At 43.4% G+C, this 288,358-nt stretch overlaps 5 protein-coding genes across 30 annotated transcripts; 2 read left to right on the top strand and 3 right to left on the bottom strand.

The window, feature by feature from the left end:
- Positions 1-26,131: 26,131 nt before the first annotated feature.
- Positions 26,132-59,296, bottom strand: TMEM65 (transmembrane protein 65). Its single transcript, XM_080339783.1, has 7 exons — positions 58,743-59,296; positions 34,654-34,698; positions 32,521-32,588; positions 31,231-31,285; positions 30,050-30,092; positions 28,516-28,621; positions 26,132-27,015 (listed from the first exon to the last, which is right to left on the bottom strand). The coding sequence occupies exons 1-7, from the start codon at positions 59,080-59,082 to the stop codon at positions 26,920-26,922; spliced, it is 753 nt and encodes a 250-aa protein (XP_080195909.1). The 5' UTR covers positions 59,083-59,296; the 3' UTR covers positions 26,132-26,919.
- A 33,090-nt stretch (positions 59,297-92,386) lies between these two features.
- On the top strand, positions 92,387-99,691 carry RNF139 (ring finger protein 139). The gene is made up of 2 exons (XM_080339747.1): positions 92,387-92,696; positions 97,715-99,691. The coding sequence occupies exons 1-2, from the start codon at positions 92,516-92,518 to the stop codon at positions 99,523-99,525; spliced, it is 1,992 nt and encodes a 663-aa protein (XP_080195873.1). The 5' UTR covers positions 92,387-92,515; the 3' UTR covers positions 99,526-99,691.
- Positions 99,692-99,779: 88 nt separating this feature from the next.
- TATDN1 (TatD DNase domain containing 1) lies at positions 99,780-117,493 on the bottom strand. Of its 15 annotated transcripts, none has more exons than XM_080340175.1 (12): positions 117,342-117,493; positions 115,250-115,315; positions 114,608-114,657; positions 112,672-112,735; positions 111,315-111,458; positions 111,176-111,218; positions 106,729-106,832; positions 106,564-106,604; positions 105,093-105,169; positions 104,320-104,390; positions 103,402-103,528; positions 99,780-100,539 (listed from the first exon to the last, which is right to left on the bottom strand). In XM_080340175.1, exons 1-12 carry the CDS (start codon positions 117,361-117,363, stop codon positions 100,437-100,439), a joined length of 912 nt encoding a protein of 303 aa, XP_080196301.1. In that variant the 5' UTR covers positions 117,364-117,493; the 3' UTR covers positions 99,780-100,436. The 15 variants fall into 15 exon arrangements, with proteins under 15 accessions (XP_080196301.1, XP_080196304.1, XP_080196302.1 ...); XM_080340178.1 differs by having other exon boundaries at positions 106,729-106,814; XM_080340176.1 differs by lacking the exon at positions 111,176-111,218 and adding an exon at positions 107,505-107,556 and having other exon boundaries at positions 106,729-106,814.
- Positions 117,373-122,386, top strand: NDUFB9 (NADH:ubiquinone oxidoreductase subunit B9). 2 transcript variants are annotated; one of them, XM_080340186.1, is made up of 4 exons: positions 117,373-117,551; positions 118,251-118,443; positions 120,934-121,047; positions 122,026-122,383. In XM_080340186.1, exons 1-4 carry the CDS (start codon positions 117,466-117,468, stop codon positions 122,155-122,157), a joined length of 525 nt encoding a protein of 174 aa, XP_080196312.1. In that variant the 5' UTR covers positions 117,373-117,465; the 3' UTR covers positions 122,158-122,383. The 2 variants fall into 2 exon arrangements, with proteins under 2 accessions (XP_080196312.1, XP_080196311.1); XM_080340185.1 differs by lacking the exon at positions 117,373-117,551 and adding an exon at positions 117,654-117,783 and having other exon boundaries at positions 122,026-122,386.
- Positions 122,387-126,545: 4,159 nt separating this feature from the next.
- Positions 126,546-255,129, bottom strand: MTSS1 (MTSS I-BAR domain containing 1; the record flags this gene model as incomplete). 11 transcript variants are annotated; one of them, XM_080340155.1, is made up of 15 exons in its annotated part: positions 254,464-255,129; positions 237,464-237,525; positions 234,648-234,721; positions 161,006-161,090; positions 159,657-159,748; positions 157,890-157,964; positions 145,713-145,870; positions 144,338-144,445; positions 143,473-143,570; positions 141,238-141,448; positions 133,517-133,636; positions 132,345-132,539; positions 130,096-130,260; positions 129,218-129,380; positions 126,546-127,243 (listed from the first exon to the last, which is right to left on the bottom strand). In XM_080340155.1, exons 1-15 carry the CDS (start codon positions 254,533-254,535, stop codon positions 126,546-126,548), a joined length of 2,376 nt encoding a protein of 791 aa, XP_080196281.1. In that variant the 5' UTR covers positions 254,536-255,129. The 11 variants fall into 11 exon arrangements, with proteins under 11 accessions (XP_080196281.1, XP_080196287.1, XP_080196284.1 ...); XM_080340161.1 differs by lacking the exon at positions 132,345-132,539 and having other exon boundaries at positions 145,713-145,909; XM_080340158.1 differs by lacking the exon at positions 133,517-133,636 and having other exon boundaries at positions 145,713-145,909.
- Positions 255,130-288,358: the final 33,229 nt, after the last annotated feature.

Below are 288,358 nucleotides of genomic sequence, written 5' to 3'. Positions count from 1 at the left end.
CCTCTGCAACGCATGGAGCGTGGAATAAAATGTGCTCAGTCTCGAGTACACATCCCTGAGCAAGCCTGAGTTTTCCCCTCCTGCAAACACTCTGCAGCGGGCTGGAGGTTTTCACAGGCATTTAGTTCACTTCAGATTTTAACTGAGCATCTCAACATTATAGCGAGAAGGAAAACTACTTATGTTATAATTAGATACACTAGAAATAACCTCACCTTTTTCCTGACACGGCCTAAATTAGTATTCATTGGGCATAAAACACTGTGAATAAGCTAATTAAATGATTCATTTGCTCATTTGCCTATGCATGTTGATAACTATACAGCAAGAACACAATAATTTCTTAACAGCCTCGTTTATTTTAAGGAAGCTGCTGTCACCCATAAAGCATTGGCCAGCTGCCATGCATCCCTTCACCTTTCCCTCTTGCCTTCATAAATCTCCAATTAAACTCTCAAGCGTCTTAGGTGTTTTTGTGAGGAAAACAGCAGCATCTATTTGGAGACAGCTGCTGCTCATCTGCTCACCTTGCAAAGGTTTCTTGGCCCCTGCCCCTTCTGCTGCCTCTTGCATCCTGCAGCTCATCACTTCTAATCCATGGAGATACTTCCCATCATCATTTAGTGCTTTGTCATTGCTCTGTATGGGAGGAGAGGAAGCCGTAGCTCTCCTCCTCTCTTAACCAAGCAGCTAAGATTAACCATAAACCAGATCATTTGCTCTCAGTGCAATTTTGAACGAAGCCATTAAAAGCTGCCATTATTCTCCATTATGCACAAGGCGCACACAAGAGATGTCCCTCTGCTCCTCAGTTTGGTGGGGAGGCCACCGGAAAACAGTGACTGGCAGCTTTCCCATCCACCAGAACTGCTGGTGCTTATCCAGCCTCTCCAGATATTTCTGCACATCCATGTGAGACAAGTGAGTCGGTGCCATCATCTCATTTTATAAGCGGGCACTTGAGGTGCAAATCTGAAATAACTGCTCAAGGTCACGCACAAAGCCTGATCAAGGAATGTAGCAAGTGTTTTTCTCTTCCCTGGAGACTGCAGTCCACCTGCCCAGGGACAAGAACTCACCTGTACTTACACACACACCTCACCTCAGCTGCTTCCTAAACCTCCTCCCGCTGTGATGCTTCCCCTGCACAAGGAGACAGGGGAGGTCCCAAGCCTGACAGTGTTCAAGAAGTGATTGGACAATGCCCTCAGACACTTGGTGTGAATTTTGGAGGTGTCCTATGCAGGGACAGGAGTTGTACTCGATGATCCCTATGGGTCCCTTCCAACTCAGGACATTCTATGATTCTATGAGCTCTTTTGGCAGGGAAACAGCAGAGGCAATGGGTGTTTGTTCTCATCTGTCTTGTGGGGCCACCCCATTGTGTCACATCCCCTCTGTACAGACAATGACTCCTGTCTTCTTCTACTCTTATTTCAAACAGCTGTGGCTCTTCAGACATCCCTCCACTGCCCCAGCACCGACCAGAGCCCGACATGGACCACAGACACATTTAGGTTACAGGCACGATTTGTAGCGATCAAGTTAATGTGGCTAAATGATGATCTTCCATCAAGTGAGCAATCAGGACAGCCATAAAGATTATTACACAAATTTGTCTCCTCCACCTGTCGCAGTTGTGCTGATGGTTGTTCCCCGATGCTGAGCTGACAATAACTCCCTATGCTCTGGCAGAACGTGTTCACTGAAAGGCGAAGGCTGTGTCCTCCACCCAGGGCAAGTGTTTCTGATTTACACAGAGGGAAACAGGTTTCACATCCATGCCTACTAAGTCACAAGATACTGGATCCTAAAGCAGATCATTAGGAAGTTAAGTATTAGTTTTAATATTTTTAGAACTCCCAGGATTCACTTCTATATATCTTTCAGGACTCACGCTACTAAGAAAACTAACTTTACAGCAAGAAGATATTATACAAGAGAAAGTACTTGAAAGGGGTTTTAGAGTCAACCCATTTTCCCATGAAAGTTTGACAAAAATAAAATTGAGACATTCCTTTAGGAGGACCCATATAATTCATGTCAATAAAATATTTATACCAGCTACAGATCTCAAGAGAGAAACCAAAATTCTGCAGTTTTCTTAAATTTAATAGAATTCAAACGATAACCGAATTCAGTTGAAGCGGGTATTGGTGAAAAGCTTTTATATGTGATACTAAATGAAATTCTGTGTTGCTTTGATAGGTAGATTTGCCTGCAGGCAGGATTTACCTTGCTGAACTTTGGCTGTTCCAAAAGACAAGCACAAGTTGTCTGGGATCCTCTCATCAGGAGAGGAAAACGGGTTCCTCCAAGAGCAGGTGCTGCCCATCCTATAGAAGGGACTGAGGTGGGTACAGTAGCCCACCCTCCGCAAGATCCACCTCCCTCCACTAAATATAAAGGGGACTGATATACCTAGACACCACAAATCTAATTCTACCCTTAATTTTAAAAAAGTAATGACAAAAAGCTGAGGGGGTGGGAAGAGCAAATGGTTTTTAGTGACAACAAAATGAGCTCTATGAATCTTAACAGCGCATCTTCCTTGGAAAAGTACAAACCATTGATCAAAGGTGTATTGGCTCAGACGTTTATCGCTTTGTCTGCCTCCATCTGTCCTGTAGCTTTCTGCTTGACAAATTTAAAAAGTCAGTGTGGTTTCCAGTGTAAAAGAGTGGAAATTGTAATTGAAGGGTGTTCTCAGGTTTTAAATTACAGGGGGTATTACTTTGCTGTCATTGCTGCCAATTTAATGATTATTCATACCTAAAAGACATTCTGACTCTCTACACTTGGCCTCAGCCAACCAGACGACTTTTATTTAAGAGTCTACAGAATTTAAAAATGAGGTCTAAGGAAATCATTTATAACACATGTTGGTCAAGCGTAAAATCGGTTGATTAGGTCACTCACAAGAAGGATGATTTCTGCTTACAGAAGTTATGCAGAGTGAACTACTGAAAGCACAATGCTAAACCAAACCAAACGAGACCTTTCGAGATGACCCATAAAAACACCGGCCACTCTCATGGAGTTAATAGCAAAGGAGACTCTTCGTGACACAGTCACAGGGTCTGTTCCGAAGCTCCGAGCAGCAGAAGAAACCATTTCAGACAGTAAAAGCCAACACTACATATTTTCATTCGCATTATGTCAAGAGCTTCATTTCCATAAGAAGACACCAAAGTCTGCTTAGTTTCTGCAGAGAACAACCTACTTCAAAACCCAAGTGCAAAAGGCCAGAACAGTCAAACTCTGAAAGACAGCAGAAGAAAACAACAAAGTCCTCAAAGGATTTTAACCCCATTACTGCCTTTAAACAGCAAGGAACACTCTCATCATCACTTTATTTCAGTGTCTCTCCCCTCAGCCTACTGCTGGTGATGGGAGCAGCAACAAGGTCCTGTAACCCCCACAGGGTTCATGGAGAACAGCACAGCAGTGGGGCTGGGAGGTGGGTTAGGACTGACCCCTGTGGATTGCCCCATAAAAGAAAGCCAATAAAAAAAGGATGTGAACTGGGGATGCTTCAGCACAGGAAAATGAACTGCATAAATAAACACAGTTTAAACTATTTGTCCAGGGAAAAAATAGACCTAATAACTTTGACAAGCAAAGTGCTGGAGGTGCAGATTCAGGCATACACATTCAAGCTGAAACTAAGAACTTTAATAAGGTTTTTTTTTTTCCTCCAAATCACTGCTTCCTGCCTAATAAAAATGTGTCATGACAATACTTTGTGTTAAGATAGATAGAGAACTTAGTATTTTGAGAAGCTGTCTCAGGAATCCATCAATCAAACTTTGCAACACTGGAGTGATTAAATCTAATGTTTGCTCATAATTTTTAATGGCATAGTAATAAGCCATAATGGAAAAAATAATGGTTATTTAATCTGAAAGGGGCTGGAAAGAGAGATAAATCAAACTGTTTAATAACAGTTCTTATCTGTATGTGTAACCACAGGAAAGCCAGATCAGAATGGATTACCTATATGCACGTTTAACTTGAAAACACAATTTGTGAGATGTGTTTAACCCACAGGCATAAAAACAGTTTTTTACTTTGTTCTTTAACAACCAGTTCGGGGCCCACATGACGGAGCCAGCCACGGAAACTTAAAATGAAATACAGAAAAGGATTTTAGCTATTTGGAATGGGTTTAGGGTGTAATGCACTTACCTAAGCTCAGAGTAGAAGTTTTGAATCAATGCATGTAAGGGCATTTAAGGTCACCTTCACCAGGGAGAAAACAAAATAACTGGGGTTTTTTTAAACGTTTTCCCAGAATGGCTGAGGTCCTGCTGGATAAGAGGTTACTGAACATCTGAGCAAGGAGATTTTTGTTTCAGGTGGATGCCTAAGAGCTGTCAACTGGACCTGAGCAATATGCTGGGGAGCCTTGAATGACGGCTGTTGGCAGAGTCATTTGAAATTCAGTTTAAAAGATTTAGCACTGTTTATTTAGACCATGACAGAGATAACTGCAGCACCTTAGCAATGTGAGAAAGGCCAATTACCAGTGCTGGCCTCAGCCTCACCATGTGCGCTACAGAAATCTCCAGGGGCTTCTGCAAGCGCAGTTTTCCTGTGTGATGCCCATCACCAATGAGGAACTTGACACTGCAGGTCTGGAAACGTCTTGAATGAAATCTCTAATCAATTGGATTTAACCAGGTTTCTACTGTTTTCAGGGAACCCTGGACAGCACTCATTAACAAGAACTTCAACCTGGGAAAAACAACTAGTAGATCTAGAGCTCTGCAGTGGTATCACTGTATCAGAAGGGAAGGAAAAACAGATAATCAACAACAGGCCATTTTTTTGTGTGTGTGTTCATATTATTAACATGCCATGTTTTGTGTTATTCTGCAGATTATATTTTCTCATCCAGTAGTGATTTTCCCAAAGATACTATTTATCTCTGACCACCTCACCAGCAACCTTCTCACTAGTCCCATTTCTAAGATCAATGGCTTGCACACTAATGCCACTGAACATTGGGGAAGGAGTTACCTTTTAAACCAACCATCATTCAAATAGCCACATGCCTGGCCCAAAGGTGTGTATTTATGCAACCAGAAAACATGCCAAGGCTTCTGAGAAAGCAGATAGGCATTTTAACCTGTTTTCCTGCTTTATTTTGTCTTTTAGTCAATGCTGTGTGCATAATCAGCCAATTACTTTCCCCTTTACAAAAAAATCCCTACAACTACATAGGGAGAAACAAGAAAACCCTTACACAATGGATTTTAGAAAATTACATCTGAAGTCATTTGGTAACCTGGCAAAGTCAGTACATGCTTCACATTAATTGCACAATGTTTATGCCAAATGAAGATGTGGTCCACTCTCTAAGGCAAGCTTCAAAAATTCAGTAACCTTGAAAATAAGATGTAAAACATTTCATTTTTCCCCAAGGCATGGAGTTTCACTTTCAAATTCCATCAATCTCATTTGCAGTAATTTCCAGTCTTTAACAAACACCAGATGTATCTTACAACCTCTGGAAACGACAGCTTCTTATTGCTTGATAAATTAAACCTCAGCACGATTCCTGACGCCCTCAGGGGTTCCCAGTCTCCTGAGGGTGGTTAGTGGTGATGCACAAACCACACACACTGTTCTGTCCTCGCTGCCCGCCTGCTCCTGCAGGCCTGGACCACGGGCCCTGCAAGTGGTCATTGCTCTTTGAGTCACCCGCTGCTGGCGATGCTCTGCATGCTTTGCCCAGGATGCAAAGAACAAGGAGCACCAGGTGTGTGAGCAGAGAAATGGGCTCAGTCTTCTCAGGAGGAGAGGACTGAAACATTTTCCCTTCCCTAAACACACAGAGCAGCCAGAGCAGGGTGGCCCTGCTGCCATCTCAGCCACCAATGCCTGCCACATGACTTTCAGACACACTATCATGCAGTCTTTTATCAAAAAAAAAAGCCATTGATATCTCACTATACACTTATTCTTATATATCAAACATTTTTTTTTCCCTATCAAGCCTATAAAGAATGAGCTGCAACTGCTAGAGGGTCCTGGCTTTGCATGTTGTGGCATATGAAAAGAAATAAAAAGTTACGTTAGTGCGGTGATTTGGTGCAACTGGGTTTTCAACACTTGTTCAGCAAGCACTGAATAATTCAGCGGTAGCTTTGCCTCCCATGAATTATGTGCTCAGCCCTGAACTTGAGCCAGTAAAAACTTACACTGCATCGCTGTGAATTTTCTGCTGTACACCACACCAGCAGTGATGCTTACAGATAAACGTCTGAGGGGTTTTGGGTATGAATTTGCTCTGCCTGTGCTCCAGTATAGTCATACTTTTATGAATAACACCTGCTTACTGCTATTTAAGTGCTCATATGACACATTTGACTACAGTTTTCCATACCCCAAGTTGGTCATTAGCTGGATTGCATGACATGGCTCAGCAGTCCCAAAATTTGCTGTTTCATCCTTTTCCTACTAATTCCTGGGTAGACCAATTTGGTTTTTTGACCACTGTTGAGCAATCAAGCCAATGTTTTCATAACATAAGCCATAATAGTCCAGGTACAGAACTCCTGACTGGTAATGCTCAGCTCAGAGCCAAACATTTTATACAAGAAGTTAGAATTGCTTTTGTCCATGTATATCCCAGCGTATTTGTGCATATTTGAATCTCATGTTTTTCTGCCCAGTCACTATGCCTTGAAAGATCCTTCTAGAATTCTTCCCACTCAGCCTGATTTTTTACTGCCCCCAAAGGTTTAGTGTCATTATTATTCATTCCCCTTTTCAGTCTGTTGTGAATATACTGAACAATGCATTCAGCCGCCTTAGCCGTGAAATCATTCACTCCTTCCACAAGTTATTCATTCTTCCCTCCATGCAAGTTGAAAGAACTGATCTTTGCAGTATAAGGAAAGACAGAAATTGGAAAGTCAAGGTATAAAAAAATATGAGCAGAAAGGAGATAAGATGAAAATACATATAGCTGGGAAGGGAGATAGCTTTCCTCCCAGCCTGACACTATCTACCTCGGACACAAATGGCGTGTAATTTAGGGTGTCTGTCCCACACGCACCCCTTCCTGCTCTGTGGTGGCACAGCACAGGGACATCCCTCCCCAACCCGGCTCTATGCACACACTCGTGTGTCTGCAAAGGGGACGGTGACATTTCAGCGTCCCCTGAAGAAGGGGCTCGGTTTGCCTTAACATTGAGCTGCTTAACATTGAGTCATAGAATCACAGAATAGTTTGGGTTGGAAGAGCCCTTCAAGGTCATCCAGTCCAACCCCCTGCAATGAGCAGAGACATCTTCACCCAGATCAGGTTGCTCAGAGCCCCGTCCATCCTGGCCTTGAGTGTCTCCAGTCAGTGCCTGTGGCAGCACCTGCAAAGAGGATTATCTTGCTTTCCAGCACGTGAACTATTTTGAATAAATACATCAAGATCCCAAACCCATCCAGAGCCTGGCATCTTTACAGAATAGTGGCATCTCTTCACAACTAATTGCTCGAGGCTGATTGCTGAACAATGCCTATAAGGTCCCAAACAGCCAGGTGGTGATGGCTGCCCAGGGGAGCAGAGGAACGTGGTGTGGCCTCTGGGAGCAGATGCTTTCAGGTGGGCAGCCATCAGACCTTGTGCTCCACAGCTCCATGGCAGGAGGCCTGGGGCCCACCAGCCACTCCCTCTACGCTATGGAAAGGAAGGTGGAAGTAGATGAAGCTCTACAACATGTACCAGATTCCTCCTCTGCGCCAGTCCATCTCAATTTATTCTCACTGCAATGCCTAAGCAATGCATTAAGTATCAGTTTAAGTAAATAAAAGAGAGAATTTAGAAGAGAATTATAAAATGCCAGAAGCTCAGGAGATCAGACTGAGTAATCATATGGATGCTCCAGTCCTTAATTATAAAGCCCCTAAATGCACCACATACTAAGGTCAAACATCATAATAAATTATTCTAAAACATGTCTTATAATAAATAATAATAATAATAAATTCTCCTACAACATGTCTTATCAATCAGCACAAATATTGCTGGTAGTGCACCTGACAAGGAGCTTCAACATTTTAACTTTTCTTTTAAATGTGCATTTCTTAGGGAACAAACTCTGTTTCTGCTCCTTCTGGCACTTTTTATTTGCATCTTTTCCACTCACTCAACTTAGAATATTGTATTACACTTAAGGGATTACAATAATCTCTTTGCAGACCTACGTCTAAATGAAACACTTTGGCACTTAAATGCAAGCAAAGAGATCTTCCAGATAGAGCCCCATAAAAATCAGCAGGTATCAGGTAAACATTTCCATTTTGATGAAATTTCACTCTTCACTGGGAAACTATTCCACCTGCACGTTGGATTTATTCTCGTTAACAGTTGCAGGTAGCTGTGAATTGCTGCAAAACACAAAACCACTAAAAACACCCACCTGCAAGTGATGACTACCGCTTCGTTCTGGTTCTTCACCTGTGTGGGGTGGCTGGCTTGCAGGACAAATGTAGGGAACACCTGGATCACACCAATGAAAGCAGCCCATAATTCTCAGAAATGTGGAAGAGACTCTCACATCTGATTCGCACGAGCGCTGTGGTGCCTGTCGGGTCTGTCTCAAGGGCGTAAATAGAGTTCTGCTCCAGGAGAACCTGTTGGCAAGACCCAAGAGGCTGCTCTGCCTTCCAAATATATAACTAATGGTTCATGTATTTTCATTTCGTGCTGCTATTAATTTATTCAGATTTATACCCAAACCTCCAAAGCGATGCCCAAGATTTTACAGCAGTGCAGACAGAGGTTACGAGAAATACAAATAATTGCTCACCAAGCTGTAAATTCCTCCTTCTGCCTCCAAATAATATTTGTTCTCAAATACACTTCATCTAAAAGGCAACAAACATCACGGGCGTGTCGGCCAGGTTAAACTCAGCAACACATCTGTGTTTGGTCTTTGTGCCCCAAACACACTATCTTCACCAAAGACCTGATGTTCTGAGATGATCTCTGGAAATTTCTCTTACCTGACTCCTTTTCTTTCTACCATCTTTCAAGACCAGGCTGTAACCAAGCCACCAACAGACAGGTGACAGCACGCTTCCTTGCCATGGCTGCGTGGCCCTCTGGACACCTGCTTTCACCCTTGCACGGGAACTAAGTCACACTATTATCTTTTCTAATTATCACAGGCATCTATTAATAAATACATTTTTATCAGCACCCTTAGTAGAGCAAGAGGGTCCAAATCAGTAACTCTTGCTCGTGATTTCTCAGTACTTAATGTTGCTGGTCTCATGGGCTCTTACTTCTGAAGATGGGTTTAAGCACCTCATCCTCACCATGATGTTCCAGCGGGCTGTGCCTTCTCTTCTCCCAAGTAACAAGTGATAGGATGAGAGGAAATGGCCTCAAGTTGCACCAGGGGAGGTTTAGATTGGATATTAGGAAAAAATTTGTCACGGAAAGGGTTGTCAGGCACTGGAACAGGCTGCCCAGGGAAGTGGTGGAGACACCATCCCTGGAGGTGTTTAAAAGGTGTTTAGATGAGGTTCTTAGGGATGTGGTTTAGTGCCAGAGTTAGGCTGTGGTTGGACTCAATGATCCTGAGGGTCTCTTCCAACCGAAATGATTCTATGATTCTGTATCAGATATCAACCTCTGCTCACATCTGGTCTTCTTGTTTTCTCAGTCTTGACCAGCTCTGGAGACAGGTGACAACCTGAAAAGCCTCTGTACAAAGGCACAACAGATGATTACTCCAAATGGGAAAGCCTTCATGAAACAGTACTCACCAACAGCCTGAAGAACAGATTGCAACACAATTTTGATTCTCTCCAAGCCTAATATTTACATTTACTTTCAAAAACACAGGCACGGCCCTCACTTTCTATGATCTCTTGTTCGTTTACAAATTGTCACAAACACTTGTCAGCAACAATTTCCCAGTGTTTAACAAGACCAGTCTCATTTCACGTTAAGTGTTCAGTGTCCAAGGCGTCCTCAGACACTAATGGGAAGGAGCTTTGTTCAGCAGTGCAGCTCCCTTAAGACAAGGCTGCACTTGCAAGCAGCAAATCCCAAGCTCCAGCCACAGCTGCAGGGGTCTCATGCTGATCAGTTGGCCCCTGGGAGACCTTAAGGACACACACAAAAGCATTTGTGAGAAACAAGGAAAGTCTCTGTACAACTGAGACACTTCCTGGGTGAGTCCTTAATTTCTAGGGTTCAAATACTGCCAAAGCATTTAAACCAGTTTATTTCAAGTTTGCATATGAAGCATCCTTTGTCTGATTGGGTTAAATCTGCAAGCATCAATGATCGGGAGTCATTCTGCCTGTTACCTGCAATTCCTCTGAGTTTCAACATTTTTTGAAATCTTACGTTTTCTTTTAAATGTCATGTTCAGGTCAATCCAGATGTCCAAAAGTATTCAGGATCCAACCCTGCTCCACTCCAAGTGACCCTCCCACCATGCAAAATATTCATAGCAATTGTCTACTGTCTCACCATCCTCTGTTCTTCTCCTATATTTTGGAACCTGACCCTTCTCTCTTGCTACCTCCAGTCCAGCTGAAAGCCTTCCCAGCATCCAGCCTGAGTCCAGAGACAACAGCTCTCACCAGCTTTTGCTGAACATTATCTGAGTGCTGAGATGGTGCCACAGGGTTGAGCATCAGTGTGAGGAAACATGGGGAAACACACCCATCCTGAATCATTCTCTGCCCCCTTGGAATTACCTCTTCATCACTCGTCCCTGGAGGTGCTGGGCAGGGAAATGCCAAGGGGATGACTTTGCCATGAGTTGGAGAGGAAAGCATGAAAACAAAAAGGGTCTATCTCCTTGTCTATGCAAGAGGCAGCGGGATTTCTTCCTTGGTGGAGTAATCCAACCCTGCATCCCTGTGGGGAAGGATCAGCCTAAAGCTTCTACTGCTCACCTGGAAAATTGCGCAGAACAAGCATCATTTTAAACACTCCCAAGGTACAGGTTTACCGCAGGATCTCTGCTCAGACTCAGGCTCTGGTATAGCGGATTCACGCTACTTCCAGAGGGACCCAGAAGTCCTGACTGCAAAAGAATCCTGAGATCCAGGAGCCTAATGCAGACAGCTGGAAACAAAAACGTGTTTTCATTGTGTCACACTCGTGCGTTTCCCAAGGTCACCCAGCGCCTCTGGGTTTGACAGTTTAACCAGACGTTGTTGGCGCAGCTGCCTGATGGGCTCCCCCACAATGCACACACATCGTAACGCAGCAAAGGGATGAAAAGCAGAATTAGTCGGGAAAAACAGGGTTGATTTGCAATTAAATAACAGCCTCTATGTTCTCCAGCGGCTTTAAAATCTCACTGTGCGCAAGAGGTGGTTTTTATCTAATATTTGCATAAAGCAACAGTTTTGGGGGGTTTTTTTTGTTTTTAAATCTCCCTCCAGTTTTTTGATTTACAGTGATAAATATATGTAGAAGAAAATTCTCTTCTCCAGCTGCAGTCCCACAACCCACACGTTAATTACACCAGTGGAGTGCCTAGAAACCAATATTACTATTTAACAGATGGTATTTCAGGAGCTCCAATTGCTACCATCTTTCTCACTTACATTACAACCAGCCTTTTCCTTATGCCCACCACCAGTCAACTGCAGATTATATCCCCATCTCAGCCACTCTTTAAACTATAAATTAGTATTGAAGACGGTTTAGAACAAAATTCTTCAGTTTTCTTCTCTCTCCTCTCCAGACAAGAAGAAATACCCATTTCCACTGCTGTCACCTGCAGTTCAGAAAGAGCCCTTAAAAGCTGCCAAGTTATTATCCTGCACTGATCAATATTCTCCAGCACTGATGAGAAAATAACCACTCTCAGAAGGAGAACGGCCCAGAGGGCAGGGATAATGTTAAGTGGTTGCAATGAGATGAACTTGGCCTGTAGGAGAAGAGCTATTTCATGCGAAGCCCTGCAAGTTACAGAAGGATTAGGCTGCGTTTCTCACGTGCGCTCAAGTAACTCATTCCAGAGAGATCAGCCCCTGCAGCTGTTGTAGCCCAGTCTGCCCAGAGCCAACCGACCTGGAGTCACAGAGCCACAGAATCCTTTAGGTCAGAAAAGACCTTTAAGATCATCAAGTCCACCTGTTACCTGACACTGCCAAGTCCACCACTAAACCGTGTCCCTAAGCCAATACACATGAAAAGAGAAGAGAGACAGAAATAAGCAGCAAATCAAAGATACACTTAAGAAGTAAAAAAGGTCCTGCTTGCTGCCAGAAAGGAGGCAGAGAAGCACACGAGCTCTCCCAGGAATCCCCCCAGCTGTGGTACATCCCTCACACAGGTAACACCAAGCACATCCTGTGCTAATTGCAGGAGCTTCTTCCCACTAGGAAACTGAAAGACACTTTTTCCAAACTAGGCTTCAAGAACCAACAGCCTCCCAGTGTAATTCAAAACATGCATCCTTCCTTCTCTGGCAAGAACAGAGAATCCTGTAAGAGGTAAAACGAGGACTTGACCATAGTGATGTTTCCAGGCTCTAATTACCAGTGAACTTTTAGCTACACAGTGCTTGTTTTCTCTCTCTTCCCCCCTGCCCCCGCCACCAAAACCCTCGGAACAATTGCAGTTTTAACAAATATATATCCTACTCACAAAATCGCATCAAGACTGAGGTGGGAAGGGTCCTCCAGAGATGGCTTAGTCCAACCCCTTTCTCAAAGCGGGGTCAGCTGCATGTTGCTCAGGGCTGCTTCCAGTCAGGCGTTCATATCTCTGAGGACGGAGACTCCACAACCTCTCTTGGCAACCCGCTCCAGTGTTTGAGCATCCTCCGAATAAAATGTTGGGAGTTTTTTGTGTTTAAATGGAATTTCCTGTCCTGCTACTGGGAACCACTGAGAACCACCTGGCTCTCTTTTCCACTCCTCCCCAGTCAAGTGTTCACACCTGAGCCTTCGCTTCTCCAGGCTCTCTCAGCCTTTTGCTTATGTGGCAGACGCTCAAGTTCCTCAACCATCTTTGTGGCCTTTACTGGAATCACTCCAGTACATCCATGTCTCTCTCATACTGGGGAGCCCAGCTTTGGGCGCAGCACCCAGACATATCTCACCAGGGCTGAGCAGAATGGAAGGATCAGCTCCCTTGCCCTGCTGGCAATGCCCAGCCTAATAGAGCGCAGGAAGCTGGTGGCCAAGTTTGCCACATGGGCACATTGCTGGCTCATGGTCAACTTGGTGTCCACCAAGAGCCTTTTCTGGGATTGGCTCATGAAGCTACTCCTGCCCAGGGCGACACGTGGCATATCCCTTTGTTGGACTCCATAAGGTTCCTGTCAGCACATTTCTCCAGCCTGTCCAGGTCCCTCTGGATGGCAGCTCAACCCTCCGGTGTATAAGCCACTCCTCCCACTTTTGTATCATCTGAAAATGTGCTGACAGAGCACTCTGCTCAATCATCCAGGTTCATTAATGATGAGGTTAAACAGTACTGGGCCCAGTATTGACCAGTGACTGGTCTCCAACTGGACAGCTGGGCCCAGCTGCTCAGGCAGTTTTCAGTCCACCTCACCATCTACTTGCTAAAGGCAGGATAAACAACATCCATCACTTGTCCATCATCTCTGTAGAAGGCTATCCAAATTCAGTTGGAACTATTGAGAAATGACATGCATGTACCACAGGATAAATGACATTATTTTACATTTCAATTAAAGATGATCCTTGAATTGTGGTTCAGTTTATAATGCTCATCTAAAACAACACACATTCATGCCTTTCTTAAGAAGAACTCACATAACACCAGAGTGAGGTCTGTACTATGAACAGTTGGGCAAGCAGCTGTTCCTCACCAAACCTCCCCTGGAAAAGTACATTTGCTGGAGCCGCAACAGAGGTGTCACCAAGATGAACGCTCACTTCAGTGAAAGGAATATACCACAGCCATTCACATGCCGACTTAACCTTTTTGTCTCTTGAATTAAATCCACCATCTATGATAACACTAATGATGAAGATTAAGCAATATTCTGAAATACACATTAATGAAGATGGCTTCATTTGAAGTCAGTCGAAAGCGAAATTTCTTGGCTTCTATCTGCTGTTGAGATGTACAGATTTTTTTTCCCCCAATTTATTCAATTTCCATTTTGAAATGAAGAAAACTGCACCTCTCTGCCAAGTAAGTCATACAAAACTTGAAAAGAAAACCCTGAAACTGTGAAGAAAACCGTGCAGAACCAAAACTTTTCAAGTAGGTTAATCAAAGTATCAAAATACAGTCTCTAAAGCTCATCAACAAAAGCATCTCTGATTTTCACAGCAACACCCACCATCAGAGCTCAAAGAGTACTGGCACAGCACATCCCTTCTCGCCGCCTTAATATCCATAAAGGACCACACGCCCGCACAAGGTTTTAATATAGTTGGTTTGTTTGATAAGATTTTGAAGCATGTTCTCTTTCCCTTTTCTTCCTTTCCCCTTTCTTCCTTTCCTTCATTTCTTATAAGCTAATTGTCAGTCCTCCTTCATTTCCCTAACTCTATCCCGCCGACTCATCACTTTTGCCCCCCATCAGCCCAGTTTTTAGCACCTAACTAATGTTTTCTCTCACCCTTCCCCGTTTGACCATCCATCCATTGCACTCTAAGTACAGCTCCACAGCAGCAGCCGCCATCCCTCACATGTACGCACCATCTTAGATCCCATCTCAACCACCATGACTCCCAGTGATACTTCTCCTCCTGCCTCCCCTTCCCCACTGGCTCTGTTCCTCTTTCATTTTATGCCAGATGTGGGTTTCTGACAATTTTCCAGGCCTCCCATCCACAGCACTGAAGGTTCAATATGAGGAGCTGGACTTTGCACAGTGCTGCGATCACAGTTGTTTTTGTGTCCGGTGCCAAACTGATTTCTAAAAGCATCACAGCTCCTTGTTGCTGGTGTGAACCCAGATCCCTCCTGGTGTCAGACTTGGCTGGTATCACTGATGCTGTCTGCCAGCAGCTCCTCAAGGAACGAGGTTCTGCAGCAGCACGACCCACACGACTACAGGCCAAACACCAGGTCAGCAAGGGGTCTACAGCCATGAGAGGACAGATGAAGGTATCACACAGGCAGAGGACACACGGAGACAAAAGGGATGGAAACTTTCTGTGGTCTCCATGCCATGCCAATATCTATCATGTTTGCGACAGAAAAGCCAGCTTTTCCACCTCATAAGAAGGAACCTTTATTATTATTGTTTAGTCAGAATGATCCTGTGCCCATGAAAAGCCCTCATCTTCTAGGTTAAAGGAACACTCACACCTTACTTGGTGTTGGTGCTACCACAAATCCTTTATCCAGAACATTTCTGCAAGGAGATGTTGCACAGTGTCTTCTCTTACATGAGTGATTTCAGCTTCAACAGACTGGACCCTTAGCACTTACATACACACTTTGGTGTTAAAATCCCAAGTGAAGTGACAAATGATAAACGTACTGCATTGTAAAGGGTAGGAATGCACCATATCTATGGTTAGATGCTTCTTATCTATGTATGAATCTTATAGGCCCTATCAACCACTAGCTAAAGGGCCAGTCTCATGAAATTAATTGGTGTGGCCTCAGCACAGGTCTCATCAGAGGCTTGTCTCAGGTAGATGTGTCCTCTGCACACAATGGGTGCTCATCCTGTGGCAGCTGCTTCTTAGTCTCAAGCTTAACTGTGGCTTATGCTCCAGGAAAAGGGGTCTCCCCCTTTCCCCAGACACCTGTCGTGCACCCTATATGAATATTTCCCATTGCTAATAAAACCTATCCATCTCATACGGCAGAGAATCAGACCAGCAGCCATCGAACTGAGGCCACATCATCAATTCAATGAATGCCAAGTAAGTCTTAGCGCATTTTCCGTTTTCCGGTGTGTTCTGGATACATCCCTGCCAAATTTGCTTTAAACTGCCTAAAAGACCCGATACACCATTACCAGTATCTGTTCTGGCCCAGTTTCCCCAGCTGTACAGAGAACTAGAGACTATAAAAGCAGCTGAGCAAAGAATCTCAGCTGCTTTTCCAAAAATCACTTGATTTAAGACATTGGGGCAAGTCTCCAGCACAGATGAGGCACTGTATTTCTTTCAGGCCAAGAACATAACAGCCTCCCTCTCTTTCCAGTGAAGGACAGCAGCTTTTATGTTGCTTGCCAACAGAAATGTCAGTCCGCCAATCCCGCACCACAACTAGAAATAAAGCCCTTATTTTCAAGTTAGTAGTCCTGAAGGTGAAAGATTCTATTACAGCTTTGAGTTTGCTCCAAGCTTGCAGCACACTCGTGTTAAAATAAATTGTCTCATCCACCATTATTATTCTTCACTTACACTGCAGGAGTTGCTCATCTTCCAGACACTACAAGCAACGTACGAAAACCATCACACAGCCAAGAGCCACATGAGTCAGGGAGATGCAGGTGGGACAACCCTTGGAGTTACTCAACAGATCTGCAAATACCCATTTCCCTGGGCTGGCTCACCGCAGTGACTCAGATGCACAACGCTTTTTTCCAGCTCACCTTCACCCAGGATGCAGGTGACGGGGCAGCAAACCTTCAAACCCACCCCCAGAGCCCACCACACGATGTCCCACCAGCACAGAACCCACATCTGAGGAGCCACGAAGCTGCAGGCAGCTCAGAAGCCACAAGGTGCCACCACTGGATTTGCCTCACCTCCATCCACAAGTCTAAAGTTTGGGGCATAATTTATCCAGCGAAGCTTCCTCTTCAAAAGCAGACATGAGCATCCTCTGGAGATGTCCGTCTGACTGTCTCGAGTGGCTCAGAGGCACTCTATACAGTCACAGTTAAGTGAGACAAATCCCACCCTCCAAACAGAGCGACAAGCTGATGTGCCGTAGCTTCCACCAGCAACATTAGTAAGTGACAAACCTGCCGGTTTTTATAAATTGATTCACTGTTTCTAAGATCAGCAAAACCACAGAGTTTCATCTTGTGGGTTGAACATTCAATAGTTCTTGAAAATGTTGCCAAAAAATGCTAGAAAATAATAAAAAAAAAACCCACCACAGATTGTGAAGAACAAACAGCAAAAAATATTGATGCTGTTCTTTGCATGGGTGGTCAGTAATGCCAAAAATAAGGACAGATTGATGTAACTGGCATTTAGACAGAGAAGTATTAATGTTAATAAATAAATAAATACACTTTTCCTTCAACTGCTGCTCACACTTCTGCTAGTGACAGGAGACTATAAGAAGGACTCAAAGAGTTTAGGAGAAAATTCGAACATTTTTAATACAAAATAAAACCTAACTGCACATGTGGAAAGAAATGGGAACAACCATTTAGTGTTAGGAGTCAGTGGGGTTGGAAATTCAGAGGTGAGAGAAAATGAAGAACGTTTGCTTTGAGCAGGAATGAAGGCTGAGACAGTTTTGATGGGAAGGAAAAGTAACAGCTGTAAAATGTTCCTATTTGTTATAGTTATCTAGTGGCAATCCCCAAAATACTCCATCCTGTGTTTATGAGCACAGGAAAATTGAGGTTATTTACTTGCAGAGAGGATAGCGTTATTCAGGATTAATGTGATATACAGAAAAGAGCAGCATGTTTCATTAGTGACTAAGAATGGTTAAAAGAAAGGATATACTTTCAATCTATGAATATTTTTCACTGTGTATATACACCAACCACAGGGAGGAATTACTTAGTATGACACACTGGAGTACTAATTCAAAGCAATAAACTGGAGAACAGTAAAAAACAAAGGTTAAGGAAACAATAAAAACCCTATTGAAAGCAAAACATACCGCAGTGGTAGACCAGAGTTTGCAAAAGAACTACAGCATCACCATGCCTGCAACATCTCAGACACGAGACTGTCAGGGGCAGCCAGAACAGCCATTCATGGACAGCAGCACCAACAGCTTTGGTTTTTTCTCTTTTATTTTTTCCCCTAACATTTACACATCCCCACAGCACCTAAGCAAAGGGAAAAAAACATGTTGAGAAAATGCAGGACCTCTCCCACCTTTCATTCTAACCCTCTGTGCCACCATCCTTCCCTCTGCGTTTTATTACAACCTGGAGAGCAAATAAATAAGAGCAAATGCCCCAATGCCAACACACCAAAAGGAAGTTACCAGCAAAATTTACCTAGAATAAGATAAGATGAGGATGTGAGATACAATATGCAAAAACCACAGAGCACACTGAGTATGAGGGTGTTCCAGACGTAGCTGAGATCAGAGGACACAAACCCTCGTCCATCAGAAGACACTGGCTGTTCTGCAGCCGACTCTTCCTTAGACACGTACCCTGGCAGCAGCAGACTTCCCGGCTCAGTCTCCACACTTGCCCTCTGGTCTCTGCTTCTGGAGGCACAAGCCATGGGTTCTGTCCCACCAGGAATTCCACTGCCACGGGAATTAGTCGACTTCACCCGAGCTCATGAGAGTTGTCAATGTGGCAAAAACCAGGGCGCCTGGTGGCACTGGTGGAACGTGGACTCCAGGTCTCCTGCACTGCCGTGCCCAGGCTTATGGACTGCGTGTGGCCTCAGAGTCCCAGCTACCCCACCCACAGAGCTGGGGCAGGTGATCTCCTAAACCCTTCCTGAAAAAGCTACAGGAACCAAAACAGAGATCCATGACTCTACTAGACCAGATCACACATGTCTGTGAGTCATAGTGTATCTTGGAGACTTATGAAGGGCTTTCATCTAAACATTTTTAACCGGATTTGCATGAACTGATGACACAAGCCAGGTTATTTTGGTGGTGGACTATATGAAAAAGTCTCTTGACAACATTCAAGACCACCTCACCAGGACATACACAAGATCGACGCCATAAGAGAAAGCAACAGAAGGTTAGTTCAAAGAGCAAGAAGCAAGCAATCTACGAAACCAGCATGGTTACCACGCAGGGAACTAGTAGCTACCATTGTATCTCCCATTGTGTCTGGAAAGGTCTTTTAAAGGAAATGGCAAAATCATACTATGATTAGGGGGCTGGAGCATCTTTCTTACTAGGAGAGGCTGAGAGAGCTGCGGAAGAGAAGCTGAGAGGGGATCTCATCAATGTTTATAAACATCTCAAGGGTGGGTGTAAAGGGGATGGACCAGACTCCTTTCAGTGGTGCCCAACGACAGGATGAGGGGCAATGGACACAAACTGAAGCACAGGAGGTTCCATCTGAATATGAGGAGAAACTTCTTTCCTTTGAGGTGCCAGAGCCCTGGAACAGGCTGCCCAGAGAGGCTGTGGAGTCTCCTCTGGAGACATTCAAACCCACCTGGACACATTCCTGTGTGATCTGCTCTGGTGAACCTGCTTTAGCAGGTGGGTTGGACTGGATGATCTTCAGAGGTCCTTTCCAATCCCAACCAGTCTGTGATTCTGTGATAAATAAAGCATACTAATAATTGCCAGCACCTAATCAAAGTGAAACACAGACAACAAATAATAACCCATTATTGCTCTTCCATGTGGGTGGCAATGAAGCTGTAACACATTGCCCAAAGGCAATCAAGAGTTCAGGGCCTTAGGATGGTTTGTAAGGGCATCTGGAGCAGAGGTAATGTTCTCCTCCATCCTTCCAGTTGCAGACAGCAGCAGGTCTGTCCTGGAGCCGGTCGGCAATGGCTCTGTTGGACGCGGGGGAGGCTTCTAGCAGCTTCTCACAGAAGCCACCCCATTAGCTTCCCTGCTACCAAAATCTTGTCACGCAAACCCAGTACATTGATTCAGATGAAGCTGCCCAGCTGCAACACGGGAAGTCTACATTAGGCAGAGAAATCCCATTCAAGGAATCCCATGAACATATATGAAAACTGAGCCTTGAAGCCTGCATGGTATCTGCAAACGAGCAAGTTCACAAGTACCCAAACCATTCACACACCAGCTGGGTGACCCATAGAAACACCACCTGCAACTGCATTTTGCCTTTCCCAGGACTTCATAATCTGATAAAACATACAGCCAACCCATTCATCTACTGTAGAGATAAGGAGATGGTTATTCTAAGAGATGTTAAGGTTTCCAGTGTAGGTAGCCTCCTCTTTTTGTAGTATCTGCATGAGGAACTGCGCTGTTCCTCAGCTTCCCAGTATAACAACTCTTGGCATAAACTAACACAGTCGCACAAAATAATGTCTTTTTCCAGAGGATCTGTCGCACCTGCCTTTACAAGGCCACTGAGGAGCACTACGAATGAAGATGGGGCTGCCTCTCACAGCACCACCTCTTCATGGGATGTTTCCCCACACACACAACGGTTCCGATCACGGCCGCTCTCCCAGCCCTGCCATCCCTTACAGGTTTTGGGGGTCCCGCAGGGAAAAGTGGGTGGAAGGAAAACACCAACCTCAGTGTTCATACACAAAATGGAGCAAGTAACTCATCAGGAAAGGCCACACAGACAAAAAGGCACTTCCAGACCTGCATCAAAGCCTATCTGAACCTTCACAAAAAGGGGCTGTTTTCCTTTTCTGATTAACTGGCTTTTGATGGGGTCTTTGGTAGCCAGGCAGTTGTACTGCAAAGGTAAATCACCTGTAATCATTCTCCTCTTCCTATTCAAGGACTCCTGTGCTCAAAAGAGGGGTATTTTACTCTCATTTTTCCTTTGACAGTCACTTCTATGCAGGGATTACTGGCCGCTCAACAGCTGAGATGTACAGAAAAACCACGCTGGGGGAATGAAGCCTCATCAGCTCTTTCTTCCAACCCCCCAGCACGTTAAAAGCACTCTGAGGCACAGAGAACAGCAAGGAAGTAGCGTGAATGCAAACCACAGTTATTTCTCTTTCCCATGTAGTGAAAAATGATCCGTCAAAATCTCATTCTCCTCCCTTTCCTCTTTGTTCCTACCTGGAAGTAACAAATAAGCCATTCTCAGCAAAAACAGATAGTATCACCACAGGGCAAAACGATCACCCTGCCAAATCCAAGCAGGGGTGCTGTGTGGAGACAAGAATAGACCCTGTGGTGCTGCACTACCATCCTGCTCAGTGGCAACCTCTTCCCAACAGGAATGGCAGCTGCAGGTCCAACGTGGCAAAACCTACTCCCTGCATACGTGGTTTTAACCAGTGAATGGGCCCATTCAGTACACTTCATAATCCGCTGCAAAATAATCTGTTTACTGATAAGTAAAGTCAATACTTACAGGTTTTGAAGGGCTTAAACCCTCTAGGCAGAAGTATGACGCCCTTTTCATGTTTAAAGATATACAAATAAGACAGTCTGATAAATACAGTATCAAGAACAGAATGCAAAACGTACACAAAAGGCATCAGGTTTAAAATCTCAATTTCCGTTTCACAGCGGTTTGGTCTCTGCACACATACACAGAAACGCGCTCTCCCTGTTAAATCACATAAAGGTGGTGAGGCCCAAGTTCCCTGCAACACCTTGGATCTGGCTGATAGTTATGGAAAGAGCTCAGTGTCTATCTAATACCGTTCTCGTCAACCATGAAATCAGGTAACACGTTGTTCCTTAACTCTCAGTGTAAGAGAGATGCCAAATGCACCTCTGGAGAAATTACACCACCATCTTGGATTTTAAAATCTCGTTTTGAACACAAACAGTGCTCTCCCTTCTTGAGGATGACAAATACTCACCAAATCCACACCAACTTTCAATTCAATTTGACATTAGCAGGTGGAACCACCCTGACCCTGGGACACAAGCAGATGTCAGGAAGTTCCTTGAGACTCTAACCACTGCTGTTCAAAACAGGGTGATCCACATTTCCAGATAAATGGTCTTCAGGTTCAAAGCCCAATCTTGTTAACAACTCTTATTTTCCATAACATACTAAGCATCGAGATTACGGGATGGGAAAAGTGTCAGGGATATCACTGCTGCAGCACAGCAAGAGTCTCAATAGCAATTTCTGTTCTCCATGCAACTTTCAAAGACATGCTGTCCTGGTTTTGCTAAAAACAACTTTCTCTTTCAGTGAATTTACCTGTCAGCTAAAGCCTTCTTATTAGCTGCATTTTCCTGAAAAAACAGATACATGTTTTGGTAAACATAGCAATGGAATGCAAGGTCACTGATAAGGATGGATGTACATCTCATGAGAGGGGCAACGAGAAACCGGTGACCAAAACCTGACGGAGTATTCCGTCCCATTCACATGATACTTCATATAAAGTGGGAGATCACAAGGATCTCGTCCCTTTTCCTTATGGTCGACATTAGGAGAGGACTTTGTGAGTCGTCCCTGTGAACTGAGGCCTAGTGACAGACTGAATCCAGTTCCGGTTGGCTGCAGAGTCCAGTCCAGGACTTCGGGTGCCAGCCCTACAACTGCCAGAGCAGTTGCTGGGACTTTCAAGATTGGTTTTGTATATTTTGTATTATTTTCTCTATTCTTATTAGTAGCATTGGTAAAACATCTTTAATTTTTCCAACTCTCTTCTCTCTGTCCTTCTTTCCCTCCTGATCTCCTGTCTTTAGTGGGAAGGGGGGAAAGGGAGGGACTGAAGGGGGAAGCGGCGGGGAGAGGAGGTTAACAATACATCTGCCATGGTTTTATTGTCACCCCTCAATCAAACCTCGACACCTGGCATTGGGAACAGGCTGGAGCTGGTTGACCTATGTTCCACTTGGGGAAAAAAACAAACCAAACCTGATGGGAGTTGAAGATGTCCCTGCTCATTGCAGGGGGTTGGACTAGATGAGCTTTGAGGGTCCCTTCCAACCTAAACTGTTCTATGAATCTCTGAAAGCTGTTGTGACTGATTTTCACAGTCACCTGTACGGCTCATGAATAGATGCATACAAACCATGTTGGGTCACACAGCTGGGTCAAATCTGTTTTGCATTTATCTTGGCTGGTTTTTAAATTCCAAGTCCAAAACGCTCCATCATTCCCGCCCCAATACTATTTTGATGCAACACCGTGGATGCCAACCGTCCTGTCCTGAACACTGAGACAAGTGTAAAAGCCTTAACGAACATTAAATAAAGAGTTTAAAACAGAAGCTTGAACTTGTGTTATGAGAGTTTTAACTGCAACCTGGAGTAGCTATTTTCTTAATATTTTCTATTTTCTTGCTATTTTCTTAATATTTTAGGTTAAAAAAAAAACAATTCCAGAGGCATGAGACTCTCAGGGCAGGATGATAATTCCTCAATAGTTTATTAAGGTCTTCAGTTTATATACTGTTGCTCTGTCAGCTTGTCACTAGACCATATAGAACAGGGAAGAGGGAAATGTGTTGGCTAGCAGTGCAATAGACTCTCTGAACACTAATGAAGGGTTCTAATACAGAATGCAATCAGAGGAGAGTAAAACAACAGCCACCCATACAGGTTGCCAAAGAGAGACGAGACCATCCTCCTAGTACAGAGGTTTTACCCACAGCATTTCTTCATGCTCAGACATCCACAAACGGGACTGACTGAGGAGTGAAACAAAATTAGGAGCTCGAAAGTTCAAAAAGGCTTAGTTTGCATACAAAAACTCAGTTAATTCCAGAAGTTCAAGTGCAACTGGACTTCTTACTAATAGCAATTGCAAACACCGCTCATTTACCATGCAAGCATTTTAATTGTTTAAATCACTCTTTCAAGCATCAGGAGACAAAAGTACCACTCCACCGAGGTATCTCCTATGACAGTGACAAAGAACCACCTGCTGATAACTTAAATAATAAATTCCTGTTTCCTTAAGTGAGGCTGAATACCCACAGGATATTATTAACATTTCCCCTCCAGCATCTGGTCTAATAAAGAAACACAGAAGAGCTTTGCTGCAGTACAAACGTTTACATAAAGTTCAACAATTTAATTAAAGACAATACAAAATATGTTGTCGAATTCAAATAATTTATGTAAAAGTACATGAATGAGAAAATATTGGCGAGAAGATTTGGGTAACCATCTTATCAGATGTATGTTGTTTGTCCCTAGAGATAACGTACAGTCAGAAATACATTTATATTTTAAGTTACAATAAAAGACAGTACTTTAAAATAAACACAATTTCAGGTCTACCAGCCCTTTAATGTGAAAAATTCCTGTTAACATAGGACAAACTGATAGAATAAAAAAACCCAAGCAATACTGAAGTCTCTGAATAAGCCTGTTAGTGTTTGCTTTTCCTTTTATCAAGCAGAGAGAAGTCAACAGAAAACAAAGTGGAGTGTTTTGCTAGTGCCCTGTCTTCCAATTTAAGTATTTAGAAGTGTGATCAGAGCATCAGGGATTAATTTCCGCTGTATAACCCAGGAAAACAAAACAAAACTAAACCAAACTGCACTCTCCTCGTGAGGAGACGGGTGCAGCCCAGGCACAGCATTGCCACTGCACACCAAGCAGCGATCGCATCCTGGAGATAAAGCAAGTGACCCCACTTTAGGCTTCCAGCAGAGCCACCATTCCTCTCAAATCACAACTTAGTTCTTCACGTTCATCAGATACTGAAACCCCAGATCTCACCATCTTCATCACAATACCAGCCAACAGCCTGAAACACCCAAGATTTCTTACCATGTGTCACTTGCCCTCCACATTCTCGTGGTCAGCTAAACAGTTTAACAAGACGACACATGATTAATTTCTTTGAAGATATTTTAGTTCATTAATTTTTTGATAAAAGCACTGTTTGCAGTTACAAGTTTGACATACAGCAACAAAACGTACTCAGTTTACATGCACAAGCTATTCAACAATAGTACAGGGTCTCTCCTATTTGCAATTAAAAAATGAACATTAACTATGAGAGCTGACAGAGCCTCCTGACTGTTCATGAGCTCTAAAAATGTGAGGAAAACAGCGTTCCAGTTGGTACGATGGCAAAGCAGAGAGGTGTAGCCTCTACTGGAAGATTCCAATGAAGATGTCAGTGTCGTAATGGGAAATAGTGTTGGAACGACTGCAAAAACAGCTACAAAAAAAGCTACACAAAATTGGTTTAATGTGTACATCAGTTTAAAAAAAAGAACACATGGGAAATACTTAGAGCTCTGTATAGAAACGTAACAGAAATAAAAGTACATACAGAGGCAGTGAAGTTAGAGTTTAAGGCAAGACAAATGAGTGGATGATTAAAAAGAAAAATCACTGAAGTACTGTAAACCAGCAGCAATCTGTTGGGGAAAGAGCACATCATTTTCTAGAAATAGTGGTTTTTGTGGTTCTTTTTTTCTCTTTTTGTAGTTGAAGGGGATTTTTGTAGTGTGTGGTTTGTTTTGTTTTCCTCTAATGAAGCTTCCAGCTTTGAAAATGCAATCCAAAACTCATCTGCATTACAGTTCTATTCTTGTCCGGCTGAGATTTCTTTCAGTTTTACAGTTTGGTCTAGATTCTCATGGTTTCATTTACAGAGTACAGTAAAGGCTACTACAAGTACTCACTGCAAGGTTTCACAGTCTGCTTTTCCAAACCCAGATGCAACACTGTCACCTTCATTAAAGCTTGATGTCAAAGTTCAGTACTGCTGTTAAAGAGCTTCTAGAAATGAACACACAGAAATCTGATTTATGACCGAGACATAAGCAATGAGCTATATAAAACATACATGTTACAATAAGGCTTTCCTACAGCAAATAAAAGTCATCTGGGACTTCAGTAGCGCTAACAATGCCAGCACTAAAACTTCCAAAGTGCCCAGGCTGTGCCTCTCTATTTAGTGTCTTCTCCAAATGGTATCCAAGCAGATAAGAAACCCTCTCTTTTAAGTAACAGTTATCAGTTTAGCATTATGCTGCTGGCAAGTCAGATCCCGAAATATTAAGAATATTTGATAGTTGTAATCAATTTATTCATAACCATATAAAAAAAGCACAGTTACATGTGACTGAACTGTCAGATCCATAATGCACCAGGTAAGACTGCAAAAATAAAAGGCAAAAGAAGTAAAAAGGCCTTGCGTCTCCTTTTTTGTTGTTTGGGGTTTTTTTTACTAATTGTCTCACAGCAAAAATTAACAAAATAGCAAAGGCTTAATCTTAAAATACAAAGTTACAATCTGCAAATCAGGTCCTCTAATCCAGACTGATGCCACACTATTGTTTCAATTGAACCACCCATTATGAACTTGCAATGCCAGCAATCATCCATACCCTGAAGTGTTCCCCAGCCTCAGCCACCCAATCAACTACCCACACCTCATTTTAAGCAGAACAACAGAAAAAGTTGGTTGTGGTTTTGAAACAGTTGGTCTGAATTCTTTAATGCCACACTCAAAACACAGGATGACAACTTTAAGGATCTCTCAACTTAATTCTCAAAATATTGTTTACAAAGCAGAAAAAAAAAAGGCACAAATATGAAATACAGAAGGTGTTAAAACACCATTTAAAAATGGACTTGGTAGGGAGCCTGCACTGGAAACACTTACCTTGTCAAAGCATTAAAATGATCATCTCAGAAGACAATTCAGAGACAGTGAAAAAAACGCGAACTAGACTGTCGTAGGTCACTGAAATATCTAAAGGTCGTGCAAAATGATGGCTGGGGGGGCAACCAGTCACCCTGCAAAGTGAGGGACTTCATATCACTCATCACTGACCTCCTGAATCATCTGCATTGAAGGACCTGATGAACAGCAGTGAGATTTGTCATGCAGCTACAACTGTTAAGCAACCAATATGCAACTCGAGTGATGCTGTCATCCACGGTGGATTATTAAAGTAATAATCCATTCAAGAATAAGGTCGAAGGGGAGAGTGGTAAACATCAGTTGCCATAAGTGAAAACACTTCAAAAATTTACACTTAAATAAAGAGTTAGATGATATCTTATAAAAATAAGTACTGAACACAACAAAGCCACAATAAATTAGTGTTTCCATAAAACGACATGCTGAAGGTTTTGTTCCCAAGTCTATACATTTTTTACTGTCTGTTAATTCCTAAATATTGACAGCGTAATTGAATAATTGAGGTACAGTAGTTTACATTTGTATATGTCTTGTAAAAAGGTTAATTTTTTTCTTCCAGTTTTTCTTCCTCATCGCCAATGAACAACAAAGGAAACATTCCTAAAACGCAGCCAATGGTCACTCCAATAGCTTTGCCCTAGAGAAAGGGGGGAAAAAAATGAAGTTCTCACTGATCAGTTGTTACTCATTTGTTGTGTAGTATCAACACAACCAGGAAAACAGACCCTTTGTTCTGGCTTTCGGTTGGGAGTCACATTTTTCTTAGCATGCAGACTAGAAACACAATCTATGAGAGACAGATATGACACGGTTAGAGACAGTGTGGGCCGTGATAAAAGACAATTCTGAATAAAGAGGAGGGGAATGACCCACGAAGAGCTGCACAGGTGGAAAGGGAGGAGACAGAGACTCAAAGGGTTAGTTGGATGGCCAGGGATATGGGGAAGGGAAAATAAGAAACAAAAACAACTACACCACGTTTCAGGTGCAATTATAAATGTATCTGCTTGTATCTAACGCAAATTATCTAAGTCAGGAATGAAGAATTCCTTGCAAACATGATGGTTTGCAAAAGCACAAGAGGGAAAAAAAGCATTGGAAGAGATTTCACAATTGACCTAGATATAAAAGTCAACAAGAAAGGAAAGAAATAAAAGGTAAAATCCAAACCACATTGCCAGCAGTAGGTGCGTAGTGTTGAGAAACCTGAGGCAGCAGGAAAAAAGCGCAAAATGCCAGCATGCAGGTTAAGACGCTCAGAAAGCGCAGTAATGAACGGCAGAGCAATGAGGGGCTTTGCCACAGGCTCAGCTCCCTCCCAGCAACCTGGGGTGTTGGGCAGACCAGGGGGCAGCGCACTGACCGCACACCAGTTCTTCCCGGCTCAATGCTTTCATCTACCACTGCTAAAAGCAGACTTCTTTTTCTCCTTGCTTTTCCTCAGCGAGCGTTATTTCTCTTCCTTTAAACGTGCAAAGGTGTTTTTCCCCGTGAAGGTTCATTTTGGCAAACTGAGAGAAGTATCTGTTTCTTTACTCGGTTTCTTATAATCTGTTTCTTTAATCAAAATGAACTAACGCTCTCACTGCTGAAGTGGGACTGCTTCAAATGTTTAAATGTTAATTAAGTCATCATCCTGAAAATTAATCTGCAAGATAAGTGTTCTGTAACTGTAAACCCAGGCAGTGAATATTACTCAAATGTTTAAAGTTTACCCAGGAGAAAGCTAATCCCATATCCCAGCTAATTATAGAATATTAGAAACTAATACATACTACCACAGGTATATGAGTAACAAGCATTTCACAAAGAACCTATAGGAGTAAATTCCTAAGGGGTTATAACTTTCAAATAAACGGTGTCATCACAGCGGTCAGAGCTCAGCCCAGGTATCTGCACTGCAGACACGGTCTGTGTTACTAGTGACTCACTGCTTGTTGCAGATAAAATCACACCCAAGCCCATAATAATCCAGTCTCGTGATGCTCCCTGACATCTGCTCACAACCAAACCTTCCAGGAAACGTGCAAACTATCAGTGGACACTATGTATTTAATGGCAAAAGCGACAAAAAGGATTTATGGCACATTAAACAAAAAAGGTCCACGCAAACAGCGCCTGCCCGCAGGATACTCACCAAGTGTGCACTGAGACGCGTTTGCCACATATCGGCCTGTTTGGGCGTCAGGTCAGGGATTGACAGACCCAGTCGTGAAGCTAAAGCTTCTACATAACCTGCAAGGCTGCAAGAAAATACGAACAAATGATTTTGGATCTGATATCACCTTCTAGTGAGGATTTTGAAATATTTGAAGCACTTAAAATGAATAGCTTTGCCTTCGGTAGAGTCATAAAGCCATTGAGAGGTAAACACAGGAAAGCGTTCAGACTTCTGGCCATATTTTGCAATGTAAAGTAACTAATTTTCTCACTGATTTAATATGTAATATTTCCAGAAAAAATGTGATGCAGTAAGACACTGATGGCATGAACGCTACTGTATTTTAGCACAGCTTATAAATAGCCTTTAGTAAAGGAAATGTTCCACGCTCACACACTAATTAGTAATAAGCTTGGTTATCTTCATAGAAAAAAAAAGGAGGGAAAGTGGGAAAACAGAGGCACAGGAGACAGCTTTACTTATAGCAATTACTCAGAAATTTCCTTTTTTAAAGTCAGCTGCATCTGTTTATGTCAGATGTATTTGTTGCTTCTTAGCAATGGGTAGGTATGCCTAGATCTGGAAAGATTCCTGATATATAATAATTGTTATATCTGAGGAGAAGGAAATGTCTTCAGATCTAGGCATAACAATACCTAAGGACCTATTCTATCCTATTCTATCACAATAGTGATAGAATAACAATACCTATTCTATCACAATAGTATTTTATATCACAAAACCGATGTTTTTCCAAGCTGTTCACAGCAGTGTCTGTACTGGTTCAGCAGCAACACCTCTAATTCAGCAGCCCCGCTCTGGGAACAGAGCGAGCGCCCCCCGGGACGGTTCAGGCACCCGGGACTGTACAAGGGAACAAACACAACCAATCTTCTTGCAACAAACCCTCCCAGTTCTCACAGCCTGCGAACAGTTACAGTCGCTGTTACGTGGTTTTCCTCAAAAAGGTGTTGGAATTGAGAGCTTAATTGAGTTTCTTTATCTGAACACAGGTTTTCAGCTCCTATTCAAAGGCATTTAACACACATTGAGCTCCAACTCAGTGACTTTAGAGCTGAGCGTTTAGATGATGTTCTGCTCAGTCTCTCCTTGAAATGTGCATGAAAATACATGGCTCACGTACTTTTAACAAATGTACTTTTTTGTGACAAAAATTCTCATAATTCCTTAGAAGTAATACCTGCATAATACAATGAAGGGGTTAAACGCCAATCTTAATTTTACCACTTAGAATATTTAATGGTGTAATAACAGAAAGCTTTCAAAACTGCGGCACTGCAGTTTTAACCTCGGTAAGAACCACCTAATATCCCAACTGTTTGTTAGCAAGGGCAGAATACATTTCTACAGCCATGTAGCTTACTGAAAATTCAAAAGGTAGGTAAAAAAATAAAACCATTTCAGCGGTTTGTTTTAGTTCGGTAGCACCAATAGGGTTTGCTAGAGAGGAAAAAGAAAAAATACATTCTTAAAACAAATTCAGACATACCCCAGTCCAGCTAAATCTGAAACAAGGTTTCCCAACGCAGCAGCTGGAGGGAAAAGAAGAAGGTGGCAAAGTATTATTTTGACTACAAACAAAACCAACCAGCTCCCTTCCCTCCACACGGGTGACCCTCACTCTTATCAGTATATATTACATAAAGGATTAGAAGTCAGTTTATTTTATTTTGGAGCTTTTCCTCTGACCTCGTTAGAGCTTGTAGTAACAGCAGCAGCCGAACAGTAATAGGACGTGTAATTATTTTTCTCAACTAGGATAAAGAAACCTTCACAAATAGAAAAAGACAACACTGACACCTGGAAATCGAGGTAACAGCTTTTCAGATCGGAGTTAAAAACGGCCACACGTGGTTTGCCACAGCTAACACGGGACATCACGCGAGGCCTCCGGTGCCTGCGGGGGCAGCACCACTGGAAATGGACGGAGCTGCTACTCATGTATGTAGCTTGGATAAAAAAATTCAAAATATGCACAAACTGTGTCACTTTGGGAAGAATATACTTAAAACACTGCAGATCCGGGTGAGATAAGCTTGTTTCTGTCTTGCATCACAATGGAGGGCTGCAAATTTCCAAATTATTCATTTTTAGTTAAGCTATCTGTGTGCTTTTGAGAAATGCTACACCTGCAGCTGGCAGATCCACGAGCAGTTTATTTTCCCCTCTGACACTGCAGAGGCACCAAAGCTGAGCTTATCAGTTTGGGCCAGTACAGGAGGGGGGCGGCTGCTGGGCTGTGGTATCACCGGGAGGCAGAGAAGCCACCAAAACCGCCCACCGGGACAGCAATGGGATCCCAGCACTGATCTGATCTGAACACTGCAAGCAAACAGCAACTTACACACACATATATACACATACATAGGTATCAGACCGTAGGGCATTCAGAGCAGTTCCGTTACACAAATGCAAATACACTTTTCTAAGTGACCCGGGGTTCAAATTTTTAAGATTAAAACTGATAACAAGCATTTCAAAAGCTCTTTGAACTGAAATTCTGTTTCTGCAAATGGAATATGTCCTGGGTTCGACCACAGGTTGTTTCTCTATGAGGAAAGGCAGCTGCAAGACCAAGGAAAAAGCACTTCCAGCCCCGTGGCCCATGATCAGACTAAAATGTAGGCATGTGCCTTCTTATTCTATACATATTACACTTTTATTACTTGCCTGCCATAGTTGAAATTCCTAGGACAACTCCAATTGACAATTCTATTTGCGTTCCCTGAAAAATAAGAGGTTTTTCATTATTTGAAGGATTTGGAGTTAAAACAGATGATACTGATTCAACTGGCAAAAGTATTGCTTATGTTTTTTTACATTTGTTTATGTTAAAATTGAAAGGATAAATGGCCATTACTTTTACTAGATTTGCAGAGCTCCTGCCCTCCTGGCATGTGCATTTCTCCCTAGGACAAGAGCCTACTTCTGATATTCTTTTAATATTTTCTATTGTTTCATAGCGGCCACGTAATGGACAGAACTGTAGTCCCTCTCTCTACATACCACCTTCCCCACTGTAATTCTTAGCTTAATGCACAGCTCTCAATGCAAATTTCTACACATACTGAGCAACCTAATAAAATGCAGTATCATGGATCCTTATTTTTGCAGTTGAAGAAACAAAACCCCACTGAACCGCACAATGAAACAGCACCATGTGCCATGAGGGAGAGAGACAACGGGCATGAATCAAAATAAGACACGTTCCAGTTTTAAGAAGATGTTTTATACTGCGAGGGCTGTCAAGAACTGGAACAGGTTTTCGAATCTCTGCCCTTAAAGCTTTTAAAGAACAACAGGATAAAATCATTAACAACTTGGTGTGACCTTAGAGCTGACGTTGGTTTGAGAAGATCTAACCAGAGACCAGCAGGAGCAGAGACCTTAACCAGGTCCTGAGCAGGAGCAAGACCAGAGACCCAGTGGGTCCTGCAGTCTGTTTCCACCTGAATTATCCAACTAATTCTACCCAAGGAACAGTATCTTTGGCCTTTATCCATCTCCCCGTTTCACTAGCCCATTTCATCTTCCAAATGAACAGGAAAGGAGTGTTACTCAGGCATGTCAGTCTGCATCAGTACAAATCAGCATCAGCACTGAATCGCCTGCATCACTCAGCAGAAAGCAACACATCAGTAAAAACCCAGAAGACCTATTCATCAACACGTGACAATCACATTATCATCAGTATGTACAAAAATAATGTATTGACTACATACAGGATAATAAATGTGTCTTTCTGCACAGGTCAGGAGAAGAAAAAAACCAAGCCCCTTCTCAATTCAGTAAAATTAGTCACAACACTCCTTTGCATTCTGCAAAGGCTCAATAGAGTGTGGGCACTTTCTTTGAAAAACAAATATAGAAACAGAGGCAGAGTCTTCCTGAAGCTCTCGTTTACTCCTTGAACAACAGGAATCATGCTGAATTGATGAGAGAATTTAATAATTAACTTACCGCAGCAATCATAATTGCATTATCCAAAAATCCAAACCCTACAAAAGGTAATGCATTGTGGAAGAACACTACAAGAAATAAGCAACAAAGAGAGAATAAGTATTTATAAGACAGTTCACACAAACAACTGAAATGTCGGTCTGATATTGCCTTTAAGAGAAACAGACAACATACGTCAAATCCTTTTCCTACTACTATTAGTGACCTTTTCATTTTTGTCAGATTTGGTAAAACCCTTTGCTACACACGCTACTAATGGCTTGTGATGAACCAGCTAAACCACCTTTGTGCAAATACTTGTACAATTTGGATGGAAGCCACTTATGTCTACTAGTGCCTACGAGAAACATTTAAAACTACATAAACTTTTATACTATTTACAGTCCTTCCAACCAATGTTCCAGCATCACTGAAGAATGCCAAATTGTCTCAGCAGATCCCCTGCGTTCTTCTCTTTCTCAAAATAAAGCGCTTTTCTCTGCAAGTCCCTCTATTCCTGTGCAAGAGCTCCATCTTATTCACATCTTCCTAATAATTCGCATTTTAGAAGCATTGCCTGGAGCAAGGCAATTCTTATCAAAACTCCTTCAGCTAAATCTGCAAATGCTGAGGTGCTTTTCCCTCGTGTGTCATACAGCATTAATTATCTCTGTGTCTTGATTTTGTTTGGGCACTATGATGAGGACAAGTTAGACGTGAAGCTGCTCCTCAATACATTAAGACATCAACTTCCAACTTTTGTTTTGTGCATTTTATTCTTTTTCTTCCTGAAACTCCAAATAAATCCTACGTGAAAAGATTTTCTATTGCCCTGTTCCATTTTCTCTTTGAGGTTTTAGTTTGTAAGCTACTGATGGAGATTGAATTTGCAGGGAATTGCCTCCAGCTGAGTCTCAAGGTGCAAGCATCATAAACTAAATGCAGCACCGGGGATGAACTACTTGTCTAAAAATAGAGCTTAGAAAGTTACATCTTTTCACTTTTTAACATTTAAAAAGCATTCGGCTATTTAGTAGTTGGGTTTACCCCCCAACACACTTCATTAAATGCAATTCCTGCATTTAATAAACTAACAGAGATGCAAAGGTAGGAATAGTGAAGAAAGAAAAGTGCATGAACCTCACGGCCATGTGAACCCCCCCCTCCAAAAACACCCCAAAACCCCCAAACAAACCAACAAAAACACACACAAAAAGCCCCACACATATATGCAAAAAAACCCCACAAAGCACCAGTATAAGCCCCTTTTCGATTTACTTCTTACAGACAACATGACTCCATGATCGTATAAAAACCAAAGTCACATAGAAGGTCTTTCATGCTCAGACACTAGAACATGTTTGGACTTCTGTAACTACTTTGGGAGAATACACATCCCTTCTTTGCCTGTGTTAAAAGACTAAAGCACAGAATGTATGACATTTTCCAAATTATTGTTATATTTTTTTAAACCACCACAGGACAAACCCGCCCGAAAACATAATAAAAAAGCAGAAAGGTATGCCCAGTATTTTCAAGATGTGTGCACCGAACTCTGGAGCTCGTATTCTTATGACAACTGACAGAATTTTGGAACCCATAGGGTTTATGGCAAAAAAAAAAAAGTGCAGATACTTAGAACACAAAAATGTTCAACTAAATTAATTTGCTCACTGAGAGAATATAAAACCACAAAAATACACTGATTTGGAAACTAAAACAGAATCTGAATAACAATGGTATTATAAAGAATATTAAATCTATTTGCAATTTCTCTGCAATTTTATCCCACTTCTTGGTTCATTTAAAATATAAGCGACAGGAAGGAAGTCAATACTTTCAAGCTTAAACACCATAAACCCCCACGAGGTGCTGCAGCATCGACACCGCACGGCTCAGAAAAACAAGGTTTGCTGCTGGCTTTGAACAGTGTGCTCTCGTTCGCCTTTCTGTCCTACTTTCTCTAAATGGTGGATCCTCCAGCTGAGGTGTATGAAATACAGAAATACAGGATGCCTGCTGGCACTCGCTTTGGTTTTCTGTTCCTCCACAGGACAGAGATAGGGACAAGGCAGCACTCGCAGGAGAAAGACGAAGCAACTCAGACAGACCACACAAGGACCCAACCACATTCAACAAACATTCTTCTTTTACCATGTCTCAGTTGTCCTGGAGATGGTGGTGCAACCTCCAACTTCTCTAGAGAAGTCAAAATGAAATGAGAAAGTTAGCTGGTTCATCGTAAATTCAGTTTGTTATATTATAAAATGTTTACCAAATTGCTAGCACGCAAAAAAACCCCACAGTTATGTTATGTAACAGTTTTAAAATTTGAAGAAAAATGCTTCACATCTACATTTTAATTATTTTTACAAAAGATAACATGATATTAAGAGCCAAAAATTCTTAGAATGATATTAGAAGATTAAACTGGTATAAGTGATTATGCAAAGTAACAGCGCATATTAGAAACAGCCCCATAGTTATTTTTATTTCTGAAAATTAGAAAAACACACTGAAATTAGAAAAAAAAGCAGGATATTCAGACAGAATTGTATTTTCTTATTTGTCGTTAGAGGTCCTCTAAGCATGCAGCAGACAACCCGCTTTCCTCCAGAGACATCTGCAAAAACCCCCTACCGCTTATGTTCTGACAGAGGGTATCTTTTAACAGCTAGTACGAGAATAAAAGAGAAATACTAAGAGAACATTAGAGGTCAGTGATTTCAGCAAGAGCAGGTCACATCTGGTCCTTTGGTGCGTGTTTCAGGTATCCTGGCCTCAAACCATTAAGGGTTTGAAGGAGCAGGACGTCACTCCTGAGCTTGACAGTGCTCGGCATGAGCCAACCCAGTCTGACAGAGCAGATGCACAGACCACAGCAGCAACACTTACGTGTTACAGTTTTTTCTGGCTTTTTTATTTTTTAAATGTGAATTTTGAGCATAAGAAAAGCAGAAAAAAAAAAAAGTTGCCCCAATATCTTCCAGTATTACAACCCTAAGCTTTTGACACGTTGCTTCCCTACTTTCAATTAAATAACTGCTATAGGCAAAGGTAAAAAATGGTAAAACATGAGAGGAGCTGACAATGCTACCTCAAGTATTCAAATTTTACTTGGGGCAGCCAAGTACATGAAAATACAACACTGTAAAACACAGGCTATAAATCATCTTAGTGTCTCGCTGAACTGTGCAGACTAGAGTGAGTCTCCCTGCACCCAAGTCCCTCCTATATTCCAAGTTATTGTAAAGGAAAAAACTAAAATATTCACTTAAATTAACTTTGAAAACATAAAAAAATGGTTAAACTATGACACCAGTATTCAGTCAACCAGGACACTGACTTGCAAAATAATTTCATGAATTTAAGGTCAAACTGTAACAACTTTCAAGCTTCAGCAGTTACTGAAGAGCTGCTTCTTCCCTCTACCCAAGAGATGAGCTACCTGAGCTACAAACACCTGTTCTCATCACACAACTGGAAGAAGTACAGGCCAAATCCTAGAGAAATATTTTATTTTACCCTCGAAGATGTCAAGGAATTCACAGATCCAAACCTCAGGCTGGAGGAAGAACAGAACATCCCATGGTGAACAGAGGGGAGCAGTGCAAGAGCTGAACTTCCACAGCCCCAGGGATCGCTGGGGCCCGACAGCCAGACCCAAGTTTTCAGCTTCTGTTCAGGAAGGATGGGACTGGGGATGGGACCCATTTTCCCCAACACAAACAACACAAACAACACAAACTTGTCATGTATGCTGTCCCTCCATCCTGGCAGCTTAAGCAAAGCTTTGACAGAAGCTTGGAAAAAGAGAGCGCTGTCTGTACACACCAGCACTGCCCTTTCAGCAGCTTTTTTCAGAGACCAGAGGGAGAAAATTTGTACCACACTGGGGAGAACCAGAGCGACTTTGAACCAGAGTGATTAACCAAAGCCACAGTTTCCAAGAGCTATCAGTGCCCTGGGGGTGGCCAGACAAAATACATCAGCAATGTCACACTCGTGATGAAGCTTTCCTCCCCTCCTGGTACCAAGGACACAATGAAAACCCAAACCCACAAGCTTGAGCACAAGAAGTCACAGAGCGTTGCCCTCCACAGCCTTCTGCTCCAATGGGACCAGCCTGGGTCCTTGGCTTCGTGTGACACTGCCACTGAAACCATCCCCGCTCAAGTGCCATCTGTTCTTCAAGTCTAGTTCTCCATATACAAGGATTTAATGATAAAAAGCTGTAATGGCATAGATAAACTTCCAGGAAACACTATTTACCCCTGAGGAAGACATTGTTTCACAGCTTGCCCTGATTACAATATCTAGTTAGTTCAGATAACTCCCAAGTGAAGTAACTTTGGGTACCAACACAGAAGACTATTTGGTTTGTCACAAAATACTACCAAGCTCTAGAACATCAGTCTCGTGGATTTAACTACAGCTGATCTTTGAGTTTTATAATACATGGCAGTCTACATAATTATACTCCATTCAGTGTAGCTAGGAAGCTATTTAAAAAAGCTAAAAACCACTGCATAATTGATTTTAGAAACTCATTACTAACGGGAGGAATTGAGGACAAGTATTTGGTAGGAGAAAAAAAATAATCTTTTGCCTTTATGAATAATGGGAGTTTCAAGTCAAATGAACTAAAAAGGACATAAACCTCCTCCCTTTGGAGCATAAATCAAGCACTATCTTAGGATGGATTTAAAGGGAGGGAGGCTGAGAGACACTGCTTTGGGGACATAGGAGAGATGAGTTAGAACAAGGTAGCAGGAAACCACAGGGGTTCAAACATAAGCAAAAACTACTTAATCTTTGACTTAACCTGCTTTGGTAGTGTGGGATTCCTGCTAAATACCCCTTATATGGAGCAGGGCACCCAAGGTGCTCCAACAGCACTAGGGCAGTCAAATGTTACGAGAGGTCCCTAAGGACAGCATGGTGGGTCACACTCTGGAGACCAGACTGCTCTTGCCCAGCCACAGGGAACTCTCATGTGGGTCACAGCATCCTCCTGTCACATCCATAAGGGCTTTCTTTTCCAAAAGAGCCTCTCACTAAACTGACCTGGCAGAGTGGCTGACATACAGCTTCCTTCATTATTGAGAAACAAATTAATGTGGGGGAAAAAAAATCTGGGATCACACATACTAATGAGACAGGGATCACAGAATCACAGAATGTCAGGGGTTGGAAGGGACCTCGAAAGATCATCTGGTCCAATCCCCCCACCGGAGCAGGAACACCCAGATGAGGTTACACAGGAAGGTGTCCAGGCAAGTTTTGAATGTCTCCAGAGAAGGAGACTCCACAACCCCCCTGGGCAGCCTGTTCCAGTGTCTGTCACCCTCACTGAGAAGAAGTTTCTTCTCAAATTTAAGTGGAACCTCTTGTGTTCCAGTTTGAACCCATTACCCCTTGTCCTATCATTGGTTGTCACCGAAAAGAGCCTGGCTCCATCCTCATGGCACTCATCCTTTATATATTTGTAAACATTAATGAGGTCACCCCTCAGTCTCCTCTTCTCCAAGCTAAAGAGCCCCAGCTCCCTCAGCCTTTCCTCATAAGGGAGATGCTCCACTCCCTTCATCATCTTTGTTGCCCTGCGCTGGACTCTCTCCAGCAGTTCCCTGTCCTTCTGGAACTGAGGGGCCCAGAACTGGACACAATATTCCAGATAGGATAGGAGCAGTGCGACAGAAGTTCCAATAACGAAGTGCAGGTCAACCCCACTCCAGGTCCAGGGTGGGAAGCTCCAGTCCCAACACCCTCCCTGCCTGGGCCAGGACTTGCGTCTCCAGCCCGGAGCGGGATCCAGGCCCAGCCTGCTCAGAGCAGGGACCACTCAACCAGGTTGCTCAGGACCTCGTCACACGGTCCCTGCAGGACAAGGCTCAAGGACGAAGCTGTGCAGCACCAAAACCAGCCTTTAAGCACAAAGAAGCGTTCGCTGATGGCTGAAGCACAGTCTGCCCCGGCAGGATCAGAGCTCCGCCTGCACCAGCTCGGCTCTGCTCGCAGGGGCCAAGGCTTAGTTTAAGCCTGGGACACAGGGAGGGGAAAAGAAACAAACACAAACCAGAATTACAGCAGAAAGAATTAAATAACCACTGTTATTTCATAACCTTTTTCCAGAATCACTTCCAATGCCACCACTTTAAAGCATAACATACTTTAAAACTCCGCAAAGATACGAAGGCACTGGGGAACAAATCTCATGGAGAGCCAAAAAAAATGTCTTTAAAGCAATTATTTTAAAACTCTAGATAGCAAAACGTATTTCAGAATAGAGTATTTATTCATAGGAAGCTGTTCTGACTATTTGAATTTTCAAGGCTCAGCAAAATAAAAAATAATCTTGAGAGAGTACAGCAGAGGAAACAGGCCCGTCACCTCTTTTACTGTAAAAAACCAAAGATCCAAACTGCAAAATCCCCTTCGAAGAACCAAATTCAGTCAGAATCCAGCAGTTCAGGGTTTAAATCTCTGGGAAAGAAACCCTAAAGTACTCCAGTATTGCATTTCACAAGATCCTGTGCCACGGTGCTGAATGAGACACCAGGATTCATTTTATCACAGAAGGACTGAAATGAAATGGGAGAGGAAGGAATCCTGCTATTTTCTAACTGACATTCATCACCAATAAATGAAGTTATAAACCAAGGTTCAAGTGCAATACAGGCCATGGACATTGAATTAGCCAAGTCTGGAGAGCAGAAAAAAAATTAATTTGCTCTTAAATCTGTTCTTGATCTTTTTTGAATTTACAGTGTCATTTTTTTGTTAACTAAACATTTACCTTTTTTTTTAATAGATACAATCCAGAGGGGAATACAAAACTGTCAACATAAATAATACCATTATCCACAACTTGGCCCAAACCCAACGAGTTAAATTAACTCTGCCAATTGTAGCGAATTTAAAGCAAGACAGTACTTGCAATTTAGTTTTAAGATTATTCTTCTAAGCTGATAACTCCCCCAGCTGACCAGTGGATAATAGGGGTGCATTTATTGAGACAGCTGGTAAAAAAAACCAGCCAAAACTCAACCCCAAACCAGAAAGTTGTCATCACCGTTACCTGAATCATCCATTTTTTAAGAAGCGGAATACAAAGGAACTTGCAAGCCTAAAGGCACATATTGTTTTGCTTTATTCAAATTGCAGCTAACGCTGTCGTAAAATTTTATAGCTAAATCTGTTACTGTCACCCAAGGGCAGGAAACACGTAACAGTGACAACAGGTACTACGGCCAGGGCTATTCTACAGCTGAGCATTGTTAAATCTAAGACAAGAATATGAGCACTGTTCTATAGATTTTTAGGTAGTGACCAAATCGTTAAGACGAATGCTTCAACAATGAATACCAAGAAGGAGGAATACAAAAAATGATCCAGATGCATTTTAACCTCATTGCAGGCTCTGAAGGTTTGTGTCTCATCTTGAAGTTAGGGAGGGTTTGGTCTCAAATTCATCGCTGGTTTCCTCCAAGAAGCCTGTCCAGGTCACTTCAGCAAATCATTCAGCTACGCAATGGAGACAGCAAGGCTTCACCAGCACAGAACAAGAAATCAAAGCAATTGCTGCGTCCGTTAAAGAGGTATTCCTGCTCATGGGGGTTCAGAAGGGGATCTTTATCCCCAAAATTCTGGATTGGAGCCTAGAAATGAGATGTGTGTTATTGCTTTGTTTGCTTTCTAGAAGTGGATCTTTAAGAGTAAATTCTGACTATGATGTACAAGTTCATTCATGGAATAACCTCATAGGGCACATACCCCCTTTGTTCCTCACCAGGTTTTAACAAAACCTGCAAAAATCTCAGTACTTGCAGCATAACACAAAAGTTGAAAAAAACATGTCCATTGATTTTCAATTGGGTTCCCTTAATATTCCAAATGGGGCAAAAAAAATAACCATGTGTTGATAGCAAATAAAAAAGTTCTGCATCATTTGTTATAACTCACAAATGGTTTCCTGCTACTCCAGCAATTAAGGCATGAAAGGATGTGGACTCGTGCAGTGCTAAATATAAATCTGGCTGTCAGCCCGTCCAGTCACATGCACACAAGAAGAGAAAGCTTAGTAAAGCACAGCAAGAGATGAATAAGCAGCAGACATGATAACAATTACAATAAAAATTTCTTGACTACCCCTGAAAAGATAACTATGTCCAAACAAATATTCTGCATAAATACAAATAGGACATTATGGGCATGAGCTATTTTTTTTTATACTCTGCATAACACTGTAGAAAATTACGCAGTGATCACGTTCCATCTCCCTCCCTGAAAGACCTTGAAATAGAAGAAGACATTATCATCTTTTATTTGAAACTGCTGTTATATCTCTGTGACCAAGTGCTGAAGGAGCTTTGCAGGAGTGCTGGTTGCTCCCTGGCCTCAGCCAACCAACCCTCCAGAACAAAACTCGAGCAATTTCAGGGATGGTTCCCATCCCAGCAGGTGGGTACCCTGGACATATGGGCCCCAGGACAATCCAGGGCTAAGTGCCACACACAAGGGATGCAGCAAGCCTGCTTCAAAGGAAAAAAACCCATACGATTTGGACTATAACTACCCTGCACCACCTCATCTAGCGGTCAGTAGTTACTCCCTAGAACAGATGCATTTAGCAACAAAAATGCATAATATTTCTTCACCAGATGCAGGATAGTCTAGGTTTAAGTATCACAGAATTTACTTTCAACTTTATCTGCAGTTTTACTGGATGCTCATCATCAAATATTGTGAGTATACAATGCACTTATTCTATTATCCCTTCCAAAACCATGACAGACCATTCATTCCCTTTTAAAGATGTTCAACAAAACGCAGAGACCTAAGGTAGAAAGCCTGACCAGAAATCCAGACAAAGGCACAAAATGCAAACAGGTATCCAGAGACTCGAATCACTTTCTTCATCATTAGGAGAGTTTTTTCCTGATCTAGTTTAATTCCCTATCACTGCTTTATAAACTTAAAGGTCAGCCTTTCATTTTCACTCAAGCAAGTTCATACCCAAATGGGATTTGCAGTGGTTTGCTTAACAAGGTCTCAAACCACAGCTGGAAAGGGGGTTAATTCGTTAAAGTGATGACAATGCAGAAAGGACTTGCAGTTTGTAATAGAGATGCAGGTTGTGGATAGAAATATGGAGTTCCCTGCTTCAGAGAGAAACCAAAAATGTTAAAAAAACAGCTGAAGTGTTTGCATAAAAATGCCAGAAACATAGTAACATTGAGAGGAGAGTGAACAGGAACAATAACGTGGTATTGAGCTCTGTGCATTCCAGATATGAATAGCTGCATATTATTTAACAACAGAAATTTAAAAAATATAAGGTGCTTGAGTGCCACCAAGAAATAAACTGGCTGCAGCAATTCCCTGACTTGGAGTGAGCCAAACTCTCTGCCTCAGAAAAACAAAGTAATACCCCTCACCACAAATGGAGGTTGGCTCTTCATTCCCTCCTCACTCTCCCCATTCCAATGCTTGGAGACCACAAATGAGTTCCCGGGAGAGGAACACCTCCCAACTGATGATGAATCTACCCCTGGGGCTATTAACACCCTCTCCACTAGCTATGGGAAAAGACCAGATAAATACTTCAGGCGAACAGAGTAGAACTAATCTCATTCAAATATAGTTGTCTGTGTTCCAGTTAGACGAGGTGCTGCACTTCTCTGGCAGCACTGATTCTTCTTGGGTGCCTCTGGTTTAAGTCATTGCACCCCTTTGCAGCTGAGCAGTAGGGCAGCAACAGTTTTGAGCTGGAAACAAGCAAGATCTCGTATTATCCGGGTACGAGATGAGGTTTTCAAATGTTTTAGTGTGTGTTCACGTAAGAGGATAAGCAAACCAATTCTGTGGGACACCACAAACGATTTGTTAACAGGAGTTATCAGAGCCCTGCACACAAGCAGAGAGATCTGATCTAGTGGACGGCTTTCATCGCCTTTAAATAGAGCGGTGTTCAGCCTACACATGAGCGCTCACGGAATACCTAGGGAGTTATATATACAATTATAATATCCCTTTATTTAATATTGTTCCCCCCAGGCCCTATTTCTACAAAGAAATGTGAGAAGGTGATGAGACATGAGCTTGATTATTCCCAACCCTCCTCCCCCTTACGCTCTTCCCCCAAGTGACCAAAACCACACACATTTCCCCAGGAAAGAACTGAGGGGGGAGAAGGCAATTTCTGAGGAACAAGGAGCAGTGCTGGCTTTCAAGCCCCAGCACAGGACCCTGCGCTGGCAGCAGGTCCCCTCGGAGGATGCGGGTGACCGATGACAACCTGTGCGGCACCTGGGAGAACCAGGACGCTCCCTCCGCTGCTGCCCCCGCACAAATTAGAGTGTGTTAATAACACAGGGGGCTTGTGCTTCATAGCAGATGTAGTGGACCAGGTACTCACTGGCTTATTGCAACACACTTGCTGTCATGCCCAGGTACAGAATGTGCTTTTGCCTTTTGCAGAACCCAAGGGTCTTGAAATGAGAAACAGTGAGTTGGTTATTGATATTAATCAAGAGAGACACTTACTGTGAGAGCAAACCCAGGGTTTTTCCCACATCCCTGGTACCAGCAGCAGCAGCAGCTCTGCCACCGGCCAGCACCACCTGCAGCAGCCGCGGCCACCAGCAACACCAGGTCAATCTCACCAATTTGGTGGGGTTTTATTTCTCCCTTTAAGAGCAATCTACTATGATCTTTAAAGAAAGCTGAAGGCAAACTGCTATTAAATCACATACCCCTAAGTATCAGCCTTTTCTCAAGCAGATTCATTCCCTGCCTGATGATAAAGCAAGACTGTAGAAATAAGATTCTCTCTGAAATAATTTTAAATGTGTATAAAGTTGATCACTTTTCATCTGTCTCAGACTTAAGACAGCTACCCAGAATGAGACACAGAGAGGAGAGATCAACTGAATGATGTTCAAACATTTTGTTAGAAATTCACATTAAGTGTAATTACACTCCTGCTAATTTTTCACTGTGTTGGGGCAACAAAGACAGATATATGAGCTCCCCTCAAGTCCTTAAGAAACTATGCATACCTGTCAGCAAAAAGGAACACCACAGGAAATCACTGACAATTTAAGTTCCAGCCATAAATTACACTCTCATAATCTGTACCTCTCTATATAAATGTGTAATGAGTACAGAACACAGCAGCAATGAAGCTGTTCTTAACTCATAACCTACTGCTGGAGGTAGCACAGCAGATTCATCACCTGGGCACCTTTCTTCTTCCCGGCCCCACATAACTCAGCAAAGCCCGCGGGTGCCTTTGTGGAACTAGCCAGACTCCAACACCTGACTCTCCGCACGGCCAAAGCCAAGCCGCAATGTCAGCTATCTTTGGCAAACGGCTGAAGGAAAGAATGTTACATGATATAATGTAAAAATAGATAAAATACACTTTACATAGAACTTGACCTCAAGGTGTTTTCTTTCGGCTTTTATGCTGTAAGAATATAGACTATCTGCTGCATCGTTACGCAGCTGCATTGCTTAGAAACTTATTCTGCAAGTGAATTGTAAATTCTACTAAAAGAATTTGCTCTGTTCATGAAAATGACTTGAAATTACTAAGATCACAGTATCACAGTATGTTTGGGATTGGAAGGGACCTCAAAAGATCATCCAGTCCAATCCCCCTGCTGGAGCAGGAACACCAAGGTGAGGTCGCACAGGAACATGTCCAGGCGGGTTTTGAATGTCTCCAGAGAAGGAGACTCCACAACCCCCCTGGGCAGCCTGTTCCAGTGTCTGTCACCCGCACTGAGAAGAAGTTTTTTCTCAAATTTAAGTGGAACCTCTTGTGTTCCAGCTTGATCCCATTACCCCTTGTCCTATCATTGTTTGCCACCGAGAAGAGCCTGGCTCCATCCTCATGGCACTCACCCTTTATATCTTTATAAACATTAATAAGGTCACCCCTTAGTCTCCTCTTCTCCAAACTAAAGAGACTCAGCTCCCTCAGCCTTTCCTCATACGGGAGATGCTCCACTCCATCATCTTCGTTGCTCTACGCTGGACTCTCTCCAGCAGTTCCCTGTCCTTCTGGAACTGAGGGGCCCAGAACTGGACACAATATTCCAGATGTGGTCTCACCAGGGCGGAGTAGAGCGGAAGGAGAACCTCTCTTGATCTACTAACCACCCCCCTTCTAATACACCCCAGGATGCCATTGGCCTTCCTGGCCACAAGGGCACAGTGCTGGCTCATGGTCATCCTGTTGTTCACCAAGACCACCAGGTCCCTTTCCCCTACACTGCTCTCTAATATGTCATTTCCCAACCTATACTGGAACCTATTTTTGTAAATAAAGTTATATAAGTAAGGAGGAACAGGGACAACAAAGACTGCTGGGCTCTACTCTGTAAGTAAACAGAGTTCTGACCAAGTTCACTTTTAACTCTTTCAACAAATTGTCTTTATTCTGCAAAACAAACAAGGAAAATTCTCCTCCCGGCCAGTGTTTCCGCAGCCTTTGGTAAGCGGGAGGATTAACTTTATAGGTTGCAAGTGCATCTCCGCAGCTTCCAGCCGCAGAGCGAAGGCGAGCGTGGGCATCGCACCGCTGCCAGTCATGACCGTGCACACGCTCCAAAGCCTCGCCACGGCCTCTGCTCTATCAAGTGCTACACATCTCATCTGTCGATTTAATCCCAATGTTGCTCAGTCTTCCCATTAAACTACTCAATGCCAGTTTAAGAAAGACAGGGTTCTGCCACATAGCACAGTCTTTGGTTTTCAACTTTGCACATTTTCCCTTCTCCACCGCTTTTATTTCTACCTATTTCTTTGTCACAGATTCAACTAGGAGCATGCAGCACTCCTGTGAGCACTGAAATTACATGTTCTACCTCCAGTTCTGCTAATCAGCTTGAGAATTATTAAATTACTAACACAAACTCCCAGCTGAATCCAAGAAATCCAATGGAATCTAATAAATTTAACACTTTCCCCCCCTGCAGTGGAAAGTATTCTGTGGCACTAGTGTGTTGCTTCCATCAGTGACGTACCTGTAACACCAGTATTTACTGAAGACCTTAATTAAACTTGTGCTCCTACTTTTTTTTCCTGCTGTGCACTGGGGGCTGATCTCAGTGTGCCGCCAGCACCCTGCCCTCCCTCATTCTCATCTACTTGTCCAAAACCTGGGCAATGTTTACACAGCCTTTTCTCCAGCAGTGATGAAAGACACAGATTCAGGCTGAGGATGCTTTTTGCAGCGCTGAAGCAGAGTGCTGTGTGATGCAGGGGGGCGGCCACCAGTCCCACAAAGAATAATCCTGGATGGAGAGCCAGAGGAAGGGAGAAGAGACACAGCTCCCTGCTTAGCCACGGGATGAATTGTGAGGTCAAAAATGCCCTCCAATATAATTTCAAAGTAACCTGGGAGATGTAAGCAGTGCTGCTCACTAGCGCAAGTCACCATCTGTGCTGCTGAATCCCAGCACAAACTCCCGCCTGAGGCACAAAAACCCTCTTGGCACTTCCCATGAGAGAATAGGAGAGGAAAAACCTCGGGTCAAATACAAAACTGCATCCTGAAGTGACCTAAAGTTATGCTGCTGCTGCTGCACAGGGCAATGTGATACTTTTCCTCCTGTTCCTAAATTCCCTCCTGATCATGTATTTGGGACTTTTCCCAGGCCCAGGGAAGAACAGCGGTGTTAGCGTGGGAGGCAGGAATGGGACTGCACACCCAGAGGTTTTTGGGGCAGAGGGGATGAGAATGGAACCCCCCCCATGCACAACCTGGGTGAAGCCGACGGTAAATCTGCACCATAAGGACAAATCATATCTGCTGCACATCAGCTCATCCACAGCTCATCTGTACAGACTCTTATCCCACAGTAAGGAAGCCACCTCAAATTTTCCTCCATGGCTGGGAAAGAATAATTAAATGAGCTCTTTTTTCTTCTTATTAACCGAGCTTTTACACAAGGTCAGGCATAAATTGCAGCAAAACTCAGCAACACTAGTGTGGCAACTGCAAAAACTGAAATAAGCAGCATCTGAAAACAAAGCTGATAAGATAGGTTCCTAGCATCCAAACCAGAGAAGTAAACCAACAGTGCAAACATTAAAAAAACAAACTGTTTTTTTCTTTCTGATAAACCAGATCCAATAAATGAGTAAACAACAGGATGAATACATTTCCAACTGCAACCAGTCATCTTCAACATGGGCCTTTTGTGCTGTCTCAGATCCACAAATGCATCTTTTGTTACGTTCCTTCTGTTCAAGGAGAGAAACACAGAATCACAGAAGCACGTCCGATATTTTCAAGAGGAAAAGGTCACCAGGCTGATTATTTATAGCATCATTGTCACTTTTGCAGCTACCTATTTACATAGCTTTATGTAATTTACTCCATAAAATAACACAGGTAACAGGAAAAACGGTTAGGATTCCAAGCTGCTGTCCCCTCTCTCTGGTAAAAATATTTATTAGGCAAGATGTTTGTGGATCCAGCTGGCAATTCTTACATGGAATCATAGAACAGTTTGGGTTGGAAAGTACCTTCTCTTCACCTTGAACAAAACAGTTAAATTTACACTTGTAACATCACATCTTGTGCTTTGTAAAAATCAGCTCATTGCCAGGGCTTAACGAAGCAAAGAAACAGCTGGACTGAAAGGCTATTTGCAATCTGAAAATCCGAACTGGTGGTATTTAAAAGAGCAGGCGGCTAAAGAAATCAGTTTGTTCCGTGCACACGTCTCTCCAGTCTTCCATGAAACCAAATAAATTCAATAAACCACAGTTTCTGCCCATTCAGCTTGCCATGAGAAGTGGCATAATATCCTAATGGAGACTGATGATGCACACTTTCAGTGTAAGATGAGTTATAGCGAACTGGCCAGCAGTAAGGGATGGATCAGTGCATAGAGCCAAAAGCCATCGAGAGCAAGTAACTGAAAGCCATGAACAAAGAACTTATTTTAACAGTACAATAACCAGAAACTGATGCTGTCTAAAAGAAAAATGCAGCAGGTCAAAATGCAACAATTATGTGTTGATTCACAATAAGCATTTGGACCTGAAGAAAATACCAGAACTTGGTGGCAATACATGGTTACATACACCAGCACAGCTCAAAGTGACATGGACAAGAATCACATACTGTGTCCTGTGTCTCCTCCTAACCCTGCCCAAAGGCTTCCCAGAACATTTTAAAAGGACTGCTGGTGTCCGGCCACCAGGTCCCAGACTATCTCCAAGAACTGACCTTTGGGAACCAAAGCCTGGGCCACTGGTGAGACCCATATCTCTGGCTCTGCTCAGTTCAAGTTGGCCTCACTGCACAAGCTGTTTTCTCTCAAACTCTTCTATTCTTTTTGAAATTAAGAAGATTTTCCAAGTCTTCATCCTTCCTCCAGATCATGTAGGAGCCTTTCAACCAGGATCACTGTCAAACAGCAAGGCAAGGTTTAGTTCTGAAAATGCCTATGCTCCTATCTGACATCCTAAAAACTACAAAGTATTTGGCAAGCGCGTTGAGGAAAGGTTTTACCCTTGGGTATAAGCAGTAGGCAAGAACAGAACAAGCCACCCGCTCCTTACATCTGCTTTAAGGCGACAGGCAAGTTAGAATCATTGAACCATTTTGGTTGGAAGAGACCCTCAAAATCACTGAGTCCAACCATAACCTGACTCTAGTGCTAAACCACATCCCTAACAACCTCCTATCTACGTCTTTTAAACACCTCCAGGGATGGTGACTCAACCACTTCCCTGGGCAGCCTGTTCCATAAATAATTTTTTCCTAATCTCTAATCTAAGACTCCCCTGGAACAACTTGAGGCCATTTCCTCTTGTCCTATCACTTGCTACTTGGAGAAGAGACCAACTTCCTCCATGCTACTTTCAGGTAGTTGTAGACAGCGATAAGGTCTCCCCTCAGCCTCATTTTCTCCAGGCTGAACAGCCCCAGTTCCCTCATCCATTCGTCATCAGACTTGTGCTCCAGGCCCCTCACCAGCTTCGTTGCCCTTCTCTGAACTCTCCCCAGCACCTCAATGTCTTCCTTGTAGTGAGGGGCCCAAACCTGAACACAGAATTCAAGGTGTGGCCTCATCAGTGCTGAGTACAGTGGGATGATCACTTCTCTAGTCCTGCTGGCCACACTGTTCCTGATACAAGCCAGGATGCTCTTGGCCTCTTTGGCCACGTGGTCACACAGCTGGCTCATGTTCAGCTGCTGTCACCAACACCCCCAGGTCCTTTTCCCCCAGGCACTTTCGAGCCACTCTCCCCTGGGCCTATAGCGCTGCCTGGGGTTGTTGTGACTCAAGTGCAGGACCTGGCACTTGGCCTTGTTAAACCTCATACAACTGGCCTCAGCTCAACGATCCAGCCGGTCCAGATCCCTCTGTAGAGCTTGATCTCTGTAGAATTGATACAGAATACGTCCCATCTCCAAACACAAAATATTGCAGTCTTCAAATACATTCCTACTTGCTCCTTTTATTATCTAGAGAGAAACGCGTAAGTTAAAATAAATGACCTCTTGGAATTTGCCAAAAGCTAAAGTACGCTAATTTGTCAAAATTAAATTTTAAAAACCGCAAAGAAAACAACAACAAAAAAAAATGAACCTGATGAGCTTATCACATACAAATGGAAACCAGCAAATGATGCAGCAAAAAAATGACAGCAAGTAGCAAGCATCATTATGGCTGCAAGGGTGGATATTTTATTATTAACATACAAATATCTAAAAATCCAAAGTAACTGAACATTGGAATAAACAGCTGATTTCATATCCTGTAGTTTTGAATGAAAAATGCACTCTGCTGGGTTAGAAACAGTATTTGTGGGCTCTGCCGTAAAAAGCTCCCCATGTTTCAGAGGAAGCAAGGGTTTCATTCCAGGCACCGGTTAGTCACATCCCAAAAATTTCAAGGGGCAGGTTTCTTGTTAAAGGAAGTTCTTACATACAGCAACTAAACAGAAACAAGAACATGTGCTTTCAGGTTCTTGAAATAACACCATGGTTATTTAAGGAGAAAGAAAGAGGGGAGGAGGCACAAGGCAGCTCACACATACAAGTCCAGCCTTCCCCAGTCTGAGATACTTTACTACCGGAGGAGAAAAACAAACAAAACCCCACACCACAAACACAAAACAGCACCAGAGAGATCCAAGACAGCTTCCTCAATTACCCTGTTTGCAGATATACTTACCTCCTTTTTCCATTTACTTTTTCTTTTTTAGAAAAGATTTTCTGCCAGAGATACCAGCTGCCTCAATACTTCTGTATCTGGATTAGTTTAATAATAAATAAGGCTGACTACAGCTAAGAGTTCTCAGTTGAATGAGCAAGCTTTAAATAATTTCTTTCTTATAGCAACTATGTTTTCTTTTAATTTTGATTACACACTGAAACAGTACCTCTGTGTGCACACAATAAACATGATCCATTTCATTCGTGCCTATTACATGGTGATCTAAATATTTCTAATAAATCACTCTGAAAGCTTTAACTCGCAAGCAAAAGTTGCATTGCAAGTGATCTTTCCTAAAAAGATCTCAATCAAAAGCACCCCTCGTACCAGATAGGATAGCTAAGCATAAAAATCTGTCTCCCGTTAACTATAAACCGTATTGTTTTCACACTAGACAAATAGAGTTGCAGAACAATGGCTCAAGGTTCAGATCTTTTTAAAACTCATGATTTTAAAAACGGTCGTGCATGACAACGATTTTGCACACATCACATGCTTAAACACATGCAAAAGATGGAAAACAAATTTTAATTGGACCAGTCTTCTATTTTACCTTTTCTAAAATATCAATCCAGGGAAAGGCAGCTGATTAATGATATTTTTTAACAGTAATATTATTTATGCATTGTATTTGGACCATGTAATTTAATGCACAGCACTTTCCTAGGAAACGGCATAAGGTCAATGCCACTGAGCTTCTTCAAGCAATTGAAGCTGTTTCACAGCCTGAAATCTCTGGTCGAGTATTATCTAGAAACAATGCTATAGCTCAGGAGAATTTCTGCAAGATCGGGACTTAAAACACTTGTTTGGCCACGTTAAGATTAAGTCCACGAATTATTACTGGTATCACTGAAATTCTTGAAACTGGCAGCTTTCTACTGAGAAAATCAATAAAAATCATGTACTTTTATTTCTTGTGGGAACACATGCCAACCGCATCAAAACAAGCAAGCAGAAAGTCTGTCACACCAGGAGCCTGCTGGCTTTATGCAACGCCACATCTCAGCAAACGCATTTTTTGTTTGTTGGGGTTTTTTTACTGTACCAAAAGTACTGGTCGTCTCTGCAGATACTACCTCCTTCGCTGGCTTCTCCAGTGGTACCAGTGGTTTAGGATATCTGGACGCTACAACGAGTTTCCAAAAGCAAGACAGCAATAAGTCATTATGTAAAATCTTCCCATCAACACTGGAGTATCCACCAGCAAGGAAAGAGCTTTTATAAACTCTAAGACAGCTGGATTTCTGTAGGTCTTGCAACAATTTCACTTGCATATTTGAAGGCTCTCCTCTGCAAAAACACGTAGCAAAACTTCTGCATTTACGCAAAGAACTTAGAATAGAAGCTGCTTTAAGTTACAGCATAGAATAGTTTGGCTTGGAAGGAGCCTTAAAGATCATCTCGTCCAACCCCCCTGCCATGGGCAGCGACACGCTCCACTAGACCAGGTTGCTCAAAGCCCCGTCCAGCCTGGCCTTGAGCACTCCCAGGGATGGGGCATCCACAGCTTCTCTGTGCAGCCTGTTCTGGTGCCTCACCACCCTCATGGGGAAGATTTTTCCTTGTATCTAATCCAAATCTCCCCTCTTTCAGTTTAAAGCCATTACCCCTTGTCCTATCACTACATGTCCTTATAAAAAGTCTCTCTCCGGTTTTCTTGTAGGTCCCCTTTAGGTACTGAAGGGCTGCCCGAAGATCTCCCCAGAGCCCCCTCTTCTTCAGGCTGAACAATCCCAACTCTCTCAGCCTGTCCTCACAGGAGAGTTGCTCCTGCCTTCTGATCATCTTCATGGCCTCCTCTGGACTTGTTCCAACAAGCAAGCAAAATATCAGAGTATGGAAGAAAACCAAACCACAAGAGCAAAGCGCTCTAATACCCAAGTAACATACGCATGGCCCTGTCCCAAAGTACCATCTATAGTAGTGTGAATAGAATAAGCCTCACAAATGGAGTTTAAAGCAGAAAAAAAAAATATTACCCAATTTGTTCCAAGTTAAAAGACTATGAAAATTTTTCTATATAATTAACATTTCTGTAAGATACCATGCTATGTTGAGACTATGTGATGAAAATTCCAATTTGCCGAAGCTACCGAAATTTGCAGTTTTATTGTAATTTAAAAACGGAAATCCAAATAAATCATATACATTCAGTGGAAATAAAGCTGAAACATGAAAAAGCACCACAATAAATACACGCAACACCCAATTGACTAATGCAACACAGTAAGTGCTAGAATGAACAACAAAAATAGAGATCTTGTACTGCCCAAGAGTACATTTTGGAAGTGAGGTTTTGTTCATGCATTTTTTGCTTTAGAGTTTCAGCGTTTGGTTGTGTTTGGGTTTTTTTTTGTTTAACTACACCTCCACTTTTGAAAGGTTTCTTGAGGCATGGGGCATACCTCTCAATAAGAATTCAGAATTATTAAATCTCCTAGCTAAGGCATCCCCATGCAGCACTCAGACGTGCCCACACTCATCGGCATAAAGAACAGCCACATCCTGACACAGGATGGACAAAAAGAGAATATTTTAAAAAATTAACTAAATTTCACTCCCTGTCCTAGCTCCCTGAATAGGGCAGAACGCAGAGCCCCGCTCTTCAACACCAGGCCTGGGGAAGCCACAAAGGGTTTATGCATCCAGTATTACAGATAGGGAAGCACATGACAACTAAGGAGCTGAATGTAGCTTTCGATTTCTCCCTCTCTCCACCAAGGCTTAAGAAAAATAGTACCAGAGTACCTAGAAAAATAAATAACTCCTATTCCTAGCTCCTTTGGTATTTTTTCCCATGGCAAAATGGTATCAATTTCAAGTAAATGGCCAGGATTTAATATTAGTGTTAACTTAGGGTTCAAAGTCTTTTATAATAGTCTGCCTTATTGAGGTAGTAAAATATGAGGCATTACATAGATGACCACCATTGGAAAATAGAACAGTTCCATCTGCAGATTTTAAGGAAAATCAGTAGAGCCTGTGTAGCGCTGTTCCTTCTGCACTCTGCCTTCACGAGAAGGCTCGATGATTTTGGAAAGAACAAAAAGTTCGAGAAGCCAAAAGAGATGGTTTCCATCTGAAATGTAACGCTGCTCTCAGCACTGAGTGTTTTCCACTCAGCGGTGAGATTAGCAATAATCCTGGCGTACGCTGTGACAGCCTAAGGACACAAAGGGACCGCAGGCAGGCTGGGAAGAGACTGTCATTTTACCAGCTTGATGGGGCACTCCAAACCTGCAAATCAGCCTCTTGCCCGCAGCCTGCCAGAAGACCTTTTCCCACAGTAGCAATCAAACACTAGAGTTAAAAACTGATTTATTGACTTGGGTCACAGCAAGGGAGAAGAGGTAGGTGATCTTTCTTCACATACAGCTCAGAGTTCACCTGTTGTTGGGCCTGAGGAGGAGAGAGGGAGAAAGAACTGTTCCCTGCAGGTGCCATCGGACCTGCCAAAACACACGGGTTACTTCCTCTCAGTGCTCAGCAGGATGGGTGTCCTCACTAAAAACCTCACACCTCCGCTGTGAAATCACTCTTCAGACAGGACCAGTAATTCCAGAAGGATCAAATTATGCTTTGTTCCATTAACACAGGCTAAGTTCTACCAAAAACAGGTACTAAAACCTAAGTGGTATCTAAACCACCACAGCAGATGAATCGGTTTGTTTGCATTAGCAAGAAGTCTCTGACTCATGCTACAAAAGGGATCTTTTTCACATGAGATCACGTTTGGAATACCTAAAAACCTCAGTGAAGTCTGTTTGATGACATTTGCAGTCCTAGGAATTAACTTTTCTTTTTGAAGTTGTGGGAGTAGGGACATCAAGGCTCTAACACTCCCTAAGCTATTCCAGTAAACTGAAAAGTTCATAAATTTTACACCAGATCATAAACCAGAGATGTTTCTTCCAATACCAAAATAGGACTTCACACAACAATAGCTAAAAGCTCACAAATTCCTGTAAAAAGATCTTGCCCCACCTGTCAACTCTATTGAACAAATAGAGGTGGTGCCCTTTTGATGGAAGCACCTTTTTTTTTTTTCCCTTTTTAAACAAAGAACTTGAAATTATGAACATCTGTCTATGAGAATGCACCACTTTGATCAGATTATGTATTAAATCATGTATAGTATGACATACCAGTGACTTCAAAGAGAATCTAGCTAGAGACTGCATTCTCCGAGACCCGCAAATTAAATCAACAAAACTAGCTGTCAAGACTTCATTGCTACTGGGTTTTTGCATGTTTTCCAGTTAATACACAACCTCAACAGGCAGTGAAACAAGCAATTACACTTCAGAAGGCCTTTAATTTAGTGATCACACCACAAAGCCTCCAATTTAAAATATAAACCACAACTCAGTGGATTGAGGGAGTTGTGTTCAAGGTACATACACTATATGCCAAAAATATATATTTATATATTACACATACACAAATATATATCATGCATACACATTTTATGTATATGTACACAAAGACAGAAAAATCTTTTTTCCCATCTTTGCAACAAAATACGGGAAAATAATGGATTCACTCACTACCAAGACCTGAGATTTCTTAGAGGCCCTAGACAGCCATCGTGTTAGTATTATTAATGGAAAATGGTTACATCTGGGCTCAAGAATATTTTAACGCAGCACAGATAAGAACAACAGCACCCTTAGAAGAAATAAAGACGCAACACATACACTAAGTTCAATATTTCTTATCTAAGCAAGTCAAACCCTTCATTTCTTTCCTCCTTGTTACGGGTCTTGCTGCACTGCTGAGAAGTGTTTTCATGAATCATTTTATATCATACGCTGGAAACTAAAGGTAGAAAACCTGAATATAAGCCCCTTAAGAAAGAAGTTACACCTTTCTTCTAATATCACTCTATAGAAGGTCAGAAGCATTAAATCACTCTCAACAATGCCAGTAGGATTTTAACACCTTCATCTCCCACATGCAAGAAATGAGCAACACGAAGGAGGATTTGCCCGTTTGTTTCTAACAAAACTAGGCCTTGATTATGGGGCACCACTTCCACAAACAGGAAAGCAGAACTACTACACTTAAAAGGAACTGGCCTACTTGCTACGTCAGTGTTTCTGTAACTATGAGTAAAAAGAAATACAATATTTGCATTCAAGTCCACACGCATCATCTCCACCTGGTGCGGCTCACGTGCTTAGAAGAAACACAAACTGAAATTTAAAAACTCTGTTTCAAACACCTTCCTGGGAAAATGTAAGACCTTATTCATTTTTCCAAGATGGGAAAGAAAAATAAAAAAGGGGAGGAAGATGATGTTTTGACTCAATTTTAAGACAGTTGTAAAATAGAGATTATAGTCTAAAACCAGACAGTTCTCAAAATATCTCCTAATTCCATCAAGACTCAGTTTCATTGCCTCTCCCCCAGGTTCTCCTGTGCAAAACCCATCTATTATAACAACTCAGGCTCACAGGTAAGCAAGCACAGCTCCACAGCCACCCTCTAGCACAAGTCCAAGGATAGAGCTCTGTTTTCTGACTGAAAAACTACAACAAACAGAAGAACCTCAGTGTTTGTTAATAACATCAAGTTTCAACAGCTAAACTGTTTAAAGTGACTCCCAGCGCTTGGCACCTGGAAGCTCTAAGTGTCCAGATGCAAATGTCCAGGTAAGACAAGCTGATGGCAGGAACACATTCCAAGCTACCCCGTCACAAACCTCACCTACGGATTTGTGACTAGAGCGCAAAAAGATGTGTTAAGTTTCAAAAACACTTCAAAGACCCAGCTAACTTATAGGTTAATGGCTACAACCCACCTACCTGAGGACCGTCCTTCGGCGTAGCTGCCGCAGCAAAGGGTGGGTTTCCCTGCAGCCTCTGCCATTAGCGGAGGCCACAGATAGTGTGTCCTGTCATATTTCGCGCTAGGGCGATTAGTTGATGGAACTGCATCCTTCTGGTGGTGGGGCTGGGAATGGGCTGAGGGACAGGCCCCATTTGGTTCTTGATGTGCCCAGGTCTCCCCATATTGCTGACAGCTTCCCCTAGCTGATATGGGGTCTGTTAGGGCACAGAAGAGGCAGTGAAGGAAGAAGGTCAAAACTTAACCCAATAAGGACTGTGTTAAGAAGAGTACGGACTTAAACCTCCCTTTCCATATAGGAGTATGAAAAGATCATAGGCACGAAACAAGCTCAAGCACCGTGGCAGCACCGCATAGGCATCTCATGATCGAGGAGAGACTGATTTTCCAGACTTAAGCAGGACACAGGAATTCACCCAGTAGGTAGAGAAGTGAATTTGAAGGCTGCATTTGGATCACTTGCGTAGGAAATCAACATAAAACTAAAATTAGCAACTTCATCTGAAGAATCAGCTACTGGGAGCTACAGCATGCTGCCACTGAATGAGATGATCGAGAAGAAACCCAACATCTCTTTTTATCTTGATTGAACTCAGCGGTTGTAAAAAACAAAAGTGACACTAGTGGACTGGAAAAGGTACTTGGAAAGCAGGGCACAAATAACTCTCACCCCATCTGCTACTCACAATCACTGCAAACCTAGTTACATCATTCCTACACAGTCACCGTTTCAACAGCAGGACAGAGCAAACACATAAAATATCATCTAACCATAATAAAGCACTTTAAGTACAGAATACCAATATCTACTCCAGAAATCATACAATTTTCTTTCCAGTGCAGCCCTTCCATACACTTTGTTTTCTTCTGCCCCTCGATGTTGAGAGTGACAATACACATCGGATACTCCTCAAGAGCCTGGCTCTGCGTTCACTGCCTTTCTTCATGTAAAATCTGAACTCTGTCAACATCTGCAGCAAACAGGGACAGGCAAACCAACCCCCCCAGGGGCTCCTGGCATCGCTGCTCCCTTCCTCAGCTCAGTGCGGCTCACACAGTGCGCAAAGAGGATCCACTGCTGCGGTGGGTGCGTCTAGAGAAACCCAAGCACCTAGTTTACCAGTGCTGAATGATTTCTGTGCCACATTTCCGCTCTTGCTCACATTACTGTAGTTCTCTAGAACACCGGGAAGGTACATGAGATATGCACTATCGTTTTAAGATTTTTTCCTCTTATTTTTATTCAACAGATTTACTAGAAGCCCTTCTTGGTTATGGCTTTTCTTTCTTTCCATAACACAAGCAGAAATACAAATTCATAGATTTAAAAGCTGACAGCTGTTATCGTGCTGTAGTCCAGTTAAACAAACATGAATGGAGCTGGCTAAAGGAAAAGATTCCTTTTGAAAAAGTTTTATCAAGCTACTGGTTGGGCAGTCAAGAATCTGGCTCCAAGGACCAAGGTCTGATGGCATCACAACATTTTGTGCAGCCTAACCCGTGAGACTACAACGCTCACAACTGCGGTTCTGTTGAAACAATCTCCCTGGCAAGATTAATGCTTACAGTCTCGTAAATGAATTGCAATTTCCACTATTGAAATAAACCTGCAGTTTACTAACAAGCAGTAAAGTCTCTAAACTCAAACTAATGCTTTTGTTACTGTCTTCTAAATCCTGAATCATCAGGAAGTCACAGTATTTTATAGAAATAGGCTTTCCTACTCTAGCTAACAACAACTGAGCAACAAGATATTAAACAGGACCATCTGCTGAGTTATCTCTGTATAAACCTTGAGATGTTATACTAAAATGCATTTTCAAGTCTCATTTTGATATCCAGCGCATGATCCTGCAGGTATACAACACACTGTGAGCAGCCCGGTTTCACCTGAGCAATACCTGCTGACATAGGAACTCACACAAAAACCTCGAGGCAAAGACTCTTCATACACTGAGGAGGATTTATTTAGGAAGAGTATTAGTTGTTAGTATTCAAAAGTTAGTGTCACCTTACAAGCTCAAAGCGTACTTCCCACTATGTTGGAAAACAAAACTGATTCACGCTCTGCAAAACGGCAGCGCTGCTCTTAAAACGAACCATTTAAGTGAACTACTCTCACTCTGACTAGAAACACTAGTGTTTATATGCAAGTGTGCTATAAACAAAACCAAAGAAGTACCTGAAAAGGTTCTGTCTCCTGACAGAAGCAGCGTTTCTACGGCTGATCCCTGGACCTGTTCTCTGCCCACCACAGGGTTTCTTCCAGACATGTACAGAAGAGCCACAAGGCACAGAAATGCCCTTTCCAAGGGCACGCCGCTATCAAAGTCATGAAGAGGCCTAGATCAAACAAACCCTGATCTCTTACGCACCTGCTATCATCTTTGTTAAAATAGGGACCGTAAATTACAGCTAAGTATCAGAAGTACTGAGTTTGTAATTAAAAGGATTTGGTTTTCTCTGATTTTTGATTTAAGGAAAAGCATCAAGCTGGCAAGAACAGTTGGATCAGACAAAAAAAGAAATCACCATTAATTATTTTAATTGGTGTTGCATGGCACTATATTCAGAGACAGATCTATAAACCCCCCCAGCACACACACACCTTCCTGCCCAAGAACCAACGCTTCCAGAAGCAAAGGCGGCAGGTCCTTGTGCAGGGAAGTGTAATTCATGAATGAGCAGCAGCAGCCCAGCGCCTCTCAAGAGCTCTGAAATCAATTCACCGCTGCGCTGGCGTCAAGAGGATTTTCGGAAAGGCACTTTCCTGCTCCCATCCCGAAAAACGGCCACCCACGCCCCTCCGAAACTCCTCGAGAGGCGGCAACCACATCGAGGATTCGGCACAGCGGGTCGTTTCGAGTTCTGAAGGTGCTGCAGATGCTTCTGGAAACTAAACTTCAGGGTTTGCGCCTCGTTTATAGCCGGTCATGCCAACCCGCGCCGGCACACGCCTCTCGGTGCCTCGTCCTGCCGGAGTTTCCTACTGGCTCGGCCGCCCGGAGGAGCCGCTCGGGCGAGGGCGGGAGGACCCGCCGCATCCAGCGCCAAACTTCGGGGGCTCAGAGCGGCGCCGGCCCGGCCCCCCCATCCCCGCCCGCCCTCAGCGCGGCCCCGGGCGGCAGCGGCGCTCACCTTGGGCGATGGCGATGGACTCGAAGCGGTGCAGCTCCCGCAGCAGGCAGCTCCGCTCGGTGGAGTGCAGGCTGTAGATGAAGTCGCGGGCTCCCTGTGCCGTATTCAGCGCCTCCATCGGCTCCTTCTTAGGGTGGGTGCCCAGCGCCCTCCCGGGCGGCGCAGACCCCCGCGGGAGGAGCTGCCCCTCGGCGCCGCCCCGCAGGCTGCCCAGGCGGCGGCGGCAGCAGCAGCGCGGCGGGCCCCGCAGCGAGCCCAGGCAGGAGGAGGGAACGACAGCAGCGCCGGGGCCCCCCGGCCGCCCCAGCAGCAGCGCCGCCCGGCCGAGCCACGCCGACATGGGGCAGGGGAAGGGCGCGGCGCTCGGGCCGCCACAAGCGTCCGCCGCCAAGTCCCCCCCCCCCCCTTCTCCCCGGGCCGGTTTCAGCGGGGCCGGGGAATCCGCACCCAGTCACCGCCCCGCGGCCGCTCCCGCCACAGCGGCGGCGGCGCCGCGTCCCGCCCGCCGCTTCACTTCGCTCCGCTCCGCGCCGCTCGGGCCGCCTCAGCCGCTGCCGCCCATGGCCCCGTGCCGGCGGCAGGGCGGGGCGCAGGGCGGCCGGCGGGGGCGGCTCCGCGCAGGCGCGGGGCGGGAGCGGCAGCGCGGCCTCCGTCGCCCCCTCAGGGCCGAGACCCGACGGCCCCGGCCCTGAGGCGGCCGCCTCAGGGCCGGGGCCGTCGGGACTCGGCCCTGAGGGGGCGACGAAGCTCGTCTGGCCGTAGATGAGGGGTCAGCGGGGGTTGAGCACCCGCTCTCCTCCCAGCACCGGGGCTTGACGAAACACCCTCCAAACTCTTAATATTACATCTATTATTTAGGTACTTGTAAGCCCACAGGGCTCTTTTGCAGTGTCCCCAGCCAGTACCAGCCACCAGCATCCTACCGAAATAACAAAAATGAGTTTTTTGCTTGCTTTGCTATTTCCCACGCCCTTGTTTTTAGAATATCGCAGTGTTGCAACATCCAGTTTTGGTGTAGTACGCTTTAGCTGCATGTAGCTTTTTGTTGTTGTTTAATCAATTGGCAGGCATTGTGTTTAAACCACCTAGAATGGTTGTTTTCTTAAAAAAATTTACACATTTAGGCCACGGTTTACATCTTCATCCTTCAATGGAGGGTTTTTTAAAACCACATTTTGAGTGTTTTGCTGCGCATCCTGAACGCTTCACCCTCGCATACGGCATCCTAAGGGTTAATCCAGGTTCTGTTTTTCTCAAAACGTTGTATTCAAAATGTATTAGATTTTGTAATTAGCTTGCAAAGAAACTAAATAACCACAACCGCAAGGGACTCAGTTATTATAATCTGTGCCTAGCTCATTTAATACTATGGCAAGCGCCTTCTGGAGACACTCAAAATCTACTGCTCTATGTTAAGCTCTTTTCATACCAAAAATATCCGACTTCATGTGGGGGGGTGTTCATCCAGGGGGTTTCTTCAGCTGCCTTGTTGAAGGGGGTCAAGGAAAAAGTTTTAACTTCTCTCTGTGGGGAGAAGTTAGAAGTTGACGTGAAAAAGCAGCATTTTCTCTCCAGTTGCACTGCTGCGGAGTTAACAACGCTAAAGAGACGAAGATCTCATGATAAATAGACGTGTCTTACCTACAGGATGTGCTCAATATTTTGGATATTTACATATAGTATGTGTACTGTGGGGAGTGAGAAGAAAGTGAGTGAAGAAATATAGCAAATAAGTCATAAAGGCCTGGATATAGGATGTTACAATTTTCACCCTGTTAGAGAAATAGTGAAGATAGATGAGTGTTGGCTGCTATTTCCAGTTAAATGCCTTTTTTCCATGCAGCTGACAGATCCTGCCTCTGAGGCAAGAGATTTTTTACCGGTTTGTAGGTCTTTCTTCCAGTGCTTACTCCTGATCCAGAGCCCCTAAGGCCTTGATGATGCTCAGAACTGTACTTATCTTCCCAGGCATCTTATTGGAAAAAATGGCATCTCCTGTTACTCTTCAGGGGCAGTGTGGATGTTTCAGTTTTCATTTCCAGAGAGCTATAACAATAGAGTTCATAGAAGTGTTCAAAGATGGTACTAAAATCGTTCTTAATCAAATAGCATTTTCAATAAAAATGAATTCTTCCACAGAGAAGTGCAGGGCACACAATGGGATTGCCAAAAACCTGAAAAAAAGACCACCAGAAAAACAAGGAACAAACAATCTTTCCAGGTGCCAAACCTTTAATACTTCAATCTGACATATTTCTGATTGTTTATGTTGTATTTTGTTTTATTTTCACACAGCTTGATTGCACTGGGCTACAAAGAAAGAGCAAAGAAGGAATGCTGGTACCTGGCAAGGAAGGAGAATTCCTGTCTTTGGCACCAACGCAGCCCATGCCAGTCGTGCTGTACATCTATTGCAAAAGGTGATTGCATCTGGATTATTCTTGGGGTGTTTCGACAGTACTCAAAACATTGCAAGTATTTTCAGACACTAAAGGAGAGAGTTTCTTTGTCCAGAGTCTGTTGTGCCAGTCTCATGGGTTTCCTTATAGACAGGACCCTGTGGCAGCGTGGATCTCTGATGAAACGAACATGAAATCAATGACAACGAATGGGGAGTTTCTAACACAGCCTTTAGGTATTTGCTGTATAGAAATATCAACTGTAGAGGGAGGCACAAGGGCATTGTTTAAGCAGGCATGATACAATGCTATTGCAAAAGTACAGTCATTATTTGTATGTCAAGATAGAGATCAGGGTTTAGCAGACTGTAAATTATTCTGTGGGCAGCAGCTGTGGTTTATGCCTTTCCAAGCCTTTAAAACTGTATTGAACAAATTGGAATAAAAATGTCTTCAGAGTGACAATTCTGCAGTGACAGGAAATGAACTAGACAACCTAATAGGTTTTTTCCATAACTCTTTGTCAGAACTTTTATTTTGTTGAAAAGTGAAGTTGAAGCTGTTGGCTAAAGTGACACTTGAATTAATCAGACCATCCATTTAACTTGATTCAGCAGGTGGTGCGGAGTAACTTTCATTAGTCCCTGACACTCCAGCAGAGCTTGTGAACCTGCCAAAATGCATATTTCTCACAATGTTCTGAAAAATGCAGAAATATCCCTTTATTTGCTTGGTTTTTTTTTCTGATAGGTTAATTTTCTCCTAACACAATTTATTTTACGAGTGACCAAACTAAAAAATCTGGTTCATACACCAGCTGACAGAAGAGTAATTTTTTAAAATACTATATGGAAAATTTGGTGCTGCTCAGCCCTAAAAGCTAGAAAAGTGCATATGTAGAAATCAGCAGAAAAATGCCAGCCATCTTTCATAGCATTTCTGCAAGGCCGCCTAAGGACTGCAGGGCTGGGAGACCAATCTTTTTGTGGAGACTGACAGGAAATATTAGGCTGCCCTCATCTCATATAAATATTGAGTGCACGTTAAATAATTACATTTTTATGGGGTGAAGTAAGAGAATATTATTGATGAAGGAAATTTCTGTTAAGGGAGTAACATGATTTCTCTGCCCAGTGTAAAGATAAGTATTGTTAGCTAAGGCGAGACCAAGGTTTAAGAGTTGGTAAACGTTTGATACCATAAATTGCAAGAATGCACTGTTTGTGTTCTACAAGTTAACCACTATATTTAAGCAGGCCAGAATTTCTAGGAAACTTCCAGACTGATAACTTCAGAGAGGCATGGACAAGCTACTTTTGCTCTGTCTCACATTTCAGAAAACGATGTGGCTCTTCTGGTCTTGCCAGCGCAGCGAGGGGCTGATCCTACAGTTGTTTGTGTGTTGGCAGATGGAGGAATCCACAGAGAACGCAACATGGTGCTCACTTAAAAAAGGAGTCCTGAAATACACTGACCGCTTGCTAAAATTAGAAATCCTATCTACAGTCTAAAATCTGAATGTAATACAAGATTGGGAGCTTAAAATATCATTACTTATTGAAATAGTGCAAAAATTAGTAAGATCTTGTCCTTCAGCAATAAAAGATGTTACAATAATCTTGTGAAGTTGTAGGAGATCAAGTGCAAACAATCTTTCTGACCATCACCGCTTCCCTCGTACAGCTTTGTATAATCATTTACATTATTATATTGATAAACACATATATGATTTCAAGACACTTTTTGGCTTAGGACTCCGTACTGGCTTTGGCTGAGATAGAGTTAAAGGTCTTTGTAGTAGCTTGTACAGGACTGTGTTGGATTTGTGCAGAAAACAGTGTTGATAACACCGGTGTTTAATTATTGCTGAGCTGTGTTTACACAATGTCAAGGCCTTTTCTGGTCTTCATCTTGTTCATGTAAATTATTCCATGTTTTTTACACTCAGGAAGCAGATAGGCGCACAGTGGTTTAAACAACGCGGAGGATCGTGGCAGACAATCACTGAAGTAAGCTCCCCCTGCAACGCTGTGCCTGAAAGGGATGGTATGTTTTTTTGATTCATAAACATGGGTTTATCAAATACAAGATGAGAAGTTACACTTTTTCTTACTTTCGGGATAAGTGCTTTTAGAAGATCGTATTCAGCTACGGTGTCCTTAGTCTCAGATAAATTGCACATAGCTCAAAAAGCTTTTGGGAGAAGCATTAAAGGTTTGGGAAAATGCTTCTTAGTAATAGACTCCAAGGATGAATTAATTCACTTAAATTCACTGAAAGTTTGTGGGTTTAATAGAAACATAGTTTCTAGGTAACTCACTTTATAAAACAACATTTTCAGCACCCAATAAACTTATATGTAACAGCCACAGCCATCACTGTGTATCAATGTATGGCAAGTCCTGAAGCTGAAACTAGGCAGAATCAGACTACTGTAAAAATTTTAGCAGTGAAAATAATTAACAAATAGAACAACTTTCTAAAAGTTTGTTTTCTAAAAGATGGGATCTTCTCATATCATAACTAAGTGAAGCCTTAGCTTAGCCAAGCTCTTAGCTCCTCTTTTAACTTAGAAGAGCTGAGATTAGGTGTTTAGTGTAATTCCTCCCACACTTACAATATATGGATGCACAGCACTTCTTCAAATGACTCCTGGAGTTTTTCACACTAAACATGTTGGAAAACTCTGCCTTTTGTCCTCCAATATTTGTGTTCCACCTGAAAAAGAGAAAAGATCTGTACATCCTTTGAGTTCAAAAAGATGAGTTTTTCAATAAACTGGGTAAGGTGACAGGGCTGAACTGTTGCACTTAGTGAACTGCATTAAAATGTATCAGGGGAGAGATATGAAAGAAGAGGAATATTCCAGAGAGAGGAGGGAATGTCAAAGAAAAGCAGTATATAGAGCTTACTTTTATTTGGTGCACTTAGCTGTTTTCTATTACATGTTTATCAGAAAAAGGACTAGGTGGTCTAAAGTAGTCATTGGAAATTTCCAGTGTACAGAGCGTCTCCCACATCAGCAAAAGCTGAGACTTCAGGGGGTATTTGAACATATTTTCAGGTTTGTAACACACATTTTTGGGTATATAAAAGTGCCGAGCATGAACTGGAGTGGCAGCCTTGCAGCGAGGCCAAGCAGCTCCTGCACCGCACTGACATCAGGTGAACATACAGATGCTGTAAAGCACCTTTGCCCAGCACCTTCATCTGGCCCCTACACGCTGGGGTAGGTAGTGCATCATACAAAGGATATTGTACCATTACATTTCCTTTGAAGCCTGGAAAAAATAGAAGGCTCTCAAAGAATTATGAAGCAGCTGGATTAGGACCTTGGAGACATTCACCACTTTGTGGTGTAAAATGCATGAGGTGACCTATAGGGACCCCATCGTGATAATTTTTTGCTGTAACTGAAGCAGCCGTTTCTTTATGCTACATAAAACATTTCCGTCAGCATTTACCGTGTTGCCCCTTGATCCCATTTACCTCTGTTGAACAAAGCTAATTAGTGACAGAAGATAAACGTTAAACACCACTGAAAGGGCAGCCCAAGCAGTTGTTCAGCCTATTTACACATCCAGTGAAAGGGATGATGGACAGAGCTTTGTTACCTTTCACCAGAGGTTTTCAGGCAGTTTTACATCACAGATTTCTCTGTATTCCTTGTTTTTTCCTCTTCATTGGTTGCTTTCTTACTTTTCACTTTATTAGTCTTCCACCTGCATTATCCTGTTAACACACCCTGTCTGTTCCCAGTCTAGTACTTTAAATGGGCCTATGGCTGCTTTTTGGAGGCTTTCCCCAGTCCACTGTTGCTCCTTGCTGGTCCTCTCTTTTCCAGTAAAGTCATCCTTGCCAGCCTTGCTAAAGTCCTCCACCCCCAAAATTCAACCCTTTCTCCTCTCTCCAGCAAGAACTAAGCTCATCCTTAAGCAACCTGTTTTCCACTCTATCATGGAAGTTGTTTGCTCAGTCCTACCTTCCTTCAACAGATGTATGGTTTAAATTTAGGCCTCTGGAGAGTCTACACAAAGGTCTGAAGTTCAGACCTTATACACAAGTGCACAACCATGCAGTAGCCAAATGCCTTCCCCAGGATTTCAGCAGCACTCAGTTCCTCTTAAGATAACACCTCCTTTCACTCTAATAGCACTAACTCTGCTCTTGACAAGAATGAAGACAGACAAGTTCTTTTAAACCATGCCACAAAATCCCAGATCATGGAGTGTTTTCCTTAGAGGAATAGTGGATTTTTCTTCTTTCACTTTGTAAATTGCTATTGTAATGTTGCAGCAGCAATTGCAGAAAATGCGGAGCAAAAGAAACACTGAAATGGAATAATGTCCAGGTCTAAAGTAAAAGTTATTCTACACAATGTGTAGCAGAGCTAGATTCTTGTAGAAACTGACAGATCTCCTTAACTCCTTGAAGTGCAACAGTGTATTACACATTGTGACTTCATCTTCCCATGGTTTCCTTCAGTAACTGTGGTAGGTTAAATGCCTTGCATTGAAGGCCCCCATACATCACTTTCAATCTCCATTTACTCACTTATTAATGAATAAGTTGCTATTTGAAGCTACCTTGCTATACAAATAAATAAATACAAAAAAATAAATATGCAAGTAAATATGACTATATACCGTGATAGTCTCATGGGCCCTCTCTGTAATTGTAAAATTTCATAGCCTCAGCTCCTTTTAAAAATTTCCCTGAATACAGATTAGGATGCCAAACAATTAACTGATTCTATTACATAGGTGGTTTTCAAGAAGAAAATAAGCAGGTACGAATTGCCAAAAAAATCCAACGTCTTACTGTAAAATTATTTGTGTCCTCATTGTCTGGAAGCTTCAGACTCTTCTAAAGCAGTGAACAAACTTTTCTCAGTAGGGCCACGCGTGTGTCCCCTCAAATTAAAAATAAAATAAAATAAAATAAAATAAAATAAAATAAAATAAAATAAAATAAAATAAAATAAAATAAAATATCAGTAATTGGAATAGATTAGAATCTACATTTAGAACTTTCCTGATGAATAGCTATTGTGCAGATTTAACTGCTGGATTAATTCATTTAGGAGACTAAGAAATTATTATCTATTCAAATTTCAGAGTTCTTCCACTGTTTCAGTAAGATCTTCAAAAGTTCTATCGCTGACAAGATGCTCAATTCTTAAAATTTTTGTAGAAAGGGTATATAAGCCTATTTAAATTAAAGAGATGTACAACGACAGAAAGGTGAAATGGAAAGATGAGCAGAAAGAGATGGTGTGTAAGATCTGGTTGAGGGTTTACACTAATATTTCCTTCATCAACAGAAAGAGAAGGCTACAGATGGTTCATAATAACTACAGAGACATAATAATCTCCTAAGTATGCAAGTGATTGTCAAATGCTAAATCCACCGTCACACCAAATGGTGTTTTTAACATGTTTTTATGTTATGGTGGTTTTGGTTTTAATTAACCACTTTATATCTATACAGATGAATCAAGACAAAAAATTGGAAGTCTTAATTCCTCTTTCCCTTAGCAATGAGAAAATGCATTAACTTCCTAAGAACGACAGTTGCAAGGTAGAGAGCTTTTTTAGTCGACTGGCCACTGACAAAAAACAGTTTGAATACACAGAGGCAGAGAGTGATGCAGCAGTTCAGTGGTACTGAGGGCTCAGCGCTGGCAATCCCTGAGTGCTCCGGCTGTACCAGCTGTGTAAGTACAGCAGGAGCAAGAGACGGAGTCTTACCTTGGCACTGCATTCTAAATGACCTGATAAAGCTGCCATCCAGCTGTTACAGGGAAGGTGTGACTACTGCGCTTATTTTATAAGCATCTATACTGCAAAAGTTAGAATCTGTTATGCTTTAGCATTTTAGGTGATAATTGTAATAATTATTAATATATTTTCTAAATAAACAAAAGAAGGAGCCTGGTTTCATTCCCAAAATTTGGATATACCAGCCTTATCCAGGAGACCTGGACATGCATACAGCAGATGGAATTCTTCTCCTAAACTCACAGGTAGGGGCAGAAAAATGGCAATATTCGTTGTAGCAAAGTGTGAGGTTTCGGGCTCTACATCTTGGCTTCATTCTCTGTGTTCTCTTGAGGTCCACCCTTACCCTTTATTTTTTCCCTGTGCTGTTGCTTGGAGTGCTGCTATAAAACAATCTGCAGAGTATGAAATCTGTCCTTCGCAAGCTCTTTAAGAAAATGCTCTGAGCTAAAGAAGAGTCAGAACAAGGCAAAACACTTAGCAGAATGGTTGTCAAAAATAAATGTGAAAAAGTTGGAAAGGAGAATGAACATTTAAGTCAGGACCAAAGCCCAACTTTACTCAGAAACCACTTTAAATGGAGAGCAGATTATTACATAGCTAGCTGTGGGGTTTCTTATATTTATGCAAAGGTCAGAAACCAATCACTGCCAAAGATGAGATTTGTGACTAGTGGGACAACAGGCTGCATGAACGATGTCAAAACCGACGCTTCTGGTCTGTCTCGCATCCTAAGCTATTATATTTGTTTGGAAGGTGTTACAAGGCAACAGTGCTGTGTAATAAAGGGGAACACTTGCTAGCAGTCGTCTGTATCTCACTTGTGAATACCGAGGATTTATCTTGCTTTTAAATTGCTTATATTTCTTTTGAAATTTTCAGCATCTTTGTAACCTGTGGAAGGATATAGTGCTGAATTATGTGACCCATGTTCCCTCAGACAGAGAATCGCCACTGCTGAGAGTGGCTGAATTGTTCATTGCTTTGATTTTTTTAAAGAAAAAAATGGCAGATCAGCCTTGAATCTATTTATTACCAATGCAATAGGCCATTATTGTACTCTTGTTTTTCTCTTTTGCTCTCAGTCTACAGCAAGGACTCTTTGAATTCATTTCTTTTCAAATGTGGTTTGAATAAATGTATCAAATATGCATGTGGGCATAAAAGGTACTACAACATCTGGAGACATGTTTATTTACTTATTGACCTATTTTCCTCAGGTACTGTGATACCATATAGGAATTCTTTTCAAGATTTTTCTGTGAAAAGAAATAACAGATGGGGTGGGAATAAATTGCCTTTATGAGGATTTATGTGTTATATAGGTATTGGTATTTGGTAAACAGAGGGTTTGAGTCACACTTTTAGGTGCCTGAAGGTAAATAGGCTCAGTAGAGCTACAACACTTCTGTCACTCAATGTAATACACCAGAACCATTCCATTTATAGTGTTGCTTTAATGGGAAAATGAACTGCAAGTTTAGATCCTTTTGCTTTGTTTTGTTTGTTTTATTCCACTGTCATTTTATAAGCTTGCACAACCACAAGAGATAAAGATCGTATGTTGAAAATAAAAGCCTTTTACCCTCAACAATGTTCCTTAGCACCACAGCCTGCTTGCCCATAGCAAAGACAGCCAGAGTCCGTCCTGCCTCATTTCTTTACAACTATGTAATACAAGAAGCTATCGATTTTGCTTTATTACTGTGCTTCAGTATTGGCCAGACCTCAGTGATCTCTGCCAGGCATGCTGGGTCATCTGTTTCTTGCATTTCAGCTTTGTGCTGCCTCTTGGAAGTTCGGCTTTTACTCCCTGAAGCATACGTGATCTGGATCAGCAACACCAGCGCTTGCAGTTTGAACTCTGTGTTACCCTTGTAGACTTTCTGTCCGTGTCCTTGGCCTGCCTGAGCTGCAGTTTCCCTCCTGGGCTTTACTGCCTGAGCTTCAGATTTCCATGGACGATAGAGACAAAAGTGACCAGTTCAGATTTAAACATCTAGCTTTTTAGGTGTCTATGATGGCATCTGCAGTGTAGGTGTCTGTGCTCCCAGTATAGACAGAAAGGGATGCAGGCACCTCTGGAGGGCACCACACTTGACTGACTTACATCTGATGACGATTGTAGCCACCCTCTACTTGTGCCTGGTTATCAGCATGGACTGTAAAGAGAACTGGGAGTGACTATGACTTAAATGCTTAACTTCTAGTTGCATAAGCTTTAGCAGAAAAGTTTTACTCAGGATGGAACAGCTCTGCTGTGAGGACGGGCTGAGAGAGTTGGAGCTGTTCAGCCTGGAGAAGAGAAGGCTTCAGGGAGACCTTATTGCAGCCTTTTAGGACTTAAAAGAGGCCTTTAAGAAAGATGGGGATGGATTTTTTTAGCAGGGCCTGTAGCAATAGGACAAGAGGTAATGGTTTTAAACTAAATGAGGGGAGATTCAGGCTGGATATGAGGAAAAATTTTTTTACAATCAGGGTGGTAAAAACACTGGCCCAGGTTGCCCAGAGAGGTGGTAGATACCCCATCCCTGGAGACATTCAAGGCCAGGCTGGATGGGGCTCTGAGCAATCTGATCTGGTTGAAGATGTCCCTGCTCATTGCAGGGGCAATGGACTAGATGACCTTGGAAGGTCCCTTCTGTCCCAAACTGTTCTATTATTCTACTTGTAGCCACCTTTAAAGCACAGATACACCACCTTTTCCTCAGATTCTACTTTACTTACTCAGCTTTTTCTGCTGCAATCCCTGGACATGATTTTAACCATGGTCAGCAGTGCTTGCTCTCCAACAGGAAATAAACACACAGGAGAACAGAACGTGGGCTCAGTACCTGGGATTTCAGCTGGTCTATGGATTTGTGCAAACCAGGGGATCCTGCATCTTGTACTGGGTATGTGGCAGAAGGTAAATCCCACAATCCAGACTAACTTCATCCATATTTATCCTCTTCTTTTACACTCTTCACTCTCAAATTGTTCCAGAAGGTAGACCTGTCTTGTCACTACAAATTGTTATCTGAAAAACAACAAATATTTTTTCAGAAAACTATGTATTTTGGCCAGAAAAAAAGTATTAATAGGCGCTTGTGTATGAACTGTAACTGAGGGAGAAACAACTACTTTTCTAGAAGCTGCTAGTCATGAGACACCATAGGAGCCATTTGTTGATACCAAGCATTGCTCTTTTCTGCTATATTGGCAATAACAAAAATGATTTTTAAATGGTTTACAAAATTATTGCTCTGTAGGGTTTGAAGGCACATTGTGCTTTGCAGAAATTGGTGGTGATGCAGACATTATGTTAAGCACCCAAGGCAGATGTTCATCTGTAGACATATTAAGGACGTGGTGGTCTCCAGAGAAGCAGCTTCCAAACTGGAAATTGCAATTCTACTTGGAAATACAAGTAGAATCGTGAGCAGAAGTTTTGCTCTTGGCATTGCTAGAAGCAAAATAAATGATCAGTAATATAGCAATGGTAATACCAGTCATCGCGGCACAATTTCCAGTTTTCTGGCTCTCCCATATGCAAGCTAATTATGTGATTATATAAGGAGAAAGAACCAACTCTTCAGTGTGTATGACAAAAAAAATGCACTGTGTGTTCCCCTGTGTTCATTGTGTATAATGCCTCTTCATTTTTGGAATTCTCTAAGTTTAGTAGTTTCTCTTAATAAAAACACTTTAGAAGGCACAGATACCAATGAACCTGTGATTTGAGAGTTTGTGGCACATAACCCATAAAATCAGGATACGAGATGAAATTCTTCAGAATAAGCAATCTGAAGTCTAGTAACGAAAAAAGACCTTTCTTAGCAAATTCACAGTGTACATCAGACACCACAAAATACATGTGAAGGGTTTCAGAACAGGAGAATATTGGATTCCCAATAATAAAAGTTGCCTTTGGTTTCTCACAGCACAGAAAGCTGCAGTTGTTACTTCCATGGCTGGGTAATTTCATTACCAAAGCTTGGCCAAAGAGATCTATAAACACACATAAAGGATTTTGGGGGTAGGTTACAAGAAGAGCAATTTGTTAACACATCTATAAACTGTAAATAGCTTCAGAGAAGCAACACCAAAACACTTCAATAGTTTTTTATTCTGGTCCAGTCTCTGCCAGACATTTCCCATTTACCTACAGCTCTTGCTTTGGTTCAATATATAGAAGACATTGGACACTTCAAAGTGAGCCTGCAGCCTGCACCTACTTCAGAGATTTGCTTAGAAAGTTGCACTGCTTCCTCTTTACAAAACACCTTTTAGATGATGTTCTTTTTTTATTATTGTTCTTTGGGAGTTTGGGGCTTGTAAAGTACATTCTGTTAATATTTTTCAAGGCTTTTACCATAATCACTATTACTAGAAATTTACGTAAAAAGCCAAAATAGAGACTGTCATGCAAACTTTAGACTTGAGCTCTCTGTATCATCACTCTACTGCATCATCAGAATTGTATTAAAACCATTAGTGTTTGCCCAGACAGGAGATTTACTATATCGTAGGGAGATCTTATAGCTGCTTGCACAAACCTTTAACATTTGCTTAGTGTTATGATCCTCAGCAACTTCCAATGCCATTAGGGGGATCCTCAGCACATCTGAAGGTCAGAGAGCGACTGAGACTCCAGAAAGTTTAGGTTATGTGGACTCTTAATTTTAAGATCCAAGACACTTACAGAGTAACCTGGTAGTTCATGTGCCCATTTTTAATTTATACAACTCTACTTGTAAATATTGTTTATAATCAAAAGAGTAAATTAAGGCTTCTGGAAGTGTTTTGAACAAGTTATGCCCAATTTCCAAATTATCTAGATAACTAAACTTTCAATCTTAATGGATTTCTGAGTGCATTTGATCTTAAATATGGATATAACAGTTAAACACTGAAATCAACATTCTGCCATACATACTGCTAATGTTTGGCAAAAACAAGATCAAAGGCTTTTTTTTTTCATTATGATAAGGCCCTGTTAAGCCACCCTGACAATGTAAAACATCTATACAATTCAGGGAAGTGAAGGCTACACCTTTTAAAAGCCCTATTACTCTGCTATTGTGCAGTAAACACATTTTATTGCTAAAGCAAATTGAAGAGCCAAGAATCTAACTGAGAAAAAAATCAGATCTTCACAAGCTCTTAAGAGAATTCTATGCAACTGTAACACAATCAGCCAAGATCATCTATGAACTTGCATATTCTCATTTAAAATATGAAATTATGTATAAAGTATGTTACAGAACTTGTTTTGAATTATGCTTGTGTATGTGCTTTACCTCTGGGCGTGTTCTCTCTTGTTTCGGAAGATCTGACTGAAACTTCTCTTTTTTCCATCGCATTCTCAGCAAATCATCAGGAAGGGAATTGTGCAATGGCAGATGTAACAATCAGAGAAAAAATACAGCCTGTGTAGGATTTCTTTATAATCATAAAGGAAGGAAATAACTTGTCTTGGTATATGGAAAGATATTCTGTAAGGATCCAGTTACACAGAAGTATGGCATTAATGCCAAATAGGTAAAATTCTGTGGGTAGAAGTATGGGAGGATATACATATTAATGAGAATGTAATACGTAATTATCTGTAAGGATTAAATTACAAACACTGTTTTTTAATTTGTCTTACTGGTTCAAAGTGTCTGCACCAGTACAGCAGCTGCGAACGTTGTGAGGGAATAAGGCCCTGACTTGGAGAGCTTCGTGCCAGAGAAGTCTGGCATTGAACGTCCTAATCAATAACCCTGATACCGAAACCTTTATGAAATGCCAGGGATTCACAGGTAGATTTTCCTCTTGCCGTTCTGATAACACATTTATATAGCATTTTATACTTTTAAAGAGGTAGATAAAGATCAGTAAATTAATTCTCACTAGAAGGAAATGCTTCCACTTTATTTTATGAGCAGTGAAAACACTTAATAGTGAATCACTGATTTAAGACCTGCCCAGTCTCATGTGCTGCACGGGAGACTTATTCATTTGTTTTGCTCTTCATCATCCTCTGCCACGGCACGTCCATGTCTGGTACTTGCAGTACAGCCACTCTGGCTCCCTCGTGCTCTTGGATCCTGCACAGTAGGTGCTGTGATCACCTCACCAGCTGCATCCGAGATCTTTTTCCCAGCTGCAGCTTCTGTGCAGGGCCAGGTGAGCCCTCCCAGGAGCCAAAGCCTCCAGCTGTAGTTCTGCATCCTGATGTGATACAGGCTGAACTCACCGTGTGTGCTGACACACAGGCGTACAGCCCAGACTCAGACCCAGGGGACAGATGGACAGCCCTGCCACCAGCAGGCAAAGTCACACGTCCTGTTACATGATCAAACATCGGGGACTCCCATACAGGATTGGAAGAAATATTAGATCTGACTTGGAAAATCTACCATAATATGAAAAATCCAAGCCAGGTTTGAAAGTATTTTATCTAATCCTGCTTTTAAAGCCATGGAAGCCCCACTGTAGGTCATGTTTCAAGCAGCCTGAAATGGCTTTAAAGCTCTCTAAAAATGGCTTTTAAAAAATTCAGTAAAAAAAAGTCCAAGGCACCTAAAGCTTTATCTAAACAATAGTTCAAACCCAATTTACAATTGAGAAAGCATCTCCCCAGTGTGCAGGAGGTTTTTACAAACTGATAGTAGAAATTACATCTACCTTGAAGCCTCAGTTTTGCCGTAGTCCTATACAGAGTTAAGAACAAACATACTGTATCACGCTTTGGGTGGATTTCAAAATATTCCCATTTATTTAGGTGTTCTTGAAAGTGGGTATCAGTATAAACTGTTTAGGTCAGTAAAGAATATTGATACACTATGCACATCTTCTTTTATCTATCTATGTATTTACCAACTAAAATACTTCCTAAGACAATGATCAAGTGACATAAAGTCTTCTGTGCCATCCCCAGAGAGGGCTGGATTTTTTCCAGCCATGCAGCGGTTCTCTGCGCACGCTAAATATGGTCTCATTAGCCATGCGAACTCTACCTCTTTGCTGAAATAGCCCCTCTCAGCTGGTTACTCAGAATCCTGTAGCAAATTTAGCTCTAAAGCCCATCTCCAGGCAGCCATCCAACTCCACTCGGTCGGGCTTTCCTCAAAACCGTGGCAAGGTTAAAACACAGCTACTCTAGAGGCGATTCAGTGGAGCTCTCGCAAGCAAAGCCTAGTGAGAAAAAGCAGAGTTTGGGAGGAAGGGTGACACAGAGGAATGCGTTTTAATAATTTCATTCATTTTTTAGTCTTGTTGTGGTTTCCCTTGTGGTATATATGAAAATCAATCCCATACAAGCTTGCGACAGATACCAGCAAAGGAGCCGCAGCTTCTGTAAGTGTCCTACAGTACAGGAAAATCATGGTCTTAAAAACTATCAGATCTCTCCAAAGAAAATACTTATTTTCAAACACAAATTAAAAGGCTACAGCACACAATAGAGTAACACTCACAGCCAGGCCTTTGGCTTGGAAATTCCCCTCTTCTTCTTTTCCTAATTTACTTTAAAAATCTCTTCTTTATTTGATATCTGTTTATGTCAATGATAAAAATGAGGGAGATTTTGGGAGAAAGAACGTGTGCTTTTAACTCTTAATAGAGATTTTTTCCACTGGGTTATTTTTATATAGTCATGTGATAGTGATTTGTAGACCACAATACTCTGAAGATCATTTCCTCCACAGATGTTGGAGAAATCTACGTTATTTTACAGGGACCAAATGCTTCTGCAGACTTGTATGGGCATTTCACTATAGCTAAAGAATCACAGGCTCAGATACAATAAACTGCCTGTAAAGTGTCATTTCCAAAGTGGCTGGTCTCTGTATTCCTCTTTAATTTCAAATTAAAGCCACATTTGACCACTAAAACACCTATCTCTTCATGTAATCATTCCAAATAGTAAACCTGGGACTTTGCATTACTTGATAAACTTGCAAAAATAGAAGTAATTTAAATGAAAAATCAGCAATGCAAATTTAAAAGCTTGTTTCTAGATCCTAAGTGAATTATCATACCAAATTAGGCTATACCAGTTAGATATTTGATTATCTTGTCCAGTATCCAGTGAGAAAGATATTAGGCAGCAACATTTATCCTTTGATAAATGTCTTCTTAATCATGTGTTATTAATGGTTTCCTCATCTCCTGAAACATAAAGGTTCATACCCATTTTCCATATTCAGATCCATGTCCAAATCCTCATCCACATAAATACTTGGCTCTTTTCAACTATGTCTCATTCAGTGTCATCCAGCAGCAAAAATATATTAATAGAATATAACATATTTTACTGATAGTTGCTTTTCTATGACCTTATCCCAATTTCAGCTGTTCCTGCTATACACTCTGTTGTGTGTGTATAAACAATAGGGAAGCTCTTTTTTTGAAAGCCTCTGAAGTTTGTGAATGAAAACAATTTTCTCTCCTTGACATATAATAAGATTCTTTCACTGACTGGCTTTATGCAACTGCACAAACACAGTGCAGTAGAGATTGAACTCAGCATCTCTCTTAACATTCCTGTCCCCTCACTTCTTTTATCTGTGACTAATGGTGTCGCTGTTCTTCCTGCCACCCACACTTTCTAATCAGGGTGTCATTTGTTTATTCCTTTTTTGCAGCTCTTCCTTTTCACCATCATCTTCATTAACATAAAATTCCTCATTCTCAGCTTCACAGCCCTGCACGATGTCCCATTAGCTTCCTTTTTCTCTTCTTCTTACTTTCACTAACTATCCCAATTCTTCTGTGTCTTTTCGTCCTCACAATTCAAGTCTCAGTATTGAATGTTAAAGAAGAAACTCCACCAGCACACCAGAGCCTTTCTCTGATGACCGACTCCACTCACGCTTCTGCCCTGTAGCATCAAGAGAAACAGCTGCATTTAGAAATAGCTTTATGGCTTGCATGCATCATCAGCCAGACACATGTGTGGGCAATCATTTATAAATTGATATTTTATGTGGCTACACATATTTTAGAAACAGCAAATCACCCTTGAATTATTTTGACGTTGTGCTTGACATTTCATGCTATTTTTGCTAGTTCTGGGGGAGGGAAGATGGTGAGGGGAAGAGAACCCTACTGTCAATATTTCCCCTGTGAGGGTTCATGGCATCTTTACCATTAAGTGTCCTCAAACACTCTTAATTTTGAGAGAAGCACTTCGCTGTGTGTAGTGGGCTGAAAGCAATAGTATATCTTTATTCAGATTTGATTAATTATTATGAAACTCAGAAGCTTATTTTCTTTACTGTGTGGTAGATTAAAACTTGCTGTTCTCTAAATTTCTTTGCCCTGGAATATGTTCTAACACTGGGCTGTCACTGCCAAATTTTTGTGGACTCTCATCAGAATCAGAAAGATCCCATTAAAAGGCAGTTTCTCAAAATTAGTTTTTGATGTTGTGGATTCATTAGCACCTTAGTTGAATTCAAAGCCAGAAAAGGAATTTTGGTTATAGGCGAAAATGAGACTGTCAAATTTTACCTTATTTTCTCTTTGCTTTTCAGACACCCCTGTGGGGAAAGAAGGAAGCAGTTTTCTCAGCCCTTGCTGTGGACATTCTGTTTTACAGATTCTAAATTGGTGGAGTGTGCTCCTGCTTGTTTACTGACAGAAATATCCCATACTAAATTAGTTCAATCCAAAACTCTTCTGTTATCTGCCCTGAAGCTCCAATGTTCAAGTCAATGATACTGTATTAGCAGCTCAAATCATTTAAAAGCAATGTGAAAATGGGGGGTTTTGTATGAAGTTATTCTTTCTACTTAAAGTTGTTTTCTACTTACTCTTGGGAAAGCAATGGAGGAATTTGAATATGTACCTTTGAGAGGATAATATCTGTGGCACAGGTGAAGCTGCCAGGTGATGCTCTGCAATACTTTGATCCACAGTATGTTAAAGTTCGCCACATATTACAACAGAGAAAGACCAACCTGCTCCATTCAGTCATCTCAGGAGGCTGATGGTCTTTCCTACAGTTCCTTCTGGTCTGATCCTGAGTGGGCAGTGGAGAAACAGGGGCCTTTGCTTTATTTTAACAGCAGGTGAAGCCTCCAGAGTAGTTTGGTTTTCTCTCATGTCAACAACCCACAGCCATCACAGGCTTTGCCACTAGTGGTGAGTTAACGAAGATGGTGGGTAAGAGGCGTTACTCAGATCTGCATGCAGCCATGACGCTGGCCTGGAAAAGGGCTCTGAAGGCTCTTATCCGTCAACGACATGGAGCCACACCACACTAAGAAGTATCAAAGCTGCAGCTGCAACCCTCTCATCCTCGCCCAGGAAAACCACCTTGCCAGGAAATACACACCAGCCTGGAACTGGCTCCAGCAGACAAAACAAGCAGTAGGACTGCAAGGACACATCAACACAAAATCCTGCCCTAGGGGATTCAGTTGCAAGATTCTTATTATTTGAAGGGACTGAGATATTATCTCTTGCACTCAGCTACAGGAATGTGTCTTCTTAAAACAAGAGAGGCTCAGCAACCACTTTCAATAACCCATTATGAGATAAATTAATCCTAAAAATGTGCTGGCTCACAATTCTAGCTGTAACTGCTTGCTTAAGCTGATCTTCCTGCTTTGCATAAGTGAAGATTAAAGAGGATGGTAAAAAGCAGCTAATAGCTAAGGAAGGGAGGTTTATTTCTCTTCCTGGTTACATTTCATTATTTAATTATGTTATTTATCATCTCTGCTGATGTCTAAGCACACATGGGAGGGGGGACATTTAGGAAACAGCAATTTGGTCCTTGCTCCAAGCACCTCTCTGTGTGCACAGCAGCAGAGGTGATAATGTGCCCCAGAATGGGAACTTAATGGACTTGTCTGGTGGAACATTACTTTTCAGGGACAGAGAAGTGAGAACAAGAGGTTTCCTATGGCTAATTGCTTAAATAATGTGAAAATGAGATGAGTTTGAAAACAGCTGGAATGAGATATTGTGCAGAGGCAAGGGAAGCAAATGACTCACTTTGGTAACAGTGAAAAGCTGCCAGGTACTTGGTGTTAGAAAGTAACAGTTAGCGTGTGAAACTTTGTATTAGTGGTTGGTTAGTGGCAAAACCAGCTCTGTGTAACACGTTTACTGCACGTTTATTCTGAATTACTGCTGACAAAGTGTTTGGCTGAAAAGAGAACAAATTCATACTTATTGTGTGCAGATACTTCCTGTACTTACCATATAAACCAGCAGACATGTTTCTGGGAAATGAAGGGCGAAATATCTCTCCACATAAATCACTGGCAACTTTTCTTTCAATTTCAATGAAGCAATTCAAAGACATTAAGAGATTAAGAAAATTAGCATAATCAGCTCATGTTGTTTAATCCCCCTAGTCCAACCCAGGAACATTCCCTATCTGTTATTGGCTAACACTTTTATCCCAGCCAGGTTTATATGACCTGTAAATTCCCTATTCCACTGACTGCTGTAACTGTCAGCTCACAATGTGCATCTTGGATTTTATAGAAAGATGCACTGCACACAATATATTTTAAAAGTATAGTTATATTAAGTATAATGGATAAAGGAGAGCACAGATAAACATGGGAGCTACAAAAAAAAAAAAAAAAGCTTTCAAATCTGATTATACAGATACACTATGCATATATTTTTGATTTCTTTATTAAAAAAAGCTGCTAAGATTGGATAGTAACTGGAGAGACGACCAGGATGGAGGTGAGTGATGGATGACAGGCTGAAGAACACAACAGAAGGACATTCATCAGAAAACTAAGGAATCCGTTGAAAGCTGCAATGCTTCCATCAGACAGCAGGAGCACTGAAGTCTCAGAACTACCACAGGTAAGAGAATCAGCTTCTCTTAAGAAAGTATTTATGTCTTGCTTAAGAAATGCTTGGCACCTGTCACTGTGATGTTTATATCGGAGACATGAAGTCCTCTCAGACTTCACTTCAAATACCAGAGCTGTAAATCCCATCCCTCAGTTCAGTCAGTGGCCAAGTTCCTACTGACTAAGGTAAAATCACCCACAGGTAGTTTCCATCTGAACTGAATTGAATGTGCACTGTTTGCAGACCATGCAGTGAATGCCACTGTATTCATAGAACAGAAATTCGATACCAATTACTGGTATTAATTAAATTCTTGCTGTTACAATGGGCGAAAGCAAGTTAAACAGCAGTTGTTCTTATCATTTTCTCTTGAGATCCGAAGAAAAACATTAGATCTAGACACCTCTGCTTGATTTTGTGTCATTAAACAGAAATAATGCCAGTTCTGTAGAAGCTTGCCCCATTTGTCATGGACTCAACTGGTTTCCTTAATTCAACTGAGCTCAACAACATGACAACAACTCATAATTCAGCCTTATAGCGAAATGTTATTCCATTATATAAAACCTGGATGTTATTCCAACACACAAAATCTGAAAGGGGAGAAGGTAAAACCAGTGTATTATGCCAGTTGCTGAGACGAAAAACTTGACAGAAATGGAATATTGATTAACTTTGGCAACATAACTTGGCAGGAACAGGAACTGGTGGTTCAAAACGGCTCTAAGAATGCTGAACAAAGATGAAACAATACCAGTACTATAGGTGGTCCCTGTATAACAAACTTTGGGCAATGGCTACAATTATTTTGTATTTTCTAGAGATTAATTTGGCTTTGGAGTATACAAAGTTCACACAAACACACCCCCCCCGAATAATTTTTCAGTGACACATTTATAATTCTTACAGATGTTATCTTCCAACGCAAGAAGAAAAACATTCCAGTCATAACAGTTTCTATTTTTAAACTGGCTTCTGAAGAAAAAAAGCAAACAAAGTACAACAAAAATCTGCAGCAGAGAGAATAATAATGGGATGAGCCAGTCAGTCCTTGATAGTCAGATGCATTTCTCTGAGCTCTGATGTATCCAAGCTCTTCCTCTCCTCCCACAATCACCAAACACATGCATGGTTTAGAGGATGAGCCAGTCAGATCATAAGACACATCTTTTTTTCCTGAAAAGAGTCTCACCAAAAGGGATTACAGAAGTTTTTCAGGGTGTTTTTGTTGTTGTTTGTTTGTTAATTACAATATTTTTTCTTTTGTTAAAAAGCACAATTCTGACTCCCAAGAAAAAATTCCTTCCAGTTAAAAAAAAAGGAGAATGGAAAAGATACTGAAGAGGTTAGCGTCTGTAGTTACAATCTTTACTGTATGTGAACAGCAAGTTTTTGGGAGACAGATGATGAAAAAAAGTGTAACTGAATTTTCAAAGTATGCCCATCACTGCTCAGTGGGGTGGATCTGTCCTTATCCCTGCTTTTTGTGCATGATCCCATCATCTTCCGCAGGCTGGCAGATGCAAATTTGATCAAGTGATAATCCAAATCAGGGAACTAATCTAGGGGGGCAGAAAAAAGGATGTTCAGTCCATAGTCTGGTTCATGGTACAGAAACAAGAACTCCATGCTCGGACAAGGGGAGGCCACTGAATCATGTTGCCAGAGGATAAAACAAGGGACCACCCATTTCACCAGCAGTTCAAGCAGATTAAGAAAGTTTACCAGATGGCCTGATCCAAATCCTGCTGCTGCCAGTGCGAGTGCTCCCTATCATCTCCTGTTTGGAAGGGTTTCAGAGATCTCTGACTAGAGAAAGCATGATTCATATCCCAGCACTACAGACACCACAGCCAAACAGGCTGACCAGAGAGGTTGTGGAGGCTCCTCTGGAGACATTCAAACCTGCCTGGACACATTCCTGTGTGATCTGCTCTGGGGAACCTGCCTGAACAGGTGGGTTGGACTGGATGATCTCCAGAGGTCCATTCCAGCCCCAACCATTCTGTGATTCTGTGAATAGCAGGAAGGGACACTCAGGAGCCAGAGCTGCTCCTGGAATCATCCATCACAACTTTGGAAAGGTTTCTCACAGCACTGAGAGCAGGGAGTGAATCCTGTTGAATCTGACTTTGGGTAGGGACCAAGGCTCTGAGAAAGGAGAATTCAGCATATTTTTTTGCTGACAGTGCAAATAAAGATCCTTTTGTAAGAACTGTCATACCAGACAAATATATTTTCCACAGTTGGTATCTGAAGACTTTTTTTATCTGGCGAAAACTGAGGGTGCAACTCCATGACTTCAAAAGCTGTACTGGCACATGGCTTATGTGGAAACACTGACCTGGGCTGGGGAACTGCTCAGCCAGGAAAAGGGAAACATTTTTCCCTTCCAGATTTTATTCCAGCAGGATGCCTTTTCCAGTCCAATGCACCATGAAATTATGCTGTGTAGCTAAATAAATAGAATAGAATAGAATAGAATAGAATAGAATAGAATAGAATAGAATAGAATAGAATAGAATAGATGAGAACACATTATACTGGTATAATGCAAATGTTAGAAACACTCCATCATTTTCCGTGTAGATACTAATTGTGAATGTTCAGTCAATAGACTGATGAAAGTTATTAAAATATGTATTCATAGTAATTTTGATTTGGTTCATCAGAAATGTCAATATGCTAAGTAGTTTGACATTAATAACAATCCATACTCTTGCTATAATAGGGTAAAAAGGATCAAGAATGTTCCTTTTAGCTATTTCTCTATCCTGCCATTAGAAAAACCATCAATGGCAGAATTTCCTCAACTCACCAGGAAGCTCATCTCGGTGCTGAGCTGCCTTTGTAGATGGAGAGCTTTCTGTAATACTTAACTTAATAATCCTTGACTGCATATTATGTCATCCTCTTTTTTTACCTGCCCTTAAGGGTAATATAGAAAATGTGATCATGACTGGACATTTTTTCCTCAAACTGGTATATGGATATGTTTTGGTTTGAGGCTGCAGTGCTTTGAACTAAAAGAATAAATCTTATCTTACATGAAGTAATGGAGATGAGGGCATTATGCCTTCTTCCTTAACTTCATGCATAACACCATCCTTTGCAGGAATATTTGAAACTTCTTATATCGCTGCAGTATTTTCAAATAAGCAGAAGAAATCTCTCGTTCCTGTACCTCTTCCATATATACATTTGAGTATTGAATCATCCAAAGCTTCTGTTTCATTCCTTGTCCATGACAATCTTGGCTGCTAAGAATATACACATGAAATCAGGTTAACAAAAGTCTCAACCATAATGAAAATCCATGGGGAAAAAACCCTGTCCCATCTTTGCAGTGCATTCTGTTTTATTTGTATCAGCCTTCTTTCCCCACTCTTTAGCTCCACTGCAAAGTGATGGTACAGACTGGAGTTTTTGGACAGCATTAGTGACCTGCGCTGTCTCATACAGTCACCGCAGTCACTTGGTGTGTGCAGGTCATAACTGAAATGGGGACTGATGTCCACAATACCACCCTCAAAAAAAGCCTGTGGCAACAGGAAACATTTTGAGCCTTTGAATTTCCTGTTGAAAATGCCCATCCACAATTAATCAAATTCTTAATTCATGACTCTCAGATTCCTCACCAGTAGGAACTTCTCATGTAGCTACCTCAGCATTACTATCACCACCTAAGCATTACTGTCACCACCTAAGCATTACTGTCACCACCTCTGTTGGCACAGGAGGCTCCTTCTGTTCTAGAGAACACGGACTTGGCTTCAGTCATTCACACATCTATGACGCCTCAGCCAGATTACAGCAATACAACATATCTGGCCCTAACATCTTTGACAAATGGCTATGTAATATTTCCTCATCTCTTCACAGCCCTGCCCTTTGCTCCCTGTGCCTGTTTCCATTACAAAATATAATTAGGTTCAAGACCCCCGTACCAGCTTTTGGGGGAACCAGTGACCTGTGCTCAGGATATCTGAAAGATCAGCTGAAGCCTAGAAATGAAAATCCCTGCCAGCTACTCAGCTCTCCAGTAGTGGAGTCTCTCACAATTACAGTAAAGCTTCGTGGTCCAGTAAGTCACACTTCATGCAGTCCTGGCCCAAAACTATGAAATTATCTCACATAGGTTAAGAGACTTTATGAGCATCATGACATTTTGCTCGAAGTGATGTGTGTATGTCTTCAGCTTTGTCTTTTCTGTAACCACAAAGTATTTCCACACTGGGGAGCACCAGGTCAGTGAATAGGAGCTTTGTAGAAACGTAATGTTCAGCCCCTACTGGGAAAGAAGTACTTTGCTTCCCTAAATTTGCACTTCTAAACAACTCGAAAATGAGACGATAAACTAGAAACTTTATCCAGTTACTAATGGCTGGAACACTAGACAGAATTATTCTACTTCTCAGGAAGTAAACGGACTGCTTGCAGTTCTGGAACGGATTCAGAAATTGCCAGTCTTTGATAGCTGAGAGGGAAAAGTGCCAGACTGTAACACCGTGTTGAAATTCATTGCATGCTAATCCTCGCCACTCCCCATGGCAGAGTTATGGAAGGAAGGAAATAGTGACAGAGCAAAGGAAAGAATTAACAGCAGATTATAATTCACTGTCATTTCATAAGGCAAGAAAAGACATCTGCCAGTTGTGAGAGCAGATGCTGGATCAGAAAGCCCAGAGCTGGGAGACGTTGGGTAATACCTGTAACCAAACTGTGCAGGATTCTTCTTCTCCCTCTGTACACATGCTGCTGTAAACCCCTGCAGAGTTTCTTATCCTTTATTATCTTACAGTTTAACCATTCCAAGGATAATGAAAAGAATGTGAACGTTTCTACTCTTGCCTGTTATTTCATCTCACACCCAGAGCAGCTGCCTGGCACGTCCCTTCCTCCCACAAAACGCGGCTGCCACCTCCTGGCCAGGCCCCCAGCAGCCAGGTAAACGCACTTCGCTGAATGGGCTTTTCCAGCTGTTCACGCAATCAACCAAGCAAGCAAGTTGAAATTAAATTTTGCTTTGGGATGTGAAGGTCGCCTACCACAGAAGAATTTAGCTTTCAAGCTCTGCAAAACTCTTCTCTCAGTTCATAAGGATTTGCCTGAGATTTTCCTTTCATCTTCACACATGCAAATATCCTGACAGTTATCATTTATTCCAAGTCTAAAGGAGATGTTCTGCCACATGAGTCATTATTATGCTGCTTTTACATTTGAATCACAAGTTTCAGTGGCTCTTATAGGAAACCAATGTTGATCAAAACTGGAATTATGGCTTTCATTAATATTTATTATATACCAAATTAGCAGTGGAACCAAAGGCCGAGCAAAGTTCATGCGGTGTCAGGTTCCAAAGCTAGAGTTTGATATCACCTTCGGAAGATCCAAGGAATTTGCTAACTAGGAGTAAAACCTTGTTTAGAAGTCAAGCATTAAATTCTGAAAACAATTCTTTGCTCCTTGCAATCTTCAAACCAGAGCTGAATCTTTTTCTGAAGAACATGAGTTATTTTAGGTGTAAGAACAACTGTTTGATTTTTCACAGCCTGTTATGCAGAACTTTAGACTGCATGCTCATAGATCCTCCCTTTAAAGTGTATGACTAACCCACAAGAGCAGAACTATCGGATTTTTTTTCCAGCTTAAGGCCATCCTGTTGGAAACTGTAATCATATCAAAACCAAAACACCTCAGAAACTGTATTGCATTAGTGAACCTAAGAGAAACATGGGAAAAGGCTATGATGATGTTTTCCAAGCAGGACACTGATCTTCTTTTTCTTTTCAATATCAAATGTAGTATATCCCTATAACATATGCATATAATCTACATCTTACATACATGAATGCAAATAATATTGAATCTTAAAAATAAATCTTTGAATTGCTTAGATTTTTTTTTATATTTTCAGTGCTTCAATGTTAAAATGCAAAACTGGTTCATAAAACAAATTCTGTGTTCCATATCACTTGCAGTTAAGTGCGATAGGGTGGGAACAGGAACCACCTATACCAGCATGTAAAAAAATCAGCCATGTTAGTTTCAGGATTCTTCCAAAATTTATGAGGCCACTTTTTCCATCATTGATGGAGCTTGTGCAATTCAGCCCTTAGTGCTACACTTCCTCTCAGCCAGCTGAAGTAAAATGAAGGGCTGGGAACCATCCAGCTTCCCTGGACGGGCAATGAGAAGACATCTTCTCTGACATCTCTGGAGGATTCCACCTCTTCAAAGACAAGTGTCTAAGACAGTAGGTGTCTGTCTGTCCTGCAGGCAGCTGAGAGGAATTCTACCCCAGGCATCTCGAGATGGTGGTAAAACCAAAGGGCTGAACCGAGCTGATTTATCTCCATTACCAGAGGAAGGGAGGCTGACTGGATGTCCAGCTTCACTTTTTCAACATCACACAAAACTCTGCTAGACATTACTCTAGATTTCTGCATCAAGTCCATGAAATTTATCACTGTTTATACTAAGGTCAGGATCTCCCTGGGAGAAGAGAGGCCAGACTGGTCATTGCTGCGAACCTTCTTTTGTGCTGTACTATGCATCACAGACACTCTGCTTCCTGAGACAAAATCACCTTCTTCTTCCCATCCTTTCACCAAGATGAGAGACTACCTGCAGTCTGAATTACACTAGTTAATACTCACACCTGTCTTTCTACTGACCAGATGCAATGATTTACAAACACATTGGTGAAGGCTTTTCATGGGAGTGATGTTAGGATCTTCCTCTACGAGGGACAATCAAGACGACTGCATTTTCTGCTGTGGCAGGTCTAGTTCCCAGTACAATTCAGATTCTCTCTACTTTTGTCTCTCACATGCTGTCTGTGAATAAATATCTCTCAGATCAGCTTTTCTGAAGACTGAAATCATCACTAGAGATGTGTCATTTTGGCTAAAAACAGAAAATTATTCTTTCCAGTATGCTTCATCAATTAAAAAAAAAAAAAAAAAAAAAAAATGCTACAATATAGAGCAGCTGACACTTTCAGTTGTTTTTAATGAGTTTTATATTAGCTAACTGGTGCTAACTAGCATGAAGTGGGCTCACTGGTCACCAGCAGTACAACTCAGGCCTATGAACAATTTTCAGTTATCAAGAACCAGCTAAATTTAGTAGCCCACAGATTAGCAAATATCTCCCATTTGGGACCATGTATGCAAAGTGCAGGGGAACCAGGGGCAGGGTTGTTCTGCAGGTGACAGCTTTTCCACTATGATTTTTTCTGCTGAGGCTTTGTACCAAGTTCAGTGAGACTGGCAGTTAATTACTGTTTGGTATCATTGGACACTGTCCTGCTGTGGGGCAGAGGAAAGCGCTGGCAGACCAGGCTCAGCCCAGTTGTGACAGGGACACGAATGTTTCCACAGCTGCGGTTTCCTCTCCAAGGCAGGATTTTTCAGGAAGACCACATTTTCAGCTGGGTTTTGTCTAGTTTCCAGTGTAATTCTGGTTCTCTCCACTTTTGTCTGTCACAAAACAAGTAGTACAAACAGTAAAATGAATGTCGAGCCCCGAGTTGAAGGAACCTGCCTTACTCTTTGTTATTTCACTTTGTAACTCAGGAGTTCTACCATTATATTTGAGATGTTGCTAAATATCTGAAACAGTTCTACAAGGCTTTTGCTTTGCATATAATTAATTAGAATAGTGAGATCTTGCCTCTGAGCTGTACAACTCACCACATGCAGCCACGTATCACCTTGTAAAGGGGAAATAAGTTGAGTGTAACCTATTCTTATTTTTGTTAGCTTTAAAAGCAACATGTAGAGCAAAGTTCTATATGTACTGATGCTATTTGCATTTTCAAAGGGAAGATTTTCATTAGTGAGGTTAAAAATTAACACTGGATCTGCATTTTATTTATTCCATTTACAGCTGTATAACACAAAGCATGGCTGTGATCAGGGAAACTGCTTTGAGGGCAGAATTTGCTCTTCCACGTGCTCCACACAAAATATCACAATCATTTCTATTTCTCCCTCTCAGTCAGGCACACCATTTCTGAACTGTTGTCTGGCATTTGAAAAAAAATGAGCTGCACCAGCTGTCAGGCTTTTCCATCTTCCCACCTGTTTTAGGAAAGACAAGTTTTTCTGTGAACAAATAGCTAATGAGCTCACAAGAAGTAAGAGCCCAGTCCAGATACAGAACAGAAAGTAATATAAAAATTAAAAAAAACACTGAATATTAATTCCTAGGACAATTTTCAAGCATCTGCTCTGAGATACTGTAGATATATTTTACTACTTTAGCATTCTAGAGTTATTTTTACTCAGTATATAATTTGTGGTAAAGCATCCTGCTTTTTCTGCCAAGGATTAATAAAAGGACTGGGGGGCTGGGGAAACAGTTAAGAGAGGCTGCGACACCCAACAGGCAAGAACATAATATTGCCTGTCTCTAGCAAGATGCACTTGAAAAATCAAACATCATGGCAGGAGAAAAAGGCATACTTGGCAGTAATTGGAAAAAAGAAAAAAAAAAAGAAGATTTTAAATTATTCTTCCTTTTTGCTTGCTTAGTTAAGTCTTTAAATCAGGTCTGGAATGCATAGTTCACAGCTCTGGAAAAGAAAGCAAACCTCTGCAGCAGAAGCCACAATATGTGTGTGTGGCGAGTTAGGAAAGACATTTCTCCATGTAGTGCTTGGAAAACAACACAACAGCAACAACAGTGTAGGTGAAGGATCAGGGAGGAGCGATCCCCAGTGGAGCATTTCCCAAAGGCCCCAGCACAAAGAACTGGAGCCAAGAAAGCCAAAAGTGAGCACTGCCCTCAGCATGGAGCCTCCTGGCAGGAGCCGGGCAGCAGAGCTCTGCTGGGCAACCCTACTGTGATGTCCACATCTGCCGTCTTCACCAAGGCCGGTGGCAGGTGGGACATCTCTCCTGTAGCCAGAGAGACACCAGGAAGGGGCTGCAGACATATTCCAGGCCTCTCTCTTCTCTTTTCTCCTTGCTAAGTATACTGGTCATAGTTAGGAAATGAGAGAAAAATGCCAGCGAGCAACTGTTGCCATAATTCATTTTCTTTACACACATTTTCAGAAGAGGCAAAACCCAAAGGCTCTTTCTCTGCACAGTTTTATAGAAAATTGTACAGCCATAAACAGCAAGGTTTATTTGCAATCATCTCTTTAGAAAGAATGAGAAAGTCTGTCATTAAAGAAATACATGGAAAATTACAGAACTAAGAGATATTCCTCATGCAGATGATGCACTTGCATGTGAGCCTTGTCTCCTGTCAGAGATGACCAAGACTCTTCTCTGTGTTTTGGCTCTCCAGTGTGTGCCTCACTCTGTCAAGACAGAAATGACTCTTCTAGGCTTCTTGAACATTCCAAGTGAGCATTCTCTGCAAATAACAGACATAAAACTTCCTTCCTTCATTGAGCGAAACAGAACGAGCACTCATGTGTTACAGACATTGTCACTTCACACAGATGTGAACTCAAAATCAATCTTTCACACAAACAAGTTACTGCAATTTTTGTCAGATGTTTACTAGGAGTATATTGCTTTCTGCTTTCTTAGCTTCTTTTAAGAAATGCTAACTAACCCCATAGCATTTCACTGTAGAGAAGGAAAAACACAAACTTAATACAATAACAAATCTTAAGCACATTAACTTTAATACAGAAATTCTTAATATACTGGAAAGGTATACAATATTTACATGTTTTGCCTTAGCTTTTCAAATATTATCTGGATTTGCTCTTTTTCTTTTCAGAAGAAGACAAACTGTTCTTGGGTAAAGACTACTGGTGTCTTTAATTATAATATTAAAAATAGTCATGAGTGTAAATTGTTTCCATTGAGCCTTAAGTAGTAATTTGTTAGTCTTTATACATTTCACAAGTACCACATTGGAAGTGCCACATGAGAAAGTTGATCTGTACCAAGCTGCAAGAACAAGTCAGATGTAGGACAGTCTGTGCATCTCTCCGCGTTAGCTGGCAATTAATTCTCATTAGTGGCCACCACCACTGCATTCAGGCAAGCAGGACTGATGGCACAAGCTGTTCGCCACGGGAGGTGACGAGCAGCCTCAACGAGGCACAGCTGGGTGTCACCCGCATGCCAAACCCACCCGAGCCAGCACTGATTGTACACTGAGATCTGGCTTTAAGAAAAATGCAGATACACTGGCCTCTTTTATGCTAGAATATCATCCTAGGAGAAGAAAATCCACTTTAGGTTCCTTTCATGATTATTGGGTTTTGTTTCAGTTCAAAATATAGACGTCCGTACTGATTGTAGTGAAAGAGCTGTCATGACAAAATGAAAGATATACTGTACAGGGCTTTCTTCTTATGTAAAGAATGCAAAATGATATTGGGTGATTCACTGTAAAAGGAATCTGAGAAGGAGAAATGAAATTTGGAAATAGTTAATAGATTGCTACATTCGTTGCAAACTAAAATGAATTTTTGATGTGCATATTTTGCAGTGTTTTTCTTAGCGGCCAACTCTTTTTCATTCTTAAAAAAAATGTATTGTTATTGTATCAGGCTAAATGTACTTGCGGTATTTCAAGGCAAAGATACCGTGTATATTTAAAGCACTTCAGGATCTTGAAGTTAGAAAAAAAATCTGCATTTTTATTCTTTTTACTTATAAAAATGTGATTTTTACAAGACCATGTGATTTCACAATGGCTGATGTAAGCACTGGCATGAATCCAATAAAGCCTTTGCCTTGAGGGGCTCAGGAGAGCACTTAAACTAAAGGAGGAGCTTTAAAAACTCAAAGGTTGTTTTGCCAAAAAGTAATTTTAGATGTGGCCATCCTATATGGGCACAGACCCTACACACAGCCTCTGCAGACTGGCATAGAGAGAATGCAGTTCTGCTATTCTGTAAGATAATAAAGGTTGCTTTGTGTCTGGGTATTTCAGCGCACGCTACTTACACAGCTGTGGTTCACAGAAATCACCAGACACTGCACTTGATAATTTGAATTTATGCAGTTCCTTTTGTTTCGTTTTTACATGACTGAGAGTAAATCTCAAACCTTCTGACCCACGTTGAACAAAACATCAAAGAATTCCAGTGACTTATATTTGTTATTGAAATAAATGGATCTATGACTTTCTGACTCACAGACTGAGACGGGAGGTGTATTAAACTATTTGGAAAGTATTTTCCGGTGGTAAGTTTTTATTTATTATGAAACAGCTCCTTGGGTGTGTTCTCTTGTGCAGCTGTGTCATGGGGTGTGGGTCAGACACCTGGCACGTTCACCACGTCAGGTACGCTCTGCCACAACCACATGCGGAGCAAACTTCACTTGGGAGTTCAGGACTGTTTGCCCTTAACAATTAATCTATCTAGACAAATAAAGGAGCTTTCCACTTAATTTGTATGTTAGTTTATGAACAAGAAGTTCCCAACTAAGAGAACTTGTTTTAATGGGACTATTAATATGAATTTGCTTAGAATAGGATTTAACCCCCAAATTTACAAATAAGTTGAGACTGTATTTAGCCCTAGAAATAACATGATAAATTTTCCTGAATTTGTACGTATAACCGAACTGAATTCAGTAGAATCATGCTTGTGTAACAAAGTTGAATTAGTTAATTATTCCGCATCTGAAACTATGTATTGCAAATTGCAAAATTAAATATATCCAGTGAGCGTCATCTTCTTACGTATTGTATGCATGATAATCACGTTTAGATTTTTTTTTAATTGAACTTAAATGAAAAGTAGAAGTCTTAAACATCACAACAAGTTTTCTGAAGAACATGCGTAAAAAATGTTTGAATTTGATCTGGTATGCTTGACTAACACACTAGGATTTCTGGAATGTTTGCAGCCTGGAACTGTTTATGCACAAAATAATTTGTAGATATCCATGACTGTACTTACGTGCCTAAATAACAGCTGTAAAATATGCCTGTAAATACACATATTAAACCTTAAAATTTATTTAATGGATTCTATTTAATCCACATGTCCTTAAAGAGACATAAATATGTACTACAGCATTGCCTCCGATCCTGAAGCCTGTATTGCAAATACAGATTTAAGACTCTTGTATGAGCATATTAAATGAAGCTGGAAAGGCCTTGAGAGGGCATGAAATTCCATTTCCTCAAATGGTGTTTTAGCTTGTGGATTTATTGAAGTTACACCTCATATAAATAAATATTTTCACGTGGATTATTGAGAACTATTAAGTACCCAGACCTGGTTGACTTACATTGATTTTAATTTCTAATCAAATAATTTTTATTTATATTCAGCAGCCTTATACTTAGTCGAGGAGTAAAAATTATTCAGGCAAGTCTGAATCATGGTGATTCAGCCATCTTCAAATCTAGGTGAAATAAACACGTCTCACATTTTAAACCCTAACCTCTATTATTTGGCTTGCGGATACTTACTGGGCCAGAGTTACGCCTTTCAGCATGTGATTAAAACATGCACTTTGTCCACGTCCATGGATTTTGAAACACAATCCTTTAGCAATCTGGCAGCATTTCTGGCTTTGTTAGCACAGGGCATTGCTTAGGAAAGCTCCTCTGCAATGCTGTCATTGCCCGGTCCAAAATCCTTTCAAAATAATAGAAAGGCTTCCGAGGGCTTAATCCAGGAGCCCGTCGGGCCCATGGCCGGGCTGTGTGGGCAGGTGGAGCTGGAGGCTGGAGTGGGAATCGCAGCACAGCAAAGGCCAACAGGCACCAAAACTATTTCAGCTGTGGCCTGAAACTGGCTTTTCAGTGCACAAGCGATGGAGCGGGAAATGCCTCTGTTTCAGATGGACTAACATTGATTATACATTTGCATTCTATGTATTTTAAAATTGAGTCAGCGCGAGGTTTCTAATATCCCCTGTGTCTGTGGCTTCTGTGGAGATGTATAAGTAAGGAACCGATTTCCAAGGAAAATGCCTTTTTTTCCATATGATCCCACTCGATGGCTACACATTGAACAAGACAGGGCTTTCGCGTCACACACGAAGGAACAGAAATTCTGCATGACCCTCCCTTAATTAAAAGCTCGTTAGCTCTCCGGGCTCGCTGTGTGGCCGGGCAGCACCGGCGCGGGGGCCGGGGACCAGCAGGCGGGTCAGTCGGGCGGGAACAGCCCGTCAGTCAGGCCCGCGCAGCAAACACGAGGTTTATTCATTGAAAAGGACTCTGCGATGCAGCAGCGGCTTCAGGAACATGAGGGCTGGCCCCATGTTATGTTTTACGTCATAGAACAGGCGCTTCGCTTCGCCTTCCTGCTGCGGCCGCGCCAGGTGGGGAAGGGGGAAGCCTCCCGGGGGCACCGCAGGGCGCACCCCGCTCCGGCTCGGAAATGCCACTCGGACCGCCTCCTGCTCCCGCAGCCCGCTGCCCCCCGCCGTGCAGCCTCCCCCGGTGTGCAGGGGCCCGGCACCGGCCCGGCTCCTCCGCCGGGGCCGCGCAGGGGACGAGCCGCTCCCGGGGCCTCACGGACGGACCGGCCCCCTCAGGCAGCGCGTGCGAGTCCCTTCAGCCGCCCGAGGGCTGGGCGGGAAGCGGCGCGCGCCGGCCGCCTCCTTCCGCGTGCGGGCCGGGGGCGGGGCCGCGCGCTGCACCGCCCGCATGGCCCCGCCCCCCGGCCCCGCCCCCGCAGCCCGGCTGGAGCGCGCAGGAACATGGAGGCGGCGGCGTGGGCGGGCGCCCGGGCGGGGGGCGCGGGGCGGTAGCGAGCCCACCGGCCGCCTTCCCTCAGCCCCGCCGCGCCCGCCCCCGCCGCTCCTTAAGAGGCGGGAGAGGGGGGCTGCCGGCCTCCGCGCGGGGAATGGCGGTCCCGGGCCCTCCGCAGCTCCCGTGGCTGCGGCTGGGCCCGCGGCTGCGGGCCGGGCTGGAGGTCGCGCTGCGGGTGCCCAGCCTGTTCCTCATCGACGCCATCTTCAACTCGGCCCCGCTGCCCGGGGGCTCCCTGAGCGCCGCGCTCCTGGGCGTGCTGCTGCGGCTGCTGGGTGAGACACCTTCCCCTCCCACCCCGCCGCCCTTCCCCGCCCGCCGCGCAGCTCCGGCCTTGGGGTGCCGGGGGGTCGGCAGCCCAGCCGGGCCGCGCTCCGGGCCCGTCCTCGCCGCCTCTGCCCCCGCTGGCCTTGTTAGAGCCGCGGGCAGCGCAGGGCGCCGCTTCTGTCCCCCAGCGCCGCGCCGGCTGCTGCCGCGCCTGCCGCTCTCCTGCCCTGTCTCTCGCCCCTTCCCTCCGCTCCGAGTCTCTGCCCGGGGTCGGTCATCCCCCCCCACCCCAGCGCCTGCACCCCAGTGCCGTGTGCTTTCCATCCCCGGCTCCCAGCGCCCATCCGGGAGGGACGGGCCGGGCCGGCCCCTCTGCCTCCCGCCGCTGCCCCCGCGGCGGTGTCAGCCCCGGAGGCGCAGGGACGCGGCGGAGCGGAGCCCCGGGCGTGGCGGGGCCGCTCGCCATGTGCGCGGGGGCTCGGGGCCGTGGCCTGCGCCGCGGCGGAAAACGTGACTCCGCGGGTATAGATTATTATGGCTTTGAAAGCGTTATGGATAGCGTAATGTCTTCCCGAAACACGCTGCCAAATCCTTATTTTAGGAAGAGCAGTTCAGATATGCAGGAAATGTGGTTCCCAAATGGAAGAGAAGTCTCTTGAAACTTGCCGTTCGTTATTTTTAGGCTTTTTTTTCTTCCCTGGGATGAAGGCTGAGAATGGCTGGTGTAACTAGGTGATACTATTTTCAGTATTATTTGTAAGCGTGGGTTCCAGCTGGGTTGGAGCCCTGTTGTGCTGACTGCCGTGCTGGCGATGCCGCATCGTGGAGCTGCGGATCCTGAGGCGGGAAGGAAAGAAAAATCCAAAATGCAGCTAGAGTTTCTTGCAGGCCTGTGACGTGTTGGTGGCGTGTTTTGTTTGATGGTTATAGCAGAAAAAAAATCGGAAGGAAGTAGGTGGTATGGCTGTTGGGAAGAGCGGTGAAGAGCAAGGGTGCGCAGTGAGAGGTGCAGTGGTGACGGCATTGCAGAAGTTGAGGAGCGCAGGAGAACCAAGGGTAACCCATAGCGAGCCGGGGGTGAGAGGAGAGCAAAGAGAGAAAGTGACAAAGCAGGCACTTGGCTTGGGTGGCTCCTGCTTCGGTAAAGGGTGCCGGTTGATGTCACTGCTGGTGTGAGCAGTGAGGCGATCCTGACTTGCAGCCTTGGCCTGGCCTTGCAGCCGTACCTCTGGGACGGAGAAGAGGTGCCTCCTCCCGCTCCCCGTATTCTGGAATCACTGTTTCCCACTGAAAATTCCTTTTTAAAAACATTGCATTGAAGTGCCTTACCAGCGTAACTTTAGGAGTCCTTTGTCGGATGAGCCAGGGGCTGTAGAAGTGCCTTGAAATTAATCCCACGTACATCCCACTCGCCCTTCGGTGGGTGTGTTATTTGGTGATCTCTAAGTGTGTGATATTGGGATTAACAGATTAAGGCGCTTTCCAGGATTGTGTTTATGTGATCACTTTCCTAGAGGGGTTTGGGAGAAGAAGTGGGTAATCTCTGCCTCCTACAAAAGAGCTTTGGGAACAGATTATGCCAAGAGACTTATCTTGCACTTTGAATCGAGGGGTCTGTGGTTCTTGCCTTTCCAAAATTAAAGAAAAATTAAAATGTAACCACTTAATGTTAAAGATCTTCCCTGTGGTTCAGACAACAGAGTGCTTTTGCATCTATTTTTTCCTCATCTGAATTTAAGGATTACAGGGTTGGGGTTTTGCTGTTGTTCAGATAAACCAAAAATACTCAGTTTTGGATCATTCTGTATTTAAATAGTGAGGAAGTTGCCCTTTTAGTTACCATTTTCAGGCTTTGAAAGACTGATCCAAATTTTTCCTGCAGCACAATATTATTTAGCGTAGGATAAACATGCATTTTACATTCTAGATACAAAGATTGTTGCTCTGGAGAGATTTGGTGGCTTTCAGGGGTGCTGTTGAACAACTCTGAAGTATTCCGTGAGCACAGCTCTTCAAGAACACCAGTAGATATCTGATGATTTATTTTTAAGAAGTTTTAATGCAGGATTCCTCAGGTGGATTATTCCATCACGTATTTTCTATACAAGTACATAGAGTTACAGCACAGAACCAAGTTCTATGACTGGAGCGCAGTTTTTCTTTTTTTATTAACCTTGCTTTGTCTCCAGCACAATGTTTATTTACCTTTCATACCATTGCATGTGATTTTTTTTTTAAGTCTCTCATTTCCAGCAGAACCACCAGCCCCAGGAGTGTGAGATTGTAACTTCAGACTGCAGCCCATCCTCAGCGAGGACACTGATTTTGGAGAGGGTTACTATAGATACTATAGGCTGTAGAAAGATGTGGAAGCAAACAGAACAGCTGGGACTAGGGGCAAAAAATCATTTGTCAGTTCCACATGATTAAAATATTTATGTGTAATTGAACTCTGCAACTGACTGGAAGTTTAATCCGAGGTAGTGTGCTACTGTACTGACAAATTGCAGGAGTTAAAGGAAAATAAGAGACACAAATTATTTTAAAAGTAAATGTTTGTGGTTTGATTAAATGCTGTGTTGAGAGGCCATACTGTAGACAGTTGGTGATGGGGTGGCACAGGGAGGAACAGTAAAGATGAGAAGAAGTATAAACAGAAATAGGAGACGCATCTTCTCAAAGTTGCAGAGGGAAGATGGGAAAAGATTTGCTGTTTGGTGGCACAGGCAGGAACAGTAAAGATGAGAAGAAGTATAAACAGGAGATGCATCTTCTCAAAGAAGGAACTGCAGAGGGAAAATGAGAAAAGATTTGCTGTTTGGTGAACACTTTGCAGGATGACACAAGTGGCGATGGGAAAGAGGAGAGGAGCGCTCACCTCCCCTCCCGACACTTGAGAAACCTCCTGTAGTCTTTGAGGTTCCTTTGGGGGGTTTTTGACTTTTCCACACAAGTGCTGACAGAAATGCTTTCTCTCTTGTTAGTCCCCCTTTAGAGGAACCACTAGGCCTGGCTTTTCTGTGGGCTCACTCTAGTCCAGGACTAAAAAACAGTTTTTAGGGATGTCTTGCATGTGGAACACCGGTGTTTTAGGGTGACCTGTAGTGTCCAAACACAGGCCTGTGACTGCAACTGTCAGGAAGAAAAATAAGTTCTGTTAGCAGGTGTGTTTCAGAGCAGCCTGCTTAGTTCAAAATGTGTCTCCTTCGGCATAAATGATCAGAATTATGTAAATAACGAGCTGTTACAGGCATGTGAGCCTTTTCCGTGACTTCTGAGGGAAGGCCAAGGGTACAACCTTGTCAGCAGTGTTACTTTTCCTGTAGTGTTCATGGTGGTATGTATGCATGAAAAGCAATAAAATTGTCCGGCTTATTTAAAAATAAGTGCTGTATGTAATGAATATGCTGCTTTTCATGCAAGAACTGAACTATGATACAAGGCACTTTCTGAAAACGGATTGAAGCTTTTCCTCGGTCAACTTCACAAGGTTACGAGGTTAATGATTAGTTGAGGAGAGTGGTTTTATATCAGCCAGTGCTGCTGGCAAACAAGACTGATAAGGAGCATTAAGAACTTTTTTGTAGTCTGTCTTTTGCTGTTGAATCATGTTGACCCTCTCCCATCTATTCAGTTCAGGGTGGGTGGTGGTGTTTGGGTTTTTTTTTGATACAGGCAACTGGTAACACTACTGGTGGAATCAAATACTGGTTCTTAGAAAAAAAAATATTCCATGATCAAGATACCATGGCTTAAAAAAAAAAAAAATATATATATATATATATATATGATATGTTTTTTTTATTTTCAAACATTTGATTATGGAGGATTTGGAACAATCTAAAATACAGTCGTCAGAAAAGACAGATGCTGTCCTTGAGCAGAAAGAGGATTACTTGGATTTCATTAGTTTTAGTAAGGAGATTGAAAGCAACTTATAATCAAATATAAGTTGTAGAGATTGAAATCTCTCCAAGCTGGTTTGGATGAGAAAGCAGTTGCATTGACTGGAATCTGATTGAGAAGCCCAAAACAAAGGCAATGTGTTTCTTGAAGGAAAAGAATGTTTAAGGAAGTGAATCTAGTGATAAATGCAGTTTAATTTAATGTCTGTTAGGGCAGAGCCACTACCTATTGACTACATAGTGATGCAGTTCAAAAGTTGCACTACAGAAGGACTTGACTGCAAGGTCATAAGATACCAAAGTACTGCAGATGCTGTGACAGGATTTCTCATAGGAAGGTGCAGACTTCCCAGTCGTGGTCAGGATGTGTTCACAGTCAGTATGAGGGGAAGGTCAGCAAACAGGAATGTCAAGATCTAAATCTGAGTTCTAGCAAGTAAGATGCAAGTTTGCACTGGCATTGGCAAAGAGGCGATTGGTGCGGCTTTGGGTTCTGTGTACAAAAGCTTTATATTGCAGAAGGTCTTTTCCATGAGGCTTTTGTTTCAGGATGCCTTATCAGAAATGAAGGCAAACTGAAGGGAGTTGAAAGAAGAGTGCCCTCCCCCCAGTAAACTACAGCAATTGTTGAGGTTTTTTCCCATTAAAGGGTTTAGCTAAACTCTTTTGGTGACTTATCTTTAGTGTTCCAGCTTGGACATCTGTAGTTGAATGCTGTGGTCAAGTGAATGAGGGTACTTAATAATGAATGAGTAGAACTTTCTTTGCATATAAAGGTGATGCTATATCTGGCAATTCTCTTCTGCTTTTAGAACTTGTCTACCCTTAAATTTCAAGACTAAGGCTGGGAGTTGTTACTGCTCTAGTCTGAAACTGCAGATGAACTTAACAGTAATTGTGACTGAATGCTGGCGGTGGCTTTGCATCGCAGCTGCAGCACACAGATGTATTAAAAGCAGAGATCATATCATCCTCTTGCCTGTTTTCTGAAAAGGGCACCCTTGGTAAAGTTACAAGTGACTAATTGGGAAGCGATACATGAAATGTCACTCCAGAGTTAACAGGTTAAAATCAGTTGCTGAATTTCTGCTGAGAACTAAATGATTTCCATCTGTTTTTAGGTGTCTTTGTATCCAGTGTTGTTCTGGTCTTACAACAGCGAGCACTTTTCAAGTTTTACATGATCGCCTCGGCATTCCTGCTGGCTGTGACTTCAGTGTTGGTGAATTACTATGCTGCTTTGCACATAAACTTCTACAGTGCCTACTACACAGCTGCATTCGGAATTCAGATCTTCCCTCACAAAGGACCTTCGCTATGGATGGTACTTTCCATCCTTCAGCTCACCTTTGGAATCGGATATGTTACACTGCTGAACGTGCAGTCCGTATACTCGCAACTCATCATCTTGGATATACTGATACCTGTCATTGGCTTGGTTGTTGAATTACCTTTAAATGTCCGGCAGACGCTAGTTTTTATTTCAGGCCTAGTTCTGACACTAAATACCACAGTCATTCTAGTTCAGAAAATTAAATGGTTCTATTATTCGATGCGATACGTCTACCTGCTGGTGAGGCACATGTATCGCATTTATGGATTACAGCTATTGATGGAAGATACATGGAAAAGGATTCGGTTTCCAGCTGTCCTGCGTGTCTTCTGGCTAACAAGACTCACAGCACAGGCTGTGGTGTTAACATATGTTGTGAAGATGGCTGAAACGAATACAGAAGAAAAATTCTTCCTGATATCATGGGATAACTGCTGGGAACTGATCTGCAGTCTGATCATAAGCGGGTGTGACTCAACTCTAACCGTGTTGGGCATGAGTGCCGTCATTTCCTCAATAGCGCATTATTTGGGACTCGGGATCTTGGCCTTCATTGGATCGACTGATGAGGATGACAAAAGGCTTGGTTTTGTAGCACCTGTCTTGTTTTTCATTCTGGCTTTGCAGACTGGTTTAAGTGGACTGAAACCAGAAGAACGATTAGTTCGCCTGAGTCGAAACATGTGCCTTTTGTTAACGGCAGTTCTGCATTTTATCCATGGAATGACAGACCCCGTGCTGATGTCTCTCAGTGCCTCCCATGTGTCATCATTTCGCAGACACTTCCCTGTACTGTTTGTTTCCGCTTGCCTTTTCATCCTGCCAGTTCTGCTCAGTTACATCCTCTGGCACCACTATGCACTAAACACGTGGCTTTTTGCGGTTACAGCATTCTGTGTAGAGCTTTGCCTAAAGGTAATAGTTTCTATCACTGTTTATATATTGTTTATGATTGATGGCTACTATAATGTGCTATGGGAAAAACTTGATGATTATGTCTATTATGTTCGTTCAACTGGCAATATTATTGAGTTTATATTTGGAGTCATCATGTTTGGCAACGGAGCCTACACAATGGTTTTTGAGTCGGGAAGTAAGATTCGCGCTTGCATGATGTGTCTGCACGCATACTTCAACATCTACTTGCAAGCAAAGAATGGCTGGAAGACTTTTATAAATCGCCGGACTGCTGTTAAGAAAATAAACTCGCTTCCAGAGGTAAAAGGAAGTCGGTTACATGAAATAGATGATGTCTGTGCCATCTGCTACCATGAGTTCACCACCTCTGCTCGCATCACTCCATGTAACCATTATTTTCATGCACTTTGTCTTCGCAAGTGGCTGTACATTCAGGACACTTGCCCCATGTGCCATCAGAAAGTGTATATTGAGGACAAGGAAAATGCCAACGTCTCTAACAACAATGGGTTTGTGGCACCAAATGAAAATCCTGTACAAGTTGCAGAAGGAGCTGCTGCTGCTGAAAATGAATTAAATGAAGATAATGACAGTTCCGATAGTGATGAGGAAGACGATGACTGTGTGGCACAGCACTTGAATGAGACTCTTAATGCTGACTCTAATTCTCTTGGCGATTAAGATGTCCTTTACTAAGCCGCGAGGTATTTGTTTAAGATAGACTTCAACAGAATAAAAGTATCACTTTGTAGTTATTGTACTTAAGCACAACAGCAGTATCTCAGTGTCCAGTCTGTGAATGGTGGTTGTTTACTGTGGTGTGTGCTACTGTAAATATACCTCTAATGTTCGCTGGTCTCTTTCATGACCACCTTAAAATTATGTACATTATTGTACATGGAATAAAATGTTTTCACATGTTTTTAAGATGGTTGGAAAAACACTCTTTAATTGATGTAGTGATAGTGCTGTGCCAAAGACTGTAATCCAGTAATCTCCACCCAATGAATTCTGGGTGCAAATGAAAAATACTGGTGAAAACTGACTGTTCAGCGGGTCAAATCAGAAATTAAAAGCCTGAACCAAAGCAGCTTTACTTACAAATTCAGTATTAGCAGAGCTTTATCGTGAAACAACTAGTGAGTTATGTTTAAAAAAAAAAAATAGGTTGGTAGACTTAATGTTATAGCATTTGCGTATGTGGAACAAAAGATGAAACTGCTAAGCTTTCTGGTAAAGGAGTAAAACACACCATTGATCTGTTAAACGCTTCTGAATTACCAGTAGCAGCCTGAAGTGCTGTGCATGTGAGCTCAGCAGCCTGGCGTTCATCCTGTGCTGCCTACAGGACCTGCTCAGCTTGGGCTGTCCTTGACATCCATCCTGAATCTTGATGAAAGGGAAACAGGGCTGAGAAACTGCACAAATGCAGACCACCTTTTCAAAAGCAGCTTTAATTTTGTACCATATATATATATAAAAGCACTACACATTGGCTTCCATTGGTAAGAAGTTGCAGATAAGACAGTTTTTAAGTTTTTGCAATATATTTAGTAAAGTTATGCTGAATAAATGTAAGAAAAAAAACCACTTTATATAGTTGGAAAGAAGACTTTAATAGTGTTGTTATATAGCGTATTGGCCAACTCAAGGGGGTCATCTTCTCTTACCGCTGCCATTATTTCCAGTATTTGACTAAAAAAGAAACATTGATATTAGAAGACTCAAACTCAATACTGAATATACTTCAGACTGCTCTGCATGTAGAAGTACAAGCCACTGAGATTAACCTGGAAGAAAAACCTATGCTGAGAGCAACAGGGCAAGGTGCTCACACATGCACCATCACTTGTAGGTCACTAACTGCCGTTCCCTTTACACTGAACGCTGGTTGCTCACTGGTACAGATTGATCTTTGGTCTTTTGACTCATTTGGAGGTAATTAAACAGCTTTCTGTTTCAAAGAAAGTGTCATTTTGTGGTTGTCTTTATCAGTGGTTTTAATTTTTCAGAGTGAAATTTGTTAGTCTTTCAAGGCTAAAGCTGCACTATGAATAAACTGGTCTGTGGCAAAGCTTAAATTCCAGATACAGCCTTATCCGAGAGTAATGCTGCCAAAGTAACTTATTCCTACCTCCCTGTTCTCTAGATTAATGGTGATTAATGCGTTCAGACATTTGCAGTAAATGTTAGATGAACAATTTTAAAAGGCTGATTGCCTTGACACAATCCAGGAAAAGGAGGCAAAAGAAATGGTGTGAATAATATTAACACTAAGTAAGCAGAAAAGCAGGCTGCTATCCTTTCTCTATGCTTGTATTCTTGATTTTTGTATCAGTCATTCTGAAAAAAATATTCTGTGCAGTTCTGAAGATACTTTATGCTTCCATTCACGGTGAAGAGTAAGAACCTCAAGCTTGGTGGTGGAGTTTGGTGGTTTTGATTTTTGGATCTTGCCCCTTAACCTGTGCAATAGCTGAACTTCTTTTTGAGGCAGACAGAGTAGAAAAAGTTCCTCTTAATAATTACTGGAATGCAAATATTTTCTTAGATGCAGAATTAGCCCATTTTATGACCACTCCTGTGCTTTGCAACCAAACAGCTTCTTGATTTAAGGGGATGTTCAAGGTGGATGGGGTGAGATCAGGTCTACACATGTAGCAGATGATACTGAAGAATTTCACCCTTGAAGAGTTGGTAGCACTTACAGATCTATCCCCACTTGGATGCAGTAGGATGCTACATGTTACTCTATCACCCTCTATATTAAATCATTGAAGGAGAAAAAAGAAGCCTCTTGCAGCTAAAATTAAAAAAAATAGCTTCCAAGGGTAGTAGTACAGTTATAAAAACATCACCATCGACACTGAAAGGTGTCCAGCACTGCCAAAAAAAAAGACGAGTGGAAAATTCCTCCCACCAACTGAGCTATATTAAACAGTATATATACCCAAACATTAAATATACTTTGTGGCTTGAGGTAACTTTCCCCTCACACTAGATCTTGCTAGTTGAGAGTCACAAAATTCCAGTTCTCAGTTCCCAGCTACTTTTCTCCTAAGGTCTAAGAAGTTCTCAGGTTACTAATCTACAGGTAGTACAGGTTATAATTAATGTTGAAGGGACAGTAACTTTGAAAGAAGGTTGAACTAAACAAGATTTTGTTTTGTAAAAGCAAAAGCCAAAGTATAGCATGTGTGTGCTGCTCTAGGAGAGACTCCGTGCGTTTGCAGTTCTGGGGTTTCTGAAACCCTTGTGTAAGCTACAGCTACGGCAGCAAAGACGCAGGGGCTGTTCACACACAGCCTTGCCAAAACAGCAGCAGCAGAGCTCTGCCACTTGTGATCAGAGAGCTGTTTCACTCCATCTCTTCCCTTCCTCCAAAATCACAGACTGGCCCCAGAAAGTCTTAAAATACTTAAAGAGCCGTTCTGTGCTAATGTGAGCTCTTCATACGTGAGTTTCAAAGAGTATTACAAATCAACAGAACTGCATAAAATACATCTGAACACTGGGAGGTGTCACCATGTGAGCTTAAACTATGCTTTTAGCATGATCAGTGGTCTTTCCTTGCTAAGAGTTTCAAGTTTACCCCCAAAGCAGCAGAACCCCCTTCAGTTCTCAAATAAACTCTTGTTTAGACACCTTGCCAAATACCTTGATTCCTTAGTAGTATCGTGAGCAGTATTTCAAAAGCTAGTTCCAAACAGGTAATTCACACGGCTTTTCATAGAAATACATCCAGCTTTCACACACACACAAAACCAGTACTACATCACAAGAAGAAACCTTCCTGAATTCCTTTTTCTTTTCAGGGAGTTGATAACCAAGAAGATTGGCCTGGCTTTATTAACAGTTGTGAAAATTCAGGCATTTCATCTACCAGAGATGTTTAATGGAGATAAAACATTTTCACTAAAACAATATATTTCCCAGCTTTTCACACCGCTGCAAAGAAGCATGTGAAAAGGTGGCAGAGAACGGTTTCTGTACTTTCTTTCTAACTCTGTCCATAAGCCCTGGAGTTTTATGTTGATGGCTGTTATTCATACCTAAACATCATTGGATCACAGTGTTCTCTGAAACTTTGAAACTCTGAAATTGTCTGTTTCAAACAGCGTAGCAGAATGACAAAAGGACCCAAATGCAATTTACATGACAGCAGTTCACACCGAACGCCTGTGACACAAGCACAGGCCCTGCTCCGTGTCTCAGGGCTGCCCCATCCCTGGAGGCCGGAACAGCTCCCGTGTTCCATCAGTTCTAAAAGTAAATGGAACTGACTGAAATTTATTCAGATCAGGTTACTTTACAGGGTTTAATCCTTTAAAAACTACTGGTTTCACTTTCAGGGAGCTTTTTACATCCAGAGTTGCTGAAATGGGAAAATGAAGACACTTAATTTTTTTCCACAGCCTATGAAGCAATACCTTACCCAAGTTTCAATAAATTTAGAATTCATTTCTATTTACTACATTTCCAGTGAACTGATTTCTTCATTTTGTTTCCCCTGTGCAGTTTGAAGCATTTTAAATAACAGTACAGCAGTACACTTACATTATATGGCAGGGCTCATTTCTGTCCTTCAAGCAGTGCCCTATTTCCCATTTCTTTTTTGTAGGAAATGTAGTTTTAATATATTTTGATCCAGCGTGAGTATTTTTCACTCCACACCAAGGTGCATCTGGTTTAATTTGAAAAAGAGAAGAGTAATGTAACATCTCCACAGTCTTTGGATTTTTATACTGTTACCTTCAGGATTTTACATTTAAAAAAAATCCACAGTAATAGTACTTAACACTTATTTTCTCTGACATGATGAAGATAGCCAGATACACTGTATTCCACAGAAGCTTCCTGTATACTTTAAGAGGTCTGTACTTCACGTGCAAATTCATTTAAGGATTTAGGTAGTTTGTGGTTTTTCTTTCTCTGATTCAGACATTAAAATAAATACTGTATTTACAACTGACAGTAATTGATAATTGAAATGTACATGCAAAAAAACCCCCATCCCTGGTCAGTCAACTAAAATCACTGCCCCTTAAGTCAAGAGGGGAATTCAAACATTCTTCCGCCTTATACCATTTAAAGAGCAGTTGTTTCCAAATGCCGGCAGTGCTCCCAGCAGCAAGACCATGGCCACTGCCCTGTGTTTGGGACATCTCCAACAAGATGGATTTTAAAAAGATGCTCAAACAGGATTCTGATACCCGGGTACATGGAAAAATCTGTGCTTGTCAATTTGCCTTTTTGATCTTCCCCTGCAATGTCAGGAACTGACAGGGCAGCTCACTCCTTCCAGCAGAAGGCTGCAATGGAATATTTCTGAAGCCCAGAAACTGTTTTCCGAAGTGGAGAAACAGCCAGTCCTTTTCCTACTCTGAACTCCTTAGGTCTTGATTCTGCCATACAAGTGTATATCCTTGCTTAATGGTGTTGAATTCACAAACTAACCAAGATATAAAATCTTACCAGTCTCTATCATTAGTCGTTCACTAGGAATTGATTTCAGCGTTTCCAAGTTGGCTTCTGTTTTCAATGAACTAGAAAATCAAAGTTTGGTTAATTTTAAAAAAAAAAAAAAATTAGCGTATAAAAGTTTGCCTCTTAAAATGTTTTGCAGTAAAGGCATCTTCCTAAATAATTTCGTTAGTAAAATTTGTTTCATTTTTAAAAGTGCTGCTTGTAAATTCAAAGTTTGCAGAAAACGGCAACTGCGGGGAGTTCTCGGTGAAGCCGCCTCAGCGCAGGACGCGGCTCAACCCCTGCCCGCCCTGCCCGTGGCTGCCTGGCCTCCCCAACCCATGCAACCGGTACAGCGTGGCTGGCTTTGGGCCAGGGGGCTGCTGAGGAGCCAGACTGCGGAACCAGCACATGAGGCTGCTCAGGTTACGTTTGCATTATTCCTGGATTTGACACGGCAGCTTAAAACAATGTTATATTTTTAAACACTTTTCAGAAAGATTGCCTCGAAATTCAGAAGGCCTCCTTCCATATTCGACAACTTTATTTATCTACAAACAAGGATCAACCTGAGAGTAGTGGAATGGACCTAAAGACTAGATTAACTCACTGAGCTATAAGTCGAGAACTTTTTATGGCTAACAGACTAATGAGTGCAACTCTAAATCTGTCAGATGATTAAGCGTCTAGTGAGCTTTGAAAACTTGACCTCATTGTTTAAAAGAAAGCAATGAGTTCACTACAGCTGACGTTTTAAAATAGTTTTATTTCTTGGAACTTACCAGCCATTTATTCCAATATAAAGATCCAAATCTATTATAGCCGCTGCGTCTTCCTTTGTGCCATCAAAAGAATGTACCTAGAACATATATGAATATAGATGCACACATCATACATTCAAATATATGTACTTCATTTAACACTCAAATAATTTAAAAGTACTTATTAATTTTTATTTGTGACATAAATACCTTTGATAGTACACGACACATCAATACAAACACAAAGATGGGACATGGCTCAGTTAATTCTCAATTTGAGCTCAGTTCATGCTGACGTCACTTGAGTACCGCAGTAGAAGAGGTTACTGCATTTTATTAGTGATAAATCTGGGTAGAAAAGGCCTACCCAGTGATGCTGCTTTTGGCTCAGGAACTTCCCATAGCCAACAGCTGGGAGACCATACACAGAAATAATCCTGCGCACACCGAATTTTTATATTCTTTCCTCAGTATTACCTACAGGGCACTGTCAGAGAAATAGTAAGAGCAGTGTCACGTTCTCCAAGGATTTTAGTCCACTGGAACTGGAGAGATGGCCTCTTTGGTCATCTCAGGGACTAAAGAGGCACGTGGCAGGTCCGAAGGTAAAACCAGTGCAATGCAGCTGGGAACTGCAGCTTCTTGGCCCGAGTGGAGTAAGGACACTGTCTGGTTCCCCAAGCCGAGGGGGACATCAGCAGGAGAGGGCACCTGCTCATCATCTCTCCACTGGAGATGGGTTTTGCAGAAAAGAGTGAAAAGAGAAGGAAGGAGAGACTGTACAGGATGATGTAAGAGCGCAACATGCAAAGTACTGAGCTAGGGGAAAGTTCTTGCGGTAACAAAGGGGAAACCTGTGGACCGTGATATTATTGTAGGTGTGGTCTGATGTCAGCAGGACAGAATAATCCAAACATTTATTACTTTTGGAAAATCCTGCCATAATGGAAGTGTGAAAGAGCGTTGCTGGACTTTCTTAAGCATTTCATCCCAAGTTTTTCCCGTTATGTTTTTGAACTAAAGTACATGATCTGAATATCTAAAGACAGGAAACAATCAAAAATTACATCTGGATCTAATCTGACAACAACGTCTAACGTCAGAAGCAAATGTTTGAGGTTATGGCTTCCACTGGGAACACGCATCTTAATTATCTGCGGTCAGAATGCACTGCAGTTACAGACACTGAAGAATTGGGAAAAGGCCAGTGTCAATTATCAGGTGCTTAATCTGTCCTTCTGACAGGCCAAGAAAAACTGCTCACGTCAGCTGCAGAGCTTTTTCTCAGCCTATCATCTTACCTTGAAAAAAAACTGGCTGAATAAGCAACAAAAATAAAAATACTAGAACCGACTAGAAAACACTTATTAATTAATAACTTAAATCATTTAACAGGAAGCCTACCTAGATTCCATGACAAGAAGTTGCATATTAAGCAACTATTCACACTTGTGCATGTAAAAATGAATGCTACACTGAAGTCCATACTTACCACCCCTCCAACAAATCTATCTCGGTTTCTCCTCATTATATCTGTGAAATAAAATAAATGAAAATGTAAGACATCTTTATTACAGACTAAGGTGAAAGATTCAGGTTTCCAGAATTTTCACATTCAGAATCTGCTCTGAATATGAAATTCTCAAAGAAAACCCACCTAAAAATTCAGCATGTGAGTTTCTACAGTGGAGAAACATGGGCAGTTGCAGCTGTTCTGACAGGTCAAATTGTTTTTCAAAATACCTGTAAAATAAGAATCCCCTTTAAACAGAAACAGTGTAAGAGCAAATAAAGACAGTAAAAGAGTTTTTTGTCCAACATTTGTGTGCTTTTGTCCTCCAGAACTAAAGACAGAATGAATGTATTTGTTGTGCAAAAGCTCTTATTTGTGCAAGGATTTAAAAGGAACGCTTTCCCATGGCACATTCCCATAGTAGTGAACGATGGTGGAAGACAGGTAAGAATCAGCCAAAACCATAAATGCTGAAGAGTGCGCATGTATATAAACTCTCTCGTGTAGTGCAAGTGTTGGAGTTTGGTTTTATTTATTTGGTTTTTAATGAAAGAGGAGCTGACTGTGTTCCTTCCACAAAGTTTTGAACCATCAGGAATGGCAGAGTGTGGATCACGTGGAGATGAGTTTGAAGCAGCACTAGTGAATGATGTGAGCGAGGGAGCACTGTGCAGGTTTCTGTAGCCTCAAATGGGCAAAACTGCATCAGAGCTGGCTGGCAAGTCCAGAGCTTTTGTTTGTCCTTCCACAAAGGTCAGTCTTTCCTCTCCTGGGGTGGAACAAATACCAATATTTAGGCATCTTACTTCTGCCCCGTTCTGCCTATTGTCTTTGCTCTTTCAAAGTCTTCCACTGTTTTCCCTCCTCCCCTTTGTGTGCCTGCTTGCTTTCCTTTTCACTCATTTTTATCCCTTTCCTACCTTCTACTCCTAGGATTCCTTTTGAAGGAGTGGAAAAAGCAAGGCAGCCATCCTACAAAGAGACATAAACGCGTGGGCAGAGGGAAGGTAACCAGGTAGCCAGTTTCCCCAGTGGAATTTCCAAAGGAAACTAATTAGCACTGGACTAACCTGTCACTTGTCATTTGCAACTAGTTCTGACCCCAGAGCACTATCATTTCCCATTTCTGTCTGCCACGCTACACCCAGGCAGGCAAATTACTGATACTCAGGAAACACGGTAGAGCAACTAACACATGGCAGGACAACAGTGCGTGGGTGACTCGGTGTCCATATGTAATTTGTAAGATGACATCACTCGGATAAGGCCTGTCCAAACCGGCTGGCACTGAACGCACATACTGGATTTATTTAGGTGTTGCTGTTGAACACAGCCAAGGGAACGGGGCATTCCCACCATCACGTGTCAAACGTTTCAAATGCAAACTCAAGTTTCCCCACAGCGCTGTGTATGATTCACGTATCCATCAGGAGAAAGTGGCAACAAACCATTCATTCGATTTCCATTTTCCCAACATGTATATAAGAATAATAAGCAGAAAGAAAATGACGATGCAACTGGTCATTTCAGTTTCTGCAATTTTCAATATCTTCTATGTATTATAGGTTGATATTTCCCTGATAAAAGCTACCTTCTGTGTTTGTCAGTGCAGATCATTGAGATAAAACATTTGGAACAGAAATTTGCTGTAATGTTAAAAACTCACATGAAAATTCAGGAGAATTAATTACACCTACTTTGAATCTTCTTTGTAATCTAGATTCTGTGCTTAGTTTTGCTTGTTTGACAGAATATAAATTTAATTGCAACTCACAATTGTTCTTGCGGTTAAATAGCTACAATTGCTATTAAAAAAAAACAATACAAGAAAAGCATGAAGACACCAGACATATGGCAATCAAAATGGTACCAAAAGAAATCAGTTGGGTGAGTAGACTGTCATTCAATATATGCTGTTTCTATGTTGCTTCTCAATAAGGAAGCTTGAAAGTATTTCTGCGTGATTGTGTGCAGACTTTTATGTTTGACCATAAAGTTCAAATTTTCAGGTTTGAGATCAAGACACTAAGGGTGCTGAAGCAAACTGTCCTTTCTGAGACAGAAGATCTCCAGACAAACCATTCTGGATTCAGGTATGAACAACAGTGCATGTGATTGTTTTCCCCCCTCGAATTTGGTTAAGAAAACTCCTACTTCCCAGGTTGCTGAGCCTCACAAACTCCTCCCAGTAATAGAGCAGAAGTGAAACTTCTATATTCCTATCAGTCCATTTATAATGTGACCTTCACCATAAGACAAAGGCACTATCTTCATCTAACTACCATTTAAATAATCATTTTCTGATGGAAATGTTATGAGAATGGAGAAAAATTCCAACAAAGTTCTTAGGTCTTCTTTGACAAAGGAATTCCATCTATATTAGCTTTTCAATCCAAGAGAAAGGATAAAAATAACATTAATTTATTACAAGAGAAAATTATTCAGAAGAAAACACTGCATAACTAACAGGAAAATAATGATTCATTAAACAAAATGGAGGTCATGCTCAGATAACCCACAGGGGAGCTGCTATACTTCCCTTTCATGGGGTAACTGCAGCTGCTTACTACCTGTCCTAGTGACGCCACAACACCTGATCAGCCAAAAACCAGTGAACTGCCTCAGTGCATTTCACTTTGCCTTCCTTTTTTTTAGTTCATTTATCAAGCATTATTTTCAAGAACTCACCACTCTGTCTGCTGAAGGTCATGAAAGCCAGACTGTCTCCAACCCCATAGCATTCAATTAGCAGAAATAAAACCAACCAAACCTTGACTATATTTCACAAACAGGTGAAGGATGTGAAGCAGGGAAAGCTGTCCATTTAGAAAACATGGAATTTACAAACACAGTGTTTGCAGGCATCTGCCCTTGAGGATTTCAATATTTCTTTAGGAAAGACATGGACCTGTTGGAGCAGGTCCAGAGGAGGCCACAGAAATTATCAAGAGCGCTGGAACAGCTCTGCTGTGAGGACAGGCTGAGAGAGTTGGGGCTGTTCAGCCTGGAGAAGAGAAGGCTCCAGAGAGACCTTATTGCAGCCTTTCAGTACTTAAAAGGGGCCAAAAAGAAAGACGGGACAGACTTTTTAGCAGGGCCTGTAGCAATAGGACAAGGGGTAATGGTTTTAAACTAAAAGAGGGGAGATTCAGACTAGATATAAGCAAGAAATTTTTTACAATGAGGGTGGTAAAACACTGTCCCAGGTTGCCCAGAGAGGTGGTAGATGCCCCATCCCTGGAGACATTCAAGGCCAGGCTGGACGGGGCTCTGAGCAAACTGATCTGGGTGAAGATGTCCCTGCTCATTGCAGGGGGTTTGGACCACAATTCTTCACTTCCTCATATTTCTTGCTTTCTTTTATTTCTCGCTCATCAATTACCTCCTTCCGAATGCAATTTCCAGCAATGGCTCTGAACAGATCTCTTAGAAACTAGATTTATGTATTTCATATGTTTTACTGAAATAGCTCACATAAAGACTTTGTCATTATCAACCTTAATTAAAAAGGACTCACCTACCACTTTAAAAGTGATTTGTCACCTTTTGCCTGACAACTCAATTTCAGTTCACTTGATCAGAAGTTTTTACTACAGGTCTTCAGCTGCAGTCCATCAGATAAGGAAAAGCAGATATTTTTTTCTCCCCAAAACATCAAGACAGTAAGGGTCTTAAAATATGATACTCCACCAGTGTTTTAGTTTGCCACAGAAAAGAAACAGGTTATGCTCCAAGGTGTGCTTTGCTGAACTCTGTATACACTGAATTCTACCAAGAAAAAAAGCACTGTCCACTTTGCAGAATATTTTACTGTCTGACTGTAGCATTGTGAAGAAAGCTCTACCTACTGCTAACATGTAGCAATTACAAAAAGCACAACTGACCACTGCCCCCCAGTGACCAATTAACTCAGAACAGCAATATGCAAGTGCAATTCATTAATCACTCATTTGAATTTATCACTTACATGTCTCAGTTAGTTCCCTCTGTAGACAGAAGATCTCATTACAAGAATGCCAGCTGATTTTAGGGGCTGTACTCATTTCTCTCCATTCAGTATCTATGCTGCATTGTGTTACTTCAAAACACAGATCTCTCCAGCTCCTGCGATTACCTTTATCATCAGCTCTCAATTATCTGCTCCTATTAACACCTCCCTTACTAAAAGCTCATTGTTCTTCCACTATTGACTTACCCTTTTTGACAGTTCTGTTCCCTTCCTCATGCCTTTCACTCAGCCTAATTCTTCCTTCACACACCGCAGGTATGTTATTCTCCCCATCAGGCTCTAAGAGTTCATGAGTATTAGCGAGAATGAGCATCTGTCACACCCAGAAACCCGCAAATTGTGATCGCCTTTACAGAAAAAGACATGCTAGGTCTAACCAGGCAGGTAGCAAAGTGCAGCATATAGCACTACTGGAATGTAGCCATCTTTCTTTAAAGTCTCATTTCTGCCAAAAAACCCCAGATCCAACCCTGCAAATTGCAGGTCTAAACCTGACCAAATGTTACCTGGTAGAACACAAGATAAAAAAACCACTCCTGCAAAATGCTACAAGTCTATTTATAGTTATCAAATGTTTCTTACTTGAGTTGGGTGTCCTTTGGGCAAAATTCTAATCTATCAAAATCTACAAATAGAAGAAACAAAAAACCCACTTAGCATTTTAGGATTTTTTAATACATGTCCAGAAAGCAAAATGTTCAAGTACGACAAGAACACTTACCTAAGCCACATTCTCCAACCGCCATTACCTTTGTCTTATTTTTTTCAATCAGATTTTTTAATTCCGATAAATACTGTTCAGGGCTACTCTGCTCAAATTCTCCACAGTGGGTAGGATGGCAGCCAACTGTACTGTAAAACATGTCTAAAGCAAGACAGGATTAGAAAATATTAAAAAAAAGAAAAGAAAATTTATGTAAGGTATAGACAGTATTTGTATCTGGACCTTTTTTACTGCTCATAATTTTAAAAGAGAATTTGCTTTGAACATCTTTATCTTGGTGATGATTTTATTATACTGGTATTTTCTGCTTCAAAAATGTTGGACAGTGGCTCTACTGGGAGCGTGTATGTGTTTTTTAGTACACATTATTTAGTATACTCCAAAACTGCAACTCAAAAGTGAATTATTCTGGTGGAGCGGCCCTCAACAAATCATAAAATTGTCGAGGCTGGAAGAGACCTCTTGAGATCATCTAGAAATACATTTTGTTCAAAATGCACCAGCTTATCCTCAACTGCAAGATTAGCAGAAGTACATGACTTCCCTCGTGTGCCTCTACATTAAGCTGTTACAGAATTTGGCAAGCAACCCTAGCCTGACTTACCCAACTATCTAATCAAGATTATTTCAGTGCCAAAATTAACATTTTTGCTAAGTGCCTTTATGGAGAATGTAAAATCACAGGGGGAGGGAAAGACTGATATTAGGTTAAGTTGCTCAGGGCTTTATATAAAGCTAGTCCTGCTTTGGTGGAGGTGGATGGGGTTGGACCAGATTACCTCCTCAGGTTCACTCCAACCCAAGTTATTTTATGGTTCTGGTCTGTAAATAGTACTATAGAACACATTTCAGCTCAAATACACATTTAAGTAATTAGTGGAATGATATTTGCCTTTTCAAAGAAGGAAAAGGAAAGCTAGAAGAACCATGAAGAGAAAGATACCTCCCCTGTTCAAGCTGGTCATGATATATTGTTAAGTAAAAAATAAACAAAAACCCACCTGGTCAAACCAGCACACCACCAAAAATATATGCCATACCATACAAGCATTTCATCTTATTGCTAGAGAAGAGTATTTTAACTAAATTTTTTATTACAGAAATTTCCTGTAATTTCTATTTTTATCAAGAAATGGAAATTACAGAAAAGACTGATTCCTTCTAACACCCAGGGATCTAAAGATCAACATAGAAAACTCATACACAATGCATTCATCCCATTCTGAAACATAATATCTCATTTTCATCTGAGATTCTGTAAACATCTCCAAGGGCAGGTCCTTTTGAAATCTTAATTTTGAGGGTGGAGAAGGTTACATTTCTGACTGGCAATATAAATTTAAAGTGAAAATACCATTTGTCTGTGCCAGCTGCAATGCATCTTTACTATCTTGAAGACTCCCACCTGTAATCAAAAACTTGGAAGAAGAAAAGTACTGTCAGCAAGTATGTTCTACTTCGAAGATCAAACAGAATGTTCAAGAGAACACTTAGATGCAAGTAAAAACCTAGACACAGAACATCAGGAGACAATTACTAATGTATATGTAACAAAATTTCATAAATCAGTAACAAACCTCAATGGTCCTCAGGAGCTGGGAAACACACTAGGTATCAAAACCTGATTTTTTCTTTTCCTTTCTCAATTATCTTCTATGCTAAATATTCAAACCATTAAATGAGTAAAATACTTCAATTTGCAGAAATATCAACTTCATCAGACAATGACTCAAGAAACTTTATTTGCATTCAATAAATGATTTTCAGAAATATTCTCCCTGTCTTACAGATGGAGAAACTAAAAACTCCTGAACAAGACACGTAGATAAACCACCAAAGGAGTCTCTTTCAGTGTCAGGATTACAAATTTAAGAATTTCTGACTCTAGTATTTTATTTTTACCTTAAGATCAAAGGTTATCACACCAGAATGTGTGTTTTTTTGAACAACCACTTGCAAGATCTTGCACCCTAGATTCTAATAAATCATGACCCCGTTGCTTTTTATCCCTACGCATGCTATACAGCAGACTCAGCATCAGGTCGGACATTTCTGCAGTACACTCCATTATAGATGGACACATCCCTACAGTATCATCAGAAAAATAAGCTGAGATGAAATTAGCTCAGCATACATACAGCACAGGGTAAAACTCCACCAAAAAATACCATAAATCAGCAGCTGTATAGAAAACTAGAACTATTTTCAAATAAACAGATTAAGTTTAGAAACAACCTGGGATGGAACAGACTTCTGACAGCACACAGGCCAGTAGCAGGTCTGAGAACACAGCTAAGGGCTGGGAACTCCTGAATTCCATTTCTGAATCTACTCTGCATCTTGAACAAGTTCTGCAGCTAATCTATTTTTGATGCTAAAATAGGGAAATGGCTGCTTAGTTTCAGAGGGTGGTATAAAGATTACATAGTACTTACACAACACATATAAACACAGTAAAAGTACCATGATTCTGTATTTGCTGCAGTGTGGTAACTTCGCCATCACTAGAATCTTTTTTTGCCTCCCAGTTCGCTTCCCACTCTTTTCAGACAAAAGCCTTTCAGCAAACTTCCAAGGTGCTTATTCCTCCTCTAGAGGTTTATTTCTTATCCACCAGATTGAATAGTGCAGTAGAAGCATTTGTTTCAGTATGCATTGTATTCTATTTTAATTCACATTTCTTGTCTTGTCAATTTATTAAGTTGAGAGGTATAGGCAGACAGGACTACTGTAACTAAAGGAGTTTGGTGCACTGCTGACAATACCAATAACCCAGTATTTACCAGCAGACTTCAGATGCCTCAACTGTAAGAATTTACGGCCATGCCCAGCTCTTCTACAGTTACCAATCTCCTTTACATATAGAGATATGTGACGGATCTCAATCAAAAGAGTTTTTGGGCTTTGATCTGTAGCAGCAACTGTTGAGTAAGAATCAGACAGGATACAAGAAGAGAGTGGTTGCCTATAATACAACTAACATGGAAAATTATGTACTAGTTGATTGCAGCAGGTCAGAGGAGAACATCTTTCTGTTGAAACTGTATAAAAGAAATTCTACATACACATCACATATGATACCACTGAACTTAGATAACAACCACCAAATGATCCCTGCAAGTGGATGACAAGACCCTGCATAGAATACTTTTGCTTTATGCTACTGAAGCAAGTTACTGCACTTTCCACTGCAAGTTCCCAAAACATTTGTTTTAATAGGGGAGCACTAAGAAACCAAAGTATTATAAAGCTGTTTAAAACACTAAAGAAATTTTAGTATAAGAAATTACCTTTTTAACGCCAACTTTGACTGCTCTCTCTACCACATCCAAAAAGTCGTCTGCAAAAGTTCATTAAAATGTCACAAACTCAAGGTTTTATAGCATAACTTAACTACTTTTCAACTACAAATCACTTCCATGCAGTCAAAATGCCTATCAGGAACAATCTTTTAAACCACACTTGATTAATCTTTAGAAGACAGTAACAAAATCAATAACTGAAGTTCCAATTTAAACCCAAGAAGTCAACAGAAGTTTTTCCACATACTTTAGGAAACTCTGTCTTTACATCTATATCTAAAGGCCATGAGAGCAAAGAAAGCATCAGTTGTAACCAGTAACTACAATTCAGCAATGCAATATTTGACAGTTTATTGTTCATAATTCTCAAATCAGTTTTTCCACGCAATCCTAATATAAATAGATCAGCAACTGCCCATTTTGCTCTAGAAGCAAGAGTTACCTGTATGATGGCTTAACAGCAATTAAGAGAATGTATTTTGCTTAGAACACCAAACTTATTTTTGTTGCACTTTCTTCAAGTCCCAGTTTTGAGGAGAAAAAAACTCTAACCTCATGTTCTGATATGTAAGAGGTTTCTATTTTAATTAGACGGATTCTGTCTTTCAGCAGATACAAAGAAACATTTACCTTGATGTTTTTGTGTTCCCCTGTAGATTCCTCTGAACATAGGATCTGTCAGGTTAATACCAATATCTATGAAAAAGACATAGACAAAAATTAGATATTAGAGTTGCTATAAATTTCATTTGGAGCATTAGTCAATTAGGGAAGACAAAAGTGTATTGTAGTAGTCCCTGACTACCACATTCACAGGCCATATAAAGCTTAAGTGTAAGTTTATTTGCATAAATTAAGAGCTTAGTCCTTACTAGAAGTGACTGAAAAACAGAATTTTGGCCGCCTGTGCAACTTCAGACTTTTTCTACGGGTGTATAAGACACACCCTCGTAAACACCAAAGCTAATGCATGTATACTGTTTATTAAGGGCAAGTGTAGAGTCTTGCATCGGGGCAGGAAGAACCCCAGGTTCCAGTATAACTGGAGAAAGACCTGTTAGAGAGCAGCACAGGGGAAAGGGACCTGGGGGTCCTGGTGGACAACAGGATGACCATGAGCCAGCACTGTGCCCTTTTGGCCAGGAAGGCCAATGGCATCCTGGGGTGTATTAGAAGCGGGGTATTTAGTAGGTTGAGAGAGGTTCTCCTTCCCCTCTACTCTGCCCTGGTGAGACCACATCTAGAATATTGTGTCCAGTTCTGGGCCCCTCAGTTCCAGAAGGACAGGGAACTGCTGGAGAGAGTCCAGCGCAGGGCAACGAAGATGATTAAGGGGAAGTGAAGCTTCTCCCTTATGAGGAAAGGCTGAGGGAGCTGGGGCTCTTTAGCTTGGAGGAGACTGAGAGGCGACCTCGCGAATGTTTATAAATATATGAAGGGTGAGTGTCACGAGGATGGAGCCAGGCTCTTCTCCGTGACAACCAATGATAGGACAAGGGCCAAGGGCCAATGGGTACAAACTGGAGCACAGGAGGCTCTACTTAAATATGAGAAGAAACTTCTTCTCAGTGAGGGTGACAGACACTGGAACAGGCTGCCCAGGGGGGTTGGGGAGTCTCCTCCTCTGGAGACATTCAAAACCCACCTGGACACATTCCTGTGTAACCTCATCTGGGTGTTCCTGCTCCGGCAGGGGGATTGGACCAGATGATCTTTCATGGTCTCTTCTGATCCCTAACATTCTGTGATTCTGTTATTGTTTTCACACGAAAATATAAACTCGTCTCTGCCAACAAGCAGCAGGGAAGGAAAAACGCAGCATCCGACGTACAGCTCCGCAGAGGGCCGGGAGCAGCAGCAGGGCCGGGAGGAGGAGGAGGAGGAGGAGCGGCAGGGCCAGGCTGCCTCCCACAGCTGCCCGTTCGCCCCGCCCGGGCGGCAGCACGGACAGCACCCGCGGTGCGACACCGCCCGCAGCCCCCCGGGTCTGCCCGCCCTTCTGAGGTTATTCAGAATCACAGAATCATTTCAGCTGGAGCAGACCCTCAGGAGTCCAACCACAGCCTAACTCTGGCACTAAACCATGTCCCTAAGAACCTCGTCTAAGCGCGGTTTAAACACCTCCAGGGATGGTGACTCCACCACTTCCCTGGGCAGCCTGTTCCAATGCCTGACAACCCTTTACGTGAAGAATTTTTTCCTAATATCCAATCTGAACCTCCCCTGACGCAACCTGAGGCCATTTCCTCCCATCCCATCACTTGCTACTTGGGAGAAGAGCCCAACCCGCTCCACGCTACACCCTCCGGCCGCATTTCCGAAGAGCACCAACACCTTCCCCCAGGCCCGCTCCGCGCAGGCACGGACACCCACGGCTACCGCGCAGAGGGGGACGAGAAGCGGCAGAGCCCCAGAGCTCCGGGCACGGCCCCTCAGCGCCCTGCGCGCAGCCCAGCGGCGGCACAGACGTTCCCGAACTCCTCCTGTGGGCCCAAGAGCACCCGGCGCCCCGGCCCCGCGGGCGGGACGAGGGCAGGTCCTGTCACCCGAGCGGCCCCGCCCGCCGCGCTCGGCCCCTCACGGCGCAGCGGGGCTCCCCGCGGGCCGGGCACGCGTGGCGGCTGCCACAGCCCAGCACGGGCGGGGTACGGGGAGCCCCGAGGCGAGGCGGCCCTGCCAGCCCCGGGACGGGGGACGCACCGACGCGCTCCGCTCCCCTCACCGATGAACCTGGCCCGGCTCATGGCTGCGGCGCGTCCTCCGCGTTCCCGTCAGCGCCCGCGCGGGGCGGCCCCTCCGCGTTCCCGTCAGCCCCCGCGCGAAGGTGAGGGGTAGGGCAGCGCGCAATGGCGGCCTACCTGACGCACCAGCAGAGAGTGCTGAGGCTGTACAAGAAAGCCCTGCGGCACCTGGAGTCCTGGTGCATCTACCGGTGAGAGGCGGAGGGGAGTGGGCCTGGGGAAGCGTTGGGGCCTGGGGGGGCCGGCCTTCCGAAACGGGCTGGGCTGGGGCCTCGGCCTCTTCGCTTCTCCCGGTCGTGACTGAAGGAAAAAGCCTGAGGGGTCACTTGTCTGTGCCTGCCACAGGCCGTATGGGAACAGAAACTCCTCACAGCTCCTGGCCGAACTCTGTATTTGCGATGGTGGGACTGATGACGTTGCCAAGTTGGTTTCTCTATCTGGTTATTTTTTTTTCTCTAATGTGCGTCACTGTGCTTAACCTCTGAGGCTGGGGGAGCTGCGGCTCTTTAGCTGGGAGGTGAGGAGACTGAGGGGTGACCTCGTTAATGTTCATAAATATGGAAAGGGGGAGTGTCAGGAGGATGGAGCCAGGCTCTTCTTGGTGACAACCAATGACAGGACAAGGGGTAATGGGTTCAAACTGGAACACAGGAGGTTCCGCTTAAATTTGAGAAGAAACATTTTCTCAGTGAGAGTGACAGAACTTGGAACAGGCTGCCCGGGGGGGCTGTGGAGTCTCCTCCTCTGGAGACATTCAAAACCCACCTGGACACCTTCCTGTGTAACCTCATCTGGGTGTTCCTGCTCCGGCAGGGGGATTGGACCAGATTATCTTTTGAGGTCCCTTCCAGTCACTAACATTCTATGATTCTGTGATTCTCTGTCTGCAGAGACAAGTACCGCTACTTTGCTGTCCTCCTGAGAGACCGATTTGATAAGAATAAGGATGTGAAGGATATGGTGAAAGCAACAGAGCTGCTGAGGGCCGGTGAGGAGGAGTTCTGGGCAAACCAGCACCCCCAGCCCTACATCTTCCCTGACTCCCCGGGGGGCACCTCCTATGAGAGATACGAGTGCTACAAGGTAAAGTGGCCTGTAAGATTGTATATTGCTGTGCTTACCTTACTCTTCTTTTAGTTGGTGTCAGGTGAGTGCTTTAAGTGGACTGAGCCAGCACTGTGTCCTTGTGGTCAGGAACACCAATGGCATCCTGGGGTGTATTAGAAGGGGGGTATTTAGTAGGTTGAGAGAGATTCTCCTCCTTCTCTATTCTGCCCTGGTGAGAACACATCTGGATTATCGTGTCCAGTTCTGGGCCCCTCAGTTCAAGAAGGACAGGGAACTGCTGGAGAGAGTCCAGTGCAGAGCCACAAAGATGATGAAGGGAGTTTCCTCTTATGAGAAAAGGCTGAGGAAGCTGGGTCTCTTTAGCTTGGAGAAGAGGAGACTGAGGGGGGACCTCATGAATGTTTATAAATATGTAAAGGGTGAGTGTCACAAGGATGTAGCCAGGCTCTTCTTGGTGACAACCAATGATAGGACAAGGGGCAGTGGGTACAAACTGGAACACAGGACGTGCTAAATATGAGAAGAAACCTCTTTATGGTGAGGGTAATGGAACACTGGAACAGGCTGCCCAGGGATGTGGAGTCTCCTCTGGAGACATTCAAAACCCGCTTGGACACCTTCCTGTGTAACCTCATCTGGGTGTTCCTGCTCCAGCAGGGGGATTGGACTGGATGATCTTTCGAGGTCCCTTCCAATCCCTGACATTCTGTGATTCTGTGATTGATAGGGCTGCAGCTTGACTCAGCAGTATCCTTTGTCTAATAGCTTACTGTCACTGAACATCTCACCACTTGTGTGGGAGAAGCTGTCCTGCTTCTCTGATCCTGGAAAATGGCGTTTGTTGTCTGTCTGAACACAGCCAGAGTCTTTTCGCTGCAGTAAACATCTGCTCTTTGGCCAAAGGGCAGCTGTTCTGTGATGGGTTAGGCAGGCACAGCGAAAGGGCTGGAGCTGAGCTGTGAGAAGTTATATTTTTAGAATTTAGGGCACCTATAGAGGCTTCTTTTTTCTCTAGATTGTTCTGTTTAGGAGGAAAGAAACAGGTTTCATAGAAAAACACAGGTTTTTTACTTGATTAACATTGGTTCATTTAATGCATTATGAGAAGTTAATTCTAACCTAGAGAGTGGATGCATCAATTTTCTCCTGACACAAGACTAGGTCTGATCAAATCTTTACATCTAAGAAGCCATGTGAGAGGAAGAATCTGATGTGGGGTTATCAGAGGCAGAGTAAAAAACAGAAGTGAAAAGGGAATAGAGGGACTTAAGCCTATGCTAGGGTCATGGGCCTTAACAGTAGTAGAGATAATAGTGAGAGAAAATCCAGAGAGAAGAGGGTGCAGTGAGCAATAAGTGGTCAAGATTAGTATTCATATAGAAATATAATCTGGTTTATGTTCTCTTTGCTCAATTTGAAAGGCTAAAATTGTCCTTTAACAAAATGGCTGTCCCAAGGATTTGGCTGCTACAAAATGTAGCTTTCAGATCTCAGGCTGTTTGGTGGTTTTAATTGGTATTTTAGGTGAGTGGATGATTTTTTAATTTTTTTTTTTAATTATTAGCAGCTCTGCTGTTTCTGTTCAGCCAAAGGTTTACTCAGTGATGAGAATCACGGCAGGAGGCTGAAAGTGTAAATGTCACTGGATGAATCGTGTTATTGGAGCAACTTCTAAATTTGCTTTTTCCAGAACTGTGTCTCTTGCGGGGTTTTGTCCTGTTTTTTGTTGGTTGTTTTTTTATTTGTTTATTTTATTTGGTTTGGGTTGTGGGGGTGTTATGTGTGTGGTGGTGTTTGTGTTTTTTGTCGTCATTGGGTTTTGGTTGTTTGGGTTTGGTTTTGGTTTGGTTTTTTGTTTGGGTTGGGTTAGGGTGGTGTTTGTTTTTGTTTGGTTTGTGTTTGTTTTTTTGGGGTTGTTTTTGTTTTCTAATAAAAGTTCCCGTCACTGATATACCACTGCAGAATTTTGAGTTTCACTTTGTTTGTCTTTTGTGACTGGGTATCTTAGAGGTCAGACCATTATCAAGATCTTAAAGGCCAATAAATTTTCAGTAGTTGTAGACAAGCAGCAATGAGCTGTGAGGTTCTCTCAAATAAAACAAATCCATAGTTTGAGGAAAGGATTTCTCAAACCTGCTGATTTTGGGAGTAGGAAGGGAAAGAATGAAATCCTCTCTTCCATCAGATGGAATTTACAGTAAATCGAGATGATCTGGTACTTGTCTTCAGAATGCTGTGATTTATGGTGTGATGTCTTCCTGTGATTTAGGATAATGTGTGGAACAAAGATTAAAAGCTCTGAGCTCTGTCATGTCGTTCTGTGAGACTAACAGTGGGCAGGTAGCTCTTAAGTGATGTTTTTATGTAGCGCTTTATTTCCTGGGCTATTTATCCATTTTAATACTGGTTTCAGTGATTGCATTCAGTTCTTTAGTGTGTGTGCGTGCTATATATGATTTCATATATAAAAATAATATATCTGAAACTGTTAATTCTTTAAAACAGATTCCTGAGTGGTGCTTGGATTTCTGGCACCCCTCTGAGAAAGCCATGTATCCTGATTACTTTGCCAAACGAGAGCAGTGGAAGAAGCTGCAGCAGGAGAGCTGGGAGAAAGAGGTCAGTGCTTGCTCAATGCAGAGTAACAATGCCTTGTTAGCACGCGAGTATTTTGTGTGATGTTTAGATGTGTTCTTGGAAAATATCGGAATGCGTTTGCAGTCGTGTTTAGACTCTGCTTTACTAGAACTCTCCTCAGCATGAAACACTGACTTAAAATGCCTCATCTCAGAGCTACAGCTTCTTAAAGGCTGCAAAGGGAATTTGAAGTTAAAGCTGAACCTGCAGCTGGTTAGTGCAGGGCTGTTGTAGCAGCTTTGCTGAAGGAAATTCCAAGGGGATGAGATTAATGACCAGAGAATTCCTCTTCTGCCGCTGTGAAGCTCTGAACACTTTCTGGTTGCACCTTTGGAACTGACTTCACACAGTGTTCATCATTTGGGAATGGAGAAGAGTTTCTGGCCAAGCTAAACTGAGATTCAGTTGGGAAAAGTTGATGGTCTTAGAATAATTCTTTAATTCAGTTGTAGAGAACTAGTTGGATTGTATGTAGTGTGGAACCCTATCAGAATTAATGTAGTGGCAGGTGGCACTTAGTGCTGTTGCAAGAACCCTGTGTTGGGAACCCCTGAGGGGCTGTTGGCGGCACGCAGAGCTGGAGGTGTCCTGCTGACTGCAACGGGGCTGCTTAGGGCTGCTAATTATATAGCAGCTTTGAAAGCAGCAAGAGAACACGGTTTGCTTAATGTAGCACTGGCAGACATTAATTACTTGGAAATAAAGACCTTTTAAGTAGAAAATTCTCTTGTAAATCACTTTTTACTCCTCAAAATTCCTTCTTGATTAGGTAATATGAGCCTGCAATGATTATCGAGTTTAAATGAATACTGAGAAACAAGGAACGTGTCTGTCAGCCCCAGGGGTTCTTGCTGGTTCTTCCCTTCAGAAGCATGGGCGTTTTGCTCGCAGCCTGGGCACTGAAAACCACGCGATGGAAATGTGCATTTATGTGCTAAAGTGATTTTATGTCTTTTCCAGATTAAGCAGTTAGAAGAAGAAACTCCTGCTGATGGTCCAAGAACTGAAGCTTTGCCTCCAGCTCGTAAGGAGGGGCATCTGCCACCGCTGTGGTGGCAGTATGTGACAAGACCTCGTGAAATTCCCATGTAAAAGTGTTATTTCACGTGATAATTGAAACTATGTTCTGTAGGCAGTAGCCATGTCAGTGACTGCATGCTACTCGAAGTAATACAAAAGAAAGCCAAATAAAGTAAAATAGAAGGCATTTTTCTGACATCTTGTTCTTCTGGTATAGCATGCACACGCTTCCAGTTTGTGCAATGTAGATGACTGTACACTAACTACCCACCCAAAACATTTGAGAAGATGGACCAGCCTGTGAAGATGTCTAAATGTGGCACTGACACCAGAGCAAGGTGACTGTACCTTGCAGCTTTCACACTAAGGTAGAAAACTCAAGTGTTGAGACTGAAGGTGAGCTCAGAGGGGTGGCTTCACTGGGGGCTGGCTCAAACAAGAAGCGACCAAGCTGAGAGTGATGCGGTGTGGTGAGAGCCTGAGTCCCATTGTGGGGAAAGGGGAGAGGGAGCGGAGGCCTAGAGAGAGTTGATGAAAATTAATAAACAATATTTCCATGAGCCTGATAACTTGGGGTCAGGCACTAAATACAGGCATGGTGGTTTGTGTTTGTGCTACAGCTGGGATTTGGTTGCTCCTGGAGTGAGGGTATTTCTAACGCTGCTTAGGGGCGAAGGACATCTTGCCTTCCCTCCCCACCTCGTTTGCCTTTTGGCTGCATTTTTCACCAAGGTATTGAATCTCACAAGACATAAACCTTCCTTACATTGGCACGTGTCCCCCCGTTGTGGATAATGTTGCTGTAGAGCAGAACCAAGTTCATCCCCATGTAAACTTACTCCTAGGTAACTACAGAGCTCCTGCGGAGGAACGTGGCTCTTGTGTGCGCATTCATGGATCATGAACAGCTCTGGCACCCACTGTATGATGAACCAAGTGTGGAAGCTGCTTCCAACCACCTTCCCAAAGCGGCTGTGTAAGACAAAGGAAATTTTGCTAACTAGTCCCCTAACCTGCCAGTAAGAGTAGGTGGGATAGGGCTGCCTGGCAGAGCTCATAGGGAAACCTTCCTGGCTCTTCTGCTCTTGTATTTTTAGGGCTAGAAAAGAGGTGATTTGGGTTACCTAATCTGATTTCTACAGAAGCTCTTTGTACCGTATTTAAACCCAAGGCTTAATTTTCCTATAAATGCCAACTCAAACTGAGATGGCAAAGGCACCAACTTCAGCTGCTTTAAAAACTAAACGTATTTAGCTTGGGTATAAGAAAGGCTTTAATCTGGCTGGTTTTTGGAAATTGTACATGTTCCTCTCCCGTAAGCCAACATGCTAAAACATGCCTGAATTTTTAAAAAAACCCCACAAACTACAAAAAAGAAAAGACAACTTTGTATTCCACTGTGGTAATTCCCATCTTCCCAAGCAGCTGGCTCGCTTTTCTGCCTGTTAATCCAGGGGCAGCAGCAGCACGTGAATTGACAAAAACTGTCTCCCCTTCCTGCACCTCACCTTCCCCCAAAAGGTGCTTCCCTGCCCCGTGCTTTGCTTCTCGGGGCTCTGAGCAACCTGATCTGGGTGAAGATGTCCCTGCTCATGGCAGGGGGGTTGGACTGGATGAGCTTTGAAGGTCCCTTCTGACCCCAACCATTCTATCACAGAATCACAGAATGGTTGGGGTCGGAAGGGACCTCTGGAGATCATCCATCCCACCTGCTAAAGCAGGTTCACCAGAGCAGATCACACAGGAATGTGTCCAGGTGGGTTTGAATGTCTCCAGAGAAGGAGACTCCACAACCTCCCTGGGCAGCCTGTTCTAGGGCTCTGGCACCTCAAAGTAAAGCTGTTCTCCTCATGTTCAGATGGAACATCCTGTGCTTCAGTCTGTGCCTGTTGCCCCTCATCCTGTCATTGGGCACCACTGACAGGAGTCTGGTCCCATCTTGACACCCACCTTTGAGATATTTATAAACATCGATAAGATCCCCTCTCAGCTTCTCAAGGCTGCACAGCCCCAGCTCTCTGAGTCCTTCCTCATAAGAGATCCTGTGATCATCAGTGCTGCAGCTTTGCTCTGCTACTGCGCTTTCAGTGCACACCAGTAAAACACAGCTGGATGTGACTTCATTTCATTTACTTATTTGTTAATTCTCCTTTGCTTCTGTTAGAGGCTGAACCTGTGTGATCTTCCTAAGTCTGATGAAGGACACCATGGATACCTGGAGCTCTGGAAGCATAAAGTCTTTTAAGAACTGAAATACAGAAGTTTTCCAGCAGTTCTTTATTTATAATGTAGGCTTAAGCAATCATTACAATGTAAAGGGAGACACACTTACAGCAATTATTTATACCAGTTTAGAACAAAAAACTGCACAGGGAGAGGTCAACTCTCAGTACAAACTAGCAACTAAACCACAATAATTTACCATTAGAAACATTTTATCTTTTAGCTGTGACACTGCTTTTACAATATGCAAAAACACAAACAATAGAACTATCCAAAGTGTTTTGTCACATTCTTTCTACATTGAATTTGGCAACATTTTATATTAAATTTTACTGATTATACTAACGTTTAAGAACTAAACAAGTGAAAAGCTGTACTCAGGTACAGTTACATCCATTTATTTCAAAGGTTTAAATAACACTTTTAACTATTGAGATTATCTCCTAGCAGTTTTTGTTTATGCAAAAACCATCTCAAAGCCTCATTTGCACAATGCATCAGCTACCGTATCAAGATTGGTGGGCTACACCACAGGCACTACTGTTTATTATATTCTGTAATAAGGAGCTTGTTTTTCAAAGAAAGGAAGGTTTAATATTTTCTACAAATCATGCCTTTTTTTTTTGCTTTTAAGCCATAACAAAAAAATAAAGGTTATCAACCACAGCAGTGTAAAATGTTATATAGAACACAGTGACTACACAGTTACTAGAAGTTTCACATCCAATGCAGTTATGTATTAAAGCATAAGAGGTTATGTAGGCAAGTCCAGAGCCAACAGAAATCTGCAGAGTGCGTGGTGGAAACCAGCCCCTTTTATGCCTTATTCGGTGCGTTTTCAGGCAATCCCGAATGCGTCGGGTCCCTCGGGAGCGCCCTGGGGCCTGCACATTTCTATCAGCTTCAGGAGATGGGTATTGCAGCAATAACTTACTTTTACTTTAAGGAAAAAACTCCACTCTTAATAATTCTATCAACAGCGTTCCAAAAAACACGACTTAAAGTACAAAAAAAGAGAATATAGTGGTGAGGCTCCCGGTATTATCAAAACCCCAGTATCCCTCCCCACCCCCCGCCCTTCGCCCCCTTCTTTTCGGTATTTAAGAAAAGCCAATCAACTGCCATTTAAAAGAAGTTAAGAAAAACAAGCCCCTGTATTGGAAAGAAACATTCGCAGTTTGTTAGATCACAAGCTGGTTACACACCTGTCAAATTGTGAAATGTTTTCTCAAAATATTTGGGCTTCCCAAGGTGCCCAGCCTGCTGGGCACAGTCACAAAAAGGCATTTTGATAATATCTAAGAACTCCCTGCTTGCATTTTAAAAATGTTTTCACATTTGGAACTGCCTTAAGCCTGTCGTCCTTGGTTTGTATGCGCTGAGAGGATGAGTGGAACAAAACGTGAAGGTGGAAGCACCAAGCCCACACAGTTCAGGCTGCATGCATGTGACTGAGAGTTGTTGCTGTGCAGTCAACCAAAGAAACGTGGAAAAACCCCAGTCTTTAAAACACCCAACAGAAACAGAACACTGCAATCCAGTATGGCTTATTCGGATGCATTTACCATGAAGCTACTAGTAATTAATCCTACTAGGCTACTTTTGTGCAACAGCATCTGCTATGTTGATGGCATCTCCCTCCCCCCACTACCCCCCCAAATACTCTACCAACTGCAGGTTTCTTCCTTGCATTATATATTGCTTTTATTGTCGATTTTTACTCCTGCTTTTCAAGCTTTTTGTTTTCAATAATACTTAAACGAGGATCCGTTCCTTACAGCTCGACTTAAACTTTAAAATAAGTCCCATTGTTCTGGTTTTTAACCTCACTACTACAAGGCGCTCTACAAAAGCTTGCAAAAAAGCCAGATTTTCGTTAAATCCCTTTGCTGAAGTTAACTACGCGACATTTTTTTTTTTCTCCTATGATTTAAAACTTTACAAAGAGAGTTATAAAAAAGGTAAATGGGATTTGGCACCTTCAGAAAAAATTAAAAGTGTAACTTAGATCAAAAAAATGCAGAAACAAAATCATTGATATTTACAAATTAAAACACCAGTGAAAATGATGTCTTACTACGCTCTTTCACCTTGTTTTCTCTTGCAGAGTACTTTCAGACTGTCTGTCACCGAGTATCTTAAAAAAATTCATTGATTACAGATTGGAATGGATAGAGACAAATTAGTTTCCTCACAGTTCCTTCTCGGCGGCGAGTACTCCGGCAGCTCCTCGGCTCCTAGGAGATCCGTGGTGCTGAGCGATCGTTCGTGGTCGTCTTCTTCAGCTTGACGCCGCGCCGAATGGCGTTCAGCATATCTTCGCCTTGCGGGACGTCCCCGGGACTCAGCTCGGCGGGGTCGAGCTCGGGCTGGCCCAGGGGCGCGAGGGCGCCGGCCCCGTCCCGCTCGCCCTCCTCGCCCTCGCCCTCGGGAGCCGCTTGCCTCTGCTCCTCCGCACCACCCAGTTTCTGGCTCGACGCCGGAGGGTTGACGGACGCTTGGCCGCTCCACGAGGACGAGGGCATGCTGGGGACAGCCTGCCCGCCATCCCCTGCTGCTGGAGACTCAGGACTTTGCTCGGGACATTCTTCCGTCCCAGCGAGGGCGCCGGGCAGCCCCCCCGGGATGTCAGGGACAGTTGGTGTTTTGACAGGAATCACCGGCGTCTTGATGGGGATCGGACCTCCCCCGATGGTGCCGCGCCGGACCGAAGGCTTGGTCGAAGGCGTCCGTCTGATGGTGGCGACGCCGGGGGTGACTATGACCGGTCCAAGCGTGGTCGGCAGACCTGCGGTGGAAGCAGGACGCTTGGTTTGAAACATTCTGCGATAGGACTGGCTAATGTCGCTGTTTCTTGGGATGGTGGAGGATTTGTCAAACTCTTGTTGCTCTGCCTCCTGGTCACCACTCACAGAGAAATAATCATAATCTGAAACTGATGCCAAAAGACAGAGTTAGGAACAAGCTGGAGAAGGCAGCTGAGTCATGTCAGTAAGTCTGAAGTGTTTATAACCAGAAAAGCCAGGAGATCAACAGCAACTAAGAGAGGTTTCACAGTATCACAGTATGTTTGGGATTGGAAGGGACCTCAAACGATCATCTAGTCCAATCCCCCTGCTGGAGCAGGAACGCCAAGGTGAGGTCACACAGGAACATGTCCAGGCGGGTTTGAATGTCTCCAGAGAAGGAGACTCCACAACCCCCCGGGCTGCCTGTTCCAGTGTCTGTCACCCGCACTGAGAAGAAGTTTTTTCTCACATTTAAGTGGAACCTCTTGTGTTCCAGCTTGATCCCATTACCCCTTGTCCTACCATTGGTTGTCACCGAGAAGAGCCTGGCTCCATCCACATGGCACTCACCCTTTATATATTTATAAATATTGATAAGGTCACCCCTCAGTCTCCTCCAAACTAAAGAGCCCCAGCTCCCTCAGCCTTTCCTCATAAGGGAGATGCTCCACTCCCTTAATCATCTTTGTTGCCCTGCGCTGGACTCTCTCCAGCAGTTCCCTGTCCTGCTGGAACTGAGGGGCCAGAACTGGACACAATATTCCAGATGTGGTCTCACCAGGGCAGAGAAGAGGGGAAGGAGAACCTCTCTCGACCTACTAACCACCCCCCTTCTAATATACCCCAGGATGCCATTGGCCTTCCTGGCCACAAGGGCACAGTGCTGGCTCATGGTCATCCTGTTGTCCACCAGGACCCTCGGGTCCCTTTCCCCTACACTGCTCTCTAATATGTAATTTCCCAACCTATACTGGAACCTGGGGTTGTTCCTGCCCAGATGCAGGACTCTACACTTTCACTTCTCGAAGGAAGGAAGGAAGCCTGAGATACTGTGACCAGGACTCTCAGTGTGGCTGAGGGCAGCACTGCAGCAGATCAAACCTAAACTGCAGGGTGCCCAGAGCACTTGTGAAAGAGAACGAGAACTGTATGCACTCAGTACCTTCTCTGAGAATAACTAATTAAGTAACGAAGACTCAGTGTTTGTTGCCAACATTAAGATACCGACACCAGCATCCTGCAAGCCATATGCTACCACTTGTATATACAAATACTTAAAACAGTCAGTGACTCAGATGTGTACTTCAGACTAAGCAATGCGGGGCTCAGGGGACTGTGTATCAGTGATTTCAGCAGCAAATCCGCTCAGTTTGCAAACAATGTAAATCCCAGCTGTCAGCTCTGAAAACTCAGCCTCAGCTTTAATAGCTGCATTGGGTTCCTTCCTTTCTGCGTAACTGCTGAGCCAAGCCAGGCCCTGCGCAAGCCCTGCTGCCTCCTGTGATCGCACAGCAGGGTCCACCTCAGCTGAGCAAACAACGCGGCTGCTGAACTGCAAACACCAAACTCTGGTTCTGAAACACGGTACAAAACCCAACTGCAGCTCCCCAGGTTGCCCAAGCTGAGGTCTCCAATGGATTCTTTCTCCAGTTACAAAATTTCTGCTTAGGTAGGAAATAAAAGGTCACAAAGGGAAACCCAGAGCAGATTCAGAGTACTGACAGAGTGAGAAAGCAAAGCTCATGAGGTGGTATTTGCTAAGACAATAGCTCAGAAAGGACACTGCTGCCACAAGAAGTGTGTGATGCAAGACCAGTGTCAATCCACTTAACCCATTAACTCTGGCATCTTCTTTAAAATGGTAGCATCCTTAAGCTAAAACTCATTCTAATAATGCACAAGAAAATATTCAGCATGCTGTGCAGTGATCCACATTTCTATTTAGTTAATAAATCCAGGCTGCATTCCAAGCTGGAAAAAACTTCACAACATTCACTCCTTTCTCCCCAGCCGACTACGAAGCCAGTGAGCAACAGCTGCTGGGATAGAGCTCCTTGGCACCGCAGGGTGAGCGGCCAGGCTGGGAATGCTCTGAGAAAGAACATCTCCTGGATGGGTACCTTGAGATGGGATTGTGTCCTCGGAACAGCACGGAGTTGTGGTCTGGGTGCTGTAGCCGCTGGAGCACTGCAAGGAATCCCGGCTGCTCCTCTGGGTGTCCAGCTGCAGCCCTCTCGTCAGAGCGAGCGCCAGCTCCTCACAGGCCTCCATCTCCTCACCCTGCTGGTAACACATGGGAAAGAGACTGGTTACGTCTAGAAGGGTTAGTCAATCTTCACTGACTTTTAGCTGTCTCTCCTCCCAAGCAGAGCTTGTCAACATCAGAACCCACCAGGATCACATCCAACCATTTACTAGGGCTTAGAAACATACACTTCTTTGGATGCCGCTGCTCTGCAAATGCCAACACCCAATGGTATATTCGCAGAACCTCAGAATGGTTCGGGTTGGAAGAGACCTTTGGAGATCATCCAGTCCAACCCACCTGCTAAAGCAGGTTCACCAGAGCAGATCACACAGGAATGTGTCCAGGCGGGTTTGAATGTCTCCAGAGAAGGAGACTCCACAGCCTCTCTGGGCAGCCTGGTCCAGGCTCTGGCAGCCTCAGAGCAAAGAGGTTTTCTCCTCTTATTCAGATGGAACCTCCTGTGCTTCAGTCTGTGCCTGTTGTCCCTCATCCTATCGCTGGGCACCACTGAGAAGAGTCTGGTCCATCTTCTTGACACCCACCCTTGAGATATTTATAAAGATCCCCTCTCAGCTTCTCTTCTCCAGGCTGCACAGACCCAGCTCTGCCATGCCCACGCTATTTCCACTGACCACACCAATGCTTCTCAGATAAACACGTGTCAACACCAAGTACATCAAAAAGCGCCGGCAGGAGCTGGCGCATCCACTTCCTTTGCCCCAAATAGTGTATTTGAAATTAGAGCCTCACCCTTGCAGCCGCTGACACCGTCATGCTCCGAGGTCTCTGGGCCTCCTCGGGGGCCACGGCTGCTCCGCTCTGAGCTCCTCCATTGACATCTGGGTCGCGCTTTTCTTTGCGACGTTGCAACGTGTTCACCATCGGTTGATCATATGGGCCTGGTTTGGCCCAGTCCTAAGGAAATGCGCTCGTTAATGATTGCTTTCATCAGTAATCGTGCTTTAATTACATGTAAAACTATGCAAAAGGGGAATTTTAATGGAACAATTATGTATCAAACTGGATATGCCTTTGTGAATAAGGCCCCAGAAATAAATTAATTTTGAGGATATTAAAAATCTTTCCTTATAAAACCTATCTCCTTTATGAAAGGGAATCTAAATTTTGTATTCTACCTAAGTGTTCTTATATGAAGATATTTAACATTTTAATACTATCGTTTTCTCTAAATGAAATTGTTGTGTTAAAGCCTATATTTTCAGAAATTCAAATGCAAAAATCACTAACACAGAGCAGAAAATATACATAAATGTTCAATCAGCAATGTAACTTCTGGATGTACACAAGTTCTAGCATTATGTGCTGTTATGCACATCTTCAATTCTGAAAAATTAGGCTTGAACAGATTTTTGATACACATCAGAGGAGCAAGTCACTCTGAGTAATCTCAGTTTGCTTACTAGCTGCAATCTAGTTTATAATAATGATGACTAACTTCACTCTGAATTACTGCTGCTAAGTTAGAAACAGAAACTCCTCAGGCCACGAGGGCAATGTTCACTCAGGGCTCTATTAAGCAAAGTCCTGAGGGTGCCCAGGAACCACACGCTGCACAAAGAGCAGGACTGATCAGTGACCTGTGCTGGGACGCAGAACCTCTGCTAAGCAGCAGCTCCCCAGATACGAGCTGCTGCAGGGGTGACCCACTCCTGACAGAGTTTTCCTTCACCAAGATATTGGGTGCTTTAAAAATAAACAATTTGTGTGTGAGAACGAGCCACACACTCCATTGCTGGCAGCAGCTGCTGCTGGGCAGCCTCTGCACAACCTTCTGGCCAATAATTAATGATGGGCTAAGACCACACTATAGATTTTTACTGGCACGTGTCTCAGTCCAAGGTATGAGAAGGGCACGGCAGCTGTACTGACAAGAAGCCCCTTGTGCAGACAGGTGTTTTGGTTTTATTAGCACATACAGAACTCTGCTTTGCCCGAACAGCTGTGCCTCTGCTCTGTTTTGCTGTAAAATACACTGGCAAAGTGCTGCTAGCACAGACACAACTAATGATGCTGAACCCCCAGGACCACAGTGGCCACCCCGTGTATGTCTCAACAGTCTCCAGCTGCTGGAGAGAGAGATGAGGGGGATCTGTAACAAGGTATCTCAATTTACATGTATAAGAAGGTCCCATGGTGCATATGCAGGATCATATAACCGTCCACAGGCATCTCAGACCTGCACAGATACTATCAACTGTATATCAGCTTTGGGAAGATTCATGGCAACAGCCAAGAGACCTTTCTCACCTTGCTCCAGGGGCAGAACCTCCCCAGGGGAACCACCTGGCAGGGATGAGAGTCAAGGCTCTGGCACAGCAGAGACGTTTTGATGCCAAGAAAGATCCCTGCAGATCCAGCTGGAGCAACTCAAAGAAGTTCCTGCGCCCTGACTTTTTCAGTGGTCTCGGCCAGGAGAACAAAATAAGCTGTGGGAGCACTTCCAGGCTATGCCAGTAAAGCCAGGACTTTAGTCACCACTTGGGTTCACTTGGTGACAAGCACCTTCTTAAACCACTCCAGCTAGATCTACAAGAGCATGCTGCCCAAGGCCCAGCTGGGGCCAAGCTCAGCCGCCGCAGGGAGAACATCGTGTCCTTCCAGGGGTGGTTTCACCACCCCTCGGGATGCCCGGGCTGCACTGCCCTGCTCAAGCGAGCGCTCTGACGGTGCTAAACAAGCTCTTTTCTTGCTGAATAGAGCCCAGAGTGCTTTCACCCACGCTCCAGAGTTAAACTGTTCCTTCCTCCCTAGGTGTTGTCAGCTCTGATATGTTTTAGGCAGTGTCAGAATAGACAAGGTCATTCAGAAATATCCACCAGCGGATTTTTAGCTCCCTGATTATCACCATGCAGTGCCCATTCAGAGTGATATTAAACAAATCAACAAGTAATTACATGGATCGAAAGGTAGCAACAACCGCCGTGCGCACACTGTTGGTATGAGGAGGTGAGGACTGCCACAACAAAAGGAACACAAACCTTCCAGCTAGGGATCTTAGATGATGGTAACATGCCTGGCCCAATGGTGTAATAATGAGCGTAGTCTGGAAGGAGGGCTGAGGGAGCCCGAGTCCACGCGCGGGAGACAGGCGGGAAATGAGGGAAAGGACCTGCACCAACTGAAGCTACGGATGGGTCACTTGATAAACTACAGTGATAAAACCCATTAGACAACTGGAAACGAAACAAATAAACAAACAAAAACAGAGAAATTAATATAAACAGAATGAATATGAAAATATACTGCAACTCTGATGCTCTAGGGAGAAAACTTCTGCATCTTAAAACAAAAGAAAGAAAACTCTTAGCTTTGCTGCAAATAAACAACAGAAAATCGATACAATGCTTGGTTCAGAAGTGAGATTGCTTGAAAATTGTTATTTGGTATAACAAATTTCAGACATGAATTCAGTCATTGTCTCCAGGCTGAGCAGCTTTGCCTTCTGTCCACAAAAGCAGCACTCTGTGAAAAAGCCTTCACAGTTTATGTACCCAGCGGACTGCGGACATAGAAACAAAACATTGCCAATAGCGAAGCCGTTTGCATTGGTGGCGTTTATTCTACGTAGCTGGACAGAGAGGAAAAGCATCCAGCCTTCGACCATGACGTGTTCTGGCTGCGTGATGATATGGAAGAAATAAAAAGAAGAAAGAAAAAAACCAACAGCAAGGATTTACCAGATGAGAATGGAGACCGCTACCACTTCCTCCCCCGATTCAGTGTGTATCCCCCGTAATTTAGGAGTGTTTTGTTTTCCTTTTTGTTTTGGTCAAAACCAAACCCCAATTGCCCAGTGTACCGTGTGCTACCTAATGGGAGAGAGGGGAGAAGCCACAAACAGTTCAGCCTGGGCAAGATGCTCTTTGTCAGGCAACCAGCTGGGTTTGGGCAGCGTTCCACAAGCTCTTTGAGTAGAAAAGGCAATGAGCGTTACCTCTGTAAAATGCCCAATTTGTAGCTTCCCCCTAGCAGCTAGTTTAAAAGTGTTCCTGTCAAACAGATTCTAAAGGAGTGTGCAACAGTTCCTATTCTCATCTTCACAGAGAGGAATCCTGGCTGCGTCCCATGCACAGGGTTTTTTTGTCCAAATGCTGCTGGGTTTGGATAATGAGCTAGTAGGTTTGTATGTCTTTGAGATGAAGTTTTTCACCTTATCTGTGGAGGCCCAAGCCCCCATGGTGGAGCCTGAGCTGACTGAGGTGGGGGAACTGCACTCGCTCACTGACTGGCAGGTTTCAGAGGCTTCTGAAGAGGCAGAGCTGGACGAATTCTGCAGCGTAAAACAGCATCGCAACGCAGGGAAAGGGTACACAAGCCACCAAAAATAATAATAATAAAAAACACAAACAAACAAAAGTACAAAAAGCACATACACAGAGACACACACAGGAGAGAGGGAAGGATGAGAGAAGCAAAGGGTTAGGCTTTTACAAATCAATTAGAAACTGCTCAAAACCATTGCTAACGTTCAGCAAATCTGTGAGAAACAAAATAAGCCATTTGCTTAATGCGAGAACTTGCCGCGCTGCTTGCGAATGAGGGACTGGAGGCAGCGATCTCAACTCCTCATCGCAATTTCAGCGTCTCGATTGTGTTAGCTGTCTCAGAGCAAGAAGCTGAGAGAGCTGAGAGCACCTACGGTCCAAACGTGCAATATACTGAGACAAGTGATCTCTACAGAAAAGCAGATCATCAGTACTTCAAAGACACAGCGTTTAGATCTAAAACACGGAGCAGCAAATGTCACAAGTTCTCAGATATTCTGATCTGCAAAAGTGCTTGTGAAAAGCTCATCTGAGTTCAAATATTACGGAACAGAGAAATAAGTGATACTTACCAAAGCTGGAGGGTTCCAAAGTGCGCTATCTGTATGCATGTGCCTCTGTGGGTAGTATGCATACACCAAGAGCACTCCGACTCACGCTTTTCTGCCCAGCAGCCACTATGAAGGTCTGTTCTCTGCTGAGGGCATCAACGGTGGCATGTGCTTGCCACCCACCCCCTCTCAACAGCAGAGACAGAAAATAGCAGGGGCTTGGATGGAGAGGGAAGGAAAATGCATGACACAGAGTGTCCATCGAACATCTCAAACATTTAGCTCCTAGCTAGCAACTTCTCTTCCGATTTCCAGCACGTCTTTCTGTACATTCGCTGCTCTAAGGCCTCTACGACAGCATCTAATTCACCCACAGGCAGCCCAAGGTGAATAATCCCGTGGACCATTTTATCACGTACAACATCATTATACACCTCCTTGAAAGTGGCATCCCCCTCAGCAGGGGTGTGCGTGCAGGTCCCACCGAGTGCTTTGAAATGGTCAAGTTGTCGGGGTAGTTCTGAGTTCTATTCACTGTCAGGAAGACAGCAAGAATAATTCATCCTTTGGTACTCCAAGTCCCGTGAAGCAAATCCCTCTAAGGATATCCCTGGCATTTTATTGTATGACCGCAGAGAGAATGGCTGAGATTTCCAGAAATGAGCTCTTGTATCAAGTTTGTGCAGCAAAGCCTCAGAAGAGGAAGGGAAATCTAATCCGAGATAAAATTTTGTCAGTTAACTTTAGATGAGATTTTACGGTGAGTTTGCAATAAAAAGACAGCAGGATAAGAAGCACTGTAGAGGAATTACTACTAACACCCAGAAGCTGTCTCACTGCTCACCAGAGGCTACATATAAAGAATGTATAAAGAATAGCCTACATAAAAAGAGATGTCGGCCTCCTGAGATGAGACAACATCACCACACGGATTTTGGTGAAGATGTTTGGGCTGTTGAGAAGCCAATGCAATACCAGCTTCCGGAGCTTATTAGCAAACGGGGGATTTAAATGAAATCTTGCAAAGCCTGTTTTAGAAAAAAAAAAGGCATATCACATGGTGGATTATTTTATAGAAATAACATACATCCCACCTTGTGCTGACATGGGATCAGACCTGCGGGTGACCTGTCAAATGTGTTTAGGGGACAAGTAAGCTCAGCTGACAAGGCTTGTATTCAAAGTGCAGCAAGACTTGAGGTGAACATAAGATCAGAAGAAAGTACAACTACAGCTGTTAAGGAGAGAAGTGAAAAGTATACAGTGGGGTACTAGATGATGCAGTGGCTTGGTGTTTTGTGGTACCTGTCACATTCTTGATTTAATGCAACTCCCTTTACAGGAGAAAAACCTTTAAAAATAAGAATAACGACAAACATGAGCTGCAGTTGACTCTGCCATCAGACATAACTACAGTACACCAAATGGAGATGAGCCTAGTTCTTCTACCCTTATAGAAAAATACATTAAAGAAAATAAGCTTTTGCACTAAAACTCCAGAGTTCTACCTGACATTCCAGGTGGCTCAGTAAAATAAACTGTTTGAGAAGCCCTTTAAGAACACTCACAGTAGCGTTACATTTTGGCCAGTAAAAAGAAATAATAAAAGAGTAAAAAAAGTAATTTCAGAAAGTGCTTTCTAACCTCATCCTTATGGCCTGAAACACTCTCCTGGGTCTGCATGCTCTGCAAGTGGCAGGACAGACAGTGAAGGGTCTCAGTTCCAAATACAGTATCGTGCCACCTTGTTTTCCGCAGGTGGCCCAAAGATGACAAGTGAGAATTTGGAGTTTACACCTGATAGACTAGTCCTATTTACATGCCAGAAACTTCATGAGATTGTGTCAAGTAATGGAAGAAACGGGTCATAAATGAGGTTTATCAGCAACCGAGCTGAATGTAACAAACAGACGGAAAAGGCGGAAAATGCAAATTGTGAAGATGCAAAGAATTGTTCCATTTACTTGGCATATGCAGAAAAAAAAGAACAGAAGTGGTCAACTTAGTTTTGCTATAAAGTGAGTCCAAGGTGAAAGAAAAAGATGGAAGCAAAGACTCTCTCACTAACCCAGTGTGGGCATTTTCAGCAGGCAAAGGAAGAACCAAGATGCCATGGGGAAAACACCCTGGTTGCCTAAGGACATGGAAGAGGTGGTGGGAGGGAAACAAGGTCTCCTGGTCTTCAGAAACTTGCATGGCACAGGGAAGGGGAGTCTCTGGTCTTGCTAAAAAAGGATTGATTACAGCAGTGAGAAAACGCTGGACAGGAAGGCAGAAGAATCCCGAACTCCTGAAGGAAAAGTGTGAAGAAAAGGCGAGCGGCAGCAGATCCAAGGCAGCCTGGGCCAGATGGCACAAACAGACCTGAGCGGTTGGACCCTGGTGAGGAAGCAGAGACCCCCCCTTCAGCTTTTAGCAGAAAGCACATGAGGGGCTGGGAACAGAAACTGCTTGGGCAGAAAGTCTCCACGGTTCTGAGTGCCTGTGGGAGCTGCGCCCTCACCAATACGCACTGAGCACAGCAATTGTTACGCACAGCCCATGGAGGAAACATTTAACTACTGGATCTTTCAACTTTTTTTAGTCAATTGTTTTTTAAAATGATGGCTTAGTTTGAGTCATTTTTAAAATTACTTCATTTTAGCTATTTTAACCCTGGGAGATCATTATTTTTCCCCCACAGTTGCGATAATGGTGGTTTTGCTTTGCTCTCAAATAATTTCTTCTGAGAAAAAGCTGGAAGTTAACAGTTCCATTAGCAGAGAGCTAAAACTGTGCTCTGCACATTAACAACTCAAATGTATGTTATACACATCTAACTTGGTATCTGGTCTCTCAGACATTGTTCTTAGATAGTGTTCCACTGCTTGGTGTAGTATGTACAAATTCCAGCAAGGATATATACATATATATATATATATATATAAAGCTGTATTTTGGGCTAGTGGACTGTATTATTATATTTCCCATCTGTTGTCCTACTAACCTATAAAAGAACTACAGTCATCCTGGATTACCTGCAGCCTTTGTTGTTACATTTTCCATTCAAACACAGTATTCCTTTCTTAAACCCTTCCCTTCCTCAACTAGACGGCGCTTCCGGGGCAAGGCTTTCCCAGGAGGCCAAATCCTGACCAAGAGCTTGGTCCAACATCCCTCTACAGGTGGTGGCAGATGTCTCCATTACCTTTCAAACAGCTTCGCACAGGGACTCAAGGTCACCTCCTCAATTTGTCTCACTTCCAGGAACAAGTCTCTACTGACCCTTTTCTCTAGTCAGGGACAAACTGCTGGGAAACCTAACTTAAAAAAGGAAGTTTAGGAGAAAGTGATAATTTACAGATGCACTTCAGGTTGTTTTGTTTTGGTTTTCTTCTTTTTTAAATTTTCGTCTTGTTTTGTTTTTAAGGTCAGATTTGGGAGCATTTCTTAATTTACATGGAAAACCGAAGAGTTGTAACAATCTATTCCCCCTATTCTAACTTCAAGCTATTTCAAGCAATAGAGTTTCCTCAAAAGCAGAATCTTTCCTGTTTGTTTATCTATCTGTATATGCAGAAGCAGTTCACATTCAATTTCCCCTCTACGTCACTGTTTACAGAAGGCGATTTCCAGAATATTCCAACAATAAAGACTTAGCCCTTTGGCGTTTGACAGCATGTCAACATTTTTTTTTTCTCTTCTTCATCTGCTTCTTTCTCTCCCATTGCTTTCATCCTCACAAAGTCATAAGCAGCCCCTAAAATCCAACTGTATAATTGCTTCCCCCATGCACATTCACTCCAAGTCCACTGGATCCCTCTGTTATCATCCCCCTAAATCAAACAGAACCACACTACTACCACATCGATCACAAACGCCCCCAGACCTCACTTTGCCCACTGCCCATGGCAACGTGTGGGTTTGGCAGCACCGTGCAGGCTCCGTGTCCATCCAGGAGCTCGGTGCTGAAAGGGCTTTGGCTGTTGTCAGTACGTGCCATGGGCAATGCTGCCCAGGCCTGACCTCAAATCTGGCATTTACAGAAACTGTCTCACGCCAGAAAAGAGACCTGTGATGCTTTTCCAGCTGATCAGCTATACGCAAATGTGCTTGTTTAATTAAGATTAAAGCATTTCACAGTGACCTTTCCACATCTGTTACAGGCTAACACGTTTACTCCCAGTGATGTTAACAGCAATGCTACAGAAAACAGATCATACTAGACCGGTGTCAGGGCACAGTCTCATTTTACAATTTCTCTTCTTCCTATCTTCTATGCAGAGTGTAATGACTGTAAGACTTACTACTCAGCAACTATTGGCTGAAAAACAGTCTTCATTTTGCCAGTCATCTCTCCTCTGTATCTTGTTTAAATCTCTGCTTATTCCTCACTTAATAGTTTTTTCCCCATCTGTGATTCTAAATAAATTCAGTTTAATTTTCCGTGACGCTTGTCTAAAATCTAGGTGAGAGCACAAAAGCTTCACATAGCTCATACACTCTCATTCCCATAATATGGGAATTTTATATAGTTCCCTTCCACTTTCTATTCTAAAATCCATTTTTAAAAGAAAATGGGCTTTGTTGCCCAAGTAGATGCCACAGCATGCAGCTAGCAAACATCAGCAAACTGTCCACCTGCCCAAGATATATGGCTTTTAATTTCCTTTGTTGAGTCCGGAGCTTGTGTTTCTGCTTTTGGAGCACCACTGCTACCAACAATGACACCAGTGTTTACAACCAGCAGCCGCTATGGCTGCTCCTCCCCACCCTCCACCCAGCCCCAAAAGCACCGCACCGCAGGGCAGATCTGTCAGTTGGTTAGGGACACACAACACGAAATAATGCTGCGAATCGAACAGCTTCTCGCTAAGCTCGCAATCACAATTAGACGTCAGCACAACACACACAATTTACTTAGTGCTGAACGTAACGAAGCAAGACACTTAAGCAGAGATGAAGCGGCCAGGCAATGATCTGTTACCTTTTCCTCTGCGTAAAGGTACACAGAACTAGAGACATACAGAGCACATACCTACTTCTTGTACCAACACACTACATTTGTCAAGTCAATGCCGCATGGCTGCAGCCTTCTACAGCTCAAGTGATGCTTGGATCAGTTTGCAACTTTATGGACAGTTTCTAAAATGAAGTGCAAGCGTACGAACTTAGCTGGTGTAAATCAGCACGACTCCCATCAGCTCTCAGGATGTTCTGCCAGCTGATCCCAGCCTAAGTTCTCTCCCCTGCTCAACAGGGGAACTTGCAGAGAGAGGCATTGGGTTTTTCCATGCTAAGGGCAATTGCAAAGTTACATCCTCATCTGCAAACGTAGCATCATCATGTGGATTAACCACCCTTTTATGCAGGTGCAGTGGATACTATGAAAACCAAAGATGATGCTAGCATGTGTAACTGATGCACGTATCTTAAAAGTCAACTTCCTTACCTTGTTACTATTCCAGTTTACTTTATTATTGCTCATTTACTTTTTTTTTGCATTTCACTTAGGTTAGCCATAGCCAATCTAAACAAAACATTCATTTTATTAGTGTGCACAAAGTTCTTCAGGATGCCATCTATAAAAAAATGCTGTTGTGTCCAGACTGGGGACAGTGCAGAAGATGCATTCATTTGAAAACAAAGCATTTCTATTAAAATGAAAGAGGTAAATATATTAAAAAAAAATGTTGAGCTTCTCTTGAGAATATGTTCCAAGCCTAAATGAACTAGTGTTGTTTTGGTTGATACCCTAAAAACTTCACTAAGCGTGCTATTTACTAAATGTTCTGCAAAGAGTGTGTGCTGACAAAGGGGGCCCAGGAGTAGCTTAACTGTGCTGGTGACACTTGGTAAGCGCTAACACTGAATTTGTTGGCTGCTTGCTGGTTATGAGGACTGACGTTATCATTGCCTACAAAACCACCTACTCCCCTACACACAAAAAGGAGTGCAACTACGTTTATTAAACTAAAAGATAATCTTCTCCAGCAACCTCGGGATGCATTAAAAATAAGTGATACTCAAAAACGGGAGGTTACATCCACTTCAGTTTGTAACTAAGGTTTACGATGGGATCTATAATGTGAGATGGTAGTTTGGCCTTGTTTTAAAAAATATTGCAGTTGCTGTGTAATTTGTTAAAAAAAACCCAACAAAATAACACAGAAAAGATAATTCAGGTGCTGGAAAATACACACGTTGGAGGCAAGCAGAGCTCTGCCTGCAGGTGGCCGGCTAGTTTTTATAGGCATGGTGCCATGAACAAAAAGAGTAGTACCATCCTTCTGTACAACAAAAAATGCTCTAGAAAAGTTTTGCTTATTTATACAGATAAATCTTCTTAGTTTGACTGGGTTCAGGACATTATCATATATGACTACACAAACTATAATTTCTTATGAGTTCCATAAAGAATTAAAAATATCTCTCATTCTCATGCAGAAACCGTATTTCTGCAAGGTGTCAAATTGAGAGTCAGAAAGAGCAAGTCTGTCCACAGAAAGGGATGTCACAAAAAAAAGGCAAAACCAATTTCGTATGATCTGTTAATGGCATTTTGAGTATTCCAGGCCCTTTGCAAGGGAGGAATAAAAGTAGTCTCTCTGATGCCAAAGTCGCCAGTATAAGGCCGTTCTGGCATTGGTATCTGTCTATTAGACACCAAACAGCCACTAGATATTAACAGCTTGCAGTCTGTGCAGGGTATTAACTGGTAACCTCAGTGGGTGAAGTGGATATTTATTCTGTCCTGTAAGGTGGGACTTTTTGCTCTTTCTCTTCTATATGGATCTGAAATTTAGGCGTCTGGCTCCCTCCAGGGCCAGAGTGAAAACCAAAGCCCCAAGAACAACTCATCCCTTTCTTCAGTGCTAACTGCAAAAGCAGCATAACTCACTCCAGCTACAGGCCTAACTTTTAGATGGATGAAGCGCAGCGAGACAAACCTTACCCTCAGTGCTTAACCTGACTCCAAGGCACCCCAAAACCACACCAGATCCTTTCTGTGTAAGGTGAGCTAAGCTACAGAGTCCAGCTCACGCTCAGATTTTTGTTCTCATGCTTGCACGTACCTGGTTAGGTGCTTCTGGTGGCATGGGGGATGGCGATTTGGACTGGAAAGCATCCTGGGACATGAATCCAGAATCATGGGAGGACACACTGGACAGCCTCATGGGTGCCTGCTGAGGCAGATTGGAGCTGCGATAGCGATAGTGTGAACTAGGTGAGTGCGAGTGCGAGCCACTGGACCGGGAATCACTACTGTTAACGCTGTTCAGACTGCTGTGAGAGACAAAAGGAACAAAGAAAGGAAAGGGGAGAGGAAAAGACACAAGGGTGGGGTGGGGAGAGACCCATATACAGTACAATTAACATTCCACATGTCTCTAGCAACAGGCAGCATAAACCGGGAAAGAAAAAATGTTGACAAATTAAATTTAAATATATATATATATATATATGCACATATATATCAGTAAAGGACCATAAGCATCTGCAGTATCCCTTGCGACTAGAGAGAAAATGGCGTTTTTCCTTGAATTTCACTCAAAGGATCAAATTCTATAACCACTCAGAGTTCAAAATCGGGTTAGGGATGAAGGTATCGCTACATGCCCTCTTTAGCATTTGCGCAGAACTTGCACAAAAAATTTCTGCTGCTCTTCTCTCTCCTATTCCTGATTTGCACCATGGCCCAAATTTTCAAGGGAATCTCCAGCGGATGGTCCAAATGCATCCTGGTTCATCTAGAAGTCTGCCTCTAGTTATGCTGCTGCAGCCAGTCAGCAGCCCAACGTGTGGGACTTTTGAAAGCATCACCAAAGCCCCACGCTTCAGAGTACCTGGGACAAGCTTCGCTCACATGAAAGCTTTCTACCAGAAAAAAAAGCATGTGATGGCATGTTGAGTGAAGTCAAGCCTCTGGGTATGCACCTTTAGTCAATAACAAAGACCATCAGAGAACTGAAACCCCAAATTAATATCCATGAAAACAAAAATAATTGATTTTGCAAACAGAGAGATTGGTTTTTAATCTCCAGTATCCATGAATGACAGCAACGACACGCCAGCCGCAACGTGGGCGCCTTTGAAGTTTCCTGCTGGGGTGGCGGAGCAGGACGGGCAGGACGCCTCAGCCTGAAGGCAGCTCCCTTCCCACCTCGGCTGCCTGGTGGAAGGGACGCTCTGCAGGACACCTGGGGAGGACCGCACCTCCCGCTCTCAAATGCCACGTATGCAGAAGATGTACAAGTCGGCTGCGAGCCGGGGAGGAAGAGCTCTGCCTTGTTTTACCCATACACAACAGTCTGTTACCATGCAAGTTTTACTGCCCAAGAAGATGAGGATTGATTTGGAACACGATGGACTTCTTTTCTTTTTCTTTCTTTCTTTTTTTTTTTAGCCATTTTCTTTTACAGCTTCAGGATATTGCATCTTTAAGCCTGTGCTCATCGCTCTGAATATGCATGTATCCGCACATATATATAAAAGTACTGCAGCTTTTTTTATATATATCTGCATGCAGAGACAAGTCGGTACACAGAAGAAGTCATGTTCACTTGCTCTGACATGCTATAAGTAACTTTGCTCAAACACAGGGAACCTGTGGTACATTATTCATAAAGCAAACTAAAAGGTAATCATTCAGGAGCGGCTAGAAAGGTGTTGAGCAGAATACACAAGAGGCTATCTTCCTTTTGGGTAAAAGGAAAGAGTAAATGTAGACACCAGGGTATGGGGGCAACATGCTAACAAACTGTTTTATGAGAGAAAACAGTTTTTATGGAGAAAGCATAGACAGAATCCAGTGTTTCAACATATTCCAGGACAGCATTAGACAGCATTAAACAGTCAAAAAAACTTGTATCAAAAAAAGCATTTCCATCTACCAGACTGATAGGGCAATTGCCAAGGATGTTTTTCCTTTTCAAACAGTTTAACTTACTGATTAGTAACAGCTACTTAGAATAATCTAAAAAGTCATCACATGAAAAACAGAAAAGGAAATTACGAATGAACAATCTCAGAGCTTAGATCAGTACAGTCTGCTCTTTGATCTGAAATGGATTCAAGAGAACTGAATCAAAAGCATCTTCAAGTTGTCTTGAGTTCAAAAGTTGTTCAGTCATGCCCATCCTTTTTAATATTCCCAGTCACACACTTTAACAGATAAAGACCACAAGGGACTGATTTCATTAGGAATTGTTATTTAAGATTTAAGTATGCATACAAATCCATACCACAGCCTGAACTTGCCTCCCTTTGCCCCCAAACAGGTTAAAATTAAATATTACCAGGCTACTTACCTGCAAACACTAGATTTTCTGGACATGGTAGTACTGGGAGAGGATGGAGGAGTCTGATAAGACCAGCTGTAATCAGAACCTTTCAAATCTAAAATTACCTGATGAAAGATAATCAATAGCATCAAGGACATGGAATTTTTTTTCCCTCGATTAACAGAAAGCATCTGCTTGTCATGCAAAATTTGCCACCACTACAAACTCTCGGTGCCAGCTGACCTAGTCTCAATTCCCTTCCAGAGTTATCACGGAATCACAGAACGGTTTGGGTTGGAAGGGAACTTAAAGATCTCGTCCAACCCCCCTGCAATGAGCAGGGACATCTTCACCCAGATTAGGTTGCTCAGAGCCCTGTCCAGCCTGGCCTGGGATGTCTCCAGGGATGGAAAAAATTGAGTTCACACAGCAGGGTTGGAGAAAAATGTCCTATTTGGAGTCATCAAATGACACACATTTTCCTATGCCTCTTAAGGACAGCATGGAAAAACGTTCAAATGTTAAGGCTCCATCAAGCTGTCTAATCCCAGCAATCTTGTGACCACATAAAGACACGGATTCTCAATTGCAGGGTGAGGAGAAGACACATTTTCCTCATAAACCCTCAGCATAAATAGGGCATCTTCATATACTTCCAAGTGTTACTGCTACCACTTCACACTGGTCTCACCGAATACCTCAGGAGCACTCAGTTGGTCCTTCAAAATCAATTTTTTTTAATTGAATATATTAAAATTACTTTGCTGCAGTGAAGCGTCTACAAAACATAACATTAAGATACTAAATGCTAGCAGTCAATATTTCTTAAAACACAAAAGGAAAACCAGTACAAGCTACAAATAGGAATGTTTTCCAGGTAACAAGAGCTAACCTGTTCACTTGAAGATGGCAATTTGTGTGGATCCATGGTGAGACTTTTCAGGTCATCTGATATGGTTTGTAAATGGGTTATTTCTCCTAGCATTGATATTTCTTCTTCCTGAAAAGATAAAGCAAGGCCAATCACAGCCTTAGTTTTAAAAATCAGACCCATAACACAATACACAACCTTCTTTTTGCTGATGACTGTGGGAATGCCCAGGGGAGCTGCTTTTTCTTTACCCATTAAGTAATCACTATTTATGAAACAAGGTTGGAAATATTCGAGTTTTATAACTACTTTAAGACTGGTTTAAGTTCTGAAGCCCAGAAATCCTTTCTCCCGCCAATGAGGTAAGACTGAGCCTTCTTTTTGTGACATCTATAGAAAAAGATTGTCATTTCTGCTGCCTTAGGAAAAGATTTAACTCTTCAATGTATACTCACCAATGTGCCCTAAGGATTTTAACCTTGAACCTAAACAGGTGTTAAACTTTTTGCTAGTTTTTGCAAACTTTGACATAAAGACACAATACAGGTACAGAGCATTAATACATCTATTATTCATTCTGGCTCAAGCTACATCATCAGTTAACTCAGATGATTCCTGTACTGTAAATTACTATAGTAGTCCCTTAGCTAGCATGGTAATTTCATCCAGGTTCTCAGAGTCTGCAATTCACCTCCTCCTGCTCAGCCATCACCTCCCCGCTTCTCTAACCATGGTTTTCTGTTGAGACTGATCCTCTTTGTAAACAAGCATTGGGAACATTTTCCCAGTGTGCTGGAGACCCTTCAGAAATGCATCATGCTTGCACAAAGCCACAAGCGATTCATCGTCAGGCTTCAGACAACCTGAGATTATGAAAATATACTTAAACCTTTTCAATGAACTGAAAAGGCTGTCATGTAGGAGGAAAAGAGCTGCCAGAAAACGGCATGGGAGGAGGCTGCAATCTGTCAGATAATGTCATTATATACACAGGGGAGGTCTTGAAACATTTATCAGTCGTAGCACTGAAGTAGGAGTAAGGAAGATTTATATTAAAATGTGATGCTAAGAAAAAAAGCAGCGGAAAAAACTGCATTAGCAATGTCTCCGGTTGGCAGGCAAAGGGAGCTCAAGCCCACTGAAGTCTTTGTGCCCATTGTTTTCTCATTAGTCATATTGAAAGCGTTCAGTGTCTTCCCTCACTGAATTAAGCCAAATGCCTTCAAGAAGGAGCCCAACTCTTACCACTTGCCAGGCAGAGATGCAAGCTGAATTTCGGCTAGTTTCTATGACTTTAAAGGTCCATGCCTATGACATAACACGCTACTCTTCTTAGAGGCTTTTGACCCCTCATCCAACTTGTGAATTGTACCGACTTAAAACAGAGAGGCCTTACTATCACAGGTCGCAGCATCGAGATGAAAGTACAGAATCGACCACGCTCCTCGATCAGAGCTTTTCTGACAGCTTGCTTCTCGGTTTCTTCAAGCAGCAGGTACTTATCATTGACATCTTGTAAAGCACTATCCAACTGGGGCTGAATGTCACCCCGGCCTGTATGCAGGAAACAATCAAGAGTACATTTTGTCAAAACTGTGCACCTCCATAGTAGACCTTCTTTTCAGCCAGCACTGCTGCCATATTGTGCTTTTGCAATTTGTCTCAACCAGCATCTTCCCTTAATTCAAATCAGGAAGGGTTGTTTTTTTTCCCAATTAAATCAAGCATTTCATAGCATTTGCCTTTTTCTTTTTGCATAGAATAGAAATCCATCTCAATTCAAAAGGTTTCAACGAGCCGAAGACAGCATTTTACATAAGGACCTTCTCAAAGTGTCAGTTGTATAAATCCTTCCTGTAATCTTGGCTGAAAATCAACTTCTTACTAATTGGGAGGATATTAATCACTAATCCCAGGTATACTCCGTTTCCTTCCTACTTCTTTGCTCAGCAAGGTCCTAATGACAGCTTTGTAGAGTAATTAAAGGACTGAATGAATCTCCAATATGAGAGGATATTAGGAACACGTTACCAATCATTGGACCACTGGATTCAAGTACTCTACACAAACAACTGCTAAAAGAGTTTCCTTTGTGCCAAAGTCCAAACCAAAACAAAAACTATCAACATCTCAAATACATAATAATGTCCAGTATTTGTCTATGGAAATCAAAAGAAAAAAACCCAACAACAGTATTTTGCAATCAAAAAGCTTCATTGTGTTAATTATAATCAACTCATAATATCCAAAGTTTATGTGACAGTTAAGTACCTTATTCTGCACTAACTGCTTACTCTGCATCATGCCAAAAATTATTCCTCTAGGAATGAAAAGCTGCTGCTTATCTGCAGTATCACTGCATCAGCAATGTTGCAGTTGCAAGATGTTTTCATGCTGCTTACACCCCTACATATTTTAAAGTCTCTCGGTTGTGTAAATTTGTCTCAAATTTGTCTCCCAGAAACACCATCACACACAAATCAAGTATCCAGGTACATATTTGTGCCACTGTTGCTTAATATGGGGAAGATAACACCAAAAAATGGTGGGTGAGTTACAAGCAGCTACCCAAAATCCATTTTTATGGACAAGAACCTTTCTCCATATAGAAGCTGAAGCTAAAGGCAAGAGGAAGAAAAAAATCCCACGTGTGTAGCACAAAATGCAGATGACTCAAGGTGAGTGTTACGAAAGAAAACCTTTGCCTTATTATCATCCGTACTTCTTGAGTACTCCAGAGCGAGGATAACTCATCAGCTTCCCAGCACAAACACACAGCCAGATCCGCAGCAAAGAGCGGGATGGAAGCAGAAAATCACACTGGCTTAGGGGTATTATGGGCTGGATATATCCAAATCTCTGTACAGAGTTAGACCTGGTCCAGATAAAACCGCACGGATACCCACACGCAGAGCTCTGAGATACGTCCTCGAAGAACCATGTGTGGTGCAACACTCTAGATCATGTTGACCAGTGCAATGTGGTCATAAAACTGTTTTGGAAGTGAGTAACTTCCAAAATAACTGACTCTGAAGTTGCAGTCACCTGCTTCCTCTCAAACAACCCCAGGTTCCAGTATAGGTCGGGAAATTACATATTAGAGGGCAGTGTAGGGGAAAGGGACCTGGGGGTCCTGGTGGACAGCATGATGACCATGAGCCAGCGCTGTGCCCTTGTGGCCAGGAAGGCCAATGGCATCCTGGGGTGTATTAGAAGCGGGGTGGTTACTAGATCGAGAGAGGTTCTCCTTCCCCTCTACTCTGCCCTGGTGAGACCACATCTGGAATATTGTGTCCAGTTCTGGGCCCCTCAGTTCCAGCAGGACAGGGAACTGCTGGAGAGAGTCCAGCGCAGGGCAACAAAGATGATGAAGGTAGTGGAGCATCTCCCGTGTGAGGAAAGGCTGAGGGAGCTGGGGCTCTTTAGCTTGGAGAAGAGGAGACTGAGGGGTGACCTCATTAATGTTTATAAATATATAATGGGTGAGTGCCATGAGGATGGAGCCAGGCTCTTCTCGGTGGCAAACAATAATAGGACAAGGGGTAATGGGATCAAGCTGGAACACAAGAGGTTCCACTTAGATTTGAGAAGAAACTTCTTCTCAGTGAGGGTGACAGACACTGGAACAGGCTGCCCAGGGGGTTGTGGAGTCTCCTTCTCTGGAGACATTCAAAACCCGCCTGGACATGTTCCTGTGCGACCTCACCTTGGCGTTCCTGCTCCGGCAGGGGGATTGGACTAGATGATCTTTTGAGGTCCCTTCCAATCCCAAACATACTGTGATACTGTGATACTGTAAAATTAGCATCTGCCAGAAACAAGTTATAGAAGAGTTTTGGGTAACTCCCTGAACGTCTCGTGCCTTCTCACCCGTCATCCTTAGGAGACAAACTGGGCCCTTCTGCTTGAAGACCATTCTGTACAATTCTGGACCTTCCCCATACTCTCCTTTGCTTTCAGATGCAGCGATTAAACATTTTATACCTTTCTGAAGCTATTCTTTCAAATTTCTGAAACTGAGAACTGCACTATTGCTCAGACTCCTGAGAGCTGCCTGGAAATTACAACGGATGAAACAATCTCACATGGTTTAAACCTCAATACTGGCTCAGTGCTGTACATGTGTCAAATGAAAAATACATTTGTTGAAAACTAAATCACACTCTCATTAATTAGTTCAGCTCTGGAGAACTGCTGTGAACGTTCAGCATATGATCATGCACTTAACACAGTAAAGCCTTGTTAAATGCACGCACCTACGCATTGAAAAGACACACACTTGGAAAGCAACTGGACTCCACTGATAAAGTGGGTTCAATTATAGTGAATTTTGGTAATTTACGTGGATCTCGTAGAGCAGCACGTCTCAGACCAGAGCAACACAGCACCTAAAACATGGGGCAAAAGCAAACCTCATTTACACCTGCGTAACTCCCTCAGTTCAACAAAGTTATCAGGATAATGTTCAAGCTGTGTATTTTAACCCTTCAGCAAAAGCAGACTTAAAACTGCATCACTCTCCCACATCCGAAACTGAACATTGTGGTCAGTTTTGAGCCCCTCACCATAAGAAGGACACTGAGGTACTAGAGAGAGTGCAGAGGAGGTGATGAAGCTGGTGAGGGGCCTGGAGCACAAGTCTGATGAGGAGCAGCTGAGGGAACTGGGGCTGTTCATCCTGGAGAAAAGGAGGCTGAGGGGAGACCTTATCGCTGTCTACAACTACCTGAAAGGAGGCTGTAGCACGGAGGGGGTTGGTCTCTTCTCCCAGGTAGCAAGTGATAGGATGAGAGGAAATGGCCTCAAGTTGCACCAGGGGAGGTTTAGATTGGATATTAGGAAAAATTCCTTCCTGGAAAGGGTTGTCAGGCACTGGAACAGGCTGCCCAGGGAAGTGATGGAGTCACCATCCCTGGAGGTGTCTAAAAGGCCTTTAGATGAGGGACATGGTTTAGTGCCAGTTAGGCTATGTCTGGACTTGATGATCCTGAGGGTCTCTTCCAACTGAAGTGATTCTATGATCCTATCCTCTGTACTTCTACAAAGTTTCCTTTTTACTCCTGAGCTGAGTCGGGATATGAGCAGACACACCAACTCCTCACCGCTACTTTCACAGCTGGTTTTATGCTATGGCTGTAGGGCACCTACGTAGTCAGTGCAAACACACAAGTTGTCTGGGATACAATTCAGAACAGGAAACAAACTTTGGTGAATCACTTAGATGAGGCTCTGAAGTCAGATGTTTACATGGTACGAATGCAGCTCCCCCCTGATGTCTCCTTGCAACTCACTTTTTAGGAGCAGAAGAGCTTTATTAACATCCTTTGAAAGCTGCATAATGCAGACGTCAGCCTAGCGAGTCTTTATGAAATCAGGCAGAACTCTTTCCACTCCCTGAATCACCAGCTGCCTCTCAGATCTCTGCCCAATTTAACCAGTTTCCTTTACCGAGCAGAGCGGAGCCCCTCGACAGCACTCCCACAGCCAGAGGACACCAAGGACGTGACAGCCATCTCCTGATCACCTCTGCTCCTCACCCGCCTTGGGTCTCTGCCAGTTTGAATCCACCACTCATCTCAGAAGGGAACAGCGACCACTGGAGAGCAATGTCACTCTTTTCCCCTCTGAATTTATGAGGGGAAGGTCACTTGTCTGTGACATCCCTGACAACCGGTTGCACTATTTTTGCTGTGGACATGAGCCACACTTTCATAAGGAACATCAGCAACTGATTATTCTCTCCAGCACATATTCTCTGGCCTTTAGCTTACCCGCCCAGAAGTATTTCCAAACCAACACACCTATCATAATGACAGAAAATAGTTCCAGAACCGTCTCATCGTGGAGCAGCTGTAAAAGTGCCCCTGGAAGGACATTCCTAACCCTGTTGCAGACAGGTTTGAATGACCCACCAAAGCAATCAGCGTTAGAAATAGTCAAAACCAGCAAATGAAGCCACAGGTCTCTGGTCTGGAACCAGCCAGACACGAGCATGATGTACGGATGGCTCTGCAGAGCATGTCTGGTTGCACTCAGGAGAATGAGCCAACAACCTGCAAACCAAGGAGAAATTCAAATCCAGCCTTGCTCGAAGTGGAGCTCTGGTGTTGCAAAGAAAAGAAGAAATGAAGGATGAGAAGCTGTGGATTGACTTCTTCAGCAGCACCGTGCTCCAGCAGCCCTGGGACTTGCGGCTTGACACGGGCAAGTAACAGCTAATGAACTGCAGAGAGCTGAGCTGCTTCTCATCGATATTAATGTGAATCCACTGCTACTCCACAAACAGTCTTACAACGTTACCTTCAGAGCAGGTGCTTCACATCATGAGCATCACGTGCGAGAGCTCTAAAGGACATGCATTAAAACCTCAGTTTTACAGTGTTCTGTGTGAATCTCAGCTGAAAGCCTCATGCAGCATCTTAACCATACGTCAAAAAGTACTTTAGTAAAGAAAATGTATTAGGGAGAAGAAAAAAGTTAAATCTATTTTTCAATCTAATTTCATGCCTACATATTACAAGACAAACTAGCAAAGCTGTCAGCAACAGCAAAGGAGAACAATGCTCTCAGGGTAAGTCTGACAAAGTTAATGCTGCTATTGACAAAGTAATGCAGAGAATATTGGTGAAACTATTATTTTCCACATTCTCACTTAAGCAGTACTCTCTCGCAGTTTTCAGGTATCTGCACAGAAGCTGAATATTCAAGATGGACACTCTAGAGTGACAGAATTTACACTGTAGGAGACAATGCTGAGTACACCTGTACCTGTACAAACCAAAGCAGGTTCAAGTCATTCATTCCCAAATCACCTTTTTCACAAGAGCACACCTGCTTCAGCTGCCAGGAGGAACAACCCTGCACAGTCAAGCCAACAAATAAACTAATATGGATCTAAGAGGAGAATGGAAGAATTCAGCCTCCACTAATGGAAAGGTGGAAAACCTCATTGCTGGGGTTAATTCAGACCCCTTTAGCAACCAAATCCTCATCTTTCTGGTGGCTGCTGGAGACCTGAATCAGCTGCTAACGCTCAAAAATGCTAAGTCGGCCCTTAAAATAAAAGTTCCAAGTTACCAAAGGAAACTTCCAGATTGAATTACAAACCAGGAAAAACATAAAGTGTGGTTTCAAACAAGGGGACAAGCAGCATGCACCGCCGTGCCCAGCTCCACGAGTCCAGCCGAGGCGCCTGGGTTAAGAGTCTCCCGATCTCATCAACCCAAGCTTCTCCAAAGGCACCACCTACATACATCATTACTCCTACAAGTGGAGGTACGATTATTTCTTTCAAACTCAGAAACACCACATTTCATTCACAGGAAGATCTTAAGGCAGCTAGCTTAAATTTGCAGTACAACCGAAACAGCACTCCAATTTAAACAGATTTGGGATGTGATCAGGCAGCAGAAGAGGAGAAAACTGTGATGCTGATTTCCACCCCTTCCCCAGCATGAAGTTAAATGTAGTGATTTCTTAATCTATTGGTTAAGAAAGGTGCATGCGATTTTCAGAAAAAAAGGGAGACTTTGATCACAGGTTTACAAATAACAACACTAAGGACTTTAAGCTCTAGACTTTAAAAGTCATATTAACAATAAGATATTCAATTATTTGAACATCACCTTGATGACGTGTCTATTCCATTTAATTTCCCTCCCAACCGTAACATGATTTATCAGTCCACATTAATCCCTTTCTAAAATAAACCAGAGGTTTATCTACAATGCTGATTTTCTTCTTTTACAGTGTTTCAATTAGATGCCAAAAGAAAATAAATCAAAAGATGGTTTGTTCATTAAGATTAGGCGATATTTTAGTTTCATTAGAAATTAAAGTCTAGGCAGTTAGTGGAGACCAGACACCATAAAGAGGCCACAGCAAGGGCTACAATAAACCAGCCACCAGGGTTACAGCATGGCACAGACTTACCCAGAGCCTCAGCTGTCAGGCAGGTGCGCATGGTGAGAAATTGCAGGACACAAAATTGACACAGAAAGGAAAATAAAAAAAGTCAAACTGGTATTCCAGCATTCCTAGAGTTCAGACATTATCATCAGTGCCAAGACAAGAGAGTGAGCAGTCTGGACTAGATTATTTTCACTTCTTCCGTTGCTGATAAAAGACAAACGCATTAGCTTTGCTTCCTGATGAGCTGTTGCAAATTAAACTCCGGGCTATTTACCATGTAGTTTTATTTCTTGAGAGACTTAAACCAGTTTAGGAACTTTGTTTAGCTTGCAGATTCCTGGGTGAGAACATGTTAACATGTGCTTCAGAGAAAACGCACAACACGGACAGCTGTTGGACTCCAGTCACACTGGGGAAGGGGCACAAAGCTCATCCCCTCGTGGGGGAGAGGGAATTCGAGAACCTGTGAACTCCAGGCACTGGAAACCACAGCGCTTTTTGATGTTCTTTACTGCAATTACATTAATAGATTGTTAATTAAATGAAAAACTAATTGCTGATGCAATGCGGAAGAACATCAAAAAGATCAACCATGATATGTGTATCTTAATTAAAAAACTTTATAAATAAGGTTTTGCAATGAACCTGGCTTGTTGTCAAAAAATAGGGGAACTATCAAAGAGGCATTCAAAACTCAAGGAATGAAAATAAACCAAAGAAATACCTCCAGTCAGTGATTTTGCAACAAGTCTTCGTTGAGCTTTTAAAAAGGGGAGTTTACATTATGAGTTTAATGGGGGAAAAAAAGAAAAACACCAAAAAAATCACAGAGGCACCACGGCTTCATCCATGCAGGAGTTTTCCCCTGCAACAGATAAGAAATGCGCTCATCAGCTTCCCTCCTGAGCTGTATCGCAGTGACTCCACAGCCAGCCCTGGCTCTCGCTCCAGCCGTCACACCAGCTGAGGGGACCAGGCTGTCCCCAGCACAGCCAGGGCCTGCCAGGGGGCCTCCCCTCCCAGGGCAAGGGCCACCTATACAAAGAGTGGGAAGCACTTGAATGAGAGGGTCAGCATTTGCTTTAAGAACTGAGATGCTCCTCAGTTATAATTACGCTGAAGAGCTTCATGTTTTTCAGTTCAGAGTCACAGGGTTTATGCAATCATCCTGGAGAGGAGAGTAGCAATATCAGAGCTTCAAAGAGCAGAGTGTAACACAAAAACAGCTGCAAAGGTTCTGAACTACAAACAGGTCATCTTTACTGACTGGGAGGAAGGGAAGAAAAAGCACTTTTGGCAGTTATTACAGTAAATTAATCATCATGTTCTACTCTTTCAACTTCATCAAAATACTTTCCAAAACTGCTGCATGCTCAAAAGTAGAGTTTGTGAGTCTGGATACTCAGCGTTGATGGGACACAAGATGAAATGTACTGAGTGTTAAGGGCACTCTGCAGACTTCTACAAATGGCTTAGAGATAAAACTCAGTTTTCACACTAACACGTTATATCATTGTGAGTGTTCCATGTAACTTCTTTTCACCAATCTGCTTGGATTTAAACATTTTCCTCAAAGCTCACACACGGTGCCACATGAAGAACCTGAAAATGAAACCTACCAGTCAAGTTACAGGCAGAAGAGAAGTTTGTCTAGGTAATCATTAATAGCCAAGCCGAGATACAGAAAATAAAGCCAACATGCACTCCAGCCTTTCATAAACATTCAGTTATATTTTGTCACTTGATGCTTTAAGCTAAGAATCATGCATTTTGTTAACTTTTCAAAATGGTTACATGCAGAGCAACAGCTGCTGTCTCTCCTCTGAATTCAATATAACATCAACAGCTTCTAGCAGCTATGGATCCACTGACGAGGCCTTGACTCAGCAGAAACCTAAACATGGAATTTATTTTAAACATACGCATAATGATCCTGCTGACTCAGGTCAGCTGGGCTGACTTCTGATGTCCAGTGTTTGTCTGGAAACAAAGAGCCATTTAGAAGACGTGTGCAGGTCTATGCACTACGTTGCTTAATGTGTTCAGACAAGAGCTAAGTTTCAACGTCGGGGTGGACAACAAGGGCATAAGGACAAGGATGCATGTTGAGGATCACCATGACACCCCCAGGGACCGTGTGGATCTGGAGGTGCACCAGGATCCTGTTTAGAATACAGATATGTAGACTTTTTTTTTTTTAATAGCCAAAGACAACAAAAAGACTGAAAATTAGCCCCGTAAGGTTCTTCAAAGTGCAAGACCTTCATTTACACAGACTCGTCATTTTACCAGACTCTAGCCAACTTCCAAAAAGGAGCCCTAACACCTTTTTGTTTTGTTTGGAAAGCTTGGTGTTTTCCATGTTGCTTCAAGCTTTGGAAACACCTTTATTGCAATTAACACACCTCCTCTGCAAAAATAATAAATGATCTTCAACGCTTGGCCTGAACTTTGGACTTGGTGCCATGGAACCAGGACAAGCAGCCCATGCACAAGCCAGAGAACAGGCAAACCCCCCCAGATCCAGCCCCTCAGCGCTCAGGTGGGGTGTCCAACGTGCGGCACTCCTGCCAGGACGGGCCCGTCGCCCCCTCCCAAACACCCTGGAGATGTGGTGGAGGAGCCAGGAGCTGCTGTTCATGCTGCAGCCGTGGGCTACAAAAGGGAACCTGGGCAGCCACGACACAAATGAGAAAAGCAGAGGGTTATATTTGAGTTCCTGGATCTGAAGCTGCTCAAAGCAGAAGAAAATCACTCTTCCATCCAGTCACAGCAGAAATAAAGCTTGAAGGGTGTTTTTAGTAGCATGCACAGTATTTAGGCAAATCCAGAATTCGACAAATATCTCACTTGCCCACAGATGATCATAAGGTTAATTCAAAAATATTCTTACAAGCACGAGGAAGGGTAAGAATTGGTGGGTTTAGAGCTCCCATAGGTGAGTCAGTAACTCTACAGAAAAATCAAAGGGACAGGTCCTGCTTGGGGAAGATCACAACAAAAGAAGTAAGTCAGGGAAACGGGAGAGCTGAAGACACAGGAAGCCGTTCATGCACTTGGCAACATGCCTGCCAGGACAGTTTCATCCAAGAGTTTCCTTGCCCATAGTTCAAACCTCATTTGTGACCTAAACCACAATCCCTTCTGCAGCTTTATCTTTTTAAAAAGAAACCCCTTCTTCATTTTTCTCATCCCTCAGCGACAGCAAGAGCAACATACTTCACCACGTAGCACATTGAACAGATCCATCAAGGTGGGTACATACAGAAAAGTTTTCATAACAACATTTGACACTGCACTCAGACCAACGCTTTATTCCTCCAAGGTAGGCAACAAAAAGGGAAAAAAGCATCAGCTACTTCTTTTCCTTCCATGTTTAAGCTCTGTAGGTAACTTGCAAGAAGACAGGGTGAACTTCTTCCCACCTCCCACCCATTGGTGCTGGGAACCCCCTGGACCAGCAGCTTTGGGCATTGCTTCTCACAGCCCTGTGAGCCGCAACATCGCACTGCATCTGTGCTCCCCAGAGGCCCTGAGAACAACCCCCAGCTCCTCAAAGATATTGAAGCCCCTCCCTGCCACTGTACCTGCTACCTGGGAGCCTTCATTGCTCCCACCTTCCCCATATGTGTCCCCCTGTGAGCAGCTTTAACCTCACCTCAGTCAGTCCCACTTGGTTTGTGCTCTGGACCCAAACACCACTTGTGTTCCAAGACAGCACAGAAATACAGCGGGTTCATTAACAACTCCAAAAGTATGTCACAACAACAAAATTAAGCAAAGGAACGACATTAAAATTAAAAACCAAACAAACAAACCCAACAAAACAAAACAAACAACAACCAACCAAACAAGACACCCCGTTCAATCACAGCACGGCTGCTATAAAAGATTATAGCAAAATTATGCCTGTTCCACTCCCTGCTCAAAGATATTTAATCCCAAAGGAGGACAAGACACCAGTGTGCTGACCCTTGTCACTAGACATGGCACAAATTTGGGGAGAGAGACAAGAATCCATGAAAATCCAAGGAGAAAGTCCAGTTGCTTTAACCACTGCTGACAGACACCTATGGTGGCATCTGCAGTATGAGAACAGTGTGTTTGGTTTTTGCTGGTTTTTTTCCAGAGGGTTTTAAGTGCTTCTCTCTCCTCTTCCACCTTACAGAAAACACTGTCTCCTCCTCCAAGTCTGCAGATTAATTTACTCAATGCTCAGAAGCCGGATAAAAGGGAGATGGAGCCAGACAGCTGTCAATTCATAAAGAGGTTGAAAAAATGGTCTCTTCTTCCCAGATCACAGACATGCTTTTCTCGGCTCTCACCTACCATGCATTGAGGGGTTGTTTGTATCACACAGGGACAAGAAGTAACGAGACAAGAAAAGCAGGGGGAAAGGAAAAGAAACAGAGGAAATGTCACAGACTCACTCGAGCTGTTGGTCTGAAGTCAGACAATTCATCACACAAAATGAGAAACACGTTTACGCATCACCCAAAAATCTTACCGCAAAAATCATATCCCCCCTAAAGACGACCGTTCTGATTCAAAACACCAAACCTGTCCACCAACAGACACACACAGAGCCTCCTGAGCCAAGCTCCCTCTTGCTGGCCTCCACCTCTCCCTCTCTCATCCCTCATCTAGTCAGCTGTCAGTCGGGAGCAGTTTTGCAGTGATGTGGCTTGCTATCAGAGTCATTATTGACAGTTCGAGACAGCTTGTCCCTTCTGGATAACACTCGGACAATTTAAAAAGTTCAAGAAACCCCCCATCCCAGAATTGATTTTGCTTGCCCCTGGCTCACAGCTTTTAGGCAGGAAGGACAAGGTGCAACCTGCAGCTGCTCTATGCACATGTGCTACCTGGCTGGGAAGAGCCCAGTGCCAGGAAAGGGAACCCGAAAATCTGCTTATCTACAAGCTCTGTCACATTCTTCCAAAGCCTGGTGGGGTTTGCACTTGGCCAAGTAAAACCCTTAGTGATGGCCATGCTGCAGCTATCAGCAATGCACGTTTACATTAACACGATGACAAAACTCCTGTGACAAGATGGTGGTGGGAGAGCAACAGGAGCGCGAGATTCAGCCGCTAAAGAAGCCAGGTTGCCTTTGTGGAGAACTCCCTTTCTTTTCTTACTCATCTTTAGTTTTCTGTGGTTGCCAAGTGCCCTCCCCCTGACAACAACCCATGCCACCTTCTCACACTGAGGAATAATGTAAGGTTTAGAAGATTATAGGCTGTTAAAAAAAAAGAAAGGTGGTAGAAAGGGAGAACTAGGAGAAACGTTAATAGTTACAGAACATTTACATAATGGCTTTTTTTTATATTATTCCAAAAGATTCTAGAAAATGTTACAGGTATCTGCACAAGTCATGTTACACTGTCAATGTTCCTAACAGGAATAAGTTAGCAGAAAGCACTCTATTTTAAAACATGATTGACTTAGTACAAACAGTTTTAAGGCTTTTGTATAAGAATATTAGATGGCAGCTTCAGAATATGATTTAAATGACACATAGTAATTGCACCCTGGTGTTCAAGTAGCAGGAATACATTACAGGGGACTGAATTATTACAATAGAAAGTCCTATTGCTGTTCAATCTTTGTCAATGAGCACAGCACAAAAGGTTTTTACCAGTTCAAGTATGAAGCAAGTTACCTTTCTTTGCTTTTTTCTGTAGCTTCAGTGTGTCAGACGATTTCTTTTTTATCTCTTGGCGGGCTTTTTTGTATTCTGAAAAAACACACAGTCTCTATTATCAACACACTCGATGCCAGAACGAATGTTTTTCACAGAAAAGGCTATGTTTAAAGACATTAGACTACAAATTTTAAGAGGACAGCTAATAGCAATCAAAGCGACTTAAAATTTGCATTTTGTAGTGCCTATACATTTGGCTTAATATAACATTTTAGGGTGTGAGCACATTCACATACCAAAATCTTTCCCAAATAAACAGAGCCTTTACAGAAATAACAACTGAGAACACAGTACAAAATTAGAGTGCTTTTCATTTCAGAGACTCATCCACTCTCAGGAATGGAAAACAGAGATGACAGGTTTCTCGAAACATCTGTTTTCAAAAACAAGTATCCAAAAATGGCAAGGCAGACAATATTCTGCGATCCCTCTCCAGCATGAGAATCAGGCAGAGGGAGAGGGTGCTAGAACTTCGCCCAAGGAAGGGTCACATTGCCAGCTCTTGCTCATGAAGTGGAGCACACTGCAGTTGTCCTCATTTTCAGATGAGCTGCAAATCCTGGGAGAATTAAAATCCCAGAACAAAATATTCCACCTCTAGTCCAGGCACACTAAAAGTACCTGATATGAAAAGTGATACTTAAAAAAAAAAAAAATATATATATATAAAAGGCATGTATATACAAATACACATACACTTTAACAGAGGAGGTCAATGCTATTACTGTTCTATAGATGGAAAACCAGAAGCAGGCTGGTGATGGGCATAGGAACTGTACTGGGGCCAACTGCACCCCCAACACCCAAGTCTACCCACTAAACCCTAAATCTCAGTGCCACTTTGGCCAGGGCCACCCCTACCTGCAGGAACCCAGGTGACTCCTGCTTAACACTCTATGCAACACAAGGTGGAATTTTTTTCAAGAGCTGTGGATTGAGCTGCTTCTGTTTGATCACAGTAATAGTGGGGCAGGAAGCAAATCCTCTTTTGGAGGCCAAGCATGCTCCTTCCCACCAGTTCTTGCCCTCCTTAAAATACATTATGGTGATGCTGCTTCTTTCAGGCATGGCAAAAGTTTTCAAGTTCCAAGGGGGCCATCATCTCCACTACAAGTTTTGCAAAGCCAAAGCCATCTACTAACATGCTCTTGCTGTGCAAGACTTTGCTGCCTTCTGCTCATTCCCCCAGGAAAGGCTCTGGAGCCACCACCAACACTGCAGCTCTGAGCATCCCATGTCCAACAACACAGCTTTTCTGTTCCCCAGGTGCACATTTTTGGATTGCATCAGATATAAAATAACGATGCCGAATGTTTTACAAGGCTGTGCATTCTCTGGAGGATGCTATATCTGAGGCATAACATGACCATACAGTTAGCTTTTAACTACCCCCCGGGGCTTTGCAGGGATAGCTGCGGCAACCCCAATCCTCAGCACTATTGGAGATCATACAAGTGAGAGTGGGCTAACACAGTTAAAACTAGTCACTGCTGACCAGTCTAGAAAAATAACCCATCCCTTGGGGTCCTGCAAACTAAACCTTCACAATGTATATTCAAGAGTTAAAAATTTGTTAGGCACTTTGGGAGAGGAGCATTTTAGAAGAGAAAAGTTGCTATACATATTTAAGCGCGTCATTCAGTTCCCCAGTACAAACAAGCAAAGAGGAAGAAAAGCTGATATTACAATCTTACTCCTATTAAAGAATTCTTCCTCTGTAACTACCTTTTGCATGGTCTTTATCCAGTTGATTGGCCACTTTCTTCCACTCTTCCATCTGTTCTTGAAGTGGGTTTATCAGACAGTCAATTAAAGCACTAATTTTGTTGAAAAAACACAAAGAGCAATCAAATCCTGCAGATGCCCCTATTCTTATATAGAGAGCCAAGGTCAATATTGGAGTTATTTTTACTTTTTGCTGCGACAGCTACCAGTGTCACAATGTAAATATCAGAACATAAAAATGTTTATGCTGGAGAAAGCAAAAGAAAGGACTGGATCAAACAAATTAAATCCACATCACAAGATAATCAGAATTACTGCACAGAACTCCAGGACAGTGAGGAACAGAGTATAAACCAGAGGAGTGACCTAAACCAGGGCCAATGTAAACAGTTAGATCCTACTCATCTGTCACACAAAGAGCAGTTTAAATGGATACTCAGGAGACTGGAAAGGTTCATGCAACCATGAAGATTATGAACTTAAATAACACATGTATATGCACAAGAAGACAGAGCAGTTGTACAAGCAACCAACATCCTGTCCATGGACGTGCCTCACCTCTCACCAGTGGAGTCCGTCATAAACCACTGGTATTGCTCCACTTATTAATGAAATTGGGATCAAACCATTTAAACAGCTAACTCGGGGGTAACTAGACACTAAAGTTGTCTCCTCGCAGCCAATTTCACAAATATCTTTATTTTAAAAGGGAAAAAGCACACCAGGTCATCAGGCAAATGGTAAAGCATTATTTTGGCTCACTTCAGGTCAAGTAAAACTTTTAAGTTTGGTTAAAAAGGGCACGTGTGCAAACTACTACTTACTACAGAAGCGGGTTGTTTACATATAGCCCAGCTTACATGAGTTAATCCTCTCCCATTACCTCTACAGCTTAACTGCAAAAACGGAATAAGAGATTTTGCCTTTTCCATACTTGTTTGTGGAAAGATTGTCTCTTGGTCAAGAGGTATTTGGGCTCCCCAGTAAGCTGAGGAAGCAGCACAAAACTTGCTGCTACTTTAAAATTTAGTGACAAAGCTCAAAGTCCTGAAACAAGGACAGGTTGGTCACATCAGCAACCACCTGCTTAGCACCAAGCAACAGGAACTAATAGTGGGAATTTGCAGCATTAAGGGTGATTTGAGGTGACAGGCAGCATCTCCAGAACACACGGTGAAATCCCGCGTGTTCACAACACCTACTGCACTACGAGGGAGAAACCAACTGCTGTTCTCAGTGACATGGTCAGAGATCAGCTTGGAAGCCAACGCTGGTGAACAGTTCTAGGTGTCTCCAGTAGGAAATGAAAGAAGAACCTCGAGCTCTGGGGCAGGTACAGAGGCGCTCACCTTGAGAACTGCCGGAGTTTGGACTCTATGCTTCTGTGCCTCATACACATCCTGGTGAGAGCAGACCCGATCTCTCTGGTACCACCTGAAAAACAAAACACAAGGCAGGTGAGACCCCTGATGAGATTTCTGCCTGTAGTGTAGACGTGCAAACCATAAGGTGAGTGCCAAATCTTCCAGAAGAACTATAAAATAGATTCATAGTAACTGTAGAATCAACCAGGCTGTTAACTGGGCAGACCTCAGGGATATCTACCACCTTGGGAACAATAATTCGTGTTCATCCAGAGACCAGAACTGAACAATTAAACGCAGAAAGTAGTTCTTCCCAGCAGCCCTATGTGCCATGAGGCCCAGCTCTGTGACAGAAGAGTTAAAGAGAAGGGCTCGAGATGTCAAAAGACAAGAAGCAAAGCTGGCAAATGAGTGGGCATCTACGGATAGTTTATTTCCACATTTTGGAAATAAACCTCGGGGATCCTATCTTGATTCCTTAAACTCAATGACTCAAAAAGATTTTGCTCCTCCAGAATATGTGACTATTCCTACACATTGCCTCACCCATCAGTGACCCCGCCAGTGGACCACAGGTACTTGCCATCTCAGATCACACAGATATTTTTCATTACATCACCAGAAGGTGGCACCATTTGCTCTAGACCCTCATTCCATTTCTGACAACTGCATGACAGCAAGAGTCATTTTTTGCAGGTGTAGCTCCTCGGAATTTTTCCCTTTTAAAAGCACGCATTCCTCCATTTCCCACTTTAATCAGCATTATCAACTTTGCTCAGCCTATTAAATTTCAATGTAATTTTGTTTTGGTTGGTGTTAGTTTTGATCATTGCTTAGTTCCTATTCACAAAACAAATCTACTATTTTCAGGGTACAAACATTAACCTTTGCACAAAGCTTTTCCAAACAATCTCTGGAATGGTGAAGACATCAGCATCTATTGAAAAGTCCCATTTGATTATTAAAATGACCTTAGACTTGTAATATACAGTAAAATATCTTCCTTAAAAGGGTATTGTGCAAGTAAAAAACTATTTCCCTAGTAAATAAAATTGAAAATTTTAATAATTTTATGTATTTTTTAAGGACAAAAACAAGTCACCATCTTCCCGCATTCTTGCAGAATTAAATCCTGTGCCCACGATATGGCTCTGGAACAAAGACACTAAATAACTGGAACGAATTGTGGCTATTTGGTATTTTCCATTGTTCAAAAAGATAAACAGAAAGTCTTTTGCCACTTGCCCAATTACTCATGTTTTTATAAGGAGCTTTTGAAATAATATTATTTGGTAACACTGAAGAGCTGCAGCCTCACTGGGTGGCTGCGAAAACCATACGGACTCCAGGCTGGATCCAGACCCGTCGCTGCGGGCGATGCTGCGCTGGCACAAGCTGCCATAGACTCTGGTGACTCGAAAAGCAATAGAGAGGATGGGGAAAGGCATAAGGGAGAGAAAGCAACTGGAGGAAGAGAACAATGTCCACAACAAAAAGTGGATCTCTGTCCCAAAACACGGGCATTTTTCTCTGGAGCTGCTGCCAAGTAAAATAACTCGGAGCCTCATGTGATGTATTTTCAATGGCATAGATGGAGAAATTAACCAAAAGCTTTTGTCACCATCAGCAGAGCAATTCCCAATTGAGTTTAAGCAAAAGGGGGGTTTTCAGGTTGAAAACTCACTGAAGCACTGGAATACTAACGAGTGTCAATGGTTAAGCGACACTGCTTTCCTAAGCCCATTATATGAAAAAAGGAAGAGTCGTTTCACAACAATAAATAGGAAATAAAGCACCATGTGTTTTGGAGACTAGGAAACAAGGGTCAGTTACTATCCATATAAGTTGCAAGCTAACAAAATTTTAACTGAAATCCCAATAGCCAAAGTATAAATATATCCCCTCAATACATAGTACAGATGGATGGGAAAGGTCAGCAAAACAGCTATACAAAGTCAGGTCTATACATTGGTAGTTGTGTTTGTTTAAAAAACGCAATAAATAAAGCCTGGGATAAAAAGGTTATTCCACAGAAAAAAATGGCAAACCAAACTGGTTTGGGATGAGGGGGGTTACTGGTTCTGCTCACTTTTTGAAACTTCATGTTAGCTACACGTGTTTATAAGAAAGAGCATGGAAGTATGAGGTGTTAATTTTATTCTGTGAATAAAGACTACTCCAAAAAAGAGAAGGAAAAGGGAAAAAACAAACAGTTCTGAGAAGTTCTGAATGCCCCTTTTGGAAACAAGGTGGGGCGGAAGATGGGTTTAGGAGCCTGCTTGGGCAGCAGAACGAGAGGCAGTGCTGGGCAGTTTGGGAGGGGGGAGCCAGCACGGACCCGGGGGGGCTGTGGGGAGGTTCCACTTTAACACCGTGTGCCCAGGGGTCAGGCAGTGCCGGCGAGGGTCCGTGAGGGGGTCTGAACTCCCGAAGCAGCAGCTCTTGCCAACCATTTGCTGCCAAAGGTCCTGCTCAGCCCTCCTTAGAAAGCGTTAATCCCCCCCAAACGCCACCTAAATTATAAACTCAACCTGCCTAAAAATGAAGTGCTGGGGAACACGATCGCTCCAAATGGCTACAACAAGAAAGGACTCCTGTTCCTCTGCAAAATAACTTGCTATCATCAATAAACTGAATTTATTGATAAATAAACTGAGTTTACAATAAACTGAATTCAGAATAAACCAAGTTTAACGACCTTGAAAAGGAGATTTCCATAGTGCCGCAAAATACCAACGTCAGGCTTGCAGCAAACGCATGTCCCCTATACGTTCTTCCCAGTCGTCCTCTGCTCCTCTCGCTATAGGACCATTTGAAGAGTTCCCCACAAGCCTTATGATGCCGCTGGACACTGGCAGGAGCGAGCTCGGCTTTCATTCCTCACAGCCACCTCGCAGGCCCCACTGCCACCAAACCCTGCGCCCGGTGGTTCACGGACACAGGGCGAGCCAAGGGGGGCAGGTGGCAACACCCTGAGGACATTCTGTGGCCACCAGCTTCTGCCCCAGCAAAGGGGAACCCGTCTTCATTCAACGCACACTGCTACAATAAAATCATTATGCATTTCCAATTCCCACTTAAAAGCTCATGTTACTGGTGTGTAATTAAATGCAGGAGAGAGAAGCTTTGCAAGAGACAAGGGGCTTTTTAGATTTGGCATCCACTTGATTAGCAGAGGCAAGAACCATGTCCAAGTGTCCATACATACCCAGCCAGGTGAGACAGCCCACCAAGGTATGGATACACCTCCTGCAGGCTTTCTGGATGCTGAAACAGCAGCACCAGCATTTCGGAAAGGATCACCTCCTTGGATATGCCTGAACAGTTTGTGTTTTAGGGGTGCCTCAGCAACCCCTTGTTAAAAATCCACCACCAGACTGAAGGAAGGACCGTACCAACCCATCTCCTCCCATGCCTGAATGCCACCCCTCCTCCTCAATGTACTACGTACTTCAACAGCACCAGAGCTAAACAGAGCTTTACTTCCTTGTTCCCAACTATATTGTCTGTGAAGAATCAAAATGCTTCCTGAGGAGGCAAAAAATGTTAAATACAGGCCTGTCGCCACCCCTTGATTTACTGAGTTGGAGCACCATGGCCATCACCAATGCGTTCCGCAGTCCTTCCAGGAACACGTGTGGTACAAAGTGTTGATCTCAACTGCCAGCAGGTTTCTGCGAGGGCTGGTTCCCACCAGAACTGCACTGATGCTCCTGTTTCCAAAGGGCTGGGATCAGCTGGCTACACAACCTGGCAGAAGGGAACTATTTTGTACCACTGCAGTGGTTTGAAAATGTCCAAACATAACAAGGGATGGTAGCTTCAATTTGTTTCTTTAACGCTGTCTCAGCCAGACAGCCTTAGTGAACAAGAGTAACACATGCTTTATAGGACTTAGCGTTCCATGTTACAGCAGTAGATTACTCACAGAGGAGTGGGTGGCCAACGTGCATGCTTGGCGAACAGAGATGGACCTTACAAAACCACCATTAATGCGTGTGCAGGCCCTGGTATGGGCTATGCAGGTGAGTATTCAAAATCTGGTAAGAAGTTTATTGCACTGGGCTATGCCACAGCCATATAAAACCTGATTCAGCTTCCAAATTAATTTACAGTTTATATTTTCAAAAAGACCAGCTCCGTAAGTGACCAACTGCCCGCTTACTCAAGAAGAGACCCATGAGCCAGGCAGGCAGGAGACCAAGTGGAGATATTACTACTTTTTCGGAGCCATCAACCCACAGACATGGTGGCAAAAAGAGCATCTGAAAAGAAGCATGTCAGGAGTATGCTGAAAGCACTGCCTGCCTCCACTTCACTTAGAAGCAGGTCCTTGGCAAAATGTCATGACTTTTTGCAGGAGCTATAATTTCCTGAAGGGAAATACTTCTATTTGGCGACTAACGACAGAACCTGAGGGAATGTCAGGAAGACGTGCCAGGGGAGGTTTAGGTTGGACATTAGGAAAAGGTTCTTCACCCAGAGAATGGTGGAGCACTGGGACAGGCATCACAGCCCCAGGCCTGACAGTGTTCAAGAAGTGACTGGACAACAAATTTTGTTGAATTTCAGGGTTGCCATATGCAGGGACAGGAGTTGGACTCTATGATCCTTGTTGGTCCCTTCCAACTCAGGACATTTTATGATTCTATGAATACTCTGGGCACATCAGCAAACTTTTGATCAAACCAAGTGTATGGTGGGTAGGTGACCTGGGCTCCATCCGTGGCTCTGCAGCTATGCAAATTCAGCTACTGCGCCTTGGGCTCTCAGTTTATAAAATTAGGCTGTGAATTATCCTCTTCTCTGACACACTACAATAATTCGTCCATTAAGGCAAACAGTGCTTGGGAACAGTGTAAAGTAATACTTCGAAACCAGAGATGAGAGCTGTATTCACCAAAATTCCCACTCAGAGAAAGTGGCTTAACAAAATGCTCCTGTCAAATTTGATTAGAAAGTGGGTGATAACATCAGCCTTATTTCTCATAAGTAAAAGGCAACTCTGCGAGGCAAAACATGATTTTGCTCTCACCTGCCCTGCTTCTCTGTGTTCCTGCCTAAGCCTGTGTAACACCAAAACCCCTTTTCACACAAGATAATTAAACGAAAGCCTGCGGACCACGACACTACAATGAGTCCACTATAAAGGCATAAATGATTTTCTTTCGACGCTTGCTTGTCATTCAACATTGCAGAGAGACAACAGGGAGAGACTGTAGGAAAGAGACTCAATTGTTTTATTGGCGTCATTATGTTTGTACTTAATAATGATCATATATCAAGGAAATGATTATTTGATGAAAAGTGCAGCTGTACAACTGCATGGCCTCTGTATACTCCAAACAACCCACTACAATCAACCTCTTATCTTCCTCCTCCCGCTTCACTGCCGAGCAAGCCCAGAAGGCTCAGAAGACGACGGCCTTTCTGGAAGCGCCTTTAAGGCTCCAACTTATTAACGAGCTCATCTTTATCTTCAAGGGCAGAGTCCAAATGTGCCAGCTACCTCCCTGTTTCCCAAAAGGGAGAGAACGATGAAAAATGGGTGTAATACTTTAGTAATTTCAAAGATATCAGAAGTGGCTTCCATTTTCGAGCAAAGATTAAAGCAGGAGCAGAACAGAGGCCAGATTATTAAAACCAGCTCTAGACACGGAGGCTATGATAGGATGACTAACAGTGGGACATTTTAAGTTAATGGTCATTACTCAACCCTTATCCAAACTCACGCTGTTAGAAGAGCAAGCAGTTTCCATCACTGATTACACAGGGCATGGACGGTGATCTTGCAAAACTGTTTATGCGGATGCCTTCGTGAAACTCAAGGGTGATGGGCTCGGTGCCAGGGTGTTACAGCAGACAGGGAAATAAGGGGGGCTTTTGCCTAAAAGTGACCAGCACAGGGGTTGTAAGCATTACCACTAGAACAGAAACCTGAAAATGGAGCTATGGTAAAACTTTACATTTCAGGGTGTCAACAGCTTTCGCGTAAGTTGGGAAAACATGTCAAGAGCTGCAGACAACAGAAGGATGTTGTTCAGCATCTAGCAGCAAGGGAAAGAAAACAGGACACCCTTATTCCTACAGCTACTAAAAGCCTTTCTGACCAGTGCTTAGCAAGGTCTCTGAATGTTGCTGCTCAAAACCAGCTTAAAAACATTTCCCGAAGTATTTTAAAAAAAAATTTAATTTAGACATTTTTCAGAGAAGACTGGATCAATAAATGCAGATTCAAGGTCAAACTCACCCAGGGATTTTAGATTAACCCAATTTAATAAAACAACTGTGGCAGACCATTGTCACATTCTGCATCTCGGTAGTTGTCATTGCAAAGGAACAGCTTGCTTGCAATATTCAGTGCCATTTGGGGTGAATTACTTGGAAAACATATTTAGAGGGGCCTGATATGAAGTTGTCACATTTGCCAGAGCTGCATGCAGTCCAGATGATCCTGAGAAGAAAACGCAGTAGGTGGTCTAGTTTCTCTTTTGCAGAAGAAACTAGCATTTGTTTATGGATGGGACTAGCAGGATCTCAAACTGCATTTGCACTGGTTTTAAAGGAGGAAGAAGAGTTAAGGAGAAGAGTGGCAGTTCGTTAAGTAGTAAAGAAGAAGCTAAGACCAAAGGAACAGGAACCCTGTGCCATCCCCAGCCCGCAGCCTGCCCTGGCAAGCACCAACTTTAGGAAGTCCTTAAAAACAGACTATGACCATGGGCCAGCTAGTATGTTAATGAACACGCAAGAAAGCTCTTATGACTTCTTCTGATCTAGCTTATTCCTCTCCTCAGCAGCATTTTTGCTTACCCTAGCTGTTCTAGCAGAGTACCGGGTAAAATCCTCACCCCACGGGAGTCAACACGAGCATTGTTGTTAAACAAGCAGGGGCAGAATTTCACCCTTGCACACAGAGGTCACTCACTACACAGTCCATCCAACACATTAAATATGGTCATGAACCAGCCCTGCTACGATCTTCTGACAGTTTGGGTTCAGTCAGGGCACGCTGAAGAACCCACCTGTTGCTCTCCAGTTTGAAAGAGGATGTCACCCAGATGGGTGGCTGGAAATGCTTTGGGAAGGTTTAAGTTAAGTTATTGTAGGATGCATCAATTGTTTTTTGGAGAAACTAAGCAGTCTGCCATTGATTTACAAACTTGGAAGAGACACAACATATATCACTGAACTGTGACATCCCGTTATGGAGTGGTAAAAGTCCAGGCAGAAGTGTTTCCAGTGACAAAAGCGTCAAGTTTGAGCATGTGTGTGTCAGCAGTGCAAGGTGACCTGCTCCCTCCTCCTCTCCTTTCCATAAACCACACTGCTGGCACAGACAGCAGTGCTTTGCTTCTGGAGACTTCTTTCAAGAATTAATACCCATTCCTCCTCGCAGGTGCTTGTTGCTCGTTGTTATGAACCGCTGAGTTCCTCATCAAGGTTTTAATGCCACAAAAACAAAGCATCATTAGAAACAGATTTGCTTATAAGAGCAAATACCACACTTGTGTTTTCCAAGGGCCGTTATTTACACTTTATTCTTTGGAATACAAATAATTTCATTACTGAAAACACACAGGGTCTGCTGAACATCTGTACTCACAATGAAGATGTGCCCACTAATACTGTTCATACCTTTTCCCCATTTCTTTTCAAACTCATAGTCGAACGTATTTCTGAAATCATTCTACGAATAGCTACGTAAACCTAACGGTCTTAATCCAAGCAGATCCAACTGCTACACCTACTAATGACTTAAGAAAGGCAGGCGACGTGAGTCATGAAGCTTGCTTTCCAAAAACAAAAAAGGAGCACGCTAATAAAAAGGACTCTTGGTAATGAAAAGGGAATTCCTGAAGCTGCTAAAGAACATGGGACCAAGCCCATGTACGGCTTCAGAGTTACCCCTCACCTGTACACCATCCCAATGCTAAGCTGCAAGCCAAGTGGTACCCAGCAGCCGGGACACTCGCTGCACCAAGGACCACGATCCACAGCATGCTCTGGATGGCCAAAGATGGAGGCCTGGTCAGATGTATTTAGATAGCCAGACCCACTGATCTCCTTATCTTCATGAATCTGGCTCTAAACGAACACTTAATGTCAGCCTGATGTGTGAAGAAGGCTGTAACTCAAGATCTTTATGTTCTTCTGAAGTACAGCTCTTTATTTTGTCTGGGCATTGCTATGAAATGCGATGTAATCTGATTAGGCACCAGCAATATTCAATGAGGGGAAGGGATAATACACTTACAGCAAATGGCCTGGAACACCCAGTGCAATTCCACCGCACACTCTGCAGCACATGCAGTGCTTATTTTGAACGGCAACTTCCACAGAGACAGTGAAAAGCCTACGGGCATCTCTCCTCTTTGTGTTTCGCTATCGGCCTTGCAAACACCCCTGGCCTCAAAAGTCTAAAGATCCTTAACTCAGGACTCCCAACCACCTGTGCTGCTGATCCCAGTCCAGCAAGGACTCCAGCTACGACCAAATGGCTGCTGCCTCCAAAGCACAAAATCAAGCACGATCAGAACAAGCAGGTGCAAAAAGCAGAAGAAAAGATTTTTTTTAATTTTTTTTTTAATCCAAGTCAGCAGATCTAACTGAAACCCCACAATAAGCAGATCTGCAGAATGAGGCAGTGCTATTTTTACATGCTGTCACTTCTTCCAACAGAGCACGTTTCCTTAGAGAGTGCAGGGAAAGATCATGGAGTGACAAAAGGATGTAAAATAATTTAGACTACCTTAAGAAATTATCTGTTCAAGATATTTTAGAAAACATATGTTATGGTTCAGTTAGTTATTCAAGGATACAGCATTATCAACTCATCAAAAGAGTCAATGTACACCTGAGTATTGAGCGCAGCATCTGAGTCCATGGGCACAAGGGGAAGCTCTGCCCCTGCCCCAGATATTCAGGGACATGGTTTCCTCTCGCTGGGGCTGCCTTGTGCCTCTGCTCAGCGTTAACAACCTCTAACTGCAACAGGCAGATATGGGGGGATGCTGGTGATGATGCTTCAAAAGGCAATAAATCCTCTTTTTGGTACTTTCTCTGCTGCTCTGTGTGTCCTAAAGGCCATTGAAAATCATCTCAAATATGTATTGGAATATCCATAGCTCAACATCATCCCCCCTGACTTATTTAGTGTGCCTCCAAACTCATTTCAACTTGGTTTGGTAGAAGCTTAACACTGCACCACCTTTGCAGACTCCTTTAAAACTCAGGAGGCTCAGCAGACACACGGAGAACCTGCCCACCTCTTGAATCGAGTGGCAGATAATGAAAGGATAACAAGAATCCAGGGCAATAGTGTTTACAGTCATCCAGATTTCCCCAAAGCTCATTTTGCCCAGTGCTATATTTAAAGACAGTTGTGCTGTTCATTGGGTGAGCTCGCAAACAGCTAACTAGTTTTGGCCTCACTGAGAAGCTTTTTGGTTTTTTTTGGTAGCATCCCACTTATTTTCAGCTTCAGCTTTCTCAACCTTACTACAACATAATGAATTTTCACAAAAGCAACGAGAATGTCACCGCATGGGTTTGACACCAGCTGGCTGCTTAAGCCTGCAGTATGAAGGAATTTGCTACACAACACTGAACTTGGCTTTAAAAAAACTAATATTCCACCTGTTACAGAAAGTGAAATGAGGACAGTCATTTCCAGAGAAAACAGAGGTCTTGGCACTTTTGCCCACGAACTCAATAAACAGTGCTCAGAAAGACACAGCAAACTCTGAATTCAAGCTCTTAAATTTAGAAAAGGTAAGGGCATTTTCTCCTTTACTTGTAAGGCGCAAGTGGAACAACCTTCACACACGAATGAGGCTGAATGCAGATCAGGTGAGACAGCTTACGAGCACAGGACCATGCTCCCCAGATCTCTGGCTGCTTTGAACGCACAGATTCACACGCTCCACAGGCAAACTTCTGTTTATTCCACAAATCCTTCCAAACCATCGATGCTGCCAGGATGCATTTAAAGTGTGCCTACTTAAACCACAGTGAGTGCAGCAGGAGAAAAGCTTCCTTCAAGAGTTCTTCGATTCACAAAAAGAAAACAAAGCACATCTTGAAGAAAAGATCAACAGGAGCTGCAGAGGTGAATGGCACTACAAACGGCACAGGCACTCAGCAACACTGACTGGCACGCAAACACCAAGGATGGGCTTATCTCCTTCTGCGAGGACAGAGTAACTGGATTTCTTAGAATCATAAAATCATTTTGGTTGGAAGAGACACTCAGGATCATTGAGTCCAACCATTAACCTAACTCTGGCAATAACCCATGTCCCTAAGAACCTCAACTAAACACCTTTTAAAACACCTCCAGGGATGGTGACTCCAACGTTTCCCTGGGCAGCCTGTTCCAATGCCTGACAACCCTTTCCATGAAGAATTTCTTCCTAATATCCAATCTGAACCTCCCCTGGCACAACTTGAGGTCATTTCCTCTCATTCTATCACTTGCTACTTGGGAGAAGAGACCAGACCCCTCCATGCTACAACCTCCTTTCAGGTAGTTGTAGACAGTGATAAGGTCTCCCCTCAGCCTCCTTTTCTCCAGGCTGAACAGCCCCAGTTCCCTCAGCTGCTCCTCATCACACTTGTGCTCCAGACCCCTCACCAGCTTCGTCCCCCTCCTCTTCACTTTCTCTAGTATTTCAATGTCCTTCTTATGACGAGAGGCCCAAAATTGAACACAGGATTTGAGGTGTGGCCTCACCAGTGCTGGGTACAGTGGCACAATCACTTCCCTAGTCCTGCTGGCCACACTATTCCTGATACAAGCCAGGATGCTGCTTCTTTCAAACAAGATCTGTTGGACTGTAGCAAACACAGCACTGAGCACTGGAAGAGCAGATCCATGTATTTCTGCTGTACGTGCCCGCTGCAAGCACACACATGCAAGGCACAATAAGGTTTCTAAGATCTGTGCAAGGAGGCTAAGTTTTAAAATACCACCCAATCACCCTTAGTAAGAACAACAGCAAGGAGCTTTAGGAAACCAGGATTTGAATCAAAGACTAGAAACCTGAAGACAGAAGGAAAACAAAGATGAATTAAAAACAGCGTTGCAAATCCTGAAATTTAAGCCTTGAAAGGGGAGCAGAAGTGTTCCTGTGCCCACAGAAGTTGCTTTACAGATCTGCTTCTCCATTGTTTTAGCTGTTCCCCCACTACAGTACAGAACACCTTTTGTACCTCCTCCCAAAAGGAGAGGACCAGGAGGGGATTTGCACCTTACACTCCACACAGGACAAACCTGCAGAGTACTATTACCATTCCAGCCAAGTCCTGCTCATCGTAACAGTTCTTAATTATCAAACCAATTGGGGCTGGGCAGTTTTAAATAAGGCTGCCATCCATACAGAGTGCTGGTAAGGATTTCATAGCAATAGCATGCAAAACGACATTCATAAGCTTCTCGGGGGATGCCTCTCCTTCCACTGTGGGGAAGTCCATGTGCCTGTACTGTTCCCCTCCAAACACTGGTGTAAGGTCATTCCTTTCAGCATCTCATGCAAAACAGACACAAAACAAGTCAGGTTGGAGGCACCTGAGGGGGCCATGTGGTCTGCTGCCCTCTGAAAGTGGAGCCAACTTTGATGAGCCTCCTGGTGGCCTGCCCAGCCCGGCTTTGAGTGTCTCTAGGGTGGAGATTTCTGGGCTCCTCTTCCAGTTGCTGACTAGCACCACTGCAAAAATTGTTTTCCTTACCTATAATCCAGAGTCCATTGTTCCAGCAGTTCACACCTGTAGTTTTCCAAGAGCCTCTTGGGAGGCTGCGCTCCCCTGACACTGGGTCATCAGCATAACACAAGTAAATACATGTGGAAACTGTTTATTAGTCTTATCCAAGTAAAAGCCTTGATGTCAAAGGAATTCAAACATGCATTTTGTGCACACAAAACAACATTGTCACAACCCAATCTGGGAAATAGTGACATCTGTGGTATTTTCAAAACGACACAAAACCGACTAAAGTTCACCTAGAAAAAGTGGCCAGCCCAAGCACTAACTTGTTCAAATTCATCCATGTACATTTACTTTTGCTGCATTTCTTGGTTTCTCAAAAAATGAATTTGCACAACTTCATGGTTAAGCTGATTTTAGAACAGAAACATTAATCTGGTCATTTGACATCCCTGGTAATGCAGGAAATCCATCTAAATCTCACAGCTCCTCATACGCTCTGGTGCTCCCATGTTCTTCTAACAGACCTCATCAGCCGCACCTACAACACACAGTTGGCTGCGACCTATTGCTATTAATTTATCTATTAAAGACAAAGGGAAGTGTCTGACCTAGGCTTTAAGCACTGTAACACACAGAACTAGCTTATAAATTACAAGTTGAGAGCAAAGTGCTCAGAAAGGGTCACCTCCTATTTAGAATTTATTAACTACTCTCTCCAGAGGCCACCTTGATTTAGTACCATGTAACCCATATTCCCACACTTCAGAGTGATGTCGTTACACAAAAGGTTTCTCTTTTCCATCCCGCTCAGCCATGTGAAGCAGGAACGATCAATTCACCCAGCTTCTCTCCCAAAAACAGTCAACTTGAGGGACAGGTCACTCAGAAATTCCACACAAGCAAACGTGTTCACAGTTACCGAGGGTTCGAGGAAACCCACACATGTAGCACTGTGCTCAACATGCTGGGGAAGAAAAGCCTTGCACGCAGGACCAACAGAGATGATGAGATTTTATTCTGTTAACTGGAGGGAGAGCCCCTGGGTTTTGGAAGCTTTAAGACATAGGCTCTAGTCCCAAATCCCCAAGCGTAAGCTTGACTCAAAGCCATCGGCTGCTCACCAGCGTGTTCAGCTCTGTCCTAGACTGAAAGGCAGAAATCTTGGAAGACAGGTAAAAATACAGTTTGCAAAACAGGGGTGCAGCCGCTCTGAAAAGGGGTGCAGGAAAGAAGCAGTTACTGCACTGTCCACCTTCCCCTGATGGGCAGTAATGCTTTAAGGCACTGATTCATGAGCTGAGTTATCCAAAACGATGGTGTGTGCCCTACCCCTGGTCCACAGGCAGCACCAAGCCCAGGCTGCAGTGCAGCTGTGTCGAGATCAGGGCAAACCAAACACATCTGCACCCACCAACAAGCGACCCCCACACGAGCTGCTCAGCAACATCCATGTACCTTATTTCAAGTCTGCACTGGGAAGTCATTTATGGTTTTATTTAAGGGGAGCTTCTTGAAAGAGGGCAAAGGTGTCTCAAACTGTTTTTCCCAGAGTAATGTGTGTCTATATAAAGCTCTGGAGGAGCAGCTAACACATGGGAGTTTAATAAAACGACACTGTTCTCCTTCCTTTACACGCTCCTGGGCACCGCAGGGTCAATGCAGGCCAAAACTTTTGCAAATTTAAAAGACACTAACACTTTTCACATCATTTATAGACCAGACATAACACGTTCCAGAAAGAATCAATCTGTTTTTCCCACTTGTACAAATACCCACCAACCAACTTAACCATGTTAAACAGCCAAACACTTGTACTGGTAACTAGCTATGTTACCACAACATGCCAAAGTGAAAATGAACCTTAATAACGTGATACAAGCAAGATTTTAAAATACATATTTTTTTAATGTGCTCATTTTTAATGTGGTCAACTTCTGCAGTTATGCTCTGGTAAGCGTGACGTATCATCAGTCTTAATAGACTTCCAATGCAACAGCAGTTTCTGATTTATTTCCCTCCATCCCACATCCTCTTCAGAGTCCATTCCTATTTCAAGCATCAGTACCCAATGCTTGCACCATCTGCAGGTTGCCAAGCCAATTTATCTATAGAAAAATGGATACGAACTACTTTGCCAACAGAAGAAAATACATCCTGCGCTGGAAACTCTGGCTAGCTCGTGCTTTTCTCGTCTATCTATAAATACGGCAATGCCAACTCCTAATTAAAGCACGCAGGTTCAAATGGTGTAAAAGCTGTAACCACAATAAGACATATGTAAGTCTCTAACTATATATATATTAAGAAACACAGCTAAAAACCCCTCCAAGCAAAACCCTGTAAAGGGATAAGCACTCCCAGCTTTTTCCACTAAGTGAAGGAGAACAGAGTGCTGCTGCTGAAGGCTGCCCTGTGCAGAAAGCACGAGATACGCCGTAAGAAGCCCAGGAAACACAGACCATGAGCTCTGTCGGTACATGGTATTAAAGTCACGCTCTCTTCAGGCTCCCGAGGAGCCCTTTGGCTGCCGGAGCGTCAGTCCGTGACGTAAGCCCGGAGTAACTGCAATGCAGCACTCGCACGGGCACCGATTATCTCTGAATTTGTCTTCCGAGGCAGCAGCACTGTCACTCATCCCCAGCGAACTCAAGGGCATGCCTTGAACTGAAATAATTGCCATGATTCATCTGTCCAGCTGCAATCCATTTCAGATACAATGGCCTGCAATAGGGTCTAGCCTAGATTTTTGTAACAGCTTGTTTAAAGTAGGTAAAATAAATGATTCAATTAAAAAGATAGCCCCCAAAGAACTGGTTTTTGGTACGGGAGTAAGGACAGCCTAATTGGGTCTTGATGTAAGCAGTATTTCTATGGTTAAGAAAAAAATCTGTCTAAAGAAAGTAGTTAGTCTTGTTAATCTGACATTCCCAAAAGGATCAAAAGGCCGTGAAAGGCACGGCTTGCAGGACAGACTATAATAAAACAAGAACAAGGCACCTCAGTTGGCAAACGAGGAGAAGCCAAGGATACATGTGGGACACATTCTATGCCATGCATTGTCTTCCTATCCAGGAGATGTGGGAAAACACACAGTAGCAGAGGTGGGAAGCACTAAATTTCCTGTGGAGACTGATGAATTGTAAACGTTAATAAAAACAGAATCACACTAAAGGAGCCCTAGTTAATCTACTAACAAAGCTTTACACCAGGTTTGCTAAAATGTCAACAAGGTAGGGGTTAATGTAGGCAGAAAATAATTAAGAAATGTATTGAGCTCCAAAGAGCGACAAGGCAAGTTATCTGCTATGAAAACAAAATTATCCTAACACTATTTTAAAGCACTTAAGAAGATGATTGAAGACAAAATAGGTACAAATCAGCATCAGCAATTACCTATCTAGTGTCTCCTCCCCCTTCCTAGAGGCAGCTCTTGCAAGTCAAGTCACAGTCGCGATGGGCAGGAGGAGGGAGAGGATCCCCAGGGACTTCTTTTTTACCAAGAACCACACGTGAGAAGATTCCACTTTAAACCTGAAGTGCATATAGAAGGCAGCATGATATGGCTGCCTTTGAAGTGTGACTGCCTTTCGCAAAAGGAAGAAAAAATAATGTCAAAAGAAATGAGCTTGCAATAAAAGGTAAAGAGATATTCTTAGTTGAAGCTACTTTCCAAGAGGGCACCACCTTCCTTCAGCCTGACCCCTGCATGGGGCAGCCTCTGGGGAGTCACAGGGACAGGGTGCTCCTCATCCCAGTGTAGCTGCTGGCCACCAAAAATGAACTTTTGCTTTAAGGTTTTATTAACGGAGTTGTGCTGGACATGTCAAACAACTTTCATGCTACGAGGCTTTGCCAGGCAACAGTGTGAAACACCAACCTGTATCTACCCTGGATAAGTCAAACTGGGGAGACCATGAGCGCTCAGGGCAGGATGAGCACTTACCTGCGTCACCTCTCTGCCAAGGCACACACCAAACACAAGTGTCCTGACAAGCAGGCAGAGACCAAAAGTAAAATTCCTATGCAATTTGCTAATGTAACAATATATCCCATCAATTTATTCTGCCATCTGTTAGTGAGGTCAAAGGTCAATCTGAAATTTAAGCAAGCCACCAGCCCTGGTGGGTGAGGCATCCTCCCTTCTGCAGGCAGCACTGCACGAGCGGTTGATGTGCTTGGGATCTCAGCCAGGTTCTTTTGGCTCTCTAGCCAAAGTAATGTAGTGCATTTGCAGCAAGGCTGACCAGGGGCAGCCTCAGGCACAGCACAGACCCAGGCACGAGTGTGGCTCACTGGATCTGCAGCAGGATCACAGAAACATTTTGGTTGGAAGAGACCCTCAAGCTCATTGAGTGCAGCCGTTAACCTAACTCTGGCACTAAACCATGTCCCTAAGAACCTCAACTAAACACCTTTTAAACACCTCCAGGGATGGTGACTCCAACGCTTCCCTGGGCAGCCTGTTCCAATGTCTGACAACCCTTTCCAGGAGGAATTTTTTCCTAATATCCAATCTGAACCTCCCCTGGTGCAACTTGAGGCCATTTCACCTCATCCTATCACTTGCTACTTGAGAGAAGAGCCCAACCCCCTCCATGCTACAACCTCCTTTCAGGTAGTTGTAGACAGTGATAAGGTCTCCCCTCAGCCTCCTTTTCTCCAGGCTGAACAGCCCCAGTTCCCTCAGCTGCTCCTCATCAGACTTGTGCTCCAGACCCTTCACCAGCTTTGTTGCCCTTCTAACAGATGCTGTTATCCACCCTGTTCCTTCAGAGGTTTTGGTCCCTTCTGTCTCTAAGTGACTGGCATCAGTATCTCCCAACAGCAGTTCTGTAGCCCTGGAAAAGGCCACTAGTGCATCCAAGGACCCAACTGAAAAATAAGAACCACTCACTAGAGATGAGAACACCCAGCAGAAAGAGGGGCATAAAGACAGAACTCAACACAGAGCATCTCCCAAGACACTTCATCAGATGTCAGACAAGATGATAACCTCCCCTCAGATCACAAAATAGCCTTCTGCAGCCCAGACCTCTCCTCTAGATAAAGTGTTCCTCAGCTTCACTTTCTTGTTGGCCACCAAGGTACGAGAACTTGGCAGCTGATAGGAAACACGTTTTTCCGGCACTTTGCTCTTTCCAATCCATTCCAAAAGTAAGGAAATGGCCAAGCTCAAAACATGCCAGTGGTCTATCAATTTAGCAGAGCCAACACTTCCGAAAGGAAAAACTTCTAGGCTTAAGTCATACACTGTCTTTAACGGAGCCTCTCAAACATGCTCGTTCATTTATAGCAGGATATGCTTCCTGCCATAAAACATCCATATGCAGAAAATATTACCAGCTTCCTTCAAAATCTAAATTTAAATTGGTGTGATAATGCACCGCTGGTACTCTCTGCTGATAATCACTGCTCATCACTGACTTTTGAAGCAAGCTAGAGGTTTAGAAGCTTTAGCCCTGGGTTCTGCTACTTTATCTGCAAGTTTGCCTCCATCACCATCCAGAGGCTCTCCCAGGAGAGCCGCCAAGACAGACACCACCTGTCCTGGTGACTCACGGCAGCAAACTGCATGCGATCTAAGCAGTGTGAATCATCAAGAACTGCTATTTAAACTGAGTCCAGCATTTTGATAAGCAAAGTGTATCACCTTCATCAGCCTGGAAGGCTCTTTTAGAGCAGTGAGTATGGGAGGATCCACCAGGCAAAGAGCCAAGTCTTCTCTCTACAAAACCGTTCTGACGAGTGTTTCAGTGACCGCAGGGACAGGAGTGACAGTCTTGTCCATGTGACACAGTTCCCCTGCTCACCTGCATGGACAAGTCAACTCCAGAAAGAAACAAGTCTGTTGTTTTCTCAGCCAAAGCAGTAAAACCAGAGGTCTATGGTTTGTTTAGGCAGAACTAGGAAAACCTGTTTCCTATAAGATGCTTTTGACCCAGTGAACAATAAAACACTATTAAATCTGAATACTGAACACATCTGGTTGTGGGAACCGGGGGCCTGAGCCCCAGTTTTACTCCTGGAATCCCTTGCGATGAAACAAGAATGAACCCCCCAAATACCTGTATTCTAATTTTAGGAAAATTTGATTGTCCACTGAAGACCAACGCCACATTGGTGGTGTTTTGGGAAAATGTGGGCAAAGCTACGACAACATTTTTCAGCACAGCCTCTCTCATAAATCAATGCATCAAGGTCCACAGTGTGAGCCTGAAAGATAAGCACGCTGAGCCTCATCTTCAGAATACAAATCTCCAAAGAGCATCTTCTCAATTTCCCCCAGTAACTTCAGACATAACACCCAGAGAGGGGTGAAAAAAAGGCAACACAATTACAATTTCTATGACTATGACCTTTAAATGTTTAACTAGCAATCTATTCTTCACAGTCAAGATAAGCAGCAGGTGATTAGCTTCACTATGAGACACTACGCCCCTGTAGTGCAATAATTCAATTAGACACTTTAACAGCCTTCAGTTTTGCTCAGGATCTGCTTACTAGAGCCATAGTCCCCTTGCTACAATTTTGTTTTGCCTCTCAAGCCAAGCAGGGTCAGTCCGGGTCAGCGCTGGATTGAAGGAGGGGTCTCGTAGAAAATCCCAGATGCCCTAAGAAATGGGGCTGATGTTCCCGGAGGAGGCACTGCCAGCGAGAGCTCTGGGACAAGGTCTGGAGCTGCCACCTGGATACAAGCTGCAAACTTTCAGTGAGCTACGACCAAGGCCCTGATCCTTACTACTCACTGATCTCAAAATACACGTCTTTCTCTTGCTCAGGCTATCTTCCAGGTAAATCGGACACATCATTCTTCATTTTCTGTCGTAGCTGCTGCAAATACACTCTTAAGGGGCTGTCTCACACCTCCAGAGACAGCGTCAATGTGGTGATGGATGTGTGAACACCTACCCACCTTCACCTTGTGCCTGATCCTTTTCCCAGCTGGTGTTACAGTGTGAGGAAATTGCTGGAGCAGCTGAAAAAGTTTCCTGTGTAATATGTAATACACAACTTCATTGTCATTCAATCACACCTGGACTTTAAAAGTTATACAGGAAAGCGTCTGCAAGCTTGAACTGTGTTCTTGACAGCCAAGGTTCTTCCCCCTCCTCCTCCAGAGTAATTTCTTTTCCCCCAACAGCTTTATAAGCAATTCTGAAAAGGAAAAACATATTTCCCTCCTCCTCATAGCTGAGTCAGCAATGGCCACGGCAAACTCCCAGAGCACGCATGCACCCTGCTGACCTCTGGACCTCTAAAACTGTTCCACTTTTCCCACAGAACTTGAGTTCTCCAACACCACACGCCGGCACCATGTACTGCAGTTGCACCCGTGCTCCAGGACCAGCCCCTGATCTCTGCTCCCAGTCCAGAGGGTCACCAGCACAAATATAAATCAGCAGCAAGGGTAAACGTTCTTTCCACCAACCCATGGCCAAATACTGAGAATGAAACCACACACAGTGCTGCCTGTTGTAACCCTGTACCATGGGGCATGCAGGTTAAGTTTAAAAATTTACTTTCGTAAGTGTTAGCTTAAAAACTACCTTTGGTCTCCCTTTACTGACCATTTCATAAAGCTTAAGAATCTGTTACTGGCTGCAAGCTAATAGAGAAGTGCTTTAACTTGGACAATATCTGCTCGTGAGTTCTGATCCAAACAACCTGGGTTCAAACTCCACTGTCATGGTCCCTTAGGGTGGTACAGTATCAACAATTAAAACAAATGACAAGCTTTCACAGAAAGCAATGAAACGTTTGTGTTCTACAGAAGGTAGTTTGATCAAATCCTTTTATTAAATATTCTTCCAGTTCTTAAAACAAGTTTTCTGCACGATGGAAAGGGTTGTTTTTATCTCATACCTACCCTGGTTGTATTTATAAGGCTACATTTAGTATGATTTTTTTTTTTAATCCAGGATTAGGCTCACCAAGAGTCTTATGAACACATCAGTCAGGGGTTTGCAAGGAAAATATCTGTACCATAAGTTCCAGCATGTATGCACATAGCTTCATTAACAGAAACACTTCAATCCCAGCAAAAACTGCATTTTCATTAGGTGTTGCACTGCTATTCTCAGAAGTGTTAAAGCAGAGTTACTGCTTAATAGGTCTAGTATTACCAAGACACGGGGAAGGCCTAATAAGAGCTTGCAACACTGTATTGCAAAAGGGCTGGTTACAGCAGGAAGATTTATGTCTAATACATCTGTACCTATACGAATGGGAGATGTTTAGTTTTGTAAAAAACCTAAAAAATGTCGCCTTGTAATAGAAAGTGAATCAAGACAACCGAAATTCATCTTACACAGCACAAAGATAAGCTGGCAAAAAACAAAAGCGGGTCACGTTATCAACCTTGTGACTAGAAAACAAGAAATATGCGATCTATCTGGCTTCCACTTAAGTCCAAAATCTCATATGTCTTTCTAAGAAGGCCTTAAACTGAGACTCTTATCTGCAATTATAATCTTGTACTTTGGTTCGCACAATAACAGTGAAGGCACAGCATGTAGGCACCACAAGCTCTTTCTGTTTCCAGCTCTTCTAAAATCACTTTAAACACCCCAACCTCTCCACACTCCCACAAGAAAAGCCTGGTGAGTCACCACAAGCAACCGAAACACCCAAACACCTGTGACCTGTGCAGAGCTGAGGAGCATTTCTACCTACAAGATTTCACCTCCCCAACAGACACCAGCCGATTTTGAGATGGTATTAATGCCTTCAAAACTTGGAACTGGTGACTTCTGGAGCTTTCTGCCAAAATGAGGTACAGCACAGGCATCAGCAGTGGAGGCTGACAGAGGGAAAAGTCAGAATAAAGCATATGTTTAACAGCTGGGCTTGGAGAGGTCGTAAACCTTTCCTTTTTAAAAGCAATGTGATGTCCACAGCACATCCCACATCCCAGGAGCGTGGGAGCAGACACGGCAGCCGGGGCTGGAACTTGAGCAGCTCCTGCTCTGGTGGGTGAGACATAAAAACCACTGTCAGCCTGAGAAAGGACACAGGTTGTGCTCTTGTACCCTCAGCACACAGGAGACGATCCTTTCCTATGAGGAATGCAAGTGACTGACATTTGGTCAATTAGTTCTCTATTAACATGCAGCCGGGGAACTGGTGACTAGAACTTTTTTTTTCCTTCCTGATTTGATAGAAGAGACATCGAAACATGTTATAATCTGCAAATGAGGCTGATAAAACCAGCTGCCCAGCAGACAGTCCCTTTTGCAAGGGCTTAATTCTCCTCGAAGAGCTCGAGAGCAGCTTTACTGCATGACGGATAAGTCATGTTTACAGCAGATCCTCAGAGCTGCTCAGCCTCCTGGATGAATTTAGAAATCAGACCAGAGGGTAGATTTGCAGAGCAGTAATTAGCACAGGAGATGATGGAGAAGCAATGGAGAAGAATAATTTAGTCTGTGTCAACATAAGGTCAAGGACCGGAGGGGGGTGTCCAAACTGCTGGGTAGCTCATGGGGAGAAAGGCAGGGAAGGATGAAATGAGGCAGGGAAGGATGAAATGATGGGAATCTGCTCTCTGAAAACCCAATTATTCCCCCACAGACCAGCTTGAGCAGCCTTAATCAGCTTTGCAACTATTGTTCCTTCCCAGGTCTGTGGGGTTTTTTTATTTTTGTGTTAAAACAAGGCAGGTAGTGGGCACCCCTGACAGACAGCGCTGCTGTGCTGCCAGTGACTGTAACAGCACCCGATCTGTCGGCGGGCAGAGTATTTCCCCACTACTGCCTTTCTGCTAATGAGTCAGCAAGTGCCTTCACTTAAATAACACACCACCAGCTCAATCGGGCTTGTTGCTGGGCAATTGCATCCCAGAACAGAGCAGATGGGAGAATTCCTGTTGTACCAGCTGGATTCAACCTCGCAACTCTCTACAGTCACTTCGAGAAAAAAGTCAACGTGGGTAACTCCAGCCACCATTTGTGCAGAGCTCAGCGGCACCACTTCCATCTCAAATGGACTGCGCCAGCGTTGAAACAAAATAGAGACATCGTTAGACAAAGTCAAAAAGATATAAATATGAGACACAGACATAGGCAGACCTGCTTAAAAAAGCACAACTCAGGTCAGAGGATGGCCAGGAACCATCAGGTAGTGCAAGTCCTTCTATGTTCTCCAAATCTAATGCAGAGGCACAGCAACAAAACTCATACATTCCCTCTCAAAGAGACTAGAGAATTGGTCAAATCATGTCTGCAGGGCTAGTTTTTTGGTGCTTCTCTCCATCCCCAGGAACTAAGCATCTTCTTTTTTTAAGTCAGTACAAACCTATTATTTGCGTTCTAGTTATACATAGAAAGCGACACCAATTCTGTCAATACTAACACATACTCCTCAAACTCCTGGAATTAAATTTGAGAACACAAGTTCCACAATAACTGCACACTCAGGAGCACAGAAACAAACAAAAGTACTCATATTCCTCAGACTCTGCTATGCAGAACAACGCAAGTGGATTCCCAGAAGAGCTAAGTAGAGAGTCACAGATCAACTAGGAGGCAGACAGGCCTTCTTGCCATGAGAGTTTATTGACTTTCTGAAAATGGAAAACGTGCATTAATTCAGTAAGTAAAAAGTGGTTCAAGAAGAGAAATAACAAAACAAGTAAAAGGAGGAGGCCAGACCCAGCCCTTTCCAACTTCCAACCTGCCCCTGCCCTCTCTCCTGTTTTCCAGGGCATTTCTCACCCCCCATCTGTGCCTGGCTGAAATAAGCTGCTGCAAACCCGACCCAGGAGACAGTCTGTCTGCTGCTCCCATTTAATGGGGCACAGCAATTCCTGAAAAAAATAAATCCCAGTGGCCAGAATAAGTACACGAACTTAGTACAAGGTATACGTAAGAAGAATTATTAGGTCTCACGCTGTAACAGCACTGTGAATCACAATGATGCCCTATTTGCTATCCCCATATGCCTTCAGGTCAATGATAAAAGTTCACTTGGCACAGAAACAGACCACGAAGGGTTTCACCTGCAGTGTTTTACTTCTAGCTGCTTGTGATAATTCAAAACTTGGCTGCTTTGGTGGAAAAAGATGGAGAAGTCCGACAGAGTCTCCAGGTTGGTGAGCACACGGGGCTGACAAGCAATTCACCAGGATGGGACTGCCCCACTATGTCCACTAAGTTCAGGATACACATTAGACACAGAATCACAGAATCACAGAATCGACTGGGTTGGAAAAGACCTCAGAGATCATCGAGTCCAACCCTTGGTCCAACTCTAGTCCGTTTATTAGATCATGGCACTAAGTGCCATGTCCAATCTCAGTTTAAAAACCTCCAGGGATGGCGAGTCCACGACCTCCCTGAGCAGCCGTTCCAATGCCTGACCACTCTCTCTGTAAAGAATTTCTTTCTAATATCCAGCCTAAATTTCCCCTGGCAGAGTTGAAGCCCATGCCCCCTTGTCCTATTGCTGACTGCCTGGGAGAAGAGACCAATCCCCACCTGGCTAGAACGTTCCTTCAGGTAGTTCTAGAGAGTGATGAGGTCACCTCTAAGCCTCCTCTTCTCCAGACTAAACAACCCCAGCTCCCTCAGCCTCTCCCCATAGGTCTTGTGCTCAAGTCCCTTCACTAGTCGTGTTGCTCTTGCTAACAGCAGGTAATCTTATCTCCAACAACTCCTTTTTATTGGGAACCTGTAATCTGAACTCTCAAAAATCACAGCAAGTGTTACAGGAGCTGATGCCGGTGCTGCTGTTGGAGCCGGTCTGCAAGTGTTGCCAGGCAGGGTGCGTTGGAGGGACAGACAGGCTGTTCCAGCGAGCCTTGTTTACAGGTGTGACAAAAGGGCCAGCGAAGGACCCCACAGAGATGGTGCCATGAAAAGCAGGACTGGTACTACCAGCGGTAAATGGCCAAAGGAAACTACAAGAAGCAGTAAAAGGAGGAAGGGCGAGGGGAAGGCACAGTGCCTTCAGAGCACAAAGCCACTGACAGTAGGTCTGGTTTCTCCTGTTTTCCACACAAAATGACTATGTAATCTGCCATCACAACCAGACTCCTCTGCGTGGCAGGCTTGCCATCTCTCCTCTTGAGGCTACAGAAGATTTAGCAATAGATTTTCAGAACTTCCACCAGAAAGCACATCCAAGCCCTCTGGCGCCAGGCATATCCAGTACTGGTGACAGTGACCTTCCACCTCTCAGGAAGTCCCACACTGCTGCACCACGTCCTGCCTTTCAACACTAAATACAGGCAGCAGCACAAGCTTGTTTGCTGTGCTCCACAAGCCTCTGTGTTGCTCTTGTTGGAATCAACGCCACCACATCATTTGATCTAAAGGGATATCCGTATCTTCAGTTCACAAGCAGACACTCCCATTTAATGCTCTTATAAGTTTGGTGCTGGCTTCTCTGCTGGGAGCGTCTCTCTGGTGGGAAAGGGATGGTAACCAAATCTATTTGCACAAGCCTTTGGGGAGCTTTGAAGGTGAAGCAACATTTAGCCACTGCCACTGTGTTGCCAGTTCAACTCTGAAGTACAGCTAAGGACCCTGCAGTCACACTTCATCTCCTCCATCACTAATTTCCTGATAAATCATTGATGTGTGTAAAACAAAAGACAGTGAAACTGTAATTATCTTTCCCATCCAAACACACCTTGTATTTGCTGGCCTTGCATCCCAATTGTGGGAACTCATCTGGGATCACTGGGGAAGCTAAGAGATGGAAATGTTAGTTCTGAGGTCTACATATTTTTTCCATGATTAAAAGGGTCCCTCCAGCGCTGGTTCAGACACGAACTACGGGAGGTGAGGAACGTCCTGGCTAATGCTCAGGATCTGTTCACATTCACTGCACATTCCTTAGTCCATTTGCCAGCATGATCCCTTCTTTCACAACAGGTCCTCCTATTTGGACAAACCTCATTCAATCTTTGTTTGCCAAGGACACACAAAACTGAATGGAACATCACAGTGCTCCCAGCCAGCTCCAGCACAGCTCTGCCTTTATTGCTCTTGTTGTAGAAGAGACATAACGTGAACATTTCACATGAGCGATCAGGGAAAAATAGTCATCTCCTCTGGCCTGCAGGGCGGGCTGCAGGTCTGGGAGGGACCATTTCAGCTGAAAACCTCCAGATGCTGAACAGGGAGACAGGCCTGAGAGCCAGAGGCTGGAAGAAGGTGAAGGGGCTTCACAACAGCCCTGCGTGGCCTGAGAGCACCAGGGCCCGCGACCGAGAACAGCTCTGCTGTGCATCCAGGATTATTGATTATCCGCTCCTAATCCCATGACCGAGTGCTCAGGGGGGGAAAAAAAAAGAAGGTTCATATTATATACAGATAGATAGCTATTTAAAATCATTAACAGAGATTTATATCTCTGAGCTAGTCGTCCGTTCTCCAGGGAAACCAGACAGCTGCATAGCAAGAGACTGAAAGCTACAATAAAATGAAGAAATGAGCTTCAATAAATCATTAAGCTGAAGCTCATAATGTTTATCTGCAATGTCATGTCCCTACAATCTACAAAAGCAGATGTGCAACTTTTTGTTTTTCTTTCATCAACTATTAAACTGTCATGTAGCTATTATAGAAGATTGAAACTTCTTTTTAAAAGCACTGAGCATCAGGGATTGCAGTTTCTTGTCATGGAAGGGATACTTGCATGCCAATCCATATCATGCAGGAGGAACTGGAGATAAAAAATATATGGAAATAAACCCTTGAAGGAGAGGCTGTTCACCTTCCGCTGGTGTTCTGGGAGCTAGAGGTGCCTAAAACTTCATTGACAAGGCAGCTCCGTGAGATCATTTTCACCAGTTCTGCTCCATCTTCCCTCATTTATTTTTTTCCGGTTCATCCTATCTCTATGTTTCCCAGTGTATCACATATACAGCAGGGCATAGGCAGGTCCAGGGCTGGTCCAAGGCCCCACAGCAATGCAGGCAAAGTCCTATGCAGCTCTGGCACTTCTGCCCAGGGGAGGTGGGAGGAAAGGTCAGGCAGAAAGGCTAGAAGATGGTAGAATCATTGCAAGAGCAGAAGGAGGTTTCAGGGTCAGCCATCACTTCCCCACACCTTCGCTCTGCAGGTGCAAGGGCGGAGAAGGGAAAGGACAGCCCTAGAGGCATCATGACTGCCACTGCAGGGATAAGCAGGCGGTGGACATGGATGGTTGTGCACCCACATCATCCCCAAGAAGCTGGTGTAGCTCGAGGAGACATGTCACCACCTCCCCAAGACTCAGCAGTGACCACAAAAGGGGGCAGGCAGTGTTGCATCGTGAATGAGGTCCTTGTGTGACCTCCCTTTGAAAGCTCAGAGCTCCACTTGCTCCCCATAGCCCCACAAACACCACTGACATTTTCCAGCATTGCACTGCAACACACTGTGGACACAAACCCTTGGCCTCTTCCTCTGGAGCTCAACTGCAGCCACTAGCACAGAGGGAGGAGAAATCAGCCTTACAGGTATTTCAGAGATGCAAATATTTATTTTTTAAACCTTGTTTCCTTTTTTTTAGAAGGCCGCGGGAAAACCCTCTGCTCCCTCAGGCTTCATATCCAAAAATCAGCATTTGTTTGTTTTACCGAACAGAACTTGCTCTATCCAATTGAGACCCAATCTGTTAATCTACAAACAAAACCAAATAAATACTGAAATTATGACTAAGGGGGATTTCAAGAGGCCTACAGCTTACTGTGTTTTTTTGAGGTATTACAAATGGAGTCTTGCATTTATTCTACTGTGTTTCCTGCTGTCACGAATGCAAAATTCAAAGCTGCTGTGCTGCTTTTGTCTGCTGCTGCTGATGGAAAGCACAACTACGTGTTCAATCCAGCCTGGGAGGGCTGCTCTTTAGAAGCTAATTTGAAGCATGATTTCCAAACCCCCGACCGTACGAATCCATGAGCAAATCTCTCTACTGTTCTATGCAAGCCCTCAAATTACTGCTACGCTCAAGTCCTTGAAGTCCACCAAATCAACAAGCTCTACCCCACATGACCAAGGTTCACAGAAGTTCATCCTCAGCTTATGTAACAGACAGAATTGGTGTGTTTGCCTTTAAAAAAACCCACCAAGATAAATACTAGGGTCAGCAAACATGCTGTGCAATATTTAACAAGAAAAAGCTGGGGCCTTAACAGGATGTGCAGCCTAGAACTGCTCCTGAAGGCAGCAAACATGACATGATCATTCTGACAGCTGTGACAAATTAGGTTTCATTTGCCTGAGAGCCAGCCATGTTCATTTAACTGCAATTACGGGCACATCATGATCCCCACTCCAGAGAACGCACCCAGACAGCCGCCCAGACAGCAAAACAAAGTGTTTTGTACAAATCGACGCATTTAAATGGTTCTTCTGTGACACCACCAAGTCTCCAAAAATAACCATTTGTTAGTATGCGCCAATAGCTTCTTCAGGGGTTCCTCGTGGCCACTCAGCCCTTTTTCAACCAGTGGAACAGCAAAATCTGGTTAAGATGCTTTAAACTCTCTAAGTCTTGCCCTGCGTGTCTGGTTGCCGAATGCAAGTGGTCACAAGAGAACGTGCTATTTAGAGATGTTTACTCTGTCTGGTCTAATCCAGGAGATTCGAAAATGGTCTGTTTCATCCAGCCTGAAATCTTATTTGGAAAGACTAAACATAAAAATTAACTCCTTTTTATAACTTGTCTTTATGTCTGAGAACATATCTGGACTTTGTAATCTTTAGAGTAAAATCCCACACACATATCTACAATTTCGTAAGAACCCTTTCCTTATCCCGTTATACTTCAGACCCACCAAAGAAGAAAGCTTCAGTCAATTATATGTGCATGATTTCAACATATTTAGGTGGTGAGCTAATTTAAAGGAAAAAAAAACCACCACCCTCCAGGATGTGGCCATCAGCTTCCTTGAAAATTCCTAGATAACACATCCACGGCATGTCTAACCCATTTAGTCACGCCACAAAACATCACTCATTTTTCTTCAAGGAAAACTTTATTCCCGAGCAGCGCTTTGCAGGCCTATGCATTCTATAGGCAGGAATGCAGGAGTCCTTGTCCATCTGTCCATTTGCTGTTGAGGCACCAGCTGCCGGCAGTAACAGGTGTTTTCTGGTTTTCTTCTCAAGAGAAAGTCGCAGGCTCTGTTTTGGGTGGAATGCAAAGCCCCAGCGCGCACGTAGGGCCCGATGCGGAGCCGCATTCCTCAGGCGAACGCCCTCTATGCAGCGTGGCCACCGCGGGGGCTTCCCGGGGACCAGCTGCATTTGGGGACACGCACTCAAAAATTTCAGCCAAATCAGCACTCGAAAGACAGTTCCCCCCCCTATTTCTTTTCCCCAAGGAAAAGCAGTTTATCAGCACCCGCAGAGCACAGTACATTTGCACAGTTCAACATTAACCAGCTCGCAGGACACCGTGAGCTGAGGCTGAAGACTCTGCCCTGGCAGTAGTTAACTCTTATTCAACATTCCTATGTATGGAAAAATCTTCAGAAGTTATTTTCAATAACTTTCTTTTTTTCTCCCCCAAACTCTGCAGTGAGCCAAAATAGCTCAATTTTCTGAGAATAAGATATGCAGGAGGAAAAAAATGAAAATAGCGGGATGAAGAAAAACAAGCGGTGAACATGAGGAAAAACATGCAAATGGATTTTTGATAAAAAACTGCAAAATGACCCATGACCAAAGCAAACAGGCATGTGAGACACCACCAACATCGTCTGAGTAATATTTAGCAGCGAGGCATCGCACAACTGAACGCACATTTCAAAATGAAATCAGGTTTGTTTCTGATCTTCAAAGGCTTATAAATGCATTAACCTTTACTTGCTGTGTAGCCCTGCATATTTAGAGTGAATGAAGCTAAGCGTGGGCTTAAATAACTGTAGGATTCCAGCTTAAATCACTCATGCATGGATGGAGTCCTTCTTATACTGTTGTGCACTCGGCATTTTTAGACAGCAGCGGAGACAGATGACAGCACCCAACATATTTCCAATGGGAACGCGATACAAGCAATAAAGCAGCCACCCAAAATCTACTCATGTTGTCCATGTTTGCAATATAAAACATTATGTTTATCCTGATAAACAGAGCTTTTGAAAAGGTCATTTCCCTCCCCCTCTGTAAACAGAAAATGTTAACTTCATCATCTGCTACGCACACGTCAAACTATCTTGCAAAGGAAGAAGCTGCAGGAGGACAGCCCTGCATTCCTCTGCGCCAAAGGAGCAGAGCATCCCGGCAGAATGCCCAGAAAACCATCCTAAAGTTACACTAACCTGCCTCAAACCCCTCTGCCACAGCCTGCTCAGTAGACTTAATTTTAAAGCAAGCCTATGAGGTATGCATTTATGGACAAGTCCTCAAACTGGTAAATTCAGAGGTTAAGCTCAGCTTACCTTTTCATTTAGTGTAGTCATTAAAAGTGAAAGGAGAGTTTCTCCCTCTGCCTGCTTGCAGATGAACCCCACCAACATGGCTAAATCACCAGCATTTACTTACTCAGTTATAAGTGACCGCTGCACCGCTGAGATGTGGCTCCAGCTAGTCTTTACTCTTATTCCCCCCCTTATTTTTTTAAATGCCCAGAGGAACATCCATACTGTAACACTAAATATAACAGCACCTGCAAGCTAAATTATTGCCTACAAGGTGTATCAGCAAAGTTCAGAAGAACCACTTCATACACAGGCAGGCAAAATGCTCAAAATGTAAGAGGTCATTTCAGCAAAGGCCAGGGATACAGGAGCCAGAGCTCCTTTGGCAGTTGCCTGGCAACACTCCGCTGTCTTATATTAATTTATATTTATGTTATTTTTTTATACCTTTACACTCATCCCAAGGTCTCACCCAGGGCTCTCCCCAAAGCAAGTCTGGCATTTTCTACCACGGAGGGAGCGTTTGCTTTCTAGAAGCCTGGAAACAACCAAGTTCTGCCAAAAAGCACAAAACATGAAAGCTTTCCGAGAGCGGTTTTTGGGACGGGCCCTTCGACCTCCAGCCTCAGTTTTGCATCATGACGTGCACTTTGGCAGGCTGATTCTCACCAAGTTCCTCTCACGGCTGCTACCTTTCATCAGCATCCAGCCAGACATGCAGCGCGTTGCATGAAGAGATGGGCTGCACAGACTCCATGAGGTAAAAATATCAGTTAATGGGAAGTTACTGTAATATTAAAAGCATTTTTATGCTTAAAAATCATTCAAGTTTATTCCCTTGTCGATCAAAACAAGGCAAACTTAAAATTCAGGAGGACCTCGATTTGCGACTAGTTTTTCCAAATTAAAGTAAAAAATGTTCAATTATTTATGTCTGAGGAGAGAAATCTCCCCCCGTCCCACTTCCCCACTGAAAGGAAAATAAAACATAATCAGTGTCCACACAAAAAACACCCTAAAGCCCTTTGGGCATGTTTTGAAGAAGCTATTTAGAGTAAGGAACATGGGCATTCTCTAGCCTTGTATTTATAATGAGGCTCCACCATCCCCAGGAGCTAAAGCAGAATGAAAATGGGTCACACATCTAATTAGCACTATTGAAGCGTGAAGCCCAAACATCCCTGAAATGTAATAGATTTTTTTTTAATAACTCTAGCTTCATTAGAATATCCCAGTCACCTATGTGAGATGCCAGAAGCTTAGAGAAAAAGGTAGCACAAAGCAGGCATGTATCCAGTGCCATGCTGCTTTACCAGTGGGGAAGGGGAGACAGCGTTTTTGACAAAATCTAATCTATTAGCTAATAAATGAAGCGATTGGTCAACCAGCCTAGCACAGTCTGTTCTTTAATAAATTTTTATTATTTAAAAAGAAAGCCAAAAAACAACACAACCCTCTGGACTACAAAACCAGCAGACAAGTCCACAGGAGTGGATGAAGCATGTTCAAGAAGGGCAGTATCTAAAGCGGGACAGAAACTGGTGGGTTCCCATTCCTTCTCCCCAGAGACACTCACGCATTGCCCCACAATTTGCCCCTTTCCCCACGTTTATCAGCAAGCTGGTAAGGGCTCCACAGCAACCCCCCCTCCCAGCTCCACTCCTCATCTGCACCTCCCTCTACAGCTGTTATGACCATCCAAGTGTCAGACATCACCAGGCACGTTGGGCTGTCATAGCCGAACATGTTTAAATTACAGGTGTATGCGCTGGCAGAGAGCACTAATGAGCTTCTCCTACTCCTTACCGACGAGAAGGCACAGGGAGATTGCAGGGCTGGCTGGAGGGGAAGAGAGGTAGCAGATGACTTTTCATGTGTGTTTACAGTACACATGGCTCCAAAGAAGGAGCATGATCTCCCGTAGGTCAGGCTGCCATGCTTTGCTCTCCCCTCCACTTCCATAGCCTGCTGCTTGCTCCCACCTCCCATGCCTTGCTTTTCATACAATCATAGAATAGTTTGGGTTGGAAGGGACCTTCAAAGCTCATCTAGTCCAATCCCCACCCATGAGCAGGGACATCTTCAACCAGATCAGATTGCTCAGAGCCCCGTCCAGCCTGGCCTTGAATGTCTCCAGGGATGGGGCATCTACCACCTCTCTGGGCAACCTGGGCTGGTGTTTTACCAACCTCATTGTCAAAAATTTCTTCCTCATGTCCAGGCTGAATCTCCCCTCTTCTAATTTAAAACCATCACCCCTTGCCCTGTTGTAACAGGCCCTGCTAAAAAGTCTGTCCCAATCTTTCTTATAGGCTACTTTTAATTACTGAAAGGCCGCAATGAGGTCTCCCTGGAGCTTTCTCTTCTCCAGACTGAACAATCCCAACTCTCTCAGCCTTTTATTTCAGGCAGGCTCATAATCCTACATTCAGCACCCAAAACTTCATTTGCTTTGGGCTGGACAAATGCCAGTGAAGCTACTGGGGAAGCACCCCCAGGGAACAGCAGTGAAGCTACGCAGAAGCATCCTCCTTTCTATACTTAAAAAGGGTCTTCTAAGAAAGATGAGGAGAGAGTTTTGAGCAAGGCTTGTTGTGACAGGACAAGGGGTGATGGTTTTACACTAGAAGAGATTCAGCCTGGATATGAGAAAGAAAATTTTACAATGAGTTTTGTGAAATACTGGCCCAGGTTGCCCAGAGAGGTGGTGGACGCCCCATTCCTGGAGACACTCAAGGCCAGGCTGGATGGGGCTCTGATCAACCTAATCTGGGTGAAGATGTCCCTGCTCATTGCAGGGGGTTGGACTGGATGAGCTTTGAAGGTCCCTTCCAACCCAAACTATTCTGTGATTACCCAGCAGCTCTGTTCACCCCCCTGGAAAGACTCCCAGTGAAGATTTCTACATGCAAAACCACTCTCCATGTGAACAGGACTCTGCGCTTCATTTCGATCAAAGTCAACACGCCATAAATGCCACTCACCCGTGAGGGTTTGGAAGTCACTACAGCCTTCTGGAAAAAAAAATGCATGAAAAAAATCGGATAGGGGAATTAATTGAGCCTGCAGCTGTCTGCTCTACAGATCAGACATCATGAAATTCATCTTGCTGCATTGTACAAGAGATGAGCAGAGGAAAGCCAAGCAAAAACCAGAACAAAGTGTTTACTCTGCCCATCCGTGACCAAGCTCTTAGCCTGCAGGCAATGGTATCTTTTGTGGGACTTTGACTATGAACACTTTGATGCACCTCCTGCATCCATTTTGCATTTCTGTTCATTACAGTGTTTAAATTCTCTCACCACAGTGAAGAGTGAGGCACACAATTGCATGCCAGTGAAACACAGTATTTAATTTTGTTTAATCTAGTAACTCCCTTACCTGCAAAGGGAAACAAAAATGGACACGTAAACTCTGATTATAGAGGCACGTATAAAATTTGTCTGTTTTTAAATGGTGTAAAATGGGAGTTCACAAACCACTAAACTCTCTCAAACTGCTCAGGTGTGATGGAATTTAAAGCTAAAGCAAAGCAAACAGGAATGGATGATCCATGCCAATGATGGAGACGGGCAAATGCTGGAGATCACTGGTCCAGCATCTGAAGTCCAGACTTCATATTATCACTGCTGGGGTGATAGTGGCCATTTTTATTGCTTGTATTGGTAGAATTTTGATTACATTAGTACAAATACAACTTATTCCAAAATTTACTCTTCACCATTTCTTCTGTAATCAAAACTTACTCTTCATCACTTTACTATAATACCAATATTAACAATATGGCTATGGGAAGACTCAGCCACTAGGAATCTCTTAAGTGCTTTGGACTGTATAATGCTTGACATGCCTACATTTTTTTTTCCCCTCAAGCAAATTGTGCAACAATTGGTTAAAGAGGCTCCAGAAGTCCTGAGACCAAGTCTCCGGAGGCGCTCGGCTTCCACCGAAGCTCTCTCACCAGCTCAGGCAGCTCACTCCGCACACAGTTCTCAAAATGTGGCCTCTTGCTTAAATATATAACTGGAAGACGACCTGTGATGTTCTCCCCACCATGGCTGATACTGGGACCTCCAGGTTGTGAAAAACGCCTTTCAGGGGACTGAGGTCATACACCCAAACCAGGCTCCTTGCTATCCAAATGGCACATTCGAGGTGTCCCACCCAAAGCGATGGACAAGGCTCACAAGAAGCCAGGAACAGTGTCCAGAGCCTCTGCCACCAGAAAGCCCCATTTACCATGGAACAGAAATAGCAGAGGGGAGGCTTTCAGTGGAAAATGTGATGAGAATAGAAAGCAAGAGAGTAAAAGCCCTGTCAGCACATTTCATAGACAGTCTTTTTAATGAGGAGATAAACAGATAAAGCTTTCAATCCATGTATGGAGCTTTTTTTTTTTAATTTGAAAAGAAGCTAACCAAGCACACAGGATTCAATAGAAAACAAAGGCTGCACAAAACATTTTCTGACAAGGCCTAAACAATCTGAAAAATGTCAGTTCTAGTGCCACAGAGAAAACGAAGGTTCTCCCCATCCCCTGCCCACCCTGTTTATTTTCTTTAATTACCTCTTCCTTTCAGATATCTGGCTGTGCAATGAAGTTCACAAGCCCATACAAAACCCAGCCCCCAGTTCAGCGCAGGACCCAGCTTTGCTGCAGTAGCACTGGAAGGCAGAGCAAAGCATGGGAGCAAACTGACCTCCCCTCCTAGGGACAGAAACAAGCCACATCTTTTAGATCCAGACCTCCCCAGGTGCCAGAAAGCTCCACCAGGACTTGGTTCTTATTACACAATTGCCAGCTATAGCATTTGCCACCCTCTACAACCATTTGATAATGTACTGGCTTAGCCAAAATCAAGTTAATTTTCCATGCAGTTCGAATATTTTCTTCTTAGTAACTAGCACAGGCTTTTGGTTTGGATTTAGTATGAGAATAACGTGATAGCAACCGAGCTTCCCATGCGCTTCTTTCAGCAGCTAGGCTATGTTTTAGAGTAAGTACAAAAAGAATGTAAGGACTCACATACATTTTGGCTGTTGTCAGGGAGACCAAGGGCTTTTTCACCTATCCAGCTGCAGGTGCAAAACAGCAGCAAGGAGGGAGAATAACAGGACAGCACCTACAGTGACACCCAGGCTGGTCCATGGGATATTCCCTTCCATTAGCATCACATTCAGTAAATAGCTAGAGCCGACCCTTACAGGTCCTAGTTGCGGGCTGGGGGTTTAGCGTGACAGATGTGCAAAGCAGCTGTCCTGCCAATAACATGCTAACCGTTTCTTCAGTCCGATGCAACACATTTAAACCAGGTGTGTAAATGGAAAGTCAGTGTTCACAAGCCAACCTGAAGCTATTAAGCAAAAAGACAGATTTCTTCATATGAGGATCATTTTAAACACGGAATTTAAAAGAAATGAGATGGGACCCAGACAAGCAACTTCACAAAGGAAAGCCCTACCTTCAGATGCCGGGCAGCAACAGCAAAGTGCTCTCCCACCAAAGTTCCTTCCACTGTAACCTGGAATGGTAACCTCAGGCGGGGGGTGACACCTTTTCTTCAGTGGCCCCTTGCATTTTCCCCCCTTCCTGTTGACACTCACCCTTTGGGTGAAATCTCCAAATGAGTGATTATCTCCCATGCACAAAGAGATTAAAAGCCAGCAGCCTCCAATGGAAGGCTTTATATCCCCTATGCTATGCTCTCCTGGGTCGCATAGCATACATGGCATCTTCAAAGATAAATGATTTAGGGGGATTTTCAGCACAATCAGAATCTGCTCTGCAAGTACAACCATAGCTTTATCCCTGCTGCTATAAGAAACTGCATGCGTACGTATAGCAATGGACTTTGACCTAGACAAGGTGACATATCTACACAAAATCCAAACCTAAAAATGGAAGCAAAACCAGTTTAATATATGAAATCCAACTAAGTGAGGATCATACTCTACAGATACTAAATCTTGTTTTGGGGTTTTTATGTTTCAGAGATTGCATTTCAGGTTAGCAGAAGAAAACCATATCCTGAAAGGCCAGCCACAGAAATCCATTATAAACACATATACACTTAAATATGAGACATGGCTGCCAGAGATATTCAACAAACTGCTAACATACTGCATATTCCACCATCCTGAATAGTCCCCAGGGACCACTTTCTATGGTAATATTCCAGATGCGTGTCACCATGTAGGAAGCAGCACAATTCTGTAACCTGTTACCCAGGCTGTACACACCATGCAATTCAAAGCATTTATGGTTTTTATTTGGAAGCAGAGCTAAAAACTGCCTCCTGCATGTAATTATTCATATAGAAAAGTAGAAATAAATTATTGCCCGTATGTATATTTCCTAATATACAACAGCTAGGCCAAAATTATCTCTCGACATGAAGGGTCATGATCAGAGCAGTGACTCTATCATCTTTGTGGGTCCCTTCCAACTCAGGATGTTCTATGACTGTGATCCCACACCAAGGCAGACCCCCAGAGGGGTATTTCAGCCTCCCACCCTGGCTCCCTGCACAACAGAGCCTGTTTCAGCCCTGCAGGTGCGCTGGCCCCGCTCAGTTCCCACCTCTGCCCGCGACAGGAGCTGGCAGCCCCGTTCCGCAGGACGCCCATTTTGCTCCGTGTTCTCTCGAACGAAGATGCCGTGGTACGTGACTATACACATCTTCAAGGCTGTATGATACAGTCTGAACGCAACCACTCAGACTCCCCCTTTCTCATCTGGATTTGCTCAAATAGCTAGTTAGAAGGGTATTCTTCCCAAATGACAGCTTAAGCGAACACTGAGTTTGTTTTACAAATTCTTGCATCCTTGCTTCTATTTTGCAGAGGCAAGCTGGGCTAGATTAACAAGAGCAGTGTAACAAGGGCAGCAATAAATTCATCACCACTCAGGCTTCCAAGTCCGCAGAGGTTAGAACAGCCTACCCAAAAGTTCTGGGCACAAAAGCTTTCCGTTCACACCAGGGAGACCTCATTACAGGAATTCCTATGTGAAATTCTCAGTCTGAATTGAGTAAGAGACCAGATAAGATAACAAGGACACAGCCTGTTTTCAAAAACCTCTTCAAAATATATACGCTCTCTGAATAGATGCAGAAGTTAATAAACCTACCTAGGACTACAGATGGATCCATTAGTTGCACCAGTGATTGCTCCTGAGATCATGGAACAAGCCCAGAAAAATGGGAAATGGCACAATGAAGTACTCACAGCAAAGCCAACCGTCTGCAGTATCCCAATTTATTCTAATAGTTTGCCATTTCAACATGAAGTATGATCTTCTTCTTGCATCTTAACCCTAACTTTTGAGGTATACCCTGTACTGCCTTCCTCCAACACCTTTTTTTAATTTGAAAGCTGACTTTGGTATTGAGAAACCTGAGTATGCTACTTATTAAATTGCTGAAAAGGAATTCAACAGTTAAGCACTTTTTCTAACTTGGTATTTCATCTGGTCCAGAGCATTCACCTCTCACTCCCATCAATAAAGGAATTTGTTAATGGACTTTGCTTCAGTCCCACTCACTTTCATGGCATCCATCTACAGCAAGGAAGTTTCTACACAGATGGCAACTTTCCAGTGTTTGCTTTCAGACTGCTCATCATGAAAAATACAGATATATTCCTTAACTATTATATAAATCAGAGCCATAACTCAAAGCCGCAAGTAATTACCTTCTCTGGACAACATTCAACAACTCATTCCCTTTCTCCCTGGCCTGCCAGCTGCCTTCAGCACAAGCAGCCACGTTCCTCCTTTTAATTGTCCGCTGCTTTGTTTCTTGTGGTTTAGTCTTTTCCCATTTTTCTCCTCATCTTTCCCACTCTGGCTTATTACAGGGGTTATACAGGATTCCATCCCTGGCTTTTTGCTCTCTGCACTCTGCAAAGCTTCCTGCTGGGGGACAAAACTCCCCCTGAAATCTTTTTATTGTGATCAGTAGGAGTGCAGCATCCTCAACCCTTACAAAAACAAACCAACCAACCAAACCCCCCTGTTTTCAGTACTCTCAAACATAAACATACAAACAACAACTTGACATGGATGACTCAGATTAGCTCTCCTTTTCAGTCTTGTTCTCCATCCTAAATGTCTTGGATAGCTTCCATTTTTTGACAATGTTCAGGCATTACTTTAAGTGAAACACTGCCAAAAAAGGCAGACTCCAAGCACGCTCTACCACGTTTTCTGATCGCTGGAGACGTGAGACATGGCCACCGACGAACAGACCCAGCTGCACGGGGCTGCTTTCTGCTTAACCCTTTCTCCAGATCATTCTGTCCAGGTTGTGCTTGTGGATTCCTTGCAAAGAAAGCAGCAAAGATGTGCTTTTCCCACCATTACTAGTATCAAAACTCGTATGCAGGGACAGGAGTTGGACTTGATGATCGTTGTGGGTCCCTTCCAACTCAGGACATTCTATTACTCTCATAATTAAGTCTGTGTTTCGGTAATGCTAATGTTTTCTTTTTTGAGACATGTACTGCTGCTTGGGTCAGATTTAGCTTCCCCCACCCCTCCAAGCTTTTTCAGTGTACTTCCAATCATTGCTTTCCTTCTGGTTTTGCACTTCTTCAATGCCCCCATCAGGCTTACGCTTATTTTGACTTTCAAGGACTATATTGTGCTACTGAAGTGTCAGCTCCAGTCTCAGGCTGGCCAACCATTCTAGATGCTGTTGCTCACTGCGTAAATTCACAACACACACCAACATTATTTTTCTTGAATGAGTTAATCATCCGTTCAGCCACCTACAACACACATCTGCCTTTCCTCACAGCTTTTGCAGTGCTCGACCAGTAAATTTTGCTTCTTGCCCATCATCTTGATCCTCTTGTCATGGTTATACACCCAAAGAAGATGGTGGAAGAAAAAGCTTTCATTGGGTTCAGCTCTCTACAATCTTGACTCAACACCAGTCAACGTAACCCTGCATTTATTAAAAACCGGCCACAAAATAGCTCAAAATATTCCCAAATATTATTATAACTGAAAATACTCCCAACTATTTAATAAAAAACATTCCCTGCCCGATTGCTGCTTTTTACTTTGGAAGTCTGTCACTATAATAGCAGCCCTGATACCAGCATATGGAGCAGACTGCAGTATTTTAAAGTTGCCAACAAGTTTAAACAAACAAATTGCAGAAATTAAAGTTTAAGCAAAACTTTCTTCCCAGAAACAAATACTGACACTGGATACAAAATATGAAAATGCCAAGCCAACACAAACACCGAAGGAGACAAAACAAAACCAGGCAGGAATTCCATTTTGGCATAAGTGACAACAGTTTTCTGCCTGGCTCACAAAGCAGCGGTTTCTCTTCTGAAAGAATGAAGTGTCTGTACCCCCAGGTCAGTTCTGGAGCACCTGGCAGGAGCGGGGAGGATGATGTAAAGCGCCGCGTTCCCTCTGCCCAGTGACTCACCAGGCAGATGCTCACCAGAGCTTTTCTGGTGGCGTTTTAATAGTTTCACGCAGGGCAGACTGGCAGCTCCCAGGGGCTGCTCTTCCGACTAAATATTACACTGGCAGATTACAGACACCACGAGTGGACAAGCCTTGGAGGCAAAACTCAGGGTGTGCAACTTCAATGATAGAGACTTGCTTTGATGTGACCTACAGGATTAACCGTAATCCTGGTGTGACTAAATATGTTATTTGCGATTTTACTGCCCAAGAAGGAAAATTTAATGACACCTCTACTTCTTTTTGCTCTTCCAGGCTAGCAAAAGAGTGGGCAAAAGATAATACGCAGTGCACTTAGACCCCATTTCAGAGTAGCTGGTTACTTGCCCCCTTGTTTGGATGGATGCTCATGCAAAACTTACCAAGACATTAATAAAAGAGCAATCCAACTGTCAGGAAATTAATAAAAGAGCAATCCAGGCATCCTTATTATTATTTCCTCTGAACAAAATGCATTCTGTAGTCCTCAGCTCCACATGAGCTGTTGCCACTCACTCAGAAAGCGGCTCCATTTGCCTATGCAGACGCTGCACAGGCAGCAACAAGCCCTCTTGTGCACAGAGCCCTTTGAGTTACCCAACATGAGCCACTCAAATCAAAACACGCATAACGAGAACAAGTCAATCTTGAAGCACTGTCATTACATTGCCAAGCCAAAATGCAAAAGCTATGGATCCGAACAGCGAGCTCTGGCTGAAGTAGCAGCCCATCACCTGAAAATGCTGCTTTGAGAACATGCTGAATATAGCACAAAATGTTGCGAATTTATTTTGCTACGGTACACAATCACTTCAGAGTAACATTAAATTTGGCCACTGCAAGAGAAGCAGCAAGCACTACGGCAGATTTCAAATAACCAAACCTTATCTCACGACCTTTTCAATCAGATGCTAAGTAGTAACTTATCTCAATGGCAGATCATCGGTATCATCAAGGTTGCTCCATCAGGTTCTTCCTACAGTCCAGTCTAATATTACATCAGCAGGTCAAGTGAGGACACAGCCCTTTAACTTTCTGCTTTAATTGAGACTTTGCAAAAGAGGAGCGACTTCCTAGAGCTTTTTTCTCTGCTCAGAGAAGGCCACCATATTCACACATAACTATCTGTAGTGCTTAGAGGCAATGCCTAAGCAGTCCAGGACCAGGTTCTCCCAAAGACATTCCCTGTGGGCTCTCCTATGTCATTGCTTGTGCTGAGCAGGGTCTGAGTACTCTGAGCGGGACTAACAGCATCTCATCCAGATGGTTTCATTTGAACAGTCAGTACGCAATGGACTCTGGTTTAAGTCCCTTCTGGCCATATTTTCTAGAATTAACTTCAAGAACTTGAGGCAAAGAGTCCATCTATACATAGTCTGGCTTTGCCTCAGCCCGAACACTACAAGGTGAGAAGTTTTGGTTGCACACAGTTAAGTAGTGGATGTGAAACCAATCACTTCAGACAGCACTGTGTCATTATTCAGAAGCTATCCAGATCGCAGCGAAATCCGGGACCATAAGAACACACAGGCTCCTGAGCCTAGGCAGATACTTTTCAACTTAATTGCTTGTCCTGCTCTACAGATTACCCCAAAGTAATTTGTCCCAGTCTGCATTCCTTCAACTGCTTGCTCATGGTAAGTACCTGCTTATTTAGCTGTCCTTGGTCACGTACGCAGCTTGTGCAGCTCCCTGCCCACGCTTCGCCTCGCCTGGAAATTAAGCAGCTCTTTCTCGAGCTGATTTTGAACAACGTTACACTCTGCTTCATGGTTGAAAGCGAACTCACACAGAAGGTCTGACAGGCCACAAGACCATTTAGTGGAGAGGAAAACAGCACCCAGGGTAAACAGGCTAAACTGGCCTATAAAAACACTTTGCAAACTCCTAGGAGGAAACCTTTGTTAAGTGTTGGAGGCTTTAAGCAATGGGAAATCACATGCTTAAATAACCCTGTGGAGTTGAATCCCCACATCAAGGCTCAAAGGCTTTGCCCCACATTGCAGCACGGACGGGAAGTAAAATCAGCACTATCCTACCCAGATCTAAAAGAGGGTGCTTTGTCTAATTGCTCAGGTTAAAACAGCCTCAGAGAAGTCCAGCTCGGTAGCTCCTATAATAAGCTATAGGATTTCCTCAGTATACGTTAGTCTATTATCTATTACAATCAATAATGTGAAATTTGGCACTGTGTTTACAGGCCGGGCGCTGACTGCACAGCAGGCTGCACCCTGAGCCAGGTACAAAATACCAACTGCTACCTGCTTCTGTCCCAGATAAAACTCCCAAGCTAGGAAATCCCAGCATCCACACCTTTGCACTGATGAAAACAGAGGGATGATTCAATTCCTATGCATGCAGAAAAAATAACTTTTTTCATTATCAGCCTCACATGGCCACTTTTGCCACACAGCCTTGAATAACCTAGACACAGGAATTAAATTCAGTTTCACTTCTCACTTGTTGTTACTCAACATTAAGTCCTGCTATTAGTCAGATGTACAAACTTCACTTTTCACTGAAGTGCCTGCATCTTCATCCCCATTTGTAGCACCGCAGTGGCCACAGCAGCTACATAAGGACCACCAAAGCAGAGAGGACATAAAACTTTGGTACTGCTAACACACAGCACATCAAGACTAAACCACAACAGCTATAGCAAAACCCCATCTCTTGTGCCCATTTCTCACTGCCTGTATTTAAGTCTGTTGCAGCCTGTCAAGTATCTGGAAGCTTTTCCTGCCATCTGTTTCCTTCCTCTGAGGGTGCAGCAGTTTTCCATCATTGCTCTCTCACAAAAACCATCTTTATTTCTGTGAATCTTAAGAATTATTTTTTAAACAGGCTGTGTATTTTGAAGCTGCCTGTGCAGAGTGTAATAATTGTCAGTGAATTAGATTGATAAAGTTCACCCTGTTACACGTCTCTGCCTCCATCCTCACAGAGTCACACCAAAATCTATTTTCCCCACCCTTGCTTTGTGAACGGGTCATGTTAAACCAAACCAGTTAAAGCAGCAAGAATACACCAAGCTGTTTCCAGAATGCAGTGGCTTGCTTGCTCCCTCCCACAAAAAGCTGTCACACCAATTACCAAACCAATTAAGAGCAACTAAGCAAGAAGACAGATTTGTAGAAAGACTTGCTTGAGTTTCAGCGCCGAGTGGTACTTTTATTGTTGCCCTTTGAACACCAAAGTTTACAACAGATTGTTAATGGTACCTTTTCTGTAGCGCAGATGAGCATCTGTCTCCTCTCTGTATGTAAATATTGCCCTTTTCCTCACGTCCTACAGAAGGCACCTCAGGATTTTACCATTTCAGGAAACAGGCTGCCCTAAATATTTAAGGATCCTTTTGGAGTTTTACAGCAAATAGCCCTAAAGGTACATAAACATCTACTTGTAGTTATAACAATGTCTCATTTTTCCATAATGCGGAAGGTATATTACATAGCAAGCTGTCCTTAAAACAACAAAAAATAACACAGCACCTTAAATAATGAGTAATACCCTTGAAGAAACAGTGAATTAAAAATGAAGGTCATTTAAATAATTTACTTTCTGCAGCTACCAGCTTTGATAACCACAACTGGGGATGGGCTGGCTACTTAGCATTCATTTTTCCCTTTTTTTGATACTGCAGCACTGTTGCAGAAAAAGGAGTCCAGGATTTCTCACAGCCAAACGTTTGCATTTTAAACTTGAGGCTAAATGACTTGCAGTGGAACGTTTCCCTTGAGAACGCCATTGTAAAAGAGTCAGCAGAAACACTGTGGTATTAATATCACATTTGGAAGTAAAGACCAAAAAAATCTGTTTAGAATATACTTTGCAGTAGGACCTCAGAAAGCAAAGGGGAACAAAAAAAGTGTCCTGCATCAGGTGCACCTATTGTATTTGAGAGTTTTAATAATAATGTCTTTACATAATCTCAGTGGGAAACACCAGGACAATCTGACCTACATGTTTTAAATAACCTGATGCTTCTACTTTATGGAGAAGCTGGTATTAAACCATTAAGCTAATAGTCAGAGCTGGCTACTGTTTGGGTTTTAATAAGATCTGGTCCCAGCTGATAAACTACAGTGAGAAAGACCTTTGCAAATGGAAGCTTCGCCTGAAAACCTGGTCATGGTAACACCAACTCAATTTTCCTTCTTAAAAAGAGGCCATAAAGCCAGCACACTAAGCTGATTTGCTCCATCTATTAAAAGATAGCAATACCCACTCGTATTCCAGCAGGTTGTGGGACCAAAGGTATTTCCAGCATAAGGATGTTTCCCAGAAGGGTTTAGGTTTTGCTGTTCACATTAAAAGAGCAGAGCCTTACCCATATTCACCATATTTAGAATACTGAGGAACTACCATGTGCCATGCTACCTGGTAAAGCAAAAAAGAGCAACAAAATTCAGCACATCTGCCTCCACACTGCTGAATTGGTTGTAGAAATCAGAGCGGAAATATTTGTAACGGTGAAATTGTGCAAGAAAACTAGGAGGAGGCAGTGTTGACAGGAGGAAAGAAAAAAAGGCATTCTTCCAATTAACTCCAAACTGCCAGGCACTGCTTGCCTCCCTTTCTCCACCCTCACAAGCTCCCTGCTATGAAAAGGCAGCTTCAGTGCAGCCGTCCCTCCCCACACATCCGTACCAAGGGTGTTTGTATCCTCCAGGTCACCTCTCCAGCATCGCTGCTTTCCCATGACCAGAGAACAGCAGTAATTCACAGCACCGCTGAACAGCAGACTGGGACACGCGGGACAAATGAGCACTGTTAGATTTGGAAGGCTACAGACTGCGGGATGAGCCCCACGGTTTCATCTGCAACCACTGGCCTGGCTGAAGCTGCTGCCTCTGCTTATTAGATGAAAGGGCTCTGTCTGTTCTACCCTCAAATTCCCTTCTATCTTCTACCTAGTCTTTCTCCAAAGCCAACATGATCCTGGAGAATAATACCTAAGATGTTTCCCAAGGGCTTCATTACATGGCAGCTCCCGAGGGGCAAAGAGAAAGCGCTGAGCTGAATGTTCAACCTCGCTTAATTCCATCATTTTTACAGCAAATCTGCCTACCCTGACTGCAGCACAGCCAACGTCAGCGGTTAAAAGGCACTATAATTTAAGAAATTGAGCTATCTTCTGGTTTTCTAGTGTTTACAGTACATTCAGTTCATGTTTTCAAGTTCTCCTGTGCTCAAAAATGCTGGAATTCTTTTTAATCAAATATTTCATCAGATTCACAAAAATACTTGAAAAATGTGGAATGCATTCTTTGAATACAAGCCCAGCAACACTCCACATTTGTAGCATCTCACAAAGACCTTCAAAGAAAAAGTCCTCTCTAAAATGGCAAGCAAATAGCAGAGCACTTTCAACTCCCTAAAGGTAGATTTGCTCTGGGTTCAGATGTTTGGGGCGAGCTGTGCTGTCTGCACAACCCTAACCATTGCTTGCCATCTGGATTTCCCTTGAGAAACATAATTAAAATCAAGTTAAAACCCTACCTTCAGCATCAGGGAGATAATTGAAATCCAGGCAGTCCCAAGACTCTCCTCAAATTGAGGAGTTGCTAAACCAAAATGTAAAGCTGCGGCGAGATGTTTATATTAATTATACTAACCAAGCATCAAGGGGCTCCTATCTGAGGGCACTTTTCCATGGATAATTCATGGCAGCTTTTGAATGATGGTCCATAATACACTGTGCATTCCTCAACAACACGAACAAGCTGTTATAGCTACTTCAGGCTTCCAGTATCAAAGTGCAGTGGCTGCTTAACTCCCCAAAGGAACCAATCTGTCAAACATTATCTTGCAGTGACTCTTTTGTCAAAACGGAGGGGCATTTAATAGTTTCGTTTCCAGCAAAGTACTGCCTTGTAAACACCCTCAATTATCACCATCCAATGAAGATACCAATGAGCTAACAGCCTGAATTTTCAGGCAAAAAGTCTTTGAATTTCTTTTAATAAATACCTTTTTGCAATCCCTCCTTATTAGGTTTTGGTTGCTTCGGTTTCTCCCCTCGAGGTTCTGCCCAGCAAAGCTTTTTGCAATTCCTCTATATAAAACTACACAGAGAGTTACACCAATACAGTGGGTTAATATGTCCCCCTTTTATGAGTAAATCAATTTAATTGACTAGTCACAAAGTTAATCAATTAGATTAACGGTTGACCTACTTAAAGATAGGGAAAAGTATCTTATACCTATTTTCTAGAATGAAACATGCAACACAGCATCCCCACAGAAACAGCCAGGCAGTCCAGAGAACGCAGGCTGAAGGCCAAGGGCACGCACAGCGCTGGGAGAACACTGTGTTCAACGGGGCGCAAAGGACTCCATTTTACACCGATGCGTTCACATGAAGTTCGCAGTCTTGGGGTAGGAAAAGCAGCAGGACAAAGTCTCTCTGTGAAATACGGAAAGCTATCTGCTCAACACACCGACTTTTCCCCACGAGGCGACTCAAACGATCAAAATTTGCCCCTTTGAATTTTCGCAGAGCTCTTCAGAGTTTGTGGCTTGGGGTTTGACAAGTAGAGAGGAAGCAAACGCTACAGTTCCTTGTTGCATGGTCAACGTCCTTTGAAAATCTCTCCCCAAAAGACAACGGCATGAAGTCCTGTGGACCCGCATTTCCCACTGCTGCATCCACACCCATATAAGCCATCTATCCTGTGGGAAGCTACGGCACAAGAGGCTTATCTGCACTGCCCCCCAACCGCAGTGAGCAGTTCTCACTGCACACACGGCCAAGAGCCCTATTTCTGTCTAGGCATCCATTTATTGGAACTCTGATTTTCTAACCCTATTCAACTGACACCATTTTATGGCCATGCTGAATTAACAGCTGATTCACATTGTTATTCCAAACTGTTTGTTTACATTGGGGGAAGGTTGTGGGGGCTTTCATTGTTGCCGTTTTGGTTTCAGAATAACAAGCTTTGTTGGGAGAAACAGTGCTTCAGACAAAGGTTACGGGTTCGTGCTTCGCAACAGGGCAAGCAACAGCAGCGCTGCTAAATCCGTCCCCACTCGACTCCCAGCTCCTCGGCGTGCAGCGCAGTGTCACACCTGCACTGCTGGCTGACAGCAGCGACCAGAGTAGAAAGCCCCTGCAAGTCTTTTGATGAAAGGCCCCTGTGCCACTGCCGTGCTATTCAAAAAGACCTATTTGTACTGGAGCTAGAGCAATCCTAATAACTCATTCCTTCAGCTGTTTGTCAATCAACATGCGAGTACCTTGATGAAGGCTGCGCTGTCTCCTAGTGAAATGTGCTTTCTTTCCGTGCAGTCAAGCTGAATGTCATAATTCTAGCTCATATCAGACTACATGTAACGTCACTTATAATTAACAAACCTCAAAAGCAGCAAATAATTCTTATTATGAGACACAACTGAACAAATGATGTCAGGTTTTACGACAAGGCAGTTGCACCACAGGCAATGCATCAAACAGCTACGTGACATTAAACTTTCTTCAGAAGAAACAGTCACCTGCTCTCTATTAATTTATTATTTGATATTTAAGGACTGACAGCACTGAAAAAGGAGTCATTCCATGAGACAGATAGCTGTCCTGCCTCTGGGGGAAACGCCGTTACTGTCATGGAAAGAGATTTAAGGCTCGTGTGCCGTCAGCCTGGATCTGCCCCGAGCAGCTGTTCAGAAACCCCCCGCAACCATTCCTCAGGAAACCACACACTCAACAGCACGGCCAGAAGCTTCCAAAGAAATGAAAAGCATCTCTCATCCCTCAAGAGAATGTGGGTAAACAGAGAGAAGAACGAACAAGGAGGGGAAGCAGAGGGAATAGCTGGAGTTGAGGCCAGTTTCTGTGGAACGCCTCTCGCATGAGGCAGTTCAAGGCAGGAGGACATCATGAGAACGACTCTGCTTTGCAAGGTATGTTACGACAATTCACTCATGGTTCTTGTACTTGCAAGGCAGACCAGCACATTTCATTCAATACCTAATCTACACAGAGAAAAATAAATGTATCATTTGGATTCTTATTTACTCCCAAGAGTATCCTTTCCTTCCAGTTATGCAAAAATAAAGAAAAACTGTCATTCTGGCTGACTTATTTTATTCATTTTTTTCCCCCGACTTTTCTCCCTACTTTTCCCAAAGGCTTTTCCTGAGATACTCAGATTACTTCAGTTGAATACTTCCCCTTCAGTCCTGGTCCCCTGAGTAAATTTCAGGGTCTTCTAATGAGGCATTGTCACACAATTTAGTTCTCAGAGTCACCTAAACAGTAGCGTTGTACAAGGACAGCAGCAGTCCTTGGGATGGATTAATTTTACCCTCCACCACCAGCAATTTCAATACAATACAAGATGAAAGCTAAGAAGAAGAACAACAAATGGGCAACCTGATTACAGGGGAGTCCAGCTGCCAATGCAGTAAGCAGAGCCTCCTGCCATTTCATTTTGTTGATATATTCAGTGATGGCACAGAGCAGGTACCGCTACTCCCTGCTGAATAGGAAATACGTGAGATAAGAGATCAGGAGTACTGGGTTACAAATTGTACATTTCCTAATCCTTTCAGACAAACTGACCACACTGTTGCTTTTCTGATGCCTGGATTTCGTTTCCTGGCAGATACCTATTCCCTAGCTTAGAGGTGTGAAGAAAGTTGGGTTTGATATCTTGAAAGCAGCCTGCCAGTACTTCTCAGCCCTTCTCCGACCCCTCTATCTCAAAAACAGGAGTGTTGCTGGTCGAGTGCCATCTCGGCCAGCTGGCCCTCTCAGCTCTCTTTACAGCTGTCTAATATCTTTGTGTGACCTTCACAGCACTAACCAAGTGCAGGGAGGACCAGGCAAACAACTCAAGAACACTAAAAATATCCCAGACTTGCATCAGTCACAGGACTATGGCCCTGCGGAGAACAGAAGTCGCTGCTTACACTGTGTCGCACCCCTGCTTTCCCAGCTCAAAGGGATTTGTGCATCAACTAAGCTCAGACTCTTTCCTTTGGGTTATTTTAAAATGGCAGTGAAGAAATACAGATCTCTACTGCTGGGTTTTGTCCCATGACCAAAACAGAGTATTAGGAGGCAGCTCACTGATCCCAATCAGCATTGACCATAATTCAGCATTCAACAGCATCCTTGTGCCAGTGCACCACCACATCAAAGCTCTGCCATAGTGGGTCATCCTCCCGTGATTTACTAAAACCAGGCTTCCTCTCACCAGTTTGTCAGAAGGCTCAGCTGAGGAAAGTACTTGCTCAGTCCTTACCCTGGAAAGACACCCCTCGCAGATGTGGAAACGCAGCCATACAAGCTCCATAGGAGCCAGGGAGTACCAGGAGCTGCCGGGAACAGCTCACAGGTGGATTCAGCTACTTAATTCCCATCTGGTTAAACTAAAATGCAACATTAAGGATGGATGGGGGTTAAAAGGAAGAAAATAAAAGATAAATTTCTGGGCCAGAAAGGGTTTCAGGGATTAAAGGGTGAGCAAAACACGTGAAGATGGGGAGAAGCTGACAAATGAAACTCAGCATGAAAACCAACTTTTCCGCTAACGTGAACGCTTGCCCGCAAATGAAACGCTCTCACTACCGACAGAAAAGCTGGTTATAGTAGAAAAAGCATCCGTATTTCCCCTCAATTTTGAAGCGGTGACTCATAGAAACGCCTGTGCATTTCCCAAGCACACCGAACTCCGGTGCTCTTTTTAATAACCTGCAAGAAAGCCTCCCAGGCGGCCAGTGACCCACAGGCAGGCGGTTCAGAACAACAGGCGTGTGTGGGTGCACAGAGAATGAAAAGCCCTTTTTTCCTGGGCTTCCCCAGCAGCTGGTGCTGTGGAAGGGCTGGGGCTGCACAGGCCGAGGGCAGTTGCTGTGGGACATAAATAGGCAACAGCTGTTTGGCCACATGCTCGTTGGGCTTCAAAGGGTTAAACTCTGTCACCACCCAAAACTCTGCACATGGAGATGCCTGGCCCCAGGGCAAGACCCCTCCCTCTGCCTGCAGCATCACTGCTTCAGCCCTTTGGGATACAGAGAAGGGGATGAGAAGGGAAAAGGCTGCGTTGTTCTCAAGGGTCAGAAAAAATTCTCAAGTTTTCTTTTTTTGAAGACGAAGGCAAGGAGAACATCGGAGGGAAGTGAAAACCCAGTAGAAAGTGCCCTGAAGTACTCGGGGTGTGCTGAGCCATCGCTCCATCCCATTTGTCGTGTGACAGTACTAATGCAACACTGTGCGTGTCACTACTATTTCAGACCAACAAATCCAAGAACGTGTTGGTGCACGGTGACAGCCACCCTCAAACACAAGAGACACAAGGCCTGGAGCACCTTGCTGCTCAGGGAACACAACCCAGCCTCACACCACAGCTGCCAGGTCCACACTGAAGTCTGGGGTTTTCCTTGGCACCCTTCTCTTTTTGGGGGACTGGCTGACACCTTCCTCCAGCTGTCACCACCATCCACAACACTCCAGTTTCTGTGGAGACAATCTCCTGACTGGGACACACAAAGACAGCACTTTTTGGAAACAAACTGCTTGAAAGGAGTTGAGAGCAACCACAAACAGCAGCTTCACAAGAAAATACAGAACACAGCCTCAGCCTGGTCTTCCTGTCAGCCACGAGTACAAAGAACGGAGCATTTTGGGGGAATCATCTCAGACTGGGGTGAGACAGACTGACCCACCGGGTAGACAAATATAGTAGTGTATGGAGTGTTACAGGAGCAGAATGGAGCCCAGAATGGTTTTTGAATTGTGAACTTTAATCCTTCTCGAATCCTTCCAACCGTGTTGCAAAGATGGTTTATTTGCTGTTGTTGGTCGAAGTAACCAACAGAGCCCTTTCCCAGCTTCCCCCCTCCCCTGGGGCTGGGACGGGGCAGATGGAGCTGCTGTCACTGCACCCACATCCAGCCGTGGCCACTTACTGTCCCAAATAGTTTGCATTCTGCATCTACTGCCAGGAATGCATTCCTCTCATCGCACGGCAGTCATGCAAGATTTAATGAAGACACACACCATACTTGAAAAAAAAGTGACTGAAAGAAAAGGATGAATTATTTAAACTACCAGTGTATCTCTTTTCCCCATCAAGAGCAATCACGCGAATGCCCTCCTCTGATACAAACCTGTATCAGGCAACCAAGTACCAGCTTTCTGGGGCAGAGACCAGGAGCAAACTTGTTTTTTCCCCAAACCAGATATGATACAAACACTAAAAAAAAAGTTTCCCGAACATCACGAAGCAATAAACACAACCATTCGTTTCCCAGGGTGGCGAGGAGCAAGACGCATGGACAAAACAAACCGCCGTACGTTAACAAGAGATGCTATTTCTGGTAGAAGCCTGGGCCCCTCACTTCCTTTGACCAATGATGTTAATAATATTTGGCAACAGAATCAGAGCTAGAACAAAAACAAGACCAAAGTGTTTATATAGTGAATTTACAGCACATTTTGGAACTTCTGCAGACGCTTATTTCACCAAGCCAATGCTGTCCCCTTCACCACTGAGAAACACTGAAGAGTCCCAGGGAAGCAGCACTAGGGCCTTGCAGGGGAAACGGGCCTGACGCCACAGGTTTACACCAAAGCAACTCTGTCCCACTGTCCCCTTACATGCTAAGTTCAGTTGCAGTGAAAATCTTAGGGACAAAACACTGTGCAAAGAACCACTCTGAATTACCAGGAGGAAAGTCAGTTTTCCCCGTGTCAAACCACCTTAAGGTGAACTGTGGCAAGTGGACCAAAGCTTCAGTTTAAAAAAAAAAAAAGAAAAGAGGATGAAGAGTACTGTGATGATCTTGTCAAAGAGGCCACAAGGAAATAGCAAGTGCAATGGATTGGATTTGGCTGCAATTTTTTTCCATTTACTCCAATGATGTCTGCCCCCTGAGGAAATCCCATTTGTCTCCTCCAGCAATATTTGGAACATTGTATCTTACGGCAAGTCATAATGCAGAAGACCACAGAAAGCAAAATGGTGATTCCTCAGGAAGAAGAAGGTAAGTTCATATTTGTCAGGTACTGTAAGGGAGATTTCAAAGTCATTGGTACAGAGAAACACTTCCATTTGCTAAACCTGGTCAAGAAAACCTACACTATTCATAAGTGTGGCTACACGGAATTGACAGTCCCAAATTAATGTCTGGATGCAGTAAATAAAATCATACACCACAGTATAAGCTGAGGTTCTCATGCAGCAAGCGCAGTATCTGGAGAAGAACAGGGATGGTACTGTAGAAATCACCAAGTTACCCAAATACTCATTCCCCTTTCACTGGTATTTCACACCACTTGCTGTGTCAGCACGCCAAGCAGAACACACAGTTCTACAATAAACACTGGCGCTGCTTATTCCAGTGCTTTCTCTATTTGGGGTGTAAACACACACATAAGAACCTGATCACACTGGAACTATCCAGCTTTACATGCCGCCTTCTTCGTCCCACTGAAGTTACAGGTACCTAGTGCAAATTATTTTGCCAAAACCAGATGTTCAGTAAAACCATGGCACCAAATTTGTTTATTTCTAATCAGGCACTTCACAGGTATTTGTTTTTCCTAAAGCCACCTTCTTAACCAAGTGCAACTCCTTTTTAATATATTTTTGAAAGTTAATTAAAGGAAATGGAATCCACTGCTTGAAGTGCATGGACCAAGCTTGCTCACCACCCCTTATGAAGCAGACAGCTCACCTCAGAAAGTAAGTTCAGCAACACGAAAAGGAATGCTGGGATGCATTAAACCATATAAATCAAGTCCCGCTAGTCTGTAGGAAGCAAACAAAATGGTTAGCTACCAAACTATACTGTTGCTAAAATAACTTTATACTCATTACAGCTTGGCTGTTTGTTGTGTTGATATTTAAAGGCATTAGGAACCACGTAACTAGCCCAGGTCTGCAGACACCTGGCATCGGCCATCAGGCAGTTGCACACACGTTCATTTTGGGGGAACCAAAGTTAAGCTGCTTTGAGATACGCAAGAATTTTCTCTGGACTCGTCATAAAGTGCTCAGTCTCAGTAAGCCAAGGACAATACGCTTTCATGGAAGCCATACGGCCTATTTATTTTAATCCTATTTTAAGCAGAAGCCAGCAGTATTTCCTTGCAGTTGGTCCACATCAACAGGATGCAGCTTTCTGCTAACAAGTGCAGGTTCCCTCTATCCGGGGATATCTTCCAGAACACATTTCATGCCATTAAAACACTCACATTTAGATTAATTGTATTCTATGTGTCCCATTGTTAAACTATTTCTCCATAGCTTCCTCCCCTGGAGTTCATTTTCTTCTTGAAAATAGTAATAAGAAAATAAAATGCTCCCTCAGAACTAAAGGGATATTCAGTAACTAATCCATAAAACAGTAGACCTATTTGAAACCCTGCTTTTCCAAACTATCAGTTTCTGAAAATTGTTCTTTTCCTTTCACAAATAACTAACTGGGCAGTAAAGAAAAAAATGTGGGGTTTTGTTGGTTTGGTTTTTGTTGTGTTGGTTTTTTTTTTTAAGAACTACTACTGGAATAGTTACAAACTGTATTAATGGTTATCAATTGTACCTTTTTATGGTAGTGAAGAAACAGTTCCAAATTCCAGAATTAACGCTGTTATTACACACTTGTTTGGTTTGAGAATTGAATGTGAAAACGCAAGCTTCCAAGTGGCTTCTTTCTATTTGAGGCTTGGGTGACTAATTGTGTATTCAGATGCTGCTTGATTTAATATCTACTCAATTCCCCTCCTGTTTCTGTGGGAAAGAGATTCAGAAGACTTTGGAAGAAAGCTTTCCTGACTGTGAACCAGAACGTTATGATGCAGTATTTTAAAAGCAAAATTAAATCTCACAATTGCAGCAACATAAACCTATCTGCTTCTTGGCAGAGGAAGTCAAAATGTTTCTGCTAGCAACATGTGAAAATGGATAACGATTGCAAAAGCTGAACTACGCCCTGATCCTCCCTCCTGCTTAATACGAACAGTGCCACTGGGCTACGGCAGCACTTACTTCTGAGAAAATGTTTATAAAGAGCAGCAACTGAAATCCAGCTACCTCAACATCTAAACTGTCCCTTTATTCTACTGAAATATTAACGATTTCAGATCCAACAGAATACTGAGGGGGAGGTAGGCAAAAGCCCAAGTTCTACACAAATTGGAAAATTAACTTGAGTTGACATCAAACTAAAAGGATTGAACATTTCCTTTTACACACCTGGGAAGCCTCCAAAGTAATCCCCTAAATTTTGTTTCTTTGTGATACAGTCTGATAACAAATATACTCTATCCTGCATGAGCAATGTGAAGCTTGGCCTCCCATTCAAGCTCTAGTTCTCAAATCTGTCAGACACTCCAGAAACTCATTTTTAGTTGTTCAACAAGTATCTGAAGCTAAAAGCAGACACCTATTATACCTACGTGGGTGTGCAAATATAGAAAATACACTTTTTTGCAGAGACTTGTCTCTGGAAAAAATGTAACCTAAACATGTCTGTTATGGGTTACTTCACTGCAAATATGGAGTTTAATACAGTACAGTAATTAAATGAGTAAGACAGAATAAACAAACCATTTAATTATTTAAAGAACCTGCTACCACTAAGTTCACATATCTGTTTAACCCTTCCTGCACCCACCTCCACGAGGTTATATTGAACTTCTCAATCTCCCTTTTTGTCTCCCTGTTTTAAGATGCTGATTGTTTGGAACACTTACTGTCGGGTGAATGTTGGGAATGAGAAGTCAAAACAATTTGTGTAGTCTTAATTATACGGTAACAGATTTACATTTTGCTTCCACAAAGGCTAAATTACAGCATTTCCCCCAAGACTAAAGACACGGGATGTCAGATTCGGCATCCGTGCCTCTCCGTGGACTGTCATTTATCTCTAAAAACGGCACCAGCAAACAAGGGTGCAGCACCGAGACGTGCTCGCAAAGGGTGACCTATTAAGGCCACATCTCACATGCAGCCCAGCACATCCACCGGCAACAGCCGGTGCTTCATCCAGGAAAAGACTGATTTATTCTTGACTTTTAAACCTGTACTCCTACCTACTAATTTTGTTAAAAAATACATGCAAACTAACTGAGCCAGACATGCTTCTAAAGCCACATGAGCTTCAATGAAGTTACGAATTTGCTGTTCAACGTGCCTGTTTTCAGTGCAGATTAGATGGCGTGATGTAGAACACCCCAGACTGTTTAACTCATTACCTATTCCCACGTTTCCTCTCTTTCAATTAAAAAAAAAAAATATATATATATAATATATATATAAAATAGCATAAAACATTCCATCCCAGCTAGAATTTGTTTCTTCTTTTGGGCACCCATGAGCAAGTTCACACTTCAAGCAAGTCAGTGCTGACACCCGCAATGCGTTTGCTGCCACTTTGAATTCATCCACCTTTCCTCAGAAGGTTCACTTGAACCTTGTTACCTGTCCTACTCAAGCACCAGGAATCTCAAAGGCCTCCTCCCTGCCCCTCAGACACTGGAAAGACGATGGCAACAGGCGCTTGGAACCCAGACGCTCATGTCATCGCTTGGCACGTGTTCCCAGGTCAGCTGCGCGACGCTGCTTCCTCTTCCAAGAATGAGGAAACGGTGCCAATCTCTTTTCCTCCTCTCATTTTTAGTCGCTGTTTCACAATTAAGCGCAACCCTCATGACACTTAAAAATAAAAATGTCCGACCATCAGTTTTCTCTTCCTCCCACCTGCTATGTGTTAGATGTGTTTACTCAAATATTTAAATTAGGAGGTTCTCCTGTGCCCGAAGCAGTGATATTTGGGGTATTACCGGTATTTTTACAAACGTACTCAAAGTAATTAGCAATTAAACACAGATGCATCTTTTAGCAGTTAAGAAACACTGAGCAGCACTATTTAAATAGATAAGATCCTGCTACCAAGAAAATATGATTAGAAGTGGATGCTAGTGAAAAGGATCTAATATGTTATTACAAAAAGGAAACAATGGAAACAATAAGCTCTGCAAAATGCCCTTTTTTAATTAGAGACTGTGTTGAATATAATGCAGATTATCTGGGAGAATATGTAGATATCAGAAAAAAAAAAGAAAAAGAGGAGATAGGGATTTTAACTGTGACAGAGAAGATTTAGCAAGAAGTTAAAAAAGAAATTCTTTGTCAATTAAGAAAAAATTGCTTGAACAACTCTGGCACCTGATACCAGTTAAAGGCTATTTGGATACTACAGGCTTTGCCTTTTTGTCTTAATTTGGTCTGTGTTAGAGACCACACAAACATTCTTCTGCTAGAAGCGTTTGTTTTTTAAAGTTATTATTAGCCATGAAAATCTAAAGCAGATCTGTTCTCAGCTACATTCATAGCCCAGATGTGGATATTGTGAAGCCTCCGCATGAAGAATCAAAGCCAAGATTCCAGAGTCCCGTACAAGAGGATCCACAGGAGATGAAAAGGGGGCTGTCTTCAGCATCTTACCAGTTATTTAGGGGACTATGACTTCATACTTGTTTGTTCTCAAGTAGCACAGATGTGCTCCATCAATTCATAGAGTTGGAAGACGATGTGTAGAGCGAGTGTAAAGGAAAAACACCCAATCAAAAAACACTTCTGCACCCAAAGCTGTGGCAGTACAGACATGGGGTTGATGATCTTCAAGGTCCCTTCCAACCCAAACCATTCTACGATTCCAGCAGCTACAAAAATACACCTTATTTTTACTGCTGTGTGTATTACAGTTTATGTTTTACAGCACATAACATTTAGTTTTTATAAAAAAAATTGCCTCCACAAATGTGAACACTCCTTCCTATTGCTTTTTCCTCTCCCACTTCCATTCAAATGTGGTGAGCTAAGAAAAAGCCCATTCACGGGAATTAAGAGCTAAATATCCAATCCATTCTCACGATGAGCAAGTAGCCTCAGTCAGTGTCCGTGCCAGAAACCTGCTCTGGAGGTTTATAAACAGGCCCCTGTATTTTTTAATTTGAATGAAACATGTCTGAGCTATTAGAGATGCCCATACCAGTAAGACCTACTCAAAAACTGCAAGACCTGTGTTTTCCTTTACCTTTAATGAAATAAAACATTATTACTTTAAAAAAGAAATTAAGATTCACCAATTAAAACAAATCAAGATTCACCTATTTACCCATGCTTCTGGACTAAATCCCTACATTTTCAGTTATTGCTGTGGTGTAAACATCTCAGGAATTAGAAGAGGTAGGGGTTGTCAAGTTTTTATTCTGATGGTACTATGAACAAAACCTTTCCTGCTGATATTCTTGTTCCAAGGCAAGCCAAGCCACACACACATGGCTGAGCACGCAGGCATTGTCTCAAAGGTCCTGTAATCAGCAAGTTCATTAAGAACACTGTTAACTATTAACCTCCAGGTTACTGACCTGCAATTGCACTATCACTCAGCTTCCAAGCTCCTCAGCCAGGTCCGAACACAGTTTAGCCTTTTCAGAACACTTAGCGACTGGCAAGACCAGCGCCTTGACGAAGCTCAAAGCACGGCAGATGCACGGAGCCAGCACTAACTCTTCCTGCAGAGCATCCCATTCAAAATAAAGCACTGAATCTCCATCCTGAGACATAAACCTCTGTGGATCTGTGCAATTCCATCTTCAACCAACCAAGAAGTAAGAAAAGTTCCTCTAACCACTAGGATGAGCACTGTTTACTGCCAAAGAGGTCCCGCGTGCCTAAAGCAGCAAATTCTGCAGAAGGGTATTCTGAAGGTGACCATACTTTCTACTTGGTGCTGCAAACCTTACTCATGAAGGAAGACAATGGTCCATCCGGGTAACGGGCACACAGGGATCCTCCACATTTTACTTACTGTCTTGGTCCACAATTCTTTCCTGTCTATCTCCATAATTAATCCAGCAGATCTATTAAGGCACCATTTCCATCGGCTAACTCACAGGAGCTATACATCATTTCAATGCAGCCTTAGAATAGCTCCTTCCCAGTCCCTTTACAGCAGGCGATGACAGGTCATACCACCTGCAGTTTTATGACCCGTTGTGAACATACAATGAAAGACACGTGAAGGTCACAGCCCATTGTAGAGACGCTCTGTACAGGTCACAGGAATTTGAGACAAACCAGAGATCAAGCAGTTGAAGTTGTTACTGCTTTAACAGCAAAAATATGAAGCTTACCACTAAAAGACAGGCTCTAAAGTGAGTAACTGAGACTACTAGATGTGCAGCACAAGAAAGTAGCCTTAAGATAGGATTACAAATAATAATTTCATATAATAAAAATATTCCTTGCCAGTCTGGCAGCTGTGTAGAGGCACTAGCAAACCTGCAAAGGTCTAAGGCTGCCTTTTCCAGATATACTGGACACATCCAATTGAAGCGGTCTGGTGTACAAACCAAAATTGCATGTTACAAGCTGCTGGACATCTGTTGCTAAATGATCTCTTAATTCTTCTGAGTCTTCTTAAACAGAAAATCTATCTCCCTCTATAAAAAGTATCAAGTAGTAGTTGATATAATTAAATTTAATGCAACTAAAAAATTGCCCAAACCGTAAGACCACCCTATAAACATGTAAATTTTACCATTATGAAAAGACTAGTCAATCAACTCCATGAACAGGTACTGAGATACCTTGTTGATATTGTTAAGTGCCCATCGCTTTTGTCCAGACTGTTGAAATTTCAATTTGCACACACAAAGCAGTATTTTTTTCTTTCTTTTTTATCAAGGTGAATAGAGACCTGCATGTCATTTCTCTCCAATTAAAAACAAAAATCCTGAATGTAATCAGTACATTTTCGCTCTAGATGAGAATGACAAATGAAGTCAGTAACGCACTGTGCTGTGTTTCTGGTCTTACAGCTGCTTGAAGCCTCTACTTCCAAACGCAAGTGTCTCAAAAGTACACAGCAGTGAACGTAACTTGCCCTATGCAAATGTCTCTGACTTTAAAAGAAAACTAGCTCCCCCAGTGCCTATCTCCTCCTTGTAGTGCAAATAAGAAAGGAAAGACAGCGTGCTCAGATTCCCCCTCTGTTATTTCAGGAAGCTGTTTGGGAAAATAGTTGTTCGGGCTCTGCATTTCGGATTCGCCTGAACTACCCCGGCCACCAAAGGGCTTCCCTGCAGCCCAACATGGGGCTGCAGCCACGCACTCCGCAAAGCTCCTTCTGCTCATCCTCATGACCATTCCTGGAAACTCTTATTTGTGCAGCCCAGAGCACAGCTCCAAGTACATCTCTCTAGTCAGAACAACACACGCCTGACAGTGTTATAAACCACTCTGCACACGGTTTGAGTGAATCCGTGCAGCTCCAAGGCATTTTGTAAACAAGCAGACATGCTGCATACCAGACAGAAAGATTTAACAGCAGAGAACTAGGAATTTCAAATGCATGCAGGACATCACTGACTTAATTATAGTAACCATCACACTTTTTTTTTTCTTTTTTAAATGCTCGAGGTTACTTACCCTACTTATTTTAAAATGTCAGAACACTGGCACAAAAATGGGTACTAATCACATAAATAAGCAAAGCAATATGCCAATGCTTCTCTTTGTACAATTCTACACCAATAACACCCACAAGTTTTTTTGTGTTTCTCTACATCTTGTGCGCAGCAGGGGATGAACATACAGCAACACAGGAAAAAGTACCTGGAAGATGGAACACACTGGCAGGGCACCACCTCCATGAATCCCTTAAGACTAAAGCAATTTCAACTCTTACGCTTTCAGACTTCTGCCCAAACAGGGAGGTTGCAGGAAATGGAGGAAAACTATCTTTACTTACTGTTATTTTATATTCTTGCTCTCATTTTTAGGCAAGTGGACTATGGAAAAGAAAATAAATGACAAAGCATTACCACAGATGGCAGTTTGGCATCCTCCAGCCAGCCTCACACCTGCACCTTCCACGGCCCCTGCTGCAGCTGTGCTTTTTGTCTCCTCCCAGCACAGACAAAAGCTGCAAAAACACACAAGTGTGAAGCAACCCACCACCATCACCACGTATTTCATTAATGAATGAAGTCCATAGGAAATGAAGATGCAAGTCTCCACTCCTGGTTCTGCTCCCACAGACACAGCTCTGCTTGCACCCCAGGAAGAGGGAGTCTTCAGGCAGTTCGGTCAAGGATCGTTTGCTGTGGGGGTGGGGAGGGGGGATACTTTTAAATCTCAATTTGACAGGAGAAGGAAAAAAGCAAGCATACAAAACTGATAATTCTGAAGAGACCTCGATGGTCACCAGCACCAGCACGACCCACAGGAGCTCTGTGCCAAACAGGGCGTCGTGAGCCCTGTGAGCACAAAAGCGGATCCCTTCCCTGCAGTTTTATTTAGACTCTTGCAGCTAACCACAGCAAAACAGGAGTTACCAGCTCTCCCCGCAACACCTCACATATTCCTGGCTACAGCATTTCATTCTTGCTACGGCTTGGCACAGCTGTTACCATAAGCACCATGAGATTCACATGGTATAGAAGGCGGTATGTTTTCCTGCCTGCCCTGAGATGTGGCAAGACGATCCCTCCCTGTCTGCAAATTTTATGCAAAATCCACAGATGACAGACACCACCAAACCCAACATCTCTGTTTCCTTCAGTACTCAAGTCAAGCAAGGCAATCCAAGCAAGACTTCTTGTGGGTACTAGCTCGGTTAACATTTTTTACATGTATTTTTATACAAAAAAGATGCAGTCGGAGGGTTTTCCAGCACAGCCGTGACTCCACAGCCACAGCCTGTTCCCATGCGTCTCTGTGCCGCAGGGCTGCAGCCACGGCTGCGTCCAGCACTGCGCTGGCAGCGGACTAAGCCCTGACCAGTCCTCCAGAGATAATCAGGTTAGATGATCTAATGGTCCTTCTGGTCCTTAAAAAGAAAATTAGCTGTGAATCACTTCGATGCTTTGAAACCCTGGTACAGCTTCTCCTGCAGACCCAGACCAGCCACTGCAAGATGAAACTCAAATCAAAGCTGAGTTTTTCTTTTGTGGCCAGCAGCACGAGGCTGCAGCCAGACATATTTCAAAACCAAGGTGAAGCAGATGACCAGGAAAGAGGGTTTGTGAAGCCAGACTGGCTGCTCCCTGTCTGCAGGACAGAGAAGCATTCAGTTGGCTAAAAAGCAAAAAGGTTGGGAGACAAGGAACCGAGGGGCTTCCTGGCCTGATGCTTTCCATCCGTAAGCCCCCAACTGGCAGGGCCAAGTCCAGCACTTCTACTTATCAAAGCACAGTTCTCTCATCAACTGGGCCGAACTTGTCATCTCAGACATGTAACTGGAATAACTTACCCTCTAATTATGTTTCACCCTAATGCTTTAAAAAAACAGATCTGAATTATGCACTAGATGGCTATTAAGGATAACCCAAGAGGCCCTTTTTTAAGCTTAGAAGCTACTTTTTCTCCAAGATCTACCCATCCAGTTATCCATACTAGGGCGGTTCACTGATATTTAAATTATCTGAGGCCATTGCTGTTTAGTGCTCCCTCAGAGATCCTTCCAAACAGATTTAATTAACTGGTAAGTTATATTGAGAACATATCCATCTGAACTAGAGATGCTGTTCCGCACGTTCCTGCCAAAGCAACTCTACTCCTACTCTTCCTTCAGCATAACAGTCTAAAAATAGCCTTATAAAAATATTAAAATGGTTTTCATCATAGCTCGAACTAGTGAGATGGCTTTGACAACTCTTCCCACAAAGCAAACTCCCTGTAGACCTTTTTAAAATATCCTAGAAAGAGTTTCAGCTCTACCTACAGAATTGAAATCTAAAATAAGTTAACAGAAAACAAAAGAGGAGGTAAATTACTATAAGTGAAGCGTTCACTGGTGCGTGGAAAGGTCTTTGATCAAATATAGTGCATTTAAGGAATCTAAATATCATGTTATTAAAACCTGAACTAATATGGGAAGTAGAACTTTAAAAAACAAGGCTTTCAGGATTGTCTAGTTTGACACCTTCTTTACATGGCAGAAACAAGTTTGTCTGCCTTAATCCTTCCTATACAACCACTGAGAAAAGTCTGTATGTGTTATAAGAAGAGCAGCCGAGGTTTTTAGGGATCAAGGAAGAGTAACAAAACTGTAGCTAGGCCTAACCCCACTCAAACAATCAAGAACACTTTATCTTGTTCATCTCTTGTTATTACCGGTCCTCTTGCGAAACCACGCTATTCTTCAAGTTGCATATTTCTGAGTCATCCAACTTAGCGCAAATACACTGAAAATGCTGCAAGAAACATGGAGTGCCACAGACAGAAAGGAAAAAGCACGGAGTCCCACAGAAGTTGAAAACAAAAAACCACAGGTAAGCCTCTTTCCAATAAAAACAAGAGCTGCACTCTGCAAAGCAGAACTAACTGAACCAGACAGGGGAGTCTAGACAGACCTATGAAAAACTGGGAAACAACAGTTATTTCAGTCTTTTTACCAAAACCAACCAACCAAAAGTAGTTGCCCCCAAGATCCTGTAAGCACCTGTTCAGCCCCAGTATGTTTTAGGGGAGTTCTGGATATGCAAAGCAGCATATCTGGGATCCCACGTAACGTAAGAAATTAGGTGGCAGGAATTCCAGAGTTGCAGGAGTGCCATGGCATCCTGTGCTGGATCTCCAAAACAACAAATAATTAAATAAATTGCACAAACTTTATAGATGTTAAGACCAGAAGGCATTCTCATTGCTATAAATAGGTCACTGAAAACAGATGTGCCTGGTAATGTTTGACATCCAAGTCTTGTGGTCAAACTAGCCCTTCACACCTCGATCCCAGGGGACGTTCAAACCTCTACAATCCAGGGCTATTCTTGGAAGTCTTTATTTTATTCTCCCTTTAACTAGAACTAAATCTCCCTTTAACTAGAAATAATTGCAATTATGTAAATTGCTGTTATTGCATTGCTTTGCTCGCATTGCATTGCTTGCTTTAAAAAACAAAAAATCCAAGTTATACTTGGAAATTATAAATTCTGTGTATCTACACAGTGAAGCTATTGTTTGGGGCAAAATATGTCACTACAAGAAAGATCTAACAGAAGAGACTCATATTTGCCTTATGTCCCTTCAACCTTTTATATTTGCAACTGTTGGAAGCAGTGAATCAAAAGTAAAATGAACTGACTTGCCCCAGTTTGTTTCCATGCAACTTAAAGCTGTATCATTAATATTTAATGTTTACTCCCATTGGTCACAAGAAGCTTTTTACATGCTGAATATGTTTCATCTAAGAGACCTTTTCTCTTAAAGAAAGCGAAAGATACTCATACACACTCTCCAGTTTATGGGTAGACTGAGAGGGCACAGATTTTGAGTCCAGCTTCCTTTTCTTGACAAAAATCACACATGAAAACACTCAGAACCAAACTGCGACTAACCTGAAGAAAACAGAAGTTAAGCATTAACGCAAAAATATACATCACTTTATCCACAACAATCACGACCTCAGAGACTGAGATCCAGACAGGCTGAAATTCTGACCTTTTTCAACAGATGAGGCAATGGTTGAAAGAGCACATTAGAGACAGGGAGCTTTGGAAAAGATACTGAATAGTTGTGCTTTTTAACCTGACCACGCTTCAGCATTCATTAACCAACCTCTTCACAGAGCACAGGACGGACTTCTTGCCACTCTGGCTCAAAAGTCCCTTGGCAATATTCATGCTGGGCAGATGGGTGGTTGTATGCACTTTTGAAGGCACCAGCTTTTTCCCTGTGAGAGAAGCCATTAACTCCAACACAAAGCATTAACAGGAAAGCTTTATTCTAACAAGTACATTTGTTTTAAAATACTTGTGTCTAAACTTTAAGCTCAGTTACGCTGTGCATAAAGTCACCCTGCAGTAACATCTCAATCACCTTCTTCACTATCTCTACAAATGCACACCAGAAGTTCTGCCACTTCCACACTAGTTGGGAACACAGATCAAGCTTTTTCTCCCATTCCTGATTTTGGAAGCCATGTTAAGTAAGGAAACACACCGTAAAGAACCACAAGCCTGAAAATAGGCAGGCACTTCAGAGGAAATAGCTTGAGAAACATGGAGTTTGTAGCTCCTACTAAGGCGAGCCTTTAGACTATCTGCTAGTCTAAATCAATTATCCATCCTGAATGCACATGGTGCGTTTGAACCACGCAGTCTGGAGAGGGCTTTGCATCATAGTACATACGCAGTGACAGCACTTGTCTCCCCAGCAGCAAGCTAAATTTCAGCTTAATAGCTCAAACATTTCCTTGACTATATTCATAACCAAGGCTCCTGCCTGCACAGTAGGCGCAGAAGAGCTACATCTGAACTCTTTACCTTTGAGCCAACATTACTAACGCTCACACTGAGCTGCTATTCTCCTAGATAACCTAGATTCAAAATGAATACGCATCCATGACAGCATTAAAAGGAAATGTGCTCTTTTGGACTCCAGTGATTTTGCAGAGTAGCAGAAAATGAACAAACATTAAAAACAGGGATAATCCATCACAATATCCACTTGAAGTATTTCGCAAATGTACTTTGGATTTTATTTATTTATAACAACTCAATGTCTCAGACTTGCATCACTGTATTGTGTAAATATAACAAATTCTTAGCCTGAGACTTCATTGTAAGCACTGTGCTTAGTACCTGCTTGCAAGAAAGGGAGACTTTTTACTTCCACACAAGTATGTCGATGATTTCTCAGCAAAATCTGTCATACTCACGAAAGCTAGTCTCCAATAGTGCTTCTCAAATTGTTCATCTGGTCATATCTCAGCGTCAATTTACCTTGGATTATTTAAATGCGTCATTACTCTCCTCTCTTGATGCAACCAGCTTAATCCAGAAACAATTAAAAAAAAGGCACTGTTATACTTTTTATTATAGACTTTGATGCGTAAGCATCAAATATATGACCCCTCTGAACAGACTTTAATAGAAAAGGTCTCATGGCAATCATTTATTTTACAGTGCAAGCCTGGCCTCAACACAATTCAGTGGAAGGACTGGAGGGGCGGGCAAAAGACTATTGCTGACTGTCCAAGTCAAATTTCCGTACTTAGGGGACTTCTCTAGACAGAAACCACTACTCTGCATTCCTTACCCACCTCCACCACAATGCAAGTTTTACTTTGAAAGTGACTGTAAATGACAAATCATTTTCATGCACTTGATCCCTCTATGCCTTTCTGGACTACTTGCAATCTGTGCAAACCGGGCTTTCTGTGCTGCCTGGCACCCTGAAAACTACAATCTACAAACCAAGCTTCAGCCCTCTCCATCCCTTTCCCTGCTTAACCTCGCAAAACAAGTACATTTAGTAGGCGTGTCTGGGCCTAAGTGACAGCAGAAGCTGGTCCCGCAGATGAAACCACATTAACAGAGCTATTTATCATGGTTAGCAGAACAAACACCAGCTCTGCTTCAAAACAGAATAATGGCAACAGCAATGGCTGCTGCTCTTGGGAGAAAAAGCACCCAGTTCCTAGGTTTGTGTTTCACTCCAGGCTGCACTGAAGTGACTCCAGAACAAACATACATTGGTGTATTTTTCAGTATTTTCATTCAGCAGCTCTCCCTTGGGGAAAAAAGGGGGGGAATAAAAGGCTCCTCCCCACCTCATCTCCAACTCCCACGTTTTGCAAAATGCCTATTTTGAGACCTCAGTGCACATGCCAAAGCGCACACGCTACTACTGTAGCAATGGCAGCCACAATCCTCAACTTCTTGTTTGTCATCAAATACTCGTACAGGATTGCATTGAACTTCAAAATCCGCTTAGATACAGCTCCGAAGCGAAGTCCCAGCCAGCTCCTTGATATTAGTTACTATAGAAACCAGTCCCTCGGCACAGGCGCTCACAGCAGGAGATCATGCAGATTTCAATTTTACATAGTAATAAATGCTGCAGGAGAGGAGAATTTCACCACAATTGCAGGGGTTGATTGTACAAACCCGGACCTCTTCTACCCTGTGACACCACGGCGCTGCAGATGAACGTGCTCTCCTCCCCTCCCACGCACGCAATTGCCACCGCCATTAGTTTTGAAGTGGTTTCCACAAAGCCTGTGTTGGGGTGGCTGCTGCAAACGTTGCAGCATTTTTCAATGGCTTCATTAGCTCAGAAAATGTACTCGTTTGTACATGCAAGATGGGCAGGTGAAAACAACAATAAAAGCAAAAACTGGAGAGCTGTAGAAAGATTTAGGCATATACAAATATAAGTACACACAGCCCAAACATTTCACAGGAAATACTGACAGGTCACAGCCCAGAGCTCCTTTGGAAACAGCCCATCTTCCTTTCCTCTCCACGCTGTCCAAAAAAGCAACCGGAATGGAGGGCAGGTCACGGATTAATTTGTAGGGAAAACCACCGTAAAAAGCACAAAGGCAAGGGGAGGGCTCTGAGCCCTGAAGTGAAACAGCGAGGTAATTGTATCATTTTAACTTTTCAGAAGTAGTTCTACAGGCTGGACTTCATCAGGCATGGGAGTGGAAGAGGAAGACACAGCACAATGCACTTCTTGTCCTAGGCAGATGCTCATTTTCTAGTGAAATTCAAGAATCGGCAGGGACTCTTCCCTACCTCTCTAAAAGAGCCTGTAAGCCTCAATGGTGCACAAGTGTTGCTACCTCAACCAGTGAAAAGAGAGCAGGGAACTGCCTCACTGACGAAAACTAACATGTAGGGGAGGAGGGAAAGGGTGAACAGCTTGCACAGCAACAGGGACAAACATTTGTGCTGACAACACCCAACAAATCATCGAGCAAACAGAAGGACAAGAAAATGAAGGAAGATGGTCTATTTTTAAGTAAGACCTCATTATTACCATGAACGTGCACTGCCTCCCTGGCAGCAGCAGGTATGCAAACACGAGCTGGATCATATCGCTGAGTAAATCATCTGGCAGCAGAACACTAGTTTGCATGGACACACACAGAGTGAACATATACAATCTACTGTCCTGATGCCTCCAAAAGCACGTGGAGGGGCATCCTTCTGGAAGGCAGAAGAGAAAAACACCTCACAAATTAACATTAGACAATGTAAGTGTCACTGGTGCTTCTGTTAATGATTGGACAGAGCTCCATTGTTTTGGACACTCCATCCAAAATTAGTCTGCTGGAGCTTGTAATTTGACTTTTTGTATACCTCTTATGTTATTACAAACAAACATAGCTTCTGTCCAGGCAGGGTAGGGACAAACTTAGGGAGCTGGGGAAGACAGGCCAAGTCAAAGTGCACATTTTTATACCACAGCCTCCACACAAGCTGCCTTGCTGATACAAAGAAATGCCACAAGTGGTTCAAGGCCCCTATGGACTGGGATGCAATGAGGTTGAGAATCACAGAATCATTTCAGTTGGAAGAGACACTCAGGATCATTGAGTCCAGCCATAGCCTAACTCTAGCACTAAACCATGTCCCTAAGAACTTCGTTTAAACGCCTTTTAAACACCTCCAGGGATGGTGACTCCACCACTTCCCTGGGCAGCCTGTTCCAACACCTGACAACCCTTTACGTGAAGAATTTTTTCCTAATATCCAATCCGAACCTTCCCTGGTGCAACTTGAGGCCACTTCCTCTTGTCCTATCACTTGCTACTTGAGACAAGAGACCAACCCCCTCCACAAGGTGGAGGTGTTACCTCCATGAGGTAACTGCTCGGACTCTGCTCAGGTCCACACCTGCACCCTAGAGCTGTGCTGAGTTCATACAAAGCCAGTTGATAGCACCACCTTGATCTTTCCCCAACACTTTCTCTCTTGAAAGACACCTCCGAGGTGACCAACAAGAGGATAACTGATCAACCTGCATTTCAAGACAGCTGCAAGGCACAAGGGATGAGGCAGCAGAAGCACAACAACTGCTCCGCTGCCCCTGCAGTACCTCACGGGCACGCTCCACAAGGCAACAAGCACTACCCTACTTTACAGAAACCAAGCTTAGCCTCATCTGATATTTTAAATCTCCTCCCACAGCACACACTACCTCCTTTTCTGTCTCTTGGTAAATAAATAAGATACTAAAAAGAATGCAATGGAAACACATCTTCAGCTACCTTTGCAATCCAACTGGTGACAGATAAGAAAAAAAAATCTCCAATAACTTTCTTGTTGTGGTTACTATAGAATTGTTGCTGTGTGCCAACTAGAAATTTATCACATCAAAAGGCTGACTGAATTAGCCTGAAAGGGGATCTCCCACCACAGGAACATGTGCTACACTGGGAAAACCAACCACCAACCAAAACCTCAACCTCCATTTCCAAATCCACATCCCATTATCAAAAAGATGCTTTTGCATCTTTGCTTCTAACTTCATAAATTATCCAAAGGAAATTCTCAGACACATTTATGACTTATCCTCATTATTTCCCAAACTGTTTAAGCCATCAAAAGTTTGGTTCTGTTGCTATTACTGAGAAAACTCTCTGGAGCTACAAAACCAGTATTAGTTACTGAAGCGTAGATGCTCTGCATGAAGATGCCCACAGAGATTCAAAGTCAACATGCAGTTGCGAACAACAATCAATCCATCCATCCTAAGCCTGCAGAAAAACCAGGACCTGATATTCTATCCTACTAAAAGCAACACAGCTCCCTAAGGAAGGTGAGAGGAAGAACTACAACTGAGCATCCAAAAAATTAACTCTGCTGTTCCCCCTCCCCACACTCCCAAAGACTTCTGATTCAGATGATAGCGAGTAGATTTACACCGAGCCATGAAAACAAAAAAGGCCAGCCACTCCTACCTCGACACACCTGCCCACTCCTTGGATGAAGTATTAAAGCAGCTTATTTGCTTCTTCCCCCTCATCCTTTTATTTTATTCCTTCACAGAAGTTAGTCTTGCATTCAAATTTCCTGTTCGCATACACAATCACCTGGCAGCTTTACCCCTTCCCAAACAACACTTCAGACTCCTAGCAAAGCACCTTAGGCTCAAAAAAAAGATACTTAGTTGTACGGCAAATACAAACTCTACTTATGGGTCATATTGTGCATCGTAGCAAGGAACAGCTGACTACATAAATTACTGTAGTGGTTATTTTCATCTGTTGCCCCAGAAATTTCTCATTAGGTAGGGGCATCAATGCAGCACAAGTGTTGCCAATGATGCCGAACTAGATTTTATCTTGACCTCGATGAAAAAGGCTAAATCAAACAAATAATATTTCTTTATGCTGCAATGGACACACTCACCCAAAGAAAAGGCAATGGTAATGTTTTACCTGCAGAGCAGCCCTTTTAACCCCCCCAAAATAAAAAACTAGCCATTAAGAACCAAACCACTTCTCTTGCGTTTGGGCATAGAAGATGTTCATTCCATACTGACTGCTGCAGTCAAACGGGCTCACAACAGCAGCAGAGTTCTCAGGGTGCCACGCTTGTTAGAAGACACAGACTGACATTTGCTACTTGTGTAGAAAAAGACAGGAATATGGAAACAGAGAATAATGAGGCGCTGCCTGTTACGTGTGTGTTTTGTAGTTTTAGCGCTTGTAAGCAGCATTTCCAAGTCCCACTTCTCAAAATGCAACAGATGTGTAATATGCATCCAGCTTCAAAATTGTCTGCCAACGATTTTGAATTGGTCCTGTGTTTTGCATCATCTTCATGAAAGTATAATGGAAGACTGAATGGTTCATTTAAATAATTTTCTTCCTGATTATGTTATATTTGAAAATCCACAAAGAAAAAGCCTGGACTGTATTATTTTACTTCAAAGACTCCATGGGAGGAATAAGTGCTTATTATAAAGTCTTATCTTAACTAACAGGAAGCTCAAAAAAAGGTTTCGTTATTTGAGTATGAGCATCTGATGTTAAAGACGAGTCAGAAAAACAAAAGAACTGGACAATGAGAATCCCTTTCCTCTTGTGCCCAGCTTTGTTTTCATTCTGAAATTATGCACAGATCATCATCACAACTCCTCGGTCCATAGCCAGGAGCATAGGAATTTATTTCCAAAATACTTCAAAGATTTTTGGTCTACTGCTATAGATTGTGGTGTCTCCTTCCCCTCCCCAGGTTCCCTCTTTCTTTGTTTTATTTTCATGGGGGGAAAAAATGTCACCTTTCAGTACAGTCCATAACATTTTGCTGTGGCCCCCAAGGATTTATCCCTGGGGTCACACTATGCCTGATTTGCAGTGAGTGAGATACGGGTTCAGAACGCCTAAGCACACTTACTTGGGAGATAAGAGATGCTAATTCCAGCACTGCAACACTTCATGCAGTTTGTCACCTTGGAAAACCACTTCAATACATACCATTTATATCCTGGCTAAGGTGACAACGAAACACCCAGAATAAGAACTACTCATATACACTCACACAATGGCTGGAGCAATACGGATGCAGAGTCTGCCCAGGAACACAGATCTGCAGCAAAGGTACTCTTTTAAGCAGCTTTATTAAACATGAAGTCATTGAATACTGCAGCACAAGAGCTACCGAAGGCAGACACTTGTAGATATTAATCAGATTTAATTTTGTAAGTAAAAGCATTAAACCATATTTAAATTTTTGCATGCTGATAGTGTTTCATGTGACCTGAAAAAAGTACAAACACTTAAATGCAGCACTTCTTCCAGGCTGATATATCCTGCTCCTCAAAAGGGTAACATTAAAATGGCTATGCTGGGTTTGGCAGCCTGTCACTGCTGTGTGCCATGCAGGCTCAGGCTGAGGTTTGCTTCCAGATCTGCTCAGTTTTCCAGGTCTGCTCAGTATCCCTTTGTAGCTGGTTGACCTTCCACAGCTCTGCCCTCCCCAACATCAGCCCCTCTCTGCCCACCAGGCACCCTCAGCTGGAATTTCCTAAAACTCTTGTCGGTAGCTCCGCACTGCCTTAAAGTCCTCCCAGACATCCGTGAAATGAAAGAGATGGAAAACATAAATAGCACCAACCAGCATGACCAATGTCAAAATTACCAAAGGCAGGGAACACATACCTTTAGTAGCGCTTGCCAAGTTAAAACAAGGCAACTTCAAAGAGCGTTACAATCCATGGAATCCAACTGGCCAAAGAAAGCCATGCGATACTCTGAGACATATCTTGAAGTAATTTAACTAATCTTCTAATATCAAACACACCTATGTATATGTAAAAACCCTTCAAAATGAATGAAAAAAAAGAAACCCACAAGAGTGGATATCAGCTGCCTCATTAACAATCTCACTTTGAAGATCAATTTTAAGCTTCATGCTAAATCAAAGCTTTTAGATCATCTCTCCATAAATTTTAATTTACACCTGTGAAGATGCAGGTAGGCAAGACTGGGGCAGGTTTTTTCCATGGAAACCGCTGACAGTGTATTAAGTAGATACAAAAGAAATGTGCATGTCTTCACAATAATCTCCCACATAACACAACGAGGATAGTTATGCTTCACACCTACTTTGTCAAGTCCCTGGATTCTAGCACTTACCTACAAAGGACATTCAAATGCAGCAGAGACAGAAGAATACGAGCACACAAAAAGAAAAGCAGTTTTCAAACCTCATTTTTCATATCATTCAACTTATTATATTTTTATATGTGATATATGTTTGTATTTGGGATGCATAGTTCTTGCTTTCATAAGAGAAAAAAAAATAATGCACAAAATATCAGGTAAAATTAGATCAGACTTAAATCTCTGTCATGCCTCAGTTAGAATTGATGCAGATAAAAACTCACAATCACACACCTCCCAAAAAGGAAGCTTCACTGAAGCTTAAGGGTATCCTGAAGTACCTATTTAATTCAATATTTTGTGAGTATTCTCTTTAATAATCATAGTGAAAAATAACACCACATTCCACTGCAGACTATTAAATTCTGCCAGACTTTGTGCCAAACAGATGTAGCCTGAATAATACAAACTCCTAGATACATGTGCAAATCTTGTCAGAGCTCAAAAGTCAAAACATCTGAAGGAATTTTGGCTTTAAAAATCTCCGGGGTCCGCAGAAAACAGGACACATTGCTATATAGCTAGCATTATCAGAGAATTAGCAACCTAAGTTGACAGAGTCCCCCATCCAAACGATGTTTTTCATGTGATCGGACCCACAGAAATAAAACCTTTTGCTGACAGATGCATCAGAACTATGTGATTTTCCTTGTGAGGCTGAAATCAAAAAGCGTTGAACTGAGGGAACCGAACTCGGGGAAAAAGAGAGACTAAACTTTGAGCTGATAAGCATCTAAATGAAGAGACAACAAACAAGGAAGCAAAAGCTGAAATGAGCTGGTCAGGAAATTCATCTGTGTATTGAGTCACCACAAAGCACCAGATACTTCACATTCAGGGCTTTTCCTACCTCTGAAGCTACAGAATGAGGAAAATACAGCAAAGTACAGGTTCTCCAGCTCATCCAACCACAGGTTTTATCCATAGGCAGAGCTCCAGTTATACCCTCTATTTGAGCTCCAAATGGGAATGTGAAAATAAACATCGCTACCATTGCAGAATTAGAAGGAAGCAAATGACATAGAAAGAAAGATGCACCAAAAGGGAATAGGCAATGTTTGGGAAGAGCAGTAATGGCAAATGAGGTAAAGAAACATATCAGCTGGAACAAGGACTGGAGTTGATGAAAATAAGCTGTCATACTTGAACACCTGGCCTCCGCAAAGGTAATCATCCCCTCTGACGTGTGTCTGAACATCAACATCCATGTAAACACTTTTTCTTCTTTCAAAGCGAATGCTGATGTAAACAGATTAAAGAGTAGCCAGAGAGTGATTCTGCTGACTGATAAAACTCTTTCAGCAGCGAGATCAGTGGGTTTTAAAAAAATAACAGGCCACTTTCTGTAAAATTATAAGCAATTACAAATCAAATGGAGCACCCACATTCATGGCACTTCAGTCATCCTACATGGAACAAACACTGTCCCTCTGAAACAGGCATCTGCTGCAGTATTGTCATGTACATATCCCAGAAGAGGCTCATTTGGCTCATGCAATGATCAACCTGCCTTTGGATTTAAAATACACCAACCCTCCCAGCCTTTGCCATGGGAAGCGCTACACAAGCCTTGTATATCCCCAGAAGCTGAACATGAACTTTGGTAACTTTGATTAACCGCTAATTGAGAACCCTCTGAACAGTGTGAAGCACAGCCAGGTGGTCAATTACACAATCAAATACATGATTTTATAAACTGGGTAAGTGACAGGCAAAATTTAACAAAGAACTGCTCCAAGTTAGAGAACTCCTCAAAGGGAGAACTGGGAGCCCATTAAAATCCCCACACTGGAGAAGAAAAACGCTAAGTCTGCTTGATTTTGTTTTCTGAATATGGTTCTTTATACTAAAGGCAAAATAGATTTGTCTGAAGTTGTGCCCTAGTAAGTCATAGGGAGTAATGGGGCCAGGCTTCTACCCCTGTCCACAGCAAGCTAGAAGGATTTGTATTTGTTAAACGACCAATGTGCAACCTCAGAGGTGCTCCAAGGCAACAGGCAACTTATATGTAAATAGCTGAATGAGCATAAGTGGAAGTTGGGTTGGGAGGCAGATGAGAACCACCAACTAGCTTGGAATTTTGATTCTTTGCCCAGAACATCACTTTCTAAAAATAAAAACAAAATTCCCTTCTATCCTTCCAGTCAGGGAAGGCAGAAAGACAGAACAGAGGAGCTATACAAATTTGGCAGGCCTGGATTTACAGAGCTCCTTTTGTAAAGGATGTGTGCGAAGAGATAAGAGACAAGACACGATGCTTGTTGGACATGGTCCAAATAATACAGCAGAAAGTGCAAAATACCCTTCAAAAACTTGCACAAGCCATTTTTGTCAGAGATTTGGAGAGCTGCAATCGTTCTGGTATCTGAATACAAGTTCTGTAAGCCTGCCAGTGCAGCCAGAAGATGAGCCTCAAGGATTTTGGGAGAGTTTACTCTGTTTTCCCTTTGGTGGAGGAAGAAGAAATAGAAGGGAGCATGCTCTATGGAAAGACACAGTAGAAATCCAAGGTAAGTTCTGCCTTGGGTCTCATCCTTAGTTTATTCCACTCTCTGGAGTGTTTTATTATTTTACATGAATAGATTACCCATAATTTACAGAAGGTATGCATATAATGAGGAACTTCTTATCAGAATGTAAATATTAGTTTTAAAAAGGAAAAAGATACTGTTCCCTCTTGTCATTCTATGGTTCAATACTTGCACCAGCAGCTGCTACTACTTCTCTTAGCCAGAAATGGAGGGAAACTGAAGTCTGGCTGAGCTTGCGCACTGTTAATGGAAATGCACACTCTTTACATTAGCAATATTACTTCCTCACTCTCCAAATCAAATGCCAAGGATACTTCAGGACTTAAAACAAAAACGTTATGAAACCCCTAAGGTTAGAGGTGACCAAGGGCCGCTCACTCAGCAGTAACACATGCACTTTGGATTTGCTCTTCAGCAACAGAGCCCAGGGACACAGCGACCATGGGGAATGTCCCACTGCTGCAGGGACATCTGCACGCGATGTCCTGGTCACTGGGCATCCAGCATCAGAGAGAAGCAGCCTTTTGTTTTGTTGCCTTCCAACTCAGCAGCCTGGAAAGACTGCCAGCTGTGCTACTTTGGCCTCTGTACTCACCAACAAGCTTAAACTGTTACCCAGAGAAGCCCAGAGCCCAGGGAAGTTAATTTTGACCAGTCATGGCAGACTTCAAGGACAAGCAAAGATTTTCCTCAAAAATACAAGTCCAGGCTACTATCATCATTATATATGGATCCGAAAGGCCACAGCATCAGCCGGTATCAGCTTTAACTTCAGCAGTCCCACACTTATTTATACTAGCTGAATATCAAGCCTTTTACATTTACTTAAGGTACAGAAGCATAAGTGAATACAGATTTCAGTAAATCTTGCATTCTAAAATATTATTCATCAACATATAATTCAAATGGTAATTAAGAAGTGTTCACATGATTGAGGACACATTTAAATTACAGGTTTCTAGCATTTTTTTCAGTAAAGATTACTTCCTTTTTCACGTGCCGCTTCTGCAAAGTGCAAGTCCATCTAACAGATGTCTCACAGATCTGCTTCTCAATGTAACAAGTTAGGCTTTTTTTTTATTACGACAAATGGTATAAACCACACAGCACTCTGTTAAACTCAATATTGACACATCTGCTTACCACGTGTATTAGTAGCCATGTCAGCCACTTTCTGAAAGGCATCCAAGAAGGCAGCAGCTGCTACTACTGTAGTCCTGAAATGCATACAGATAACAAAACATTAGCAGTGTCTCATTGTTGCCTATTTAATTATTGCCAAAAACATTTAGGCTTATAAAGAATACCCCTGTGAACTTGCAGAGGCCACAAAAAATATCCTCTTTTATATCTGAATTTAGCCTTTTCCCTCCTTCATTTCTTAATCCCTTCCTCGCTTTGTGTGAGCACTATGGACTTGGAGGCAGCCACGCTAATTCCGTGCTGTGAATTGCACAGGACAGGTGCTGTTTCAAAAGAGCACAGCCATCCCCCTTCTAGCTGATTTCCTCTGATGAACTAATATTAAGCAGTCAAACATGAAAAACAAATCTAACATACATTATACTGCACCCATTAGTGTACAAATTACAGCCACTGCTGTTTCCAGGGAACACGTATATTTTAAGAATAAGCATGCAGGACCTTCCTTTTAAGTAGGATCCTGGCCAAACACTTTCCTCAATTTCTCGTCTGAGGAGCATGATCAGCCCTTGAAACAGAAAATAGCAACTTTGGGCAAATGAGATTGGTCAGGAGTTCTCGGGCAAATGGAAAAAAAGGCAAAGAAAAAAACCCCTCCACTTGGAAGAAAAACAAACAAACACACAAACCACAAACAACACACCCACAAAAACACAACCTCCAAACTCCCCAAATAATCAAAACAAATGAAAACCCGTTCTGATCCAGTGCTCCTCCAAGCAGGTCCCTTCCTGAGAGGTAACCCCAGCAATCTGAGACTCCACAATCCAAAGTGTCAAGCCCACCCGCTCCATCTCCCTCCAGGTTTGGAAAGCACCTACAGACCACAGGTCCATTCAAACGGACAGCAAATACGAGTTCCATTTTTGCAAATACGTTTGTTCTACATAAGCAGTCCCTAGAGTTCTAAACACCTTAGGTCAGTACCAGACTTCTGATGGTGTGAGTCTGGTTGACCCAATTTAAGTGAAAGTAGGCCAGGGCTCTACAGGTAGAGCACAACTGTGCCCTCTCCACAGGTACCTCATGGTTCTCTTTCTGCACATCTTTTCTACGAGTAACTCTGATTTCCTCTCCTGATGGTCACACTCAGGCTCTCCAAACGAAGTCCTGAAGGAGGACCATCAATTTCATTTTGTTTCAAGAGCTCCTTCCTAACCTCAGAAAAACCCAGGAGACCTGCAGGAAAGCCGATCCTCGGCCAAAAAGACCACAGGACTGCTTAATTAGGTCAGATTTTATGCAAATCTCACTCCAAATATGCTCAAGATACACAAGACAAAACTGGCAGCACAGTAAGTGGCCTTCTGACAGCACAAAAGATTTGAACACCACAAAAACGGGCTTGGGAAGAACAAGCGCATAAGGACTCTTCATGTGCCCTGGAGATTCAAGGGAGGGCAAAAAAATCCCTGGCAGTTAGCTAGCAATATTGAGCCCTGGAACCAGATAACCTTTCCTGGGATTTTCCTTAACAGTGTTTGTGTTCTTCATCTTCCAAACTTGTGGGTCATGCTGTTTTTGTGTACTATGTTGTTAATTATTAATTATATTGCTAATAACAAAGTTCCATTTCTCCCGTAACAAGATCCAGGAAGACCTGGCTCCAGCTCAGGTGACATCTGCTGTCCTTTATCAGAGCACACAGAAACGAACCAGAGGCAAAAGGCTCACATTTGCTAGAAATGAACAGCAAATCCTCCAACACAGGCTTCCCAGCTGCCTGCCTGCATGTTCCTGTAGCTAGAAAAGCACTACAGGGATTGACACCACAGGGCTGGGCATAACAAAACTACCCCTCATGCCTTCCCAGAAGGCCTGTGTTTAAAGAGTACAAAGGGCTAGGAAAGTTCTCCATTTCTCTTCTTTCTCTGCTTCCTCCACACTCACTCAATGTGACACGACTGCTGGAAAAGGAAAAGCTACATGCGAGTGGGATATTTTAGGCACAGCGGAACAGCATATTCCGGCTGTTTAGGGCAAATGAGCCTAAACCCGAGCTTCTTCAGGAACGGTTCACAACGCAACGTGGGACCGCAAACTAGACTGACAATAACCAAACACGTTGCCACTGCTGCTGCTGTGAGAAAAAACACCGATGCTCTGAAGAGCACAACAGAGATTGTGGTTTGGGGAGAGTTAGGAAGAAATGGAGCTTGGATTTCTATCTGCACAAAGAGATTTTACAAGTGAATGAATTCTGGCGATGGGGAGAACTGGTCTGAGTGTGATACATATGGCACTTATTAAGTAATCCAGAATGCCGTTTGCGATGTATACCCCAATAATGTAATTTTTAATCATCCCTGATAAGTGATCCAGCACAGCAATTCCCTTCATTTTTAAAGCAGAAGAAAGTGCTGTAAAGACTACCAAAGACTATTCAATATTTTGAGCCCTCTTCTAATATAAACCTGCTGTATTCTACACTAATAAAAAGGACAACATAGGGCTAACTCCAAACGTGTGTTCACTAAACAATAAAATATCTTTGCAATTTTCCATCAGAAGCCATGAAATTTACTTCATTTAATGTTTATTATGTACAGCTAGTGGTAAATTATGTATTTTCCTAAATACATTAAAACAGCAGTAGTAATATGTGAAAAATTACATACATGGGTGTTGACTAAGAAATATGCACAATTATAATAGGGCATGCTTAGCAAATTATCCTGGCAGAAGTTGCATTTAATCTTAATGTTTGTACATACAAGGAACTGTAAGGGATCTTGACTGTGTAAAGCAAAACTTACCGAAGCTGAGACTGCAGTTTCCCAGCTTTATTTATAAAGTCTTCCCACACCGGGTAACTTCCCTGCAAGAAAAACAAAACACAATCATGAATACTTGATTCTGGTTTTGATACTCCAGATCAAATGAAACTAGAAGTAAAGCAATAATTAAGGCTTTACTAAATCCTAATCCATTAACACCAAAATATATTTTCCCAACAAGTTGTCTCTCACACCCTTAGACACCAATCCCAAGCAGATGGGATGTCAACTGGTTCTGAATCCAGATGAAACAGCAGGTCCCCTGAAGAGGCTTTACAGATTAAGACCACAACAACAAACATGCTTTACTTCAGAGGGATACTGCAAAACCAGAACCTATTAGAAGTGAGGTGGTAGGATACTACAACATCACGTATGGAGAAGCTCCCAAAACCAAAGGCAGGATCGCAGTTCTTCTCTACAAATGGCTTTTCTGTGTCACTACCAGGTTCCCATCCTCTTTTAAAATAAATAACTAATTTAAAGGCCTTTACAATAAATGTCTGAGTTGACCAAGAGCCCACCTCAGATACCCTTTCAAGGTAACTCAGGAATCGGGCACAGAAAAGACACAGTGGCCATAAGACAACAAACTTCCCCAACAGCAACCCCGTAACTGCAAGACCTGCTTCCAAACCCCTCCTGAACAACCTTAGAGCTGATTTCTGAATTGAAGCTAATAAAGCAGCGTGGCGCTGGGCATATGAGAAGTTCTGCAGAAGGTTTAGTTCCTCCTGATTTTGGGTTTCCTGTAAGCTTTTCCCCCATTTAAAAAAGAAAAAAATCTGTTAAAAGCCCAGGTTTCTGTTTAGAATATGGACAAGTATTCTTGTGAGTCCTGATCTTTATTTACCAAAGTTAAAAAAAAAAAAGGTGCTGATTTTTATGGTTTAAAAAACCCCATGCTTTATAGACCAAAAAAAGGTTAAGCTGCTCTCTGCAGAGCAAGTGCACATTTTCTGTTAAAAGCAAAAGCTGTGGTGGAAAGAAACCTCAAAACTTCCCTTTGAGTGGAGTCTAGAGAGTAAAATAAAATATGCCTGCTTCCTTTAATAAAGGTGTAAGACTTGCTGTTACCACAGTAACGACACAATAAAACCCAGATAAGGCAGATCCTCAAGGCTAACATTACCCTGGCTCTGACTAGAAAAGGTTGCAAGCAAGTGCAGTTGCTCATAGCAAACTCAATCCACCCCAATAAACAGGTCTGCTTTTTGCAAATAAAACAGAATCCATTGCCCACAGTGCCACGAGAAGCCACATCTTGTTCAGGGCCAAGACAGACCCTTCCCCAAAAGCCGACAGCCCAGTTCCAGCTGCTCAGTGCACCCTGGCAAGGCAGCTCCCAGATATTCACACACCACGAGGGAATCCGTGGGATTAGACCTGGAGTTCAACCCAAGGGCAAATCCCAAACCTCCCTTTCAACTCTGGCCTTCTTCACAATTTTATGGACTCTAAATATTTTGAAAAATAAGATGTTTTTGCAGAGATCTCCCACACAGTCACCGCACAGCAGGGCTTGGGCAGTGCCATGATACGTCCAGATGCAGAAGCTGCTGCCATAAAGGCACTGTCAAGGGTATTAAGTGGTACTCTGTATATTTTTCAGCAAGGCTTGTGGGTTTTTTTTGCTAAAAGAAAAAAAAAAGTGTAAAATGTGTGTTTGTAAAACCTCATTATACCTACACACAAGGGAAATGCAGAAGAGGAAAGAGAAAATAGCAGTTATCTGGATGGCAAGACCTAGACTACAAAGTGCATTATGCTATGCAAAAACCGTCAGACATTTAAAAAATGAAAGAAACCCACCAATTCTTGGAAAAAGGGGGGAAAAAAAGCCATTTCCTTAAACCTATTAGTCTTACTGCAATCCCTCTGCTCTGAAGCCCGTCTCTCAATGTCTGCCTGCGTGCCGTATATGCATTATGCATGTGGATGCCAGGAGCCCTGAAAGCCCTGACAATGAACAGCGGGGCCTGAGGCTTCGCCGGATTCTCCAGCAAAACGCAAGCCGGCAAGCGGAGGATACCAAAGCAGCCCGATTATGTTTCCATCTCGGCGGTGTATTATCCAGCTCAACGTGCATGATGGCACACAGGACGATCGACACCAACCTTCAGCTGCTTCGCAAGCAATCTTAAGACACTCCTATCAAAACACAGCTCAAAAAGAAAACACTTCTATTTTTTTTAATTTGCCAGGCTGGCCACAAAGTAAGCAAAACTGGAATAGCCACCAAGCATTTTTCTATGGCTATTTATTCTTTGTCTTTAAAAATGTTGTTCTCTTCATGCCAAGCTTACTTAAATAAGCTGTAACAGCTCACCTAGACTGTTTGCTGTATTTGTTTGGTTGAAATCAATCCAATCTCTTCACTGGGACACTCTTACACTGGCCAAGAGCACCTGATCTTGTTTTGAAAAGCTTAAACATGTTTGTTTGTTTGTTTTCTTTTTAAGTGTCACTTATCAATAGCTGGGGTGGTGGTATTTGTTTGGTTTACTTTGGGGTTTTTTGTTGATCTTTGGGTTTTTTTTTGTTCGTTTGTTTGGGGTTTGTGTTGGGTTTTTTTTAGTTTGGGGGTTTTTCACTTCTTTTGTTAGTTGGTTTTTGTTTGTTTTCCTTCAATTGTTAAAAAAAAAAAGACAACATTTCAGCAGTTTTGCAGCAGTGGCATGTATTCCTGCATTATCTGCTCAGCTTGTGGTATGTTGATCTGCTTCTTGCAACCCTGAATTCTCTTTCATAAACTCAGCTGAAAAATAAGAGGAATTTATTTTATCTGTGTTCCAACAACTCATCTTTCGTTTTTCCCTGCTGAGGCGGCCATGTCCACAAGCTCACCTCTCTCTTAGTGACACACAACTCAAGTCTCCCACACAAATTCTGTTGTCCCTTTGAGCTTTTCCAAACAACACTTCCACCATCACATCCCTGCTGAAACCAAACCCCCCTTAATTCCTACCTACAGCAGGAATTCCTACCACTTCCCAGGCCCTAATAACAGGGGTTTATCCCACTTCCAGCACTTTGGAAGCAAGGAAGCCATTTTGCGATGCTTGTGGGGACAAACCAAGGAAATGACACTGGAATCAAATATGTGCTGTAAATACTGGGGAGCAGCTCCTTCTCCAAGACCTCTTTGTGTGCCACCTCAAGTGCAGCAACCCCAATGTCACCCAATGTCCCACCTCCACGTCTGCAATAATAGTTCTTGCTTGACGTCAAGAGGAATGGTAATGGCGGTGGAGACCAGATGCTAACGGAGCCATAGAACTTCATCTTTGATTCGAAGTGTCTCTCAATTTAAACACAAAGAAACAGCAGGTGGAATTCGATGTCTTTGTCCAATAAGTGTTCTTTGCAACATGACGCCACATTTGAAGAGTAGTAACACAGTATTTTCAAATATTGTCTCTCCCAGAGCTTCCTCTGTGCCGTCTGCAATTTCTGATTTCAACCAGCTGATAAAGGAAATCAATTTTCCCCCCTTTAAATGTCAGGATTAGGTCCCAACATTTTCTCTGAAGGCAGCAGGCCTCCTCCTCCTCCAGCCCCCTCAGAGAAGAGCGGCTACAAGAATCTGGGTCACAAATCCTCTTTTTAGCTCCTCACGGGTTAAAATAGAAATCAGCTACGGTGTTTAAATGGTTTTCTTGAAAATCGCTAATAGTTTAATCTAGGGACTTTTTGCCCCCAAATAACTTTGTACCCAATTATTACTTCACCATCGGATGAAGAAATTTGACATGTCTTCCCTGAAATGGGTGTTTCACCATCAGGGCACAGCGCTCCATGGTGCCAAGTCCCCCAAGCTGCTCGGAGGGCCCGGCCCTCGCCTGCCCACCCATGGGGACACGTCACCTGTAAGCCACAACATGCCATTACCCTACCCCATTGCTTAATTAGTCAGTTTATAAGTGATTAGTCACCTGATCCCAGGGCCCAGCTCCAGCTAATCTGTGCTAAACACAGGCAGGGGAGCCGCCTTTCCACCTCAGGGCTGAAAAACAAAATGGTGCCTCGTGCCTGTCACCATGTAGCCAGTCCGCAATTACAGACATGAAACAGCTTCCCCTCAGGGACAGGCACCACAATGAGTGTTTGAAAGGCACCAGGCTGAGTTGGCAGAGCACCCACAAGTGCCAAACACCAACACCCAGACCCGCGTCCGGCCAGCTGGCATCCTCCATTGCCGCCATCCTCCCTCCATCGCCGCAGCTCCTGGGGACGTGTCCTCCCAGCCTGGAGCTGGGGCGAGAAGGAGCGGGGACCTGTCTTCCTTCAGTGAAATCCCGTCCCACATCCAGACCTATGGATGTGGGCAGACACTTTAGTTTTTGTTCATCTCCCTCACCATTCAAATCTGGTTTAATTGGCAATAAATTTCATCTCCTCCAGTTGAGTCTGGTTTGCTCGTGACAGTGACTTGTAAGCGATTTCCTTGTCTTTGTCTCAACCCATGAGTTTTTTAATCTTATTTTCTGCTCTGTTTCATTGAAGGGGAGTCAGAGAGCGGCTGCGTGGGCACCCAGCAGCTGGCCAAGGTCAGCCCACCACAGCAGGGAAGTGGCAATGACCACTAACAGGCATCATTTAAACCCTGGATGGATGAAGAACCTTTTTATTCTTTTTGTGAACAAGCACAGCCATTCTACACTAACACAACTCTACACGAAACTCACTGAAGTTTGTTATTCCCTTCCTTTCAGGCCAGCAATTCTGACTCAGACAAGAAATAAGCAATTTCTCAGTAAAGGAAGGGTAGGCTTGCAGCAAAGGATCATACTTACTCAAATTGTTATTGATTACATCTAATGGCAAGAATAGGAACCCAGATTGTTGTATTTATTTAAGATTACAACTTGAGTATCAGCAGTCTTGACAGTTTAAAACTGTTCTGTCACTTCTTCTGCTACGAAGTTATGATTCTTCTTTTTCCATTAAGAGGAAAGACACTTTCTTTAATAATTTATTTCCATACACTCCAGCTCCCACAGACGAGACACATTATATCTTCTAAAACCCCTCGACAGCACTCTTTTAAGTGTTTTCATTTATCAAAAAGGCTTTTCAGCCCTATTACCAGCTCTTGCTGGGACACAGAGTACAAAGGCAGCAGGAACAGTTTGGTATCTTGTTCACAGCAACAACCCATATAAATTTTTGGGGCAGAGGGGAAAAAGACAGAGAGCTGCTCTACAGTAAAGCAAAGTCAGAATCTAATTTTGGCTGTTCCAGCTAAAAAGGTAGGAGAGAAAGAGACCAGGCAGTGCCTTGGTTTTATCTCGCTGGTTATCAAAGCAAGAGCTGTACGCTGTCCAGAAGAGCACTGAACAATTACTATCTTCAGACTTCAATAAAATGGAAAAAAAACACTACACAGGCTACAGGAGTCAGGACTTCAACTCAGCGTAGCCGCTCAGCTATGACCAGCTAAAAAGCTGAGTTCCACACACACATCACTGTTATCGAGCTTCATGCCCTAATAACACATCCAAACGCCATCCATCTCTCCTTGGAATAAAATTGTAACTTTGCTCCTGCACGTGTCCTCCGACCCCTCTAAATATTCTGAAACAAAACGTTGTTTATATAGTTTTACCAGATATCAGAACCAGGATTATTAGGAATGTCTTACTTCTGTAGCATTTAGTACGTTACCTCCAAGCAGCAAAGAGACTTTTTTGTGCTTGACACCACACAAAGTCACAGATGTTACACACAAAAATAGCCTGGATAAGTAACTATGTTTGCCCATAGAGACAATCACTTTTCCAAGGGGCCTTGAACAGGCAAAAAACAGGAAAAAGTGGAGGGGAAGGGGACAGGAAAACAATGACAGCCTGAAAAAAATAAAGGGTTCTGGTCACAGATGTCTCAACACATCGGAAGATGCAACGGTCGACAACCAGTCTTCCTTCCCTGCTAACATCTGGCACTGGAAGTTTTTCCTCTTTTCTAAAATAATCAGTAGTTAACTGGGGAAAAGGGCACTTGGGCAGCCACAACTGCAAGAGTTACAAAGCACTACCAAACACTAAATAGGTTCCTCTGTGCAATCCACAGATTTAGCCAAGTTCATGACTCATAAATAGGATTGCCTAGTCCTTAAGCCACAAAAGCTCCTGCAACACACAGGTGTGCAGAGAACGAACATCATTGTACACAGAGTTCATAATTGCTCTTCTCCATCCAAAGCTTTCTGCTTGTTGGCTTCATCTCTTTCTAGATTGAAAAATAAACAATTCAACAGCCTGTCTCATGGAGCTTTCTAAGCTGTATCTATTTCCCGATCACTCAACAGAATAGTCTCAGCCTTTCAACAGACTGAAACATAAATTTTACTGGCAAGAGAGACTCCACTCTTTACGAAGACGCAGAGGTGTACACAATAGCTATTACATTACTTCTTTGGTTTAATTTACCTTAGTCCAAATTTAGAACTGGGTTGGAGGGGACCTTTAAAGATAATCTATTTCAATTTCCCTGCTATGGGCAGGGACACCTTCCATTAGATCAGGTTGCCCTAAGTCCTGTCCAAACAGAACATGAACACTTCCAACGATGGGGCATCCACAGCTTCTCTGGGCAACCCATTTCACTGCCTCACCACCCTTAATGTAAAAAAAAAAATACTCTTCCTTATGTCCAATCTAAATCTACCCTCTATATACTCTCTATTTCTTAAATTCAAAATCAGAATCAAAACGACAAAGTCCCAATACTGATTTCATAGAATCACAGAATGTCAGGGATTGGAACGGACCTCGAAAGATCATGCAGTCCAATCCCCCTGCCGGAGCAGGAACACCCAGATGAGGTTACACAGGAAGGTGTCCAGGCGGGTTTGAATGTCTGCAGAGGAGGAGACTCCACAACCCCGCTGGGCAGCCTGTTCCAGTGCTCTGTTATCCTTACTGAGAAGAAGTTTCTTCTCAAATTTAAGTGGAACCTCTTGTGTTCCAGTTTGAACCCTTGTCCAACCCCTGGCTGTCACCGAGAAGAGCCTGGCTCCATCCTCATGACACTCTCCTTTTACATATTTATAAATACTATAAGGTCACCCCTCAGTCTCCTCTTCTCCAAGCTAAAGAGCCCCAGCTCCCTCAGCCTTTCCTCATAAGGGAGATGCTCCACTCCCTTCATCATCTTTGTTGCCCTGCGCTGGACTCTCTCCAGCAGTTCCCTGTCCTTCTGGAACTGAGGGGCCCAGAACTGGACACAATATTCCAGGTGTGGTCTCACCAGGGCAGAGCAGAGGGGAAGGAGAACCTCTCTCGATCTACTAACCACCCCCCTTCTAATACACCCCAGGATGCCATTGGCCTTCCTGGCCACAAGGGCACAGTGCTGGCTCATGGTCATCCTGCTGTCCACCAGGACCCCCAGGTCCTTTCCCCTACGCTGCTCTCCGATAGGTCATTTCCCAACTTACACTTGAACCTGGGGTTGTTCCTGCCCAGATGCAGGACTCTACACTTGCCCTTGTTAAATTTCATTAGGTTATTCCCTGCCCAACTCTCCAGCCTGTCCAGGCCTCTGATGGCAGCACAGCCTTCTGGCATGTCAGCCACTCCTCCCAGCTTGGTGTCATCAGCAAACATGCTGATAGTACACTCTATGCCCTCGTCCAAATCGTGATTTCAAGAGCATCCCATAGACTGATGTTGACCATCAGCTGTTTTCCAGTGATGCAGGACAAGAAACAATCAGTTTTACTGGCAGCAGTTTCAGGTTGGACAATCCATCCAACTAGATGACCATTTAACAGGCAACTCTGACAGGCCAGGGAGCTTCCCTTCACTGGAGCTCTTCAAGGAAGGGTAACACGTTTATACAGAGGTCTTCTAGGAAAGCATAATACACCCACAAGGCAAGGAAAGCAGCTACCTGACTGTAAAGTCTCTGCTGTCTTTCAAAGCTGAAGGTTTTGTCACACACAGGGGAAGTTTGGGCTTAGTTCCAGCAGCAAAAGGGACTCTCAATTAATGCAGAACACTTGCTGGGCAAGGAATGAAAAGTCATCAACAGCAAAAGACAAGACATGAACTTCACAGGATTTCACAGCAAGAGCTGAACGCACGCATTGCTGAATGGAAGAGGAGACAGGTACAAACTCAAGGTTTGAGAGATTATAGTGCACGCAACTGAAAGTAAAAGCATGTCAAAGATCAGATTAAGATGTCATTTAACCTGTAACTTACCCTTCAGGAAAGATAGTAGGGGTAATTAAAATCAAAGTCTTGTATCCATACATCTATTTACATTTTTTCTGCCACTTGTTTAGGGAACGGCAGGTTTAGAAACAAGTTTCCCTCAGCACGCACAGGATAAATAAGCATGCCAAGCTTTGCTTTCACAAGGTGATACATTATCACAACATTGCAAATTATGCAGCAGAACACTACTGAAGACATCTCATGCGCTATTAAAAAATCTGTCAACTAGATTTTTCTTCTATGCTTCACAGAACCACTCTCTCAGTATTTTCTGAACTGTTTGGTTTTCAGTCAAAACAGTGCATTAGGACATTGAGAAAAACACATAGTGGAATAATACCTTGAGGAAGTCAAGACTAAAATCCCATCAGGAAAGTCCAGAAAAAGGAAATCAACCCACTGGGGAAAAAACATTGAGATATCAGTTATTTCTACATTCCCCAAAACACCTGAAGAACTCTAAAGAATGCCCAGTTCCCTGGGCACTGAAATGTAGCACTTCTTCACAAGAACATGGGTATTTATTAAACCTCACTAACCGTTTAAAGGGGAGGGAACCTAAGTCCAGTACCATCCTGTTTTTAGAGCTCTAGTCTTTAATTTGTATTATAATAGAGCCTGCACTGCACCAGCCCATATTTAAACGTCCCCAGTGGAGAACACCAGTTGCCCCATGGTTGCAACTGCAGTTTGTAGCACAGCAAGGACCTGTGAAAACTCATCTCCCTTGGTTGCTTCTTGACATCCTGGCTCGCAACTCAACTCATGGGCCTCCGTGCTACATCAAGAGGGTCCACGTCAAACCTGTGCCAAGCACAACCCAGTTCCATAGTTCATAAGACAAATAAACTGAACTCCAAAGCAGCCACTTCATGGTTTAAATCCAAGATTGGGTAATTAGCAAACAAAAGTTATACTGTGAGAAGATACATCATGCACAAACATAGAGTCTTTCCATCTCTAAACACAGGAAATGATTCACGGGGGGGACACAAATGGGGAGAGACAATCAGTCGCAGCTTCTAGAGACCTTTCATCCCACACTATGATAGAAAAGCTGGATGTTAAGCAGTCTTCCAGAGGAAGCATTTAGTTCCAGATTCTTGCCTGCAGGTCTAAAGAAGTTTGCAAGCCTGAACAGCATTTCTCCTCAGAGACTCATCAATACTGCCTTTCATCCACTCGATCATTAAGTGGCCACTGTGCATAATCGGCAGCTATTTCCTAAACCCACAGTATTTCAGTTGGATCAAAATGAAGGTAATTGCATAATCAGGAGACACTCATTCAAGTTAATGCCCACACAGTACAGCCTCAAGCCAACAGCCCTGGGCTGGTAACGTCACCAACACCGCTGGGGTGTCCTCACTTCTTCCCAAGTAAGGACAAACCTTCATTCCTGAGCATTCCTTGCTTGATCTCAACACAACCTCCATCACACAAGCAGTCAAAACAATCTCCAGGACCCAAGAAGTGGCATTATCTGTTGCCCAAAATACTGGCAAGCATCTGACCACAAAAGGATGCCACTGGGAAAAAGGCAGCAGCCAGGCAGCAAGTTTTTTAGTGCTTTATGAACTTCAGCTTCTGCCAGAGAGTCAAGTGCAACTATGCTTGTCACAGGCTAATTCCCTCCATTACAACTCATGAAACAATCACTTTGAAGCGCCAAGTCAGACACTTGGTTTGCTCATGAACAGTTTTGTTTCAAAGCATCTTGTCACAAATGAAGCTTTATTAACAGAAAAAATGCCAAATTAAGCCGCTATTAAGCCACTACACAAAGGGCTTCAGTGATACTACTAAGCACACATCTGACTTACACAGAAAAAAAAAATGCTCGTGGTGGCAGCTCATGCAGAAAACAAAAATGAGAACAAAGAATATGAACCTTTCTGTACCATCAACCAAACATCTCTAGTTACACGCTCATCACCAGCATCAAGCACACCAACAGAATCAGTGTTGACAAGCTCATTCCTGTAAGTGTTCTTTTTAAAAAGATCCAAGATGATTTGTTAAATGCTGTCTGCACACCAACTCAAGGGGGCTACACAATGCTTATGGTTGTTCATCAGAAGACTGAAAAATACAGAGCTCACACAGAGCCTCACAAGACGGCCAAATTCTTCACACCTACGGTTAAAATGCTCCAGCTCTCCACTAAGAAACTGAGATGTCCCATAATTTCAATTAGAGGAGAAGGATTCAAGACACTTCCGTGGAGAGTTGATCAGTCATTTGTAGATGACATCTCTTCTTCCTGCAAATACTGCTTTATCACAGGGAGAGGAATAGCAATAGGTCTTAAGCAGTGACAACGAAGTGGTGTATATGTGTGGATAGAAACATATATTATACCGGGAGATTAAAAAAAAACATCCCCTCATTAATTCCGTGCTCTAGATGCACTCCATTTCTTCTTGTCCTAGGGGAAAGGAGTAGAAGTGACTGAACCTGCAGCCACAGTTTGTCTTTCTGTAAAATGGGAGCCATTCTTTGGAGCCAAGTCACACACAGAGCACTTCCATGATGAAAGCTGCTATGTGGCCTTAACCACAAAGCTACCAGACATTTTGTCTCCGGTCCTTTGAAACATCTCAGCGTCCAGGCTGTCTCACAGCCCAGCAGCAAGAAGTCAATCAACGTCCTCAAAGGTCAGCATAGATGCCAGGGAACACGGCAGCACTCGGCACCGTATGATATCAAGGTAGCCATAATTTTGAAATTTAAAACATGCACTTGAAGAAGATAATGCATTTCTACATGTAGCCTGGAGAGGTTTCTCTACTCTAAAGAGTGGCCTCTTTACAGTATTAACTCAAACCTCTCTGTACCCACCTTTGCATGCTCTGAAGACAAAAAAGCCTTTTTAGATACAATTCCTATTCTTCTCCCTGCCATGTCTCTGCTTATCTTCAAGACCACACGGTCTCTGGGTAGCCTATGAACCTTAAAAATGTTTTTCAGAAGCTGAAAACACACAGGCTGTTAAGCAGAAGATGCTATTTACAGGGTCACGGGAATACTCTATCAACTGTAGCAACTTCTGTATTTTCAAGAACACATAGAAAAAAAAAAATGGGTTTTTTAGGTATTTGATATGAAAGACTTTGGGAGAGCTCCTGCACACTCTGAAATATCAGCCTCTGTTAGGTATTAACCGGTGTAATTACACAGACTTCTTGTCCTCCAACATTTGTTCAGGCAGTTGTGCTTCATGCAGCACTGCACAACTCCTTCCACACCTACAGCCTCGCAAGCCCAGCTACACAGCGCTTGGTGTCCTGCCAGAGCCAAAACAAGGGCTCTTAAAAGACATTAAAAGTCCTAGCCCTGGGTATGCCACAGAATAAGCCAGCCTTGGACTCACATAGAGAATGCTTGGCAGTTGTATGAATTGTTAACACTCACCCAAAAGTGTCTGGATCAAGAAAGAAACTGTCCCTAAAAAATAGATGATTTGTAAGTATGTTCCCAGCTGCGCCCTGTTGCATGAACCCCAGAATTTAGCAGGGATGCAGGGGCTGTCTTCCCACACCATCACTCAGCCTTCACTGCACATCAATCCCTCCCCTTCCAAGATGTTTACAGAGAGATACTGCAGCTGCTTACAAAAGACAAGGAATTTCAGCGTCTGCAAACCAGCCATTTGGGCAAGCAGGTTCTGGGAGGCAGCAGGGGTAAGACATCAGTGCACACAGCTGAGCCCAATATGCCTCAGTGGTAAAACCTTTCAGGAAAAATAGAGATCAAAAGCTGCATAAACGAAGCAATTTCACACTTTTTGGGAAGGGGGAAGAAATATTGTTTCGCTAGGTTTGGGATAAATCGTTTGCCCTAAAGACTGTCATGCAAGGGACATACCAGCGCCACATAGCACGCGTGGGAAAGGGAGCACAGAGACGCCCTTTCCTCTCCAAGCCTGTACCTGCCTGTTGCACATGAAACATTTGTTTTTCCTTACCATAGTTATCAGCCTTAACTGCTGCATTGAAACTAGACCTCAAAAATCATTGAGCCGAACATTCCTAATCTCCACAGAGATCTCAAACTTCAAATAAAGCACAGCTGAAGAGCTGTCATCTTACGACATGTCAGGGTAGAACAAATTTGCCCATATTCACTGATACATGCGGACTGTCCCCTGGATTAACACAAACACAGAGGACCTACAGCTGTGCATGCCACAGTAACTGCCTCAGCATTTCTATTTGTTTCAACAAATATTTTTTCCCCACTCAATTTATATTATTTGTGTGAACAGCACAAGGCCATCCCTCGCAAGCAGATCACTCCTACTTAACGAATGGCTCCTCATCCTTGATGTGACCAGCCCCAAGATCCATCTTCCATAAAGAAAGCAAGATTAAAACGCTGCTTCTCACCGGTCACTTCCTAACAGGAGATAAGAGGCTGCAAAAACAAATGTTTCCCAAGCCCGTATGTTCATGACTTTTCTGCTTTGACCAAGAGCTTTGCATGGCAAAAGCAAAGGTGCAACACCCTCTTGCCCAAGGGTCCCAGCAGTAGCAACGGAGTGAAGGGCTCACCTCCTTTATAGTATTAAAGCAGAGGTTACTGCCAAAAGCAAAAGGCTGATTTTATTGAGTGTTCAAGCTAGATTATTATAAATAAGGCACATACACTTAAAATACAAAAAAATCTCAACAATTTTCTAGAATTTCACTCCTCCTTTGGGAGCCTTGTTTTTGATCACCAACAGGACTATGTTTGCAGTCCTCATACCTGCGCATCCTTCACATGTGGGGAAATGCCTGAGACCAACTGGGAATCTGCACCCATAAAAAATTAGTACAAATTAGTATATTAGTAAAATTAGTATAAAGGAAGTCACAAGCAACCTGTACTCATCCAGCTGCTCATTACCCATCTTGCCAGGTAGATACATACACAGCAAGCCCCTGCCCTGCTGAAACACATGCTGGCAGAAGAGGTAAGACAAATAAAGAACATGAAATAATGAAAAGAACCAGCATCAAGCAAGCGATGAACTACAAACACTGCCAATTTCAACATTTTCAGAGGTGTTTTCTTGTTGTTCTTTTTCCTTCAAGACAGCAGAGAACAATGCAATTAAAAGGAATGGGAAAATCAAGACTCATAAAGAGAAGCAGCATTAAGGAGAATCTGCTCTGCATGAGAAGACAACATATTTTGAAACTCATCCACAACAGGCCCTCCCAAAATTTATCTGCACTGATTTGCTTTGCACGACAAGAAATATTGAAATTAACGGCACATTACAGCATCTTATTTCTCAATTGCCAGAAATGAGTTACAAACCATTCACATCAAATATTCCCTTCCCACAGGGAGCTACAGAAACGATGCCGCATTCAAAGAGAAACAGCACAGCGTTTGCATGCAGCACACAAAACTACTCCTCCGAGGGGACATGGATGTTTTATTTTTGCTTTTATAAACTTTGAATGCTTTGAAAAAGATCTCGCATAAGAGAATAACAAATTTTAAGTGCCACATACTCAGCGATGTATCGGAGGAAACACCAGGGCTGTGACAATGGACCAAAACTTAAGCGTGGGATGGGCAGACTTTTTCCCACCTTTATGATTCTTTAATCTGATCTTGAAATCTCAAAGCATCGAAGCCCAATTCTAGAGAACAACAGCCAAGTACAGTTCCCATTGTGGACTTTCCACAAACAACCCTGTCACCACATACACCACATACTACTCAACAAATGTGACCCTTTGCTTTGCATGGAAGACATGGATTTCCCCTGTCAGGAGACTGAAGTTGAAGATGTAAATTAAAGTGCTGTATAAATGGGATGTTTATTACCCATTCTTATATTCAAGTCAATGACATTGTTTCTCTAAATCACTTAGATTTACACTGAATTCTTTTGGAGCTTGTTCTGTTGAATAACAACCAAAAAAACTATTTTTGGTAGAGGATGGAGATAAATCTGTGGTTTCTGGAGAAAATATTAAAGGCAGCTCAAGAAACCTCAGGCAGCAAGAGATAATCTTGCTATCAAAAAATGTGATGTGCTAGTCACGCTGGCATATATTGCCCTCATTAAGTTTCACAGTTAATGCAGTACAGAGACAAGTGGAAACAATCACATTACTCAGGATTATAATTCCAGTTTCTGCAACCTTGTCGAGATCAAGGAGAGCTCAAAATTAACAACAGGTACACCTGAGCTAGTTCTGTGTTAGTGTGAACAAAGAGAAAAATCAGTCCACACACGCTCTATCTTCATCACCTCGGCTGCATCCACTGGCAAGACTTCAGAGTCATTTTAATGCCCTGTTGATTAACCCTACCATCTTTACAACTAGGTTTCAGGCAGAGCAATACGCATCATAAAAAGAACCTGCAAATTATTTGGTTAAAAAAGAAAAAAAAGAAAAGGTGGATGCTGCAGCAAAGCCCTCAGCGCTGCAGGGCATGTGGGGCCCTGATCACAGGCTGCGATGAGAAACAGGCGCAGATAGAGCACCCGGGTGTGCGTGGGCAGACCCCCACGCAACAGCTCCAGGATTCTGCCAGCAGCCTGCCCACACAGACCTCGCTACGGGAAACAGCACTCAGAATGCTAATTTCTCACTTTACTACTAACGATATGATGAGTTGAAAGGTTCTGGTTAGCTGTCAAAAAATAGCTACTTCTTCTTTGAAATTGTCACAATCCTTTGTGCAGAATTCACAAAGAATCCTAGTGCATCCCATCAGCCGCACAGCATTAGCTGCATCAAACCGAGCTACAGGTAAAAATCATTTGTTCCTCACGCTAAACAAATGAATTTTAATTTCTTTTAAACCGTAACCACCACCACATTGCTAAAGATCTGCTGCGATTCCTTCCAAACTCCCCCAGCACCCCCCAAGTAATTGCCAGTTCACAAAACAGGTTCCACTACTATGGAGGATTAAGGAAAAATATTCACACCTGTGCCCATCTCCATAAGTTCATGTCAACATGTTTTTGATGAGCAGCATTCCCATGCAAGTAACAATGTGCAAAAGAAAAAAAGAAATAAAGCCACACAGCAAAGGGCCGTTTAAGAGCAAGTAAAATCAAATGCATTGCTTATAGAAAGAAGCGGAGAATAAACATACTCAGTGTCCCTCCGTGCTGAAACCCAAAACCGCACTTCATCTGGAACAAACATCTCCTGCGTGTTCCCTGCACAGCCCACTACAATGATTCCAAGATTTGTGACCATTTCCTGCTTTTTCTGGGGGGTTGTTGTTTTAAAGTGTAGTCATTATTAAAAATACGAAGGGGCTGAGAGCCCGAGGAACACCACGGCCAGGACTGCAGCATCGTCTTGATGGATACACACACACACACTCGCCTCCTCTCTGCAATCTGCCTGCGTTTGACAAGCCATGCTTTTAATTAAATGTCTCCTAAGGTCTGTTGAGAGCAAAGTGCATATGAACCCTTGCCAAAAAATAACTTGTAGGGCAAACAGCTCTTCTGCCACCTACAAAAAATACACTAGAAGCCATTCAGCTCTGCCAGGCTCCCTCCTAAAGCAAACCCCATCTTCCTCCACCACTACTTAGAGGCTTTTTCTCCCGCAGCCCTCCCTCCTCATCAGCCCTGCACTGATTAAAACACCCACAGAAATCCCGTGTCCCTGGCTGGCAGAAGCGCAGCACACATGGCCACTGCCTTTAAATTACGGTGGTCTCCCCATCATCTCCCTCAACATCTCCCGACAAGTGCATCCTCCCCAGCCAGCCCTGGGAAGATGACAAGCTGCCCTTGTCCAGGGGAGCACTGCAGTATTCTGCAGTACGGCTGTGTGCTGCAGCCAGGGCACCCACAGCCCGGGTTCTGGGAAGGCACAACCGGCAGAACACACCAACGCTTTCAAGCTATTTATTTCCACGAGCTCAGGGCAGGAGGCTGCCGCTCGTCCACAGAAAAACCTGCAGAAGTGCCCTTGGCTGCCAAGGATAGATTGGGAGTGTCCCTCTCCAAGGCACCCTTTGGCAGAAGGGGTCGGCGCTGATTTCTGATGGCTGGTAGAAAAGAGCCAGCAACTTGAGACCTTTGCATTTATGCACAGAAAGCAGCAAATACCACCTCCACGAACATGCACACCACGAAAATAATACCACATAGCCGACTGAGCAGCGATTTTAATCCAGGCACGCATCAACTTTTGAGCATCTCCAGGCTGAGATGATTTTTGAACCCGTGGTGCCCACCAGCACGGCACAGAAACCCCAACATTGCCCTTTGCAGCCCCACCCCACGGCTCACATGCACCCTGCCCGTCTCCTCCACACCACGCTCCCGTCTCGCTGCATTTATCCTGACAGCACAAAATAGTCAAAAAAAGAGAAGTGGAGGAGGGGAAAAACAATATTTAAGAAAGAAAAAAAAAGACAGGTTTGGAAAATGCTGACCCTGGTGCAAGATAACAGATTGCATGTTTGAGCAGGAGAGCCGGAGAAAAGAGGGAGGCAGAGGTGGTGTCCTGGAAGCAACTCGCAAGCCCCAAAACACGGGGGTGAAGCATTTACAAGCAGCCCCTTTCCAGGGGGCTTCCCCGGCGGGGACACGCACCCAGCCCCGGGCAGGGTCCCCGAAATAGCAGCGGGACGCGGGGCCGGGCCAGGAGGTCGCGCCGCCGCCACCGCCCCCCGGTGCTGCCGCATCTCACCGTGCAAAGTTTCTCCAGGCCAGGTGGGGAACAGGTTTCCTCTCACCCGGGTTCCTCCAAAAACCCTTCGGTCTCTTACCTTCATGTCGCTGATGATGGTCTGGAAGAGCCCTCCGAGCGCACTACATTCCTTCTCTATCACAGCCTCCATTTTCCTCGGCCGAGCACACTGGAGGAGGCAGAAACTGCTGCAATTTCACTACTGAGCTAAAGAAAAATGAGACACCCCAGCTTCCCACTTCGCGGAATTAAAAAAAAAAAGGAGGTGGGGAGCAAAGGCGATGTGGGCAACGAGAAAAAAAGAAAAACACAACACACCTGAACCCCTATCTGTCTACACCTCTAAAAACGTAAAACCGGGGAAAAAATAAAATCCAGCGCTACTGCCGCCTTTCTCTCACACGCTCCTGCCCGCCCCGCTGAGCAGCACCCGAGGGTTCGGAGCCGAGCGGGCACGACCCTCCCACGCACAGGCGGCCCCCAAATCCATCTCTGCGCACAACGGCCCCGGCGGTGGCGGCGGCCCCGACCGGCCGGCACGGCGGCGCGCTCAGGGCGGCGGGAGCCCGCAGCCCGTCAGCTCCGCGGCGCTGGGCAGATGCGCACGCACGCCCTCCAAAATAAGCAAAAAACCCAATGAATTATATGTATCTATAGATCTATAAAAATAAATGAGATTGCGCGTCAAGCCGCTCCTCGGGGCGCAGCCTACGGGGCTCCCTGCCAGCCCCGACAGACCGGGCTGCAGCTACAACACCCGCTCCGCTGCCCGCCCGCTCCAGCACACGCCCGCCCGGCGCTGCCCGCCCCGGCCCGACCCCGCGCTGCGCCCGCCCGCGCGGAACGCCCCGCCCCGCCCCGCCCGCCGGTCGCGTCACCAGCGCAGCCGCCGACTGGGCTCGGCGGCCGGCGGGCAGCGGATTGAGGGTTCGCGCCCCGCTGGCGGCGGGAGCGATGCTGCCCCCCTCCTCTCCCCACAGGGCGCAGGTGGCGAGGCCGTGGTCCGGCGGGAGCCGCGTCCCACCCCTCGGGGCGGCCCCTCCTGAATGTTTAGCGCCGGGCGAAGAGACTATTTTTCTCATGACTTTCACAGAAATTGCCAAAATTCACTTGGTTCTGGTGAAAAACACTTGCCTCAGCCCAGTGCTTTGGAACAGCTGAGCTGAAGGCACTCTGTGAGCCCGCAGGCACCAGAACATACAAACCTGGTGCAGAGGTGGTGGTGGATGCCCCATTCCTGGAGACATCCCAGGTCAGGCTGGACGGGGCTCTGAGCAACCTGATCTGGGTGAAGATGTCCCTGCTCATTGCAGGGGGGTTGGATTGGATGAGCTTTGAAGGTCCCTTCCAACCCAAACTAATCTGTGATTCTACAGTCAGCAGCAGCTTTAATCACAGAGTATGTGGGGCCGGGTATCCCTCCTGTCCCACAAACACAAGCCTATATTTAAGGGTCTTAACGTAAGTGATATAAGCCATGGGTTTTTTTGAAGTCATTCAGCTTTCACATTATGCCAAATTTTGCAAAACATTCCAATCAAAATTATGTATTGATACACGCACAGAGGCCATGACACAGGTCCTGCAAACACAGATGCCTGTGCTTCTGCTAGGGACATCAGCAACGTAGCTGAAAGTACTGAGGTCCCTGGGACTCTCCATTTCACTGATATAAAGCGTGTCCTCAACTGCTTTGGGGAGCTCAGGCCTAAAGATTCTGTAATCACAAACCCCGGGGGAAACACAAGCCTGGAGAAACAGGTTGTGTCACCACACGATTTTATAAAAAAACAGATGCAGAACCAGGAAAAACTGAGTATGGGAGAATAAGCCTTAGCCCTTAAAGTGAGGAGGTTGGGGGTTTTTCTGTCTTCATATGCACACACAAGTACATGCACAACCATGGCTGAGATGGAAGTTTAGAAATTTAAGTTATTAAAATTAAAAAGTTGTGAAATGTATTTATGCAACAAACTCTGCCTGGGAAGAGCCACTGTGGTCACTATGATATTTTGCCTTTTTTCCACCAGTATCTATGTACACGCATGTGACAGGTTACGTTCCGCATGTTAATTTAGCACTGAAGGGAACGGCTGGACAGGTGCCCTGCTTCCCGTGGGACTGTGGTGGCACAGGCTGCCGCAGCAATTTCCCCAAAAAGCATAAATTGAGTGCTTTTCCTCACTTTACTGCAGGAGGAAACACCACCCAGGTCTGACCGAGCTGTGGGAAACTGCAGCGGGTCTGTGGAATCCTTGACAGAAAATATGAGAGTAGAGATCGGCCTTGAGATATTAAGATTTACCCTTGAGAAGGATGGGAGTAAAGGAGGATCCGGAGAGAGAAGAGATGTACCCATGAGAGAGAAGGGGATAGAAGAATAACATGGATGATAGAAAAATTAACCAATGAGATGTTAGTGCTGTAACTTGTAACCAATAGTGAAAAGACACATGAACTGGTAGAATTGTATAAAAATGCACTTGTAGCAATAAATGGCACCTATTACTTTCATCTTGAAAGAACCTGATCCATGTCGTTTGTCCGTCTCAAGCGCGACACCGAGCCATTCATTTTTTCTGTATGACCCTTTCTCCCAAAGAAGAGCCCAGCAAATGCCCCGGTGGTTTGAGATAATGACACCTGTCCATCACACTCGGATCTTCAGGTGCTGTCACACAACTGGCGTGACAGTGGTCCCCTGGGACGGTGTCACATCCAGCAGTTCGGCAGGGAAAGCTGGTGACCTACTTTGCTTTCTTCAGCTGCTCCGTTTCTGGGATGGCCCTTGTTTTAGCACAAGTAGGGTTTTGTCTGCCCCGCTTCTGGGAACGAGAACTTCCAATGCAAAAGTGAAGGTAGCAGAGTGCACAATGCACGTGGGACAGGAGGGAAAAAAACCTTCTATAAGGAAAAGACTGTTGTTTAAGGACTGCATTGATGCTTTAGTTAATAAATCGGGGCTCTCTGCTCTGTGCAAAGCAACAGGTCTTCACACAGTGATGGAACAGCATGCGGGTATACAATAGATCAAGGAACTAAGCATTTCAAACCTCCACAAATTATAAGTGAATCAGCCACACAATGTTAGAGAATGTTTTTTACCTTGCAGATTTGAAAGGAGAAGCCATACTCGGCACTGGTTATGATGAGTAACTTGCTGAACCACTGTGACTCGAGTGTGCCCAGTCACAACCTAGAGATACCTTATCAAAACTGTCCAGGTGGAACATTTTTGTGTCAGAAGGTGCTGGTTCGTGAAAAATGGAAGGATGGTGATTTCAACAAACTATATATTCGTAGGACAAAAAATCAAAATGTAACATTGCAAACAGAAAACTATTTATTCCTGTCAGTATTTTTAATTTCAAAACCTATTTTGTTAAATTTTCATTGCATGTATCATTTAGAATAATGAAGTTTTTGATTTTATATTCTAAATTTTTGTTTGTAGCAGAACACAGCAAAAAATAAAGCAAGGGCATATAAATTAAAGCCATCAAAATAAGGTCATGATGACTGACTTTTTTTTCTTTTGCATTGAAGGAAATTTCAGACTTCTAATTTTATTCTGTCTTTTAGTGACTTTTAATGATAGATTTTTCTGTGGGATGGTAATTCAGCTTCAAGCAGCTGTAGAGTGAGAGTTAACTTTTTGTTTTTAAAGACCTGAGTCCAAACGGTTGTTTAAAGTGTGAGTAAAAAGTAGTTTGGTGATGCTGCGGTAACGTCAGGTTACCATCTGTCACATTATTTCTGGGATCTGCTTGATTGATTCCTAGCAAATCACTTCCTGCAAGCATTATTTGCAAAACTTTCATATGGGCAAAGGCTATTTCTGTGTCTGTGAGCCATCATTACCGGGGAACATTTCATTACCAAGTGATGACATTCTGTAAAATATCCCGGCACATGGGCAAATGCCAGCGCCACTTCTTGACGGTAGGTTGGCTGCGTGCATCTTACTCGGCAACCCCCAACAGATGTCCACCTTAAAATCTGTCAACGGTGCAATCGTGACCCTTGTTCTGACATCCTTCAACACGTTGGGTGCTCTGCTGATGGGAAGGCTCTTCCACTGAGACTTCAAGAAGGCTGCTGGTTAAGATATCACAGGATCACATAATTGACTGGTTTGGAAAAGACCTCAGAGATCATCAAGTCCAACCCTTGGTCCAACTCGAGTCCATTTACTAGATCACGGCACTAAGTGCCATGTCCAATCTCAGTTTTAAAACCTGCAGGGACGATGAGTCCACCACCTCCTTGGGCAGCCATTCCAATGCCTGACCACTCTCTCTGGAAAGAATTTCTTTCTAATATCCAGCCTAAATTTCCCCTGGCAGAGTTGAAGCCCATGCTCCCTTGTCCTATTGCTGACTGCCTGGGAGAAGAGACCAATCCCCACCTGGCTAGAACTTCGCTTCAGGTAGTTCTAGAGAGTGCTGAGCTCACCTCTAAGCCTCCTCTTCTCCAGACTAAACAACCCCAGCTCCCTCAGCCTCTCCCCATAGGTCTTATGTTCAAGTCCCTTCACCAGTCTTGTTGCTCTTCTCTGGACCCGCTCCAGCACTTCAATGTCTTTCCTGAACTGAGGGGCCCAGAACTGAACACAATACTCCAGATGTGGCCTCACCAATGCAGAGTACAGGGGAAGGATGACTTCCCTTGTCCTGCTGACCCCGCTATTTTTGATACAGGAGATAAGAGGGTGGATATCTCCAGAGATAAGAGGGTGGGTTGAGCAATGACTTGGTCAGTTTGCCCAGCCAGGGTTGCTCCAGCTGCTCCTCCCGGACTGGATACAGAGGCACAAAGTTCAGCAGAGTGAACCAGGGCACAAACCCGTGAAGGTCAAGATTCCACGTCCTGCTCCTCGTCTGCCGGCGGACTTGCCGTACGACCAGACTGTGTCCACTCACATTTCTGTGCGTTGCTTTCTCCTTCTGTACAATGAAAATCCCATTTTAAAAAGCATTCTGAGTGGTTTTGCACTGAGCACAAGTGTGAAATGTCACTGCGATCAGAACAAATACATACTCTGTCAATGTGCTGTAAAAACATTCAGCTGGTGCTTATTTAGGCCCTGATCTTACACAGATTTAAGCCTACTTATGAATGCGAGTAGCCCCTGGAAGACCAGATTACACATGCACTTCAGTGTTATCAGATTGAAGTCATAGAACAACAATCACAAAAGGTACTTAATCACCTTTAAATTACAGTGTTCCTAATTTAGCTAATGTTATTCCCCAAAGGAAAAATTACCTCATCTAGCATACAATAAAGAAAGAATCAAGGGCTGTTCCTTCGAGTGGCTGACAGTTCAAAAGAGATACGATTTTTTAAAAAATAGGTTGCTAAAGGCGGAACTGTTTAATTGAATTATCTCTTTAAGAAATTGATGCAAATTAATATTATAATGCTTCATTATATTGCCACAGAATCTTTCATCCCTAAGCCTTCTTAAAATATTTTAATAAACTTGAAAAGCAAATGTGGGCTCTCTATTTTTTTTAAATGAACCAGTATTCTGTCCCTGTTGGAGGCTTTCTAATAGTGCTTCATAGTTTGAAGGATGGTGGTGTCTTCTTCTTTATGGACTGAGGGAAAAGAGCCCAAGAGCTTCCAAGAGACAACATGATTTCCTTCAGTCTCAAGGTGCTCACCAGGGACAATCCTGATCTGTCTATAAAAGCAGATGAGCTCATTTTACAATGGATGGAGAGGCAGGATGGCAGCAATACAGCCAGGAAACCCAACAGAATCCATGTGATCCAGCCATCCCAACCGCGCTACAAATATTAAATAATTAACCCTCTTTATGACTAGCAAAAAATCTAAATCTAAAGAGGCTTAATTATTCACTGGTCGTTCCTGGAACTGGGGACCTGGTCAGGAAGAATTCACTTTTACTCAGGAGCAGCTGTTTACAATCTCTGGTTGCAGAACACGAGAAATAACAATGTTGTGGTTCTCCAGCTATATTTGGGTTATTTTTATGTCCTGAATTGCTTTTAAACTACCACGTAGCATTGCTGTAGTGGGGATACCTCTGCAATTGTTTCTGCTTGCTGCTTGCTGGCAAAGTAACAGCTGCTATTGCTTTATCAGGATTGATTTCCATAGAAGAGCTCCATCTAAAGCCTACCTACAGGCAACAACTCTGCAGCAAAATATCAATGCGGTCTCATTTTCGGCTGCAAGCTTTTCTCAGAAGGAAAACAAAAATGCATTTTCAGCAAAGTCCAACATGAGATATCATTCATTCAGAGCAGAGAGAGGGCAAGATGCTGATTTTTAAGGGACTAAAATAATCTTCCCCTACACTGACAAGTAGGAAAAATAGTCCTTCCCACATGTTTCTCTGTGCACAAGGCACAAAAGCCGAGAATCAAGGCTTGCATGTTATCAAGGGCGTTACAGACAGGTTGCATTTTGCAGTAGTGGGAATGCGAAATGTTCTTTCCACATTTGCCACTTCAGGCTGGTAGATGCAGAGAAGGCACTCAGGTCTATCACTTCCATCCAAGCAATGCTCCTGCCATCGCTCTTAAAGCTCTTGCATGATGAGCCTCGATAAATGGGCAGTGGAGCTCTCATGGCCGAGGATATATGGGCACTTTCATCCTGTGCAAGTCCACAGCCTCATGGTGTGACCTCCTCCCTACGCCGTCCCATGTCACCAGCACCAGAGCTCAGGCTGCTGTATGATGGTCATGCAGGGACCTAATTTGGCGGAAAATTAAGCCTACAACAAAAGACTATTTTAGCCCAGAAGAAGACTACCTTTTCGTGTTTCAAAGTATAACCATTCCCATGCTCATTCACTGAGAGATACCTTCTTGTTTTGCATCTCCAGCCAACACAGCTTTAAATATCCAGAACTGTGGATCTGAACCCTCTTTCAAACTGGCTTCATTGCCTTACATCAGGTTCTGGTGTGGACACATTCACTCCACAAAAACTGGCCTCCCTTTCGCATTTTAAAGCTGTTTAGCTGATGCATCTTGAAGTCACACCCTAAATTAATTCGGATGAGATTTCCTGAGTGTACCTGTGTAGACAAGCAGTAAGTGAAAAAAAAATCAGGTTATACTTACAGTTACATACACACTTAAAAGCTCTGAAGAAGTAAAGCCTATGATAGGTATCATAGTTCATGTTATCTTCTTTAAAGCAGCAGCAACTTTGACTTCAGTATAATTATACATATATATCACAGTTGCCTCTTGGGCTGTATCTACAGCACATACATTAGTCCAAGCCTGTGTCAGCCATTTCTCCTTTAGGTCTGATATAAAATGAATCTGAGTTCTTCTATACTTCCCATCAAGCAGAAATTTTTAGTGGGTCACTATTCCTGAAATCTGTGAGATCCGTATTTGTTGGTACGCACAGAATTCAGTGCATTGAACCACCTCAGGACACGGTCATGTGAAATATAATGCAACACTTTCTCCTATAAAAGAAAACATTATTTTTTGCCAGGCCATAAATCCAGCTTTTAAAACAAGCATTACATTCACAAAGAAATGGTTTAGAAAAAAAAAAGAAAAGAAACTTATTTCAATGGGCAGACTTCCAGCTCTGTGTAAGTGTGGAATAGTCTGATTTGGTTTTGGTTTTTTTTCTCCTGTCTCTTTAGTTATGTTTATTTTTTGAAATTCTGATGAAAGCAACTTGAACACAAATCCTGTTTTGCAGACCCAGACACCTGGGATGTCAGTAAGGAGAAATCGTTAGGTAGAGGTTTCTGCTATGGGTCAAAGTTAAACTTCTGCTGCAAACCCCATGGCATTTTGGGGAGATCAGGTCATGCTGAGAGCCTGCTAGTGTACAGTGTCTTCAAAAAAGAGAAACAGAAGAACTAGAAACAAGAGGAGCCCTTGCAATGAAACAAAGAAGGTGGACAAAAAGAAAAATCTAGTCTACTGATCCAAATAATGCAGGCAGACTAGCACATGCTGGAATTTGGGACTAAAACCAAAGAGAGCTGACATGAGGACACACTGCAGGGAGGGACAAGCGCAGCGATGAATGGTGCCATTGTGTGACTATTTTAATTAATTTTTGTAATGAAGCCAAAGCTCTAATTTACCACATCCCAAAAGTAAATAGAAAAGGTTGTGACCTTAATTTTGGAGGTGGGGAAGGAAAACCTAATTGCAAAGTTGTCATCTGTCACTCATTATTGCAATTGGATAGATACACTTGGTGCGTTACTATGAATAGTCCAGATTCAACAGTCAAAATAGTGGACAATGACAGTTTCATTCTCTCTTCCCTTCGTCTTCTTTCCAAGTCTTTGGTTAGTAACATTTTGTACCAGTTCTATCACGTGGATTGCAATAGTCCTGACTCTACCAGACCCTGCACTCTGTACTCCGTACTCCGGATTTAACTTATGGGGTCATTTCTATGGGCCAAGGGAAAGATGAGTGGACAGATCTGAGATTAGCGTGAACTCCTCGTGTCTTATCAAATGCTGCACCCCTGTACACGCTCACGTATAAAGAGCACAATACTGTGCACTCGCTAAATGACGTGTGTTCTACTCTGGATCTTTTTGTTCTTTACCCTGTAATGCCAGTTTGAAGAGGAAATTTTCCAGCATCAGAACATGAGGGATTTAAGCAGAAATGTTCATAATAAAAAATGCTGATCTAGAAAGTTCTGCTATGGCAGAAACAAAGGAGTGAACTGTGTGAGGCTGACTAATCCGGACAAAGCACGCTGATATTAAACAAGGTGGATATTATTAGATTAACACCTGTAATGTGGTAGTTGTCACCCAAAATAAAAATAACAGATACTTTCTGCCCCAAAATTCCTGTGTTAATAGGCACCTTCCCTTCTCAGCATACGCAGAAGCAGCTGCCTTTATTCTAGAAACATAAAAGTTTCTTCTGGCCCTGTCCTTCTCTCAATATTCCCACTCAAAATCCTGAATTACACAGCACTTCATCTGTAGTATGTCTTTAAAGATTCAGTATCAAGGCACATTACTTAGCTGGCTGGCATCACTGTTTAACAGTTTATGTGCTGAGCACAAAATTTGTTGTATTCTTCTCCCAGGAATCAAGATCATGAGGAAAATTCACCTGATGCTTTCAACAACTGAGAATAACCTCATAAATGACTTTCTAAACTTCTGTCAGCACAGGGAAATAACAGATCTTCCATCTTCTGCATCTGTCAAATGAGGAGTAGACTGTCTTCTTTTTGAAGGCCGTGTTTTAACAAAACAAGAGTTAGTATGAGTCCTGATGGCTTGTGCTACCCGACAGGATGATCTAACTGTGCCTTTTGACTTCGAAGGCTGTGGCTGCATCAATCAACCTCTAAAGAAGACACAGGGTTTAGCACAAATCTTGAGAGACAGCTGCCAGTCTTACTGATGCTCATGGATGATACAGAGGGGAAAGCACTGATCCTTTCATGCTCTCGTCCCAGTGGGTTGAGGCAGAGCAGCAGGAGGGAGAAAGTCCCCATGATATACGATCTATGCATGCCCACTGGGCATTGTGTTGGTCTCCAAAACTGCATCTCTTCTGAGGACACTAACGCTGTTGGCAGAAGTAATGTCTTTCATTAGGCCAACTAGGATATTTGGAAAAAGTAGACAAGTGTTTGAAGGCACAAGCCTTTCCTAAAGCCTGCGTGAAATGCAGCAAACTTCAAAGATGAGTAGAGACCTTAAAAACAGAAAAATTATTTCTCGGTAACATTTGACGCTGCTCTCACGTCTGAGAAAGGAAAGCATCGTTTTTTTAGAGGTTTTGGTTTTCGGGTTAAAACTATGCTCCCTGGATATCTGGGTGTTGGTTGACACCCATGTCTTTTAGCCTTTTGTCTCTGAATCCCATGGCAATGCTGATTTCCCAGGGGAGGGTGAGCGGCGCTGATGGGCCTTAGTTCCAGCTGACAGAGGCTGTGGCGCAGGGTCCCCTCCCACGATGCTGCTTGAAAGGGGGAGCAGATTTTACGCCCTTCAGTTGCAGAAAGAGCGCTTGGCTCTACTGTCAAGGCCGCCCTTGGGCTCTGTAGGTCCCAGTCATCTGCGAAGAATTGCTGCACGCTGACCTAGATACCCCGTCAGCTCAGCTGCAGTGCTGGCTCCATGAGGAGGCTGCCATTTCCCTGGTCTCTGCTCTGCCCTACATCCTGCCTTGCAGAAAAGACAATAAGAGGGACAACTTAATGTTAATCAGAAGAGCATTTTCCTCTGATTATTTTTCTGTTTCCTAAGGTATTTTGTTGCCTTAATCTTTCCCAACTGCTCCCCTTCCCTGCCCTTTCATTACGTTGCTTTATCTCAGAAATCCTGCCACCTTTCAAACATACGCTGTCTCCAAGAGAAGTGAAACATGCCACCTCCATCCCCTCCTTTCCTTGCATCTCCACAGTGTGTCAACACAGACTGCGGAGGGCAGTTTGCTAGATAAAAAGGGGGGTCCAAGGCGCGGGTGAGCCTGGACCTCTGACAGCAGCCATCTGAGATGCCCACATTGCACCCTGTTGACGTATTATTAATGGAGCACTCAGTCCAACTTAAGAAGTACAGGTGATAATATGAAGATGTCCTTGCAGCCTCTGGTTTGTACTGGGAAATGAAAAAAAACCCAACAACCCAACTTAATTGCCTATAAAATTTCACTTGTGTCAAATTAGATTGGTAAATCTAATTTTTCCTCTAAAACACTTAAAAACTGTAAAGGTACCTCTGGGATTATCAGTGAAGGGCAATGTCCATCCTAGATTCTTGCTGTAGAGGGCTACAGGGACACCACCAGCAGAGCATCCCAGAAGGCAAACAAAACGTTCTCCTTCTTTTTTGCTTCATGTGGCAGCTTTAGGCCTGGAGAAGACACAACACCCTGCAGCGTGATGAAGCACGGTGCTGCACTGCCTTGCTTCCCTTGGTAGTTCCAGGAGAAATGCTGCCTGGATCTGGAGACCCCTTGGTTGAACCTGGTGCACTATAGACCTCTTCAAGTCAAATCCCTGGTCTCCTTTCTGCTCTGAACCACATGGAGCCACAGACTGGGTTCTCCGCTCCTCCAGGCCACATTTGTGTGGCATGAAGTGAATAATTCAAACTAAAACGCTCAAACTCCGTCCCTTGGCTTCCTGTCTTCATTGCATGGGCACTGCAGCCTCAGAGGGACCGGCCACCCCTGCACCAGGGCTGTGGTGGCATCTATCTGGCAGGATGGAGGATGTGGCTTTGGTTTGGCATTCAGTGTGACAGGGTGAACAGTCCCACTGGTCATTCAGCCATGTGTGACAGGAGGAGAGGTCATTAACAACAGATTTTCTTGCAGGTTGTTCACATAAGTGGGAAGAAAATACTGCAAGGAAGAGCAATAAACATCGTAATCCACTCAGCGGGATTTGCAGGGCAAGGTGAATAATGCAGAAGTGAGGGGAAGCTATGCAACTTTATTCCAAGATATATAAAAATACAATATTGGAGCCTGATAATTTCTTACAATTAAAAAGAAATCCAGTACAGACCAGCACCTTGAGATAAGTGAAGGATTCCTTGCATTCAAGTGACATATTTTCCTAAAGAAGTGTGAAGCAAAAAGGAGGTGAGGCCTGACAGCCCTGCCCTGTACTCTTTGGCTGATCCTTCTTGAGGTTCTCAGAAGTGCTCTTGTTGATGAAGTGACTGTGACAAGGGATAGTCTGGGGAGATGTTAGCCCCATTTTCACCTCATGCCACTTCTTCTTCCTCCCTCACTAACATCTGATCAAAAGGGATCTTTCTTTTACATCCAGGGCAAGACCTCAACCCCACGGGGAAGTGTGAGTGATGAAGCTGGGTGGGAAGAGGGAGTGACAGGTAAGCCAGGTGGCAGCAGGACTGGGTTTTGAGAAGAGCTTCCCAAGGAACAAGTGTGTATGGGAAGAGTTCCTACTTTCTGAAGACTTCAGAGCACTTCTGTTGCTAAGGACAGGGCCTGGACTTCATCAGAAGAAGACCAGCAGCCTTGAAGACCAGTTCCCAGCTGACAATTGCTAAGACTGTCAGGTGACAGAGGTCATGATGTCCTAAAAGTTTGGTGCCCCACAACTCTGGGGAAAGGCTTCATGCCCCTGTCCTGCACAGCTGCATTTCAGCTGAACAGAATCAAACTGAGCTGGAACCTGCCCTGGGACAAACCAGCTGGACCTTTTGTTTCTGTCTTTCCCGCAAAGGGCTCCTGTAGCTGAGAACTGACTTGCTGTCCCCACCTCTCAGAGCAAGACGCAAAGCCAAGGTCTTCCCCAGACTGCAAAGGTGGACAGTGTGATGTGATCAGAGATACAGGGCTGCAGGCTATAGGATATTTTAAGCAGGCATATATTATTTGACAGTATAGACCATATCTGGGAGGGTTTTTTTGAGGAAGAATCTGTTATTAGAAGCTTTTGTATTCAAATTATTGAATTAGAGTATCTCACTGAAAAATGCAGATGTTTTATTTTTGTATACAAAATACACTGCAGAGCACTGCAGTGGTACCAGTGGATTAAAAATAAGGTAAGAAGAGAAGCCAGTGAGCTGGTTTTTCTGTCACCTGCCAAGAGTTCAACATTCAGTCGAATTCAGCAACTTTGCTCTTAAAGGTACTGAGCTTTCCAAGTAATAAAGTAAATGCAAAGATGGCAAGCAGTGCGTTTAAAATATTTATCAGAGCTAGTGCAATAAATATATTCCATTCTCCCTTTTCTATTTCTGAATTTACTTAAATGCAGCTAGAAGAAGTAATTTTGCAAGGAACATAATATTATTCCCTTGCATTAACCATGCATTGATTGCCAATGCAATCTGGGACAGCGGTACCAAAGAACAAAGAGGAAATATGCTTCCAGATTTTGGGATTTGTCTCCCACTGTGATCACTCGTTGGACTTGCTTTCCCCCTCCATCCCATCCCTCTGTCGCAGGCAAGAAGGTGAGTGTGCCAGGGCTGTGTGAGAGCTGCTCCCCATGCACAGAGGGCACAGCACACGCATGGCTGCTGCAGCAGAAGCTCTTTGAAAACACGGTGTCAGCTCGTCTCTCTGATATCCCAATAAAACAGAGCTTTTGGGGCATTAATTTTTCAAGATGTGGGTGGTTATTTGTACCATCCCAGCCTATGTAATGGCGGAGCCTTGTTCTGCCAGGTGGCTATTTAATTTCTTCAGGATTCAGTGCACTTTCCACTGATGCTAGTGGCAAGTCTCCCATTTATGTTGCTGGAAGAAAGGATTGGCTATTGTGATAACAGCATATCGTATGTGAAATCTGATAATGAGGATTTTGTAGATATGGCATTGCATTGATTTAATGTCTTTTGCATGCCTTGATCTGGAGCAAGACCCTCGCACCTAAACTTAATCCTCGAAACTAAAGCAGAATTTTGTCAGATTATTCTTTTTTATGGCGGCCAAAATAGAGAAGGAAAAAAAGAAAGGGAAGAGGGATGGGTTTTTATGCTGAGGGCTCCCACATTTCACCAGTGATAGGAAAATTTCTGTCTCAAGAGACACTGAGGCTTTTATGAGCAGGTGGGAGCTGGGAGGCAGGAGCAGGTGTCTCTCACATTGGCGAGCTCTGCCAAAGCCTGGATCCACCTCTGTGCCGAAAGCTCGGCAGGCGTTCCTGCCGTCCACAAATTGCTGCCAGCTGTCGGAGAGGAATGGCTCAGCAGAGACTCTCCCGGGCTGTGTTCTGGCCAAAACTCAATCGGATTACAAAGCAATTGCTCCGGTCTGCCCCAGAAGCAGGAAACCACCATCAGCTCGCTGGTGCGGTCTGGTCTCAGGACAGACAGTGCTGCTCCTCGCCTGCTGCGATGTGTTTGCAGAAGCTGTGGCTGTCCTTGCAGGTCTTATGAATGCAGCACTCCCTTCTTTCCCAAGCTGTGGGAATGATGATTTCCTGAAAACAAAAAACTAAAGGAGGAAGAGAGGACTGAAAGGTGCACTGCTGCAAGCAGATTTTCTCCGAGCAGTGATTTCTTGGCAAAATATCTTCTGAAATTCCAGGTGCAACATTCCCCCAGAGCACTACCACTCGTATATAACTGAAATAGCAAATATCTTTCACCCAAACAAGAAAATTGCTTTTATTTCACACAGTTTGGCTCTGGACAGCCTGGCTGTAGATTGTCATTGAAGTCAAATCAAAGACACCTGACCAATTCTATAGTCAGCAAGACTATGCAGTGATAGTTTGTAATCAAAAGTATTTTGGAAAAGCGACAGAAGTCTCTCATTTTGGGGACTAAGTCAGGCTCTGATTATTTGTGATTAAAGGCAAGACATTAATGAGAAACAGACTGTCATACATGCACCTGCCTGTCACATTTCTTCCCTCTCCCTCTTTATTACTATGACATGATGAAAGACTTGGGGATGGATCTTAGTAGGATGCCTCAGCTGAAGTCCCTCTTAAGCCCATTTGTAAGCTTGGCCTTCAGCAGGAGTCACTTGGAAGAAGAACTAAAACATTTCCAGGACCATGCAAAACAATTCCTGCTTGGTGCTGACCTTTCCACCACAACTGTATGGAGCCTGGTACCGTCCTGTGAAATTCTCCACTCTTTTGTGATAAATCACATCCTTCTCTCAAATAAATACCCCTAATCATCCTGAGAATGGGATCAACAGTTTCACGTGTCACTGGGCACCATGACCAGATCTTTGTAGTTTCAATGGGAAACTGCTGGAAATCAAATGTTTCTGCAGAGGTTGTTTATTTGAGGGACAACTGGAATATTCCAGTGATCCAGATTTAGTTATTTTTGGTGGCTCTTTCCATAGGGAGTTGGCAACCTATTTAAATCCAGGGGACCATGACTAGCTATTCAAGTCTTGCTCTGCTGGATTTGTGCTGTGTGTATTTTGGAAACAACGTCTGCTCTGAGCAGCAGACAGAGCGATGCCACAGCCACACCACTGAAAAGCCCTTGTGATTATGATCTTTTTCTCTTCCATTTTCAGTGAAGGCTGTCCTCTGTTCTCCTCCTTTCTATAGTTTATTGCCAATGTGGAATGCTTTAAAAATGCCATTAAGGAATGTGTTACCCAGTAGGATCTACACTACATTTCATTCTCTATACTCTTTCCAGCAGCAGCCAAGCCCTGAATCTACAATATAATTCCGATGATTGAAAAAGCACAAGCATTTTCTGTTTGGGAAGTGTAACTCTGGGGCTATTGAAAACAGGTTTCTAATGCAGTGTGCAGAGCCCACAATTTAAGTACACAGTGATTTTTATATGCTTGGCCTGATTTTTCCAAGGTGTTTATTGTCTGAGGATCTCAAGCTAAAGGTCTTTAACTTCTCAGCAGAGGAGACCAGACATGGAGATTCAAAAGTTAGATCCAAAGAATGAGCTTCCCTGGTTAGTGGAGTCCAATGACTTTACCTTTTTCCTCATCCCCACTTTCTTTTCCAATTCCTGGGAGAAGTCAGTCTGATTTCTTCACTTGTACTCTATCTTTCAAAAGCACTTCTGGAGCCAACACTTTGCCATCCTCACAGGGTCCTGCAGCAAGGGGTGACTCAGCCATGAGAAGTGGTTTCCAGACACAAACGCGCCCCTCACAGCGACTGTGAGTGGGGAATAATCACTATGTGTGCAACCACATTGGCCTCTGATACTTTTAGGGGGTATCAGTGCTTTAGGAAGCCCCTGGCAGAAGATGGGACTGTAGTGTTTTATACACTGTGTACTTTTATGCACTAAGATGATGTGAGGTTTCCCTCTGCATGGCTTTGTCACCCCCAAGCCCTGCCTCAGGCTGTGTCCTTTGGGACAAGCCGGCAGTGGGGCTGGGAACAGACTGGCTGTGCAGGACCGGGATGCTTGGGGACGTTCCCACTTCTGCTGTGGGTTCACCACGTGAGGCTACAAGGACAGGTAACTTCTCTGTTCTCTGTATTTAAAGACTGAAAAAGTAACTCTGACCCACCAAGATTAAAATAACTTCAGAATTTGGGAAGTGTTTTACTAACTGATCATTGCCAGAAAAGGAAGAGGAAAAAATAAGCTGCAAAAAAACTCTTTCACTTGCCTGGTTCTGTTTGTAAAAATGACATTTGATCAAAACGTCTCTTGAGCATGTAGAACTCAGCAGTTCCACTGCCATCTAATTCCCATAACCTCTACCCGCATCCCTGGGCCCTTGTGTCTCACTTGGCACAAGGATAAAACCTGGTCATCCCACCAAGAGGCAGAACCCTGGTGCAATGCACAGGGAACCCTATCAAGTAGCTGCTGTTAAGAGCAAATTTCATCAGAAGTATTGGTCAAAGATGGAGTAGGTAGACAATAAACCAAGGGCTAGCACAGAGCGTGTCCTGCAGAAGTCACTAAAGCTACTTTGGTGTCTTCAGCAGGAGTCACACTGAGTGCGAAGTCTGGGCCATTTTGTGGACTTCAATCTACTCTTGTGAGTAGTTCTGGAGGAGGATGGCTTTAGAGTCCCTTCCAGACAGTTTCTGGCCAGAGATGTGTATGCATCTGAGATACTACAGGTAATTAGAATTATTTTTGTTAGCACAGTTTGTTAAGAAATGCCTTTAGTGATGCAGTTGCTCAGTTATTTGTTCACAGAATCACACAACAGTTTGGGTTGGAAGGGGCCTTCAAAGGTCATCTAGTCCAACCCCTGCCATGAGCAGGGACATCTTCACCCAGATCAGGTTGCTCAGAGCCCCGTCCAGCCTGGCCTGGGATGTCTCCAGGGATGGGGCATCCACCACCTCTCTGGGCAACCTGGGCCAGTGTTTCACCACCCCCACTGTGAAAAATTTCTTCCTCATGTCTAACCTGAATCTCCTTTCTTTTAAATGAAAACCATTACCCTTGCTCTACTGTAACAGGCCCTGCTAAAAAGTCTATCCCTATCTTTCTTATAGGCCTCAAGCTCTGCAAATTATAATGTGAAAATAAGCATTACTCTGCAAATAGAGAAAGGCTGGTTGGTCTTTACTACATTCCTGATGAATAGCACCAAAGTTGTGCCCTCAAGAAGCTACAAAAATTTTGTCAAATAGGGCTAAGAGGGTCTAAAGCCTAAAGACTGGCCTCCACTCCTGGAAGAAGCACTGGTGGGATGCTGTATGCTCTAGCACTTGGCTGTGTTCCTTCCACATGCCGTCTTGCTCCAAGCAGATGATGTCCTCAGTTCAGTACCTGGAGTCTGTACAGTTGACAAGGTAGGTAAAGCATTTCCAAGTTGCTAGGGAGGGAAGAGATCCTAATTCAGCAGTCCTGCTCCACCTCAGCACCATCCTGTGATCTCTCAGAGCCTGCTGATGGCAGCCAAAAGGAGGGCAGACAATCAAAACTGTGTCCTGCTTTGTTTCCAGCTGGTGTTGTGGGTTTTACTACGGACTTGCTGATTTCCATCACAGCTACTCAGTTTTCGTGTGCTGCTGCTGCTTGGCCACATTGGCCCTGGATTGCAAAGAGAGGTCCTTGCCACTTGCATAAAGAAGTTCTTACAACACAAGTCTATTTGCTTGTGCTTCTCCTCTCTGTACAAAACCTATAACTATTTTTATCCAGCTAGACACAGACCTTTTATAGTTATCTCTGCTTATTTTCAAAAACCTTAACATTTGGCATGTATAATATTGGTTCCATTGATTTTGTGTTGCTTTTCTTCCATTTCCCCTCGTGCCTCACCCCGGTGGATCCCAGCCCGTGGTCAAACAGGCACAGGCTGGATTCAGCCCTCTCTGCCCCTCTCTGATTTAACCCAGCCCCTTCCCCCAAACCAAAATTAATAAAACCTTCTCACAACAGTCAGTTACAGTGCTGGTGGCTTATTTCCAGTTCTTAAACTTACAAACCTATTTATAACTAGAAAAGCTTGAAAAGGGATCATTAAGGGAATACATCTGATTCTAGGATTTTCCTTATGCAATTACGCAGTGTAAATAACAATGTTTGACACCTGCTTTCCTCTCCCATAGAAATCTCAAAGCCGTTCACAGCTATGAATTCACTAAGCCGCTCTCAGCCTGAGGGCAGCAGAGAGAGGAGCCGTCCGTGAGGGTCTCAGACCGACACCATGTTCACATCTACTAATGTTATTTTTCTTTTAAACTCACTGACTCGCTCTCACTCTGGCTGTGACCCCACTCACGCACCTCCTCACTTCAGAAGCTGAAGCATGAGTGAATTAGACCTGCACAGATTCGAATTATATCAAAAATATTGCACTACAGTGCTCAGAGGTGACATTCAATGGAGACCCCGAGCTCCTCTCTTTATTCTGAAGCCATTAAGCATTATCATTCATCTATAAAATATAGCACAGTTACACACTGATGCAGAGACATTATTTTTTCCTTATTTCTTCATTTCCCTTCACTATTAATGTAATGTGAACATCAGAGCGTGAGGTTCAGGAGATCCATCCTAGGCTTGCTCTACAGTGGCAACCTGAATTAATTTTTTCTGCAAATTAGATTTTGTTATTTACCTTTAATTCTGTTGAAAAACTGCAAAGCTGCATTTAGTGTTCAGAAACCAGTGCTAAGCTGGAAATGCAATGTTTTACTCATGGAAATGTGCTTCAAAGCCAGAATTTCTCTTCTAGATCATGTCTCCACCCAGAGAAATCAGAACTCAGTTGAAAATAACAAACTCCAAGCAGAAATCAAACTGAGAAGGCAGCCACATGAGCTTACCATGGTTTTCTTAATCCCCAAATTCATGTTTTTCTGCTTTTCTGTTACCCTTCACTCTAAGTTGCACTTTGCTGCTGGTCACAAAAGCTCAACTGTGATATGCACCTGTTTGTAATTTCTTTTCATACAGTCAGGCCAGTGTTACAAGGATGATCATGTTGATTTAACCAAGCAAAGCCATCCACCTGCACCTGATACAGCCCAACGATTGGTGAAAGCATAACAAGGCCAGATATTTCAAACACTAGATACCTCCTTTTGTAACCATTTTTCACAATATGTGTTCTTTAAACTTCAAGCCCGCTTTCTCCCCAAATGTGTCTTTTGGTAGAAGGGTTGATTTGCTCTGAAAAGTTTCTTCTTGAATCATCCTTTTCATTGAATCTTTACTGTGGGCCTCGACAAAGGTCTCAAAGTTCATTTTGTTTTCCCTGAGCAATCGTTGACCTATAGATCAGAGGCCTCATTCTGAAGAGTGCTGGCCATGCTTGGGCAGCGCTGTGAGCTCAGGACTCCTGTATTACATAGATGTGCTCCTCTTGGACCTCGATAAAGCCTAAAAGACACACCTCAGTGAGATTTCCCATAGAACATAAGGCAAAAATTAGCTTTATTTATGCAGCACATTTTAATCCAGGTCAGAATATTAGGTCTCAGCCCTGAGAACTCAAGTGCATCTTGTTGTCTTAGGTAACCTCCGGGTGAAGAAGTATAACATAGTAATAAAATGAGGATGCAAGGATTTTATCTAGTAAGTGGGGTAAAGGGAAGGGGGAAGAGGAGCTAGAATCACAATTATTTATAGGGCACCATGAGGGATGACTTGGGGGTGAGACCAGAATTGTCTCTGTAGACATCAAGTGCACAACTAAGCCTTGTCAGGTTCCACAAAGGTTTTCTACTCATTTGCAGAGCTTGACCTGGTTGATCTTCTCGCGGCTCATGTAATAAGGCGGATTAAAAACCTTTTTATCCTTCTACTCCTTCAGACTACTCGTGTAAGGCGCAGCCACTTTGAAATGACGATGGACTTGACAGAAACTCACTGAGATTCTTTAAATTAATAGATTCTTCCTCATTGTGTTCACTGGGAGGTGTTTAAGTGTCTTGGTCCACAGCATGCGCAAACTTCCTACTATTAGTATTCCCTGGTCCAGGCTAACTCTGGAACCTTTGTTTAAGAGAGTGCTGTTATCCTGGACCATAATAATTCCCAAGAACACTCCCAACACCTTCACAGTGTTGATTTTCCACCAGCCTGGTCTCTGGTATTGTTCAAGCCTTGCTCAATTGCTGACTTGCTTTGTGGTTTAGCATAATCTTATTTCCAAACATAAAGGACATTAGAGGGCAGTGTAGGGGAAAGGGACGTGGGGGTCCTGGTGGACAGCAGGATGACCATGAGCCAGCACTGTGCCCTTGTGGCCAGGAAGGCCAAAGGCATCCTGGGGTGTATTAGAAGGGGGGTGGTTAGTAGGTTGAGAGAGGTTCTCCTTCCCCTCTACTCTGCCCTGGTGAGACCACATCTGGAATATTGTGTCCAGTTCTGGCCCCTCAGTTCCAGAAGGACAGGGAACTGCTGGAGAGAGTCCAGCGCAGGGCAACAAAGATGATTAAGGGAGTGGAGCATCTCCCTTATGAGGAAAGGCTGAGGGAGCTGGGGCTGTTTAGCTTGGAGGAGACTGAGAGGTGACCTCATTAATGTTTATAAATATATAAAGGGTGAGTGTCACGAGGATGGAGCCAGGCTCTTCTCAGTGACAACCAATTATAAGACAAGGGGTAATGGGTTCAAACTGGAACACAGGAGGTTCCACTTGAATTTGACAAGAAACTTCTCAGTAAGGGTGACAGACACTGGAACAGGCTGCCCAGGAGGGTTGTGGAGTCTCCTACTCTGCAGACATTCAAACCCGCCTGGACACCTTCCTGTGTAACCTCATCTGGGTGTTCCTGCTCCGGCAGGGGGATTGGACTGGATGAGCTTTCGAGGTCTCTTTCAGTCCCTGACATTCTGTGATTCTGTGACTTTTTGCCATGCTCAGTTGGTGCTAATTTCTGTGAATTCCCCGATTGTCCCCCAGTTTTCAGTGCATGTGTCCCCTTGGCAGGTCTGCAGTGACACAAAGTGCACGTCTTCACTACAATCAAAAAGTGGTTGCAGTTTTGTAGGGATATAACAGAAATATCCAGTTTAAAGTAATCATAAATCATAATTGAGCACTTACTTATTTACAGCAAGATAAACCTACCCCTGACGATTCCCAGTCTGCACAGCCAGCTGATATTTCTGCAAGGTAGACACATCCAATGCCCCAGGCCTTCCAAGGTTTGAAGAGCATGGATGATCAGGTCCTAAATAGCTCACTAAAGGTCACGAGGAAAGTCTGAACAGGATGTGGAAACAGCTCTCCCAAGTCACAAGCTGGCACAGCAGCCCCTGGAGCACATTTTTCTCAGCCTTTATGTCCTTTAAATTTTCTTCCCTCTGTAATAACATGTACGACCAATCTTAGTTCATATAGTACAGGGTCATAGCTGCAAAAGTAGTCACAAAGCAAGTCTTAAGGGAAAAGAAAGAGAATGGAATGCTAATTGAATGGTCCAAAGACATTAATTTTATGTGTGCTATAGTGTCATAGAATCACAGAATGTCCTGAGTTGGAAGAGACCCACAAGGATCATTGAGTCCAACTCCTGTCCCTGCACAGGACAACCCCACAGTTCACACCATGTGTCTGAGGGTGTTGTCCAGTCTCTTCTTGAACACTGTCAGGCTTGGGGCTGTGACACCTCCTTGGGGAGCCTGTTCAGTGCTCCAGCACCCTCTGGGTGAAGAACCTTTTGCTAATGTCCAACCTAAACCTCCCCTGGCACATCTTCCTGACATTCCCTTGGGTTCTGTCATTGGTATTCATATACTACAACTCAAAGGTGAGTAAAACAACTTCCATGACAATGATATACCTGAGAAGACTGAAAAAAAGTAATCCTGGAAAACAGAAAGGAAGAATACAACACAGACGAGTAGAATAAAATGGGGATGTGTCTGCTGTCCATGGCAAGCTCAAGTAGGACCCTGCTAAAGAGGGCTGAGAGGGAAGAGGAAGGTCCCAGCACCAGGCAGGGGACAGGAGGACTTGCAGGGGTCTCCTGCTCGTGAGAGGGCTGAGAGCGTGATGCACTGACAACATAGGAAAAGCGATGGAAAAGAGCAAGGAAAGCCAGATACACACCGTGTTGTCTGTGGAGAGCTGCTGCAAAGGGAAGTCCACCCAATCTTTGCTAGCTTTAGCTCCATGTGAAGATGAGAAGCAGCTCACTCAGCTCTTCCAAACACAAGAGCCATCTGCACAGACTAGGTGGCTCTCCAGCATCCAGGGGGACAAACACACTCCATGGCAAAGCAGGTCTCATCTGCTTATGATGAGGTCAGGATGTGGTTGTTCAATCTGACTGCATTAACACTGGGGAAAAATTGGGGTAAAACAATAACCCTCTTAATGACACAGGGTTCTTCAATCTCTCCACTTACTAAACCAGCAATATTTTAAACCAACCTTTTTATTTTTTACCATGGCTGGATCCTGGGGTCTTATTCTATCTGTCACATCCAGTCTGCTGAGAGACGCAGGTTCTGTGTCTTAGTCTGTGGTATGATTTTCTGCGTGTCCTTTTGAATGACTTTGCCCAAAGGACTGACAATAAAAAAATGTGAAAGCTGGTGTCAAAATAATTCCTCTGAGCCTGGAACATACTTTTTGGTTTTTTTCCATTATTCTTGACGTTTTCTTTTATTTGAGTCTTTTTTCTTCCCCTCTCCACTTATGTTCAGTGTTAGAGCAAAGTCAAACACATAATACAGAGAATTCTGCTTTCAGATTTCCTGGCTAGCATTGACCCTCTCTCATGTGGATAAGTGGGAGGTCTGTGCACCATATACAGTCTTTATATTCCTGCAATTTATGAAGACGCATAGTTTTCCATTCATGAGTGCACAGGAGCATGGTCAGTATGGAAGATCCTTTGACTCCTGCTATTGGGAGTTCTTCTGCTATTTAGCCAGAGCCAAAAGCTACAGAAGCATCCCAGAAGCAATCTCAACCACCAGCAAATCAAAAAAAAAGGAAATGCTCCATATTGTCATACAGATGATCCAAAATAGATCTTATTAGGTCCTTCCATCCTGCTGGCCAAATGGAATGATGCTTCCAAGAGGAGCTAACCCAGTGCTTTGTGCTTGTTTTGGGCAGGAAGCTGGGACATGGAAGGGCTTTATTATAGGAACCGACTCTTCCTCTGCAATATTTAGAAGGATGTCAGGGCTGTCTGGAGTTTTCTTGTCATGTGCTATGTGAATAACTGAAAGGAAGAGGGCCCATCTTGCTGAAAGGCTGGTTTTACATGCTGTTGAGCATTAATCATCCCCAGTAACGTGGCCTGTAACGAGGTACCAGTGTTAATTCTCCCTGTCTGTGGCTCTCAGGGGCCCTTATCACATAGGGATTGGGAGCCAAATGGCAGCTGAGCAAGGTTGGAAAGGATCAAGAGCAGATGACATTATTTCAGCACTAATCCCTAAATAAGGCTGTTTTAGGAAGACAGCTCGTCTCGTGGTGATACGATATTAACACATAACTGCTGGCACAGCTGGCAGGGTGGTTTCTCCCCCTCTCAGACCTCTTCATCTCTTTCTAAATTGTTTCATCCCGACTTCAGATTTTCCGTTTTAAAGCCCAGGATCTGTTCTGCTTCTAAACATATTTACAGGTATTTCATGTGTTTAGGAAAAGCAGGGGCTGATTTTTGAACGAATGCCACCATTTTGACATGTGTGTTTGGGAGACAGCCTCTCCTTACCTGTATGTCAAGGGTGACATCTCAGGATCAGACATGGTTTGGCTTTGTCCCCAGCCACGGCTGCTTCTCCCGAAGGCAGTGCAGGGTAAGCATTTGTGCTCTCTATTTAGATAAAACATAAGCTGACACATTTTTACCCTGTAGTATTGACATTACAGCAACTCTTTAAACATATTAGATGGTGTACTGACATGGAGAACATGCTGGTCCAGCTCCCACATCAAAGACAATGAAAAAGGTGTAGAAATCACAGATGCACCACGTCGGGTTATTTCAATCCACCCATGTCTTTAATATCCACAGCTAAAAAACGGTTAAAATGAAAATTATTTTGCGCTCTGGGATCCCCAGCAAACCACAGTGCCACAAAGCTTGTAAAGATTAATTGAATGCTACAGTCAATTGGTCTTAGTGAGCTACTCAAGTCGCTGCAAAAATAGGATTTGCCTTGTGGCTGAAACAAGGGACTGGGAATCTCCTGGCATTTGTTACAGGCTCCACCACGGATTTGAAATGGTGGCTTAAGGCAAAGCTTTGTTTTTCTGCCTTGCTGTTCTCCTGCCTGAACTAAGCAGTATTTCTTCTCTTGCAGAAATGTTTGTGCTGGGGGATTAGCAAGGTGTACCGAGAGCCTGGCACAGCGTGGGAGCAGCTGGAAATTCCAGGGGCTGTTTGCTGCAAGGGCATGTGTTAAGTAATCGTGGGGTTTTTCTGTTGTTTCCATCATGGCTGTTGCTGTCTGTCAGCAGCAACGGGAACACAGCAGTGAATGCATCATCACCGTCCTTTGACATAACCCAGGGGGTGGACCACAGGTTGAGTAGTGTGGGGTGATGAAGGCAGGGCACACAAATGGTTTTTACATGGAGATATACACGTTTTCCTGGCATGGGTGATGCACACAATGAAAACAGTTTGGAGAACTGCTGTGAGCAGACATGCTTTGCAAATAACGTTTGTTTTGTTTCAAAACAATCGGGGAGTGATTGATATGCACAAAGGTGTTGGCAGTGCCACAATGAGAAAATTATACAGGCAGTCACACGTGACATGTTGACTGAGTTCACGTACCAGGACACCTCTGAAGCTCAGATTTGCAAAGCAACTGAGTCTTCAGATCCCACAGATATTCAGTGGGTTTTGAGTGTCCAACTTCTTTCAGCATTTAAAGTAACAACAACTTGATATGAATTTAATAGAAAAATGGACATTCATGCACTTTCCTGAGTTCAGGCCAATGATTCCTGGCTTGGGCTGCAGAGTTGAGGAGATGTTGTCAAAGAAAGTCAGAGGTCAATGTTGGTAGTTGCTCTGTGGCGATGGCCAAAGGTCCTGCTCCAGTCTGGCTTCCACACTGGTGGGGCTGGCAGGGGTGGCCAGGAGTGGATTACACCAGAGCAAAGGATCAGGCGTGCTCCAGGGGAGAAGAAATCAGCCACCTGTTATTACCCACAGGCAATCAGGTAAGGAGGGAAACTGTTTCCTGATTGCACAGCAAACCATTTACTTTTTGCAGATTTTGGGTTGATTAGCTTCTCAATATACAGAATTTCCTTCTTATTTGTTCCCAAATCCAACCCTGTAGCTCACAGACCATTCCTCCCAGCAGGTGATTCTGAATCATAGAAAGTGCTGTGAGGTCTGTTCAGGACACAAAGATGACTAACTCTGCGGCAAGTATCTCCAGCAAAGATCAAGCAATGAGATTCAATCAAAGGACCTAGAAGCAGGTTCTGACCTCCTTTACACCAGCTGAAGTCTCAAGTAACTCCAGTAGCTTCAAAGGATTTATCTCTTTTGGTTTAGGATAAGTAGTCCAAAATCTGAAGTTACCTCCCCACTGTATGCAGCAGCAACTATTTTATATGGGCAAGGGTGGATCCTACCACAGCTGAGTTTGGAAAGATCTCAGTTTTTTACACAACTCTGGCAAATGAGGTCCAACCTGGCCCACTTTGAGTTGTGCCTTACCATAAGATCAAACTCTTGAACATTCAAAGTACGAGGTTCTCCTAGGTGGACCTCAATCCACCTTTCTCTCGCTCTGGTGATTCATAAATAGGACCCGGTCCATCACTTGCTGGCACACAGGACTGGTAACTGGGATTATCAGATTGAATGGCTTAAATCCTGCCCTTCATTGCCTCAACCAAAATGGTGACTTGGATGAAGGAGGGAGAAGAGCAACTGAGAGGAAGACTTAATGAGTAAACTTAGGTGATTTCAGCCTATAAGTTAGGGTTTACTACTGTTATTATATATATTTTGGACTGGACACAAACTCAGATCCCTCACTACTGAAGCTGTAAATGTCAGGAGCTGTCTTGGCACATTAGAGAGAGACAACACACAGGATGCTGCTGCCTTATTTTTTTTCAGAACAAAACTGACCTTTTCTCTTTCCTTCAACATTGCCTGCAGGAAGACTTTGGCAGTCTCTGGGTTTTATATTGTCTGCAGAATGAGTCTCCTTTTCCACCTCAAGCTTTACAAGGCAGGATGTGATTGTCAGACACTGCTCTCCTTGCTCTGTGCACACTCTCTGACAATGCTGACGTGTTTATTATGATTAATAAGCATTATTATTCATAGCACAGTGGCAGCTAGAGAGTCTAATGATACATTAGGGCCCTGTTACCATAGGTCCGGTAGAAAATCATAGGAAGAAGCAGTAATTTAAACAGACAAAGAATGTTATTACTGTTTTACAGGTGAGACCCAGAGAGATCTGAGAATTCATCTGATACCTCACAGGAAGCTTTGCAGAATCAGAAGCTGAACTCACATCCCCCAAGCTCCAACCTCTAATTTTAGTGAGACGGAAATGCAGGTGGAAAACTACTGTCATACAACCAAGTGCATCACCGGATACACACTTATTCTCTCAGTCCCATAGACCTGAAGCACTTCAGGCCTTTTTGTTTCTGTTTCTGTGTTTCACCTCCCTGGTGATTATTTCTTCTTATCTTCTTTGACTTGCAGCTTGTGAGTCATCATTGTACAGAGAAAATTTTCTTCCAAAACAAACAGAACCCAGTTTCAAGCAGGAAATCAAACACTGCTTCTCTTTCTTTCTTTCACTCTTTCTTTCCTTTCTTTCTTTCCTCTCCTTCCCTCTTTTATATCAAAGCAGTACCAGATTGGGCCCTAGAAGAAGAAACCCAAGTTCCACTTGGACTAAGATTTGACTGCCTTTTATTGTACCTGATACCAGTTCACTTTCACAAGGGCAAGTGTGGAGCATTTTAACACCTCTTTACTGCTAGATTACCTTGTCTTGCTGGCAGTGGGGTTAATCTTGTCCTATACAGGACATTTGGCATGATCCCATACAAATATCTCAGTAAATTCCTTCTAATTCACATGAAGCATGTGAACTCCATAATCTCTCTTTCAACAACTCAACTAAGATTCAAACCCTTCTTGAAAATTTGTTCATGATAAATTTGCTGAGCACTGTGTCCTGCTTGGGCAGCATCTTAAGAGCTGCCCCTGTGTTCTGAGCTATGTCTGACCATGACTGTGCCATGGTCATGGAAGGCAATACAGAGGGATCTGGACTGGCTGGGTTGTTGGGCTGAGAGCAATTGTCTGAGGTTCAACAAGGCCAAGTGCCGGGTCCTGCACTCGGGTCACAACAACCCCAGGCAGCGCTACAGGCTCATGAAGAGTGGCTGGAAAGTGCCTGGGGGAAAAGGACATGGGGTTGTTGATTTACAGCAGCTGAACATGAGCCAGCTCTGTGACCAGGTGGCCAAAAAGACCAAGAGCATCCTGGCTTGTGTCAGGAATAGTGTGGCCAGCAAGACTAGAGAAGTGATCATCCCACTGTACTTGGTGCTGGTGAGGCCCCACCTTGATTCTTGTGTTCAGTTTTGGGCCCATCATCATAAGAAAGACATTGAGGTGCTGGAGAGAGTTCAGAGAAGGGCAACAAAGCTGGTGAGGGGTCTGGAGCACAAGTGTGATGAGGAGCAGCTGAGGGAACTGGGGCTGTTCAGCCTGGAGAAAAGGAGGCTGAGGGGAGACCTTATCACTGTCTACAACTACCTGAAAGGAGGTTGTAGCATGGAGGGTGTTGGTCTCTTCTCCCAAGTAGCAAGTGATAGCACAAGAGGAAATGGCCTGAAGTTGTGCCAGGAGAAGTTTAGATTGAATATTAGGAAAAATTTATTAATGGAAAGGGTTGTCAGGTGTTGGAACAGGCTGCCAGGGGAAGTGGTGGAGTCACCATCCCTGCAGGTGTTTAAAAGGCATTTAGATGAGGTTCTTAGGGACATGGTTTAGTGCTAGAGTTACGTTATGGTTACACTTGATGATCCTGATTGTCTCTTCCAACCAAAACAATTCTATGATTCTGTGATCCTGTTTTTCTTAATCTACCCCTGCTTCAGCCTACATTTTCAGCCTCCTCAGTGCGGGTAGTTAGTTTTCGGCTGCTGGAGAACTCCTAGCTGTGAGTACTCCTACACTATGGGCACTACCAGAAATCACCTTGCTGTTGTATTTTCAGTGAGGAAGGAGGTCATGAAGGGTTGACTCTACATCAGCATTTTCTTTCCTCTTAGCTGTCCTGCTTTGTTTCATGGCATACTCAGCCAAATGGGCGCGCTCATAACCATGCCAGTCTACACCATGCTGTGGATCCCATCCCAAATACACAAGGCTACAGCCTCTTTAAAACCTCTGGGAGATCTGTGGGCCAGATGGGGACATCCAGGCATTCAGCACATAGCATGGGGCTGTTTCTGGTGTTATTCAATGCGTGGGATTTCCACTGATGGAGAGAAGTCATCTCCTCTTCCTCCAAAGAGGCAGCAGCTTCAGGGTACCCAGTACAAGTATCATCTCCCTTGGCTGCTCAGAGGAAGGAGGAACCTTTCTCTGGAGTAACAGCCTCCGTGGATTGTGAGTGCTGTGGAATAGTAAGATGTGGGCCTGTGATCACAGAGGCTTTTCTTCATCAGGGGAACAGGTTAACAGAGCCCATGAAGAGCATCTTTAGCTGCAATGGCAGAGAGGTGGGTGGAAGAGCAATGCCTGTGCTGGAGCTGGCTGGGGTACAGAGCCTTCCAACGCTGTTGTTCCAACACAACATCGCTTCCAGAAAGCTGAAACAACATGAACCTGGCGTACAGGTAATGACTTGAGATACAACAACATGCATTTATTAATGTTCCCACACCAAAAATCCTATGGTACTAATTCCCTTTAGAAAGATGACCCTTCAGTGCTGCTGCTCCACCTCACATATCACTGGCTGTGAACACCTTTTAGAGGCCATAAACACATAGATGCCAAGACACTGGCAAATAGACACTGGAAAGTTTGGTCAAGGACACAGACTTGTGGGGCATTTTGCCTCCTGTTGTACTGCAAACCAGTACAGCAAAGTGCTTTCCTCATTATGATGTTAATTTTTTCAAGGGAGGTAAAATGAAGCAGACGTTTCCTCAGAGGAAAGAGAGCAGATGGCAAAATCTCAAGGCGTGCTGTGTTTTGAGTAGAAAGACAGCATCATGAATGACTGGATTTGAAGGCAAAGACCAGATATGATTTAGTCTGCCCTCTTCTATTCCCTTTATTTAAGGACAAGAGCTGACTGCCTTTCCAGTGTATTTCAAAGGGCTGCTTCAAATGACATATTTCAATTCCAGGCATCTGCTCCTTCCAAAACACTGAATAGCCATGGTGCTTTATAACACTCTCTGCAGCTGTGGATTTCAGGGGCACTAAGCACACAACTCACAAGATTTCCAGGTGGATATTTGAGTGTGAAAACACTTGAAAATATGTGAGATCTTGAAGACAAGGGCCTTTTTTTTTTCCTTTGGAGAAATGAGACTGTTAAACTCTTCTTGTTCAGTGCTGAGCGTATCAAACATCCCCAGATTTAGCCATAGATGCCAAGTAGCAGGAGAGTGACATGGCTGTGAAGAGGCATGGTCACTAATACTGCTGAAAGCCTTTGAGCCTGTTCATCTCTCCCCTGAGGACCTGCTGCATGGAGAGGCTGACATTCTTCCCGCATCTCCCATCTCTCTTGGGCACAACAGTCACCTCCTCCTGGCAGCAAGAGAGGTGGCTCTTTGTGGACCATCCACTGAGTACATACAAGGAAAGGAACTCTTGTGCCATTTCCCCTCCAGCATCCTTATGAACATAGGTCCTGATTACAGAATCACAGAATCAACTGCGTTGGAAAAGACCTCAGAGATCAAGTCCAACCCTTGGTGCAACTCCAGTCCATTTACTAGATCATGGCACTAAGTGTCATGTCCAATATCAGTTTAAAAACCTCCAGGGATGGCGAGTCCACCACCTCCCTGGGCAGCCATTCCAATGCCTGACCACTCTCTCTGTAAAGAATTTCTTTCTAATATCCAGCCTAAATTTCCCCTGGCAGAGTTGAAGCCCATGCCCCCTTGTCCTATTACTGACTGCCTGGGAGAAGAGACCAATCCCCACCTGGCTAGAACTTCCCTTCAGGTAGTTCTAGAGAGTGATGAGGTCACCTCTAAGCCTCCTCTTCTCCAGACTAAACAACCCCAGCTCCCTCAGCCTCTCCCCATAGGTCTTGTGATAGACTGGAAAGAAAGACTGAGATATTTCTAATCGTAGCCTCAGTTTACAAACCCCACGTTTATATTTACCTTGGCAACCGTTGCATTGCAGTTTCCTTATCTTCGTGGCTTTGCTTTCTCTGTGCTTTGGCATTTTAAACCAACAGTTGATGTCAAAACAGAGTTGGGCTTTCCCAAATTTTCCACTTTTGACGGCAATCTTGTCAGTCCTCTCAAACCACGAAGACGCGCGGGTGGTGAGGGAGCTCTCTGGAGGGCCAGACGCTGTGGGAGCGGCGCTGACTGTTCGGTGTGTCTCACCCTGAGTCACTGCTGAACCCATCGGTGGAGACGGGGAAACACAGTGCTTGAAAAGGTACCGTATTCTGAACAAAACAGCAAAAATGCCTTGGATTCATGGGTATTAAAAATTTGGTGAGAAAACGTTGCTATTTAAAATGAAAACCTAATAAAAGAAAGAGCTCTGCTGGACCAAGAAGTCCTGTGGGGAGTAAGACTGAAACACTATCTGGTGTCAGGTCCCTTGAAACACTAAATGAGGAGTTCACCAATTAGCAGCGTATGTGAACAGCTCTCTGACCTAAGATCGCTTTACTCAGCACACATTATCTGATGGCTTGGAAGTGAGAGGGAAGTTGTTGTCCCCAGGAGGCAGAGGGTCACCGTGATCTAATGTCTGCATTTACAAAGCCAAGACTTGTTACTCATCCCTTAAACGTCTGTTTTAAATAGTATTATTTTTTGAAGTGTCCACAAGACAGACTTGTAAAACAATTACTTGTAAAAAACCATTGGTTCAAAGACTAGTATCCAAGTAGCCTTTTCACATTGTATAATAAATGTATTCCCTGCATTTCAGATTTCCCCTGCAGTAAATAATGGCTTAAGTAATGAAAATCACATTATAATGAGAATGATACGATGCTTTAATGAGACCAGAGCTAGGAAAACTAAGTCAATTTTCTGTTCTCAGGAATCAGGATAAAGTTTGTCATTAACATATCATGACCAGCTCTAATTGAGTAATTAATGACAGTAGCAAGATAATAACAAAGTGCTTAGCAGTGTTATTCTAGCTGCTGCATAGACACATCACAAATATCTGAGCTTTGCGTAGACTAGTTCACAGCTCAACAGAGAAGACTAGAACAGAAGGTCCACAGCTGCCAACACCAGGAGCACCCTAACTACAGGCAGATGACAAGGTGGACTCTTCCCCAACCTTTCTGTTGAAGCTGAACCCTACACAAAGAAAGACCAAAGAAAAGGTCTCTCACCGGTAAGTAGCCACTGACACTCCCCCAAGGAGGAGAAAGCCCAGAGCTCTGCTCCTCACTCCTAGTGCTACTTATACATGTCATACCATGATGCCGGACCAGAAAAGTCCCTGGTGCGAGGATCAACCATCACTCCTCATTCCCCACCTCAGAAGAGCCCAAACAACATGCCACAGAGGCAGGATCTCTTTTGCTTGCCTTCTCTCACAGATACAAACCCTCCACTCCTTTTTGCACAAGAGCCCAGCTACACATGGTGATGTGAAGTGTGGGGGACATTTCCTTCTCTCACTGACCTGCAGCAAACCTGTGATGGTGCTCACGTGGAAAGGGAAGCAGTGGCTTTGAAATCTCTCAGGTTGAGAATGTGAACCCCAGGTCTCACGGTTTCTTGGCAAGTGCTTGAACCAGCAAGTTTTTATACAAAAAGAAGGAATTATATGTACCAGTTATGTTCAGGAAGACACACACACACACACACAAACCAAAACCAAAACAAACCACCAAACAAAAAACCGACCAACCAAACAAACCAAAACTAGCTGGTAATCTCTGCCCAAGGGGAGGATTATGTTATGTATGGGCGTGCTCTGCAAATACCCAGTCTGGATGTTTGCTTTTGTCTCTTCCCGACCGTGTGCCCAGGAGACACCCAGGTGTGCAGGAACCTTCCACAGCCTTCCACTCTCTGGCTTCCATGAGAAGAAGACATTGGGTGCACAGGCTGGACCTACTGACCTGTCCCAGCCAGGTCCTGGCTTGGCTGTATGGAGGACTATAAAATTAATTGTGGATCATCCATATTCTGCAGCCAGACAGCTGAATGTCCCAAGCTACAAGATGATACCTAATCTGGGCTTTCAGGTACATATCTAAATCCAAGAGAAAGTTGGCATTTCCAAGACTGATGACTTCTTCACATTTCAGACTGTCTTATCAATGTCCTACTCAGGACATGCTGTGGGCCCCATTATGGGGTGTCAGCTCTCCTCACTGTCACAGTGCCATAGGTCCCTTAGCCTGTGCAATGCTGAGGGCCTTCTAGGTGCCATTCTGTAGCTTACTTTTCACTTGAAGCTCTGTGCCCTTTCTTCCAAGCTGCCACAGGAGTGTTCTTCAGAGCTTCTGGGACAGTTGTTTGCCTCTAATGCCACTTGCTTTCACAGAATCACAGAATGTTGGGTTTTGGAAGGGACCTCAAAAGATCATCCAGTCCAATCCCCCTGCCAGAGCAGAAACACCCAGATGAGGTTACACAGGAAGGCCTCCAGGTGGGTTTTGAATGTCTCCAGAGTAGGAGACTCCACAACCCCCGGGCAGCCTGTTCCAGTGTCTGCTATCCTTACTGAGAAGAAGTTTCTTCTCATATTTAAGTGGAACCTCTTGTGCTCCGGTTTGTGCCCATTACCCTTTGTCCTATAATTGGTTGTCACTGAGAAGAGTCTGGGTCCATCCTCGTGACACCCATGCTTTATATATTTGTAAACATTAGAGGTCACCCCTCAGTCTCCTCTTCTCCAAACTAAAGCGTCCCAGCTCCCTCAGCCTTTCCTCACACGGGAGATGCTCCACTCCCTTCATCATCTTTGTTGCCCTGCGCTGGACTCTCTCCAGCAGTTCCCTGTCCTTCTGGAACTGAGGGGCCCAGAACTGGACACAATATTCCAGGTGTGGTCTAACCAGGGCAGAGTAGAGGGGAAGGAGAACCTCTGTCAACCTACTAACCACCCCCCTTCTAATACACCCCAGGTACCATTGGCCTTCCTGGCCACAAGGGCACAGTGCTGGCTCATGATCATCCTGTTGTCCACCAGGACTCCCAGGTCCCTTTCCCCTACGCTGCTCTCTAATAGGTCATTCCCCAACTTACACTGGAACCTGGTGTTGTTCCTGCCCAGATGCAGGACTCTACACTTGCCCTTGTTATATTTCGTTAAATTTTTCCCCACCCAGCTCTCCATCCTGTCCAGGTCTCTGGATGGCAGCACAGCCTCTGGCGTGTCAGCCACTCCTCCCAGCTTGGTGTCATCAGCAAACTTGCTGACAGTGCACTCTATTCCCTCATCCAAGTTGTTGATGAATATGTTGAATAGCACTGGTTTTCCCCAGTTGTTCTCACATTGTTGTTTTCATGCTGTTATTCTCATGGCCTTGAACCTTCAGATGCTGACACTGTTGATGAGGTTGGTTCTCAAGTGGAACAATTGCCTCCAGGGGTGAGACTCATACCTACCCTGTCCCTTGCCCTTGGTGGCAGCTTTCAATGAGGGGACCCAACAACACACAAAGATTAATGACCAGCCAGTATGTGACACCCACCCTGATCAAAGTGTGTTCCCAGTGGCACCACAAGGACAAATTCCCCAAAAGCAGTTCCTTATGAAAACCGTGTAGTTATTATGGAACATTATAATGTTCCTGCTACACTGGAGGGGACACCCAGCTGGGGGGCCCTGTCACTTGTCTTCCCAGCTGGCTGCTCAGAGAAATTTCTGATTCCCTTATCTCTCTCTCTGCTTCAACACTCATGCCTTGTTGTCACTGATAGGCTGGTAAGAGCAAGTGC

This window comes from Nesoenas mayeri (assembly GCF_963082525.1).
Source record: "Nesoenas mayeri genome assembly, chromosome: 2".
Taxonomy (NCBI): Eukaryota; Metazoa; Chordata; class Aves; order Columbiformes; family Columbidae; genus Nesoenas; species Nesoenas mayeri.
The sequence above is the reverse complement of the archived record's forward strand: the minus strand, read 5'-3'. Positions and strand labels throughout refer to the sequence as shown.

What these genes read in the sequence shown, in the direction of transcription:
- TMEM65 (XM_080339783.1), bottom strand. Translation starts at nt 59,082, where the DNA reads ATGTCGGCGTGGCTCGGCCGGGCGGCGCTGCTGCTGGGGCGGCCGGGG. An exon ending in GTCCATCGCCATCGCCCAAG is followed by an intron (nt 34,699 to 58,742) that starts GTGAGCGCCGCT and finishes TGACTTCTCTAG; the next exon opens with AGAAGTTGGAGGTTGCACCA. An exon ending in TCCAGGACAACTGAGACATG is followed by an intron (nt 32,589 to 34,653) that starts GTAAAAGAAGAA and finishes TATTTCTTGTAG; the next exon opens with TGTTCTTCCACAATGCATTA.
- TATDN1 (XM_080340175.1), bottom strand. Translation starts at nt 117,363, where the DNA reads ATGAGCCGGGCCAGGTTCATCG. An exon ending in GGTTGGAGAATGTGGCTTAG is followed by an intron (nt 111,219 to 111,314) that starts GTAAGTGTTCTT and finishes TTCTATTTGTAG; the next exon opens with ATTTTGATAGATTAGAATTT. An exon ending in CCAAAGGACACCCAACTCAA is followed by an intron (nt 106,833 to 111,175) that starts GTAAGAAACATT and finishes TTCTGTTTAAAG; the next exon opens with GGGATTCTTATTTTACAGGT.
- RNF139 (XM_080339747.1), top strand. Translation starts at nt 92,516, where the DNA reads ATGGCGGTCCCGGGCCCTCCGCAGCTCCCGTGGCTGCGGCTGGGCCCG. An exon ending in CGTGCTGCTGCGGCTGCTGG is followed by an intron (nt 92,697 to 97,714) that starts GTGAGACACCTT and finishes ATCTGTTTTTAG; the next exon opens with GTGTCTTTGTATCCAGTGTT.
- NDUFB9 (XM_080340186.1), top strand. Translation starts at nt 117,466, where the DNA reads ATGGCGGCCTACCTGACGCACCAGCAGAGAGTGCTGAGGCTGTACAAG. An exon ending in AGAGATACGAGTGCTACAAG is followed by an intron (nt 118,444 to 120,933) that starts GTAAAGTGGCCT and finishes TCTTTAAAACAG; the next exon opens with ATTCCTGAGTGGTGCTTGGA. An exon ending in AGGAGAGCTGGGAGAAAGAG is followed by an intron (nt 121,048 to 122,025) that starts GTCAGTGCTTGC and finishes TGTCTTTTCCAG; the next exon opens with ATTAAGCAGTTAGAAGAAGA.